Source organism: Sitophilus oryzae, unplaced genomic scaffold (assembly GCF_002938485.1).
Source record: "Sitophilus oryzae breed Bouriz unplaced genomic scaffold, Soryzae_2.0 scaffold_85_pilon_pilon, whole genome shotgun sequence".
Classification (NCBI taxonomy): Eukaryota; Metazoa; Arthropoda; class Insecta; order Coleoptera; family Curculionidae; genus Sitophilus; species Sitophilus oryzae.
Window position 1 is genome coordinate 2949735 of NW_022147483.1, and position 240318 is coordinate 3190052.

Below are 240318 nucleotides of genomic sequence, written 5' to 3' on the forward strand. Positions count from 1 at the left end.
GTCGTATGTTGCTCACAAAGTCTTTTAAAGAAACAATTAACTTGTGCCTTCACAAATGTCTAAACCAGGGCTCTGTATTTTTTTATTAACTAAATGAAATCTCTCCAAAACTTCTTCCCAAAAGATAATCAAAATTGCAGTCTCGAGTTTCGCCATTTTATTGAATAAATTTCGTGCCTCTTTCCGGAAATCAACTTTCTCAACCTCATTTTCGCTGAAACTTTTGAAAATTTTCATAATGTCATAATTATTTTTTAAGGCTTTGACAGCATCATAGTGGCAAGACCATCTTGTCTGGCTTAAACTTTTAACCTGAATTTTAATTTTATTTCACGATTCAACAGTTCCCACCTATGGGTCTATTGTTTTTCGCGGGGCCTGGGGGCCCCTTGTAACCTCGGAGCCCTGGGCTGCAGCCCAAACAGCCCGTAGGTAGATCCGGCCCTATGAACCAGATAGGTATAGGAAACCCTAATATATTTTGAAAGAGCATATAAATGTGCTTCGACTTATTTTAAAAAATACATAGTGTTGTATTTGAAATAACGAAGTTTTTATGTAAAATAAATATTTAAAATAGACCAGCAATTTTTGATACCTCTGTATACATTTAAGGGAGCAATAACTTTTTTTAGTAATGTTTATCTCTTTGACTTCAAAGTCAGCACAGGAATTAACTCTGAAAAGTAATGCACAGGGTATTGACAACGTTTTTTTATAGCATGCATATTTAAATATCTTTAAATATCTCAAAAACAAAAGCATTTAAACATATTAAACCCTTATAATAAATGACTTATTCTATGCCCAAGAATCCAAAAATTATATAAAATACCGGGTGTTCCATAAGAAAAAATATAACTTTGGTATGGATCTTAGTTCTGACACATCCTGTACATTTGAAAATAATTTTAAATTATGCACATTGCCTCTCTACATATACCCATAAAAAAATTTGTTTCTACATCTTTCCGTTTTCGTATAATTAACCGAGGCGAATGAGGTGCGCCACCCTGTATACATGTTTTTTTACGCATCTAGAACATTAGAAGTTTGAATGTTTGTTTGAAACACCCTGTATATCAAAATATATTGACCACACTGTACATATTTCCAATAAGCGTCTCTACAGCGACTCGACAAAAATATCAATCAATTCTAAATTGGATACAAACATTCATTTTATAAAAGTTCGACGAATAATTCAAAATGTTTACAAATGTTTTATAAAAACTTATCAGTCACCTAAACAGTTCTATTATTATCAAATTCTTAGTATAATAAAGATATAAACTCTATACAGGCTGAATCACATTTTTTAATAAGGGTTCTATAGATTTTTTTGTGTGTTTTCTTTTTCTAGATTATGTCAGATTCGCCAAGTAAGTGTTCAATGCATTGGGATGACATAAAATACATCTAATAATTTTGAAGAGGATAAAGAAAGTTTTTGTTAAGTATGTAGTACCGATGAAGTTTCTATCAGCACTCTATGGTAGTTTTTTTCTTTTTATATTGTTGACAATATACAGGGTGGCCCGAATTATAATCGTGAAACTTTGGCAACATATTCTTCAGATAAAAATAAGTAAAAAAGTTCCTAAAGGTATGTCCTAAAATTCTTCGTTTTGGAGATACAGGGTGTAGAAGTTTCATTTTTATTTAGGGCTTTTCCAAATATATATGAATGTTTTAGACATGAGAAATTCGATTTTGATGTTACTATGACTCCTATTTATAGGAGGCGCAACCTACATGTTTTTTAACGGTTTTGATGAGTACTAACCTTTGAATAAGAAGACTAAGGAAGGAGCATATCAAAAATCTTAGGTCCACCGCGATGGGCCTCAAATATGGGCGACTTAAATTCCGGTTTATCAGTGCCGTTCTAATTTTATATAAAAAATGTAAAACTATGATGTAGGGTAGACGTGGGGTAGACTCAATAATTTGTTAGTTTATTTTACGTTGTGAATAAATGTTGGTAGTTATTAAAATTGTTATAAAAATATAAAATTCTAATGAAAATAGATAGGTTACAATAATTATTTATAACCATAAACATCCGATACGCTACTGAAGCAGGTAAGTCAAATTGACGTATCTAAATTCTTTGACATCTAATCTTTGACAAGTAGTAAATAAAAGCAAAAATGCAAGAAAAAATATATAATTAGTTAATTTAAGTGAATTTCATAAATTATCGGTTTACTACACGTATGTATATTATATAGTCACTTACTAGCGAAAAGTTGTTCCATTATTTCACTCGATTTTTGCCGAGATCTACCGCACGCTACACAACCAACTATTTTAAAGTCTTTTTCGATAAATCGCGATACTGTCACTGTTAATTTAACTTCTGCCACAATTTCCATCTAGATTTACTACCTTTATACAACTATCAGTAGTAGAATAAATAATAAATAACATAAAATAGGCTCCGTAAAGACTGTCAAATCCACAAAATTTCAAATCAAATTCAAATGTGTCAAATGAATCGTCAAACAGAATTGTCAAGGATCCCCACCCTAGAGTCCTTTTTCCGCCCACCATGCATGAATACATGGATAGCATTATGCTCCTTCCTTAGTCTTATTCAAAGGTTAAAACACATGTAGGTGGCGCCGCCTATAAATAGGAGTCATATTGATATCAAAATCAAATTTCTCATATTAAAAAACTTCCAGCCACCAATTTTCATCCAAATATTGACGTTATTTCATAAATTATTTGGAAAAAATCGAAATAAAAACGAAACTTCTACACCCTGTATCTTTGAAACTAAGTGTTTTAGAACATACATTTAAACGAACTTTTTACTTATTTTTATCAGCAGAATACGCTGCCGAAGTTTCCGGAATACAGTTCGGACCACCCTGTATAAAATAAACTTTTTTCATAATTCTACATTATACGATACTCCGTTCTTCTTTCTACACCATTTTTAATGTTACAAAAGGTCGAACTAAACCATTTTTTTAGATAAAAAAAACTTTCTTTACTCTCTTCAAGTACAAAATATTGGACAATGGGTAATTTCTACCGGTTTCTATAATGTATCAACTAAAAAATCCGTCAAACACAGCAAGAAAAAAAATGACATCGTTCGCATCTGTTCCTTAAAAAGATATCGAATATCTCAGAGTTTGTTGAACACATGATTTGTGCGATTAGAACATTAACGTTAAGTAAGCCCGGTACTCTTTCACTCTGCCTACTCGGGGATGGGAGGATACACACAGCGCATATTTAAAAAAAAATCAAGCCTGTCGTCGTTTTCTGTCACGATTAAAACGCGTTAGGTATGTGCACATCTATCGACTAATTAAAATATCGATATCGATGTTTTCTTTCTCGAAAATATCGATACCGATATTTTAAGGTATCGATATTAGTTTTATTTAACGCTAGATCGTGAGATTACTATAAGGTACGTGAGAAGAACTGTAGTTGGGTTGTCGAGGAAAGTATATATTATTACCACCCATTAAATCGTGACAATAACGAACCAATAGGCAGTACGCAAAATATTCCGGTACGCTCCAAAAAAAAAGAAGGTTAATACCAACTATAAAGAACATAATATGAAAGCATTTTAGCCCAATTGTTACTTATAGTATACTTTTCAATAAAAAGATGATGGAATGAGCTTTCCCAAAAACTTAGGTAAGACTTTGGATATGCTCCTAAGTAGGATTTTTTCGGTACAGCGCCCCTTAGGAACCAGGATTTCCCGTTGTTTTCGGTACTTTCGGTACTAATTTTTGTTCAATGGTGGTTCAATTCAGTCAGAAAGCAAGGGATGGTTTTTCAAAGTAAAATGGATAAAAAATTGAGATTTTTAATAAAAATAATATCAAATTATTAAGCAATCAGTCATGAAAAAATTAACATGAACACAAGTAAAGAGAAAAGTATAGGTACTTAACTAAAATTTCACATCGAACAACATAAACCAACTTAACTGAATTTGAGACAAAAGCCCTAAAATATTGAATTAAAAATGCAAATATCTATTAAAACATAAGATAATAAATATTATAGTGTAACAATCAAATTTCCTCGCAACGACCTCTATGTGCTGACTCATAAATTATCGCAAATAACTATTATTTCTGCATCAGGTTTAGTATAATTTTATTGTTAAATATTATTTTATTTAAATTTTACAATTATGCAACCCGATATACACCGCGATATTATACAGCTACAGCTACACAATATTGTCACTGGATGCGGCCACCGCCAGCAGTAGGCTTTTTGTCGACCTCTCTTTATCTTTGATCATCACCTGTCCGTCACTGTCAGATCAAATCAGATGTTTTTGGATTTATTTATCCTTTGTTTTGGTTATTGAAATTTTATAATTACCAGATAAAATTTCGTAGTTAAATTGTTTATTTTTGGTGTGGATCGCAGTGTGCAATTCGTTCATTTAATTGTGGGAATTTCTGAGTACAGTTCGTTCATTGACCGGATACGGAATATGGCAGTGGAAAATATTCTAGATCATCGTTTTTTATTTATGTCTTTTTGTGAGTTGGACTAGAGTAGATATATAGTTCTCTATCCCCTGGACGGAGATTTTCGGTTGAAATCTGGTTTTGTGAAGGAAATCCCATCCTGGCGTGACTTCTTGTGTATCCACCGACTGGGATATCATCGTGAAGAACTGGCTGCCGTTTCGTGAAGCATTCCCTGTTGGTGATTAGCAAGTCTTCGTAATGAAGGATTAAATCTTCCGGAACATATTTGGTTAGAGACGTGGTTGAATGTTGTTGATTTGTATGGACCGCCGACCAATTTTCGAAATGGGATTAAAATAGCCAAAATTTTCCGACCGATATTCCGATTCCACGTGCCCAAGAAGTCCCCGAGAGTTCCAAGAGCAAGAAGACCGATCCAGACCGTAGAGCACAGAACAGTTCAGAATTCAGTGTAGAGGTACCCGTTGGACATCATAAACCCTCGTTGAGGTAAAGTTCAGATTTAATTAGTCCTTCTTTATTACCTTTATTAACTCCTACACGTTGTGCTAGTCCTTGTTCTATAATTGAGGCCCTTTTCTAAGACAACCAATATTATTTAGGGTTTTTTATGTCACCTTTTCAAAACCTACACTTGCCTGGCATCCGTACGTCTGCTGACATCCGTGGGCTCCAGTGACATTCATCGAGCTGCTGTACACCGTCGTAGCAACCCTGTAACTATATAGACACCGTAGCTCAGCCGGAGGAACTTTCGAGTGTTTCAAGATTATACATTGTATCGATTAGAGTACGACTGTTTAGATTTAGATTTGATTTATGTAAACCACCCTGATTGTATCTTTAGTATTAACTTAGATAAGGAGCTTTGACGTCATAAGTTTAGTTCTTATTGATTTAGATTCCGATTTGGTTTACATTTTCGGTCATTTTTCTATTCATTCCTATTTAACTTTTTGAAATTTTAATAAATTGCTTAAATATTTTTAGTAGTATTATTTACAGTCTAGTCTCATAGTTAAGTTCAAGTAATTATAGTAACATTTGAAGTTCATGGTAGTTGCACTCAACAGTTCGAGGTTAGTGTTGAAGTCTACTTAATAGTAACATCTTTTATGGCGAGTTCGTAGAGTATAATCTCGTGGCGCCCTTTTATTAAGATCTTTGAACCCCGACCACCCGGCTGTTAAAATTAAAAGCTATAGTCTATAAAATGAATAACTTTGAACTTTGACCGTTATTTTCACCAACATGGCAAATACAAAATCCATCTGTCTAAAAAGTTACTGATATTCTTTAAATTGAGTGCCTGAACGAATCAGATAGGTAACTCTTTTTACTTTCGTGAAATAGAAAAGGAAAATAATAAAACAAGTGACAATTCTTCCTCTTCTTGCCAAAATCAACACGAAATGTCATAATTGACAAAAGTAAAATGTCATCAGCTTTTGACATTTCTAAATATTAGACCAATGCCGTCTCTATTAGAACAGCCACGGAGCGAGATTTATGACGTCACGCTAGTTAGATAATACGGATTAATAAATATGTTGGAGAATACATGGAAACTAATAAATAATAAAATAATTATTCCTCGTATTTTTGGTTTGTATTTTAAAAATGATATAGTTTACATGAAATATACATAATATACAGTTAATAAATACAATATAATATATACCTATTTATTGTAATAAATACTTTGGCTAATAAACATGAACCATACAAATGCAGCAAATGTTTTACAATATACAAATAATGAATAGGTGGTACATAAGATAATGGGTAAAATGTAAAATATATTTTAAATTTTGGGGATCGAAAATCGATCTAATTTAACAAAAAACATTCAATATCTACTAATAGTGATGTATTATTATTTGCATTCACAAAATTTATTTATATATTATAATGTTTACTGCAATTAATAAACTAATCTAAACTTGTCAAAAGATGACCACATATTTTTTAAATTATTATTCTTAACACAAAAACTATCTACATTGACTATGGAGTACGATTTCAGTCATATTGTAAAACATTTGCTGCATTTGTATGGTTCATAGTTTATCTGCCAAAGTATTTATTAATATAAATAGGTATATATATATATATATATATATATATATATATATATATATATATATATATATATATATATATATATATATATATATATATATATATATATATTGTATTTATTAACTGTATATTATGTATATTTCATGTAAACTATATCATTTTTAAAATACAAACCAACAAATCGAGGAATAACTATGTTTTTCATGTATTCTACAACATAGTTATTAATCTGTAGTATCTAACTAGTGTGACGTCATAAATCTCGTTCCGAGACTGTTCTATTAGAGACGGCATTGCGTCAGCATGGCCGCAAGTTGCTAACCTAATAAAATTAACACTAGAAAAGCCCGCGGGAACTGTCAGATTCAAAGTTATTCGTTTTACAGACTATAGTGGCCTCTATGCAACTCATCCCGATTAAGTAAACTTGTGTTTTATTGAACTTCAAATTAGAAAAGGACGCGGCAATAGGAACTTCAAAAGAGAAAAGAAGCAAAACCAATAAGAAATAGCATCATTACTAATTTAGAAGAGTTTGATTTTGACCGCTAGAAAGTAACAAAGGACTTTCTCACATAACAAAAAAAGAATTTTTTAAGTATTGTTACCGAAGCCCAATAAATCAATAAATCCATAAATCGATAAACTGATAAACCGATCTTGTCTGGTCTTGCACAGGCTGCTCGAGCGTCTGTAGTAGCACAGAATATCTAGCTACGCAACAGAAAAATACTCGAAATGAAAGAGCTAAAATTGCACAAATAGAATACTAGATGGCGCGACAATATCATAATCAGAATATAATTAGAAATTTTGAACTTTCGGTTTTGGATCGACGGCTCGTCGACGGCCTTATAGCTCGGCTAAATATGCACAGTTGCCGGATTCAACAAGACTTGAATTGGCATCCCATTCTTTTTACTGTGTATAGTGCAGTATGTGTTTCTTTCTATTCTTTTTTTCTTGCCAGATACACTTATATTAATTATTCCTTTGGCTATTAAAATAGTTTTAAGTATAATATTACAAAACATATACATTTTTAATATACACTACCTTATAATGTTAACTAAGAAAATACCTTTAATTACCTTTAAAATTAATATTATTCAGGGCGATTGATAGTGATATTTATTAATGCTGGAACGTTAGTAATGAAATATAGGTTTAATAATAATGGAAATAATTTATTAAAATGCAGTACAAAAAATGTTAACTGACTAAAAAATACTATAATAACAAATTTCTTCCGTTTGCCACGTTATTTATATAGACCTAGGTAGATTTTAAAAAGTGACACAGGTACAATTAATAATATATTAGTTCGGCATAAAAGTTGCTGTCACGACATCGAACAATAAATTAAAATTCGTAAAATAAATTAAAATTATTAATTAAACAAATCTTTATAAAGAAACGCAAGTATACCAAATTTGGGCCTAATCGAACTCCAGGAAATGATATCATAATAGTGTACTATATTATGGTACCACTCGATATACTTTAAGGTACCATAATATTGCAATGTCACCGAAGATCCGTAGTATACAAAATTTAAGAACAATCGAACGCCATGAAATGGTATCGTAATATGGTACTATATTAAGGTACCACTTTATATACATCATAGTACCATCATATTACAATGTCACCGAAAATACGTAGTATCCCAAGTTTAAGCCCAATCGAACGCCATGTACGTAATATAGTACTATATTATGGTACCAGTTGATATGCTTCATGGTACCATAATAATGCAATGTCATCAAAATACGCAAGTATATATCAAATATGAGCTCAATCGAACGCCAGGAAATGGTATTGAAATATGGTACTATATTAAGGTACCATTTTATATGCATCATAGTACCATCATATTACAATGTAACCGAAGATACGTAGTATAACAAGTTTAAGCCTAATCGAACGCCAGGAAATGGTATCGTAATATGGTACTATATTATGGTACCTCTTATTATGCTCCATGGTACCATAATATTACAATATCACCGAAGATACGTAGTATCCCAAATTTAAGCCCAATCGAAGCCATGTACATAATATGGTACTATATTATAGTACCAGATTATATGCATCATAGTACCATATATTACAATGTCACCGAAAATACGTAGTATGCCAAGTTTAAGCCCTATTGCCGCCATGTACCTAATATTGCTATGTCATCAAATATGGTACTATAGAAGGTACCACTTTATATGCTTCATGGTACCATGATATTACAATGTCACTGAAGATATAGTATACCAAGTTTAAGCCCAATCGAACGCCATGTATCGTAATATAGTACTATATTATGGTATCACTTGATATGCTTCTGAAAAAAACGGCGTCCAGTTGGCTTGAGAAGGACGATCGATGACATTTCCCATATAAATTTACATATAAAATGACAGCGATATTCATTTCATAGCTATCACTAACGCCGTTTTTTCCCGATTATACGATATGAACTTGGTATGAACACAATCGAACGTCAGGAAGTGGTAGAACTATAATAATAGTTCTGTAGAACAATCCTTATTATATTGTCGCCGAATTACAATGAAAATCAGGATTCAATTATACAATCAAACGTCAGAAAGTGATTGTAATTTAGCTCATAAGATTTAATTCCAACTAACATGGCAAACTGAAAAAAACAGCTCTGATCTATTTTAATATGTTTAAATGATGTAGCAAATTTGAAGGTAGGCTTTATCAGGAAGTATTACGATATGAATTACACAATGGCAACACTGCACAAAATTCTTTTAAATTTTGTTTGTAGAAAACTGTTTTCTTTTAAATTTATTGCCCTCTATTATGTAGTAGCGAAACTACCACATCAAAATATCTGATTTGGAGACAGGCTTTTAAAGCCTGTCTCCTTTTGCTTCCTACAATTTTATACATGTAACGAGGCTTCTGTTGCGTAGCTAGATATTCTGTGGTAGTAGCCTTTACGGTTGAATTACACCTTCTTTATTTTTTGTCCCGAGCGTACCTACCCGTCGTATCAGCCTCAAAAATAAATCGCTACTCTCATCGTCACCTCGCGCTCATCCGAGACCACAGCTAGCGCCAGCGTTCGTCAAGAGTTCTTCGAGACGCACTCGTCCACCGCGCTCTTTGGCCCCAAGTCCTCGAACGGCGCGATCTCCGCTCTGCGCCACCGGTCGCGCACCTCCTCCACCCGCTCGAACACGCGCAGGAAGTTGAGGCCGGCGAGGGACATGAGGTCGCGCTCCGACCACGCGGGATCGCCCAGGAGTTCGGCCAGGAGATAGGGGTAGCGGGAGACGTCCTCCAGGCCGACGGGGGTCACGTTGATGCCGTCGTAGCCCGCTCCTATACCTGGAAAAATTATAATTAATTATGAATAAAAACTAGCCATCGGAACTATCGAATTGTTACTGAATGAATGATTCCAACTATATCGAATGGTTTTATTCGTATAAAATCATTCATTCATTGTATAGTCTATAAAATGAATAACTTTGAATTTTGACCGTTATTTTTTACCAACATGGCAAATATCAAATCACTCTATCCAAAAAGTTACTGATATTCTTTAAAATGAGTGCCTGAACGAATCAGATAGGTAACTCTTTTTACTTTCATGAAATAGAAAAGGAAAATAATAAAACAAGTGACAGTTCTTCCTCTTCTTGCAAAAATCGACGCGAAATGTCATAATTGACAAAAGTAAAATTTCATCAGCTTTTGACATTTCTAAATATCAGCTCAATGCCGTCTCTAATAGACAGCCTCGGAGCGAGATTTATGACGTCACGCTAGTTAGATACCACGGATTAATAAATATGTTGTAGAATCCATGGAAAACATAATTATTCCTCGTATTTTTGGTTTGTATTTTAAAAATGATATAGTTTACATGAAATATACATAATATACAGTTAATAAATACAATATATATATATACATATATATATATATATATATATATATATATATATATATATATATATATATATATATATATATATATATATATATATATTATATATGCTATATATATATATATATATATATATATATATATATATATATATATATATATATATATATATATATATATATATATATATATATTTTTTTTATTCTTTTCTTTGACCTCTCAATATATATTTTATTTAATTTTTTTCTTGGCTTTAGGTCAGGTAAAAATGCGAAAAACGGTTTTTTTTATATTAAATATTTCATGACGTTTCGACCTGGTAGGGTCTTTATCAAAATTTATTACTTGAACGTAGATTGTTTACTTATTACAACTTATCATTTTCTTTCTGAAATCTTAGCGAAGAACATATATCCAAATTGGTTTCCACAAACATAACACAAACATATCAATAAAGTCGTCACAATTTTTGCACAGAGACATACACATTTAATGGATTTTACAACACTGAATGAACAGTCAAATTCAGTGTTGTAAAATCCATTAAATGTGTATGTCTCTGTGCAAAAATTGTGACGACTTTATTGATATGTTTGTGTTATGTTTGTGGAAACCAATTTGGATATATGTTCTTCGCTAAGATTTCAGTAAGTTGTAATTCTAAACAATCTACGTTCAAGTAATAAATTTTGATAAAGACCCTACCAGGTCGAAACGTCATAAAATATTTAATATAAAAAACCGTTTTTCGCATTTTTACCTGACCTAAAGCCAAGAAAAAAAATTAAATATATATATATATATATATATATATATATATATATATATATATATATATATATATATATATATATATATATATATATATATATATATATATATACCTATTTATAGTAATAAATACTTTGGCAAATAAACTATGAACCATACAAATGCAGCAAATGTTTTACAATATACAAATAATGAATAGGTACATAAGATAATGGGTAAAATGTAAAATATATTTTAAATTTTGGGATTTGAAAATCGATCTAATTCAACAAAAAACATTCAATATCTACTAATAGTGATATATTATTATTTGCATTCACAAAATTTATATGTATATTTTGAAAGCATCAATGTTTGAAAAATTTATGTTTGAAAATAATACAATATCATAGAAAAAAAGGCGTCAGCGATGGCTATGAAATAAAGATCGCTGTCATTTTATATGTAAAATTATTCTAAAATTTTTGATTTTCTTGGGATTTAGGTTCGGGACAAACGCTGATTAAATTTTCATAATTTTTTTTGGTTTAAAAAAAACGTTATAGCTAACGTTTACAGCCTTCATCAGTGTTGTGTCATATGATTATTTATTTTATTAGTCATATAATCCATAAAATTACATATACGAGGAATAATTACGTTTTCCATGTATTCTACAACATATTTATTAATCCGTAGTATCCAACTAGAGTGACGTCATAAAATTCGTGGCTGTTCTATTAGAGACGGCATTGCATCAGCATGGTCGCAAGTTGCTAACTTAATAAAATTAGCACTAGGAAAGCCCGCGGGAACTGTCAAATTCAAAGTTAATCGTTTCACAGACTATATACTACAGCATATGTGACAACCTCTCCGTGCAACTAAATGGTTATCGTTGAGTCACGACTATCGAATGCTTTTGATAAATGAAATATTTAGTATTCGTTTGATTTTTGTGTGCGTCAGTGCATTATTAGTTCTCCCAAATTTTTATAACATCGCCTTGTAAATACTGTGCTATTTTTGCATTTATTTAAATATTTAAAATTCTAAAATAGTAGTTTTTTTTAAATCGACGATTGCGTGCGTGTGGTGAGGTGGTCAAAATTTTTCCGAAAATTTGTGTGATTTTCCTTAGCCCGATCTTTCAATTATTTACTTTTATATGGTATATGGTCTATTTTTTTAATGGGAAATTTTGAAAAGTAGCAATTTTTAAGAGAGATGAGATGAACTTACAATTAATTTAAAAATACATAATTTGTATTTTAGATGTTTTAATAATATGAATTAGTTGAACTTATTATCATATATTTAAGTAATGTGGTTATTGAACTCAAATTTTGGGGTGAGAAAATTAAATTGAAAGTTTTACACATGTCAATTTAAAAAAAAGTTAACGATATTTGTATTTTGTTTATGCTAATTCTCTTACATGTAGTTTTTTGCGAAGAAATATTTCATTTATTTTTTAAAGTAAATGCCAGTAAAAGTAAATATTATTTTTAAATAGTAATATAAAGTAATAAAATGTGATATAAATAATTTTGATTTCTAATTTTTTATTTATATTTTCCTTCCATTACACTGCATGCTCAGAAAATTAATAAATGTTTATATTTCATTATTTTAAAATTTGTTGTAAATATAACAAATTAGTTCTGTAATTATTATTATTTAATAAACCAACGTTGCCAAAAAATTTAGAGACTATATTATTTGTAAATAGGATCTAATATAAATAATTTTGACTTCTAAATTGTTGTTTATATTTTGCTACTACTTAAAAAATAAATAAATGTTTATATTTCATGATTTTAAATTTTGTTGTTAATTGGTATATCAAATTATTACTTGTATTATTATTTATTAAACCAGTCTTTGCTTAAAAACATTAAAAATCATTTTCCTACATCCAAAATAAAAAGTATTATTGCAAAACCAAATTCGTAAACTAAACTTTGCTACAGACTCCAGTATAAATGTTACTATACCATAACCAAAAATAATAAACAATTAGACGATTTTTTACATAATTTTGTGTATATTTTGTTCATGAGGCGCAATACCGTGGATTATAAGCCGATAAATGGTAGACTTCTAGCTAGTCACTGTTTTATATATTTTTTACTATATTATAATTAATTAATAATATTAGACAATGATTAAAACTAAATATTCTTGTGTAACCTAAAGAGGAATAGCCAATTTAATCTACCATCGGTAACTGTTTTCATGTCAGTTTTTCTATGTTTACTTATTTTTCTGAAGCCACCACAACGTTTGACCTTGATTGCTTCGTGCTATTTTACAAAATAGTACGATAAAAACGTGTAATAAAAATTTGTTCCCACGTTTCCTGAAATAGATCGAGACGCGCTGTGATTGGTTGTTTGTTTTTTTACCCAGATTAACAATAAAAAACAAATAAAAGTTGAGAGATGGCACATGTTTTTTGAAACACCCTCTATTTTTACACGTATCTGTATTAGTAGTGGGAACTATCGAATGAATACTATCGAAACATTCGATAGTTGCAATTCATTCGAATAATTCGATAGCTAGTAAAAAAACATTCGTTGAAAACTATTCGAATAAAAATTATCGAATAGATGCGTCATCTGCCTTGAAATATTGTATTCTAGTAATTCGGCAGCAAAAACCATTCATTTATAAAATTCAGTCATTTATGAAATTCATTTATTCGTCAGGATCGATTATAATAAAATATTAACTGGATTTTAGTTGTCGCCCGGCGACGTAGGTTTCTTTCCGAGAGACCCGACAGCGGTCGGTGGCAATGCTATGAAAGAAGCCGGCATCTTTGATTTTTTGCGGAGTCATATAAAGATAAGGACACATTATTTTTTTTATTGAGGTGCTAGTATTTACACAGAAAATACATTATGAAGGGCGCTGTTGCCATATATTGGTATTAGCTGATATTAGCAAAGAATATTATTGTTTGGCTTTAGTTAGTTAGGGACAGTATGTCTATATATTTTGCATTTTTTTATTAATATTCTGTTGTTACACTGCAATAATACTTGTTATGTTGGATGTAGAAAAATTATTTTTAATGTTTTTAAGCAAAGACTGGTTTAATAAAAATAATAATAACAGTAATAATTTTTTATACCTATTAACAACAAAAATTAAAATAATTTAATATAAACATTTTTTTTACGTAGTACCATAATATAAACAACAAATTAGATGTCAAAATTGTTTATATTAGATCCTATTTAAAAATAATATAGTCTTTAAATTTTTTGGCAACGTTGGTTTATTAAATAATAATAATTACAGAATTAATTTGTTATATTAACAACAACCTTTAAAATCATGAAATATAAACATTTATTAATTTTCTAAGCATGCAGTGTAATGAAAGGAAAATATAAATAAAAAATTAGAAATCAAAATTATTTATATTAGGTACTTTATATTACTATTTAAAAATAATATTTACTTTTACTGGCATTTACTTTAAAAAATAAATGAAATATTTCTTCGCGAAAAACTACATGTAAGAGAATTAGCATAAACAAAATACAAACATCGTTAACTTTTTTTTAAATTGGCACGTGTAAAACTTTCAATTTAATTTTCACACCCCATAGTTTGAGTTCGATAACCCCATTTACTTAACCACATTACTTAAATATGATTATTAAGTTCAACTAATTCATATTATTAAAACATCTAAAATACAAGTATGTATTTTTAAAATTAATTCTAAGTTCATCTCATCTCTCTTAAAAATTGCTACTTCTCAAAATTTCCCATTAAAAAATAGACCATATATACCATATAATGATACGGAAAATCACACAAATTTTCGGAAAAATTTTGACACCTGCACACGCACACAATCGTCAATTAAAAAAACTACTATTTTAGTATTTTAAATATTTTAATAAACGCAAAAATAGCACAGTATTTATAAGGTGAAGTTATAAAAATTTGGAAGAACTAATAATGCACTGACGTACACAAAACTCAAACGAATACTAAATTTCATTTATCAAAAGCATTCGATAGTCGTGGCTCAACGATAACCATTTAGTTGCACGGCGAGGTTGTCACATATGCTTTAGTATACAAATGAATGAATGATTTTATTCGAATAAAACCATTCGATAGTTGAAATCATTCATTCAGTAACCATTCAATAGTCTAATTCATTCGATAGTTCCCATCGCTAATCTGTATATTTATATGTTTATATTCTTTGTTGATATACTCCTTCCTTAATTTTTTTATTCAAAGGCTTCTGCTCATTCAATTTCAATACAAATATTAAATACGCCTTTTTAAAATGATTTTTGTTTATTTTAAATAAATAACAACGTTTTTTTTGCCAATTACGCCACAAAATAAGGTTATTCCCGAAACCACTTTGTATAATGAGCATTCTAACAACTGGAACTAAAAAAATGGATATTCTTTTCCGTGCTTTATACTTTCGTTCGCCCAGGCTTCAAGAAGCTCGTTAAACATACATATTCATAATGACGAAAGATCCTGACCAAGGAGGCGAACATATTTTTCGAAACTAGGTTGAAGTGAAGGTCTTTGGCCTGGCCAATTTACCTCTCTCCGCGTGTCTAATAATAAGTCTAATAAGTACTTAATATTTTTCTCCTTATAAATTCTTAAGAAAGTATACAGGGTTGTTCACCACATACGAAACGGAGTATTGGAGCTAAACGTATGGCATTTTACAAATTATAAGTTTTGGGTTCGTTGAAAGACTATTAGAGCTACAATTTAAAAATATTTTTACAAGATACAGAGTGTCCCAAATAAATAAAAAATCTCAAAGTTGTATTTTTTAAATGGAACACCCTGCATAATATTACTTTTTTAGTTTCTACGATTAAAATAAAGGTAAATTTGATTAAGGTATATTACACTTAAACCTTACCGTTTTTGAAATATTTTCAATTTTGTGAAATTGCAGTAAACATTTTAAGGCTTCATTTCTCCAATGGTATCAAAGTTTTTAATACTAAATATTTACTGAAGTCTATTTATTGATCAGTTATTATGTTGCAGTAATAAAAATAATACTACCTCATACAGAGTGTCTAAAAATTTATTTTAAATAATTTCTATTTTTAAACGGCAATAACTTGTTTAATTTAAATAGAACGCCCTGTATATTTTAGGAGAATCAGATGCACAATTTAACTGTCTAACAAATTGTATTATACCACTTTTTACCTATCCCTTCAAGTTTTCGTAAAAAATGCATTTTCTTATAATTTAGACCTTATTTATCAATATACCCATGGAATATTGACATTTTAGATTATTTTTAAAGCAACAAATGTACAGGCTAGTAATATTATCGTTTTTAGCAAAACGATAATATTACTAGCGCATTTGCATGCAAAAAGAAAACTATTTAAATCTTTATAAAAGAGTATAGCATTAAGTAAATATACCACCATTATTTCCGCCCAAATAATAATTAATTACATACTTAATTGTTTTCGTTAATAAGTTATTCTAAATAAATGTGGATTTGAATCAGAAATCAAATGAATAATAATTTATGAAAATGAACGTCTCTGTTGTCATAAATAAGCATTTGTCAAAAAATGAAATATCATTTATAAGGTGTTACTTTTTACTTTTTACCACACTGTCTAATACACATACAAAATTCAGTTTTTTAGTATTTGGAGCAATTATTATCAATCAACGCAAACAGTCAATTAATGTAGTTTGGATACTGAAATCATATTAATTGGTCCTTTTTAACAAATATTTAAACAGTTTTTATTTACTTTTTAATGAAATAAACGAACTATATCGACAATATTAGTATCAGTACTCTTTAAAATTTTGGTATATCTTTAAAAATAATCTAAAATGTCGGTATTCCATGGGTATATTAATAAATGAGTTCTAAATTACAAGAAAATGCATTTTCCACGGAAACTTGAAGAGATAGGTAAAAAATGGTATAATACAATTTGATAGACAATTAAATTGTGCATCTGGTTCTCATAAAATATACAGAGGGTTCTATTTAAATTAAACAAGTTATTACCGTTTAAAGCTAGTAATTATTTAAAATAAATTTTTAGACACTCTGTTTAAGGTAGTATAATTTTTATTATTGCAACACAATAACTGATCAATAAATAAACTTCAGTAAATATTTAGTATTAAAAAATTTGATACCCTTGGAGAAATAAAGCCTTAAAATTTTTACTGCAATTCCACAAAATTGACAATATTCTAAAAACGGTAAGGTTTAAGTGTAGTAAACCTTAATCGAATATACCTTTATTTTAATAGTAGAAACTAAAAATGTAATAATATACAGGGTGTTCCATTTAAACAAATACATCTTTGATATTTTTTACTTATTTGGTTAGGTTGGACACTCTCTATCTCGCAAAAATATTTTTGAATTGTAGCTCTAATAGTCCTTCAACGAACCCAAAACTTACAATTTCTAAACATCTTATCGTTTAGCTACAATACTCCGTGTCGTATGTGGTAAACAACCCTGTATAGGGCCGGTGGCGCCTCTCGTACGACGCAGAGGCTGCAAGGAGAACTACAGCTTGTATTGAAATGAAATTTTGTGAGCATATGTAGGTTGATTTAGAGCATTTTTTAAAATATAGAAAGTTCTACAGGGTGTCCCCCCCAAAAAATTACAGATCAAAGTTGTGTTTTTTGTAATGGAACACCCTATATATTAATTGATTTTCGGATTCTAGGAGAAAAATAAAGGTAAGTTTCATTATAGAAGTATATAACTAAAATGTAAGGTTTTTGGCATATTTAATCATTTCTAAAAATGAAGAAAACATTTAAAATTTCAATAAATCTCTACCTAAATGATAATTTATCCAGTTTAGCGTATTATGTAACTATTGTACTTTAAATCAAAATAAAATGTGACCCAAAAAGTTGTACAGCGTGAGACAAAATTAATATTGAACACTTATTGTCACATTTAAAAGCAAGTTCTCTTTTATTTTAAATAGAACATCCGGTAGAATATTTCCAATACTCAATGGAGAATTCATATATCTTCAAAATACTATTAAGGTTGCCTACCCTTTAAACAACGATTTTCCTAGATATTTTCATTATTATATTTTGCGTCTTCTTTTTTAATTAGTAATCAAGTTGCATACTGCATTCACCAACTAATGGAATCATATCAATTCTTTCTGATGTAGGATAAGTTTGCATTTTCAGCAAATTTCTAAGAATTTTTATCTGTTTTAACTGACTTTTTTTGGAGACTACATTAAGTCTAAGATTTTATTTAATTGCTAATTCATGTATTCGGCTCCGAGGACATTAACATATTGATTTTCATCATCTTCTTTCTGATAATTTTTCGGACGCGGTTTTTGAAAAGATCCAAAATTGATTAAACTATCTTCTAACCTTTTAAAAATGGCTGGGTTTGGTTTGGTTTGGATATTATATTTCTCAAAATTTTCAAATTTACTCATTTTTTATTATTTAAAATACACACACTTCAATCTGTTGAAATGAAATGTCACGCATCCATCAAAGGTATGTCCCGATCACCATGACAACCGTTTATTTTGTTACCCGACGCGGCCTTCTATCTAATTAATGGATATTTTAAGAAAAATTTGTAATGTTGAGGTTAATAGTGAAAATAAATATAGAGTGTGATATATTTTCGAGAAGCTTATGCCAATCTGAATAAGAAAATTTAAAAATATACAGGAGGTTCTATTTAAAAAAAACATAAATATAGTTAATATCTCAAAAAACAATTTTTTAGAAAAAAAGTCTGACTACGCCACTGCATTCTACTTCAAAAAGTACAAAATTTGAGAATCCCCCTGTAGCTTCGAAACCGATCAAGATAGCCACGATCCGTTTGCGCCATTGTAATTTTTTCAAAAAAAGAACCCGAGACTGCAGTATCAAAATTTCAGTATTTCTCACGGTTTCCTAGATACCCTATAGAAACAACCAAAATGGTCCACCCTCTACATATATAAATCTACTTACCGACATGGTCAACTCCTGCGATCTTCCGGATGTGATTGATGTGGCGTATGACGTCGGCCATGGTGGCGTTGACGCTGCAGGCCACGTGATACGAGTAGAAATCGACCATGACCAGGCCGCCATTTTGCGCGACCAGTTTGAGCAGGTCGTCGGGCACGTTCCTGGTACTGTTGCAGAGGGAGTACGCTGCGGAGTGGCTGTAGATGACGGGTGCTGATGAAACGTTGATGGCCGACCTCGCCGTGTACACCGATGAATGGGATAAGTCCACTGGAAAAAAAGATACAGGCTGGGAATGATTGAAGTGCATTATATTGGTAAACCCTGTATATTAATATCTCGTTTTGTATTCCAAGTGTATACCAACGTATTTCTTTGCAAAATAAAATAATCTACTTTGAAATTAAAATGGCAGGCACATCTATCACTGTCAGGGATTTTGTCGTTGGGCAGACTATAGCTATTTATGATATAAAATCTATTGAATAATTAAAATTAATATTAAAGATATTTTCAATAGAATTGTCTTGATTTATAACTCGTACCCACTTTTCTTGGTCTTCCGGACACTTTAGGCTGCCTAGTATAACTGTCCTTTCCACCAGGAACACAACAAAGATAAGGCATAGCACCAAAAACACACTCCACTTAAGCTTTATTGATGAATTGTTAGAGTCTTAAAAAACACACACAAAAATCATGATAAATAAAAAACTTATGGGCACTTTTAGGTTAAAGTACTTAACAAAACGTGTAATATTTCGTGTTTTTTATAAGAAACAGAGTGACCATATATCTGGTAGTAGTTTATATCACTTAAGCATCAAAATAATTAGTTTTTTGCACTACAATAACAATAATACCAAAAATCAACCGATAAAATATGGATACAGAAACAGAATCTAACCCAATATCTAAGTATGTACAGCTGATGAAGTAAACAAAAGTCCGCCCGTAGGCTGATCTTTTATAGAAGGCATTGACTCATGTCTTCAATTATGACGGACTGTCCTTTATTTAGACGCGATGTCCGTTGTGGAGATTTGACCGTCATTCAACAATGCCCGCCCAACAAGTCTGCCAATTGAATTTAATCAATTCAAAATTATGCTACCTAACGCCCTTCAGTACTTTGACTTCAAAGGGTTTATATTTTACAGCTGATTCGGCAGAAGTTATATTTTGCCTTTGTTAAAGAAAATCTAATTTTCTTTAGTACTCTAACTGATAATTGGTAAAGGCCCAGGATCCTAATTGATTTTGTCTAGAGATAATGAAATTAATATTTGATACCGAAACACTTATTCAGGATTGTTTTTAAAAAAAGAAACACGATTTGAAATCTAATACCACCATCTTGTAATACCAAAAAAAGTAGTAAGAAGAATGCGAAATATGTTTTATTATATCTTTTCAAAATAAGTTATAACAATTAAGACTCTTTGATATATCTTTTACTATGCTCTCTGGAATAGCATGCGGCCCGTCTGGCTGCCGATACCCGTTGCGTTTACTACTGCGCATCGGAAGAAGATCCTATATTTTTTTTTAATTTAGTCCTATAAATTCTAGTATTGAATATAAATCGAACATGTCTCCATAGCACAGTGCGTAGAGTTTCCGACCACGAACCGATGATTCAGAGTTCGAATCCGGGTCAGGTCAAAGACTTTTTTATTTTATTTTCGTTTATATTCTGATAGTAAAGTATTAAATAATTCTGGTAATTAAAAAAACAAATATTTAATACTTTACTATCAGAGTATAAACGAAAATAAAATAAAAAAGTCTTTGACCTGACCCGGATTCGAACTCTGAATCATCGGTTCGTGGTCGGAAACTCTACGCACTGCGCTATGGAGACATATTCGATTTATATTCAATACTAGAATTTAAGGGACTAATAAAAATAGAGGATCTTCTTTCAATGCGCAGTAGGAAACGCAACGTTTACCGGCAGCCAGACGGGCCGCATGCTGTACTAGAGAGTAGTGATGGGTTGTTATTTAACTATCTGTTATTTTATAACAATTATTTATAAATAACATAACGCAACCGTTACTACTTCTAAAACATAACAGATATAAAATAACGACAGGTAGAGATCGGCCGCTCGTAAAACGAAGTGGGAAAGGAACGAAGTGGGAAAGGAACGCTGCTGCATCGGTCGATTGTCGATGGAGGTTCGAAACAGTTTGGAGAATAACGCATCAGTTATTTTAGATAGTACATTGTTTTTCAACCTGTTACGAGCATAACGGGCGGAGGTCGAGATATTATGGCGCTGTATGTTTCAGTACTTACTTATTAAGTTTCAATATTTAGGTATTTATTTATTCTGAAAAAATTTCAGAATAATATTTTAAGATTTTTAAAAATGTATACAGGGTGTTTTGAAAAATCTGGTGATTGATTAATCACGATCCTGCTTAAAGCCCTTGACGTAAAAAGCTGATTTTTGGAAAACGGATTGACTTTAGGGTGTAGAGGTTCGATAAGAAGGGATTTTTCGAAACTCGAATTCTAAGGGGTGAAACTACCCTCATATATTAGAATATTTTTATTTAAAAACCGGTGAGTTTTTCGGAAAAACTCTTAAAACACGTATATTTTATTATGTTGTTTTACATATATTCAGATTTTTAAAAAATATATACAGGGTGTTTCATAAAATATGACCATTGAGTAATCACTATTCTGCTTAAACTGCTTGACGTTTAAAGCTGATTTTTGGCAAACGGATTGACTGTGGGGTTGAGGTTCGATAAGGAGGGCTTTCTCGAATCTCAAATTCCAACAGGGTGAAAACGCCCCTCAAATATTACAATATTTGTTATTTAAAAAACGGTTAGTCTTTCGGGAAAACGCCTGGACACGCATAATTTATTTTGTTTTTTACATATGTTGACATTTTTTCAAAAATCATACAGGGTGTTCCAAAAAGCTGAGTAATTGATTAACCACGATTCTGTTTAAACTGCTCGACGTTTAAAGCTTATTTTTGGCACATATGAGAAAATTTTATCCAGTCTGTATTTTAATGGAAATTCTTGTTTTGCTTTATCATCACCATTAGAAATTATTAATTCGACACGAACGAAGTCGCGGGTACACGCTAGTTTAAGTGTACTTCTAATTCGAACTCTAGTGTGTAGTTGGTTTACTTATGAAGAATATACTACACATTTTCTTATATTGCTATTTTTTGACCGCAAATGGTAAAATCATAACTAAGAGCTTCTCGCCCGTCGAGTAAGATGCACCCTGTACACTGCTACTCAATTCAGGATCTACGCGGATCGAGGGGCAGGGCGTAGGTAGATCGGAATGTATAGGTATAGACGAGTGGCGGAATTTTGGCTTTTTTTATATCGCAATTTGTAAACAGCGCTTATTTGTAAACAACCACCGTTTTTAGAGAGGTATTTTAGATAACAATCGATATTTAGAAATGTTTTGACACCCTGGAAATATTCCACCGAGCACGTCATTGTTGCAACTTGCAACTGCGTTAATACGCCTGGCGGTGACCGCCTCATACTTTCAGATATTTAGCAGTAAAATAAAGAAACCTGTTATTTTTAAGCTGTTATTTTAAGCTGTTTTTTATAAATAACTATAACAGTTTCAACTGTTATCTAAAAATAACAGTTTTGCCCATCACTACTAGAGAGCATAGTAAAAGATATATCAAAGAGCCAAACGTCTTAAAATACTTGTTTTTTCGACGTTGCTAGCTCTCGTACTAATAGGACAGTAGCGTGCTGTAGCGCTGGTATATTGCAAAAAAACAGTTTGTGTATGAAATGTATCTTACCTATCATTCCCAAGCGGTTCATTTCACGCACTACAACCTTTCCAAAATCGCTCAGTCCGTCACTGGTCACAGTGTCCTGTCCTGTAGCCCAGGAAGTGTCACAGGTGTGGGTTATGGTCAGGTACCTTGCTCCCAGGTTGTAGAACGATCTTAGTACCGCTAGGCTATTTCCTAGCGCATGCCCACCTAAAAGACATTACATTTTCGTCTGAGAATACAATATATTTCTATACTATAAATTTATAGTTTATAAATACAGGGTGGTCCGAACTGTATTCCGGAAACTTCGGCAGCATATTCTGCAGATAAAAACAAGTAAAAAAGTTCGTATAAATTTATGTCCTAAAATGCTTTCTTTCGGAGATACAGGGTGTAAAAGTTTCATTTTTATTTCGATTTTTTCTAAATAATTTATAAAGTAACGTCAATATTTGGATGAAAATTGGTGTCTGGGAGTTTTTTGACATGAGAAATTTGATTGTGATATCAATATGACTCCTACTTGTAGAGGGCGCCATCTACGTATTTTTTAACTGGTTTGAAGAGTAATAACTTTTCGTCCGTACCTGTATAAAACTACTGAGTAAAAAAATATACATTTACGATATTTATTACGTAAAAATGGTCTCTCGGTAAAAATCGCTACGAGTAATGGTTCTCGAGATATTTGAAATCGAAATTATCAATACCTATCATCATTGACATAAATTAAACATATACAGACCGGACCACCGTAGTAGTAACATAGGCAGAACCGGACGAATTAGCGTATACCCGTCCGACGGATAAAAAGCAGGCGAAAAAATGCGATAAAATAAAAATAGGTAGATATGTGATAAGAATGTTTCAGAATTTGTATTTATTTGTGTTTTAATAGCCAAAACGAATACATAGATTCTCGCGACAGTTCTCGTGTAAAATTTATTTTTTAAGTAAAATAATGGATGTTTACGAAGTTCGTGAGAAAATTCAAATTGTAAAATAGTATTTCCAAAATAGGTCTTATCGAGATATAAAACAATTTTTCCACAAACTTTTGTAAACAGGCCAATTCCATCATTACATACCTACTATATCAAGAGTTAATAATTTTGAAACACATGGGTGCGTGTCCCCAAAAAAAACACCAAAAGGCTAATGTGTTGATTTATGAAGAACAGGAGTTAAAGCAAGTGTTCATTTGTGCTACGGCGGATCAAAATCCCACGTTTTCAAGTAATCAAATTGCTGAGGTGGTTGCCCTGCCCACAATGCCCGTATTGTTCAAGAATATTTGAACAATACTTTTCCCAACCGTTTAATTAGTGGACATGGATCTATTTTCTGCCCCGCTAGATCACCAGATCTTTCTCCCAATGATTTCTTTTTGTGGGGTTATGTAAAATTCAAAGTGTATGGTCATAAAAGGGCTAATAATCTGGATGAGCTTCAAGTAAAAATACGAGAGGCTTTCCAAACTATTAGCCCTAATATGTAAGCCAATCAGACGGGGATTTTACGACCGCCTAGGCTTCTGTCTAGCACAAGAAGATGGTCTTTTTGAACACTTGTTATAACTTTTTTTTATTTAGAGTAATATTTTAGTTTTTTTTTGGGGGGTTTAGAGAATTTATTTATTTTTAGTTTTGGCTTGTGTGTTTACTCAAATAATAAATATTTAAGTATTTTTATTTTAAATGTTACCTTAAGTGTAGGGAAACACTTAAAATGAAAATAATAAATACTCGGCACTCCTCGCGTCGTATTCCTAGTCTGTCACGACCATAGACTTAAAATAAAATATAGACTACACTATTTACATCTCAACGCGGACAAACAACCTTTTTTGTACACATGTTTACTTCTGGGTACAGTCGACCGAGCCTTCCTCATCCAGCCTATGTTGTCACGTCTTTAATATTATCAATATTTTTTTTCTTGTTATACACATATATTGAGATATTAATACTACAGTTTAATAAAAGTAGGTTTAAATATTCCATAGATGTATTAAATAGTCCTTATACTACTAAATTATAAGTCGGATACTGTTTAATAAGGATAAGTTCTTTACAATATGACAACACCGATTAGAGGCGAGGGAGCCTATTCATTCATTTATTACCTTGTAGTACGTGTCGCACGTATTGCGGTAAAGCTTTGTTGCCGCTATCTCCCCGGCTGTATTAACGCATTTTCTTAGCTTGTAGTCCTTAAGTGTTTATTTTATTGACTTTTTTCTGTTCAAGAACTATCAAATATGGTTCGCCAGTGCCAAATTTACAAGAAATTTGACTTAAATAATGCATTTAAGTCTTGAAACGACTTTCGACCGGTAGGCAACTCTCAATTTACCCATTAGGAGTCAGTGGCGTTGTTGTAGAAAGGCGATTATTTAGATAATCTTTTAGTAAAATGTAAAATCTGAATTTTTTCTCTTACATTATTTACTTACTTACATTGTAACAAAATCATAATTATAACCCTGTTAATAATTAATAATGTTTTTATTAAAAATATATTCCGGTTTATTCTAAAATTATCTTCAGAATCTAAAATAACATACAAGAATTTTAAAATGATATTACATTATGAAACAATACTTTTTAATATACCGGGTCGTCTCAAAAGTGGCTCACCCCTATAACGCGTCAGGAATGGCTATGAAATGAAGAACGCTGTCATTTCATGTAAATTTATATGGGAAATGTCGTCGATCGTCATTTACTGTCCAAGTAGACGCGGTTTTTTTCGATCATACGGTATTTGTAGTCATTTTATTATTATAATAAATATAATAATATATTTTATGGTATTTTTCTAGAAATAATAATAAATATAATAACCGGGGGAGGGGGGGGGGCGTCTCAAAAGTGGCTCACCCCTATAACGCGTCAGGAATGGCTATGAAATGAAGAACGCTGTCATTTCATGTAAATTTATATGGGAAATGTCGTCGATCGTCATTTACTGTCCAAGTAGACGCGGTTTTTTTCGATCATACGGTATTTGTAGTCATTTTATTATTATAATAAATATAATAATATATTTTATGGTATTTTTCTAGAAATAATAATAAATATAATAACCGGGGGAGGGGGGGGGCGTCTCAAAAGTGGCTCACCCCTATAACTTTTTTATTTTTTCAGATAAAAAAAAACAGATTTGTATGTTAGTAGGTATATGGCATAAATTAGGATTTATTGACGTATTCAATTGTTTTTGGTCTCTTCCTGTTTCACCGAAATGATTATATCTTTTGATTTTTAAAGGCACCCTCCGTATATTGCTACTTTATTCGATAAAAAATGACACTCTGAATAGAATGACATATCATATGACAACTTTTGACATTGTCGCTTAAAAACAAATCGTATTTTAAATTTCAATCCAGGGTGCCACGGTGTTGTTAAAAACACTAAATTTTAATCAAGGGGCCTTGGAAAAATAGTTTTGATCGTCTAATAGGTTTCGTGTCTTGTCTAGGCCGGTTAAAAAGATGTACAAATCGTATTTTTAATCATACATATGTCAATTTTTCAAATGGAACAAGGGTGACTCATTAGCATATTTGGAAAAAGCATTTTTTTATGAATATATTGATACCACACACTTGGTATTTCGAGTCAAATTGTCGTTATGAACCGCGTGTTACAATTACAATTAAACCATATGCGAAAATGTCAAAAGTTGACATATGATATTTCATTCTATTCAGAGTGTCATTTTCTATCGAATAAAGTAGAAATATACCGAGGGTGCCGTTTAAAAATTAAAAGTTATAGTCATTTCCGGTGACACAGGAAGTGACCAAAAACAATTGAATGCGTCAATCAATCCTAATTTATTTCATATACTAACATACTAAATCTTGTTTTTTTATTTGAAAATATAAAAAAATTATGGGGATGAGCCACTTTTGAGCCGCACCCGGTATAATAAAGACAGTACCGAGTTAAATAAATGTAGTTTTTATTTTATCCACTTCCTATCACCTTCCTTGCTTTAATGGAACAGATTTATGTTTTCTCTAATTTACATAATAAGACATCACTTAACTAGAAAAAAAATTACAACAATCATTTTTTTTTCTCTCCCTGTCGCCGATTCTATTATATCTGTGGAATAGATCCGGTTTTGATTAATATTAGGGGTTGTAAATGTTTGACTAAAATTAATAATTTATTATTAATTTCAAAAATTACGTAATTTCGATTATAAAATTTCTTCTATAACGTGTATTTTATTATGTTTATCCTTTTCGGACTCTAAGACGTTTTTTCTAAACTTTTATGTAAAAAACCTGTCCTAAATCTTAATAAAATATAAAAACGTTTAAATACGATATATTTTTAATTTACTTATAGCTTCATTAAAATAAAAAAATTACCCGGCTATGATACGGAGAGTTCAGGTGTACTTGAGAAACGAAAGACAGTGTTTGTTTCTCGGCAGAGTCGTCAGGGAACGACCGTTACGACAGAGACAACCTATCTATCGCTCGTGTCGCACTCGTTATAACCTAAAACAATAACACAACAATAACAAGACAGTGTCTGACCGCATGTTCCAGCTATTTATGAATGAGATGCTCAGTCTATATTTTATTTTAAGTCTATGGTCACGACCGATCCATCCAAGCACAACTGCAACTGCGTACTGCCTGACCAGCCGACGAGCCGGCAGTGAATCTCGAGTACGAACGCAAATCGGGTAAACGTAAATTCGTCCGGCAACTTGCTATGTTACTAGTAGCCTGGTCTTCTCTGTATAGTTATTATATAGACTGAAATCATAAATTTGAATGTTTTTGTGTAAAAAGTTCAACAAAAATTGTGTTATCATCATATTTTCGCAGAATTGAAAATTTTCACTAATTTATTTATTTCAACCAAACAACTATCTACTTAACGTGTGTTAATTTTTTGTCAATAATGATATGTATTGACTAATTCCATTCTAAATATCTCGAGAACGGTTGCTCGTAGCGATTTGTACCAAGATGTTTTTTACATGAAAAGTCACGGAAATGTATCTTTTTTCACTCGGTTGTTTTATACAGGTACGGACGAAAAGTTATTACTCTTCAAAACAGTAAAAATACATGTAGGTGGCGCCCCCTACAAATGGGAGTTATATTGACATCAAAATCAAATTTATCATATCAAAAAACTCCCATTACTCCCATTACACCAATTTTGATCCAAATATTGGCGTTACTTCATAAATTATTTGGAAAAAATCGAAATAAAAAAGGAAACTTCCACACTCTGTATGTCCGAAACTAAGCATTTTAGGACATACATTTATACGAACTTTTTTACTTAATTTTAACTACGCGCCCTGTATAGAGTGTATCCGCGTAAAAAAATGCTGTTCGACACAAATCCGCTACCACTACTTATAATCACTATTACTTTCTAACCTCCCCATATAGATTAGAATTTTTTGTGCACGCTGTTTTACCCGTTCCTACCTTCTACGCCGATGAGCGAGGCTATCTTGCCGTCGCGATGCGCGCTCCTGATCTCCTCCGCGCTCCTGACCATGCGCATGTAGTCCTTCTCGCGCTCCACCAGCCGCTCCACCGCGTCGATCTGTTCCAGCGTGATCTGCACTGCGTCGCGGTGCTGCGCTTTGCAAGGCACGTAGGCGGACCAGAACTGGCCGCCCAATCCTCCCTCCACCAACCTGGAACAACAGTTATGAGAGGATTTTGTGGTGTTGGTATATCTACGTAAGTTTATTGTGTAATCTACGATTATATCCCTAGATTTTAAGTATGTGCTAGACCTAGATCATATACCGGGTGTTGCATCGTCGGACGGGACATAGGAAATCCCATGTAAATTTTAATGGGTCAATTATTGGCTTCCCTAATTATTTTAGAGAATAATTAGATTTAGGTTTATTGAAGAGCACTAAAGCTCACATTCAAAAGAATAACTTTAGATATTTTTGATTAGCTCGTTTACGAGTTGTCGCCGATTTCTTTCTAAATATTTCTCCTTTCTTATGGCACTGTATTTAGCAAAATAAAAACACTAAATCACCACAATACACCAAAACACTTTTACTTTTACACTGGACGCGCGTCCGATGATGCTAACCATGTTAGCATCATCAGCAGATGATGATAAACTCCTGTATTTGCTTATAAGCCCCAGTCAAGGTAAAAGATAACTGTCAAATGAAGTTGTCATTTCATAAATTTACCTATTTAGTGCATTATTATTATTGAAAACTCATTCCTACATCGGAAATCTTAAAGATGTATTTATAAATAAAAATTAATATGAGTTAAAGTAAAATAAAGTAATCAATTACAAGGTTAATTATAGTATTATTACAATATTCAATAACTTATTAATTTAGGTACTATTAAATTGTTAGAACTTTAGGATTTAAGAAGATGTTCAAATATTCCTCCATCGACTGCTAGACAATAACCCAGGCGATCATAAAATTCTCTTCTTACCATCGCTAGTTGGTAAACTGAAATTCTATTGCATTCGGCAGAAATATCATTTTTAACTCGTCTAGAGTTGGGTATTTTTTCTTGTATACCCTGTTTTTTAAATGGCCCCAGAGAAAGAAATCATTTGGCGAAATATCAGGAGACCTTGCTGGTCAATTTACTGTATGATTTAGGCCAATAACGTTTCCGTTAAAACTATTGTCTAAATATTCCCGAACAGCCAGGGTACTATGTGCCGGGCAGCCATCCATTTGGTACCAAACTTCCTGATTTTCCTTAGCGGCATCATGTAAAGCACAACCAAATAATATTCTGCATTTAAATTTCGCGTAAGAAATAATGGCCCGATAAAATTGTGTCCGAATATCCCTGCCCAAACATTTACTTTCTGTGGATATTGCGTCCTTGTTTCGACAAACCTGTGTTAATTTACTTTGTTTCAATATCGATAATTTTGAACATTGGGTTCATTACTTAAGGTAAACGTGCATTCTTCAGTGAAACATATGTTTTTTAAAAATTCCCTATCCGTGTTTGCTCTTTTCATCATATCAAAACAAAACGCCTGCCGCCGTATTTCGTCCCCATCTCGTAGCTCTTGGTGCTTTTCATATTTGAAGGAATAGTATTTATGTCGTTTCAAAATTCGAAACGCTGTAGTGTGATCTATTCCTATTTCATCCTCAAGTTTCCTTGTGCTGATCTTTCCATCGTTCTATTCCACGCTCAATAAAACTTCCAAGTCGGTATCATTTCTTGCATCTTCTCTTTGTTCCTGCCTTGCTTCACATCTGCAGTTATTTATTAGGGTACCTTTGGTCTCAAATCTCTGGATATTCCTTGCGATTGTAGATTTTCCAGGTATCGGTCTATTCGGATACAGAGCAGCAAACATGTCCAACACCTTTTGATAACTATTTCCTTGATAATATCATTTAATCATCAATACTTTTTCTTCGGTAGTGTAATTCATGGCTAATATTTTCGATGTAGGTATGAGTTTTTAATAATAATAAAAAAGCACTAAATAGATAAATTTCTGAAATGACAACTTCATTTGACAGTTATCTTTTACCTTGACTGGTGCTGATAAGTAAATACAGGGCCATAAGAAAGGAGAAATATTTAAAAAGAAATCGGCGATAACTCGTAAACGAGCTAATCAAAAATATATAAGGTTATTCTTTTGAATGTGGGTTTTAGTGCTCTCCAATAAATCTAAATAGAATTATTCTCTAAAATAATTAGGGAAGCCAATAATTGACCCCATTAAAATTTACATGGGATTTCCTATGTCCCGTCCGAAGATGCAACACCCGGTATATGATCTAGGGTGATAGAAGGAACATTTTCTTACTTTGGTAGGTCAGTATGCGACCATTTGCTGGTTGACCACGGGTCTTCATCACTGATTCTGCTCAGGTTGAGGTCGTTGAGCTTGTTGTGGAGGAATTTCCGCAAGTTCCAGGGGAGGTCGTTGTGACCGTCGATCAGGGGAGAATTTTTCAGTAATCTCCTTACCTGGAAAATATTTATTTACAGGGTATTGCTTGTTCTGGTCTGGTGGTTTTCTTTGTTAACAAGATATTTTTAACGCGTTCAACCCTGACTAATAAAATATCATCACAGAAGAACGATTTCTTCAAGCTTTCCCACGAAGAAAAAATTGATTATGTTACTACAAAGCGTGCTTACAGAGTGTACGTTAATATCAAAAGAATATTCCGGCTTTATAGAATTACATACATATGTATAGTTCATATCAAATCAACTTTTAGTCACGTGAATAAGCTTGACCTGTACAGCGTTGCCCACTTTTACATATTTTCTTTTAATCAAAATATTTTAGAAAACAAAAATAAATTAATTATAAATATACAAACAGTTATTATTTACATCAACAAAACTCACCTCCTGAACAGCACTTACGGGACATAAACTTTCCCGTTCAAAATCTATACTAATATATAAAATCCTTAAGTGACTGATTCACTGATTGAACCACTCAACGTACGAAGCTCAATTTTGCCATACAGGTTGATTCTAGGGTGTAGAGGTTCGATAAGAAGGGATTTTTCGAAATTTCAGTTCCAAGGGAGTGAAACCACCCCTCAAATATTACAATATTTTTTATTTCGATCATTACTGTCAAGTTTCCGAAAAAACGCTTAAACACGTATATTTTATTTTGTTGTTTTGAGTAATCAAAACAAGTTTGAGTAATCACGATTCTGCTTAAACTACTTGACGTTTAAAGCTGATTTTTGGCAAACTGATTGACTGTGAGGTGTAGAGGTTCGATAAGGAGGGGTTTCTCAAATCTCAAATTCCAAGAGGGTGATAAAGCCCCTCAAATATTACAATATTTGTTATTAAAAAAACGGTTAGTCTTTCGGGAAAACGCTTGGACACGCATAATTTATTGTTTTTTTCGCGTGCTCTAGAGTAAGTTCGCGTAATAACTTGGCTATTTTACAGCCAGAAAATGCAACAAAAAACGTGGTTTACAAAGAGGTACCGTGAAATGGGGTGACTTTGCCTCTTGGGGTGACTTTGCCAAATTCCGTCCGAAAATATGTGAGACGTAGCCGTAGCCACTACTTGAAAAGAACGCGTTATGTGTCATCGGTAAATTATAGGTGGAGGCGCCCCACGTCTCGGAACGTCGCTAAACGCTTGCCGTCAGTTGCGATGTAGCATTTACAGTGCTGTGAAGCCAAATCTGTTTTTAAAGCCTATTTTGTGCGTTTCAAACTTCTACGTGGCTGCAATAGTTAACCACGCTATATTGAGGTAGGTATTATGCAGAAGTTCGTTATAATATTGAGGGAAGCATATTTTACGTAATTATGCTTTTAAACGGGGTGGCTTTGGTCTATCAATAAGAATAAGGAAGAGGGCAAAGACACCCCATATAAGCAACTAACTTTGCTCATCCAGTTTTTTACTTTTTTTATATATATATTTGTTTAATAAACAAAAAAGCGTATTATTGTTGTGTTGTCCTTATTACCACTTATAGCATAGACCATGCGCATTTGAGAAAATACAACAATTTTTGAAATAAACACGATTTAAAATTCAGAATTGGGCAAAGTCACCCCACTTCACGGTACTTAAATAAGGCTCTCTATTTAAGTACCTTTTTATATCTCTTTAGTTATCGCAGTACTTTTTTTCAAATCTACCCCTAAGGAGGTGAAATGGGGTGAAAATGATTTTTATCTTTCATATTTAGTAACTACCAAAATATAATAATATCGCCATAATGTTTTTTCTCATGCTGACATAAATGTGAGAAAATGTTATCCAGTTTATATGTTAATGGAAATTCTTGCTTTGCTTTATCATCATCATTACAAATGAATTGTTTTAATTGTATGAAATATGTCTAAGCTATTTAATAATGCTCAATTCTGTTAGACAGTTGCTTGAAAACTTGGAATAAAATATCTGCAGTCACCCTTTACAAATACCATAGAAATAAATTTTATACAGCTGTCTATTTTGACTTTAGTTACTAAGCTGACATCTATAACTATTATTATTATTTTGTAGCTTTTCCCCAGCGATACAACGTATTTCTGATACCGCGACGTATTAAGAATCTATTACAGCTGTAGGAAAATGAGTAACTAATTGTGAAAATTAAAGATCCAACCCTAGATGCAACATTTGCTGTATAAGTCTACTTGGGCGGTTTAAAATTTTACTGCAAAATCTGGCAATATATCATAGAAAAAATGTATCAACCCAACTTTTTTTCTTTTAAATACATTTTATTTTTCATTAAGCTGACTCATCGCTGTCTTATACCTACGTTAAAATCCAGACCTCGCTTCTGCGGTGACCTATCTGTATATCCTAAAGATTTACCTGTTGAAGACGGTCTTCAGTAGAGGGGTTTTCACTTCGATGGGATCCTAAGGCTAAGGGCAGTCCTAAACCGGCAGTGAGGGTTGCTACCACTACGCAGACCACGAGACAGACGCACCAAGGGCCCCGTAGATTGGTTCTGCAAGAAAGAACACCTTATAGATAAAGTAAAAACTAATGAAGCATAGCATAATTGAATAAAGCAATTAATTCTGGAATTTTCTGCTATCTCACTTTCGAAAAATTTGAAGTCGTTCTTAAGAAAATAAATAAAACAAAAAATCCCGGAATAAAAATCCGCACTTGGCATGTAGAAAAGCGGCAACACGGCGGCGGCCGGGCAACCAGGCTGACCCACCACCACCTCCACACAAGGCTATTCAACCTTTTCCAATATGGCGGAGATAGAAGTGCTTTATTTAGCGCGTATTTTAAAACCTGTTTTATTTCCAAATAGCCATTTTTCACACAAATGTCGGGTTAGATTACGTAATATTTCACTAATTTTTTAATATACAGGGAGTCTAAAGTTCTCCACATAAGTATGGAATTTTGTATTATTACTTTTATGAAAACATCAGTTAGTTACTTTTTATAAAAAGGTCTGCTTTCTCAGAAAATAGGTAGTGATAAAATATTCAAACTTGAGGTAGCATATATAGGGTGTTCAAAATCATCGGAAAAAGAAATAACCAGAAATATATGACAGAAAATAGCAATATAAACTAAATATTCAATTGCAAACACTTACCTACCATAGTTTAGAATTTACTGAACGTTTGATAAATATATACTACTATGGACAGTATAGGAAGTTACTTGTCTTTGTAAAAGCCTTGGTAAATGCTCTTGGAATTATAAACTACACTGGCTTTGGTCAAAAAATATGGAATATTTTTTTCTATGTTTTGCAGCATTACACAAATGGGAATAAATTTAAACTATAATAGGTGAGGATAAATAAAAAATATATTATGTGTTTCAAGATTTTATATAGAAAAAAAAACTAAATACCTTTTTGGGGGTTCGTAAGTAAAACTTACGCTTAGCTTAGTTTTCTTTACTGTTTCTCTTTACATAGGGCATTGTCTTTGTGGTAAAGACGCCATTCCTTTTTTTGCATAGTTCTTCAATAAAATATTGGATATTCTGAACAAGATGCATTTAATAATAAATTCTGACGTATGTGAGGGGCAATTGTGACCTAAAAAAAGACTTACATCCAGGCCATTTATATTTTCAAATGTCAATGTCAATTTCTGTGATCTTTTTGATGTAAAAAGCTTGATTCTTCTTCCAATATTTTACTTATAGTGAGGTAAGTGTAAGCAGTAGCCATAACTACATCCTTACTAGGGTAACAGAGGCTTTAGCCTTTGGCCTTTTTGAGGCATATTTAATGCACTTCTTACCCGAGAACTACGAGTAGGAGTGAAATTATCTCTTTTAATAGCTGTCAACTATTTTTTACGAAGCTCGTCATTTTTGGGGAATATAAAAGCAGAAACATTGGGACCCCCTCTATTCCCGTGACAATTTGGAACAGAGCATGTAAAAGGCATGCTACAATAAAATGTTAATACCTACCCTTTAATACCTATCTTTTGATTATTGTAAGTAACCATTATAAAGTGCTATGCAGACTGGCGGCGAAGGCTTTTTACTCATTTAGGTGTAATATCTTGATAAATACTTCTAGTTCTTACCTTAAAATAATTAATAATAGAGGAGTACGACAAGCACAAAAGTTTGACGTTCCCTATGTGGAATGTCTTGTTTGGATTTTTATTACACTGTTATTTTATCACAATTTTCTGATCACACCATGCACTGAACACTAAGAACTAAACAAACGTGTTGCAGAAGCACAACAAACTAGAGATAATTAATTATTTCTGGTATGCAATCGAAACGAGAAACCACTACCGGCTTTTCAGGTTAAAAGTAAACAATTTAATAATGCGCTGCATTCGCCGCCATATTTGCCTTGCCCATATCATGTTGATTGGCCTTGAGTTGAGGTGGTGCTGGTCAAATCAAATCGCAATGTTGCCAGTTGTTGGCTGGCGCACGAGGACGGTTCTGCAATGTGATTGGGCGTATTTTTCATACGTCATCAATTGGCACTTTAAAATTATTTCAAATAAAAGCAATTTTGATGGCCTATAAAAAAATTATTCAATGTCATGGAACTATTTTTTTTTGGATAAATATACTGAAAATAGTCTTCTATTTCAGATTTTGTCCTTGAATTGGGTATTTTATTTTTTGTGAAAGAGCCTATTGTTACATTTATTATTCACATCTCCTTGAATAAGATGTTTCACTAGTCCGAAAAAGTAGCAAAATAAGCGTTCGCCATTTAACGTTTTATGTAAAACTGGCTAGGTATTTTTACACAAATGAAGAAGGAAATTAAAGATAAAGGATTATACTATATCCGTATTTTATCACAGTTTTATACAACTTCTTTATTTTTAAGATTTTGATAGTCAAACATCAACAAAATATTCCTAAAGTTTGGACTAAATTTTCTCGAAAATAAAGACATAATTTAAAATTTACCGTTACAATACGGAAACATATTTGCAAAAAAAATATTTTGACTACTACGCCTTAAAAATGCGAAAAATAATCTTCTAATACTGATTTAGTTCGAAGTTCCTATTCCAGCAAACGTTTATTAAAATTCATGTAAAACAGATTGAAATCGCAAAGCGTTCTTTTTTCACTTTGTGATCAAATGCCGCGAAAATCTGACAAGTACAAAGAAACATTTGATATATTCTCTCACTTTGAAGCGAACTGCGATATTTTCTCGGCCACCATGATAAAGCAGTCGATTAAAATGTCAGTCAAACGCTGCATAATGTGCCGCAGAAGCCGTATTTTTAATTCTCATACTTTTTTCTGATTTGAAATAAAAACTTTGAATTTAATGATTTTCTTTGTAATAAAAATGGTTATGGATGTTAGGTTAGGTTTAGCATTGTGTTGTTCTGTATTCATCACATACTAAACCAATGAATACAGAACAACAAACAAAAAATGTAATATAACAAATACCATGTGAATGCGATAAATTTTACATTGGTGAAACATCTAGACCCTTAAAGGTTCGAATTAAAGAACATAAAGATTATTTAAGAAAGGGAGATTTTCACAAATCTAAGATTTGTCAGCATTCATGGGACACAGGGTACAGAATAAATTTTAATAACGCCAAAATTATAATGAAAGAAGCGATAGCCTCAAAAAGAAAGATAGCCTTTTTTAATTCAATCTAATAAAAATAAATGTATTGCTCATGCATCTGGAGATATTAGTAATGTATGGCAATCGCTTCTTTGATTCTAAAGAACATAACATAAATAAACATACGTAAAATTTAAAAATAATCATACAGAAAGTTTGGGGCTTTTTGGTTTTACCTTATTAAGTAATTGTTATCAGGTAGTAATTGCTAATTTTGAAGTTTAACTTGACATAATGTCCTTTTAACCAGTGGCGGATACAGAGGGGGGGGCCATGGGGCCCGGGCCCCCCCTAAAATCTGTAAATTGGGTTAAATCTTAGGCTCTTGGGTTAAAAATGGCGCCCTAAAAAGCATATTCTACATTACTTTTTATTTTGGCCCCCCCCCTAAAATAAATTCCTGTATCCGCCCCTGCTTTTAACAGAACGTCAACGGTTTCTTGTAGACGTATCTGTTTTAAAAAAGTAAATGTTCTCGAATAGTTGAATTTAAATATTTTAAATAGTTTTTTTCTTTGTATTTTTTTTGCTTCGGACGACGGAAAGAGATAAACTTTCCGAAACGTTAAGCATTTTTTTCTTTGTTAGGCAAATTTGTATAACTGTAAACATAACTTCTGACAAGCAGTGTCCGTTTAGGTTTAACGCCAGAAGTGTTTACAAAAAATAACTATTTTATTTTGTAGATTTTCTTGCAGTGCAGTGGCGAAATACCCATAAAGGATTTTTTTGGAGAGATGAACATTTTACTTCTAACTTTTCCACCAATAAGGAATATACGTAGATATATTCATCTAACTAAATAATTTGATTGCTGCTTGGTTCGTACCTGACACTGTCGCTACCTGAGCTGCACGAGCACGTGTCGTAGTCGTAGGGGTAGTATAGGTCGGGTGGCACCGTCCTCCCGACCACCGCGCCCGCATGGTGCTGGGGGGACCTGGTGAACTGCGGCTGCGTCGTCGGGGGGGAGGGGCCGCCGAAGGTCGTTTCCCTGGTGAGGGGAGGCGCAGCGACGTTTCGAGGACATGGAGGGATCTGCAACCAAAAAGAAAATATACATTAATTCACTAATGTCAGGATCAAAATTTAGGCCGACTTGGGTTCATATCAGTTTAGGAAAAATCATATAAAATATAATTTCGGTCAGCCATTTTGGTATAAATCCAAGAAACAAGAGTTACTTGCGTGACAAATAACGAAAATCTTTGATTTTTCTCGGTTGTAAGTTCTGAGAAATTTCTTCGAGAGTTTTAAACCGTTAAAAGGTTACGAATGGCTCTTAACGCATGTTTCATCTTACCTTACACCCGAAACTGACAGGTAAAACGTTAAGAATCAAATAATTTATAGTTATTTTTTATATAAGACGATAATGCAATTTTATCGTCGTGTATAAAACAATATTTTTTTCTATAGCGAGTTACGTTTTAAAAAATATTCAGAAATTATTATTTCAAGGAATTTATTACGAGTAGAAAAAATATTGTGCTGGGTTGGCGTTGGTTTCTATGTAATTTGTGTATGATGTAATTTGTGTATGTAATATGTGTACAATGATTGCGTAGAGAATCTAAACAAACTAGGCAAAGAAAAAAGAATCCTCCAACTCTGTGTCTCACCAAGTGATAGTAGGTTACAGCCATAGATAAATGAAACAAGTTTAGATTGGAAAGTGCCCATAAGGACAATGTAAACACTATTTGGCGCTTATCTTGCAACGGTCGCGACCCAAAACTTTTAAAAATTTCGGAGCGGTTCGGCTTTTTCCGGAATTATATCGCCAAATATTCTTTATTCAAATTTATTATTATTTTCGTTTAATTTTATAAATAAAATACAATGTGTTGCATACAAGAAACTTTATTTTATATAAGGACGCATGTATGAAATACCTATGAAACATTGGAAACCGACGTTATGCCACGATCCACGATGGTTTTTGCAGTTCACAGTTCACAGCACAGCTTTTTAAGTCTTTAATGCCGCTTTTTCACAATTATCATCGGTTGGAGTAAATAAAACTTGAATTAAACTCACAAGATAGCAATATTACTTTGAAAATGGACGCTATAAACACTTTTCGGAATTTCTTTAATGAGAGCGGTTTAGGTTTTGAAAGATTATTATGATTTTTGAAGATTCTGACTTTGACAATAGAAAATTATTTCTGTTTTTGTTTGCCGTTGTTCTTAGCGACCGCTATAGCAGCGCCAGATCGCGTATAACGGTCGCGACCCAAAATAATTTCGCGACCTAAAATTTTTACGGACTTTCCAATCTAAACTTGTTGCATTTATCTATGGTTACAGCAATTACAAGAAATGTTTTTTTGACAAATAAATAAAGCGTCTCTTTAGTTGTCAGTTTTGCGTCAATATCAGGGGTGGGAAGGTGAAATAGCAAAAGCGGTTCCACCGTTTCCACGGAAATCTCAAATAAAATAGTTCCAGCCCTAGCCACTAGGTGGTAGTGCAATTAATTTTTAGGTTAAGAAGTTGCTACTAGTTATTGCCAGATGGCGTTAAATCAGAATTTTTTTGTAGTTTCCATAGTTTCCAACGGCCATTGTCATATTATTATCAAATTCTCAAAAAATATTGTCGTTGTCATAGCGCCAATCATAATATTATCAAATAAATGATTATCATGCTCTAGACACTCAATGGTAATTTTATAGAACTACAAATTTAGTTTCTTCCGCATCGCCAGACGGCGCAAAAGACATTAAAGTACAGGTTTCTAATTTATATTATGAAGATGACATGACAGTCTCTATGTTAACTACTGTCTATGGTCTAGTTTTTGTCTAGTTGACAAAATGTTGGTGATCCGTCAAGTTATTTTTAAATCATTATTTAAATAATTATTAATTCAGATATTCCTGATTTGTCGGAAAGTTCAGTGATTTGTGTTTATAGTTTGTGTTTTTATTAGTTTGTGCATTCTGATACTTACAGTCGATCATCATTTTCATGTTAGATACTAAACTTTTTTATTAAAGTCATTTTGACATTTTAGAAATAATAATTTATAAACCAAATAAAAAAAATAGTTTAATCATAAATAAGTAAGTATAGTATTTTTAATACCCATTTAGAATAACACCATCCTTATTTATTATTAATAAATCAGTTGAAACAAAAAATTACCAACAAAAATGAACGTCGATTACTAATAATTTGTTAGATGTCACGTTTTTGAAGTTACGTTTCATGTTAATGTCATAACGCAAAATAAGATATAAAAAATGCGATAAAATGATGAATCCAAAAAACTTATGCTTATATTGTAGTAAACTATTTTTGCGCTTGAATAACGTTACCGTTTTCAAAACGATTTAGGATCTCGATTTAAGGCAATTCAAAAAGCGTCCGAAGCACTAAAAGTCCCAGAATGCACATTATATAATCTAGAAAAACCAAACAGAGCTACAGATTTCGAATTTAGAAGAAATATGTCTGCAAGCGTTTCCCGGAGCAAAATCCGAATTACAAAGAAAACCCTACATTGTTTGAGGGAAGTAATTTACAAAATGTATGCGCGAAAGGATAAAATCACAGTAGAAACTCTAAGAGTCTCCAGAAACTAAGATTTCCAAAAGTTCGTTATATTTGGGAATTAAAAAAATGGGTTTTCATTTCAAAAAACGGGATGGAAGAAAACAGTTATTGGAAATGCCTGGAATCAGATTAAAAAGAATATTATTTTTGAACAAATACCATGCTGCTAAAAGTGAAAAGCTTTTTACACCTGTTTTTCTGGATGAGACATGGATTTTTAGTAAAAGCGGGGATAGAAGAATGTGGCAAGATGGTACTAAACACAGTGATTTAAAAAAAACTGGAAGTGGGACGCGATATGTAATTGTTCATGCCGGTAATAAAAATGGTTTTGTGGTAAATGCATCGCTAATTTTTAAATGCAATAAAAAAACAGGTAATTACCATGACAACATGAACACCGAAAATTTTGAAAACTGGTTTAAAAAGCAACTAATTGTAAACTTGGAAGAACCATCGTTAATTATAATGGATAACGCAACGTACCACAGTCGCCTGGATGAAGAAATCCCAAGAAAAAGTTAGAGCAAAACACGCATGTTAGAATGGCTCAAAAAGAAGAATATTCCTTTTCCAGATCACATTTTAAAGGATGCTGTTTGGAATATAATTGAAAAGCAAGTTTTTCCGGAAAAAAATTATCATTTAGATAAATACGCTGCCGAGCATGGTCATTGTGTTCTCAGGCTACCACCCTACCATTGCCATTTTAATGCAATCGAAATGGTATGGTCTAATAATGGTATGTTTTGAATATAGTTTACTACATTAAGCATAAGTATAAGCCTTAAATCGAGATCTTAAATAATATAGGTATTTTTTTAAGAAAACTCGGTATCTAGTTAATAAAACAATATTTTTAAAATTAGTGCGCTTCTTTTATATTTTTTTTATTACGTCAACATCTTTAGAATTTCATAAAATTAATTTTTATTATTATAAACCGCCACTGATAATATGAAATTTCAAGTCACTCCGCCAATGCAATAAGAAATATGTCAAGCATTTGACATGACAAAGGTCATAACCTAATTTTTTTCATGCGGGTTTAGATGGTGCAAGAAGCCGCATACGTTAAGTTACTAAAACGGCTGCTACCTCTAAATAGGTATTAAAAATACTATACATAGTTGGTAATATATAGTATTTTTAGTAACAGTTAATTAGTAGTCTATAATATTTTTACTATATTATAATTTAGTTGTTAAATCAAAAAAATAGGCGCTATGTGATCTATTGTTGGTGTTTAAAATGTATGTATTTATAATTTTAATTTTGTTTTAATTATGTTACACTTCTAGTGGTCTAATAAAATATAAAATGCGGTAAAAAAGTCTATATTTATTATTTTATATTTTACAAGGATTAATTTTGCGCTTGAATAACGTTACCGTTTTAATTAGCGTTAATAAGTAACGGAACGCTAAAATTATGTTATGCCAAAACTCTCCATTAGTTTCTTCCGGATCACCAGGTGGCTCTAAATGACGGACCCATTTGTTTTATATCAGTGTCCAATCTATCTCTAGTACGTGACATTAGTCTATGTCTACTATTTTTGATAGATATAAGGCAATCTTAACAGTTGCTATGGAGAAAAGAATCAAAGTCAAACTTTTTAATTGGCACTTAGATGTTAAACTACATCCAAGATACGGGCTAAACAATTTTTCCACGCGTATTTCCTGCACGAATCCGTGTTGATACGTTCCACTCGCCTTTTTTTTGTCGTCGCCGCGTTAGCTTGTCGAATGTCATCGAGTGAACAATAGTCGATGGTTTTTAAAGCCTTGTCAGTGTCCAAGTGCCTTTGTTTAGCGTCCTCGTGCATGCAACGTGACCTAAATATGTCGGAAAATGACGCGGCGTTAGGGATGAACCGATATAAAAACAACTACGGTTATTTACTCGATACTTAGATTACTTTCGATATCAAGCATGTAATAAAATAAGAAAAGAGCGAAATACTATTTTTACAAGCTCTTTTTAAAACACTATTTAACACAAGAAATACCATCATCAGGCAACATGATATTTTTATATCTGTAAATGCTGGACCAACTCAGTAACCATCAATTCGAAGTTGGTCAATGATTGCGTAGAGAATCTAAACAAACTAGGCAAAGAAGAAAGAATCCTCCAACTCTGTGTCTCACCAAGTGATAGTAGGTTACAGCAATTACAAGAAATGTTGAACACATATACCTGGGCATACGAGGCTTTAGGCCTTAAGCTGAACATCGCCAAAACTAAAATCATGTGTACTCCCCCCGAAGATCACAACAATACTATAAAAATCGGAGAAGAACTATTGGAATATGTAGCGGAATTCAATTACCTCGGCGGTTTGATTTCGGAAAAGGCCAATATCGACTCAAGAGCATTCTGCCATTAGCTGCTCCTCAAGAGCATTCTGGAAATTTATAGACAGGGTTTTCTACTATCATGACTTGAGCACAAAAACGAAACTTGCAGTGTACTGATCAATAATCCACCCACCATCTTATATGGAAACAAAACCTGGGTGCCGTACCGCCGACATATGAACGCGTTAAACAAGTTGCAACAGAGACACCTTAGCCCACGGCCACACAGAAAGCGTTTTTAGCGTTTTGCGTTTCTTGTGTCTCAAGCGCTTTTTGCGATTTTACCGTTTTAAGCGCTTTTTTCGATTTGTGTCCATTAAAAACACGCAAAAGACGCGGCAGGTCTGCAGTTTCTATTAATATGTCAATTAGTAACGTCGCAAGCTCGTGGATTCCCGGCCCGTCCAACAATCAATCCTGTGAGAAAGAGATAGGCGAGATCAGCACCGTTAGCGTTGAAAAGACGAACATAAAAGATGCTGGGATTGAATTGTGGACGGGCCGGGGCATATATTCGGAGACAAACCCAATCTACTGCTAGTGCCAGTGGTGTGTAAAAATAATAGTTATTATTTTATTTTTTGCCATCTATTTTGCGAATTTTAGTTTATATGTGTATAGCTTTTTTTTATGTTGTAGTGTTGTGGTTAGTACCTACTTGTTATAATTATAATATAATATAATAAATAATTATAATTATATAATAGAATAGTAAATATCTCTAGTTGCTAATGCAATTTTAGGACATGATTTATGAGACATTTTGTAGTGAAACTTCTTTACGCGCGCTGGGAGTAAAAATTCAAAGCCGGGACATACGAGCTAGTGAGACGGCCCTGACACACGAGTTCGTTGTAACGAAACGTGTTAACGGCTTTGAAATACGTAGTGACGCGACGTGAATTTGTGAGAAGTCCACGTGTTTATCAAAAATAAGTGAAACAAATTATTACGCGTAAAAAAACATTTGTTACACGTAAAAAACTATTTTTTACGCGCATAAAACTATTTGTTACTGGTAGAAAACTATTTTTTACGCGTATAAAACTATCTGTTACTGGTAGAAAACTATTTTTAGGCGTATACAACAATTTGTTACGTTTAAAAATATATTTGTTACACGTAAAAAACTCTTTTTTTACGCGTCAAAAACTTATTGTTTCTGGCAGAAAACCTTTCTTCGCAAAAAAAACATTTTTTACGTGTAAAAAACTATTTGTTACACGTAAAAAACTAATTTTTACGCGTCAAAAATTTATTGTTTCTTGTAAAAAAACTTTTTTACCCCAAAAAAAAATATTTTTTACGTGTAAAAAACTATTTGTTACACGTAAAAAATTAATTTTTTACGCGTCAAAAACTTATTATTTCTGGTAAAAAACCTTTTGTTGCGCAAAAAAAATAGTTTTTACGTGTAAAAAACAGTTTGTTACACGTAAAAACTATTTTTTACGCGTCAAAAACGTATTGTTTCTGTTAAAAAAAACCTTTTTTACGCAGAAAAAAAACACTTTACGAAAAAAAAAAACACGTTTAAAAAAACACTGTAAGAAAATATTCCTTTAACTTATTACTTTTTCAACATTTCAAACTACACTTTTTCGATCATTTCCTTCAAATTTTTGAATTTATTAGAATCTTCCTAAACAGTAGACGTTCTTTATAAAAATATTTTTAGATAATACCCTAAAATGAAAAAAAATGCATACTATTAATTTATTTTTAATGCATTATTAAATATAACGGTCGCCTATACACGCTTTTGGTGTGGCCACTCCTATATCCTGTTATATAATATATATAATCCTGTTATTTTGTTTTAGTCGCTAAAGACGCTTCACGCTTAAAACGCAAAAAACGCTTTCTGTGTGACCGTGGGCTTAGACATCTCTTCAAGAGTTAAATGGTTCCATCATGTCTCAAACGTATCGGTCCTTAAAAAAGCTAACTGCGGAAGCATTAAAGTCATGATCACAAAATCCCTGTTAAGATGGGGTGGTCACGTATGCAGAATCCAACAAAACCGCATACCAAAATCTCTGCTTTACAGTGAGCTTGTAGACGGTAAGAGGAGGCCGGGTGAACAACTCAAAAGGTACAAGGATATTTTCGACAACCAAAAAGTACAGAGGCAACAAAGCAATGAGATTTTTGAATGTCCGGAGTGCGGTAGAGAGATAACATCACGTATCGGGCTTTTCAGTCACAGAAAAGCTCATGAAAGAAAACGCCTTGTGTCACCATCTTCTGTTGCGTGTGAAATACTCGTCAGCGAGTAATGGCTGCATGTATATGTATGTAGTAGGTAATGAAAAAGCAAACGATCTAGCTAGAAAAGGAGCGAACACTTCACTAACTGAACCAGAACTACTGCAGCAGTTCAAAGACAGATCTACCACAGTCTTGAAAAACACACCACTATTTCCCAAGTTGAGCTATATGCTATTGAAAGCTATGTGCAACTGCTGGTAGGACAGCAATACACCGTGAAAACAATATGCATATTTTCGGATAGTCAAGCAGCGTTTAAAGCACTTAAGGCAACGAAAAGCACGTCTATGACGATTCTTCATTGTAGGAAACTACTCAATATATTAGGAGATAGGAACAAAATACCGACCCTGTACGGAAGATGACGAAACAATGTAGCACGTTATGTGTACGTTGTTATGTGGCCCAGGTTTGGCAAAACCACGCTAGACCTATCAGACCTAGGATATATATCTCCTAGACCCTCTAACAGCCTATGTTAAAAGGTTGGGTCTTAAGGCTGAACTTTAATGCAACTTTTTTCGTTTAAAGAGATGGCTGCAGTGTTTAAAACAGATACGTCTACAAAAACCGTTGACGTTCTGTTGAAACATCTAGATCCTTAAATGTTCGAATTAAAGAACATAAAGATTATTTAAGTAAAGGAGATTTTCACACAGGGCACAGAATAAATTTTAATAACGCCAAAATTATAATGAAAGAAGCTTAATCTAAGGAAAGAAGCGATAGCCTCTAAAAGAAAAATAAAAAGTTTTTTTTTACAATTTAATAAAAATAAATGTATTGCTCATGCATCTGTAGACGTTTTTGTACTTAAACAGAAAAGATACCAGCCTTCTTTTAACCAACCTTTCTATGATCTTAGATAGCGTTGGAAGGAGTGCAATTGGGCGATAGTTAGAAGCTTCATCTTTGTCTCCTCCTTTATACAGAGGAATGATTATTGCCGTCTTAAGACATTTTGGAAAAATACCATTTTGGAACGACATGTTTATTAAAGTTGTTAGGTGATTCAGAGTGCTTTCTGGCAGATTCGAAAACATTTTTAAAGTTAGCCCGTCGGTCCCAGAAGAGAATTTATTTTTGATGGTATTAATTGTACTGCGAAGCTCTTCTAAAACTACGGGCGAAAAAAAGAAATTGTGTAAGTTTACATTATCAATAGAGAGATAAGAAAGTGGATCATGAGAAGGACGTGTGGTATTAGTTAAGTTTTTCGCTACATTTACAAAGTAATCGTTAAGGTTCTCAGGAGAGGTAGAGATATTGCTAGACGAAGAAGCTTTGTTTCTCAATTCATTCACAATAGACCATGTTTCTTTAGCAACATTACCAGAATTGACTATTCTCCTATTATAATAAAGGTCCTTAGCGGCTCTTATAGTCTTATGATAAATTTTCCTGTATAGTTTTACGTAATTGTGGAAGAAGACACTGTCTGAGATTTTTTTTAAGTGAGATAATGAACGCATGTTTTTAGAAGATATGCGTAGACCTTTAGTGGTCCAAGGTTTATTATGCTTATTTTTGATAGACCTAAGAGGAAAGGATTTTAATGCTAGACTGGTTAATGTTTTTACGAAAATAGAAAATTCGGTGTCGACATCATAAGAGCTAGTATCCCAGTTGTTTTTTTACATAAGTGGCTGAACTTTTGAGCATTCTTTTCTGAAAAAATACTGCATAATTTACGAGGGGCATTTTTGATTTTGGGCTTTATCGAAAATTCAGTTAAAACTGCTTCATGATCAGAGAGACCCGAGCTAAAGACGTTGCAGGCGATGGAGTTAGGATCAAAAGATGATACAACATAGTCTATAGTACTAGAACTGGTATTGGATATTCTGGTAGGTGAGCCTACATGCATGGCAATTCCAAAAGAATCAAAAATGGACTGAAGAAACTCCTGAGCAGCACATGCACTAAGAAAGTCAATATTAAGATCACCACACAAAATTAATTTGCTTTTTAAGGGCAGGGACTCAAGCAAGCTTAGTAGATTATGACAGAATAATTGCACGTCAGAGTCAGGTGTTCTATAAATACAAATAATATAAAGGTCATAAGCATTATGGTGGACAATGGAAAATTCGAATACTTTTTCAGATAACAAATTTTTCTTGTGTAACATGTACCTAGTTACCTCGGAAAAGTCGTTGTTTAAAGACATTATCATAGTACCTCCATGAGAAAAATTTGTTCTATTAAATCTGGCCACTGTGGTATAATTTTTAACAAACACAGGCTCATCAAAATTTAACCAATGCTCATAGGTCTCCGTTGGATTAACGCAGCAGTTTTTACAAAAAATAATTATTTTAGTAGATTTCCTTGCAGTGGCAAAATACCCATATACAGTTGTACAAATATAGGAAGAGACTTGGGGATAGCACCGGTCGCGTGCTATTTTATATCTCTCACGTCTCTAGCTATACTTGTTAAGTATAGCTAGGATTTTTTTTGGAGAAATGAATAACATCTAAGTAGATTGATGCTAAGAAAGAACGGTGAATGCAGGTTCTAAGTTTTTTTTACGCAATGATTCTATGGGATATAGTGCAGGTATCGAAACTTTATTTCGATACAACTGTCTAATAAAAGTATCGATATTTAAACAGTATCTTATCATCCCTAGTCTGGGTTAGACTACTGGCAAATATCAGCGTATAAACCGAGAGAAATAAAACAGATAGGCTAGCCATAATTTCTATAGCGATCGATTTTCTTTTTTGTTTACTTTTCGCTTGTTTCGTGTCGTATTTGTGCTTCGCTTCGTTATAGCAAACACTTGTTACGCTATCAAAAAACATTTATAAGAGAAGAAAAATCAGGAAAGGCTGATAAAACAATGATAAAACAAAAAATTCACAGATTTTGCAACATACGCAACCATCATAGGCGTATTGAAAATACCAGACACAAAAGTCGGCGGTGGTCGGCAATCATCTGTTTTTTACATTTTATATTAACCTGTGACGTCATTTGGAAGAACTCAATAGAAATATGAAAGAACTAAACCTTGTTTGGAAAGCAATTTGACATTCGTGACGTCAGCATTCTGGCAGTCTAACGTATCGCTAATTGCCATTCGCAAATACTGGGGTCGGCATTACTGGTCTTGGGTGCCGATTTTCGTGTGTACGAAACGTAAAATAAGATGTACTGAATAAAGACAGAAGGCAAGTATTTTCCCAAGCGCATGGATCTAGCGTCAGATTAAAGTGATTATATTAAAATATTTCGTATTTTGGCTCTCTCCGACTTAGTAGATTAGCGATTCACTCCTATACATGTAAACGCCGACCTAAGGTTTTGTTTGCCAGTAGGGTATATTCGAGATACGTATAGTGAACAAGTGAACCGTTCACAACGTTAAATAATTTTGATATTTGATTTTTATCGTGATGGCTTTTTATAAAAGTGAACAATTTATTAAAAAAAAATATTAATGATGGAGATGGACGTGTGCGGATTCATGAATGGTCACGATCACGGTCACTACACTATAGAAATGTGAGGTATGTATATACATAGAATTAATGGCATTAATTTGCAATAGCACCTGGAACCCACAGTTTCATTATGGAGCCAGATTAAACCAATCAGAATGAGTATTATGTTACCGTAAAAGCCCGAATATTGGTTAAACGTAGGGTTACCCACGTAGGAGCCCGAAATATGCAAAAAATGTCAGTTTAGGTTAAGTATAGATTAGGCCTATATTTTTTTATTAATGCAAAACCAACTAAAACCTAATTCTAATCTAACCTAAACTCACTCCCCCTTTTGCATATTTTGGGCTATTACCTAGGTATTTCTAGGTTTAACCAATATTCGAACTTACGGTTAAATTCGCCGTACAAAAAATAAGTAATAGTTACTGTAGATAAAAATAAATTAAAATATAGTTCCACGATAATTTAGTTTGCAACTTCTTTTCATCATACCTAATAAAAAACCGTCACAACCACAAATATACATAGGTGCCCATAATATGAGTAGCGGTATTGACGGTTTTTTGTTATGATGAAAATGTTGTGTGATATGAAAAAGCAATAAAATATATTATCGATTGCAGGAACTATACCTAGTTTACCTTCAGTATGTCCAATTAATATAGAACATTATACCTATGCATGATATCTATGCATGAAAATTTGCTACCATTATATTTTGATAGTTGAGTTTTTGAAATTATTATTTTATAATTATTATTTCTTAAACAAAACAGACCCACAATAATTCAAATCTTTATGATCCAAGACTTCCAAGAATTATAAAGTAATCTCACGTCAATTTTTCACAGTTTTTTTTAATTATTGCATGCTTTAAATGTTTGCAAAGTTAACAAAAATATTTCTTTGAATACCTTGCAATTGATATATTTGCTATTTAATATTATCAGTTCCCCCATTAAGCCTATTTAATATTATCAGCTCTGCATCATATCCGAAATTCAGATTGTGTGTGACACAACGAAGAGTCAACGTGCAACGTGAACGACAAGAAAAATGGCAAGTAAAAAAACTTGTAAAGTCTTAATTACTAATTACACAGTCCTTCCCTTGAGTTCTCCTGCCTAAAATCTATATTGCCTTTCCTAAGATTTTAAATATAAATGATTGAAACTCAAGTTTACCACAATTTAAACTTAAGATAATTATTTAATTATTAAATCCATAATTATACTAAAATATAACACTTACGAAGTTTCTAAATATTAACTATTTCTACTTAATCCAGTAGCGTAGCGTAGGCCCCGCAGCACCCGCAATGGGGCCTCGTGATTTTGTTTACTAAATACATATATATGTGAACAGCGTCCCCTACAATTTCCAAAAATATTGTGTTGATTTATTTTTTAATGTTTTATTTTTTATGTTCTTTTATTATTATTTTTTCTAGTTCTAGTTATTATTTTTTCTAGTCTATAAGTTTTTTTTTGTTTTTATATTTTAAATGACTTGATATACGTACATAAAGCTATATTATGTTTTTAGTGTGTTTTTTTTATTTTAATATAAGGGCACCAAAAAAATTTTGCGGGGGGGCCTCACATTTGAAGTTACGCTACTGACTTAATCATTTAATAATTCTGATAAAAACACTCTTGATTATTTATTTTGAAAATCATACGGGCTATAATCATTAATATGACTATATTAACAATACTTAAATCAAAATTTATTTGAAGGAATGCCATAACCATCATTACAATAAATTGTAAAACAATAAGTATGTAATAATAACTCGGAATAATTATTAAAAACTGCTCATCGCGTTATAGATGTCGGCGTCTTGTCTCTATTATTGTATTACCCGTTTAGCTATAGTTTGATTTCAGATAATGCAGATTTTAATGTGCCATTTATGTTTTTTATTGGAATTATTATTTTTAGCATATTTTGTATACTCTATGAAGTGATTTTAAGAAGTGCTCCTGTTCATTTTTCATTTTTCAATTATTAAAGTGCCTATTTAGATACATTTAAAATTAATTAATTAATTGGTGTATAGTATTTGTATTATGGGTTTGTTTATTTTTTATGAAATGTATTTTTTTCCTATTAAAATAAACATAGCTTACTAAATCACTAGCCAGCCATTTTTAAATACAGGGTGTTAATTAAGTATCTGGCCAAACTTCAGGAGATGATTTTTTGAGTGTTTTTAAGGTAAAAAGTTCATATAAACATGTGTCCGGAAATGTATAATTTTAAAGATGTCAATGTGTTTTCTAATAGGCCTTTTTTATTAATATCTCAAAGATCCGTTGGCCGATTTTGTTGAAATTTCGCCGTGTTGTGAACTTTGATAAGTTAGCACTAATTAAATGATAATTATTTACAACAATATTCAAACGATAAAAACTTATCCCGATAAAAAATATTTGGCACCGCCTTGGATTCATTTGTTTTTACGCCTGTTGGCGGTGGAAACCATGCAAGCTTTTTCTTTGTCCTAAGTTGTTAATTAAAAAAATAATAATCATATAAAAAAAAATATAGGTCCTAATAGCCTAAATTTTATCCTTGTTTATAATAATATACAAGGATTTTATCAAAATGTATCAGCAGATCCGATGAGACCCGAGTTATTATATGTTTTGGAACTTAATGATTTAATTAATTATTCCCTTTAATGCATCGATTGTGCGCATTATCCTACGCGCCAAGAAAAAATATTGCATTAGTCTAAATTTATTATTTATGTTATTCCGCTCTTTCACGTATAATTTGCCTCTTGATTCTCTACGGAAAGAGTTAGATTAAAATAGCCCAACTGTACCTAACAACCCATGCCTTGACGCATATTCTTTTTTATAATATCGGCTTTCCCAGACTAAACATCCATATACATAAAATAGTTGGCCCACACACACTAATAAGACCTCATTTCGGCCCTCGAACGGCCTTGCGATCGACTTACGTGTTGACAAGTTGATTAGGCAGGTTATTGAACTCATGTTGCCTCTAGCATGTCGTTTTTTCAAAGATGGGTCCCATATAAACGCGGCCAGAAGTATTTTCAATACTAAAAAAATCTTTTTGAAAACAAGATTTGTTTTCTTCTTTTGGTTAAATCGTTCCTACTCTATCTAGACTTGTTTCTTATGGACTTCAATGTTAATAAATACGAGAAAAGATGCTCTTTCTGGTTCCGCTTGACACTACTGCCTCAAATAAGATATTATAGGGAATGGATTCTGTCAATGAAACAGCCTGCCATGTGAATTTATGCCTTCAATGTAGGTCATGGAATAGATAGATAGTGAAAAAGGGTAGCGAACTGCATTTTTTTCTGTTTTCCGTTGTATTTTCAATTTTTCCATTTTTTTTAGAGCGTTCCTCGCTTTCTTTGGTTATTTATTCTACAGCTGATTTTGTTTGGGGATACCTATTAAATTACTACTAGAACTTAAATTGCCAGTGACAATTATTGCGAACTTTAGAAAAAGAGTGTAAAATAGTTCGTTAGCAGCGTGTGGTAGATCTCGGTCAAAAATCGAGAGAAATACGGAAATAACTTTATTGACATATTGACATATTTGAAAAACAAATGAATATTTGTTCATTTTTAAGCGACTAGCAGCGCCTCTAGTAGTACGAGAGCTAGCAACGTCGGAAAAACAAGTATTTTAAGACCTCTGGCTCTTTGATATATCTTTTGCCACAACTTTTACTATGCTCTCTAGAACAGCATGCGGCCCGTCTGGCTGCCGGTAAACGTTGCGTTTCCTACTGCGCATTGAAAGAAGATCCTATATTTTTATTAGTCCTTTAAATTCTAGTATTGAATATAAATCGAACATATCTCCATAGCGCAGCGCGTAGAGTTTCCGACCACGAACCGATGATTCAGAGTTCGAACCCGGGTCGGGGCAAAGACTTGTTTATTTTATTTTCGGTTATATTCTGATAGTAAAGTATTAAATATTTGTTTTTATTTAATTACCAGAATTATTAACTATCAAAGATAAAAATACCTGTTTTAAATCTTTTTTGAAAGCCGACTTCAAGAGAATACTAGTATACAGGGTGGCCATGATTTAAACCAAATGATTTATATCATGATGTAAATCAAGTGATTTTTTTAATTTTAATCATGTGATTTAAATCAAAATTTTTTTTTATTGAAACTTTATTCTAAATCAAAAGATAACTGTAAAAGTTACAAAAATGTGTCCTAGACAACTATACAACATATTTCTATAACAGGTATAACAGATAATAAATCGAAAAATTGTAAATGTTACAAAACTATACAAAAATATTCGTCAATTTAATTCTTTGACCGATTTTTGAAGTAATTTCGTGTGAATCCATTAGACCGCTAAACGCAGGGATTTATTTTAAAATTTATGTATAAGTGACAAAAATTCGCTGTTCGAATACATATCATTCGCAAAGTCTAGTGCAGAACTAGGTTCTTCTAATATAGAGACTATATCTTCATTCCCGAAAATCTATAATCGTTGTCAGAAAATATGTTGTTTTATATTTTAGTAATAAAAAGTATTATATTAAGTATGTTTCCAAATTCAAGCCGACATTTTGATCTGCAGTAAGTACTTTACACTTTGACATTAGATATAATACATACTAATTTCATTCTCTGCTTAAGAATATTTCGGAACAATAGTGTATTAACCTAACCTTTGAAGGGCCATCGTAAAGCTATTCCGACGTTACAGGGAGGCACAAAAAGTAAATTTATTACTCCGAATAGAACATAATATTTTTTATAAACATTACAAATAATTTTTTAATCGATTTCAAACATTACAAATAATATAAATAGTAATCGAGCAACAACTTGTACACTCGTTGAATTTTACACTTAATAATATCAGTTTAATAATATATTTTTGTACTTTTATGCCTAGGCGTTAAAATGACAAAAATTAATACTTTTCAGACGTTTGAAAAAAAATCCTTTTGATCTGAAGCGAACGACTTTTTTTGCGGAATATCTTGGTTAGGTTAGGACCGATGTGGGAAAAATCACAACGCCCCGTAGAATTGTTAATGTTACCGGTATCGGGCAAGGGCGTAGATAAGGGGGGGGTACTGGGGGACAGTACCCCCCCCTGACGCTTGACGAGATACGAGAATTGAAATAGTCATCGACTATGAAAGGATTTTTTTAAATTAATATCCGACATATAAGAACACTTTGTATGCTTTTAATTATGTTGATTTATCGTTTATAATATGTTCGACCTAATTAAAAGCATACAAAGTGTTCTTATTGGCCAGGACAGATTAGTGGGGTTAACTCTAATCAATATCCATAAAGATATTGAAATAAATGTTGATGCTGTTATTGATAGGTTTTCCAAACAGCGTACTAGAAAACTTGATTTTGTTTTGTAGTTTTTATTTATAGTTTATAGTTTTTATAGTTTTTTTTGATAGTTTAGAGTTTTTATTTATAGTTTATAGAAAATTAACTAATAAACGTCGTTGTTTCATTTTTGTTTATGTTATTTACAAATCTATATTTTAATTTTTGTGTTATGTTTTTATATATTTTTGAAGACAAAAAAATCGCCGTCGTTTTAATTCGACAAAAAAATTCCGACGGTGATTTTTTTGCGACTTAATCATAGTACCACCTCCATAGCATACACCTATCTACGCCCCTAGTATCGGGGTATAGATTTAGCCATTTAGGATAGGACTTTAATTGGAAATAAGTCCTAGTCATTTGGAAATCCGATTTAAATATTGTTTTGAATTAAAATCAAAAAAACCTGATTTAAATAAAAAAAAATCTGATTTTTTTGATTTTTTTTAAGAAAAATCATGATTTTTTCCAACCCTGCTAGAATACCAGCCAGTTTTTTTATTATTATTTTAAAATTCATCTGCTGTAAGATTGGCAGTGGATTCATTGACCGACCTAAATGTTTAGGGGTGGAAAAATCTGATACGCCTGGAATCACGATTATCCCTGTACATTTTTCGGTCCTAATGGGGAAAAGTAAAACTTAGTAGAGCGACAACACAGTGTCCAGCTTTTTGTACGATGTGAACACAGACAAAGAATCCTGAAAGGGGAGGGACAGTCTGATTGAACATAAAATTATAATTTGATTAAACACTTTAATTTAGTAGGTATATTCATTTTGCGTAGTCAAGCATAAAATTCATGTTTAATAAAAAATTATATTTTTAATAAATATTTTGCTTTGAATGTCGTTTTTCTAGGGTTTTGTTGCAGTAGAATCCATATTGCGGGTTTTGATACAATATGATCAAGAAAAACGGCGTCAGGAATGGCTATGAAATGAAGAACGCTGTCATTTCATGTAAATTTATATGGGAAATGTCGTCGATCGTCATTTACTGTCTAAGTAGACGCGGTTTTTTTCGATCATACGGTATTTGTAGTCATTTTATTATTATAATAAATATAATAATATATTTTATGGTATTTTTCTAGAAATAATAATAAATATAATAACCGGGGGAAGGGGGGGCGTCTCAAAAGTGGCCCACCCCTGTACCTTTTTTTATTTTTGCAGCTATAAAAACGAGATTTCGTATGTTAGTATATGACATAAATTGGGATTGATTGACGCATTCAATTGTTTTTGGTCACTTCCTGTTTCACCAGAAATGACTACAACTTTTGATTTTTAAATGGCAACCCGGTATATTTTTACTTTATTCGATAGAAAATGATATTCTGAATAGAATGACGTATCATATGTCAATTTTTGACATTTTCGCTTAATAAAAAATTGTATTTTAAATTTCAATCTAGTGTGCCATGGCTATGTTAAAAACACTAATTCTTAATCAAGAAGTCTTGGAAAAATAGATTTGATCGTCTAATGTTTTTAGTCTCTTATCCTGGCCGGTTAAAAAATGCCCAAATCGTATTTTTAATCATATCTCAATTTTTTCAAATGGAACGAGGGTGGCTCATTAGCATATTTGCATTTTTTTACGAATAATTTGATACCACACACTTGGTATTTCGAGTCAAATTTTCGTCACGAACCGCAAGTTATAATTTCAAATAAACTATATGCGAAAATGTCAAAAGTTGACATATGACATGACATTCTATTCAGAGTGTTATTTCCTATCGACTAAAGTAAAAAAATATTGAGGGTGCCATTTAAAAATCAAAAGTTGTAGTCATTTCCGGTGAAACAGGAAGTGACCGAAAACAATTGAATACGTCAATCAATCCTAATTTATGTCATATTCCAACATACCAAATCGCGTTTTTTTGACTGAAAAAATAAAAAAGTTATATGGGTGAGCCACTTTTGAGACGCACCCGGTATATATTTTTTTCTAGAATGGCAATAATGTCACTGTTAATTTAAGTTCTGATATTGTAGAATAGATAATCAATAACATAAAATACATGCCCAAAAAAGCACAACAAATCCGCAAAATGTCAAATCAAAGTCAAATGTGTCAATTGAAACGTCAAACAGAACTGTCAAATATGGGGTTCATAATTGGCATTCATAAAGGCATTGGTTCGACATTATGAACCCCATTCATAATGTCGAACCAATGCCGTCTCTAATAGAACAGCCTTGGGGCGAGATTTATGACGTCACGCTAGTTAGATACTACGGATTAATAAATATGTTGTAGAATACATGGAAAACATAGTTATTCCTCAGATTTTTGGTTTGTATTTTAAAAATTATATAGTTCACATGAAATATACATAATATACAGTTAATAACTACAACATATATACCTATTTATAGTAATAAATACTTTGGCAAATAAACTGTAAACCATACAAATGCAGCAAATGTTTTACAATATACAAATAATGTATTACATAAGATATTGGGTGAAATGTAAATATATTTTAAATTTTGGGGTTTGAAAATCGATCTAATTTAACAAAAAACATTCAATATCTACTAATAGTGATGTATTATTATTTGCATTCACAAAATTTATATGTATATTTTGCAAGTATCAATGTTCGAAAAATTATATTAACAAATAATACAATATCATCTAAAAAAAGGCGTCAGCGATGGCTATGAAATGAAGATCGCTGGCATTTTATATGTAAAATTATTCTAAAATTTTTGATTTTCTTGGGATTTTTAGGTTCGGGAAAAACGCTGATTTAAGTTTTCATTTGGGTTTTCATTATTTTTATTTGGTTAAAAAAAAAACGTTTTGGCTATCTATAGCCTTCATCAGTGTTGTGTCATATGAAAAAAATAGTGTCGAATATAATCCAAAAAATTACATATGAAATATTCACACCACATAATGTTTACTGCAATTAATAAACTAATATAAACTTATCAAAAGATGACCACATATTTTTTAGAATGATTATTCTTAACGGTAAAACTATCTACATTGACTATGGAGACTATGGAGTACGCAGTAAACATTATGTGGTGCGTGGTGTGAATATTTTATATGTAATTTTTTGGATTATATTCGACACTATTTTTTTCATATGACACAACACTGATGAAGGCTATAATGTTAGCCGAAACGTTTTTTTTAAACCAAATAAAAATAATGAAAAACCAAATGAAAACTTAATCAGCGTTTTTCCCGAACCTAAATCCCAAGAAAATCAAAAAATTTAGAATTTTTAGAAACAAGGTTCAAGAATATCAAATTTTCCAAGATTGTAAATTTCTAGTTAATTTTTTTATGTGTACAATTATTTAGGGAATGTCATCGATGTTCATTTCCAAGCCAACTAGACGCCGGTTTTTTTTCGATGATACGGTATAATTCTTAAATAAAATGTAAATAACATTCGACCAATTAAAACAAAGAAATATGAATTTCTTAGTATTTTTAGTAACACCTTTATTCTTAAAACTTAATTTTGTATTGCAAATATACCAATTTTATTGTTATTTTATTCATATTGTATTCAGCCATCGCTTAAATATTTGATATTAATTTGGTATTATAAATAATCGACACTATTCAGTAAAAATTACTGAACAAATAGGTATATGTTATGCTTTACATACATTATATTATCAAACAAAAACACATTCTTCTTTTAAACTTTATCATTCTTGTCTTTACAAAAATCTTTTTTAATTTTGAACTCAAAATAATAATTTTGTTCATGATCTTTAATACATATATTCTTTATTTTTCCCTAGATCATAATACCTACTTACGTGTTTATCTTACGTGTTTGAATCTATCGAAGCTGAACCAACAACACTTGGAGTGGAGATTCCACAATATGAATAAAATAAACATAATTGTCCAGTTTTCTTTAATACCATCCTGGGAGAATATTATTTTTAAATTTATTAAAGATATTTTCAATAGAATTGTCTTGATTTATAACTCGTACCCACTTTTCTTGTTCTTCCGGATACTTTAAGCTGGCTAGTATAACTATCCTTTCCACCAGGAACACAACAAAGATAGGCATAGCACCAAAAACACACTCCACTTAAGCTTTATTGATGAATTGTTAGAGTCTTAAAAAACACACACAAAAATCACGATAAATAAAAAATTTATGGGCACTTTTAGGTTAAAGCACGTAACAAAACGTGTAATATTTCGTGTTTTTTTATGAGAAACAGAGTGACCCATCATAGTGACCATATATCTGGTAGTACTTTATGTCACTTAAACACCAAAATAATTAGTTTTTTGCACTACAATAACAAATAATACCAAAAATCAACCGACAAAATATGAATACAGAATCTAACCCAATATCTAAGTATGTACAGCTGATGAAGTAAACAAAAGTCCGCCCGTGGGCTGATCTTTTATAGAGGGCATTGGTCGAACCCATTTCTAATGCATAAATACATGGATAGCATTATACTCCTTCCTTAATCTCTTTATTCAAAGAATCTAATAATATAATTTGTAATAGTTTTCGCTGACTCTTCCAAAGTTTAAAAATTTGTTATGAAAAAAAGAACAAAAAAGGATATAGAAGAAATCTCAAACGGTAAAGTTTTGTGTTTTCCCTTTGGAGTAATAACAAACAAAAAAGTGCCATTCAAGTGCCAACATCTTTTCACTTTGTAGGTATAGTAAATATTTGCTTAACAGACATATATTATGTGGTATGGGTTACAAATATATACATCCAGGGGCACAAAAAGCTGTAAAAATGAAATTGAATGAAAGAAAGATAAAATTTTCATAACAAAATATGTGGAAGCTGTCACAATTGGTGTGTTTATGTTCAAATAAAAAATTCTTAGAAAAAATGATAGGAAAATATCAATTTTGACTTTTTTTTCATCAAAAAATCTTAGATATACAGGGTGGAATTAAATAAGGGCGAGAAAAAAATAGTACAAGTTATTGCTTGTTTAAAAATAAGATTTTTTAACAAACAACATACACAGAACATATTTAAGTCATTGACAAAAATTAACCTGTCTTCCTGACAAAATGTTACCGTCTTTTTAAGGCATTCTCGGTATTTTTACTTCAATACACTGAAAGACGAATAAATAACAACTAAATAAGATGTAATGATGTGCAAGAAATATCTGTTTGTTTAAAAACCAAAAAGTAGTTGTATTATGTATTTATTTTGTGTAAATAAAATGGTGCACCAGAAAGGTAATGTTGGTAAATTCGAATAATAGTATCTTATATACCGGGTAGGCAATAAGTGTCCTATTCTCAGACAATTAATACTTATAAGTAAATAAAGCTTACTGTACAAAACGAGGATATCCAAGATATACAAACGAGATGTAAACAAAGAAATGCTGGGTTGTGACTTATTTATTAATGAAGAGAGTATAGAAGTATTATATAGTATGATCGAAAAAAAAAACGGCGTCAAAGACAGCAGGGGAATGACAATCGATGATAATTTTGGCGAGGTCCATCTCTAAACGCCATTAAAAAATAAAAAAGAGTGCGGGATAAGTAAATGACGCCTAATTAATTAATCATAATTGACCTCGCTAAAGTTATCATCAATTTTCATTCCCAGCCCTCTTTGACGTCGTTTTTTTTTCGGTCTTTTTTTGTGTGTTTGGAAACAATGGTTGTATCGATATCTTTCTTAACCTTTCTATAATTTTAGTGTTAATTTTTGACAAATTTTATATCAATTTTTAGTAAATGAGGTCTAGAGATTCACCTCGCCAAAATTCCTCAGCCGTCTTTAACGCCGTTTTTTTTCGATCGTATGGTATTTTAATACTTTTTTTCTGTTTTAACGAAGACCCTAACACTACTTTAATGACGTCAAATCTTAAAAATAAACAAACGGTTTGTTTACGTGTTGCTTGTATATGTTGAATCAAAACAAACAATGTATATAGGGTGCTACAAATTCGAGGTACGTGCATTGGTATCTCGGAAATCGTAATAGATACGGAAATGGTTAAATTGGGGCAAAGTTGCCCGTTTTGGGATGTTCACCAAGATGCCATCAAAAAAGTTTTAAAAATTTCAAGGATTGTTGAGTTTTTTGGAATTTTTTTTTCTATCGTTACTTTTTACAAAAACAAAAATCTAATTACACATTCTCATAGCCACTTTATTAGGGCTATCTGGTAGTATTTTTAGATTTTCAAATTAGCTGATAATTTGTGAGATACAGAGGCCAACTTAATTTTTTTTAAATCCGGACCTGCATTTTTTATTCCAAATTTTGAAAGAACCCCGTCTCCTGAGTACATTGATATGCCACTCTTTATCCTTTTTTTTGTTTTGGGTTCCTTCACAACAACAAAACTATTTATTAAAATTAATCTGATTATATTCATCGCCAATATTGATCAACGCTTATTAACATTGAATAAGGAAAATCGAGACAATTAAAAGATTCAAATAAATAATATCCAGGTCAGTAATTTAAAGATATTATTTTTAACTTTTTTTACTGTGAATTTGAAATTTCAGTGTGCAAAAAAAAGTTTTAAAAAAAAAGTTTTCAAAAAAATCCGTTTTTTCTAAAAAACTCAGCAATCCTTGAAATTTTTAACTATATTCGTATCTATTACGGTTACCGAGATACCAATGCTCGTACCTCGAATTTGTAGCACCCTGTTTATATTATATGTGTAAGACTATATGTCTTCTTAATCTTTTATACATGCCTTTTTATTTGTCTACTATTTTTCGATTTTTATTAATTTCAGTGTACTTATTAGAAGCAAATAATCTTACCTGCTTGTCAGTGCTCATATTTTTCGGTTTTCTACGTCCTTTAGTACTAAAACTTTATTTTGGCGGCATCTGACGACGTAACATCTTGTCAGGAGCGCTAATGTCAAGCGAGAAACAGAGATATGTCTCTTTCCTTAGCCCTCTCATTCGTGAACCTATAAGAAATGGTCTCCTCAGCATCTGATTTCAGTAATAAGAGTTTCTGAATGCAAAGAAGAAATTTTTGAAATATACAGGGTTGTTCACCACATACGACACGGAGTATTGTAGCTAAACGATTAGATTTTTACAAATTGTAGGTTTTGGGTTCGTTTAAGGAATATTAGAGCTACTAAATATTTACTGAAGTTTATTTATTGATCAGTTATTGTGTTGCAATAATAAAAATAATACTACCTCATACATATGTCTAAAAAATGATTTTAAATAATTTCTAGCTTTAAACGCTAATAACTTCTTTAATTTAAATGAAACGCCCTGTATATTTTAGGAGAATCAGATGCACAATTTAATTGTCTATCAAATTGTATTATACCATTTTTTACCTATCCCTTCAAGTTTTTGTGGAAATTGCATTTTCTTATAATTTAGACCTCATTTATCAATATACCCATGGAATATTGACATTTGAGACCGTTTTTAAAGCAACAAATGTACAAAATGTACAGGCTAGTAATATTATCGTTTTTTTGCAAAACGATAATATTACTAGCCCATTTGTATGCAAAAAGAAAACTATTTAAATCTTTATAAAAGAGTATACCATTAATTAAGTGTAACGCCATTATTTCCGCCCAAATACTAATTAATTATATACTTAATTGTGTTCGTTAATAAATTATTCTAAATAAATGTGGATTTGAATCACAAATCAATATAATAAGTTATGAAAATGAACGTCTCTGTTGTTATAAATAAGCATTTATTAAAAAATGAAATATCATTTTTAAGGTGTTACTTTTTACCACACTGTCTAATACACATACAAAACTCAGTCTTTTAGTATTTGGGGCAATTATGATTAATTGACTCAAACAGTAAGATAATGTAGTTTGAATACTGGAATCATATTAATTGATCCTCTTTAACAAATATTTAACAGTTTTTTTTTATTTTTTAATGAAATAAACAAATTATATCAACAATATTAGTATCTGTACTCTTTAAAAATTTGGTACATCTTTAAAAATAATCGAAAATGTCAATATTCCATAGGTATATTGATAAATAAGTTCTAAATTATAAGAAAATGCATTTTTACGGAAACTTAAAGAGATAGGTAAAAAATGGTATAATACAATTTGATAGACAATTAAATTGTGCATCTGATTCTCATAAAATATACAGGGTGTTCCATTTAAATTAAATAAGTTATTGTCGTTTAAATCTAATAATTATTTAAAATAAATTTTTAGACACTCTGTATAAGGTAGTATTATTTTTATTATTGCAACACAATAACTGATCAATAAATAAACCTCTCAATAAAAACTCTGATACCCTTGGTGAAATAAACCATTAAAATTTTTACTGCAATTTTACAAAATTGAAAATATTTCAAAAACCGTAAGGTTTAAGTGTAATAAACCTTAATCAAATTTACCTATATTTTAATCGTAGAAATTAAAAATGTAATAATATACAGGGTGCTACATTTAAAAAAAATACAACTTTGATATTTTTTATTTATTTGAGACACTCTGTATCTTGTAAAAATATTTTTAAATTGTAGCTCTAACAGTCCTTCAATGAACTCAAAACTTACAATTTGTAAAAATCTCATCATTTAGCTACAATACTCCGTATCGTATGTGGTGAACAACCCTGTAATAAAGCATGCTCAATAAAAAGAATCATAGACCAAGCACTCACATAGTAGTTCAACGTTTTCTTTTAATTAAAATTTGTTAAAATCATGAAGATTACAACTACAGGGTTGTGCCTCTCATACGTCGCGGAAGATCCAAGGAGAACGGTAGTTTATATCGAAATGCCATTTCAAGCAGCATATGTAGGTTAACTAAAAGCATTTTATAAAAATATATAGAATTGTACAGGGTGTCCCCCAAAAAAGTTACACATCAAAGTTGTATTTTTTCTAACGGAACAACCTATATATTAATTGATTTTCGGATTCTAGGAAAAAAATAAAGGTGAGTTTTATTAAAGAAGCATATACCTAAAATCTAAGGATTTTGACATATTTCACATTTTGTGAAAATTAAGAGCAAATTTTAAATTTCGATAACAGCTACCTAAATTTTCGTCGACCTTGTATAGCCTGATATTTAATTACAGTAACCATTGTATGTTAAACCAAATTGAAATTTGACCCGAAAAGTTATACAGGGTAAGACAAAATTAATATAGAACATAAGTCGTTTTTAAAAGCAAGTTACTCCTTTATTTTAAATGGAACACCCAGTATATTATTCCGGTGTTCAATGGGGAATTTATATATCTTCAAAATATTATTAAGGTTGCCTACCCCTCAGACAAAGATTTTCCTACAATTTAGGTAGCTTTTATTGTAATTTAAAAATTGTTTTTTTATTTCTAGAAAATGTTAAATCATGTCAAAAATCTTACATTTTAGTCATTTTAGTTTAGTTCTACTTCTCTTATAAAACTCACCTTTATTTTTCTCTCAGAATCCGAAAATCCATTAATATATAGGGTGTTCCATTACAGAAAACATAACTTTGATATGTAACTTTTTTTGGGGACACTCTGTAGAACTCTCTATATTTTTAAAAAGTGCTCTGAATTAACCATTTCAATACAAACTGTCGTTCTCCCTAGAGCCTCCGCGGCGTATGAGAGACGCTACCCTGTATGATGTTTTCATTCACAGGTCAATAAGAATTAAAAATATACAGAGCTATAAAAAGCTCTATATAAGGTTTATTTAAATTTTTGACATACTTAATATGGGGGCAATATTAACGCAGATTTTGAAAATATTTTTGGGAACATATAGGATGATTCAAACATATTTTCAAACTAATGTTATAATATATTTTTAAATGATTGGTTTTAAATATTTAGAATTAGAGACTTTAATAAAAAAGTGATTTTTTTGGAGAATTTCAACAAAATTTGTATAAAATGAAACTCGATATCTTTAATGCTACCACCTAACTTTTAGTATCTACTAAAGGTTATATGGATATAATGCATATAATTATATTTTAAATAATTTTAGTATAAAATTATAATAATTTTAACGAACCTACTTGAAATATTAAGCTGCTATGTATTTTAATTGCAATGATTTTAATAATATTTTATCATTGTTTTATTTAATACTAATTATAATTATTATAATTTATCCAAATAATAATATTTTAATAAATCATAATTACTACCAAAAATAATTAATAAGTAGCTCAAAAATGTAATGGCAAAATCCGATGCCAAAAAGAATGTTCTATAAAACTTCTTAATTAAAGTTGACACCGTTTCTTATAAAAGCGTTCTATCATCCTCAGTAAGGGTTATTATTTCGTCCTGGTCTGCAACAAGTTGCTTTATTGTTATCGAACTTATGATCTGCTGTACTAGATTTAATTTTCTACTAAATAATTAACTGACTATTGAGCTAATGACTCTATGTCAAAAAGATGAGTGGAATAAGTTATTCATATTTTTGACACCAGTGATTTATTTAACGCGGTTCACTAGTACGCGGTTTTATTAATTTCATTCTGATAAATAACACAGCACTGGAAACAGTAGAAGAATATATATATATTTGGGACAACTAATATACCGGGTGTTGCATCGTCGAGCGGAACATAGGAAATCCCATGTAAATTTTAATGGGGTCAATTATTGACTTCCCTAATTATTTTAGAGAAAAATTCTATTTAGGTTTATTGAAGAGCACTAAAACCCACATTCAAAAGAATAATTTTAAATATTTTTGATTAGCCCGTTTACGAGTTATCGCCGATTTCTTTTTAAATATTTCTCCTTTCTTATGGCCCTGTATTTACTTATGAGCACCAGTCAAGGTAAAAGATAACTGTCAACTGAAGTTGTCATTAAACTTTACTGAAAAATGGTATTGGTTCCTTAAATTTATACAGGGTTATATCAAAAGTTGCTGATCTATTTTAAGGATATATTTTATATAAAAACATTGCTATTTCAAATGTAACACCCTGTATATTTTTAAATAAATCGAAGCAGATTCAAATGCTCTTTCAAACTATATTAGGGTTTCCTATACCTATCTAGCTCAGATTTTGAATAAAAAGCGATTTTTAAATAAAATTGTAATCAAGATGGCTGGTGTCGCCATGGCAATTTTCTAGTGACAGTTAGTAACTATTTTCAAAGTCGACATTAGTTTATGGACATTATTATTTATAATTTATAACAGTTTACTTAAATTTACCTACAATAGTTTAATAAGTAAATATTCATTATTTTATCAAAAAAAATAAAGCAGTATCTGCTGGCGGAACGAATATAGTCTGTCCAACGAGAAGATCCTTGACAGTGATAGATGTGTCTGTCATTTTAATTTCAAAGTAGTTTATTTTATTTTACAAAGAAATAAGTTGGTACAACTGGAACGCATAGCAGGAAATTAATATATGTATTTAAAATTTGACTGACAAGTAACTTCAAAATATTGTGAAAAAAACTGTAAAAAAATTGTAATCGAGTTATTTTATTTAATAAAAAACGGTATGTGTTAATACAAAACAAACAAAAACAAGACACCACATACCAAAAAATATAAAAAAGAACTATTTTTTACTTTCAAGCTTTGTGAAACTTCCCGCATTTATGATTATATTTATCAATATAATTTATGTACAAATACAAATTTGTAATATTCCGCAGGAATAAATAAAACAACATAAATAAAACAAACTATTTTATTAATAATAACACTTACCAACTTTTATACCTCACAGGTTGATTAATTAACTTTAATCTTAATTTTTTTAAACCAGTACCTTTTGACATTATTTTTCTGCAGTACTAAAATTCATTATTTACCTATCGTGTGATGTCGATATTTTACAGCTACTCCAGTTTTTAGTATGGGTTTAGTTTCTATTCCTTCTACCATATTCGAGATGCACTTATCTACGACGAGATGGTATACGAACTTTATTGATAGTAACTTTATTGGTGTATCTGTTTAAGACTTTCTGCCTGGGCAGCGAGTATTAACCATAAACTCAAATAAACTGTGCTCTGGGTTCTACAGTTAATTTTCACTCGATTTTTCCTCCACTTGACTTCAAAAGACACAAAACACACGTAATAACACGAATCAAAATACATCATCTTCCAAAACGCAGGGTATTTGACACAAGTTGTCAGTTGTCACAAAATTATAACCTATATTTGGCAAGACTTTGACAAACGTCAAAAATCTAAAGGCGAGTTCATACGCATCGGCGTCCGTTTGTTGTTCATCGTTCCGTCAAACCAATAAAATTGAAATATGATCTGTCATTTTAGAAATAAACCAATAAAACTGGTTAAAAACAACAAGTGACGACGGACGACGCATGACGAATTTATATTTAAACCCATCCATAGTTAACTTAAAAATTATTAGAAACTTTTTTTAGTAAAATAAATAGATTGGTATGGGACGTCATCTGCTTTTCTTCTGTCATCGTCTGTCGAAATCTTACCTGAGAAAAAAAAAGAGAGTTATAGATACGTTACATGGTACAAAGAAAACAAGGTATGATCGATAGCGGCTCCAATTTCGTTAAGTTCGCGCATACCACCTGTGACGTCATACGCCATACAAAAAATATCCATATTGTTCAATTGCCACTAATAAAAAAAAGACCTAAAATAGGGAAGAATTAGGACATAACCCCAAAAGGTATGTTTTGACATCGAGCCTGACATTTGAAAAATTATTTTCATATTTTGACACAATCAAATTTCACAGATGACACAATCTGTTTGACAATTTGAAATTGGCGCGCAGAGCTTGCCGACCAATAGTGCCGTTTATCACCTGTGACGTAGCGACCAACCTGCGCAATATCATACCTTGTATTCTTTGTATCATGGATACGTTACTAGTGATATTATTTTGTGAGGAAAATTGCTTCTTGGACTTCAAAGATATCCAAATTGGAATCTTCCTGATAAGAGTTTCTTTGAAAAACTTCTTGTCCTATTTCGCCTGGTAGTGTGGTTTATAAAAAACCTATTAGGCAGAAACCTGTCGTTGGAAGTGAAGAAAATGAATTTGCCGTAATTGGCTCTTTTATAGAAAATCCATATATCTACAAGTCATCGTAAAATAAATCAAAGACTACTTCTTCGTTTTTCTTGATAGAATAATAAACACATATTTAATAAATATTATTTATTAAACTATTGTAGGTAAATTAAATAAAAGTAAACTGGGATAAATTTAAATAAGTCCATAAACTAATTTCGATATTGAAAATAGCTACAAACTGTCACTAGAAAGTTCCCATTACAACACTAGCTATCTTGATTACAATTTTATTGAAAAATCGCTCTTTATTCAAAATCTGAGCCAGATAGGTATAGGAAAGCCTAATATAGTTTGAAAGAGCATTTAAATCTGCTTCGAGTTATTTAAAAAATACAGGGTGTTACATTTGGAATAACGAAGTTTTTATGTAAAATAAATATTTAAAATAGACCAGGAATTTTTGATACCCCTGTATACATTTAAGTAAGGAATAACATTTTTCTGTAAAGTTTACTTCTCTACGTTTAAACTCAGCACAAGAACTAATTCTGAAAAGTAATGTACAGGGTGTTAATAATCTAATTTTATTGTAGCATGCAAATTTAAACATCTTTCAATATCTCAAAAACCAAAGATTTTAAACTAATAATAAAATACCTTTTTTTGGGCCCAAGAATCCAAATATGAAATAAAATACAGGGTGTTCCATAAGAAAAAATATAACTTTGGTATGGATCTTAGTTCTGAAACTCCCTGTACATTTCAAAATAATTTTAAATTGTGCACATTTCCTCGCCACATATACTCATAAAATATTTTGTTTCTACATCTTTCCGTTTTCGTATAATCGACCGAGGCGAATGAGGTGCGCCACCCTGTATATCTACATTTTGTTAAACTCCGATATACTTCATTAACAAATAATTACTTTAATTCAACATTCGTCCCACGTACAAGCATAGCTAGACCCGGGCAACCTCGTGTACCTGTCCTACTAAAACCACCACTCACCTGGTAATCGAGGAAGTTGCCATATCCCATATGGTCACAGGGACAGGGACAGTGGCGTATGTGGCTGGCCAGGTCCGGGTCGAGGGGCGCCGCTAGGATTTCGTCGGCCGGTGCCGGTGTCGGGACCCGACGGTGGCCCTGCATGCGGGGGTCCCCGCTGCTGCATCGATCACGCCGCCACGAGCGCGCTGCCACCGACGCCGCCGCCGCCACTGCCTTCCGGGTGCCGCACGTCACCAAGGCTCGCGGCGCACTGGAAACTCCGGAGTTTCCCGGGATAGAAGGACCGAGAAAAGGAAATTGTACGGCGGAGGGTTTTGTACTTCTCCCAAAACAGGGAAAGAGTTTGTTTAAGGATCCTGCTAAGAAATTTTTGGTCAAATTTAAAGTGTTATATTTTGGTTATTTTTAGTCCTATTTTGATGATTTTTTTAGCAAGCTGTATACAGGGTGGCGCACAGTGGTTTCGGCAATGGAAAAAACCCTCCAAAAAAAGGGATGTTAAATCGGGTTTAAATTATCCTATCTTACATCGAGTTAGTTCAAACACAATATAATAATATTACTTTTTTAATTTAATTACTAGTTTTGAATTTACAACACCTCCTTTTTGACAATTTTCTTAATATACGAAACGCGCACACAAACCAAACCGAAAACAAGTAATATTTTACATCCAGGAACTGTTTCGTTTATCCATGGGCATTAAAAGTAAAAATCATTTTGCCAAAATATACCGTGCCTTTGGTGCAGTTTAGTTTGAATCTATTTCTAATAAAATTACTTTACTTCTTACTTTAATCAGACTAGAACAAAAAAGCTTTACCGAGCTTTGGTCTCGGATTAATTTGACTAAAAAAAGCAACTGTTAAAGTAGTGATTCTTTAAATTTTATCGCTACATTCGGCCACATTTGTTAAAAATTTAAAATAAAAGATAAACAGTGTGGAAAAAAATGAAAACCACATTCTTCATTTTTGCGGATGCCGATGAATTCATTTAATATAATTTACTTTTTTTGCCACTTAAAATTATATAAACATCATTATATTGTATTTATAAATTATAATAATTTGAACCACAGTGTGTAACTAAACTGAGCATCAATTGAAGCGTAAAGTGCAAATTTTTGCATTAAGTTTAACTTCTTGTATTTTTTAAACTTTTGAAAGAATTTTGAATTTGCCAGCCAGATTCTAAAACATTGTTTTATCGACTATCGAACAGTTCTTTGCAGTTTTTTTTCAATTATTGGTCAGGACCCATAACACAGGGTAAAACAAAAATGCGCGCATTTTTGACAAAATTTTAAGTAAGCCTCATTTTGTGGAGGGATGGAAGAGATCCATTTTTTGTGGGTAGTTTGAAGGGGATGAGTTTTTTTGGTTATCGCTCTCCATCATTGCGATGTTTTCGATATTCTTATGATTGTCGGTAGAGCTTTAATACTAATAATTTTATCTCATTGTGAAATGAAGATATCGTATTTTTAAGCATTATGCATTTTAATGTATAATTAAATAAAGCAAACAAATAATTTTATAAAACTAAAAAGTGTTACAGTTATACAGGGCGTTAAAAATTTATCTAGCTGGTATATTTAAATTATATGAACAGGTTTTATTATGTATCTTGGCATAACAAATGAAGCATTTAACACTTTTTCATTAACGATGCAGTATAATCACTTAGTATAATCATTAGTTAATACGCATAATACTCAAAAATACAATATATTAATTTCATAATGAGATAAATTTATTAGAATTAAAACCTTACTGAAAATCATAAAAAAAGGAAAACATTGCAATGGAGAGCGATACCCAAAAAAAACTCAAAAACGTCCCGAGGTATAAAACGGCTCTTTTAAAATACCCACAAATAATGGAAATCCTCCATACCCCACAAAATGGAGGTCACTTAAAATTTTGTAAAAAATGCTCGCATTTTTGTTATACCCTGTATTATGGGTATTGGCCAATAATTCGATAAAAAAGCGTTTCAGAATCTGGCTGGCAATTCAAAACGCCTTCAATAGTTCAGAAAATACAAGAAGTTCAACTTGATGCAAAAATTTTTACCTTACGTTTTAATTGGTGCTCAGTTTACGTTTAAATAAATTTATTAAACCATGTTATTTGATGTATTTTATTAAGCTGAATCGAGTAAAATCCGTCCCAATGCGATTGGATTAACGGTTTAGGAAATATAGGGTTTTTTCGTTATATTATTAGTTTCACACCACTGTGTGGCGCACCTCATTCGCCTCGGTTGATTATACCCTTGTATAAAACAAGGATTATACGAAAACGGAAAGATGTAGAAAAAAAAATTTTTATGGCTATATGTAGAGAGGCAATATGCATAATTTAAAATTATTTTCAAATGTACAGGATGAGTCAACGATAGAGTAAAGTCCATTATCTCGTTTGTTTCGAGGTTTACAAAAAATATTAAATATAAAACGGGGACGGTTAAAATAAACATTTTAAAATTATTATAGAGTATACAGGGTGCTTCAAAACAGTGTGGCGAATATAACATATGTTTTTTTAAAGGCAACACCCTATTTTTTATTTTATTTTTAAATTCTGCGTAAAATTCCATAACTTTTTTATATATAATGCTATATACCTATAATCAATAGTTTTTGTAATATTTCAATTTGTTTAAACAAATGTTAAATTGCAGTGTGGTAAAAAATTGTCAGTGATGCTATTGTTTCTGAAGTTGGACAACTAAAATTTGGTAGGAGAATTTTATAGACATATAGAAAAAGACCGATGTAAAGATATTTTAGTTAGATGCTGCAGGGTGTTCAAAATATATTTACGAATTTAAACTACTTAAAATTAAGAAATTTCAAATTTTTTAAATGGTACACCCTATATATTATCATTTTTTCTCATAGATTTTACAAAACTCTTCAACTTTTATTAAGTATGTCATATAGTTACCATGACAAAATGTAACAATTATCAAAATTTCATGTCTGTTAAGCGAGTTAAGAACAAAATTTGAATTTTAGTTTAGTTTGTTGTAATAAGTATAAATGGTACAGATAATAGTTACAGATTTTCCTGAAATGAATTAGTCAATGTGACTGATATACACGAACAATCCAAGAAAAACCATATTTTTTGGTTCATTACTATATATTATATAGTGCTTTGCTAAGTACTATAAGAGTAGATGTAGATTATCTAGAAAATATATTCAGTGTGTAATGGGACGGTTTCGTGGCAGTAGTAATATTGGCTTTACGCAATGAATTATAAACCAGAATTACTACGAGAAAAAAAACTTTACTGTATGTCGAAGAAAATTCCTATATCAGTAGTCTTCAACAATTAGGTAATCTAGTATTATTCCAATCTGTGGCTATTCGCCCCGACGGAAAATCCAAGTGTCATCTTTCATAATATAGAAATACCTACACCAAGAAATTCAGGACTGCGATTTTAGTTTATTTAATTTTAACTAAATAATTTTAACTAATTAATTTTAACTAAAACCAGCAATTGTAACTAACTATTAAGCTACTTGTTAAAGATAAGTAATAAATAGTTTTGTTTTGTCATGGCAACTATGATTTTATAGCGTAAATGTATTAAAAATATGGGTAAAAATAGAAAAAAATTGGAATAAATCGCAAACTATTAAAAATCGGTATATGACATACTTAATAAAAGTTGAAGAGTTTTGTAAAATCTATCAGAAAAAATGGTAATATATAGGGTGTACCATTTAAAAAATTTGAGATTTTTTAATTTTAAGTAGTTGAAATTCATAAATATATTTTGAACACCCCGTATCATTTAACTTAAATATCTTTAGATATATCTTTTTTTTCACCTCTATAAAGCTCTCCTACAAAATTTTGGTTTTCCAACTTCAGAAATCATGGCACCACTGACAATTTTTTACCACACTGCAATTTAACATTTGTTTAAACACATTGAAATATTACAAAAACTATTGATTTTAGGATACAACATTATATATAAAAAAGTTATGGAATTTTACGCAGAATCTAAAAATAAAAAAATAGGGTGTTGCCTTTAAAAAAACATATGTTATATCTGCCAGACTTTTTTGAAGCACCTTGTATACTCTAAACGATAGAGTAAAGTCCATTATCTCGTTTGTTTCGAGGTTTACAAAAAATATTAAATATAAAAGTTATAGGGACGGTTAAGATACACATTTTAAAATTATTATAGAGTATACAGGGTGCTTCAAAACAGTGTGGCGAATATAACATATGTTTTTTTAAAGGCAACACCCTATTTTTTATTTTATTTTTATATTCTGCGTAAAATTCCATAACTTTTTTATATATAATGCTATATACCTAAAATCAATAGTTTTTGTAATATTTCAATTTGTTTAAACAAATGTTAAATTGCAGTGTGGTAAAAAATTGTCAGTGATGCTATTGTTTCTGAAGTTGGACAACTAAAATTTGGTAGGAGAATTTTATAGACATATAGAAAAAGACCTATGTAAAGATATTTTAGTTAGATGCTGCAGGGTGTTCAAAATATATTTACGAATTTAAACTACTTAAAATTAAGAAATTTCAAATTTTTTAAATGGTACACCCTATATATTATCATTTTTTCTCATAGATTTTACAAAACTCTTCAACTTTTATTAAGTATGTCATATAGTTACCATGACAAAATGTAACAATTATCAAAATCTCATGTCTGTTAAGCGAGTTAAGAACAAAATTTGAATTTTAGTTTAGTTTGTTGTAATAAGTATAAATGGTACAGATAATAGTTACAGATTTTCCTGAAATGAATTAGTCAATGCGACTGATATACACGAACAATCCAAGAAAAACCATATTTTTTGGTTCATTACTATATATTATATAGTACTTTGCTAAGTACTATAAGAGTAGATGTAGATTATCTAGAAAACATATTCAGTGTGTAATGGGACGGTTTCGTGGCAGTAGTAATATTGGCTTTACGAAATGAATTATAAACCAGAATTACTACGAGAAAAAAAACTTTACTGTATGTCGAAGAAAATTCCTATATCAATAGTCTTCAACAATTAGGTAATCTAGTATTATTCCAATCTGTGGCTATTCGCCCCGACGGAAAATCCAAGTGTCATCTTTCATAATATAGAAATACCTACACCAAGAAATTCAGGACTGCGATTTTAGTTTATTTAATTTTAACTAAATAATTTTAACTAATTAATTTTAACTAAAACCAGCAATTGTAACTAACTATTAAGCTACTTGTTAAAGATAAGTAATAAATAGTTTTGTTTTGTCATGGCAACTATGATTTTATAGCGTAAATGTATTAAAAATATGGGTAAAAATAGAAAAAAATTGGAATAAATCGCAAACTATTAAAAATCGGTATATGACATACTTAATAAATTTGAAGAGTTTTGTAAAATCTATCAGAAAAAATGGTAATATATAGGGTGTACCATTTAAAAAATTTGAGATTTTTTAATTTTAAGTAGTTGAAATTCATAAATATATTTTGAACACCCCGTATCATTTAACTTAAATATCTTTAGATATATTTCTTTTTCACCTCTATAAAGCTCTCCTACAAAATTTTGGTTCTCCAACTTCAGAAATCATGGCACCACTGACACTTTTTTACCACACTGCAATTTAACATTTGTTTAAACAAATTGAAATATTACAAAAACTATTGATTTTAGGATACAACATTATATATAAAAAAGTTATGGAATTTTACGCAGAATCTAAAAATAAAATAAAAAATAGGGTGTTGCCTTTAAAAAAACATATGTTATATCTGCCAGACTTTTTTGAAGCACCTTGTATATTCTAAAATAATTTTAAAATGTGTATCTTAACTTTTCCTATAAATTTTATATTGAACATTTTTTTGTAAACCTCGAAACAAATGAGATAATGGACTTTACTCTATCGTTGACTCACCCTGTACAGGGTCTAGATATTTAAAAATATTTAAATATGCATGGCTATAATAAAAAAAAATTGTCAACACCGTTTACATTACTTTTCAGAACTAATTCTTGCGCTGATTTTTAAGCCAGAGGAATAAACTTTACTAAAAAATTTGATAGCTTTCTTCAATGTATACAGAGGTATCAAAAATTTCTGGTCTATTTTAAATATTTATTTTGAATAAAAACTTCGTTATTTCAAATGCAACACTATGTATTTTTTTCTTTGAATAAGAACACTAAGGAAGGAGCATAATGCTATCCATGTATTCATGCATGGTGGGCGGAAAAAGCACCATAAAAGCACTCTAGGGTGGGGATCCTTGACAGTTCTGTTTGACGATTCATTTAACACATTTGAATTAGATTTGAATTTTTGTGGATTTGTCAGTCTTTACGGAGCTTATTTTATGTTATTTATTATTTATTCTACTACTGATAGTTGTATAAATCTAGATGGAAATTGTGGCAGCACTTAAATTAACAGTGACACTATCGCGATTTATCGAAAAAGACTCTAAAATAGTTGGTTGTGTAGCGTGCGGTAGATCTCGGCAAAAATTGAGTGAAATAATGGAACAACTTTTCGCTAGTAAGTGACTATATAATATACATACGTGTAGTAAACCGATCATTTATGAAATTCACTTAAATTAACTAAATTATAATTTTCTTGCATTTTAGCTTTTATTTATTACTTGTCAAAGATTAGATGTCAAAGAATTTAGATACGTTAATTTGACTTACCTGCTTCTGTAGCATATCGGATGTTTGTGTTAATAAATACTTATTATAACTTATCTATTTTTATTCGATTATATATTTTATAACAATTTTAATAACTACCAACATTTATTCACAACGTAAAATAAAACAACAAATTATTAAGTCTACCCCACGTCTACCCTACATCATAGTTTTACATTTTTTAAATAAAATTAGAACGACACTGATAAACCGGAATTTAATTCGGCCATATTTGAGGCCCATCGCGGTGTACCTAAGATTTTTGATATGCTCCTTCCTTAGTCTTCTTATTCAAAGATTTTTTTAAATAAGTCGAAGCAGATTTAAATGCTCTTTCAAACTATATTAGGGTTTCCTATCTGGCTCAGATTTTGAATGAAAAGCGATTTTTCAATAAAATTGTAATCAAGATGACGGATGTCGCCATGGCAATTTTCTGGTGACACTCAGTAGCTATTTTCAAAATCGACATTAGTTTATGGACTTTATTTAAATTTATAACAGGTTATTTTTATTTAACTAATTTTTATTTAATTAATTTTTATAGCTACTGACTGTCACTAGCAAATTGCCATGGCTTGTAGTGATGTAAAAATTCTAAGTAATCGTTACAAAGTAACAGTTACTTTACGAGGACTCGAAGTAACGCTTACTATTTGAATTTAGGACTCGTGACTCGTTACTAAGCTAATTCGTTACTTTTGCGCCGGCAGTAATCGTAATCCCTGGAAATGCACGAAACGAGGACTCGAAACTCGATACTGAAATTGAAATATTCCTTACTTCGACGTAGGTCTAGTTTTTATCAATATGTTTATGTTTAAAGTTTTGACTTGACGCCGGCCGGTGTTTTGGATGGCAAATGTGTAATATTTTTATTACAATTATTATGGGGATTGGCTCATGCCGACCTGGAGGCGGTCTGTCCCTTTGCCGTTTGTTGTCGCTTTTTATTTATAGAATAGAATTGTTTATTTAGATTAACATGTCTTAGATATTAATTAAAAATGGATTAAAAAATGTTAACATCTGAAAAAGCAGAGCAAATATTTTTCTTCTTCAAAAGTGAATAGATATTTCGCTACTTACACTGTAAGAAAATCTACAAAATAAAAATAGTAGTTTTTAGTAAACACTGCTGGGCATTAATCCAAATGACTTTTTTGAAGAGACGAATCCGCCACAGAGGAATATAAATTTTTTTAATATTCTTACATTTTAACAAAAATACAGGGTTGTTCACCACATACGACACGGAGTATTGTAGCTAAACGATCAGATTTTTACAAATTATAAGTTTTGGGTTCGTTGAAAGACTATTGGAGCTACAATTTAAAAATAATTTTGCAAGATACAGAGTGTCCCAAATAAGTAAAAAATATTATAGTTGTATTTTTTCAAATAGAACACCCTGTATATTATTCTATTTTTAGATTCTACGACTAAAATAAAGGTAAATTTGATTAAGGTTTATTGCACTTAAACCTTACCGTTTTTGAAATATTTTCAATTTTGTGAAATTGCAGTCAAAAATTTAAAGCCTCATTTCTCCAAGGGTATTAAAAGTTTTAATACTAAATATTTACTGAAGATTATTTATTGATCAGATATTATATTGCAATAATAAAAATTACACAACCTTATACAGAGTGTTCAAAAAATTATATTAAATAATTACTAGCTTTAAACGGCAATAACTTGTTTAATTTAAATGGGACACCCTATATATTTTACTTGAATCAGATGCACAATTTAATTGTCTATCAAATTGTATTATACCATTCTTTGCCTATTTCTTCAAGTTTTCGTAGAAAATGCATTTTATATTATTTAGACCTCATTTATCACTATACCCATGGAATATTGACATTTTTACACAGCAACATGTGTACAAAATATACAGGTGGTAAAAATAATAATATTGTAAGCCCATTTGTTTACAAAAAGAAAACTATTTAAGTCTTTGTAAAAGAGTATACCAATTATTACTAATTATTAATATACTCCGCCTATTATTTCCGCCTAACAATTAGTTAATTACATACTTAATTGTTTTAATTAATAAATTATTCTAAATAAATGTGGATTTGACTCAGAAATCAATACAATAATAAGTTATATAAATGAACATCTCTGTTGTTATAAATAAGCATTCGTCAAAAAATGAAATATATTTATAAGGTGGTACATTTTACCACACTGTCTAATACACATACAAAATTCAGGTTTTTAGTATTTGGAAAAATTATTGTTAATCAACGTAAACAGTGAATTAATGTAGTTTAAATACTAGGATCATATTAATTGGTGCTATTTAACAAATATTTAAACAGTTTTTCTTATTTTTTTAATGAAATAAGCGAATTATATCGACCATATTAGTATCTCTTTGTACTTAGTACTCTTTGAAAATTTGTTACATTTTTAAAATAATCTAAAATGTCAATATTCCATGGGTATAGTGATAAATGAGGTCTAAATTATAAGAAAATGCTACTTCTACAAAAACTTGAAGGGATAGGTAAAAAATGGTATAATACAATTGGATAGACAATTAAATTGTGCATCTGATTCTCGTAAAATATACAGGGTGTTCCATTTAAATTAAACAAGTTATTGGCGTTTAAAGCTAGTAATTATTTGATAAAATTTTTTAGACACCCTCTATAAGGTAGTATTTCGTTTATTATTGCAACACAATATCTGATCAATAAATAAACTTCAGTAATTATTTAGTATTAAAAACTTAGATACCCATGGAGAAATGAAGCCTTAAAATTTTTACTGCAATTTCATAAAATTGAAAATATTTCAAAAACGGTAAGGTTTAAGTGTAATAAACCTTAATCAAATTTACCTTTTTTTAATCGTAGAATCTAAAATATAATAATATACAGGGTGTTCCATTTAAAAAAATACAACTATAATTGTTTTAACTTATTTGGGACACTCTGTATCTTGTAAAAATATTTTTAGATTGTAGCTCTAATAGTCCTTCAACGAACCCAAACCTTACAATTTGTAAAATTCTAATCGTTTAGCTACAATACTCCGTGTCGTATGTGGTGAACAACCCTGTATATACATTTTTTTTATTTTTACTCTTTAATGTTTGCCTATTTATTAATGTAATACAAAAAGAGAGAGAGAGAGAGAAAATATAAAAAAATAGTTTATATTTATTATACACATATTTTCTTTGTTTGATTTGTTTTCTTTTATTTTTAATTTTATTAATAGTACATAGTTTTATTTAACATTCATTATAAAAATATTATACATATTATTAAAAACATATTATTCAGTACTTGAATACCGAGTATTGAAATTATCCTATTAAGCCCTTACACTAGAAGAAAGTAGAAACCCCTTATAGGTTAAACCGAGCATGCAACGAAGATCGCCGGGCACAATAAGTAACGAAGTTCCACGTCAAGCCCAAGTCTTCCAACCTGTACACAAAACAACGATTATAAAGTCACGATACTAAGTACCAAAGTAACGAGTAACTAAAGTAACTAAAGTAACGAGTCCAAAGTAACGAGTCCTATTACCAAAAGTAACTAGTAGTTACGAGTCCATAAAAGTAACTAAATTTTACATCAACATCACTAATGGCTTGACACCAGCCATCTGATGGCCATTTTATTGAAGAATTGCTTTTCAATCAAAATCTGAGCCAGAAATAGTTTCTATTTTGTGTCAAAAAACAGACACAATTATTAGAAACATTATCTAATGTGTCCAAAAATGCTACTTGGGTTAGTCTTAGATGATATCACAGTGGTATTTTTTAACATTTTATGTTTTTGATATGATCTATGTTTTAGAAATGCCAGTGGAATAGCCTCTGCAAGCATAAAAACAACTGGTTCAAAAAATGTACTACGTTTAGTACCAAAAATCCAAAGGTGCCGTCTCGTCGGCTGCGCCTGGGCATTGAAGTGGCGTCTAAATTGTTGTAGTAACGCGCGTCCCGACGCCGATGCCCGGGTCCAGGGACGACGAACCGGTGTATGCATTTACCCTAATTAGGGGGAATCGGTAGGGGAAGCACTACGTCTCGCACCTGGAGACAAGGAGGAGAGTAGGGGAAGACAAGACGATATTGCTTTTGTGGTTTCGATAACACCCAAATATTCTTTTCGAAAATCTCTCTTATCATTTAGCTTTTTGTTTTAGTATAATACTGGAACAAGAATAATTGAAAAAAAAAATATATAAAATTGAAATATCATTGTTATAAAAAGAAAAGAAGAATAAGGATCTGTGTCTCGTGATTTCACAAATTGTGAAAATAGTAAGAATAGACTAAGCCCACGGCCACACAGAAAGCGATTTTTGCGTTTCTTGCGTGAAGCGCCTTTTGCGACTAAAACAAAATAACAGGATTATACAGGGTGAGTTGCCTACGATGTTCTTTATTTTTTTTTTATTTCCAAAATTGCAAATTCATATTTAGTAGTAGAAAAAATATTGTGCTGGGTTGGCGTTGGTTTCTATGTAATTTGACAAATAACATAGACAAACAAATAAAAAGAGACTGACAAATCCCATGGTAAAGAGTGGGACCGCGTTCCCGTAGCGCAACTCAGAATAACAATTTTGAAACCAATTAGCAGGACCATGGCAGGACGTACGTCTTTATTGCTATCTTTCTTTATTATGTGTGCTTTATATGAAAAAGAAAGAGATAGGTATAAAACGTATCGAAAGACATTATCGCACATTCTGGCTGGCGGAAAATTTAAATTAGCCATTATTAGTAGTATTTTGCATTCTGAAACTGAAAATTTTCACTTAAAGTGATTTATTCCCTATACCACGTAAAAAGAACAAAAATCATGGTGTAGGGAATAAATCAGTTTAAGTGAAAATTTGCAGTTTCTTTCAGAACGAAAGAATACTACTATTATAAGGGATATTATAAAAAAAGCAAAAATTGTACTGTTTTATAAACATATTTATTTATACATAAAAATAAATAAACTTTTTATAATATAATAACAAAAAATAACAGTGTTTATTCCACCCACCTACCACTTTTAAATGCAGAAGAACTGACTGTTGCAGGAAACGATCGGCCCATTTTTATAAAAGGACATTAAAAATCTCATTTTCGAAAAAACTGCCTAATTGCAATAACAAAGTGAATATCCAAGCAAAGAAGACTTTACGAGAATCATGATCCTGAACCATTTTCAAGTCCAGTTTTAATCCTAAAACAAAAGTAAAATAAGTATATTAATAAAGTTTCTGGTTACTATAAACCAGCTATAAATTACCTACCCAAAAAATGAAAAAAAATAATTGTATTAATTTGTTATGTTAAGAGAGGTTCGAAATATTTTTGACACTACTATATATATATAATAAGATGATAAATATAACTACTTACTTTTATTTTACCGGGTGTCTTTAACATATCTATCAAGGAAAGGGGGCACCAATACATATAGAAAATAGATGATACTGGCTCCTGCAGCAAATAAAATAACAAATAGTATAACCTAAAATTATAAGTAACATAATATAAATACCTATATGGAACAAAGGAATTTGTTCTGTATCCATATTCATAAGTCAATAAAATGGAGAGTTTAGAAAAAAAGGTAAATCACCAAAAGAAAAATTGACAAACATGACGAATTGTCATCTTGGTTGTCATGATGACGAAAACGAAAGGCGATTGTTCTAATTTCTATTTAGAAATTACGTTTTATATGGCTGCTTCTTTCTCTCTTGTTATATTAGAATGAGATAGTGGGCCCAATAGACGCAATGCGCAGATCAACATAAATAGAACGAAATTTTGCGTTCTGAGTTGCGCTACGGGAACGTTGTCCCTCTCTTTGCCATTTAAGTCTCTTTTTATTTGTTTGTCTATGAATTGGAGCCAGAAATGGCTCAAAACGAAATAAGTAAATTACCAACAGATATTCAGGCTGAGGCGACAAACGCCATATCCAAACTACTTCCATTTAAATCCCGAATAACTTATGAAAAGGAATAAAAAAATTTTCAAAAATGAAATCAATTAAAAAACGTGCGAGAAGAAATAAAGTTTTTAACCTATCCTCGCTGTTAAAGTATCATTTAATCTACCCTTGCGGTTGAAGTACTGCATATTTTATCTACTATTTTTGATAGATATAAGGCAATTTTAACAGTTGCTGTGGAAAAAAGGTAATTATATTTTCAGTCCTTTGTAGAATTCTATTTCAAATATCAGAAGTGAAAACTCTTCTCGAGCATCGAGAGAACCTGGTATAGCGACCCTAGCAAACAACCCCCAGCTAGGTCGCGACAATATGCACCTGTTAAATTTGACTTTCTGGAACCTCAAATATCCAGAGACAACTAGTTTTGACTTGATTAAACACGAACTGTTAAATTGGACATTTATAATTGATTGGTAATCGATCAGGATCCTTTATTATAGTGGAGGCCAAAAAATAATAAGTTATTTTCAATTAGCTACTACACTCAAAAATTCAAAATAGGCATAACTTTGGCATTGAAGGTTTTTTTAAGATATTAGCATATTTCATAAAAAATAGCATTTTTTTTAACAATATATTATAAGATTTAATCATTAAACAATCAATATAGTGTCCAACCTATTGTTCAGAAGAATACAGATACACAAACCAAAAACAAACAATAAAATTAAAAAAGTGTGAATCATGATTATATAAATTGTGAAAAGATCAAAAACTTCCTAAATACGATATCCCACCAAAATGTAATTTATAGTGAACGTATCAATATCAGACATTTTTTTTATAATAATTATAATGACTTGACAACGGCACATACATAGATACCATAGATAAAAGAAAATAATCTACTATTAAGATAGATATGAAACTTAATAGTAAAATTTTGGGTCAAAGCGCCCCTCCGTGTTTTTAGTGGAGACTACGTTTAACCCAGCGCCTTCGCCTTTTCTGCTGTAAATGTTTTTTATGTTTATATTTGAATTCAAAGGATTTATTTTTAAAGTTACACTGATATATTAGTACATCATGTTTTAATAAAACATAAGAATATATATATTTTACAATTTATTTTTTTATTTATTTTTCATGTAAATGATCGTAAGTCGACTGGCTGTCTAATGAATAGACCGAGATTTATAGATTTTAAGGCGAACGAAAAAAAAATCAAACAACGAATACATACCATATATTTTTCTTTTATCTAAGATACATACCTTATCGTCTTTTGGAAACACGTACATTTTTGCAGTTTTGTTAGTTTCTTTGCAAGATGCAACACAAGAAAACACCATTTTAACAGTTAATAAATAATAAAACTATTTCTGACTATGATATTTAAAATTTAGATAGATAGAAAATTAAAAAACAAACCAGTACTTGCAAACGCAGGCCCAAATTCAATAAAAATCAAAATTTTTCCAGCGAAAATCAGTTTTTTTTCACTAAAAAGGTATTTTTTGATTTATCAGCAGTCATTGTCAAGTTGACAATATACAGGGTGTTTTCGAATTAGTCTAAAAAATTATGGTGTGATTCCTCATGTGTTCTTAAAACAATTTTTATATAACCATTGGGTCAAAAGTACTTCCTTTCTAATCAACAGGGTGTTAAAATTAAAAAAAAATCGAATTTTTTGCTTGACATAAATGGTACACCACTGCTTTTTTAAAGAAAATATATTTTTTTCTTGACTGGCTATCCCTTTTCAACAAAATTGATCTTTTGAGTTTTTCTTGTTCATCAAACGGTTGTCGAGAAAAAAATAAATATACTTATTAAGAGCCCGCCTTTCGTTTTTCTAACGATTTTATATTTTTTAGATTAATTAGGAAACACCCTGTATATGCATATCACAGGCAACCAAATAAACTAGTAACCTCTAAAAATTATTTTTCCTACCACTAGCGACATACCGTGTTTTTAGTGTGTACTAAATTATTTTATCAAAATTTCAACATATAAGTTTCCAGGCAATGCATAGATACTAACTAAACTAAGGGTGCATTCCGTTGCTTACCTTGGTTATGGTTTTATGTTCTGTTTCTATCGGTTTCCTGAAAGTTTTCTTATTACGGAACACGGTTCCTGAAAAATTCGATTATAACTGTCACCAAACTAACCAGCGCGAGAAGGCTGGTTTTTCTGGTTTTGTTTGTCAATCATAAAATAATAAATACAAGAAGAAGTGTCAAGTCAATGTTAAATTATGGAAACAGCGTGGCTGCCTGGGTAACTAATTTTCAGATATGGCGGCTGGGACAATTGACATGACATAGACATGACAATTTCAATTTTATGAAATTTATTTCCGTTTCCGGTTTTTAATGGCGGGCTGTTCAGCAGGTTTAAATGAGGGTTAATATACTTTTTACTCTTTCTAGTAGTAAATAATACAACAAAAGTACTCAAAAATATTTATTTGGAATTTAGAACAATGTAAATATGCAAATCAACACAATTAAAGAGCTATAAACCAATAAACTATTGTATCAATATCAAATATTTAAATAATATCAGAGATGCTGTGTTAAAGTGAATTAGTAAAGTAACAGTGCATTGACTTACAGAAACTTGAAGATACATAAATGTTTTCACAGCTTCACGGGCATAAAACTAAATAACTGGAAGCAGGAAAAAGGCAACCGGAACCCACACAAAACCTGATATCAAAAAAAATATGTAAAAAACATAAATATAGGCACATAAGACTTTTGTGAATTAAATCAAACAGGACTTCAATTAAAATAAAATGAATAAAAAATATGATACATATACATCTAATACCTCATTTGTATTTTAAAAATAATCTACATACATAGATTTATAGCATTATTGCTATGAAAATACATAATAGGTACCTATGTGATATGTAATTACGCATTTCTGTTCATCTTGTAGAAAATTAATGTAGGCTAATAATAGTTCAATAATCATAATTTACCTTGTATAACTTGCTTTCAATAGCCCAAAATCACCGATCAGTCTTTAAAGTAGAGATACGGAAAAATCCTTGGCAAAGAATATCCCAAGATCCTTGGGTTTAAAGCTAAAAAAATATAAAAACAGTTAATATATTACCTATTTTTACATATAATATGGCCCATACCTACTACACGCAGAAACGTCGATTTCATAATTTTCTTCATGTAATTAATATCATATATACTTTATTAAAGTGTTAACAAGGAACTTTATATCAAAAAACATCTTTGTACTTATAAATTTCAGCCGAAATGTCAGAAACAAACTTCCAATCAAATCTAACCGGCAAAAATTAAAATGGCGCCCGACCTTGCCAGAGGCCTCGGGAGCTGACGCTGACACACAGACAAAAGAACAGGACGCCGACGTGCATAAAAATGTTCCGTAGCAGAAATTGACAGAAATCATATAGAAATATTCAGATTTTTGTCTAGGACAGTCTAGAAGGCCATGCTTTCTGCCTGGGTAGAACCACGCCACAACTGTTTCCAATTTTCCGGTTTACTGTCACCCCCCTGTTGTCAATCAATGTCATTTATGTGACAGAAATCAAGCAAAATATTGGAAGTTGGAGGGAAATTCTCATTTAATTTCTAAAATTTGTAATAATATTTAGTATTTACATCCAAAAGCAATGGAGGTAGGCAGTAAAGGTAAATAAATTTTATTAACCAAATAAAATTATTTTTTAGGACCATTTAAACTTATGATGCAGCCATTGTCTCTTAAAGTCAGGAACATTTAAAGAAAAAATGAAAAACAAGACAAGTCAAATCGTGACGACAAATCGTGAATATTTTGTAAGCTATAAAAATATATATTGATTAGATTTGTTTATTTATTATTGATCTGTTTTAATATTGGACCTGCAAATCTTCACTTGAGCTGTCTAACGAGTTTAATAGTTTATTTATAAAGTACTTTTCAATATGAAACTCCATTGAAAAGAAGAAGCAAACGTAAAAGCAGAGAATAGGTACATTAAAAATGCATAAAGGATAAATTTTATAATAGAGGTATTGAAATTTAGAAAACGTCAACATTTGAAGTTTACAATATTTTACCAAACCGTTCCCTATCAAACAGATGTTTTTTAGGAACCGCTCTTTACCGTAGTTTACCGGTCTGGTTCGCCTGGTTTTGCAACGGAATATAGCCTAACTGGACTTGGTTTTACATGAGATTAGTGATGTGTTGGTATTTAAGTAACGCGATTTTGGAGCGGTATTTTTTTGTAACGTCCTGTCGCACTCCACAACGAATCAGGAGCCTGTTATTGAAGAACGACGATCATAATGACGACAAAATTATAAATTATTTATAATTTACAAACAAATTATTTATAATCGCTCTTGAAGTTAGCTGGAATCGTAGTAACCGCATAGCGACATGTTTAGCTCCAGCCGTCGCAATTTCGTCGGTCGCCAACAGTAGTAACTGGCACTGGTACGTACATAGCGTCGCGCGTGTTCGCTCCAGCCGTCGAGCTTCTAGAGCCGTAGTTCCGCCTGTCGCGAACAGAAGTAACTGGTAACTGCTGTAATTGATTATCGACACTCGACCTCGGCGGCGACGTAACTTCGCTCCAGCCATGGCGCTCCTAGAGCCGTAGTTCCGTCTGTCGCGAACAGAAGTAACTGGTAACTGCTGTAATTGATTATCGACACTCGACCTCGGCGGCGACGTAACTTTGCTCCAGCCATCGCGCTCCTAGAGCCGTAGTTCCGTCTGTCGCGAACAGAAGTAACTGGTAACTGCTGTAATTGATTATCGACACTCGACCTCGGCGGCGACGTAACTTCGCTCCAGCCGTCGCGCTCCTAGAGCCGTAGTTCCGTCTGTCGCGAACAGAAGTAACTGGTAACTGCTGTAATTGATTATCGACACTCGAATTCGGCGGCGACGTAACTTCGCTCCAGCCATCGCGCTCCTAGAGCCGTAGTTCTGTCTGTCGCGAACAGAAGTAACTGGTAACTGCTGTAATTGATTATCGACACTCTACCTCGGCGGCGACGTAACTTCGCTCCAGCCGTCGCGCTCCTAGAGCCGTAGTTCGGTCTGTCGCGAACGGAAGTAACTGGTAACTGCTGTAATTGATTATCGACACTCGACCTCGGCGGCGACGTAACTTCGCTCCAGCCATCGCGCTCCTAGAGCCGTAGTTCCGTCTGTCGCGAACAGAAGTAACTGGTAACTGCTGTAATTGATTATCGACACTCGACCTCGGCGGCGACGTAACTTCGCTCCAGCCTTCGCGCTCCTAGAGCCGTAGTTCCGTCTGTCGCGAACAGAAGTAACTGGTAACTGCTGTAATTGATTATCGACACTCGACCTCGGCGGCGACGTAACTTCGCTCCAGCCATCGCGCTTCTAGAGCCGTAGTTCCGTCTGTCGCGAACAGAAGTAACTGGTCCCTGCTGAAACTGGCTATCCACGCTCGTCCTCGGCGGCGACGGGCTTCGTTCCAGCTGTCGCTGGAGCCAGGAGCGCTTCTAGGGTTCCGGTTTTGCCTGTCGCGATTTGATCGGTTACTACTGGCGTTGGTGCTCCCATCGCTATGTTACTTTCGAAATAGCGATTTTTGGTATGTACTAGGCATAGTATAAAATAGCGTTGTTTAAAAGATGAAACGCAAATAAAATAAAATAAAAATATTTTATTTGCTATTAGACATTTATATATGTTTTATTGCTTATATCTATTTTTAAGGTTAGGTTAGACCCAATAAACAATTTTTTTGACAGTGGTTTGAACTTTGTTCTTCATTTTAACATTAAATATATTATATTGCAATACACATAAATATGAGCCGTTGATTTTATTTAAACGAAGATTGATGGAAAATAACAAGGAATGTCATGGTTTTTCTATAAATGAGATATTTGGCTATACACAATTATAAACTCGATATTGGGAAAATGAGTGGCGGCTAAAAGTTACATTAATCTGCAAATATAGATAAGTTAGATATATTTTTAGTGAGGACCGCGGCACTTTGGAAGTAGGAACCTCGGTTACAAAATCGCGGTATTTTGTCGCGGTATTTTTCTGGAACGGTCGCTATTGTAACGCGACTAATGTGGAACCGGTATTCCCATCACTACATGAGATCTCACAATTTTCTGTAGTGGAACAACCGCGTTGCTAGACTTGGCATTTTTTACATTTCATGTTATTGATGGGATAATATAAATTGTTCGGAATTGTTCAGTTGAATACAGATACACGACCCAAATAAAAAAAAGAAACATTAATTCGACTCCGTGTCGGTTGGAAGGGGCGCAGAAAAATAAAATCGGGGCAACTAGGTCGCGTGGTGCTGCACACCGACCGACGCTCCTCAGCCATTGGCCCGTTCCGGAGCGACGCCGACGCCGCATGAGCGTCGCCATGGCGATCGCGGCGCTCGGCCGCAAGGCTAAGGTCATCCTCGGCCGAAAGACGGTCGCGGTGGGCCGTGATTGCCCTGTTTTTCCAGTTTTTGACACAGGTGCGCCAGAAAGAGTCGGATTTATGAAAAATTAAATAGAATTAAGCGAAAGAGGTCAGTGGTGCAAAGGTACCAATCTATAGGTCTTAGGTTCAAATCCTGTATTGGTTTCGATATTGCCATATTCTCGGGTGCCAAAGTATAGACATTTTTTACAACTTTTTTTTGCCCATTTTAATAGCCTACCATACCTGTTGGTATGGTCGGCTATAAATTCTTGGAAAAATAACTATGATGAATGGGCAACACATAGAATCAGTAGCCAGGAAAAAAATATGTTTTGACATTAAAAAATCAAAACATATTTTAATAAAAAAATTAATTAATGTCACTTTTTGTGCTTTTTGTGTAAACTGTTTTTCTATTGTGATAAAAGTTAGTGGATAATTATCTATACTAATATATAAAATCCTTAAGTGACTGACATGCTGATTAATCACGATCCTGCTCAAACCACTCAACGTAAGAAGCTCAATTTTGGCATACAGGTTGATACTAGGGTGTAGAGGTTCGATAAGAAGGGATTTTTCGAAATTCCAGTTCCAAGGGGGTGAAACCACCCCTCAAATATTACAATATTTTTTATTTAAAAAACGGTCAAGTTTCCGAAAAAACGCTTAAACAATATATTTTATTCTGTTTTATATATTTTTAAGATTTTTTAAAAATGTATACAGGGTGTTTCGAAAAATCTGGTCATTGATTAATCATGATCCTGCTTAAAGCGCTTGACGTAAAAAGCTGATTTTTGGAAAACAGATTGACTTTAGGGTGTAGATATTCCATAAGAAGGGATTTTTCGAATAGGATTTTTCGATTTAAGATTTTTTATAAATTTATACAGGGTGTTTCATAAAATATGACCAATGATAGTAATCACGATTCTGCTTAAACTGCTTGACGTTTAAAGCTGATTTTTGGCAAACGGATTGACTGTGGGGTGTAGAGGTTCGATAATAAGAGGGTAAAAACGCCCCTCAAATATTACATTATTTGTTATTTAAAAAACGGTTAGTCTTTCGGGAAAACTCTTGGACAAGCATAATTTATTTGTTTTAAAATAATGTTTACATGTTGTCTAAATACCGTATGATCGAATAAAAACGGCGTCAGAGATGGCTATGAAATGACAATCGGTGACATTTCCCATATAATTTTACATATAAAATGACAGCGATCTTATATAGATAGAGGGAAATCATAAATTTGAAATGTTTTTGTGCCAAACCATCATCAGTCATCATTTTTTCGAAGAAAATTTTATCATTAATTTAAAAAAATAAAAATTTTCCAAATTTATCTTTTTAGTCAAATAACTATCTACTCAACATGTTTATTGTTTGTCAATAATGACATGTATTGACTATTCCCATTCTAAATATCTCGAGAAGGGTTGCTTGTAACGATTTTTACCAAGAGACATTTTTTACGTAAAAAAATACGAAAATGAATATTTTTTCACTCAGCAGTTCTATACAGGTACGGACAAAAAGTTCTTACTCTTCAAAAACAGTTAAAACACATGTAGGTGGCGCCCTCTACAAATAGGAGTCATAATGACATCAAAATCAAATTTCTCATGTCAAAAAACTAACAGACACCAATTTTCATCCAAATATTGACGTTACTTCAGAAATTATTTGGAAAAAATCGAAATAAAAATGAAACTTCTACACCCTGTATCTCCGAAGCTAAGCATTTTAGGACATACATTTATAAGAAGTTTTTTATTTCTTTTTATCTGCAGAATATGCTCCCGAAGTTTCCGGAATACAATTCGGACCACCCTGTATATTATATTTCAGAAATCTGCCTAAAGCTTAGCCCTATCATGTCGTGTTAAGCCACCTAGGGAATGCAATCCCGCACCAAAATGTCAATCCCGCAACCCCGCGGGATTAAAGCAATCAATTCCGCGGATCCGCAAAATTTCGGGATTGTAAACAATAGTCATACATTGGGTCCTAAATGGTACAAAAGGCATTGTACATTTTGCATAGGCCCACAATATATTGATATAGCGTGTATCTTAAACAAGCTGTACAGAAATTTGGACACCGAGGTGTACAGGGTGTTCAAAAAATATATTTAATATTAAATAAACTTAAATTTTATTATAATTTATCTACTTATTTTATAAATAAAAATATTATTCTGATCGAAGTTTTTTTTTAACTTGTGTTAGTTATCTGCTTTTATATATTTTGAATTTTTTTAAAAAATCATATAGGGTGTTCCAAAAAGTTCCCCCAAAAAGGGTAATTTCTTAACCACGATTCTGCTTAAACTGCTTGACGTAAAAAGCTTATTTTTGGCAAACGGATTTTTCGAAAGTCAAATTCCAACGAGATGAAACTACCCCTCAAATATTACCAAGTTATATAATAATATCGCCATATTGTTTTTTCTCATGCTAACATAAATGTGAGAAAATTTTATCCAGTTTGTATGTTAATAGAAATTCTTGCTTTGCTTTATCATCACCATTACAAATGATTAATTCGACGCGAACGAAGTCGCTGGTACACGCTACTAATAAAATTGTTAATATGTAAAGCTGTCCGCAATAGAAAAAATATTATCCTTAAAAGAACCCAACAACACTGAATGCCTGAAAACCTCTGAAGTATGTTCCATATTTTCAAAAAACAAGATACCGTATGATCAAAAAAACAATGGCGTCCTGTTGGCTTGGAAATGAAACATCGATGACATTCCCCATATAATTTTACGTATAAAATGACAGCGATCTTCATTTCATAGCCATCGCTGACGCCATTTTTTTTTATTTGCCGTATATGTTATTAAAATCATTTTTTAAACCGACTTATGTTAAATAACTTAATAATCACTTTAAACATTATTAGGTAATTTACCTTGGATCTTTTTTTTTCTTTTGTTTCCTAAAATATTTCGATTAAAAGAAAATATATAAAAGTGGGCAACGCTGTGCCGGCCAAAGCTTAATCACGTGACTGAAAGTTTATTTGATATAAACTATACCACAGAATATCTAGCTACGCAACAGAAGCCTCGTTACATGTATAAAATTGTAGGTAGCAAAAGGAGACAGGCTTTTAAAGCCTGTCTCCAAATCAGATATTTTGATGCGGTAGTTTCGCTACTACATAATAGAGGGCAATAAATTTAAAAGAAAACAGTTTTCTACAAACAAAATTTAAAAGAATTTTGTGCAGTGTTGCCATTGTGTAATTCATATCGTAATACTTCCTGATAAAGCCTACATTCAAATTTGCTATATCATTTAAACATGTTAAAATAGAGCAGAGCTGTTTTTTTCAATTTACCATGTTAGTTGGAATTAAATCTTATGAGCTAAATTACAATCACTTCCTGACGTTTGATTGTATAATTGAATCCTGAATTTTCATTGTAATTCGGCGACAATATAATAAGTATTGTTCTACTATTATGATACCACTTCCTGACGTTCGATTGTGTTCATATCAAGTTCATATCGTATAATCGGGAAACAACAGCGTTAGCGATGTCTATGAAATGAATATAGCTGTCATTTTATATAAAAATTTATATGGGAAATGTCATCGATCGTCCTTTTGCAGCCAACTGGACGCCGTTTTTTTCGGTATCATACGGTATTTGATATATACTATTTTTCATGACATTACAATATTATGGTACCATGAAGCATATCAAGTGATACTATAATATAGTACCATATTACGATACATGGCGTTCGATTGGGCTTAAATTTGATATATTATATCTTCAGTGACATTGTAATATCATGGTACCAAGGAGCATATTAAGTGGTACTTTCTATAGTACCATATTTGATGACATAGCAATATTAGGTACATGGCGGCAATAGGGCTTAAACTTGGTATACTACGTATTTTCGGTGACATTGTAATATGATGGTACTATGATGCATATAAAGTGGTACCTTAAAATAGTACCATATTTCAATACCATTTCCTGACGTTCGATTGAGCTCATATTTGATATATACTTGCGTATTTTTGATGACATTGCATTATTATTGTACCATGAAGCATATCAACTGGTACCATAATATAGTACCATATTATAAACATGGCGTTCGATTGGGCTTAAATTTAAGATACTACGTATCTTCGGTGATGTTGTAATATTATGGTACCATGGAGCATAATAAGAGGTACCAGATTAAGATACCATTTCCTGGCGTTCGATTGGGCTTAAACTTGGTATACTACGTATCTTCGGTTACATTGTAACCGTATGTTCGGTTACATGATTGTACTATGATGTATATAAAGTGGTACCGTAATATAGTACCATATTACGATACCATTTCATGGCGTTCGATTGTTTTTAAATTTGATATACTACGGATCTTCGGTGACATTGCAATATTATGGTACCTTAAAGCATATCAAGTTGTACCATAATATAGTACACTATTATGATATCATTTCCTGGAGTTCGATTGGGCCCAAATTTGGTATAGTTGCGTTTCTTTATAAAGATTTGTTTAATTAATAATTTTAATTTATTTTACGAATTTTAATTTATTGTTCGATGTCGTGACAGCAACTTTTATGCCGAACTAATATATTATTAATTGTACCTGTGCCACTTTTTAAAATCTACCTAGGTCTATATAAATAACGTGGTAAACGGAAGAAATTTGTTATTGTAGTATTTTTTAGACGGTTAACATTTTTGTACTGCATTTTAATAAATTATTTCCATTATTATTAAACTTATATTTCATTACTAACGTTCCAGCATTAAAAAATATCACTATCAATCGCCCTGTATATTATTAATTTTAAAGGTAATTAAAGGTATTTTTTTAGTTAACATTATAAGGTAGTGTATATTAAAAATGTATATGTTTTGTAATAATATACTTAAAACTATTTTAATAGCCAAAGGAATAATTAATATAAGTGTATCTGACAAGAAAAGACGAATAGAAAGAAACACATACTGCATTATACACAGTAAAAAGAATGGGATGCCAATTCAAGTCTTTTTGAATCTAGCAACTGTGCATATTTAGCCGAGCTACAAGGCAGTCGACGAGCCGTCGATCCAAAACCGAAAGTTCAAAATTTCTAATTATATTCTGATTATGACATTGTCGCGCCATCTAGTATTCTATTTGTGCAATTTTAGCTCTTTCATTTCGAGTATTTTTCTGTTGCGTAGCTAGATATTCTGTGACTATACTAAGGGCTGGCAAAGGTTAGTCTTGGATCGAGATTTCCGTATGTAAGAAGAGTACAATGCGTTTATAATGTACTGAACAAAGAGAGGACAGTAAACACGTTGCCAAACGTATGAAATAAACCGAGAAACTGTGCACATCGCTAAGAGACGTGGAAGCACTTGGAAGGGGATATAGCAGATTTGTCGCAGTTGACCGGTCGACCCAATCAATACCTCTGTCAGTACTTAAAGTTCTAGGGAAAGCTGTACGTCATGCGTTCAGCTTCACGATTTAATTACGTCTCGTGATACTTAATTTGTTCATTTATTAACGAATCGTTGTAATTTTCCCTATAGCTTGAATTTTTTTAACTGCAAGCTAGAAACACTTGCATTTTTGGTAAAAATAAGTGGAATTGAGTGGGTGTTCGATAGTGGTCGCGCTATTAGAACTCTGAATTCAAAAATCGATACCTCGAAATCTATTAGAAATAATAGATTGTAGTTTTTTCAAGAACTTTGTTAATATTTCTGCTGTATTTTCTTTGTAGACTGTATGTGAAATTTTTTATCAATAAAAAAATTACACTATTGCTGAAAATTGCTATGCTTTAAAAGTAAATGGATGGGTTGTTTACAATTTTTGAATTGAAAAAACAACCTTATCGAATTTTTCTTATGTAAACATATTGTAAAATATCCCATCTTGAAAATAAAAAAAAGTTTCAATATCTAAAGTGGTTCTTGAGTTATGGCCTGTTATGCCACCCTAACGATATCCTTATAATTCCATTTCAGATGCTCAGAAACATGTCTAATGATTTTATCTAGTTATCTCTTGAAAACAAAGTCTTTTAAAAATAAACGGTTTGCGATCGTGATTTTACTTTACTTGATAGGGAAAGGCGTATCGGCAACGCCGCAACAGCACACCGTCGCGCGTCGCGTCGGTCGGTCGCATTTCTCTCACTCCGACTTAATAAGATCCCTATGCGATTTACTTCCACACATGTAAATGCCGACCCAAAAGTAACAGTTGCCAGCACGGTATATCTCCACATTCTGATAAACCCGATAGACCTCTTTAAAGAAAACCAATTTTGAATATTAAAATCTAACTCTCTCTCAACATTTAATAAAAATTTTCAATAACTAAATAAACTTAATATTTTTTCTTTTTTGCGTAATATTGCCATTTCGGATTTTTTTTGATAACCTTCAATAGCAGCAGATGCGAATGATAGCAGTCACTGCAGGATCATCGGCAGGTGTGTCGGAAATATTATAGAAACGGGACAACAGTGTTGTTTCTCTTTATTATGTCCCTTCATCGTCAGCTAGAAGCAGAAACTCAGAGTAAGAAAAAAATACATTTTTTTGAAACTTGTCAAACCCTTGTCAAATTAAAGGTTATTATTTGTGTCAAACTATAGTGTGGTCCCTTTGAATAAGAAGACTAAGGAAGGAGCATATCAAAAATCTTAGGTCCACCGCGATCGGCCTCAAATATGGCCGACTAAAATTCCAGTTTATCACGTCGGGTATACGTCGCGTTCAATAAACCCGACGTCGGGTACCAACGTCGGTTCGACCGCCTGACGACCCTTATTTGCACTTAAATGGGGAATACAGATTCTGGTCGCCTCGACGTCGGTACCTGACCTAATAGGGAATGTAATTCTACCAATTACCAACGTCATATTACGTTGGATTTTAGTTACTTAAAATTCGTCGCTAAGCACTTACATTACGTTTGGTTTCATATTCGCTACCAAGAATACATAAAAACCTAACCAAACTACCTAATTACAAATGGATTCATAATCACTCCTCGAATAGAACTATAAGTGCCTACCTAGTTTCATATTATAATAATTCTGAATCATTAATCCAGACATCAGTTTTGTCAACGGAAGTCACTTTTTTGATATATCTGATTAAAATACTCCGGAAAACAACGATAGTCTTCAAAAGTAGGTAGATTTATGAAATAAAAATATCTATAAAAAAGTAAATTGCAAAATATATTTTTTATTTTCTAGCTGGTTTAATCATAAAATTGTACTGTAGTTCCCCCCAAACTCAACCTTATCAATATTATTCTACTAGAAATCGGAATGTGAATATAAATGTTAAAAACAAAAAACGATTTTAAAATGGCTGACAATCGGATACCTGTTAAGAATGGCGGATTTTTGTGTCCGACTTAATATGAACTACCAATATACCAATTCCGACCGGGTCTCCAACATTAGTCGTGTCACACGACCGAAGTCATCAAACCGGACGACCGGCAATCGTATTATGACGTATATAATTCCAACGTACGCCACGTAACCTCACTTTGCGTATCAGTGATTTGTGGATTTGTGCAACTATATTTTAGTTTTTGTTTTCTCTTTGAAACAATGGGCAGCCACTTTTTTAAGATAGTATATACAAAATTTAAAAGAATTGGAACCAGTACCTCACATGTGGGAGGAGGATGGGGTCTGCTGGTTTCCTAAGCAAAAAAATGAAATTAGGATGCACCAGTGTAATGCAGCATCTCTTCCGGATAAAAAGCATTCGTGGGTGGAGGGAAGACATCACTACTACTATTATTATTTTGCAAAAGCCTCGACCTCTTTCTGTAAAATGTAGATGAATGTCTAAATGCCTTTTTAGTGTTTTTTTAGGCATAATAAAAAAAAATAAGTTTGTTTACAAAAACTTTTTATTAGGTTATGTTCATGATGTTTATTAGGCCGCAAATGCTACTTAATGGGTTGTATTTACGGACGTAAATAGAGATACGTAAATTAGGTTAAATATATGAACATAAAATACAATAAAATATAATTGGACGTTACTTTAGGGATTATCAGTGAGACGTATCCTATTCGGCCAACGGGTAGACGTCGGGCTAGTTCAAGTATAGGTACGTCGTGCAAGCCAACGTTGGAACGACGTTGGGAAATTAATAAAAATGGTACGTTGTTATTTTGTACGTCGACAGATCGTTGGATTTACCGACTCGGATCCAACGACGTCGCTTTTAATAGGAAAGCGACGTCACCAGTCGTATCACCAGCACCCGACCTAAATTTGCACAAAGTCTGACGTCGCTTCAGGTCAGATTTAGTTCGAAGTCAGATAGATGCTACTTGGGAGGTAGACTCAATATTTTTTTTTTATTTTACGTTGTGAATAAATGTTGGTAGTTATTAAAATTTTTATAAAAATATAAAATTCTAATAAAAATAGATAAGTTATAATAATTATTTATAACCATAAACATCCGATACGCTACTGAAGCAGGTAAGTCAAATTGACGTATCTAAATTCTTTGACATCTAATCTTTGACAAGTAGGAAATAAAAGCAAAAATGCAAGAAAAAATATATAATTAGTTAATTTAAGTGAATTTCATAAATGATCGGTTTATTACACGTACGTATATTATATAGTCACTTACTAGCGGAAAGTTGTTCCATTATTTCACTCGATTTTTGCCGAGGTCTACTGCACGCTACACAACCAACTATTTTAGAGTCTTTTTCGAAAAATCGCGATAGTGTCACTCTTATTTTAAGTTCTGCCACAATTTCCATCTAGATTTGCAACCTTTATACAACTATCAGTAGTAGAATAAATAATAAATAACATAAAATAAACTCCGTAAAGACTGACAAATCCACAAAATTTCAAATCAAATTCAAATGTGTCAAATGAATCGTCAAACAGAACTGTCAAGGATCCCCACCCTAGAGTCCTTTTTCCGCCCACCATGCGTGAATACATGGATATCATTATGCTCCTTTCTTAGTCTTCTTATTCAAAGATTTGGTATGATCTATACTTGGAAATTAAAATGACAGGCACATCAATCACTGTCAAGGATTTTATCGTTGGACAGACTATCTATATACTCAAGATAAACATTTAAAAAAAAATGTCGTTTTGGGCCATGCACTGAGACGAACTTGGGTATTTGTTAGTCTGAGGATAAAAATCACAGAAAAAAGGGATGTTGATAAAAAAGGGAAACGACACAACAAACAGGCCACGGCGAAGGGCCGTAGAGTCAATGGGATGTTTATTAAAAATTTCTTAGATCCTTTGCCGTGGAAAATTGCTTTTTTTAATGGCGCCTTTTAAACTTTAGAGTGGGGGGTTTCATCAGCACGAAAGTAGCGTCGTATTTTTACCTGTCCGTTAAGTTTGTCGTCATTAAAGCCCGCGCTTCCCCTATTTCACTCAAAATAATAGCAACGACCCATTGAATAATAAGACTGAAGGTGCCAGAGGCGTGCAATGAAATTTTATGTTAGGGAAACAAACTTTAGAAAGTTACCTATTTTTGCTTGGAATAAAAAAATTAAGGAAAGAGTATACCGGGTGCTGCATCGTCGAGTGGGACATAGGAAATCCCATGTTTAATGGGGTCAATTACTGACTTCCCTAATTATTTTAGAGAATAATTCTATTTAGGTTTATTGAAGAGCACTAAAACCCACATTCAAAAGAATAACTTTAGATATTTTTGATTAGCCCGTTTACGAGTTATCGCCGATTTCTTTTTAAATATTTCTCCTTTCTTATGGCCCTGTATTTACTTATGAGCACCAGTCAATGTAAAAGATAACTGTCAAATGAAGTTGTCATTTCAGAAATTTTTCTATTTAGTACTTTATTATTATTATTAAAAACTCATACCTACATCGAAAATATTAGCCATGAATTACACTACCGGAGAAAAAGTATTGATGATTAAATGGTATTATCAAGGAAATATTTATCAAAAGGTGTCGGACATGTTTGCAGCTCTGTATCCGAATAGACCGATACCTGGAAAATCTACAATCGCAAGGAATATCCAGAGATTTGAGACCAAAGGTACCCTAACAAATAACTGCAGATGTGAAGCAAGGCAGGAACAAAGAGAAGATGCAAGAAATGATACCGACTTGGAAGTTTTATTGTGCGTGGAAGAGAACGATGGAAAGATCAGCACAAGGAAACTTGAGGATGAAATAGGAATAGATCACACTACAGCGTTTCGAATTTTGAAACGACATAAATACTATTCCTTCAAATATGAAAAGCACCAAGAGCTACGAAATGGGGACGAAATACGGCGGCAGGCGTTTTGTTTTGATATGATGGAAAGAGCAAACACGGATAGGGAATTTTTAAAAAACATATGTTTTACTGACGAATGCACGTTTACCTTAAATAATGAACCCAATGTTCAAAATTATCGATATTGGAACAAAGAAACCTAACACAGGTTTGTCGAAACAAGGACGCAATATCCACAGAAAATAAATGTTTGGGCAGGGATATTCGGACACAATTTTATCGGACCATTATTTCTTACGCGAAATTTAAATGCAGAATATTATTTGGAACTACTCGAAAATCATATTTTACCTGTTTTACATGATTCCGCTAGGGAAAATCAGGAAGTTTGGTACCAAATGGATGGCTGCCCGGCACATACCCTGGCTGTTCGGGAATATTTAGACAATAGTTTTAACGTAAACGTTATTGGCCTAAATCATACAGTAAATTGGCCAGCAAGGTCTCCTGATATTTAGCGAAATGATTTCTTTCTCTGGGGCCATTTAAAAAACAGGATATACAAGGATAAAAAATACCCAAATCTAGACGAGTTAAAAAATGCTCTTTCTGACGAATGCAATAGAATTTCAGTTTACCAACTAGCAAATGTTAGAAGAGAATTTTATGATCGCCTGGGTTATTGTCTAGCAGTCGATGGAGGAATATTTGAACATCTTCTTAAATCCTAAAGTTCTAACAATTTAATAGTACCTAAATTAATAAGTTATTGAATATTGTAATAATACTATAATTAACCTTGTAATTAATTACTCTATTTTACTTTAATTCATATTAGGTAGGAATGAGTTTTCAATAATAATAAAGCACTAAATAGGTAAATTTCTGAAATGACAACTTCATTTGACAGTTATCTTTTACCTTGACTGGTGCTCATAAGTAAATACAGGGCCATAAGAAAGGAGAAATATTTAAAAAGAAATCGGCGATAACTCGTAAACGAGCTAATCAAAAATATCTAAGGTTATTCTTTTGAATGTGGGTTTTAGTGCTCTTCAATAAACCTAAATAGAATTATTCTCTAAAATAATTAGGGAAGCCGATAATTGACCCCATTAAAATTTACATGGGATTTCCTATGTCCCGTCCGACGATGCAACACCCGGTATGTAAGATAACACACTAGTACCATAAATAACTATTCATTTGATTTTCATACTTTTACACTTAGGCGTAAAAGTGCCAACTTTTATGCCTAGGCGTTAAAATGACTTTTTTTATAGTCAATCACCTCGCAAAAATTAATACTTTTGTGACGTTTGAAAAAAAATAATATCGTATCATTGTATGTATGATACACCTTTATATTGCAAAACTAAATCTACAATTATAAAATAGATCAATATTTCGATGTATCGATAACGTTGTACATCCCTACCTGCGACGCTCCTTCTTCTGTCAGTTTGACGTTGGAAAACAATCGACGCCGCGACGCTACTAAAACACGACGCGCGCCAATATTTAACCAGGAAAAGAACAGCAACAACGCCTTCAGTCACAATTAAGTATAAGACACTGCTAGATTCTTTAAGTAGATGATTAACTAGCTAGGTTTTGCCAGCATGTTCGACCTAGAGTATGATTACTTTTTAGAGGAAGACAAAATGTGAGTAGGGACTATACCGCTTGCCTGATTTTGCCGTCCCGGCCTCCGCTTATCTATCGATTTTTGTCTTGTATCCGCTTGTTAGCTTGTATTGCCTCTTAAGCCTTGCCTACACATTACGTTTTACCTGTTCAGTCAAAACGTATGAAGTAAAACCTTGTGTGTAGACGAAAAAAACGGTCCGTTTTAAGTTTGATTTTCGTATATCCGTTGTCCGAGGATACGATATTAATTTTATTGGTTGAATTTAATGACTTTGATTGGTCAGAAAATTATGTAATTTTTAAATTTATTGCATTTACATGCCTCCCTGATGCCTCCGTTCATCGGATATACGATTTGCTTGTTATTGGTGTCATTTTATATTTTCATTTCCATAACGATTACGCTGTTTTACTTATAGTCTAAGAGCTGGCAATGTTTTCGAGAGAAAATTTCACACCTCTACTTTTCAACCAATAACATGCTTTAATGTTGACTAGTTACCATGGCAACTGAAAAAATTTCCGGAAATTTTTTCGAGGCGCCACGAAACTTTAGTGGAAATTTTTTGACAGTTGAAAAGGTAAACATAAGATCTACAATCATAATGTGAATGAACTACAATGTCTATATATTGAAATATTACCCATTTGAGTTTTAGCATTTGATGTAACTAAGGTTGGTAATATTTTTTATTTAAGGAAATATGTTAGATATACCTACATATGAATTTCTTCGAAATTGCCATGTTCTAAAAAATATAATTCTGCCGCCTTTATTTAACTAAAGCTGGTATTTTTCTATTTAACGAAATATGATGGATATACACTTGATTTTGATTTTCGGGTGTTATCTGGTTTCATATTTTCAATTTCTTCTTTAATGACTTGTTGGTTTACTTTTCCAAATCGCGACATTTCGCTATACACTTCTTACTCTACGTACAAACGTTTTAAAACTAGTAATAGCTTAATGACAGAATCGCAAACAAAAATGACAAAACACATAATATGTCAAAAACATCAATACCTTGGCCAACTTAACAAATTGAAATTATTTTAAAATGTCATGTTGGATTAATATTTTTTTTTCAAATTTAGGTGTGAAATTTTCTTACCGAATACCACGCAAGCTTAAATTATTCCTGGAAATTTTCTTTCGGGCACGAATATTTTAGGAAAATTATCCCTCGTCTTCGACTCGGGATAATTTTCAAAATATTCGTGCCCTCAAAAAAATTTCCGAAAATAATTTAAGCTCTTGTGATATTATAAGTGAGAATTTTAAGAAAGCTGGTTCTTTAATATATCTTTTGCTATGCTCTCCTGAACAGAGTGCGGACCTAGATAATTGGCTGCCGGTAGATGTTGCGTTCACTACTGCGCATCATATTCTGTATTCAACATCTGTTCAGTGCTGCGCATCACAAATTCGCCCTGTATTTCAGGAACTAAGGAGGCTAGGACAAACCGATGTGTAGCATGTTTAGTTTCATAAAAAAGTAGCAAAGTAATATGAAAATCGCATCATTGTGCATCATCAGTGGCGCACATGCTTTTTCCCCTGGTGAATATATCGACACTCTTTTAGCTTTAAAATATGTGGCATTTATAGTAACTTTTACCATCAAAATTTCATTCGAAACGCTAAAAGTACTTGAAAGAAAATTATAATAAATCGAAAAAATAGTAAGACTTTAACACCCTGTAGCTACGAAATAAAGCAGAATCGGACCTATGTTGATATGAAAAATAAATTTCATTTTTACGTGAGGAATCTCCCCACGAGAGATGGCAGATGTTTTTTAAAACATCCTGTATGTAGACGGGATTTAAGATATACAGGGTGGTCCGAACTGTATTCCGGAAACTTCAGCAGCATATTCTACAGATAAAAATAAGTAAAAAAGTTCCTATAAATGTATGTCCTTAAATGCTTAGTTTCGGAGATACAGGGTGTAGAGGTTTCATTTTTACTTCGATTTTTTCTAAATAATTTCTGAAGTAAAGTCAATATTTGGATGAAAATTGGTGTATGGGAGCTTTTCGACATGAGAAATTTGATTTTGACATCAATGTGACACCTATTTGTAGGGGGCGCTACCTACTTGTATTTTAACTGTTTTGAAATATAATAACTTTTCGTCCGTACCTGTATAAAACTACTGAGTGAAAAAATTTACATTCCGGTAATTTTACATAAAAAATATTTCTTCGTAAAAATCGCTACGAGCTTAATACATGTCATTATTGACAAAAAATATATTAAGTAGATAGTTATTTGAATGAAATGATAAATTTGGGAACTTTTTTTTTTAAATTAATTATAAATTTTTCTTCGAAAAAATAATGATAAAACAGTTTCTGTTTCTGTTGAACTTTTGGTACAAAAACATTTCAAATTTATCTCATTTCAGTCTAATAACTATTTAGTGAACACGTTTAATTTATGTCAATGATGACAGGTATAGTCTATAAAATGAATAACTTTGAATTTTGACCGTTATTTTTTACCAACATTGGCAAATATAAAATCCCTCTGTCAAAAAAGTTACTGATATTCTTTAAATTGAGTGCCTGAACGAATCAGATAGGTAACTCTTTTTACTTTCGTGAAATAGAAAAGGAAAATAATAAAACAAGTGACAGTTCTTCCTCTTCTTGCAAAAATCAACACGAAATGTCATAATTGTCAAAAGTAAAATGTTATCAGCTTTTGACATTTCTAAATATCAGACCAATGCTGTCTCTAATAGAACAGCCTATGAGCGAGATTGATGACGTCACACTAGTTAGATACTACGGATTAACAAATATGTTGTAGAATACATAGAAAATATAATTATTCCTCTTATTTTTGGTTTGTATTTTAAAAATGATATAGTTTTACATGAAATATACGTAATATACAGTTAATAAATACAACATATATACCTAATTATAGTAATAAATACTTTGACAAATAAACTATGAACCATACAAATGCAGCAAATGTTTTACAAAATACAAATAATGAATAGGTACATAAGATAATGGGTAAAATGTAAAATATATTTTAAATTTTGGGGTTTGAAAATCGATCTAATTTAACAAAAAACATTCAATATCTACTAATAGTGATGTATTATTATTTGCATTCACAAAATTTATATGTATATTTTGCAAATATCAATGTTCGAAAAATTATATTTGCAAATAATACAATACCATAGAAAAAAAGGCGTCAGCGATGGCTATGAAATAAAGGTCGCTGTCATTTTATATGTAAAATTATTCTAAAATTTTCTGATTAAGTTTCATTATTTTTATTTGGTTTAAAAAAACGTTTCGGCTAACACATTATAGCCTTCTTCAGTGTTGTGTCATATGAATAAAATAGTGTCGAATATAATCTAAAAAATTACATACGTTTATACAATATATTATATTTATTAACTGTATATTACTTATGTACATTTCATGTAAACTATATCATTGTTAAAATACAAACCAAAAATACGTGGAATAATTATGTTTTCCATGTATTCTACAACAAATTTATTAATCCGTAGTATCTAACTAGCGTGACGGCATAAATATCGCTTCGAGGCTGTTCTATTAGAGACGGCATTGCGTTAGCATGGCCGCAAGTTGCTAACCTAATAAAATTAACACTAGAAAAGCCAGCGGGACATGTCAAATTCAAAGTTATTCGTTTCACAGACTATATTGATAATTTCGGTTCCAAATATCCCGAGAACCATTACTCGTAGCCATTTTTATCAAGAGACCTTTTTTACGTAAAAAACGTCGCAAATGTATACTTTTTTACTCAGTAGTTTTATACAGGTACGGACAAAAAGTAATTACTCTTCAAACCAGTTAAAAAATATATAGGTGGCGCCCTCTACAAGTAGGAGTCATATTGACATCAAAGTCAAATTTCTCATATCAAAAAACTCCCAGAAAACAAATTTTCAACCAAATATTGATCTTACTTCAGAAATTATTTGAAAAAAATCGAAATAAAAATGAGACTTCTACACCCTGTATCTCCGAAACTAAGCCCATTTTAGGACATACATTTATAGGAACTTTTTCTCTTATTTTTGTCTACAGAATATGCTGCCGAAGTTTCCGGAATACAGTTCGGACCACCCGCCTGTATTTCCCATATTGCTACTTTATTAAATATACCCTCTATATTTTATAAAATGTCGCTATATCTAGCACTGTTAGAAGTAAACTTTAAATAACACAAACATAAATCAAGATTAGACTGAAGAGACTTGTATAGAAAAGTAATATTTTCTGTACACAATCACTTTTTGTACTTAAGTTTGTCATTTCCGTCAAACCGTTTCTAGAAATAGGCAGATTTTTATTATAGATAAAGAATTTTCGTTTTACTTTGATTGCAATTTTTCACTATTGTGTTTAGTTTTCTCGTGGGTTTCTCTAATAGCATATTTCTTGCAAAAATCTATTCCGCTGAAACCTATAGCTGTTTCAAATAGTTTTTTTTTTCGCCAAAAACAATATTATAAAGAGAGAGAAAACTAAAAGAGGCCCTACACGTATCGATTTCTGAGAGATTTGAACGTCCGTCAAGTAAAACGTCCGTTTTTTGTCTACACACAAGCTTTTACTTGATACGTTTTGACTGAACAGGTAAAACTTTAAGTGTAGAGGGAGCTTTATAGCAAAGAATCGTACATTGTTTTGTTAGAAGTAAAAATGACACTTTTCGTAGCGAGTCTGTACGTTTGACATACAGCCGAGGCGCAAAAAGTCATTTTTACTCCGAATAGAACATGCTATTTTCAAAAAATGTTCCAAATGATATGAAAAGAATTAAAAACCATATCTTGTATGCCTAGCTTGTATGTTATACAGGGTTGTTTTCCACATACGACACGGAGTATTGTAGCTAAATGGTTAGATTTTTACAAATTGTAAGTTTTGGGTTCGTTGAAGGACTATTAGAGCTACAATTTAAAAATATTTTTACAAGATACAGACTGTCCCAAATAAATAAAAAATATCAAAGTTGAATTTTTTTAAATGGAACACGCTGTATATTATTACATTTTTAGTTTCTACGATTAAAATAAAGGTAAATCTGATTAAGGTTTATTACACTTAAACCTTACCGTTTTTGAAATATTTTCAATTTTGTGAAATTGCAGTCAAAATTTTAAGGCTTCATTTCTCCAAGGGTATCAAACTTTTTAATACTAAATATTTACTGAAGTCTATTTATTGATCAGTTATTGTGTTGCAATAATAAAAATAATACTACCTCATACAGAGTGTCTAAAAATTTATTTTAAATTATGTCTAGCTTTAGACGGCTATAATTTGTCTAATTTAAATGGAACGCCCTGTATATTTTGGGAGAATCAGATGCATAATTTAATTGTCTATCAAATTGTATTATACCACTTTTTACCTATCCCTTCAAGTTCTCGTAGAAAATGCATTTTCTTATAATTTAGACCTCATTTATCAATATACCCATAAAATATTGACATTTTAGATTGTTTTTAAAGCAACAAATATACAAAATGTACAGGCTAGTATTATTATCATTTTTACCAAAATGATAATATTACTAGCCCATTTGTATGCAAAAAGAAAACGATTTAAATCTTTATAAAAGAGTATACCATTAATTAAATATACCACCATCATTTCCGCCCAAATACTATTTAATTACATACTTAATTATGTTCGTTAATAAATTATTCTAAATAAATGTGGATTTGAATCAGAAATCAATATAATAATAACTTATGAAAATGAATGTATCTGTTGTTATAAATAAGCATTTGTCAATAAATGAAATATCATTTTTAAGGTGTTACTTTTTACCACACTGTCTAATACACATACAAAATTCAGTTTTTTAGTATTTGGAGCAATTATTATTAATCAAAGCAAACAGTCAATTAATGTAGTTTGTATACTAGAATCATAATAATTGGTCCTCTTTAACAAATATTTATTATTTTTTTATTTTTTAATGAGATAAACAAACTATATCGACAATATTATCGACAATAGTATCTGTACTCTTTAAAAATTTGGTACATTTTTAAAAATAACCTAAAATGTCAGTATTCCATGGGTATATTGATAAATGAATTTAAAATTACAAGAAAATGCATTTTCTACGGAAACTTGAAGAGATATGGAAAAAATGGTATAATACAATTTGATAGATAATTAAATTGTACATCTGATTCCCATAAAATATACAGGGTGTTCCGTTTAAGTTATCCGCTTTCACAAAAAATCTTGTATGAAATTCGTTGCGAAAAGAGTGTTTTAAGTAGTAGTGGGAACTATCGAATGAATTCTTTCCGAGAAACCCGACAGCGGTCGGTGGCAATGCTATGAAAGAAGCCGGCATCTTTGATTTTTTGCGGAGTCAGATATAGATAAGGACACATTATTTTTTCTATTGAGGTGCTAGTATTTACACAGAAAATACATTATGAAAGGCGCTGTTGCCATATTTTGGTATTAGTTGATATTAGCAAAGAATATTATTGTTTGGCTTTAGTTAATTAGGGATAGTATGTCTATATATTCTGCATTTTTTTTATTAATATTCTGTTGTTACACTGCAATAATACTTGTTATTTTAGATGTAGGAAAATTATTTTTAATGTTTTTAAGCAAAGACTGGTTTAATAAATAATAATAACAGTAATAATTTGTTATACCTATTAACAACAAAATTTAAAATCATTTAATATAAATATTTTTTTTAAGTAGTAGCAAAATATAAACAACAAGTTAGATGTCAAAGTTATTTATATTAGATCCTATTTAAAAATAATATAGTCTCTAAATTTTTTGGCAACGTTGGTTTATTAAATAATAATAATTACAGAACTAATTTGTTATATTAACAACAAATTTTAAAATCATGAAATATAAACATTTATTAATTTTCTAAGCATGCAGTGTAATGGAAGGAAAATATAAATAAAAAATTAGAAATCAAAATTATTTATATTAGGTGCTTTATATTACTATTTAAAAGTTATATTTACTTTTACTGGCATTTACTTTAAAAAATAAATGAAATATTTTTTCTTCGCAAAAAACTACATGTAAGAGAATTAGCATAAACAAAATACAAACATGGTTAACTTTTTTTTTTAAATTGGCACGTGTAAAACTTTCATTTTAATTTTCTCACCCCATAGTTTGAGTTCGATAACCATTTACTTAACCACATTACTTAAATATGATTATTAAGTTCAACTAATTCATATTATTAAAACATCTAAAATACAAATATGTATTTTTAAAATTAATTGTAAGTTCATCTCATCTCTCTTAAAAATTGCTACTTCTCAAAATTTCCCATTAAAAATAGACCATATACCATATAAAATTAAATAATTGAAAGATCGGACTACGGAAAACCACACAAATTTTCTGAAAAATTTTGACCACCTGCACATGCACACAATCGTCAATAAATAAAATTAAAAAATAACTACTATTTTAATAAACGCAAAATAGCACAGTATTTATACGGCGAAGTTATAAAAATTTGGAAGAACTAATAATGCACTGACGCATACAAAAATCAAACGAATACTAAATTTCATTTGTCAAAAGCATTCGATAGTCGTGGCTCAACGATAACCATTTAGTCGCACAGCGAGGTTGTCACATATGCTTTAGTATACAAATGAATGAATGATTTTATTCGAATAAAACCATTCGATAGTTGAAATCACTCATTCATTAACCATTCGATAGTCTAATTCATTCGATAGTTCCCATCGCTAGTTTTAAGCACTCGACGCATTGTCCAATTTTGCGTCCCGTGCTTAAAACACATTCATTTCGCAACTTGTTGCATAAAATAGCTATTGCTTAGAATAGCTATTGTCAATCATGTCGCAAAAATTAATACTTTTGTGACGTTTGAAAAAAAAAATAATTAGATACCATATTTTGCCATGCAAAATAAAGTATTTGATATTTTTGATCCGTACTATAAATAAATAAAATATTCATCAATTCGTAGCTTGCCCTGCTTTAGGTTTTAGTCTATATCACTTATCACCAGAATTAATGTATGCGACGCAAAGATAAAAAAGCTTGTATAAACCACCCACACACATAAAGCCGTCGTTTTATTTTTTATTCTTTCAGTTAGTGCGTGCTTGTGTTATTGCTCCCTGTCAGTAGTTTAGACGTAGCTGTCAAAAATATGGCCTACTATTCGCTTCACTATCAGAGATCTGTCGCAGGATACGGCTATCGCTACTATAGACCACACGAAGATAAGATGTAGTGATTTTTTTTGGTATACTATTCTAGAGAAATAAGTAAACGTAGAGCTAACAAAATACAGATTTACAAATTACGCATTTCTCAAAAGAGGCTTACCCCTTATTTTTTCAGATAAAAAAATGAGATTTGGTATGTTAGTATGTGACATAAATTAGGATTGATTGACGTATTCAATTGTTTTCGGTCACTTCCTGTTTGACCGGAAATGACTAGAACTTTTGATTTCTAAATGACACCCTCGGTATTTTTTTTACTTTATTTGATAGAAAATGACATTCTGAACAGAATGACATATCGTTTGTCAACTTTTGACATTTGCAATTAAAAAAATGCCATGGCCGTAAATGTAACGACAATTTGCCTCGAAATACCAAGTGTGTGGTACCAAATTATTCATAAAAAAATGTGTTACATACACGTAGAAAATTAATTTTCTACGCGTCGTTACCCAACCCTGCACCCGGTATTAAGATTTTATTACAAATATTTTTTAACAAATTTTATAACTCATTAACTTACGTGACTAAACGAAATTCAAATTATTGAGTCAACCCTACTCTACCGGGTGTTGCATCGTCGGACGGGACATAGGAAATCTCATGTAAATTTTAATGGGGTCAATTATTGGCTTCCCTAATTATTTTAGAGAATAATTCTATTTAGGTTTATTGAAGAGCACTAAAAGCCACATTCAAAAGAATAACTTTAGATATTTTTGATTAGCTCGTTTGCGAGTTATCGCCGATTTCTTTTTAAATATTTCTCCTTTCTTATGGCTCTGTATTTACTTATGAGCACCAGTCAAGGTAGAAGATAACTGTCAAATGAAGTTGTCATTTCAGAAATTTATCTATTTAGTGCTTTATTATTATTATTATTAAAAACTCATACCTACATCGAAAATATTAGCCATGAATTTAAGTCAACGAATTATTTTTTGTTTGTTGAGTACTACTATTATGGCACTTTAACTATCACCAGTATAAAAATAGTAGTATAATTTTTATCACTTTTAACAATATTAATTTTTTAAACAATTTAAAAATAATAGAGCAAAGTAAGAATAGGTAGTAACAATTATTATATCATGTATATTATATTATATCTGTATCATGTATCATCTCTTTATTTAATGCGATATAAGATATAACGATTTTATACTCTCATTAATGCTTATTGAAGTCGCGCCTGTCCAAGTTACTGCGGGCTTCCATTACCATGATAACTGAAGCATAGTGAAAATAATTTAATAGCATAAAATATTAATTCACAGTGGTCAAACCATCTTATTAATTATTTATTGTTTTATGTTTTGTTACATTGCATCATGATCAATGACCATACACACACAATAAATGCAACGCAATTTTTGTTTGCCGTGTGATTTGATTACAAAATAAAAATTTCAAATTATTGTGTAAGAGACAAGCGTTATAAAATAATTTATCCAAATAATTCGAATGCGTACCTGATTTCCTTTGCCCGCCTTCAAAAGCGTTAGCGACAACATTCACGTGGAGGCGCCACTTTACGGGCAACAAAAATGATCAAAATTGGGTTTGCAGAGGGCCGGGCGTCACAAAATTGCGACCATGTTTTTTAATATATTGAAATAATTTTTGTTTCACTTTATTAAGGAAGGTTCCCGACATGCTCGTAATTAGCGATGGGAACTATCGAATGAATTAGACTATCGAATGGTTAATGAATGAATGATTTCAACTATCGAATGGTTTTATTCGAATAAAATCATTCATTCATTTGTATACTAAAACATATGTGACAACCTCGCCGTGCGACTAAATGGTTATCGTTGAGTCACGACTATCGAATGCTTTTGATAAATGAAATTTAGTATTCTTTTGATTTTCGTATGCGTCAGTGGCATTATTAGTTCTTCCAAATTTTTATAACTTCGCCGTATAAATACTGTGCTATTTTTGCGTTTATTAAAATAGTTAAAATACTAAAATAGTAGTTATTTTTTAATTTTATTTATTGACGATTGTGTGCATGTGCAGGTGGTCAAAATTTTTCCGAAAATTTGTGTGGTTTTCCGTAGTCCGATCTTTCAATTATTTAATTTTATATGGTATATGGTCTATTTTTTAATAGGAAATTTTGAGAAGTAGCAATTTTTAAGAGAGATGAGATGAACTTACAATTAATTTTAAAAATACATATTTGTATTTTAGATGTTTTAATAATATGAATTAGTTGAACTATAATCATATTTAAGTAATGTGGTTAAGTAAATGGTTATCGAACTCAAACTATGGGGTGAGAAAATTAAAATGAAAGTTTTACACATGCCAATTTAAAAAAAAAGTTAACGATGTTTGTATTTTGTTTATGCTAATTCTCTTACATGTAGTTTTTTGCGAAGAAATATTTCATTTATTTTTTAAAGTAAATGCCAGTAAAAGTAAATATAATTTTTAAATAGTAATATAAAGCACCTAATATAAATAATTTTTATTTCTAACTTTTTATTTATATTTTCCTTCCATTACACTGCATGCTTAGAAAATTAATAAATGTTTATATTTCATGATTTTAAAATTTGTTGTTAATATAACAAATTAGTTCTGTAATCATTATTATTTAATAAACCAACGCTGCCAAAAAATTTAGTGACTATATTATTTTTAAATAGGATCTAATATAAATAATTTTGACATCTAATTTGTTGTTTATATTTTGCTACTACTTAAAAGAAAATATTTATATTAAATGATTTTAAATTTTGTTGTTAATAGGTATAACAAATTATTACTGTTATTATTATTTATTAAACCAGTCTTTGCTAAAAAACATTAAAAATAATTTTCCTACATCCAAAATAACAAGTATTATTGCAGTGTAACAACAGAATATTAATAAAAAAAAATGCAGGATATATAAACATACTATCCCTAATTAACTAAAGCCAAACAATAATATTCTTTGCTAATATCAACTAATACCAAAATATGGCAACAGCGCCTTTTATAATGTATTTTCTGTGTAAATACTAGCACCTCAATAATAAAAATAATGTGTCCTTATCTATATCTGACTCCGCAAAAAATCAAAGATGCCGGCTTCTTTCATAGCATTGCCACCGACCGCTGTCGGGTTTCTCGGAAAGAAACCTACGTCGCCGGGCTAAACTAAACACACAAACAAAAAAACTAAAATCCAGTTAATATTTTATTATAATCGATCCTGACGAATGAATGAATTTCATAAATGAATGAATTTTATAAATGAATGGTTTTTGCTGCCGAAGTACTAGAATACAATATTTCAAGGCAGATGACGGATCTATTCGATAATTTTTATTCGAATAGTTTTCAACGAATGTTTTCTTACTAGCTATCGAATTATTCGAATGAATTGCAACTATCGAATGTTTCGATAGTATTCATTCGATAGTTCCCACTACTACTCGTAATTAGTTTTGAAATCGATTTGAATACATTTAATGCTAAAAAAATTACTCATAAAATCATCTTTTTTTAAGGTGTTTTAGGGGTAAATTTGAAACAGTTTGAGTTGAGTTTGGGGAAGGAAATATAATTATAAGCACGTCTTAGATGTATACAAACAAATAAAAAAACCTCATATATTTTATCTAATAATCGACCGTTTCCATACATAAAAGCGACCCTGTATACTGTGGAACCTCTCTAAGTTTACTTATCTCTCTGACGTATAAAAAAACAAAGTATCTCTGTCGATTGCAGGGGCATGACAGTGACGTCAGGCAGCGTGACCATCAAAAAAGACGAAAACAACCTCATAGGGATAAGTATAGGTGGCGGAGCTCCTCATTGTCCCTGCCTGTACATAGTACAGATATTTGACAACACTGCTGCAAGCAGGGAGGGCACACTACAGTCAGGAGATGAACTAGTATCAATCAATGGTCAATCTGTCAAGGGCAAGACAAAAGTGGAGGTCGCAAAGATGATCCAGTCTGCCAAGGTGCGTATTACTGAAAAAAAACATCAAGAGGAAATGGTAATAGGGTGTAGCCTCCCTTATGGTGCGTTTAGACTTGAGCACGCACGAGCTGAGCGTGCAAAAGAAGAAAAATCGAAAACATCGTCGCTGGTAGCAAACCCAATTTTTTAGAAATCGATATAATTTACTGCAACAACTTAGTGTCTGAGGAGGGCTATGATCAGTTCAAAAACTTTACAAGAATGACCACACCCGACTTTGAATATTTACAAAATTTAATAACACCAAGAATTACGAACAAAAGATACAAATTTTAGAATAGCAATTTCATTAATATCGACATATTCAATATTAATTTTTTTTCAAGGTTTTGCCATGCGTTATATTTTTTTTTTGATTTTTTAATAATACCTTTACATCCCATAATATAGGCAACTTTTCATATTTTTCAATTAATAATAACGAAGATTCATTGATCCACTCCATAATTTTAATAAAGAAAACGAAAAAAAAAATACAGACGCACGCACGAACGCAGACAAAACAAATTGCCGGTCCAAATTGAGCGTTCGCGCACACATAAAATCCCTTTGAGCACGGATCAAAAACCGACAAGACGGCTCACGTTCGCGGCTGATCGCGCACAGACAGATTCAGAGTGAGCGTGCGCGCACAGCCGTTTACACTTGAACATTCGCGGAGGATCAGTGCGTGCGTGCTCAGGTCTAAACGCACCATTACATATTTAGTTCAGTCATTGGGGATCAAAAAAGGGGCCTGCTTGGAAAAAAGTCCGGAAGTTTTGAAACTTTGCAGGTTTATAGGTTTTGGGGTCCCTAACTAAAATCCATAAAATGCACATTTCCAGACTTGCCGCCGGCGCCGCCATCTTGCCAAGATGGCGCTCAAAATCGGTATTTTGTGAATATCTCGAAAACTATGCGTTTTTCGCGAAAATTTAAGGAGAGCAAAATTAGAGAGAATAAAATTTCCTATAAAAAATTTTAGGCACGAAATCTTTGGAAATTTTACAATTTTGCGTAAAATATGATATATTATGTATAGTCGATTATCCGAAATCAAATGTCGATTAGGGTTCACTAAAACTAATTTTAGTTTAGTTTCTTCAATTTTGTCATGAAACGGTGGCATATCATTAATTTGCTCATTAATTTATGAATAATTAATTGTCGTGCTGGTTCATTCATTGCTGATAGCATTCATTGCGAACGTACCAGCAGGTTCAGCATTGGTCTGGTTGTACCAAAGATGCCGAAGAATGGGGTTGGAAGAAAACAAAAACAGGGATTACTCCTGTCACAACGTTGAAAGATCCAGCTCCAAAATCCCTGATGGCATTTTTATCCTGTAAATGCAAAATCAACAACTATGGTAAAGCCTGCGGATGCAGAAAAGCAGGATTAAAATGTTCAATGATTTGGGAATGCTGGGAACTGCAAAGGGAAATCCTGTAACGTCACTGAAGTGTTACTCGACGAATCCGATGAAGAGGAGTTGGACTTGCCTGTAGATATCCCTCTGGCGACTGAAGATGAAGAGTTGGACGTATTGAGAGACCACCCTGATGAGCCCAGCACAGCAGACACGATCGACTTTGACATCAATGAGCCAGATCATTCAGCCGTCGGGCTTGTGCAGATAAGTTAAAGTTTTTAATTTTTCTAGTGGAGTAGGCCTCCGGGGAGACCACGTTAAAATAAACGCGCCATATACTTTACCTCTTGGGTGGTGTGGAAACAAGTACACATTTTCAATAATTAAAATTAATTATTCATAAATTAATGAGCGAATTAATGATACGTCACTGTTTTATGACAAAATTGAAGAAACTAAACTAAAACTAGTTTTAGTGAACCCTAATGGACATTTGATTTCGGAAAATCGACTATACATAATATATATCATATGTTACGCAAAATTGTAAAATTTCCAGGGATTTTCTGCCTAAACGGTTGACTTTAGCGAAAATTTTCATAAAACCTTTTTTATAGAAAATTTTATTCTCTTCAATTTTGCTCTTCTCAAGTTTTCGCAAAAAAACGTATAGTTTTCGAGATATTCATAAAATACCGATTTCGGGTGCCATCTTGGCAAGATGGCGGCGTCGGCGGCAAGTCTGGAAATGTGCATTTTATGGATTTTAAGTTATGGACCCCAAAACCTATAAACCTGCAAAGTTGCAAAACTTCCGGACTTTTTTCTGAGCAAAAATCCCCAATGACTGAACTAATTTAGCTACTCTCTTTGTAGTTGGGCCCATTATTATTGTGGGCTATGCGGGCCCAAGTTATCCCTGCCAATTTCCTAATATCATGGTCCCATTTCAGGTTTTTAGTCTTCTTCTAGGTCTCTTAATTCCTCGTGGGTACCATGCTGTAATTTTTGTAGGCCTTTACTGACGTAAAGGCCTACGTCTAAAGGGCTACGTCAGGGTTATTCCATCACCCCTACTCTCTTTAAAATATACGTTGCAGTCGCTTTAAAAAATTGGAAAAGAAAGATCCGTGGTATGGGCATAGAGATTGACAATGAATGTTTCAAATGTTGGTTCACACTTCAATTCGCAGACGATCAAATAATAGTTGCCAACGACAAAGATGACATGCAATATATGCTAAGAAAACTTATTGAAGAATATGGAGAATGGGTCTTGACAGTTAACATAGACAAAACAAAATATCTATGTACTAGCGTGTACCCTCGACTTCGTTCGCGTCGAATTAATCATTTGTAATGGTGATGATAAAGCAAAGCAAAAATTTCCATTATAGTTATTAACGTAATAAGGCCGATAAACAACAAATAACGGCCGGGCTGAAGTTTGTGATCCGAGGCGATAGCCGAGGATCATAAGCAGCCAAGGCCGTTATTTGTTATCGGCCGTGTTGCGTTCTAGATTTTTCGTCATACTGCAGATTTTTTAGAGCAATAAACACTACTATTTAATAACAAATTTTATTGAACAATAACACAAGTAAGGATAAAAAATACATAATGTCTTATACTAAAATTCATTTTTCATGATAATGAACATGGAAATTAAAAGTGCACTTGTTGTTCTTAGAAATCTGTAATCCTTCCCAGGGATTTACAGATTTTATAGAAGAAGATGATGCTACTGAAGAATGGCTAATATTTGTATCCACTAAAGACACATTATTTTTGGAGCTATCATGAAAAAGTTGATTTGTTATTTTCATTCTTTTGGAAACTGATTTTTCTATGTAAGTTTCTGCCACTGTTGAAGACTCCCATCCTCCTAGCTCCTTTAGCGATAGTAAATCACCACCATTTTCGGCGAGCATGGTTGCTGATGATCTACGAAATGAATGCCCTGTATAACGTTCTGGATTCTCCAAGTTCAAAAATTTTGCAATTTTCTGCGGTACGCTCCCGATGGTATGTATACCGACGATTTGCTTAACACACTTGCCTTTCTTGTAACCAATGAAAAATTTTGGATTGTCAAAGTTACGAGGACGCAGGTTGATGTATTTTTGTATAAACCATAGGCATCAAACGGAAGGCCCGTTTTTGGAATAAGAAATTTCCTATCTTTCTTATTTTTAGTATTTCTTAATGAGACAAGAATATTTTTCTCCGAATCTTCGAAATCATCAACTGTGAGTGACCAAAGCTCGCTGCGCCTACAAGCTCCAAGAATACCAAGCACCAATACAATTTTTCGAGTAACCAGGTGTAATCATCGGCATCCAGTAGAAAATTATTTATGTCATTCTCCGACAGAACTTTGGCTTTTTGGTGAATAACCTTCGTTTTGCGCCTCAGAAACATGAACAGTTTACCAAATCTATGAACAAATATAATTTAGATGAGTATGATTAAATATCGAAGAATATAATGGCTTTTACCTTGATATGTCGATGTTTTCATATACTCTCAACGCAAGCTTCAGCATGGATATCTTTGTCCACAGTGATGTAGGAGAATACATTTCAGACATTCTTTTAGCATAAGCCAGCAATACCGCTTCATTTACGCTGTTTATACTTCTATCCTGCCGCCACTTCAAAAAATTGTCATATTCCTGCTGATATCTCTCTCTGGTTATAGTCGGAAGTAAATTTTGAGTAGCCGCAGCCGCTTCCTCCTGTATTTCCAACGGAATTTCTCGCGACATCTCGCTATGGTCTATTTTCCCAATTTTTGAAAAGTCCAACTGACAATAAATAGTCATTGTTGCAGGTGACAGACGTTACGATTACCTTAGAAACTTAACGGCCGCCGGCCGTTATGATAACGTCCGGCGGACGTTATATGCATCTTTTCCATTCTGATTTTGCTTATGTTATAATAATATAACAATATAGTATGACGAAAACATACAAACTGGATAAGGATTGGATTCAGTATATATTAGTGGAAAACTGGATTCATTATATATTAGTATAGATTTGAGGGGCGTTTTCACCCTCTTGAAATTTGAGATTCGAGAAACCCCTCCTTATCGAACCTCTACACCCCACAGTCAATCCGTTTGCCAAAAATCAGCTTTAAACGTCAAGCAGTTTAAGCAGAATCGTGATTACTCAATGGTCATATTTTATGAAACACATTAAGTGTCCAGGTTTTGTGTATTACTCTATTATCTATTCTTCTACTATTTCCAGTGTTGTGTTATTTATTAGAATGTCTTTTCTGTCTACTAGATCGTTGTACATTACTTTAGTTTTTGCTAAATTCACTTTGAGACCTACTTTATTGCTGGCTGTATTTAGTTCGTTAATTTGTGCTTGTAGTTCTTCAAGACTATTGGCAATTAAGACTATGTCATCAGCGAATCTTAAATGGTTAAGATATTCTCCATCTTTTTTAAATTATGGCATAATTAGGGGGACGTCCTGTATAATAAATCCGTTTCCGTTTTGTTGAGTTTAAATTAAAATTCAATTTTCCCCTGTTTGTGATTAGGATGAAGTGGTAATCAATTATAACAAACTACACGCGGATCCCCAGCAAGGCAAAAGTTTAGACATTGTATTGAAAAAAATGAAGCATCGTCTAGTGGAGAACATGAGTTCGTCGACAGCAGACGCTTTAGGACTATCCAGGTATTTTCTGACGAAAAAACAACACTTTTTTAGACCCCTGTATTTACTATATTGTCTTTTTCCAGAGCTATCTTATGTAACGATACGCTGGTGAAGAAAATGCAAGAGCTACAAGATACGGAACTGATGTACAGAGGTCTCGTTGACCATTGCAAACGGGTCTTACATGTAAGAATTTCGTATGTAACATTTGAGCAACAAGAGTTGCTGAATTTGTTTGAAACAAGAGTTTAATTCATTCAGAACATCGAAATTAGTGGAATAAATTAGTGGTTTCAATTAGAGTAAAAGTTTGTTTCTCTAATTTCAATGTAAGTATTCAGAACGTCAAAATTAGTGGTATTAATTTTCAATTAGTAGCTACTACTCAAAAATTACTACCACTAATTTTGACGTTCTAAACTCTTACCTTGAAATTAGAGGAACTATCTTCTACACTAATTAAAATCACTAATTTATTCCACTGATTTTGAGGATCTGATTGAAGCTTTTTTGTGCCAATTAAAAATTACTACCACTAATTTTGACGTTCTGAACGCTTACCTTGAAATTAGAGGAACAATCTTCTACGCTAATTGAAACCACTAATTTACTCCACAAATTTTGAGGTTCTGGTTGAAGCTTTTTTCTACCAATTAAAAATCACTACCACTAATTTTGACGTTACATTGAAATTAAAGAAAACATCTTCTACGCTAATTGAAACTACTAATTTACTCCACAAATTTTGAGGATCTCATTGAAGCTTTTTTTCTACTAATTCAAAATTACTACCGCTAATTTTGACGTTCTAAACTCTTACATTGGAATTAGAGGAACAACCTTCTACGCTAATTAGAACCACTAATTTATTCCACTAATTTTGAGGTTCTGAATGAACCTTTTTTTCTTCTAATTAAAAATTACTACCACTAATTTTGACGTTCTAAACTCTTACCTTGAAATTAGAGGAACAATCTTCTAGGCTAATTGAAACCACTAATTTACTCCACTAATTTTGAGGATCTGATTGATATTTTTTTCTACCAATTAAAAATTACTACCACTAATTTTGACGTTACATTGAAATTGAAGAAAAAATCTTCTACGCTAATTGAAACTACTAATTTACTCCACAAATTTTGAGGATCTGATTGAAGCTTTTTCTACCAATTAAAAATTACTACCACTAATTTTGACGTTACATTGAAATTAAAGAAAAAATCTTCTACGCTAATTGAAACTACCAATTTACTCCACAAATTTTGAGGATCTGATTGAAGCTTTTTTCTACCAATTAAAAATTAGTACCACTAATTTTGATGTTCTGATCTCTTACCTTGAAATTAAAGGAACAATCTTCTAGGCTAATTGAAACCACTAATTTACTCCACTAATTTTGAGGATCTGATTGAAGCTTTTTTCTACCAATTAAATATTACCACCACTAATTTTGACGTTCTAAACTCTTATATTGAAATTAGAGGAACAATCCTCTACGCTAATTGACACCACTAATTTACTCCACAAATTTTGAGGATCTGATTGAAGCTTTTTTCTACCAATTAAAAATTACCACCACTATAATTTGGACGTTCTAAACTCTTACATTGGAATTAGAGGAACGATCTTCTACGTTAATTAAAACCACAAGTTTATTCCACTAATTTTGAAGTACTGAACCTACTAATTAAAAATTACTACCTCTAATTTTGGCTTCCTAATTTCTTACATTGAAATTAGAGGAACTATATCTTCTACACTAATTGAAACCACTAATTTATTCCACTAATTTTGAGGTTCTGAATGAAGCTTTTTTCTACTAATTAAAAATTAGTACCACTAATTTTGACATTCTAAGCTCTTACATTGAAATTAGAGGAACAATCCTCTACGCTAATTGAAACCACTAATTTACTCCACAAATTTTGAGGATCTGGTTGAAGCTTTTTTCTACCAATTAAAAATTACTACCACTAATTTTGACGTTCTAAACTCTTACATAGGAATTAGAGGAACAATCTTCTACGCTAATTGAAACCACTAATTTATTCCACTAATTTTGAAGTTCTGAATGGAGCTTCTTTTTACAAATTAAAAATTATTATCACTAATGTTGACGTTCTAAACTCTTACATCGTAATTAGAGGAACAAACTTCTACGCTAATTGAAACCACTAATTTATTCCTCTAATTTCGAGATTCTGGATGAAGCTTTAGTCTTTTTATTGAATGGTTTAACTTTGAACCAAATTCTACAGGCCCACCTGGAACTACTCCAAACCATGAAGGCTATGGGTGACATTTTCGCCTCTCTAGCGGTACGCGAACCCCAACCCAGAGCTAGCGAAGCCTTCAGGGTTTTCGGTGAGCGCCATAGGGCCATGGAAAGGTCAGGATTGGAGATGATCAGGCAGGTGAAGCCGGTCCTGTCCGATATGGGCACTTACCTACACAAGGCCATACCGGACACTAGGTTAGTCTCAGCTGTTCCTCTACCTAGCCTCACAAGGCTAAAGTTTTCAAAAGCAGCAGAGTTGTCTCTTTGTTAATAAGTCAAAAAAAATGACATTGAAATGAAGACCACTCTGTACAGATTAGTAAAACCAGACTGTGCTTCAGGTTGACGGTCAAGAAGTACGCTGATGCCAAGTTCGAGTACCTGGCCTACTGTTTGAAGGTGAAAGAAATGGACGATGAGGAGTGCAGTTACGCTGCCCTACAAGAGCCCAACTACAGGGTGGAAACAGGAAATTACGAATACAGGTTCGTACTAGTATCTATAGTTCATATCATTTAAACTTTTAGTCACGTGATTAAGCTTGACCGGTACACTGTTGCCCATTTTTACATATTTTCTTTTAATCAAAATATTTTAGGAAACAAAAATATATGAATTATAAATATACAGGGTGGTTCCGGAAACTTTGGCAACATATTCTGCAGGTAAAAATAAGTACCTAAAAAAAATCTTATAAAGGTATGTCCTAAAATGCTTAGTGTCGGAGATACAGGGTGTAGAAGTTTCATTTTTATTTCGATTTTTTCCAAATAATTTCGGCAATATCTAGATGAAAAGTTGGTGTCTGGAAGTTTTTTGATATGAGGAATTTGATTTTGATGTCAATATGACTCGTATTTGTAGGAGGCGCCACCTACATGTGATTTAACTGTTTTGATAAGTAATAACTTTGTGTCCGTACCTGTATAAAACTACTTAGTGACAAAAAAATATACATTTCCGTGATTTTCTACGTAAAAAATGTCTCTTGGTAAAAATTAGTAGTGGGAACTATCGAATGAATACTATCGAAACATTCGATAGTTGCAATTCATTCGAATAATTCGATAGCTAGTAAAAAAACATTCGTTGAAAACTATTCGAATAAAAATTATCGAATAGATGCGTCATCTGCCTTGAAATATTGTATTCTAGTAATTCGGCAGCAAAAACCATTCATTTATAAAATTCATCCATTTATTCGTCAGGATCGATTATAATAAAATATTAACTGAATTTTAGTTGTCGCCCGGCGACGTAGGTTTCTTTCCGAGAAACCCGACAGCGGTCGGTGGCAATGCTAGAAAGAAGCCGGCATCTTTGATTTTTTGCGGAGTCATATAAAGATAAGGACACATTATTTTTTTATTGAGGTGCTAGTATTTACACAGAAAATACATTATGAAGGGCGCTGTTGCCATATATTGGTATTAGTTGATATTAGCAAAGAATATTTTTGTTTGGCTTTAGTTAGTTAGGGTTAGTATGTCTATATATTTTGCATTTTTTTTATTAATATTCTGTTGTTAGGTTAGGTTAGATAATAAAATATTTTGGATGTAGGAAAATGCTTTTTAATGTTTTTAAACAAAGACTGGTTTAATAAAAATAATAATAACAGTAATAATTTGTTATACCTATTAACAACAAAATTTAAAATAATTTAATATAAACATTTTTTTTACATAGTAGCAAAATATAAACAACAAATTAGATGTCAAAATTATTTATATTAGATCCTATTTAAAAATAATATAGTCTTTAATTTTTTTGGCATCATTGGTTTATTAAATAATAATAATTACAGAGCTAATTTGTTATATTAACAACAAACTTTAAAATCATGAAATATAAACATTTATTAATTTTCTAAGCATGCAGTGTAATGGAAGGAAAATATAAATGAAAAATTAGAAATCAAAATTATTTATATTAGGTACTTTATATTATTATTTAAAAATAATATTTACTTTTACTGGCATTTACTTTAAAAAATAAATGAAATATTTCTTCGCAAAAAACTACATGTAAGAGAATTAGCATAACAAAATACAAACATCGTTAACTTTTTTTTTAAATTGGCACGTGTAAAACTTCAAGTTCATCTCATCTCTCTTAAAAATTGCTACTTCTCAAAATTTCCCATTAAAAAATAGACCATATATACCATATAAAATAAAATAATTGAAAGATGGGGCTACGAAAAATCACACAAATTTTCGGAAAATTTTGACACCTGCACACGCACACAATCGTCAATTAAAAAAAACTACTATTTTAGTATTTTAAATATTTTAATAAACGCAAAAATAGCACAGTATTTATAAGGTGAAGTTATAAAAATTTGGAAGAACTAATAATGCACTGACGCACACAAAAATCAAACGAATACTAAATTTCATTTTTCATTTATCAAAAGCATTCGATAGTCGTGGCTCAACGATAACCATTTAGTCGCACGGCGAGGTTGTCACATATGCTTTAGTATACAAATGAATGAATGATTTTATTCGAATAAAGCCATTCGATAGTTGAAATCATTCATTCAGTAACCATTCGATAGTCTAATTCATTCGATAGTTCCCATCGCTAGTAAAAATCGCTACGAGTAACCGTTCATTACTGACAAAAAGTGAACATGTTGAGTAGATAGTTATTTGACTAAAATGATAAATTTGTGAATTTTTAAATTAATCATAAATTTTTCTTCAAAAAAATGATAACCAACAGTTTTCAACGTTTCTGTTGAACTTTTGGCACAAAAACATTTCAAATTTATGATTTCAGTGTAATAACTATTTAGTCAACATTTATCTATGGTCAACATGTTTAATTTATGTCAATGATGACAGGTATTGATAATGTCGATTCCATATATCTCGAGAACCATTACTCGTAGTAAATATATAATTTTTTACTCAGTAGTTTTATACAGGTACGTACGAAAAGTTATTACTCTTCAAACTAGTTAAAAAATATGTAGGTGGTGCCCTCTACAAGTAGAAGTCATATTGACATCAAAATCAAAATTTTCATGTCAAAAATCTCCCAGACACCAATTTTCATCCAAATATTGACGTATTTTAGCACATACATTTATATGAACTTTTGTACGTATTTTTATCAGTAAAATATGCTGCCGAAGTTTCCGGAATACAGTTCGGACTACCCTGTATAGAGTGGTCCAGTGTTTTTTATAGCATTATTTTTATCCACAGATTGATTCTCCGGTGTCGGCAGCTGGCCAGAGCCCGGTTCGCCAAGCTGCGGTCCGACGTGCTGGTCAAGATGGAACTGCTGGACAGCAAACACGTGCAGCAACTGGGCGGTCAGCTGGTCCGCATCGTGCGCGGCTTGAGCGAGATGCACAACCAGCACCTGGAAGAGCTGTCCGGCGACGTGCTGTTCCCCGTCGAAGTGGACCTGTCCAACAGCGCCTTCCAGTATAAGAGTACCATGCCAGTGGTACCTGTAAGTAGACACATGGCCAAAATTATTGCATATAACGACATTTTTATTTTATTTTGAACCTAATATGATTCTTTTTATATTTTTGGACATATTGACTCACTACACGACTAACTAATATAAAATTAAAAATCTAAGTGCAAATAGGCTGTTATTATAAGGCTGTACTTAAACTGCCGTTAAACGGTAGCTTACTAAAATGCCGTTGATAGGTATGACGTCGTTGATGTGACGCACTTGACGGCTTTATGAAATATAGGAATTTTTTAAGGACTAACCAACGCTATCCACCCCACCAAATAACCAACTGAACCAACGCAACTAACCTCGACACTGATAAAAAAAATATAAAAAACAAATATAAATTAGTAAAAACCAACCAACCCCACTAAATAACCAACTAACCAATAAATTAACACCCTCCAAATAATCACGCTAACCAACCCGCCAAATAACTAAACCAATCCAACCAAAAAGAGTGAAACCAATGCAATAAGATCACACTATAAGCAAAAAAAATATAAAAAAGTTTTTTATTATTTATAGGAATTTTATAAGGACTAACCGACGCTATCCACCCCACCAAATAACCAACTGAACCAACCATAGATTTAGGAAGAACAGATATCACATTATGCATTTTAACCCGATCAAACATTCGGAGGTTGACTACGTACTGTAAAAACCAACTGAGATAGAGAAGGCGACATTGCCACATATCAAATTTGCGCCTATCTACTTAGTTTGATTTGCAGAAAAGGTTACTTTAAAACCTTCGCCGGATATCAATAAATCTCAAATTCTTAATTAAATTAATAGTTTATTTTTAAAGTAGCATGCGTAATAATATGTTATTAACCAGAGGATATATGCGTTACTATTAAAGGACATGTTTACTGTTTAATGTGCTGAAACGTCTAGAACTATTGGCAATGTCGCTGCTAGTCTTCCAGAATGAAATGAGCCGTCCGTCCCACCACCCCTCGCGACGGCCCATGGTCCGTTATAGCGTACTACGTTTAGCTTACGGTGTGTTTGAAGTCGGAATCAAGTCCAAAGTGAACTTTTCAGTGTTTTTCAGTAGTTTTTGTTTAATGTACTTTTGAATCTGCGAATTTTCAATCTGGTACGACAGTGTCAAATGTGTGGACGAATAAGCTCAAATTACCCGAATTTGGCTTTCCACAGGTAGGTATTGTTTCCGCCGCGCCGTAATCGTACATAGACGTCCCACAAGGGAGCCTCTCACAATTAGAATAATTTCTAATTATATTTGTTGAATTTTGATCTACTAAAACAAGAACGTAGTAGCCGGTAATTGAATTATAATTTGTCCCAATTACTACCTAACTGTTGTAGATCATAACAAATTTAAATATAAACGTTACATTTGAAACTTTATTATCAGCCAGAAAGTGACATTTTTTTCTTAAAATTGCGTCCTATTTTGGTCATTATATACGTTATTCTAAAGGAATTTTGCTCAATAAATAAACATAGGTGTTTACCCGTCCTTTTTTACATTTTATTGCTTTATTATATCTGCCCCTTCGGCCTTGTTTAGACAATTTTTTACCACCGTACAAATACATCTTCCTAGAGTTATTTGTACGGTGTGTTTTTTTAGAATGGGACGAACTGTAAATAATTCTTAGGCTACTAGTTTTATACATATCTATATAGAGAGTGACCCAGGCATCCAAAAAAGCTTTTTACCTATTACGTTTTTGGTTTGTGATTTTTATTTCAATTTTTTACATAAGATGGGGTCCATTGTAACGCACATTTTCAAAATATTTTTGTCAACATACAGGGTGATTCAAACCGCAATACATATGCTTAATACAGTTCATGAAGATTAGGACATTTAACTAAAATTTGATTATCTGATGAAGCTATCTTTAAAAGTAATGGATTTGTAAATAAACGTAATAGGTATTCATTATTATGCAGAAATCCCATACTGTAGCACACAGATTTTATACTTTTAATGATAAATGCCTTCTATTGCGAGACTAAAAGGCAATTGCCTCGTATCAGAGCCATCATAATACGAGAAGAAGACCGAAAGTCAAATCTTGTCTTATATTTTCAAAAAAAACACAATTTTCTCATTAAATATTGATTTTAGGTATAGGAAGTTTTTAATAATACAAGATTAAACAACTATTACACAGTACTTCACAGGAAGCTATCGATTGCGAACTAACTAAATCGTTACTAATTAGGTACTAATTTTGAAAAGTTCTTTTTAAGATAAAAAAAGGTAAAACTAAAACCTAAACTATCATTTGACATTAAACGGGAAGTTCTAATTAATGTTGCCTATTCTAAACAAGAAAAATTTATTTATAAGTTAAGTTTTATAACATTCCTAATTAAATTTGGGCGAAAAGAATATCTCTGTTTGCTGTAGGTAATTTTCTCAGGGAAAATACGTAAATAAAAATGACTTTTTAAGTCAAAAAAAGTCAAAAGGACAAGTTATTCCAAAAAAGGACTGTCCTTTGCAAAAAAGGACAAGTGGCAACCCTAGGTATTTCTGGAATGGAAATTTAATGGCAAATCTACAACTTTGGTTTGAAAATATGTTCCGGCCACCTATGTTTTCAAAAATGTCTAAAATGTGCCTAGATGCCTCCATATTCTGAAAAAAAATTGAAAGAAAAGTCTACAACTACCAACTACAAACCTAATATAGAACTGTTTCGGAAGCCTGAGTCACCCTGTAAATATTCAAAAGTAACTGAAAGTTTATATAGAAGTAACTGAAAGTTTATATAGAAGTAACTGAAAGTTTAAATTGAAAATCGACGTTGGAGTGATTTTCGAAAACTACTAACGTTTCAACATAAGTATATGTGGGATATTAATTGTATTATTATATTAGACCTTATAACAAAACTCATCTGACGAAAAAGTGTTAATGTAGTATATTAATATGGAGTAAAAATTTTACTAATTACTTTACTTTTACTTTACTAATTAAATTCGTTCCAAAAAACGATACGCCACTGGCCATTAGAACAATCCAAATGCGCCTAGTTGCCGGGGTCGGAAATTTTAGACTTCTCTGTCTCTTCTGTCCTTGTTTGACACATTGGAATGTTTGATACACTACCAACGAGTATTTATGAATGAGATGTTCCGTCTATCTTTATAATGTCTTTGGAACCAACGCAACTAACCTCGACACTGATAAAAAAATATAAAAAACAAATATAAATTAGTAAAAACCAACCAACCCCACTAAATAACCAACTAACCAATGAATTAACACCCTCCAAATAACCACGCTAACCAACCCGCCAAATAACTAAACCAATCCAACCAAAAAGAGTGATATAAGCAAAAAAAAATATAAAAAAGTTTTGGTCGGCGTGAGATTTAAACCACTGATCATTCGCTCACGAAGCGATAGCCTCAGCCAAGCAAATGCTTATAGACAGGCATTACTTTCCGCCGACATGAACGACGTCACAATCACAGTCACAATATCTATTAACGGCATTTTAGTAGGCTACCGTTTAACGGCTGTTTAAGTACATCGAAAATTTTATTTGATTTTGACTATTGACCCCACAAGAATGTATAATTTGGTTAATTTACTTTCATTTGTGCTTCTATAAATATAATTTGTGGTTTTTCAGTTTTTCCGTGCAATTGCTCGATTTTCAAAAAAAAATTGTACGTCACTGCGTTAGGATAATAAACTATTCTTTATTGATTCTGATAGAGTTTTTTATTCTCTTTAATTTTTACCTCTTGAAGTTTTCGCTATAACGCACCGTTTTCGAGTTATTTACATTTTTTCCCAAAAAGTACCAAAATTCAAGATGGCGGCCGATTTTTTTTGATAACGCACACATCGGACAAATGGGGACTTTTAGTATGTTAATAAGGGTTACTAAGGCTAACTATTTTCAATGGTCGCAGCTTTCTACAAATTTTTGCAATTTCAACATGGTGAATGTCATAACTGCACTGGGGTATCTGTCAAAATTGTATATTCTCTCGCTGGACCAACTATAGGTATAATTTTGTCTGCTTTGTAGGCGTTTGCTGAAGACGAAGATCCAGATATTGAAATAGGTGAAGAGCTAGGAGAAAATCTGCTGTCCGAAAATCTGATTGGCGCAAATAACCGACGCAGTTCGACGGAAAACGGCACCAACGAGGAGAACTCTGCCCCATTGTTGCCGGATTTACCTTCGAATGCCGTCAACCGGGAACCAAACTACGAGGATATGGACAACCTGACACTCCTGTCCAGTTTATGTCTGACAGATAGTCCCAACAGGGCACATTCCGCCGAAGAAGGAAGTCTAATCCCAAACTTAGAATAAATAAAAGTGTTATAATTTATTAATAACCAATTTTAACAAATATATTTAGTTTTAATGAAAATAGATTGTTTTGTCCATTGAATATAAGGGCTAACAAAGAAAAGAGACGTCCTGGTAGGTCAAGAGAATATTTAGGATATGGCTATTTTATAAGTTTTGCTCTTGTTTATATACGTTGTACAGGGTGTCCCATTTTTATGTGTTTTGTATGGTTTCTCGTTTATGAATAGAGCTACGATAAGATGTCCCCTCTGACACCTCTTATTTTATTTGCCTTATTATGAACTTATTTTCATAAATCTATACTAATATATAAAATCCTTAAGTGACTGACTCACTGATTAATCACAATCCTGCTCAAACCACTCAACGTAAGAAGCTCAATTTTGACATACAGGTTGATTCTAGGGTGTAGAGGTTCGATAAGAAGAGGGTGAAACCACCCCTCAAATATTACAATATTTTTTATTTAAAAAACGGTCAAGTTTCCGAAAAAACGCTTAAACAGCTATATTTTATTTAGTTTTTTTACATATTTTAAGATTTTTCTAAAAATGTATACAGGGTGTTTCGAATAATCTGGTCATTGATTAATCACGATCCTGCTTAAAGCGCTTGACGTAAAAAGCTGATTTTCGGAAAACGGATTGACTTTAGGGTGTACAGTTGTACAGGCTCGATAAGAAGAGATTTTTCGAAACTCAAATTCTAAGGGGGTGAAACCAACCCTCAAATATTAAAATATTTTTTATTTAAAAACCGGTGAGTTTTTCGGAAAAACACTTAAACACGTATATTTTATTTTGTTGTTTTACATATTTTAAGATTTTTTAAAAATGTATACAGGGTGTTTCATAAAATATGACCATTGAGTAATCACGATTCTGCTTAAAGTGCTTGACATTTAAAGATTTTTGGCAAACGGATTGACTGTGAGGTGTAGAGGTTCGATAAGGAGGGGTTTCTCGAATCTCAAATTCTAAGAGGGTGAAAACGCCCCTCAAATATTACAATATTTGTTATTTAAAAAACGGTTAGTCTTTCGGGAAAACGCTTGAACAAGCATAATTTATTTGGTTTTTTTACATATTTTGAAATTTTTTAAAAAATCATACGGGGTATTCCAAAAAGTTGGGTAATTTCTTAACCACGATTCTGCTTAAACTGCTTGACGTAAAAAGCTTATTTTTGACAAACGGATTTTTCGAAAGTCAAAATCCAACGAGATGAAACTACCCAATGACTAAAGAATATAAGGACATGTAACGCCCCTGTACGGGCTGTAGTAGAATTTGTGACGTTAGACGCCATTCGTTTGATGCCAAACAGTGAGTCATCATCCAGTCACCAGCGACAATTTTAGCGATTTTTAATAGTTTGTTGTGTGTAGTGAACTTTGTATAAACTTTGTTACAATGGTGAATTGTGTAGCTTTCAAGTGTAAAAGCCACAGCGACAAGAAAGAGCCAGGAGTTACGTTCATAGGTAAATAAACAGTCCACTCCAACTTTTTAGCGTTTTCTTATTGAATTCGATAATTATTCTTCAATTTCAATTAACATCTATATGTACTTGATATGTGCTATACGTCGATACTAGTTTTGTACCTTTTGTTAACATTTTAATACGTTTTTTTCGTAATTAATTAGGATGATACACCATAGGCGTAGTCAAAACAATTATCAAAAAATATAAATATTGCTTCAAACAGCTAGGTTAAGAAAAATATGTGCCACGGCACTGTTTGATGCCAGCGTCACAATTTGCTGTCGGGTGTTATTTGTCCTTGGATTCTTTAGTCATTGAAACTACCCCTCCAATATTACCAAGTTATATAATAATATCGCCATATTGTTTTTTCTCATGCTGATATAACATAAATGTGAGAAAATTTTATATGTTGTTGGTTTTTGTGGTTTATTTATTAAAGAAACAAATAACAATATGGTCAGCGTTGTTACAAGGGCAAAAAATTTTGTACTTTAAATGGTGTCGAAATTGTACTTTTTTAAGTGGGATTGTACATTTTTGGCGGAAAAATGTGGGGTCATAAAAACAAAGAACACCAACAAAGAAATAATAAACTCAAAAATATACTGGTATAATATAAAACATAAACAAAAAATAAAATGTAAAGTGTTGACTTTCAACTTAATTTACGTCATTGACGTCAGTTGTCAACCGAACCGTTCCACAGCGAATTCGAAAATGCCGCCGCGCCGGCACGTTGGCATTATTTGAAAGGCAGGTCGCTAGGAGTATGATCTGAATTAAACCCTCTGCTTCTAGCAACCTGCATTTCAAATCCACTCATCGCGTATCACCATTCGTCTAAAAAAATATGTACGTGGGTTTAAGTTTCGGTTAGTTTGGGTTTGAGAACTAAGAATTGTACATTTTTTCTTGCAATTGTACATATGTACTCCTTGACTATCAAATGTACCCAAAATAGTACAATTGTACCTATTGTAACAACACTGAATATGGTAAAGGTGTGGATCCGGTGGCTGACCTTGAAGCCCATATTTGCTGTATTTGATCATCGATACTACGCAAGCGCACATCGTCGATGTTGCCAAATTGCAGTTTATTTTCGAATTATTTGCAGTTGAAAATTTTTTTTGAGTGTTAATCTGGTGTTAATCAAAAATAATACAAATTCTATAATTAATTTTATAATTTCAGATTTATTTTGATATCCAAAATTAAGGTAAAAGGATAATGAAGATTGTGAAATGAAAGTATTATGAATATATAATTGTAATAATAAATAATAACATTTATTTATATATTTACATTAGAATTAAAAATTATCATGTACGGATTTTTTCTTATGGTTTTAAACTTATTAGAATTATTTTATTTCTTTCAAGTTATTTAATTTCTAGTTATTTACAGGCAACAATAGTTTAGTATTTCAAAACATCAGTACATATGTACTGCTGTATGAATGAAATACTGTTTTGAAATACTACCATGACGAGTCTTATGGAACAATACACGTCAATGGGAGATAGAGGTAACATCTTACCTATAATGTTACTAATATAATATACTTTGATTGTAATGTTTGTATCGTAATTTCTTAAAAATATCAAGTTAGTGGATTAATAGCAATTTTAGACATATATTTTATCGAAGAGTGTGTTGATAAGACTAAAATAAGCTTTATGTTTTATCTTTTTCTCTTTAGAAAGGAGATGGTTTGTGTCGTAGAATACATTACAGTATTTAATATCGTGTACTTTGATATTCTTTTCTTAATTTACCGTAATTTCTTGTTTCCTATAATGCCAAATCTTGACAATATGGTGAAGGTTGAGTTTTGATCTTATTAGTTTTATACCTGTGTTTATACAAGACCAAACTAAGACCTAGTTAGTTTGTGATTTATATTAAGATCTTTCTTATAATATTTGTTATGCCTTAATCTTAATACTATATTATGCTTTGTCTGGAAAATAAATGTTAAAATATTTTAATTTTGCATATCCTATTTCATCCTTCCATTAGGAAAAATATGGTTTATAAATCATATTATGCTAAGAAAATCACATAAATTAGGTGTAAGAATAGAGAAATCTTAAGGTAGCAGAAAAATTAATGCAATATATGTATAAGCAGAATTAAACAAGATAACTGTAAATGTTGCTGAAGCTGATTCAACAATTTTAATTACGGAGGCTATAAAAGGCCTTTTAAGGCCTCCGTAGTTTTGATGGAATGTTAAAAAAACCTATGAACATGACATGGAGCTACAGCATTTAAAAATTAAAAAAAAAAGAAAAAACTTGGACACATCCCTTTTAATTTCCCGATTTTTTAATAAAGCACTTTTTAAACGTAGCATAATAATCTAGAGCAATTAAATTAATTATAGGAATCTAGAATTTTATTTCTATTTAATTTTATTGACTATGAAAATACATAATAAGCCTTCACGTTTCACGTGTTGTGCGAAATATTAAAATAATAATATCGTTGATTGAAGGAAATAACATTCACAGTTCTTTCAATCAACGATAATATAAAAAATAATATACCGCGCGTATTATGATTGAAAAAAATAGCGTCAGCGATGGCTATGAAATGAAGATCGCTGTCATTTTATATGGGAGATGTCCTCAATCGTCATTTCCCAGCCAACTGGACGCCGTTTTTTCGATAATACTGATATTGACTAAAAAAAAACACTGAAAAGCACATATTTGTTTTCTACTGAAAATAATTCCAAAATAACTTGGAATCTGGCAACATCGAAGATGTGCGCATGCGTAGTGTATGTGACTATATGCAGTAAAAACTCGTTTCAAGGTCAGCCACCGGATCCACACCATTACCCTGTTAATTTAGATAGTCAAGCATTGAAGTTTGTAACATCAAAAATAAAATTATTAAGAATATAATAGGGTATTATCGGAATATTTTAATTTTAATCGATACTGTTGTACATTCCTAATCGCCGGGACAATAAATGTCATGCCCGAAGGTCATAGTCGTCAAATTCTCTAAGTAATTCTCAGTACCTCTATCTCTAGTATTTAATAAGCGTTTTGAAAACGTTTCTAAATTGACAGATGACAATTGACAGTTTAAATACGACAGTTTTCGAGGGAGAGAGAAGTTACGAGTGGGTATTTAAAAACCATTCAATTCTCAATAAACATCTTTAAAAGCGACAAATTATATTTTGATAAACGTTTCTTATAAGTGTATAATTGTGTTGTTACTACTTCTACCATGTGAATTATTGTACGTGTGCCAAACCGTCGTATTGATTTCTTGGAGTTCTATAATTTCTGGACGATCCGCCATGTTTGTTATTCTCCTTTACTATTTTTAGGCGTATGCATAAATGCATATGACATATGCCCCCTTTGTTACTGTTTTATTTGGACTTCTGATTTAGTAATAATTAGTTTAGTTCGGTGGTGAATTAAGTTAAATTCGGTAAGTCTAGATAACCATTTACCTAATTTGAAAGTCTGTTGATATTTCAACTTGAAACCGACAATGGCTTTTTTGATGTTATTCATGTGTTATTCCACTCGGTACACAAATAGATGTACTGATATGTTTTAAAGACTATAATTTACTTATTTTTAAACCCTTTAATATGTATGTGGTGTATACTGTGCAGTGCATCGGAACACGGGACAGAAATCCCCATGTAAATTTTGAAAAGGTCAGATATCTCCCTAAATGGTTTTATGCAAAAGCTGTATTAACTTTTTTGAAGAGACGTTAAAGTTGTACTTTCGCCTAGAATTTTGTTTTATTCGTAATCGGTATTAAAAAATTATTTGCAAAAATCTACCTTAATATTAGTAAAATTTATAATACGGCCCAGAAAAAGCTACAGTTAAAATACCAGCAAAAACGTGATTTTCTCTGATTTTAACTTATGAAAAATATATAAAAACAAGTTTTAAATTACGAAAAATGTATTTTGGGGACACTAACCATAGGTACTATAACATAGAAGTGTAGAGGGTACAAACCAAGCACAAACCAAACAAATTACATTTGACAATGATAAAATCATAGGTTGACTTAAGACTTACTTAAGGTATGTTGACATTTGCCTGGTTTTGCATTGTTACCCTGTTCAGTTTATTTAAAAATAGATGCAGTGTTTTTTGAATTATTTAAAATCGGCTTGTCCAAAATTGTTCAAATTTGGCATGTGTATTCAACCTTTAAAAAATCTATTTACAACTTTGCTGTAAAATCAACAGGAGAGCCAATATTTTCACAGTTCAAAATTTGCATGGGATTTCCTGTTTTCAATGACAATGCACCACCAAGTATATAAATTATTATGAAAATACCATAATAGTGGTAGAGCAAACTGGAAAGAACTACACGTATATTAGAAGATAGGTTAAAAGAGGAAATAAGTTTTTAATATTACAGTAAATAAGAAGATGGATTTAATAGTGAAATCGTATAGTAAGGATAACAGAGACATACCTGTATCATTACATGAAAAACATAGTCGACCACCTGAAGACACATCAGGACATTTAGGTAAATATGTATTAGAATCTGTTCAACCATGCTTCAGCGTTACTTTATGCATTGTCATCACAAAACATATGCATAACATCCCCCTTTAGAACTTTTTCTTTATGGCCATAAACGGGAATCATAGACAAACAAATAAAAAGAGACTGACAAATCCCATGGTAAAGAGTGGGACCGCGTTCCCGTAGCGCAACTCAGAATAACAATTTTGAAACCAATTAGCAGGACTATGGCAGGACGTACGTCTTTATTGCTATCTTTCTTTATTATGTGTTTTTTATATGAAAAAGAAAGAGATAGGTATAAAACGTATTGTAAGACATTATCGCACATTCTGGCTGGCGGAAAATTTAAACTAGCCATTATTAGTAGTATTCTTTCATTCTGAAACTGAAAGTTTTCACTTAAACTGATTTATTCCCTATACCACGTAAAGGGAACGTGGTGTAGGGAATAAATCAGTTTAAGTAAAAATTTGCAGTTTCTTTCAGAACGAAATAATACTACTATTATAAGGGAAATTATAAAAAAAAACTTGTACTGTTTTTATAAAATATATATTTAATTATACATAAAAAGAAATAAACTTTTTATAATATAATAACAAAAAAATAACACTGTTTATTCCACCCACCTACCAATTTTAAATGCAGAAGAACTGACTGTTGCAGGAAACAATTGGCCAATTTTTTTAAAGGGCATTAAAAATCTCATTATCGAAAAAACAGCCTAATTGCAATAACAAAGTGAATATCCAAGCAAAGAAGACTTTACGAGAATCATGATCCTGAACCATTTTCAAGTCCAGTTTTAATCCTAAAACAAAAGTAAAATAGGTAATACTATAAACCAGCTATAAACTACCTACCCAAAAAATGAAAAAAATTAATTGTATTAATTTGTTATGTTAAGAGAGGTTCGAAATATTTTTGACACTACTACTTCTACTTTTTTCTTAATAAGATGATAAATATAACTACTTACTTTTATTTTACCAGGTGTCTTTAACATATCTCTCAGAGAAAGGGGGCACCAATACATATAAAAAATAGATGATACTGGCTCCTGCAGCAAATAAAATATAAAATAGTATAACCTAAAATTATAAGTAACAAAATATAAATACCTATATGAAACAAAGGAATTTGTTCCCTATCCATATTCATAAGTCAATAAAATGGAGAGTTTAGAAAAAAAGGTAAATCACCAAAAGAAAAATTAACATTGTCATGATGACGAAAACGAAAGGCGATTGTTCTAATTTCTATTTAGAAATTACGTTTTATATGGCTGCTTCTTTCTCTCTTGTTATATTAGAATGAGATAGTGGGCCCAATAGACGCAATGCGCAGGTCAACATAAATAGAACGAAATTTTGCGTTCTGAGTTGCGCTACGGGAACGTTGTCCCTCTCTTCGCCATTTAATTTGCCAGTCTCTTTTTATTTGTTTGTCTATGACGGGAGTAAAAGACTCACCGCCCGAACAAACACTAGAGGCGCCACCGGTCATCAAATGGTGTAAAAATTGCGAAAATTTAATCATCTAATTTTGACACAAGGGGTCGCGCTTAACTTTTTCAATATTAATTCAATTTTCATTGTTTTCAAACTATATTATTAGACTTTGTTGTATTTTGTGAATTTATAAATGTTTTCTTAGTATAAAATTGCATTATATTAATTTAAATTATATTACATACATATTTAAAATTAAAATATTATGACATATATGTCAGTTGCCGTCTAAAATGTCATCTTGATAACAAAAAGTCAGTTACTGTCAGAAATAGTTAAAATCATGTTAAAACATTAAAATTCACAAGTTATAATTAGATATTTTATATTATTTCAAAAACAAAAACGTAATGGTACAGCGTAATGTTGAAATGCAGGTCCAAAACAAAAAGTGCTGTTATATTTTAGTGTTGTCGGATATTTTTATTTGTGAAATAAAAATACTACGTTTGGATTGCAAAACTAAAAGTGGAAGTTTTATTGAAATATAAGTAAACGTTTGTGCATTTTATATTTTCCTTTTTTCATAGCTACGACAAATATACATATAATATATTGAAATTTTAGAATTCGTTTTACTTAAAAAATGTTAGAAAACAAGCCTGTAATCCTGTAATTGACATAATTGTTATGTAATGTATTCCATTTAAATGTAATATATTACTTTACAATTTAAAAAATTTAAATTTAAAAAATATATTTAAAATATATACAGGCATTAATTGAAATTTTTAGTACGCGAACAAACACTAGAGGCGCTTTATTATTTACTTTCATTTCTTAACATGACAGATGAAGTTTTAAAGGGGTATGTTTTGTGATTGTCATACTCTTTCTTTCACATGTAACTGGGATAAATAACATTGTAAAAATGTCATTTAGGCATTTTGTAAAGGATATAAGAGGACCAATAACACCAGAGATCGACTTGTTACCAGTTTACACCACATCTTAGACAGAGGGCTAATACACAGATGCAGAATTAAATAAAAATTGCAGTTTAATTTTTATTTAATTTTGTATTTTTTATATTAACCCTCTGGCACGGCATTGGCCTAATAGCTTTGGTGTCGACTGGTAACAACTTGGTCTCGGATGCTATTGGTCCTTGTATTCTATAATCATTGAGAAAAATAATGATGACTTAACGTTGAACGCTTGTTGTACAGACTGTATCTATATTCTTGTAGGAGCATACATTATTTTAGATATTGTATTTGTGCCTTAGATCAAACAACTTCTAATTCGTGTCGATGTGAAGATATCAAAACAGAGGAAGATCCCGATGTTGTGATAATTGGTAAGTAAATATTTAATTAAACCTTCAATGTTATTGGCCAAAAAAAGATGGGGCTTTTGAGGGCCCGAGTTACAACGCTTCGTCGTAACCTCCGATCGTTACCACCTTACCTGACGCTAGTTCGTGTGTCACGGTTAGAGATTTAACGCTTCAGTAAAAAAAACGGGAAAAATTGGAAAAAAACACGGTGTTTTACTGTTTTTTCCACATACCTTGGAAAAATTGGAAAAAAACGGAAAAACTGAAAAACCACAAATTATATTTATAGAAGCACAAATGAAAGTAAATTAACCAAATTATACATTCTTGTGGGGTCAATAGTCAAAATCAAATAAAGTAGCCTACTAAAATGCCGTTAATAGATATTGTGACGTCGTTCATGTCGGCGGAAAGTAATGCCTGGCTATAAACATTTTGCAAGAGCACCTGTGGCTCCGTGGCTGAGGCTATCGCTTCGTGAGCGAATGGTCCGTGGTTCAAATCTCACGCCGACCAAGACTTTTTTATATTTTTTTTTTGCTTATAGCATGATCTTATTGCATTGGTTTCACTCTTTTTAATTGAATTTGTTTAGTTTTTTTGGCGGGTTGATTAGCTTGGTTATTTGGAAAGTGTTAATTCATTGGTTAGTTGGTTATTTGGTGGGGTTGGTTGGTTTTTACTAATTTATATTTGTTTTTTATATTTTTTTATCAGTGTCGAGGTTAGTTGCGTTGGTTATTTGGTGGGGTGGATAGCGTTGGTTAGTCCTTATAAAATTCCTATACTTCATAAAGCTGTCAAGTGCGTCACATCAAATACGTCATACCTATTAACGGCATTTTAGTAAGCTACCGTTTAACGGCAGTTTAAGTACAGCCTAAATTTTTTCTTATAATATAAAAATAATAGAGGTCTAAACATCGATGGGGTACACCTTAGCCATCTTAGGTACGCAGACGATATTGTCTTGCTGAGCATCGACATTCAAAAACTGAACACCATGCTAAAGGAGCTAAATGAGCAATCCCAGAAAATTGGCCTTAAAATGAACTTGAAGAAGACCAAGATAATGAGCAACAATATCCATAACATTACCGTTGAACGTTATTATTGAAAACGTAGACCATTATACAGTGCTTTTATTTTAACTGTGAACATAGGGCTTATAGCGCCATGCTATTCTACTATGTTCATTTTTAAAATAAAACAGTCAACGCATTGAATTTTGATAGTAGGTATGCAACCAACAATTCATAATTTTAAACCGCCATTTTAAAAAGCTTTTGTTTAAAAAATTTGTTTTAAAATACGCCATTTTTTATAATTTATTTTTAAATTTTCATTGTAAATTGATTGTAAAATTAATAATATAAAATAACATGTTTACAGAAAAGGAAAAAATTGAAATGGTGTCTTTATACCTAAGCGGTAACAGTATAAGATCAGTCCGCGATATATTTGCGGCTAAATATACTGACAAACAAATTCCGTCGATGGGACTAATTCAAAAGTTAGTACAAAAATTTAATCATGAAGGCTGTATTAATAATCTGCATAAAAAGAGGGTACGACAATGTCCGGTACTAACGGAAAATTTAAAATTAGAAATTTTTTGTTACGTTGAAGGAAATGAAAGGATAACGCTAAATACACTTTCACAGCGTTTTGGTGTTTTCAAGTCGTCAGTTCACAATTTATTGAAATAATTCAAATTTAAATCGTATAGATATGGAAATCACCAAGTTTTATTTGAAGAAGACAAAGAAAGACGCACTGTATTTTGTGAAAATTTATTTAATTTAATTAATAATAACAATGACCTCTTGCACAACATAATATTCACAGATGAGGCTACTTTTACATTACATAGATCAGTCAACTCCCAAAAGTTTCGGTTAGTATCATAAAATCAAGTTTATAAACATTCTTTGTTTCTAAAATAGGTATATCTACGTATATTTAAGATATTGGTCACGAACAAATAACCACCGAAAAAATTTAACATACAGTCAGTATAATAACAAAATTAACGTATGGATAGGGATAGTTGGACAATTCCTCATTGGTCCATATTTTATTGACGGCAATTTAACGTCTATAAAGTTTCTCGATATACTGAAAAATATTTTACCACAAATTCAAAATTTGAATTTAAATTCTCCTTGGTTTCAAATGGATGGAACACCAGCCCATTCTACCAATTTGATAAGGAATTTTCTGAATCCAAACTTTCCTGAACGATGGATTGGACGTAATGGCCATCTAGCATGGCCAGCACGATCACCAAATCTGTCACCAAATGACTTTTTTCTTTGGGGCTATCTAAAATCCAAAATAGAAATAGAAAACATAGAGGAATTAAAAACTAGGGTACTTACAGCATGTAATTCAATAAATCGTCAATTCCTCAGAAATGCTGTAGAGGAATTTAAAAACCGTCTTGGCATATTGCTTGGAATGTGGGGGAGGGCATTTTGAACATCTCTTGTAATTCTAATTTTAATATGTTAATAAATAAGTACACTATTTCAGTACATATTCATTATTTGCACCTAAAATCAAAGTTACTTTTAGTATTATATTACCATTATAACGAATTTGACTTTCAAGTGTGCTACAGTTTTGTGCTTTAAGTAAATAAAAATATGATGAATGAATAGTTAAAACTAAAAACAAAGTGATATTACCTTTCTTAGCGGATTCGCCCTTGAGGTTAGACGCCAATGAGACGCTTTGTATCTATTACAAAATGTTGAAACTAGCATATCTTCATAAGTGATCCTTATTACACTAAATCATGAATAATAGATATCAACATAAGCTTGTAAACATGGAGAATATTTTTTACGCTCCACGTTCACGTTGAATTCTCGTTCACGTTATGTTCACGTTTTCTATTCCATACATAACCAATAACCAACCTTGTTTCATCTTTTCATCCATTGATTAAATAAATATTGACTAGCGATTCGTTACCAAAAAATTAATAGTCATTAAATAAAATTCAAGATATTATTTGTCATCCAAAACAGATTATTCCAAAATTGTTTTTTTTTGAGAAAGAATACCCTAAAATTTTGGTTAAACAAAATAAATTATTTTAAAACAAATATTATTATTTTTGTACGGAGTATTGTTGGTTGCATACTGTTCAGTTCAAATCCAATGCATTGACTCTTCCACATTAAAAATGAACATAGCAGAATAGCATGCGGCTATAAGCCCTATGTTCACAGTTAAAATAAAAGCACTGTATATATTTAGGTCATAAAATCAAGCTGGTCAAGGAAAACCAAAATACGGAGATCAAACGCAGGATCCATTTGGCATGGGTAGCATTTGGAAATATGAGCGATATTTTCAAGGATAAAAAGGTGCCCATGAACCTAAAGAAAAAGGCTTACGACAGCTGCATTCTACCTGTGCTTACGTATGGCTTAGAGACTATGGCAATTACCCGAAAAACAGCAGAATAACTACGAGTAGCACAAAGAGCCATGGAAAGAATCATGTTGGGAGTCACCATTGGGGAAAGAATACGGAATACCCACATACGTCGAAAAATAAAATTAATAGATGTCGTTAAAAGAGTGGCAATGGATAGGACATGTCGCAAGACAGGATCCAGACCGATGGCCCCAAAAAGCAATCCTATGGAGACCTAGGGGAACAACAAGAAGTGTGGGCCGACCAAAAAAGAGATGGGTCGATGACGTCAGGGCAGTGGCGGGAAGACAATGGATAAGATTGGCTAGAGATCGCGAAGCATGGAAAATCCTAGAAGAGGCCTATATCCAACACTGGATGGAACCAGGCTGAGAAAGAAGAAGAAAGAATATAAAAATAACTTTGGTTTCAAGTTTTTAAACAAAATAAATGTAAAAAAAAATATTAAAAATCAAACTTAAATTATCATTTCTAAAAACAGAAACATTATTGAGAAAAATACCAAGAGGAAGATCTTCCTCCGAGTCCGAGATCCTGAGTCTTCGGCTTCTGAGTAAGCATCGGCATCTGATCTGCCTCCACATTACCCTCTTCTTCATCTTGAATTAAATCCACAACGTTTTCAGACTGTTCTAAAAGCGGAAATGGTCTGGGATTATATATATATTTTTGCCATTTTCATATAGATTTAAACACACTAAACGATTAAACTAGACTGAATAGCAACCAGCTTTTGAACTTTATCCTGTGCCAATCTATTTCTTTTGTTAGTATGTATAAACCCATGTGTAAGGACCAATTTCTTTCTGACGAGGCAGAGGATGGAGACATTGGTTCATTGGTTCATGGTCATTTTTTTACCACAGTAGTTTTTAATTAGTGTATTGGAAATACAACTCAGTAAAATATGAAGAATGGTTTTTACAGAGTGAGTATGGCAACCAAAGCAAGTAAAATTGAACAAAAAATCATAATGCTGGTAGAATATCTGTAGCGTTCTTTTGCTAATGTTCACAATTTTAGTTGATCAGAAATAAATTCAATTCCTTCTGACAAATTTTCATCCTCTATTTTTAGGTTTTTAAGTAAATTGGATATAAAGTCCAAAACCTGGTAAATCTGTTTTATTTTCTTGATACTTATTAAGATTGTCACAGTCGGTATTGGAATTGTCATGTTTAGTATCCTCGTTGGTGTCTAACGAAAAAGTCATCATCGAACTATCAATACAATATCAAGTAAATTTCCTATTTCGTCCAAATTACTGGTGAAAAAAGGAGTCTTTATATTATTTACTTCTGAAGTTATTAACTGACCATATAAATATGTATTTACTTTTAAGTTATCGGCAATTACAACAGCCCAAGTAATTGTAGGCTCCGGAGTGTATTCTAATTTGAATATGGATAAGCCATTCTCGTTAATAATGAAAAACCAACCAAGTTAAATTAAAAGACTGAAATAATTGTTTAAGTTCCTCAAAAGTTGTAAAACTCGTAAGTTTCTTATGTGCTAAATATTCTGGTTTGCTTTGTTCAATTGCTTGCTGAAAACGAATTTGATCTAATTCGTTAAGTTTTTCATCTTTGCTTTTCCGATATGATATCTTTTCTGATAAATATTTGGGACAATTCGGAAATTTACTTGGTACGCTAGTTTCTTTTAATCGGGGCAAAGTTAAATTAACTGAAACGATCTCACCGGTTTTTGTATCCTGTTGAGAAATTTCATAAATAAAATCCTGCTTTTCAAAATGGCACTCGCCATCTTACACACCCGATTGTTGTTATTTGGCACATTTTCGCGAGAAATTGCAGTTAACCATTTTTTGCGAAGTTTTTTGTCTCTGGGAAACCGAAACACCCGCGCTTTTGTACCGCTGGCATAAAATTACAACCTGGGACACAATTATGGAACAACATATAAAACACTACAAACACTACACTATCTAAATTTGTTAAAAGTACAAAAAACACATAAAATAGTCCGTTCAATAATACCTAATCGATAAAATCGAGCGAATTCATTGACCCAACAAAAACAAACGCGGTGTCTATCTAGACAAGGAAAGAGAGTCTCTCTTTCCTTCTTTAAGGACAAAATATTCGGAAGCTGAACCGCGCAACCGCGGTTTACGTCAAACTCAGCTGAACTTTACCACTGATGGACTTTTATAAATATCAGAGTAAATTATGGCCCTATTTAAAAACAAAGTTAAAAACTCATCAGCATTTCTGTATTTTTAAATCATACAAAAAATACTCATTAAGTTCAAAGAATTATTCATAATGTTCAAAATTCCCGCAAAGCGCTTCTCGCCGAACAAAACCGAACTCTCCGTGTAGGATCCGAATGTTTCCGAGGTTTTCGTGATTGCGGTTGCGCGTTTCAACTTTCGAGTATTTCGTACTTAGACAAGGACTTCTTTCTTTGTTTTGCCGAATTCGTGTTAGAATCGCTAGGCCCACAGACCGTGACGTCAGCATCATTTTTAATTTAAGCACTTTGTCTTTTTTGTAGGAGTTAATGATGGAGGCCCATTTAAAATCCGTGAGGCAATTTTCATAAGCGGCTGTGATGTACAGGATGGGTCAAATTCGACGCTTTTAAATGGAAACACCCTTTTCTATAGGAGATAGACGAAAACTAATATCGGTGTCTGGAGCTCAATTTTTGTCAAAAACATGATGGTGTAATATCTGTTACCGTTTTGGATTTACGGGGTGTTTTTCAAAAATATGCATTTTTAACAAATCGCTGTAACTTTTTTGCTATGGAAAATTTTGTATTTTTATAAAAACATTTCCAAAGCACCTTTTTACGTAGAATTTAATGATTTAAGTATAATTTTTTTAAAATTAATAATTTAAGAATTATCAACAGAAAATTTGATTTTTTATATAGGACACCCTGTATATTTTTAATCTATTGAAAAGAATTTAAAAATACCTTTCCAAAAATATAACACACTTGATATTTTGCTCGATTTCTCTTCGAGATATAGAGTATATAAAAATTCGCCCGCTTTAAATAAGTAGGCTTTGAACGGCACCGGCTGTAATGCAAAAAAATTCTAGCTGTGAGCATCAATTAAAACGAAAATAATATTTGCTATGAGAGATGCAGAATTTTATAACAATTTAAAATATATTTAACCAACATCAACACATTTAAACTATATCTAATAACAATAAAAATAAATAGAAAACTAAAACATGAGATTTTGCTACAGGTATCGACCGTATACTACATATCGACCGTCTTCTGTTATGGACATACAGGGCAGTTTTTGAACATTTCTTGCGGAATTCATTAACTCAGTGGGGGTGAAAGAATGAGTGAAGTGGGGGTGAATAACTGCTAAGTATTGCTAATTCTTGTCTAGATTATACGGAAGAATAAAGAACCTTTTTGCAAATATATATATATATATATATATATATATATATATATATATATATATATATATATATATATATATATATATAGGATTAGATCCATGGGCACTAAGTCAGGCGGCCTCGACGGCCAACGGCTGGGATCTTGGTTAGTTATTCAATTATTTTTGAAATTGGCTGCAAAAATTTGCTGATAACTTCAGCGTGCGTCATCTTGCTGGAAAAATATGTTTTCGAGTTCCATTAAGGGCATATCATCAATAAGGGGTCCAAGGCCTACTAGTTAAGTGGCGAACTTTTAAAAATTCTGTATTTCGAAGGGGATTATAACAAAATATCAAGTGTGCTATATTTTTGGAAAGGTAATTTTAAATTCTTTTCGGTTAATTACAAATATAGAGAGAGGGTGTCCCAAATAAGAAATCAAATTTTCTGTTAATAACTCTTAAATTATTAATTTTAAAAAAATTATACTTAAACCATTAAATTCTACGTAAAAAAGTTCTTTGGAAATGTTTTCATAGAAATACAAAATTTTCCATAGCAAAAAAGTTACAGCTATTTGTTAAAAATGTGCATTTTTGAAAAACACCCCGTAACTCCGAAACGGTAACAGATATCAATATGCGGTTTTCACCATCATGTTTTTGACAAAAATTGAGCTCCAGCCTCCGATATTAGTTTTCGTCTATCTCCTATAGAAAAGGGTGTTGCCCTTTAAAAGCGTCGAATTTGACCCACACTGTACACAAACCTTTCCACCATAAAAGCGTAAATGAAGTTTCACTTCAAAAAAACTAAAAACTTTAAAATGGCCACTACACTGTGCGTGAAATAGCTCGAAGTAGGTTATTCCGTGTTTCCTCGTCTAAATTTGTCTCATCTCAGCTTATTTTCATTTCTTAAAACGCCCCTAAACTACTCGTGAAATTGCTGTTTTTTGTGAACTTTCTGTTGTCTCGTTCAATTTTGTTTTGTTTCGAACTGCTTTCACGTCGCGCGTCTTGTCGGGACATTTTTATCATAAATCTCAGTGAAATAAGCAAACTTAAACGTTTCTTATTTTTTTCAAATTAGAGACTCGCGAAGGACCTTAATTTTTTTGTTTTAATTTTTTTAGAACAGACCCCCGAAGAAATTGCTGTAGAAAATTTTACAACAATGACCCGGCCCACTCTACAACAAATGCTGGGTATGGAATCGGAAAACGAGTTTGAATTTGTAGAGGCGTTAAAAAAATACAATGAGTAAGTACTGTTTTGTAAATTTACTTAAATATCGTGAATATCAAAATTTTTTTTAACAATACGGAGGTTAAAAATGTCTATACCTATGTGGCAGATTCATCCAACGAAATGTTAAGATATATGGAATGGGTCTGCCCCGTATCGATCGATGTTAGAATGAGACAGACAAGAAGGATAGCGATAGGCAGGGCAAAAAATGGCTTCTTGTCATTAAAACTGTGTGTTTTTGTCAGGTTTTGGTGCACGTTTTTAGTAGTAGTGGGAACTATCGAATGAATACTATCGAAACATTCGATAGTTGCAATTCATTCGAATAATTCGATAGTTAGTAAGAAAACATTCGTTGAAAACTATTCGAATAAAAATTATCGAATAGATCCGTCATCTGCCTTGAAATATTGTATTCTAGTAATTCGGCAGCAAAAACCATTCATTTATAAAATTCATTCATTTATGAAATTCATTTATTCGTCAGGATCGATTATAATAAAATATTAACTGAATTTTAGTTGTCGCCCGGCGACGTAGGTTTCTTTCCGAGGAACCCGACAGCGGTCGGTAGCAATGCTATGAAAGAAGCCGGCATCTTTGATTTTTTGCGGAGTCAGATATAGATAAGGACACATTATTTTTTTTATTGAGGTGCTAGTATTTACACAGAAAATACATTATGAAGGGCGCTGTTGCCATATTTTGGTATTAGTTGATATTAGCAAAGAATATTATTGTGTGGCTTTAGTTAGTTAGGGATAGTATGTCTATATATTCTGCATTTTTTTATTAATATTCTGTTGTTACACTGCAATAATACTTGTTATTTTGGATGTAGGAAAATTATTTTTAATGTTTTTAAGCAAAGACTGGTTTAATAAATAATAATAACAGTAATAATTTGTTATACCTATTAACAACAAAATTTAAAATCATTTAATATAAATATTTTTTTTAAGTAGTAGCAAAATATAAACAACAAATTAGATGTCAAAATTATTTATATTAGATCCTATTTAAAAATAATATAGTCTCTAAATTTTTTGTGTGTTGCAACGTTGGTTTATTAAATAATAATAATTACAGAACTAATTTGTTACCTATATTAACAACAAATTTTAAAATCATGAAACATAAACATTTATTAATTTTCTAAGCATGCAGTGTAATGGAAGGAAAATATAAATAAAAAATTAGAAATCAAAATTATTTATATTAGGTGCTTTATATTACTATTTAAAAATTATATTTACTTTTACTGGCATTTACTTTAAAAAACAAATGAAATATTTCTTCGCTAAAAACTACATGTAAGAGAATTAGCATAAACAAAATACAAACATCGTTAACTTTTTTTTTAAATTGGTACGTGTAAAACTTTCATTTTAATTTTCTCACCCCATAGTTTGAATTCGATAACCGCATTTACTTAACCACATTACTCAATATGATTATTAAGTTCAACTAATTCATATTATTAAAACATCTAAAATACAAATATGTATTTTTAAAATTAATTGTAAGTTCATCTCATCTCTCTTAAAAATTGCTACTTCTCAAAATTTCCCATTAAAAAATAGACCATATACCATATAAAATTAAATAATTGAAAGATCGGACTACGGAAAACCACACAAATTTTTTTCATTTATTTTAACTATTTTAATAAACGCAAAAAATAGCACAGTATTTATACGGCGAAGTTATAAAATTTGGAAGAACTAATAATGCACTGACGCATACAAAAAATCAAACGAATACTAAATTTCATTTATCAAAAGCATTCGATAGTCGTGGCTCAACGATAACCATTTAGTCGCACGGCGAGGTTGTCACATATGCTTTAGTATACAAATGAATGAATGATTTTATTCGAATAAAACCATTCGATAGTTGAAATCATTCATTCATTAACCATTCGATAGTCTAATTCATTCGATAGTTCCCATCGCTAGTTTTTAGAGATTTTTGAGTGTATTTTTGTTTCTGGTGGAGTTTTAAACTGTTATTTATACTTTTTGGTGATTATTACAAACATTTTTGGACCGCATAGACGATTTTTTAGTTGTATTTTTCTTGAAATGGTTGAATCTTCCAGTGCAGTGAATTGTAGCAATAGGCGAACAAAGTAGGTTAAAATGAAGTTTCACAGGTAAGTTTTTCCCTTTGATTAGTAATGGATTGCTAAAATATTATCTATTTTTAATAAATAATAGAATTCCCAAGGGCCCCAACTTAAGAAAGTTATGGTTACTGGTTATGGTTACTAATTCAAAACAATATTTAAATCGGATTTCCAAATGACTAGGACTTATTTCCAATTAAAGTCTATCCTAAATGGCTAAATCTTTATAACTCTGCCCGATATCGATAACATTAATAATTCTAGGGTGCGTTTATCATTTTTCCACATAGGTCACCAATATATTCGCAGAAAGTCGCTCGCTTCAGATCAAAAGGATTTTTTTTTCAAACGTCTCAAGAGTAATAACTTTTGTAATTTTAACGCCTATGCATAAAAGTAAAGCACTGTTACGCTTAAGCACAAAAGTACAAAAATATATTATTAAACAAAAAAAATTAAGTGTCAAATTCAACGAGTGTAAAAATTGTTGCTCGATTACTATTTATATTATTAGCAATGTTTCAAATTGATTAAAAAATTATTTGTAATGTTTTAAGAAAAGAATATGTCCTGTTCGGAGTAAAAATGTACTTTTTGTGCCTCCCTGTAACGTCGGAATAGCTTTACGATAGTCCCTTCAATTCGTCAAAAAAAGGATAATTTTTACTCCTAATAAAACAATACACTATTGTTCGGAAATAGTCTTAATTCTAGAATTAAATTAATATTATCTAATGTCAAAGTATAAGGAACTTACAGCTGATCAAAATGTCGGTAGGAATTTGGAAACATTTTCAAAAAAAATACACCGTTTGGAAAAAAAATATATAAAACAACATATTTTCTGACGATTATTTCGGGGCGAAAGACCGAAAACATCGAACAGCTTAGAAACCCTAACGAACTGCAGAAATTTAAGAACAAACTCAAACAACAAAGGGAGAATACTAACGTAGCTTCGTGGAACGAGGCAGCAGACTTGTTTGAAACCGTTGCTGAAGCGACATTAGGCACAAAACGCATAAAACGCAAAGAATGGCTTAGCGACGATACTTGGAACTTAATAGAACAAAGAGCTCAGATAAAACAAAGAATAAATGCAACTTCAACTCACGAGACCAAAACTACTTTACAACAACAATATCAAGTATCGAATAGAGCAGTTAAGAGATCAGCCAGAAAGGACAAACGAGCTTGGCATGAAAAACTAGCAAACGAGGCACAAAAAGCCGCAGAACAACGCAATATGAGGGAACTGTACAAAATAACAAAATACCTGAGTGGACAACGTAGTAACTTCAATACAGTTATTAAAAGCAAAGACGGCAGAGCACTAACATCCTCTGAAGAACAGCTTAACAGATGGAAAGAACGCTTCAGCAACCTGCTTGGACCAATAAGTGAACAAAATTTCGACAACGAGGAACCGGAGCCAACAATCGAAATGCCTATCAACTGCGACACGCCAACGAAAACAGAAATACAAAAGGCTATTAAAACACTTAAGAACAATAAAGCAGCCCGCACCGATAGCGTCCCTGCAGACCTCCTCAAAGCAGATCCTAGCACATCAGCAGATATACTGCATCCTCTAATTACAAGAGCTTGGGTATCTAACATCATCCCAGATGAATGGAAACAGGGTCTCATTATTAAACTCCCTAAAAAAGGAGATACCACTAACTGTGACAACTGGAGAGGTATTGTTTTGTTAAACACCATTCACAAGATAATATCCTCTATAGTTCATTTAAGGTTAAACTCCTATATAGAGCCTACTCTGAGAGAGAACCAAGCTGGTTTCCGACCGAATCACTCGTGCATTGGCCATATTAACACATTGCGCATTATCATAGAGCAGTCAATAGAATTTAGGTCACCTTTATTCTTATTATTCATAGATTTCGTCAAAGCTTTTGACAGTATCCCCCATGCGATGGTATGGAAAACTCTAAAAGAAAAAGGTGTTCCGGAAAAACTAATTAATATAATCAAGGAACTCTACAGAAACACAGAATGCAATGTGCTGCACAACGGTAGAACCAGCGACAGTTTAACTTAGGGACAGGAGTAAAGCCGGGTTGCACATTATCGCCGCTTCTATTTAATATCGTGCTCGACAGCGTTTTGACTAAAGCCACAGCAAATATTAGGGGAGTACAATGGACTCTGACATCGCATCTGACGGATCTTGATTATGCTGATGATATCTGTCTCACAACGCAATCCTCCAAAGACATGGAAGTGATGCTCAGACGTCTAAAAACAGAAGCAGACAAAGTAGGATTAAGCATGAACATCGACAAAACAAAGTCAATGCGCATTAACACAAACAACAACACTCCATTCAATGTAGGAATCAAACATGTCGAGAATGTAACAGAGTTTACTTACCTGGGAAGTATTGTAACAGTAAACGGTGGCGCAGACGCGGATATTGTCAGCAGGATCAGGAAGGCGCAGCGAGCCTTTGGCCAACTAAAATCAGTTTGGACCTCCCGTCAACTCTCCATACAAACAAAATTAAGAATGTTCAATTCCAACGTCATACCAGTTTTATTATATGGCTGCGAGACATGGAGAGTGACAAAAATATCCATCAACCGTCCACAGGTGTTTATCAATCGCTGCTTGCGGAAAATACTTAAAATCTTTTGGCTAGACACTATACGTAACACCGACCTGCTTCATCTTACAAACCAACAAGAAGTAGGCATTGAAATCCGCAAAAGAAAATGGGGTTGGATAGGTCACACTTTGCGGAAACCTGATAGTAATATAGCAACATCAGCAGTGGAATCCCCAAGGAAAAAGAAAGCAAGGACGACCTGCTCAAACATGGAGACGTTCCATACTGGATGAGCTTCAACAAGTAGGGTCAACATGGAAGGAAGCAAAAACAACTGCCAAAAACAGAACCCGATGGAGAGCTTTCACTGAAGCCCTTTGCTCCGCGTAGGAGATATAGGATCCTATATACTATTTATATATATAATTTCTCGGGAAAGAAGATATAGTCTCTATATCAGAAGAACCTAGTTCCTAGTTCTGCACTACACTGCGAATGTTTTCTTTTGTCACTTATACATAAATTTTAAAATTTTAGTTTAGCGGTCTAATGGATTCACACGAAATTACTTCAAAAATCGGTCCAACATTTAAATTGATGAACAGATATTTTTATATAGTTCTATAACATTTACAATTATTTTTCGATTTATTATCTGTTATATGTTATAGAAATATTTTTTTATAGTTTTCTAAGACACATTTTTATAACTTTTACAGTTATTTTTTTTATTTATTACGTATAAAGTTTCAATAAAATTATTTTTTTTGATTTAAATCACATGATTAAAATAAAAAAAATCACTTGATTTAAATCAAGCCAACCCTGGGTATAAGTATGTAGGTAAGAAGTTTGCTTAAATTATAGCCTTGGATTTTTTACTAACCTATATAAAAAATAAATTTATAGCTACTATTTAGTGTTTTTATTTGTGTTTAGTTGGGTTAATCTCGAGTAATATATTTCTATTTTTCAAAATCAGTACTTTTATTACCTTACAATTACCTCCAAATTACCTAAAATTAATTTAAAGTGGTTTTATTACTATAAATCTGAAAATATTCCTCATATTTCCTATACCGGCCATTTAAATCTGCGCGTCTTTTGCCCTGACTATCGCCGTCTCTCTCTCGGACCTCTCTTTCTTATGTTGGCTGCATATTCCGCTCATTGCTTAGATAGCCCGGGGCCATTCCATGTATCTTAACATTTCCTTATTTATCTCTCCAAAATCCTGGATTTATCTCTCCAAGAAAAACCTATATGGGTTTTTGGCCACTGCAAGAAAATCTACGAAATAAAATAGTTATTTTATGTAAACACTTCTGGGGCGTTAATCCCAAACGGAAACTACTTTTCAGAAGTTAGGTTTAAAGATATACAAATTTGCCTAACGAACAAAAAAATGCTTAACGTTTCGGAAAGTTTCTCTTTCCGTCGTCGGAAGCAAAAAAATACAAAGAATAAAGAAAAAAACTATATAAAATATTTAAATTCAACTATTCGAGAACACTAACTTGATATAATGTCATTTTAACAGAACGTCAACGGTTTCTTGTAGACGTTTTCAAAAAGTAAAGTGTTCTCGAATAGTTGAATTTAAATATTTTAAATAGTTTTTTCTTTGTATTTTTTTTTGCTTCCGACGACGGAAAGAGGTAAACTTTCCGAAACGTTAAGCATTTTTTTTCTTTGTTAGGCAAATTTGTATAATTGTAAACATAACTTGTGACAAGCAGTGTCCGTTTAGGTTTAACGCAGAAGTGTTTACATAAATTAACTATTTTATTTCGTAGATTTTCTTGCAGTGCAGTGGCGAAATACACATAAAGGATTTTTTTTGGAAAGATGAATCCGCCATATAGGTATAGACATTTTTTACAATTCCTGTATATATCTGATTAAAACTGAATGTTGCAGCGTTTTGTCCAGCCTTGCGGAAGGACTATCCGGCCAATTAATGGGGAGTGTTATTAGCAGAGACATTCTTTTTATCACGGCGAACTACAAGAGAATAGCTATCGGATATAAAGACAAATTCTTAGATATAATGGAGCAGATTCTCAATACTACCTGCGAATTGAATAGGAATTATTTTGAGACTGCTATACCGAGAACCATTATACCGGTAAGAACACTCTCCCGCCAATGATATACTGAGTAACAAAAAAGGAGAACACATTTTATACAGGCTGTCCCAGAAATAAATGCAAGTATTTTAAGGGGTGGTAGATCTGGTCAAAAGAAACATTTTCTCTTTGCAATTTTTAAAATAAATTGAAAATAACCGAGTTATTTAACTTTGAAAATTAAAAAAAATAGCAACATTTTGAGAACCGCCGCACAGTGCTTCGTCCCATGGACAAAAATCAAAAAATAAGTTAAAATTTACTAATATCTGAATATATAATTTTATACTTATAGCAATGTTCAACCATCCTGTATATTATTTTTCATAAACAGCGTTTTTGTTAGCAAATATTTTCACTAAAAATAAATTTTGCGATCATTATTTCATCAGTGAAAGGAATCACATTCATAGTAGTTCTGTATATTATGGAGTTAAACGGGTACGTACTTAATTGAAAGCCACTATGGATATTGTTAAACAAGGTATGTACTTTAAATTTATTTCTAAACAAGTTCGTGATTGTTTAGTTTTTATTTATTTTTTAAGATGATTCTTAAATGGGTATAAAAATTTTACGTTTTCAAACTTCAAAAAGGCATTTAAAAAAAACATATCAAAACATATCGTATTTATTGAATATTTTTGTTGCCATATTAATACACTTTTAATTTTTGTATAGTTCACCTGCGTCTGCTTGCGACGAACTTTATTTTATAATACTTTTCAGATGGAGTAAAATTGATAAGCAATGCCGATCTGGCTAATACTTGGCTTGATCATAAGGAAAAGAACTCAAAATTATTTGTATTTCAAAAAATATGTTCTTATTAGATATTGGTGAACCTTCCAGTCAAACGAGACACCACTTGTGCCTGAAAAAGTCCACTATGTTGGAGCGAAACGTCGCATAAAAAAAGTGTCCATCTTTCAATTTATTATAAAATCTCATACCCAAGAAAAGGAAAAAATAATATATGGATATGGTCTATTAAAGATGTAACTATTAACATCCGAACCCCTCATACCGACAAAATGAACAGTAACAGCGCGAAAAAGTAACATATTAGAAAATGAAGTACAGAAATATCTTATATGTGAGGATACTTCATCTACCTGTGATTTGGATACTATAAATTTGGAAGATTCTGTCAGCAGTTATTCTCCTGAATCAGAGTAGTTACGATCTATGCATTTTGTTGTCCTAAAGTAAATTTATAGTATCTTAAGTTTTTTTTTAATTAAATATAACATTAATGTTTCTTTTTCATTAAAGAAAAACATTTTTATCTTATATTAGGTTTATATTGTAGGAGTCATGTTCTAATGTTATTCCAATTCTTTTTTATCACAGGAATTTATTTAATACTTACACCGTTTTCATACTATAACTTATTATTTGCTTAGATGGAACACAGCTCCACCATTATTATTATTTATAAGCTTTTTTTTTCATAAACGTGGGACTAAGAACATCATCATTTAGTACAATGAGAGTACTCATCATTTGTGTCAAATAAACCTAGTTTGAATAAATTGCTTACAACAAAAGAGAAGTTTTGGATTTTTATCCTCTAGAGCCATATGTTCGAAGCACTGTGCGCCGGCAGATATCGCCAACTACATCCAATTACCCTGTGTTGCCATATGGACGAGAATAGTATATGCTTAAAAATAAGTCAGAAAATCACACCACCTGGGGAGTTTGGCAGAGATTGCAGCGATGCATTACATTTTTAAGATTATGATATTATTACACATAATAAGTTTCAAAAAAAACTTACCCAGCATTAAAAAAAGATACTTATGACAGATCGATGTAACTGTGATAGTTCTCTTTTTCGAGACACACTTAACTAAAATACACTTCACTGTGCTGCTTTACTTTTTTTTTACCCCCCACTTCACTTTGCTATTATAATAACTGCTAAAATAACAGTCATTTTATTTATAAAACACCTTGAAAAGCGCACATTGCTTTGAATACCTTTCTGAATGAATAAATGTTGAGAATTATTGTCTCTTATCGCCACTTTACGAACTACTTTTAATCTAAGGGAATACATGTTTCACTCGGCAATTTTAAATATGCATTTTTTTTGCTTCGATATTTCGACAATGCTACCGACAGCCCAACCGTCCGCCAAGAGTGCCGCGTGTCAATTGGTTGACTGGTTACTGCATAGAACGCGCTCGCCGAACTAAGAACGCGCTCGCAGAACTAAAGGTTCGCGCCATATTTTTAAACGGACCTTTACTGCCAGTTCATAAGTTTTTTACTTATATTTGGTAATTTCAATCTTGATTATTAATTTATTTGTAACAAAACATTTACAAAATAAAAATAATGTATTTTGATACGAATAAATTAATAATCCAGATTGAAATTATCCCTGAAATTAGAATAAAACACGAAAAATTTGTAACTTGATTGTTTTATTATAACATTTGTTAATAAAAATACATATAACACATTCAGTACTGTACAAGTATATATAAAAGTTATCAGAATTTATACGATCAGTTATAAATAATCATAAAAAAGGTTATAAATTATAAATAAATAAATCATTATATAAAAGGCATATTAGTTAACGTGTATCTGATTTGGTATAACTTTAATCTCAACTTTAATGACCTATTCAAATAGAAACATCTTACAACTCGCGTTGTATAATACAGAAAGTAAAGGGACAAATTTGTTAGTAAATCTATTCTCGATGACCCGAAACATTTTTTTACAAACAAAACAGGACATATAAAGCTTATCAATAATACAAGTGTATAGAAAATGTATAAATAAGTAAATAAAAATATATTTTCAAACTAAATGATTAATGATTATACTCGTTTAAATAAATAAATAATCTTTTAAAATTACTTGTTTGTCTTTGCAAATTTGTATATTTCATATTTATCTAAAACCGTACCCTTCCCTTAAAATTACTGCACAACCTTAAAAATTAAGCTTTTAATATGAAATGTTATACAAGTTCTTAATTCGATCCTCATTTAAATAAAACTTTAAATTGATATTCTAACTTTCTGAGACAGCCATTTTGTTGAAAGAATTTGTTTTGATTATGAGAAATTTCATAAAAATTATCACAGGGATTAATTAATCTTATATATTGAACTACTTGGCTTTTAAATTTCACAATCCTATCGTCCAAAATACTCTAAATTCGCGAAAATCCGTAAAATATTCCCATAAAAACAAATCACAATTCGCTTTCACTTTAGAAACCGACAGACTGGCCAAATATGGAATGACGTTTACTTTTCAATTTATTTTATTAATCTAACTGATCCGGGTCATTTAGAAATTAAATTTTTATTAAATTATTTAATTATAATTGTTTCTGGCGAAAGCAACTTCATACCAATATTTGTTGATAAGGTAACAAAGCACATCACTGTTAAATTATCAACATTTTATATAAATATTTCTATTTTTCAATTACTCCAACTACTCCAATTACTCCACAAAGAATCAAACGAATTCGTTAATTAAACTATACTCTGTGGATGACTTGATAAAATCGTGATGAAATTAAAGTCCCTAGATATATATCTAGGGACTTTAGATGAAATTTCTACGCAGCGCCATCTATCCCTCTACTGGCAGAAACTCCGCCGTGTTTTCAAAATTCAAATGCCAGTTTCATCTGCCTGGGTTACTGGTTCTTTGAGGCGCCGCGCCGCCGTGGCGAGCTTGCGTCATGCGACGATATTAAGCGACGCTGCCGTAGTTACAGCAATTTCAAATTCAAGACATTCGAAGCAATCAAATTCGTATTAAATTTTAAAAATAAAACAGAGAAACATGTAAACATATAGAACTATGTTGAATGTGGATAACATAGGAGGTTGCAACACTGCAAGGTTTAGAGACACCGTAGAGAAATCTCAGGTGAATAAACAAGTGGCACTAAAAAGTTTTTTAAAATTTCCCGGAAAATGTCAAGAAAAATTTTAAATTTTCAACAATTTTTTTTTTCGCGAAAAAACCTCGTAGATCTGTTTCTAGTGCCAAAATATACTACCAGTTAAAGTACTTGCACTTATTTCGGAGATAACCTGTATATGCAATTCCGGGGATATGACCGAAAAAAATTACTGCGAAAGTTCCAGCTCTTAATAAAATAGGATATTTTTTTTGTAGAGATATAGAGTTGAAAGTTGCATCAAAAAAATTGAAAAAAATTTAAAAATTATCATCATTGTGTTAATCAAATTGAAAATGGAAATTTTCAATGCAGCACCTCTTGATATTAAGAACTGAACTCTTTCAGAGTATTTTTTCCGTCATTTCCAACATTTTCGATATACACACACCCAAGCTTATATGGAATAACTCTTTATTTCTCACTAAACTTTTTGTATGGAAAAGAATTAGTATACAACTAAAAAGAACAAGGAATGTTCTAGAGACGTAGCAGAAATAGTAGGCGTTACCCAGGGTGTTGTATTGAAAACATATTATGCAAGGTGCTTGGAACGAGGGACTCTCCAGGACAGGCCCAGACAAAGTCGTCAAAGAGTCACAACTGAACAACAAGGCCGCTTTGTGTGCCAAATTGCTAGAAGAAACCCCAATGTTTCTCATCCAGAGCTACAAAGACAACTTCTGACAGCTACAGGTGTGAACGTTTCAGTTGAAACCATAAGAAATAGGCTTCATGCCCTAGTGTTGTACAGTAGGAGAGAGTTACGGGTACCACAATTTTCTCAGCAAAATAAAATTGCCTTCAACATCAAAACTGAATTTTTCGGATGAAACCAGAATTGGCCTGGGATCAGATGACCATCGATTCGGGTTCTCAGAGCTCCAGAGAGACGAGCGAGACTCCACGCTGCTGAATCTGTACCAAGATATAAAGGAGGAACTGTAATGTTCTGGGGAGGTAATAAGCTTTAACGGGTCGGAGGTATGTTGATTTAGTGGAGGCTTTGGAGAGCTGCATTTGGGGATAGTTAGCAAAGTGGCTAGAGAATGTCTTGAAACGGAAAGTGTCGTAGTTTTAGACTGGCCCGCATGTTCACCAGATCTAAACCCTATCGAACACTCGTAGGACCGGCTTAAAAGAAGGGTTAGAGCTCGTCGAAACAATCCAGGAAATCTCGTACAGCTTATTGATGCAGCATTGGCAGAATGGGAAAACATACCCCAAGACAACGTGGATAATTTAATAAGAAGCATGCCAGCGCGGATAGAAGCTTGCATAAAGGCTAGAGGTGGCAACACGGAAGCTACACGGAAGGAGATGAAGAGAGAGCTAACCTCCTACTTCATACACACTTTCCAGGTAGCATATCTATTGATACGCAAGTAGCTCCGACCGAACCCCACAATCCTCGCAGGGAAGACTGGGAGACGGCCAAGCTAGTAATAACAGAACAAAAACTGAAATGGGCTATTGACAACTTTCAGCCTTATAAAACAGCAGGAATAGATGGGATTTTTCCTGCCCTTCTAAAGAAGGGTCAGGAAATAGCTACACTCCATCTATTAAACATTACAAAAAGCAGCTTCGCGATGGGATATATACCAACCATCTGGAGAAGAGCTAAAGTCATCTTCATACCCAAAATAGGCAAAACTGACTGGGCTAACCCCAAATCATTTAGGCCTATTAGTCTCACGTTGTTCATATTAAAAACGATGGAGAAAGTAGTGGACAACCATATTAGAGTAAATCATCTACAGGTTAAACCACTGCACGATAGTCAGCATGCATATAGAGCGGGCAGATCCACAGAAACTACTCTGTACCAGTTAACTGAGCTAATACAGGCAAGCCTGGATAGCAAAGAAACAGCACTTTGTGCCTTCTTGGACATTGCAGGGGCGTTTGACAATATACCTCACAAGGTGGTCAAGCGATCTCTTGAAACAAGAGGGGTGAACAGTACTACAATATTCGCTGGTTTTGGGAAATGCTCTCAACACGAACAGCAGAGGCTGAGATAGGTACCAAAACTGTAGTTGTTAAAACAACGCAAGGAACTCCACAAGGTGGAGTGACCTCCCCCCTACTGTGGAGCTTGGTAGTGGATGAACTACTGGAAGAATTAACTCTAGCGGGAATACACTGCATAGGGTACGCAGATGACATAGTCATCATTGCACAGGGGAAACATGAAGGCACCCTGTGTGATATTATCCAAAGAGGATTCCGCATCGCTGAGAGATGGTGCAGGACTGTCGGGCTGAGTATTAACTCAGATAAAACCGCAGTAGTGCCATTCACCAGAAAGCGAAGTTTGAAAAACTTGAAAAGAATCCATCTAGATGGAAAGGAAATACTGCCATCACAGGAAGTGAAATATCTGGGAATAACCCTGGATAGTAAACTTCTCTGGAACAGGCATATTAAGAACATTACCAGCAAAGCCACAAAGGCTCTCATGATATGCAGAAGACTGGCGGGAAATAGGTGGGGCTGCGCCCCTAACATTTTGCGCTGGATGTATACCATGATAGTAAGACCCATGATTACTTATGGAGCAGTTGCTTGGTATACAAAACTAGAGCAACGTACAGCAAGGCAAACCCTGTGCAAAGTACAGAGACTGGCATGTATCTGCATCACAGGTGCCATGAGAACATGTCCAACAGCAGCAATGGAGGTCATTCTAGACCTAACACCACTGCATATTGTCGTCGGTAGTTATGCCAATGCGACAATGATTAGAATGGTCATTGACGGAAACAGTACTGGGAGAATTTTCAGGTCAGGGGCTTGGAACACCCTCAAAAAGAAAATTCCACTTCTCCAACTCCCAGTGGATGACATACCAAGAATTTACAACTTTGAGAAACACCTCACTGTAGTATTGAGTAATAAAAAGGATTGGAAGAAAGAAACGCTTACTCAGCATATAAAAGACCATACCATCACGTGGTATACTGATGCTTCCAAAACCAAAGCAGGGACAGGGATAGGAGTATTTGGGCCGAAAACTGAATACTCCGAACCAATGGGCACCTACCCCAGTATCCTTCAGGCAGAAATTTGCGCTATCGAAAGATGCGTACAATTTATCTTGGATAGGAACTATCGAAAACAGGAAATTGCCATCCTATCCGATAGTCAAGCAGCACTTAACGCGATCAACTCAGTAACCATCAATTCGAAGTTGGTCAAAGAATGCCTGGAGAAGCTCAACAAATTAGGCAAAGAAAATAAAGTCCTCCTACTCTGGGTACCTGCTCACCAAGGGACAGAAGGCAATGAATAAGCAAATGATCCAGAGAGGAAAGAAGCGAACACTCCACTAACTGGACCAGAACCGTTCTGTTTTCCAAACGGGAACCAACTGAAAGCGGAACTGAAGAATCTGGAAGACTCCATCCGTAACTTGGAATGGGTGTCCTCCAACGGTCTAAGACACTCGAAAAAGTTCCTTAGAACTTATGACCGAGAAAAATCAAAGGTTTTCCTTGATTTAAGTAAAAACAATCTTCGGATTGTCACGGGGTTTCTAACAGGACACTGTCTCCTCAACGAACACCTCAGTAGGCTGAAACTGAGAAACAACGGCGAATGCAGATTTTGTGGGGAAAATGGGGAAACACCAGAACACCTTATCACTGAGTGCGCCGAGACGACGACCATTCGTGCCATGAACCTTGGTACGTCTGATGTCGAGGATGGAGAGCTGGCCTCTGTGGAGCCGTCTCAGATACTGGCTTTTCTTAAAGCCCTGAGACTGTATGATGAGTTATAACTCGTTATAACTCAAGAAAGGGGAACACACAATAGGTCTATAAGGTCGCGGTGATTAACTGAGTCTAAACATTCTACATTCTAGAGGTGGCAACACGGATGCTTTTTGACCATTAAAAATTTAAATATCATTTCCTTTCAGAAACCAAAAAAATACCATTGTGTTTATTTTGGGAACTGATTAATCTTTTTATTGCCATACGGATTATTTTTCATTAGAAGTCTTTGGTAAGGACTGGTTCGGTTTTATTCATAAACACCAAATGTTCATACGTCTCAAAAATTATGAAAAATTAAAGGTGATTCCATATAAGTTTGGCTGTGTATAAGAAAAAAAAGGGGGGGGCGGGGGTTAAATAACCAATTTTTTGAATCTCTAATATTGCATTTTATTCTTTTTTTCGACAGAAAATAACAATAACGGAATCTAGAAGAATTAAACTGTTGTTGCAAGCTGGCCTGTTGAACAGGTGTGATAGGATAATGAATGTTCTGATTAATATACGAATATGTGTGGATAAAAGTGAACACAAAGTTCTGTGGGCTAATATTTTTATGTAAGTACAATATCGTCGAAAAGTTTTATGATCAAGCGTACTTTGTAAGATGATAGGTAAACAATAATCTTAGTGAAAATTATTTCGATTATTTTATCTGTCAAAACCCGGTCGATCATATCCCGGATTATCTTTACAAGAGAAAAAACATTTTTATTATTCACATTTTGAGAAAAATGCATTCTCCATAAAAAAAATTTGTTTGGTCTAAAATGGTTAATCCTGTTTATACTTTTTTGTGAAAGTGTGTCGAAATTGACAGTTTTTGATATTTATTTGAGATTCGAAATGACACTTGTTTAGGCACTAGTGCCTGAAAGTAAAAAATGAAACGTTAGAAAAAATTAAAATATTTAATTATAAATCTTAAAGGTACAATTATTTAAATTATTAAAGTGAATGCAAGAGGCATCCAACTTTTCTTCTCTAAGAGAAATGCAAGTTGTAGGAGTCGGAATAAGCAAATTTCTTGTACTGGCAACTGAACTGAACTGCTTTTAATTTCTTATTTTGCGTATTTTTCTGCCCCATGATTCTTTTTGCTATTTCGGTTTTCTGTTCAATTGAATTTTCAATGTAACCTTCAGCAAACGAGCTTGATCACCAACCTCCATGTCGCTTTAAAACTGTTATGTCCGCTCCTGAATCTGCCAGCATTGTTGCACAGCTGCACCGGAAACAATGACCAGTGTATTCAATGGCGTTGGAGAGTCCAAGAAATTCCGGTACCTTTTTTGGCATACCCCCAATTGTATTGATTCCAACTGGCAGGTTACAGCATTGATTTTTTCGATACGTCAAGAAAAATCGCTGATGTGTCACATTGAGTGGTCGAAGTTTTGCGTACTTACGAAATACATGTAAGAAATTGATACCATCTATTGGTCCCTCAGTAATCGTAAACACTCTTGGAAAATGAGTTTTTGTATTCGGAATCTTCACACTAATAAATGACTGACAACCTTTAATGGCATCTACGGTTAAAAACGCGTTTCTTCCCTCCTACATGCTCCAAATACTCCAACGTTTAAGACAGCTTTAGCTAACAGGAATTCTTTGTCATCGGTTTCTTTCATAAAGCATTCTATTTCCAGTTTTGTAAATACTTTTGATTTCTTTGCCTGATATCTGGAAGCTTTTCTTTTAAAAAATGCAGTAAGGTTTGTGAATTTGCTAATATCTACATTTCTGTTCTAAATCATGGTCATCGAATATTTACTCCACAGAGTTGACGGCTTTAAGGTAGTGGATAACTTCAGGAAATAGGCTAGCAATACCTGTTCTGTGAAATTCTCAACATGTTTTGACCCAGGTTTCAAAGTTGTTGTAGGTGATCTTGTATAAGTTTTTCAAGTTCTCGGGCACTAACGTGGATAGCGCAGTTTCAGCAGCGTTTTTGTTTATTTATATAAGCCCTACCAAGCCTCAGCTCCATCTGCGGTAACGCAGATGAAGTAATTTTATTTTAAAAAATGTTTAAAAATAAATAATAATAATAATAGCACGAAAATCTCAAATTATCAGCTTTCACAAAAAATCTTGTATGAAATTCGTTGCGAAAAGAGTGTTTTAAGCACTAGACGCATTGTCCAATTTTGCGTCCGGTGCTTAAAACACATTTATTTCGCAACTTGTTACATAAATAGCTATTTCAAATTTCTATACCGTTTTGGAGGAAATTAAAGTTTAGAGAAAACCAATTATGGCTGACGTCGCTAACCGTATAATAAATTTAATTTACAGATATTTCTTGGCTAGAGTTTTTTCTTATCGGAATTACGATGACATAGCTGCGGGGTTCATTATTTTCCAAAAATTAATGAAAATCAAGACGACGCAAGAAGAACGTAACATAATCGAAGGGGTATGTATGTTAAAAACTCGTTATTATTTGTCAACCCGGGTACCAACAAATTCTTACGGAAGCCCGGATATATTAGTCCGACTCGCACTTGTCCTTTTTTTAAATTAATATTTGATTTTTTTTTAGCACATGTACAGAATGCTTGGGAGAAACAACTTGTTAAAAATTCCAGTCGTAAAGGCTATGATGGAGAAAATGGAGAAGGACAGACTGTATTCTATCCGCGATTTGTGCCTCATTTATAACAAGTAAGTTTCTAATAAAGTACCTAAAACACATTATTTTTGCTGAAAAAATTTCTACACAAACTTCTACACCCTGTATCTCCGAAACGAAGCATTTTAGGACATACATTTATACAAACATTTTCACTTATGTTTCATCTGCAGAATATGGATCTCTATTTCGGACCACACTGTATTTTTATATCATTGCTATTACCACAGAATATCTAGCTACGCAACAGAAAAATACTCGAAATGAAAGAGCTAAAATTGCACAAATAAAATACTAGATGGCGCGACAATATCATAATCAGAATATAATTGGAAATTTTCAATTTTCGGTTTTAGATCGACGGCACGTCGACAGCCTTGAAGCTCGGCTAAAGATGAACAGTTGCCAGATTCAAAAAGACTTTAATTGGCATCCCATTCTTTTTCTGGTGGATAATAATTTCTTTCTATTCTTCGTTTCTTGTCAGATACCCTTACATTAATTATTCGTTTGGCTTTTAAAATAGTTTTAAGTTTAAATATATTATTAGAAAACATATGCTCACAAAATACATTTTTAATATATGTAATACACTACTTTATTATGTTAACTAAGAAAATAACTTTAATTACCTTTAAAATTAATAATATACAGGGCGATTGATAGTGATATTTATTAATGCTGAAACGTTAGTAATGAAATATACGTTTAATAATAATGGAAATAATTTATTAAAATGCAGTATAAAAAATGTTAATTGACTAAAAAAATACTATAAGAACAAATTTCTTCTGTTGCCACGTTATTTATATAGACCTAGGTAGATTTTAAAAAGTGACACAGGTACAATTAATAATATATTAGTTCGGCATAAAAGTTGCTGTCACGACATCGTACAATAAATTAAAATTCGTAAAATAAATTTAAATTATTAATTAAACAAATCTTTATAACGAAACGCAAGTTACCAAATTTTGGCCCAATCGAACTCCAGGGAATGATATCATAATATTGTACTATATTATGGTACCACTCGATATGCTTCATAATATTGCAATGTCACCGAAGATCCATAGTATACCAAATTTAGGCAAAATCGAACGCCAAGAAATTGTATCGTCATATGATACTATAGGTAGGTACCACTTTATATGCATCATAGTACCATCATATTACAATGTCATCGAAGATACGTAGTATATCAAGTTTAAGCCCAATCGAACCCCAGAAAATGGTATCGTAATATGGTACTACATTATGGTACCTCTTGATATGCTTCATGTACCATAATATTGCAATGTCATCAAAAATACGCAGGTATAATCAAATATGAGCCCAATCGAACGTCAGGAAGTGGTATCATAATATGGTACTATAGAAGGTACCACTTTGTATGCATCATAGTACCATCATATTACAATGTCACCGAAGATACTTACTATACCAAGTATAAAGCCCCGTTCTCAGAACTGCGACTGTCGCCAGCGACACGACAAAAGAACCAATCAGATTTGTACAAAATTCAAACAGCTGTCAATTTTAAATTTAGTACAGCTCCCATTGGTCGTTTGAAGTGTCAATCAGTGTCGCTGTCGACACGACGCAGTTCTGAGAACGGGGCTTAAGTCCAATCGAGGAAATTTAATTACAATCAAACGTCACAAAGTGATTATAATTCAGCTCTAAGATTTAACTCCTACTAACATGTCAATTTAAATACCTAAACGTATGAAAAAAGAGCTCTGATCTATTTTAATATGTTTAAATGGTGTAGCAAATTTGAAGGTAGGCTTTATAAGGAAGTATTACAATATGAATTGCACAATGGCAACACTGCATAAAATTCGTTTAAATTTCGTTTGTAGAAAACTGTTTTTCTGTAAATTTATCGCCCTCTATTATGTAGTAGCGAAACTATCGCATCAAAATATCTGATTGGGAGACAGGCTTTTAAAACCTGTCTCCTTTTGATACCTACGATTTTATACGTGTAACGAGGCTTCTGTTGCGTAGCTAGATATTCTGTGCTATTACCTACGGTAATCGTAAAACATTTTCCGATGCACGTCATCAATCATATCGAAATTGACAAAGCCTATTATAAATCTGACTAAATGAAATTTTGGCAAAGATGTTTAAATTTGTTGTTTAATTTAAGATACCGAGCAGCTCTTCATTTTATCTTCACAATGTCAGTCATTATTTTGTATAATATCGTGTTGTTTGGTTTCTTTGTAAGTAATTCTCGTTTTTTTTTTGCCTATTCTCATAGTTAAACCATAACTTACTTGTACTATAAAATCAGACTTTTTTCTGCGGTCTTCAGATTAAATAGAATAAAACAATCTAATAGTCTTCAGATCGATTATTGTCTCTTATCTTCAGTAGTTAGTACCACCCAACCCTGGTCACAGGTAGAGGTGGGCAAAGACTGAACGAGTATTAAAAATGAATCGTGAGATTCGATTCACTGCTTTGAATACGCTTCGTTCAATTGAATCGTGGCCAGCACGGATCCATAAAATTTGAACGAACGAGTTTTAAAAAAGGGTCATGAGAATTGAATCGGGTCATACAGCGATCGTTCGTTTCTACGACTCGTTCATTCGAAGAGTCGTGAGAATTGATTCATTGCTTACAATACGCTTCGTTCAATTGAATCGTGGCCAGCACGGATCCATAAAATTTGAACGAACGAGTTTTAAAAAAGAGTCATGAGAATTGAATCGGATCACAATGCGATCGTTCGTTTCTACGTCTCGTTCATCCAAAGAGTCATGAGAATTGATTCATTGCTTACAATACGCTTCGTTCAATTGAATCGTGGCCAGCACGGATCCATAAAATTTGAACGAACAAGTTTTAAAAAAGGGTCATGAGAATTGAATCGGATCACAATGCGATCGTTCGTTTCTACGTCTCGTTCATTCAAAGAGTCGTCAGAATTGATTCATTGCTTACAATACGCTTCGTTCAATTGAATCGTGGCCAGCACGGATCCATAAAATTTGAACGAACAAGTTTTAAAAAAGGGTCATGAGAATTGAATCGGATCACAATGCGATCGTTCGTTTCTACGACTCGTTCATTCAAAGAGTCGTGAGAATTGATTTATTGCTTACAATACGCTTCGTTCAGTTGAATCGTGGCCAGCACGGATCCATAAAATTTGAACGAACGAGTTTTAAAAATGAGTCGTGAGAATTGAATCGGGTCACACAGCAATCGTTCGTTTCTACGACCCGTTCATTCAAAGAGTCGTGAGAATTGATTCATTGCTTACAATACGCTTTGTTCAATTGAATCGTGGCCAGCACGGATCCATAAAATTTGAACGAACGAGTTTTAAAAAAGGGTCGTGAGAATTGAATCGGGTCACACAGCGATCGTTCGTTTCTACGACTCGTTCATTCGAAGAGTCGTGAGAATTGATTCATTGCTTACAATACGCTTCGTTCAATTAAATCGTGGCCAGCACGGATCCATAAAATTTGAACGAACGAATTTTAAAAATGAGTCGTGAGAATTGAATCGGGTCACACAGCGACCGTTCGTTTCTACGACTCGTTCATTCAAAGAGTCGTGAGAATTGATTCATTGCTTACAATACGCTTCGTTCAATTGAATCGTGGCCAGCACGGATCCATAAAATTTAAAGGATGTGCCGATTCATTAAAAAGAATCGGAATGCTGTTGACTAGTCACAGGCGTACCTGTGAATGTGAATTCTCAACAATTAAGGGTTGGACGTTTTTCAGTTACAAAAAGGAACAAAACCAAAGAAAAAGGGAGGACTATGGAGATATCTCTTCGTCGAGTCGAAGGAGTGTATTCAGGAAATTTAACATGTTCAGTAGCGACATTGATAACAGAGGGCGTCGGCGTTCGCTGTTCCAATCTCAGTTCTATTCTAGCTCGCCTTTGGCTCAAATTCTAGCAGACTGGAAGATGAGCGGCGTATCAAGTGAGCACAAACATGTAAGTCGTTTTTTATTGACCTAGATCATATTTACAGTTAATACTCAATAAACTTTTAGTCGCGTAATTAAGCTTGACCGGTACAGCGTTGCCCACTTTTATATATTTTCTTTTAATCAAAATATTTTAGGAAACATAAATTAATTATAAATATATAAACAGTTATTATTTACACCAACAAAACTCATCTTTTTTAAGGTAACTTGGGTATCTTTTTTAACAGTTTTTAAGGGACACAAAGAGCCATTACTACCGCTTCCCCGGTCAAAATATTCTAATAATGTTGCGATGATTTTTTTACGGCTATTAAGCTATCTTGTACACTTGGCACTAAAAGAGGTTCTAAAAAGAACAGTGTTCGACTGCAAGCTTTGCTAATAAGCTTAAAGTATCACAACACTATTTATTTAAACCAAAACTCGTAATACAGGATCATAGATAAATGAAACAAGTTTAGATTGGAAAGTGTCCATAATAGACTAGTAACAAAATTTAAAAAAGGTGTCTCTAAAACAGTTTGAGAAGCATTTCATATTACTTTTTGGAAACTACCCTTTTCCACCTAATTCGACCTTGCTGAATCCGAATCTGCCTGTTGCCAGAGCGAAATCTCAACCGGCAGTGAGATATTCAAGATGGCGGATTTTTTTGAAATTCGTTATTTTTAGAGTTCCCATTGACATAGAAAAGTGACTAAATAGCAGGGTTGGAAAAAATCATGATTTTCTTAAAAAATCAAAAAAATCAGATTTTTTTGATTTAAATCGGATTTTTTTGATTTACGTCAGATTTTTTTGATTTTAATTCAAAACAATATATAAATCGGATTTCCAAATGACTAGGACTTATTTCCAATTAAAGTCCTATCCTAAATGGCTAAATCTTAATAACTCTGAGCGATACCGATAACATTAGGCATGATGTATACTTCATAATAATGGGGGGGAGGAAATAATTTATAAAATATACCATAAAATAATATAAACTGAAATGCTTCTCTTATTGATGTATTACTTTAAACAGACAAGGCTAAGAATTAACCAATCGATCGACTGAAGGCATTTTAAAACGTACTGTTACTCAATTTAGGTGAAATATTTATTGGCTATAAAACACGTTTAAAGAATCACTAAAATTTTATTACTCATGTAGGATTTTATACAAACTCTACTTGAATATAAATTAAACGGGATATGAATAAAATTGTATTTTTTCCATGGCAACTGTTAAAACTGCTTTATATCTATCAAAAATAGTAGATAAAATAGTACTTTAACCGCCAAGCGTAGAATAAATGATACTTTAAGAGCGAGAACAGGTTAAAAACTTTATTTCTTCTCGCACGTTTTTTAATTGCTTCCATTTTTGAAAAATTTTGTATTCCTGTTCATAGTTATTCGGGATTTAAATGGAAGTAGTTTGGATATGGCGTTTGTCGCCTCAGCCTGAATATATGTTGGTAATTTACTTATTTCGTTTTGAGCCATTTCTGGCTCCAACTGAATCAGCAATCGACATGAAAGAGAATTAAAAAATATTGACTCAAAATTGACAACTAAAGAGACAGCTTCATTTGTCAAATTACATAGAAACCAACGCCAACCCAGCACAATATTTTTTCTACTCGTAATAAATTCCGTTTTATCGTCTTATACATTGAGAGAAAAAACGTTGTAAAATCAAAAATAATGCTAATGAATCAAATAAAATCAAACATGTTTTGGCCTCATTAATGGTCATAATTGAATTAATAAGATATCTATTGATTTTATGCATATACTCGTACATATAAAACATACATTGCCACAATGGCAATGATCATGCCTGATACCGATGACAAGACAATTCTGCGGGGCGTGTCATTTTTCCACATCGGTCACCAATATATTCCGCAAAAAAGTCGCTCGCTTCATATCAAAAGGATTTTTTTTCAAACGTCTCAAAAGTATTAATTTTTGTCATTTTGACGGCTATAGGCATAAAAGTAAAGCACTGTTACGCCTAAGCACAAAAGTACAAAAATATATTATTGAACTGATATTAGGTGTCAAATTCAACGAGTGTACAAATCGTTTCTCGATTACTGGTTCTATTATTTGCAATGTTTGAAATTGATTAAAAAAATATTTGTAATGTTTTAAAAAAATAGTGTTTTATTCAGAGTAAAAATGTACTTTTTGTGCCTCCTTCTAACGTCGGAACAGGTTTACGATGGTCATTCAAATGTTCAGCATCGTCAAAAAAAGTATAATTTCTACTCTTAATAAAACAATACACTATTGTTCGGAAATAGTCTTAAGTCGAGAACGAAATTAGTATTATCTAATGTTAAAGTGTAAAGTACTTACTGCAAATAAAAAGATCGGTAAGAATTTGGAAACATACCAATGTTTCGAAAAAAAATATATATAAAATAACATATTTTCTGACAACGATTATAGATTTTCGGGAATGAAGATATAGTCTCTATATCAGAGGAACCTAGTTCTGCACTATTCTGCAAATGATATGTATTCGAACAGCGAATTTTTGTCACTTATACATAAATTTTAAAATAAATCCCTGCGTTTAGTGGTCTTATGCATTCACACGAAATTACTTCAAAAATCAGTTCAACATTTAAATTGATGAGGAGATATTTTTATATAGTTTTATAAAATTTACAATTATTTTTCGATTTATTATCTGTTATAGAAATATTTTTTATAGTTTTCTAGGACAGATTTTTATAATTTTTACAGTTATTTTTTGATTTATTATAAAGTTTCGATAAAATTATTTTTTTGATTTAAAGCTCATGGTTAAAATTAAAAAAATCACTTGATTTAAATCATTTAATTTAAATCATGCCAACCCTGATTTAAAATGATGAATAGATATTTTTATATAGTTTTATAAAATTTACAATTATTTTTCGATTTATTATTGTTATAGAAATATTCTTTATAGTTTTCTAGGATAGATTTTTATAACTTTTACAGTTATTTTTTGATTTATTATAAAGTTTCAATAAAATTTTTTGGTTTAAATCACATGATTAAAATTTAAAAAATCACTTGATTTAAATCACGATTTAAATCATGATTTAAATCATGCCAACCCTGCTAAATAGATATTTTCAAACATGAATAATTCAAAAATTTACACTAAAATTTATTTAGAATACTTTTTATGTCGAAATTTAAAAAAAAACATGAATTTTATACAATGAGCTACTATTTTTAATACATTCATTGGTTATTATATTATTACTTATTGTATTTCGCCAGAAGCACACTGTAAATAAAGAAAAACAAATAGAAACTGACACTTGGCAGCAGCGCGCTCGTAGGGTTGCCACCTTTTTGACAAAAGAAAACCGGCCTTCCAAAAAAAAACTAAAAATTTCGGTCAACCATGTCAACCTTCTTAACCATGTCAACATAGCATTCATATCCGAAAAATTTTTGGGTGCCACGCCCCTTTTTTGGGTCTTTTTAGTCTTTTGTTTAACAGTATTCGATTTTTATTTTTCGTCTGGTTGTTGATATGAATGATATGCTAAGAAAACCGGCTTTTTTGGATGCTAACCGGCACCCGGCCTTGTTAATGGAAAACCGGCCAGGTGGCAACCCTACGCGCTCGTGTCATCCCGCGCTGTTTATTTTCCGGGTAGGTTTGTATATGGTATATATGGTTTGTATACCATATACAAACCTACCCGGAAAATAAAGGACTGCTTAAGACCAGCCAAAGACAAAAGGGAACCATTATCCTCTGCAGGGATCTACCGTATACCTTGTTCCTGCGGTAGCGTATATATTGGAACTACCAAACGCTCAGTAGGAACGAGACTTACATAACACAAGAGAAGCTGCAGGTTAGGGCAAACAGAGAAGTCGGCCGTAGCAGAACATGCTCGAAGAGATGGTGACCACAATATGCAATTCGAACCGACACCCAAGTCATTGCCACAACATCTGGATATCATCCTCGTCTTGTCAGGGAAGCAGTTGAAATTCACAAACATCCAAATAATTTCAACAGGAAGGAAGGAACTCGCTACCTTAACAGAATTTGGCATCCAGCTATATCTAGGACCAAAGTAGCAGCACAGAGAAGTAGACCAGTTCCGGAAGAACTACCACCGGAACAAGCCACGCCCCCTCCGCCGGCGAATAAATACGCGCTACGCCGACTCGGAGGCATCAGTCTAGTGTGAGCAGTCGGAGCAAACACACCTCTGAAGATGCTAGCCACTCGTTCTAGCGAAACGTCAGGAACCAGTTCCAAACGACGACGGCCTAATAACCCGAAAAACAACATTTCTTCAAACGATGGCCGCGAAAGCCTAAACAACTACCTAATATAATATATTGTAAATTGTGTTATTATTGAATTTAACTTTTATTCCATGCTGAAAACTCTAGAAGTAACCGTTCTAAACTAAATCTCAAATGAAAAAAACATGTTTTTCTTCCGTTCAGGTGGAATATTAAAATGGCGGACAACGGCTTTGACGTGAATTCAATTAAGTGCAGCTTATGCTTAATATGTCAAAAAAATATTCCCAAGCAGCGATTGTCAAAGATATGTGTAACAGGCCAAGCACAATTATTGGCATGTGCTCAACAACGCCTAGATGCATGTGACACTCAGTTTAGCGAGTCCATTCAGCGGATTCTAAATGTATTTAAACGAGATAATGATTTAACATGGGCCTACCACCGAACCTGCTATTCTACATTTACCTCTGCAGAAAAAATCAAGAGATTAGAAGATAGAAAAGATCAATGCAGCACTAATGCACCAGATAACATTTTTTTTAACACGATCGAAGGCAGGCAAAACGGATAGGGATAGATGTTTGTTTTGTCAGAAGGAAAAAGGAAAAGAAAAATTGAAGCTTATAATGTCAAAAAATATGAACGAAAAAATTCTAGAACTATCTAATTTTGACTATAAGCTACATATAAGAGTAAGTGCAGTAGGTGATTTGATAGCAGCAGAAGGAAAATACCACAGCTTTTGTTTGTTGAGCACACACTTCCTGCGATTGAAGATTGTGGCTGGATTATTGACCGGAATCACACAGCCCCACTTCTAATGACTCTTGACCCTATACCTACGATTTGACCGGAATTTGTAATTTGCCATTGCAAAACTTCTTGCAATACCAAGAACTGCAGTTGTAGGAAGGGAAATGTAAAATGCATAAAGCTGTGTACTCCATGTAAAAGTGTCTGCCTAAATTTGGCCTGAATATATTTTTTTTGTAATTAACAATAAAGATTAGCTCAAAAGTTTTTTTGTTAACATATATATTTTGATTTCCTCATGTTTAAAAACATATTTTTGTAGGCATGTCGGTTAAAATTCATGTTTTTTTTAATTTCGACACAAAATGTTTTCCAAATAAATTTTACTGTACATTTTTGAATTAGTCATGTTCGAAAATATGTATTTAGACACCTCAGTCACTTTTCTATGTCAATGGGAACTCTAAAAATATCGAATTTCAAAAAAAATCCGCCATCTTGAATATCTCACTTCTGGTTCAGATTTCGCTCTGGCAACAGGCAGAATCGGATTCAGCGGGGTCGAATTAGGGGAAAAGGGTAGTTTCCAAATATAAAATGCTTCTCAAACTTAAAATTTCCGAAAAAGGGACTGGACTATAAGGACAATGTAAATACTATTTGGCGCTATTCTTGCAACGGTCGCGACCCAAAGCTTTTGATAATTTCGGAGCGGTTCGGCTTTTCCGGAATTATGTCGCCAAATATTGTTTATTCAAATGTATTATTATTTTCTTTTAATTTTATAAATAAAATACAGTGTGTTGCATACAAGAAACTTGATTTCATATGAGGACATATATGAAATACCTATGAAACATTGGAAACCGACGTTATGCCACGGTCCACGATGGTTTTTGCACTTTCCAGTTCACAGCACAGCTTTTTAAGTTTTTAATGCCACTTTTTCACAATTATCACGGGTTTGAGTAAATAAAACTTAAACTCAAAAGATAGCAGTAATTACTTTGAAAATGGACGCTTTAAACACTTGTCGGTATTTTTTCAATGAGGGCGATTTAAATGTTGAAAGATTTTATAATTTTTCAAGATTCTGACTTTGGCAAGAGAACGTTATTTCTGTTATTGTTTGGCGGTTGTTCTTAGCAACCGCTATAGCAGCGCCAGATCGAGTACAACGGTCGCGTGTCGGGACCCAAAACAATTATATATTTTGACGGGCATTCCAATCCAAATTTATTTCCTTTATCTATGTACACTTTGAATAATTAATTAAGGAAGGGGCATATCAAAAATCTTAGGTCCACCGCGATGGGACTCAAATATGGCCGACTTAAATTCCGGTTTCTCAGTGCCGTTTTAATTTTATTTAAAAAGTGTAAAACTATGATGTAGGGTAGACGTGGGGTAGACTCAATAATTTGTTGTTTTATTTTACGTTGTGAATAAATGTTGGTAGTTATTAAAATTGTTATAAAAATATAAAATTCTAATAAAAATAGATAAGTCATAATAATTATTTATTAACACAAACATCCGATACGCTACTGAAGCAGGTAAGTCAAATTGACGTATCTAAATTCTTTGACATCTAATCTTTGACAAGTAGTAGATAAAAGCAAAAATGCAAGAAAAAATATATAATTAGCTAATTTAAGTGAATTTCATAAATTATCGGTTTACTACACGTATGTATATTATATAGTTACTTACTAGCGAAAAATTGTTCCATTATTTCACTCGATTTTTGACTGAGATCTACCGCACGCTACACAACCAACTATTTTAAAGTCTTTTTCGATAAATCGCAATAGTGTCACTGTTAATTTAAGTTCTGCCACAATTTCCATCTAGATTTACTACCTTTATACAACCATCAGTAGTAGAATAAATAATAAATAACATAAAATAAGCTCCGTAAAGACTGACAAATGCACAAAATTTCAAATCAAATTCAAATGTGTCAAATGAATCGTCAAACAGAACTGTCGAGGATTCCCACCCTAGAGTCCTTTTTCCGCTCACCATGCATGAATACATGGATAGCATTATGCTCCTTCCTTAGGCTGTATTCCGTTGCAAAACCAGGCGAACCAGACCGGTAAACTACGGTAAAGAGCGGTTCCTGAAAAACACCGGTTTGATACGGAACGGTTTGGTAAAATATTGGAAACGTCAAATGTTGACATTTTCTAAATTTCAATACCTCTATTATAAAATTTATCTTTTATGCATTTTTAATGTACCTATTCTCTGCTTTTACGTTTGCGTCTTCTTTTCAATGGAGTTTAATATTGAAAAGTACTTTATTAATAAACTGTTAAACTCGTTAGACAGCTCAAGTGAAGATTTCCAGGTTAGATATTAAAACAGATCAATAATAAATAAATCTAATCAATATTTATATTTTTATAGCTTACAAAACATTCACGATTACTTGTCTTGTTTTTCATGTTTTCTTTAAATGTTCCTGACTTTAAGAGACAATGGCTGCATGATAAGTTTAAATGGTCCTAAAAAGTAATTCTATTTAGTTAATGAAATTTATTTACCTTTACTGCCTACCTCTATTGCTTTTGGATGTAAATACGAAATATTATTACAAATTAAATTAGAATTTCACTTGAACTTCCAATATTTGCTTAATTTCTGTCACATAAATGACATTGATTGACAAACGAAACCAGAAAACCCAACCTTCTCGCACTGGTTAGTTTGATGACAGTTATAATCGAATTTTTCAGGAACCGCGTTCCGTAATAAGAAAACTTTCAGAAAACCGATAGAAACGGAACATAAAACCATAACCAAAGTAAACAACGGAATACTTAATCTTCTTATTCAAAGTATGTACAAAACTGAAGTGTCAAAACGAATGACAATGTCAGGAAATAAATAAATGCGGCAACTTGACGTTTTTTACAGCAGAGCTATTACCTGAATCCCCAGGCATAGGGTTATCAGTTAATAAAAAAAATTGACGTTTATTATCGTTAACCTAATTGAATTACAGAGTGATCGGTGGAGTAAAAGTTATATAGAGCAACGACAAGAGAGTAAGAGCAACAACAACGGCGGTACGGAACTGAAGTGGGGCCCTCTCGAAAATGAAACTGTGATAGAAAAATGTACCGAGACAGCACCAGTTATTAAAATAGACGACGACGACTCCGACGATGATGATGTACAGGTATAAAATTCTTAATTTTAGAGAATTTTTTTTAACTAGCAACTTCAGCAATACAAGGGTAGGGTGAAAAGATTCCGATCTAACACGATAGAAAATCTACACACTCTTAAACTATGATTTCGGTGCCCAAATTAGGATTTATTTGGACTACAATGATTAATCGGCGCTTCGTCTCAACTCACTCGAACTACTGCCAAATATCAACTAAGCATGAACAATTTCTGAAATTTTGGTGCGTATTTTTAAGAGATGCGCATATTTTTTACACGAATGTTGCTGTATACGTGATGAGGTTGGAAACTTTTCACTCTTCGCTCTCGCTTTTGCATGTTGAAACGAATTCGCTCTAACAACCTTTGTTGCAGTTTTGCACCGACCTAAATGAAGATTCCAAAGTAAAAACATCATCGGAACCAAATGAAGAAGCGGACACTAAATTTGTACCATACAAAACTGAACTCATTTTACATAGTTCTAAGTACACGTCCAATAACCAACGTATAGAGGAGGCTTTGCCAGTAAAAGCAACAAGGCTTAATGGAATTGGGAAAACTATTACAGAACTTAGCAAAAAGAACAATTTAAAAGAAAATGCCACAGATTATCCTGCAAGCAAAACGAAAACAGACTGCCCTTCAGCACCTGTTAAATCAGAAAATCAAGTACCGTCTATCGACAAAACAGGAGACACGGCCAAAAACAGTGAACAAAATTGGACGGAAAATATAGGTAAACCTCTTAGTAAAAAGGACAAATTAAAAGAGAATGCCACAGATAATCCTGGAAGCCAAACAAACACAGACTGTCCTTCAGCACCGGTCAATTCAGGAAATAAAACACCGTCTGTCAACAAAATAGGAGACACGGCCAATGACGTGGACATTGTATTTGTACCAGAAGAAAATGAACCCACTTTAAACGGTTCAAAGTGCGGTGAAACGTCTATGGAAATTGACGGAAATCTTTCGAACGTTGATGCAGTTCAAGAATCTCCTTTTACTGACGCATCCCATAACCAACGTATAGAAGAAACTTTGCCAGTAAAAGATAATGCTGGAACAATAACAAGGCCTAATGAAATTGTGAGACCTATTACAGAACCTCTTAGTAAAAAGGACAAATTAAAAGAGAATGGCACAGATAATCCTGGAAGCAAAACAAATACAGACTGTCCTTCAGCACCGGTTAATTCAGGAAATAAAACACCGTCTGTCAACAAAACAGGAGACACGGTCAATGACACGGACAGTATATTTGTACCAGACGAAATTGAACCCATTTTAAACGGTTCAAAGTGCGGTGAAACGTCTATGGAAATTGATGCAGTTCAAGAATCTCCTTTTACTGACACCACATCCAATAATCAACGTATAAAAAAGACTTTGCCAATAAAAGATAATGCTGGAACAACAACAAGGCTTAATGGAAATATGAAAACTATTACAGAACCAAATAAAGAGGTGGATATTATATTTGTATCAGACAAAAATAAACCCAATTTAAACGGTTCAAAGTATGGTGAAACGCCTATGGAAACTGACACATCTAATAACCAACGTATAGAAGAGTATTTGCCAGTAAAAGCAACAAGGCTTAATGGAATTATGAAAACTATTACAGAACCTCTTAGTGATGAGAACAAATTAAAAGAGAATGTCATAGATAATTCTGCAAGCAAAATAAATACACACCGCTCTTCAGTATCTGTTGAATCGAAAAATAAATCACCTTCTGTCAACAAAACAGGAGACATGGCCAATGAGACGGACAGTATATTTGTACCAGAAGAAAATGAACCCACTTTAAACGGTTCAAAGTGCGGTGAAACGTCTATGGAAATTGACGGAAATCTTTCGAACGTTGATGCAGTTCAAGAATCTCCTTTTACTGACGCATCCCATAACCAACGTATACAAGAAACTTTGCCAGTAAAAGATAATGCTGGAACAATAACAAGGCCTAATGAAATTGTGAGACCTATTACAGAACCTCTTAGTAAAAAGGACAAATTAAAAGAGAATGGCACAGATAATCCTGGAAGCAAGACAAATACAGACTGTCCTTCAGCATCGGTTAATTCAGGAAATAAAACACCGTCTGTCAACAAAACAGGAGACACGGCCAATGACACGGACAGTATATTTGTACCGGACGAAATTGAACCCATTTTAAACGGTTCAAAGTGCGGTGAAACGTCTATGGAAATTGACGGAAATCTTCTGACCGTCGATGCAGTTCAAGAATCTCCTTTTACTGACACCACATCCAATAATCAACGTATAAAAAAGACTTTGCCAGTAAAAGATAATGCTGGAACAACAACAAGGCTTAATGGAAATATGAAAACTATTACCAACCAACGATACCAGTGCGGTAAAACGTCTATGGAAATTGACGAAAATCTTCCGAATGTTGGTGCAGTTCAATCTCCTTTTACTGATGCATCCAATAACCAACGTATAGAAGAGACTTTGCCAGTAAAAGATAATGCTGAAACAATAAGGCCTAATGAAATTGTGAAAACTATTACAGAAACTCTTAGTAATACGAACATATTAAAAGAAAATGACACAGATAATCCTGCAAGCAAAACAAATACAGAACCTGTTAAATCAGAAAATCGATCACCGTTTATCGACAAAACAGGAGACACGGCCAAAAACAATGGACAGAATGGCAGGCGGAACGGCCAAAACCACTTAATTTTTATTGAAACTTGTATATTACCAGCGATGTTAAATCGGACGGAAAATATAGGTAAACAGGAGATTTCGAAAACTAGAGATAGTAATGAAGAAATCTTACCCTCGGTTTTGGACAAACGATCTAAACCTGCTGGTACAGACATGGAGGAACCATTTTCCGAAAAAGACCCTAAAACGTACATTAATGGAGAAATCAGTAATTCAGATAAGGTAGATATATGGTAGATAATAATGAGAATGGTATTAAATTAAATTTGTTTTATTTTAGGAAAATACAAGCGACGCTGGTTCAAAATTACTGGAAATGGAATCTTCGCAAGAAAAGGTAATGTTTCTAGATAGATTTAATTTTACAGGTTGTACCAAAACGTTCGTAACGGGATTTTTTTTTCATGTGAAGGGTAAGGGGGAAACATTTGATGTCACAAAATCGACTTACTTATTTATTAAAAATAAGCCTAAAGTGACCAGATTTTAAGTCAATCAACGGACGCAGACGAGGCGACAAAAAATACAGGGTGGTCCGAACTGTATTCCGGAAACTTCAGCAGCATATTTTGCAGATAAAAATAAGTAAAAAAGTCTGTATAAATGTATGTCTTAAAAATGCTTAGTTTCGGAGATACAGGGTGTAGAAGTTTCATTTTTATTTCCATTTTTTCTAAATAATTTCTGAAGTAACGTCAATATCTGGATGAAAATTGGTATCTGGGAGTTTTGTGATACGAGAAATTTGATTTTGATGTCAAAATGACTCCTATTTGTAGGGGGCGCCACCTACATGCGTTTTGACTATTTTGAAGAGTAATAACTTTTCGACGGTACCTGTACAAAACTACTGACTAAAAAAATATACATTTCCATGACTTTTTACGTAAAAAATGCTTCTTGGTAAAAATCGCTACGAGCAACCGTTCTCAAGATATTTAAAATGGAAATAGTCAATACATGTCATTATTGACAAAAAAATAAGCACACATTGAATAGGGTTATTTGACTGAAATAATAAATGTTTATTTTTTTAAATTAATCATAATTTTTTCTGCGGAAAAATGATGATTAAACAGTTTCTGTTGAACTTTTTGCACAAAAAGATTTCAGTCTAATAACTATTTGGTCAACATGTTTAATTTGTCAATGATGACAGGTATTGATAATTTCAATTTCAAATATCTCGAGAACCATTACTCGTAGCGATTTTTACCAAGAGACCTTCTTATGTAAAAAAAATTGTAAATATATATTTTTTTACTCAGTAGTTTTATACAGGTATGGATGAAAAGTTATTACTCTTCAAACCAGTTAAAGCACATGCACGTGGCGCCCTCTACAAGTAGGAGTCGTATTAATATGAAAATCAAATTTCTCATGTTCAAAAACTGCCAGACACCAATTTCCATCCAAATATTGACGTTGCTTCTTAAATTATTTGGAAAAAATCGAAATAAAAATAAAATTTCTACACCCTGTATCTCCGAACTAAGCATTTTAGGACATACATTTATACGAACTTTTTACTTATTTTAATCTGCAGAATATGCTGCCGAAGTTTCCGGAATACAATTCGGACCACCCTGTATATTGGCGTGAACATTATATTATTATAAGAATACATTTTAATTACTTACAGGGTACTATCCCACTTCTAATGGTAGAAATCAGATTACAATTTTAATAAACACTATTGTTTATACATTAGGGTGGGTCAAAAAAATCCTCTATTTTTTTGCACGTTATACTCTGAGAAAAAGGTTGTTAAACACCTTAAAAATTGTAGTGGTTTAGCCTTTCGCGGCCATCGTTTGAAGAAATTTGGTTTTTAGGCCGTCGTCGGTTAGAATTGCTTCCTAACGTTTCGCCAGCACGAGTGGCTAGCATCCTCAGAGGTGTGTTTGCTCCGATTGCTCACACTAGACTGATGCCTCCGCGTCGGCGTACCGCGTATTTATGCGTCGGCGGAAGGGGCGTGGCTTGTTCCGGTGGTGGTTCTTCCGGAACTGGTCTACTTCTCTGTACCGCTACCTTGGTCCTAGATATAGCTGGATGCCAAATTCTGTTTAGGTAGAGAGTTTCTTCCTTCCTGTTGAAATTATTTGGATGTTTGTGAATTTCAACAGCTTCCCTGACCAGACGAGGATGATATCCAGATGTTGTGGCAATGACTTGGGTGTCTTCGAACTGGATTTTGTGGTCACCATCTCTTAGAGCATGTTCTGCTACGGCCGACTTGTCTGTTTGCCCTAACCTGCAGCTTCTCTTGTGTTCCGTAAGTCTCGTTCCTACTGAGCGTTTGGTAGTTCCAATGTATACGCTACCGCAGGAACAAGGTATACGGTAGATCCCTACAGAGGATAATGGTACCCTTTTATCTTTGGCTGGTCTCAAGCAGCCCTTTATTTTCCAGGTAGGTTTGTATATTGTTTTGATGTTGTGTTTCCTGAGAACTTTTCCAATCCTATCGGTAACCTGGGAGACATATGGAAGGAAGGCCTTATTAACGGTGTTATTCTGTTCATTGACGTCAAGTCTCCTCTGCCTAGGTGCTAGCGCCGCCTTTATTTCTTTCTCATTATACCCATTAGCAAGAAAGGCTTTATTTAAGTGACTTAGTTCCTCTTGTATGTGATCCTTAGCACAAATGCGTTTGCTCTATTTGCTAGTGTTCCGATAATCCCGTGTTTTTGGCTTGGATGGTGATTTGACAGTTTGTGCAAGTACCGGTCTGTATGAGTGGGTTTTCGATACACCGTGTGATCCAAATGGTCTCCATTTCTCTTGACAAGCACATCGAGAAAGGCCAGTTGGTTGTTTTCTTCGGTTTCCATGGTAAATTTTATGCTCGGGCTCTGTGTATTAAGGTGATGAAGGAAGTCATCTAAGCTGTCTCGTCCATATTTCCAAACAACAAATGTATCGTCCACATAACGAAACCATACTGCGGGCTTCAGAACTGATGACTCTAGCGCTTTTTCTTCTAATCTTTCCATAAAGAAATTAGCAATTATTGGGCTGATTGGGCTGCCCATTGCGACACCCTCTGTTTGTTCGTAATAATTGCCGTTCCATAAGAAATAGCTACCAGTCAGGCACACTCGGAAAAGCTCTGCGATGTCAGGTGGAAATGATTCCTTAATTAGATCCGTTAACTCGCCTAGGGGTACTCTCGTGAATAGGGATACCACATCGAAGCTTACCATGATGTCAGATGGTTCCAGTTCTGGATCTTTTAACTTTTGAACGAAATGTGTTGACTCCTTCACATAAGAGTTTGTGTTGCCGACTTTTGGTTGTAGAATCGTAGTCAATCAATTTTCATTATTTGTCAATAACTCGATTTCTATCAACATTAGTGCAAAATATGTAGAGACAAAAATTAAAGAAGAGGAAAAACTCTATAAAAAACGTTATATGGGTTTTTTCGTGCGACTACCCAAAGTATCGATTTTTACGAAAACAATATTAAAGTTTTATATAATGTACGTGTTCAATATATCGGGGGTTAACTGTACTTGTTTCCACACCACCTTGAACGGCACCCCCGAGACATAAAGCCTAAAAACTTGTTTGCTACTGGTTGGTAGTAGCCTGCTGTCGCGGTCATAATGGAAGAACGCAATTTGCATTATGACCGCAATAACGGACTAAATTTTTATTGTTGCGCGACTGGTGGAAAATTAAGTTTAACTGCCTTATCTCTCAGGGAGGTAAAGGTTATCCTTGAGGTAAAGTACCCGGCGCGTTTTTTTTTGAGTGGTCTCCCCATTTCCAATAGGCCTAATCCACATGTCGTCAACTTAAATTTGTTTTGAGGTGGAAGGTTCATCAGAGTTCCTTCGTTTTTTTAATGTTACTGGCTGTTCAATATAATCTTCCTGAACGTCTTCCGCATCTGTGCCATATTCCGGATCTGGTTCATAAGGTGCAGAATATTCTTTTCGTTGATCTTTATCTATCTAGCTCTTATGATGTCGACACCGAATTTTCTATTTTCGTAAAAACATTAACCAGTCTAGCGTTCAAATACTTTCCTCTTAGGCCTATAAAAAATAAGCATAATAAACCTTGGACCACTAAAGGTCTACGCATATCTTCTAAAAACATGCGTTCATTATCTCACTTAAAAAAATTCTCAGACAGTCTCTTCTTCCACAATTACGTAAAACTATACAGAAAAATTTATCATAAGACTATAAGAGCCGCTAAGGACCTTTATTATAATAGGAGAATAGTCAATTCTGGTAATGTTGCTAAGGAAACATGGTCTATTGTGAATGAGTTAACAAACAAAGCTTCTTCGTCTAGCAATATCTCTACCTCGCCTGAGAACCTTAACGATTACTTTGTAAATGTAGCGAAAAACTTAACTAATACCATATGTCCTCCTCATGATCCACTTTCTTATCTCTCTAATGATAATGTAAACTTTTCTGGGACCGACGGGCTAACTTTAAAAATGTTTTCGATTCTGCCAGAAAGCACTCTGAATCACCTAACAACTTTAATAAACATGTCGTTCCAAAATGGTATTTTTCCAAAATGTCTTAAGACGGCAATAATCATTCCACTGCACAAAGGAGGAGACAAAGATGAAGCTTCTAACTATCGCCCAATTGCACTCCTTCCAACGCTATCTAAAATCATAGAAAGGTTGGTTAAAAGCAGGCTGGTATCTTTTCTGTTTAAGTACAAAATACTTACTGAATATCAATTTGGATTTCTAAGCAACAAGTCCACAAATGACGCTATGTTTTCCCTCCTTAATAAAGTTTACTCCAGCCTAAATAGCCATCATTCTACAGCAACAATTTTCTGTGATTTTTCTAAGGCGTTCAATTGTGTAAATCATAAATCTAATTAATAAACTGCAGCACTATGGGTTCAGGGAACATCTCTCGAATGGTTTAAGTCGTATCTGAGCAACAGAAGTCAGCTTGTGAGGGTGGATACCACGTTGTCTTCTAGCAAGCCAATAGAATGTGGAGTACCACAAGGCTCAGTACTAGGCCCTATTTTGTTTCTTCTTTTTATTAACGACATTGCTAACATAAACATCAGTGGCAAAATATGTCTTTTTGCGGACGACACTAGCTTCACTTGGAGCAACAAGGACATCGCGGCACTTCATAGGATTATATCAAATGACTTAATCACCATTAAATCTTGGTGCGATTCGAACCTCCTGAGTCTCAACATTTCTAAAACTAAGGCTTTGTCGTATAAAAACTCGTTGCAGCCTTTTGTACTTGACAACACCACCATTGACGTCGTAAAATCCGTAAAATTCTTAGGGCTTGTTGTGGACAATTCTCTGAAATGGGACATACATATCGAAGCTTTGTCGAAAAAATTGAGCTCTGCCTGTTTTGCATTAAGGTCTGTTTCTAAGGAGCTTAACTTGTCAGTGGCTAGAACTGTTTATTATGCACTTTTTGAGTCGCACCTCAGGTATGCCCTTCCATTCTGGGGTACGTGTTGTGCGGCTCAATTTGACCGCATTTTCAAGCTCCAGAAGAGAGCTGTTCGATATTCACTGGGACTAAACAGCAGAACTCATTGCCGGGGCTTTTTTAGAGAATTAAAAATATTGACTCTTCCTTCCTTATTTATATTTGAATCCGTTTGCCTAATACGTAAACATGTATCAGCTTCTCAAGAAAGGCCATCTCACACTTATCCACTCAGGAACGCGGAGCAAGATCTTTATCTACCTACCCCACGCTCAGAGTTAGTTAAAAGTTCAATATTATACAACTCGAAAAAAATGCACAATCACCTGCCATTTGAAATCAAATCCATAACATCATTTTTTTCATTTCGCAAAGCATTGAACTCTTATTTACTAGACAAGGCTTTCTACGCCGTAATGAATTATATTTGAATTGAAAATCGAATTTGATCTTGAAAACACTGGTCTAATGTTTGCTATTGCTATATTTACTAATGATATCGAAATTAATTTATTTAGAGGTCATTGATATTTTGCTATAAACTGGCTAAATATTTTTGAATATTATTTTAATTTTTTTTGTTCTTTGACATTGTAAACATTTATATATGTTTATTTTAACAATAAGACTGACAATATTATTTGTATAATGCTTTGTATTGTCTTTTGTTTGTCTGTTTGTGTACCTTGTTTTTTTTTCTACTTTGTTTGTTAGTTTACCTTTGTCCACAAATTGAGAAATTTTTTGACAATAAAGGCATTTATTTATTTATTTATTTATATTTATTATCGAAAGGAAAATTGTCCTCGTACTCATCTTCGTTTAAATTTGCCACCTCCAAACTATTCGAACATGATTTGCCCTGACAAAGTGCACACATTACCGAGCAACGCAAACCTGCTTTGCGGCAACTACAAGATGTATTACAACCTTTGGCACATTTACATGAAATCAAATTTAATAATTCTTGGGGAGCTGCATCTTGGGAAGTAACAATGGACATCAACCCATTTTTTTAATTTTTCCATCCCCAATCCAGATGTGATTTTTCATTCCCATACCATAGCTGTACCTGACTGTACGTACGGAAGGAGTGCAAACGAGCTGCGTCTTTGGTTGATGGTAATGATGCTAGGTTTGGTAAGCCTTTGGTAATAGATTTTACGAAACACTGGTATCTGTACATATATAATGAGTCGCATTTTTTGGATCCATATAGATGAAGAAGAAATCGTCCAGTTTTTTTTATATCTTCTGGGGATGCGTTCGCAACAAGTTCTTCACAGCAATGTTTTTGTCTTTTCATGCAACCAATCACAGACGACTACTATTTAATTGTGTCTCCTGCAGTCGAGCAGCGATCGTACATGACCTTGAGTTAAATATTCCGCTTAACAACAGGAGTAATAAGGTTCTCGGAAAGACAAAAACTGCCTAGAATAGAGGAAATAATAACTGCTTATTATATATTTAGCGTGTTTAAACCGAGATAACTTGGAAACGGGTCGTCGCACGGAAAAAGTACATAGAACGTTTTTTATAGAGTTTTTCCTCTTCTTTAATTTTGGTCTCTACATATTTTGCACTAAAGTTGATAGAAGTCGAGTTATTGACAAATAATGGGAAATAAACCGAATTTTAGCCACTTTTTCCAAGATGGCGGTCAAATCCGGGCTTTGGGGGTGGTGCAAATTTAACAGGCAGTTAAACTTAATTTTCCACCAGTCGCGCAACAATAAAAATTTAGTCCGTTATTGCGGTCATAATGCAAATTGCGTTCTTCCATTATGACCGCGACAGCAGGCTACTACCAACCAGTAGCAAACAAGTTTTTAGGCTTTATGTCTCGGGGGTGCCGTTCAAGGTGGTGTGGAAACAAGTACAGTTAACCCCCGATATATTGAACACGTACATTATATAAAACTTTAATATTGTTTTCGTAAAAATCGATACTTTGGGTAGTCGCACGAAAAAACCCATATAACGTTTTTTATAGAGTTTTTCCTCTTCTTTAATTTTGGTCTCTACATATTTTGCACTAAAGTTGATAGAAATCGAGTTATTGACAAATAATGGGAAATAAACCGAATTTTAGCCACTTTTTCCAAGATGGCGGTCAAACCCGGGCTTTGGGGGTGGTGCAAATTTAACACGTGGTTCCTTACACTAAACTAAACAAAATAAAATTTATTCTAACTTGTCCGGATTTGCTCCGGCCATAAGCTATTTTTTAATACTTGGCGACTGGCCTATGTTTGCTTTAGAAAATTTTTAGCTTAAACAATAAAAAATAGCATAATTTGAATCATTATTGAAGATACAATATTTTTCTACGTGTATGTTTCTATCTACGTCCTTTCCTTATTGGTGGAAAAGTTATAAGTAAAATGTTCATGTTTTTGCAGTATTCTACCACTGAACTAATCGAGAAAAACAATCCAGAAACGCATTCACAACTTTCGATACCTGTAGAATCAAATAGAGACGAAGAAGCTCTTAATGTGTCTGAAGTAAATGATAATATTACTAGCGGAAATTATGTGGAAAAGCCTATGGATACTGAAGATCACGAAGCAACAAGAGAATGTCATACAGACGTTGCAATATCACCGGAGGAATATTATGTAGTCATACAGCCTGATACAGGCCAAGAAATACTGGAAACCTGCTCAGTAAAAGAAGCCATTGAAGAAACGGGGACAACAGAAGCAACATGTAACGGGTTGATAGAAGTTAACAAAGAACACGCTAGGGATAATAATAATATAATAGATAGGAAACTTCATTCTGTTATCAACCCGAATTTGTTCAGTAATCACACTGAGCCAACAGATGATAATATAAAAGTAAGTAATATCGTGAATAGTAAAAAATTGGTAACTGCTGTTATGTTACGTATGGAAACAGTCGATTATTAGATAAAATATAGGAGGTACCGCAAAAAGTTAAACATAAAAGTTATAGGGTTTATAAATAACTATTAGCGGGTAATAAATTTAAGGGCTCTGGTGCACAATAGGTCCCCACGCATTTAACACTTTTTTGGGATTTTTTTGCAAGATTATCTTAAACTGAATATTTTTAAGCATAAAAATTGTTGGATGAATGTGTTTTATCTTTAAAAAGCGGCAAAAAAACGTATTTTAGGTACAGGCGACGGACAGTAAATATGTTAAATTTTCTACACGGATTCAGTAAAAACATCACATATTAGTACTTTATTACCTTATATAGACGTGGAATGATCTAATTTAAGCACAAAAAATGTAACGAATCTTCTTTGTAAGCATAAAAATTAAGAAAATATATTTATTTACATCAGCTCAAGCTAGCAATTTTATGACTTTCGATTGACAGTTAATCGATCATCGGTATGTCATCTATGGCCTTCGCATAGAATTTGCGACGTTGTCAATAAAATTACTTTATATGATTTTCTTCTGAAATAAAGTTGTTGTGGAGGGACTTAAAACGGTAAGTTATCACTTTAGTGCAACAAAAATTGAACTGTCTAGTAGCTTATTCGTTAGTGTGGATTATTTTAAAGCAATTTCTGAAATAAAATTTGCGGATTTTTCAGGTTCTACGAAAATATAAGTTTTTTTAATATATACTGTTTTTCGACGCGTAATCAATTAAATTTTTCTCATTAGGCTCAATTAGGTTAGCCTGGTTATTTGGAAGGTGGTAATGCATTGGTTAGCCTGGTTATTTGGAGGGTGGTAATGCATTGGTTAGCCTGGTTATTTGGAGGGTGTTAATGCATTGGTTAGCCTGGTTATTTGGGGGTGTTAATGCATTGGTTAGCCTGGTTATTTGGAGGGTGGTAATGCATTGGTTAGCATGGTTATTTGGAGGGTGTTAATGCATTGGTTAGCCTGGTTATTTGGGGGTGTTAATGCATTGGTTAGGTTAGGTTAGATAGGCTGGTTATTTGGAGGGTGGTAATGCATTGGTTAGCCTGATTATTTGGAGGGTGTTAATGCATTGGTTAGCCTGGTGATTTGGAGGGTGTTAATGCATTGGTTAGCCTGGTTATTTGGGGGTGTTAATGCATTGGTTAGGTTAGGTTAGGTTAGATATTCTGGTTATTTGGAGGGTGGTAATGCATTGGTTAGTCTGGTTATTTGGAGGGTGTTAATGCATTGGTTAGCCTGGTTATTTGGGGGTGTTAATGCATTGGTTAGGTTAGGTTGGTGGGGAGTGTTTGGAAGTACGCAGATCACATCCATTTCGGAATCTTACTGAACAAATCCGGGAAAAATATATTTTTAAACAATTGTGCTAAATACTGTGTAATGATTTTATTGTCAATTTATTTTTATAGTGTTTTTGTTTTGCCTCGTTTATTATATTTTTAATTTTTCGTGTTCTTAAAGTGCGTACTAAATGTAAAAAAAACGAATATAAAGTAGAACGTTTTCGTCGATTTTACACAGGGTGAGTATGGCAACACTGTGCATAACCTTGTATTTTACGTCTTTATGAAGGTTATAATAGGGAGTTTTCGCATTGAAATGTAGTGAAAATTTGGAATTTTCAATTATTTTTTTTCGTAGAAAAAGTGGTTCATCCAACAATTTTTTTCTTTTAAACCATTCCATTAACTATGGGATCCACATTAAAAATTAAAAAAACCACGATTTCGTGGGGACCTGTTCTGCACAAGACCCAAATTTAAGTATACAGGGTCGGTCATAAAGTCGTGGCACATCAAAGTTACATTTTTTTAAATGGAACCCCCTGTATATTATTTCGTTTCTTCCTTCAATTCTAAGGAATAATCGTAATAAACAATGAACATAAATTGAAGAATTGAAATGTAATGTCAATATTGTAACGATGAATAAATTAAATATTAAAAAAACAGAGTCGGACTTGAAATTAGTTTAAATAAATTGTGTTCAAACTTCCGAAACAAAAAAAAGTTAAGTGTGGCATATCATTGTACTCACGAGACCGAGTTCTTTCATAACCTGAAATAAAAAATGCAGGTCCGTATTTAAAAAAATTAAGTCGGCCTCTGTATCTCACAAGTTATCAGCTAATTTTAAAATCTAAAAATAGGTACTCTCAGATAGCCCTAACAAAGTTGCTATGATAATGTGCAATTAGTTTTTTGATTTTCTAAAAAGCAACGACAGGAAAAAATAAAATTGATTTTCAAAAAAATCCGTTTTTCCAAAAAACTCAGCAATCCTTGAAATTTTTAAAACTTTTTTGATGGTATCTTGGTGAACGCCACAAGGCGCAACTTTGTCCCAATTTAACCATCTTCGTATCTAGGTATTACGGTTTCCGAGATACCAATGCTCGTACCTCGAATTTGTAGCACCCTGTATAGCGAAAATGGGCACTCATCTAACTTCTCTAATAATTTATTTACATTTCATACCGTTTCTTGAAAATGTGTCAGAAGAACAGTTTCATCGGCCTCTCCTGCTACAATATTTGATTGGAAACCTCCTTTTTTTCAGTCTAGTTCAGTTTTTTGACAAAGAAACCGTCAATTATATTACAAATATATACAATTATAGGAGCCCTAACAACTAAATATTCGGACAGACAAAAATTTATTGAAAACTCTATACAAACCATATATTTATAAAGTAACCATATTGACTCCAAACTGCATTCTGTGAAGCTAAGCCGGTGAATGGGTATATAAATTAATGATGGGAAAACTCGAGCGAAAATTCGCTCGAGTACTCGATTATTGAAATAACCGACATCGCTCGATTATGAACGAGCGATGCAAGTGACGAGCAAGGATACTATAGAGATAAGGATAGTTCGATTCCTATCTTCCTGCACTGTCAGTTTTTTTTACGTCATCTACTGACCGAGTTGAAGTTGGCGCGTTAGAGTTATTTTTGCATTTGACGGACGAGCGCACAGTGCGTTGGAAGATATATTTAGCGGGACAAAAGCGTTTGGTTAGAAATAAGCCAAAAAATGTGTACTGATAAGAATAAATAGTAGACATTCCAATTGATACAAAAATGCATGAATATTCTTTGTATTTCGATACATTTTTATCAACCAAATTTGGTCGTTTTCTGTTCAGCAAGGCAGAGATCATACGAAAACAAAATATTTACAAGTGCTTATACATTTTATTAGAAAGCCAAATTATGTTGAAGATTGCCAAAGGTATGTACTTTTCTACTGTACGTATATTATTTGTTAAAATCCTTCGTGCCTTTGTTCTGCAGATATCAAACTTTCACTTTTTTTCAAATATCGATATGTTGAATGATGTTACCAACACAGGGAGTTCAAGCTTAATAGGTGAATGCCCAAAAAGATTCATTTCAATCGGATAGTATAAAAACAAAACAACTCCATCAAAAGGCACTGAGTTTAAAAAATTGTCTTAGATACTTTCTATATATGAATTTACAATTAGCGAGTGTTAAAATTAAAATTAAAATATCTATCTTATTTATTATTTTCAAAATAACATATATTTTTTTTAAATAAATTATAGAGGGTGTCACAAGATTGCAAATTAATTAAAAAAAACTGCTAAAGAGTTTTTTAATATCATAATTTTATGTATTTGGCAATAGTTTGCAATACGGTTTTTGTGTGTCATGTACGAATAATATCATAGTTTTATTATCTTGTATTTATTTATTAATAAATTAAGTTGTTAATAAATAAATAAATTTAACCATATAGTTGCTATATATCAGACCATTTGCTACGTTCTTAGATTTTAAGTCCCAAACATTGCTCTTAAGATTTTGTCCCGCTTGAATAACCATCCGCCGCACTGTGGAGCGCTGGTCAGCGCGTGACGTAGCATTCCACGGCGACTACGACAGCGGCGATTTGACGCGATCGAACAGTCCTTTAGAATATATAGTCCTTGAGTGGACGAGTACCATGCGACGAACGCAAGCGATACTAGAATGAAATAAATTGAAATCCGATTTTAATGTGACATACTCGATAAAAAGCCGAGCGAATTTTCTACATACATTGCAGCTAGCAAATTTATACGACGCCGCACAGTGGTGTGAAACTGATAATATAACGAAAAAACCCTATATTTTCTAAACCGTTAATCCAATCGCATTGGGACGGATTTTACTCGATTCAGCTTAATAAAATACATCAAATAACATGGTTTAATAAATTTATTTAAAAGTAAACTGAGCACCAATTCAAACGTAAAGTGAAAATTTTTGCATCAAGTTGAATTTCTTGTATTTTCTGAACTATTGAAGGCGTTTTGAATTGCTAGCCAGATTCTGAAACGCTTTTTATCGAATTATTGGCCAATACCCATAATACAGGGTATAACAAAAATGCGTGCATTTTTTACAAAATTTTAAGTGACCTGCCATTTGTGGGGGGATGGAGTATTTCCATTATTTGTGGGTATTTTAATAGAGCAGTTTTCTACCTCGGGACGTTTTTGAGTTTTTTTGGGGTATCGCTCTCCACTGCAATGTTTTTCTTTTTTTATGATTTTCGGTAAGGTTTTAATTCTAATAAATTTATCTCATTATGAAATTAATATATTGTATTTTTGAGTATTATGCGTATTAACTAATGATTATACTAAGTGATTATACTGTATCGTTAATGAAAAATTGTTAAATGCTTCTTTTGTTATACCAATTACATAATAAAACCTGTTCATATAATTTAAATATACCAGCTAGATCAATTTTTAACGCCCTGTATAACTGTAACACTTTTTAGTTTTATAAAATTATTTGTTTGCTTTATTTAATTATACATTAAAATGCATAATGCTTAAAAATACGATATCTTCATTTCACAATGAGATAAAATTATTTGTATTAAAACTCTACCGACAATCATAAGAATATCGAAAACATCGCAATGGAGAGCGATAGCCAAAAAAACTCATAAACGTCCCGAGGTATATAAAACACCTCCTTCAAACTACCCACAAAAAATGGATCTCCATCCCTCCACAAAATGAGGCTCACTTAAAATTTTGTTAAAAATGCGCGCATTTTTGTTTTACCCTGTATTATGGGTCCTGACCAAAAATTGAAAAAAACTACAAAGAACGGTTCGATAGTCGATAAAACAATGTTTTAGAATCTGGCTGGCAAATTCAAAATTCCTTCAAAAGTTTAAAAAATACAAGAAGTTAAACTTAATGCAAAAATTTGCACTTTACGCTTCAATTGATGCTCAGTTTAGTTACTGTGGTTCAAATTATTATAATTTAAATCTTATACAATATAATGATATTTATATAATTTTAAGTGGCAAAAAAAGTAAATTATATTAAAAAATGAGATTTGGTATGTGAGTATATGACATAAATTAGGATTGATTGACGTATTCAATTGTTTTCTGTCACTTCCTGTTTCACCGGAAATGACTACAATTTTTGATTTTTAAATGGCACCCTTGGTATTTTTTTACTTTATTCGATAGAAAATAACATTCTAAATAGAATGACGTATCATATGTCAAATTTTGACATATTCGCTCAAAAACAAATTGTATTTTAAATCTCAATCTAGAGTGCCATGTCTGTGTTAAAAACACTAATTTTTAATCAAGGAGCTTTGGAAAAATAGATTTGATCGTCTAATGTTTTTAGTGTCTTGTCCTGGGGCGCTATTCTGTACAATCGTCGGTATCGGTAAGTTACCGACAGATATCGGTACGTACGGCCAATGAGCGTCGTGTTGATTGTTGTTGTCATAGTTACCGATCGGCGGCCCTATGGCAGATATCGCAAATTTGTACCGACGACTCTCGGTATCTCTACCGTGAGGTTAACAAGGGCACGGTAGAGATACCGATTTTCGTCGGTACAAATTTGCGATATCTGCCATAGGACCGATCGGTAACTATGACAACAATTAACACATTTTTACTATATTCAAATACGTATCGAGAGCTGTCGTAACTTACCGATACCGACGATTTTACAGAATAGCGCTCCTGGCCGGTTAAAAGATGCCCAAATCGTATTTTTGATCATATCTCAATTTTTTTCAAATGGGACGAGGGTGGCTCATTAGCATATTTCGAAAAATATTTTTTTTACGAATAATTTGATACCACACACTTGGTACTACGAGTCAAATTGTCGTTATGAACTGCATGTTACAATTTCAAATAAACCATATGCGAAAATTTCAAAAGTTGACATGTGATATGTCATTCTATTCAGAGTGTCATTTTCTACCGAATAAAGTAAAAAAATACCGAGGGTGCTATTTAAAAATCATAAGTTGTAGTCATTTCCGGTGAAACCGGAAGTGACCGAAAACAATTGAATATGTCAATCAATCCTAATTTATGTCATATACTAACATACCAAATCTCGTTGTTTCATCTGAAAAAAATAAAAAAGTTATAGGGGTGAGCCACTTTTGAGACGCCCCCGGTATATTTATCCGTTGCGTATCTGAGGGACAAAATTTTACGACCTACATGGACAATGCTTCGAAATAAACTAAATCAAGCGATCAAACGAATCGCTCGTTGCTTTCTACTTGCCGTTCATTACCGAAGGAATATGTGCCCTGCGCACGCAACTTACTTCTTGGCGCTTGGCGTTAACAAGTACTTACAACGTGCGACGGGTGAAAACCGTATTTTTAAATACGAGTCATATATCGCTCGAGTGATCACTCGGTTATTGCAATCGCTTGATACTCGAGTACTCGATTATTGAAATTAATCGTTTTTTCCCATCACTAATATAAATCTTCTGAAGGAATTTGCATAAGTCGCTCAGTTAGCTCTGCTCAAGCGTAGTGCGCAAGCCTGGATTTTGAATTATCGATCGGATAACTAGACCAATAAGAAACTAGACGCTAGCACCAGCTGTTCATTCATACGGCTTATTGTATGAAGCACGGCGGAATAAGAAAGCGGAGTCGCTACTACACGTATTTCTGTAGGATAAAAACATTCTCATTTCGTTGTTTGGGCGGGGCCAAAAGTGTACCCTTTGGACAGGACCTGATTAAGTAAAACTTCTAATAATAAAAACAAACAATGATGAAAATTTGCCTTGAGCTAATGTAAAATCATTGTGTAATATTAATCGTGTGTATCGCAATGAACTAATTACTTGGCATTACTATACCAAACTTAAAATAGGCATAAAATACTAATTAATGTTCATTCGTTAATTCGGTCATTACGGAGCTGCACACTGTTTATCTAACCTGTGAAATGTTACGCGGGTGAGGTTCTTCGAGTCGATACCTTTCCTGCTCCTACAACTGCGTACAGCACACAACACCATGGTTTTAAATGTTTTTGTAATAGAAAACACTCAAATTATCGATGAAAAACATTAAATTTCGAGAAAAATGCACAAATTACAAAAAGTACCACAATCTAAGATGGCGGGCGGCTAGGTGAACCTCTTTTTGCAACAGCTGTAGCATCTCCCCCTCTTATTCCTCTGTGGTATGAACCTTTGAATAAGAAGACTAAGGAAGGAGCATATCAAAAATCTTAGGTCCACCGCGATGGGCTTCAAATATGGCCGACTTAAATTCCGGTTTATCAGTGCCGTTCTAATTTTATTTAAAAAATGTAAAACTATGATGTAGGGTAGGCGTGGGGTAGACTCAATTTTTTATTTATTTTACGTTGTGAATAAATGTTGGTGGTTATTAAAATTGTTATAAAAATATAAAATTCTAATAAAAATAGATAAGTTATATTAATTATTTATAACCATAAACATCCGATACGCTACTGAAACAGGTAAGTCAAATTGACGTATCTAAATTCTTTGACAAGTAGTAAATAAAAGCAAAAATGCAAGAAAAAATATATAATTAGTTAATTTAAGTGAATTTCATAAATGATCGGTTTACAACACGTATGTATATTATAATAGTCACTTACTAGCGAAAAGTTGTTCCATTATTTTACTCGATTTTTGCCGAGATCTACCGCACGCTACACAACCAACTATTTTAGAGTCTTTTTCGATAAATCCCGATAGTGTCACTGTTAATTCTAGTTCTGCCACAATTTCCATCTAGATTTACTACCTTTATACAACTATCAGTAGTAGAATAAATAATAAATAACATAAAATAAGCTCCGTAAAGACTGACAAATCCACAAAATTTCAAATCAAATTCAAATGTGTCAAATGAATCGTCAAACAGAACTGTCAAGGATCCCGACCCTAGAGTCCTTTTCCCGCCCACCATGCATGAATACATGGATAGTATTTTGCTCCTTCCTTAGTCTTCTTATTCAAAGGTATGAACGGAAGGGGTTGAAAGGTGAAATATACGACAATTCCTACTATACTTGTTAAGGAAATTTGAAGAAAAACTTAACGAAACTTAATAAAATTAATGTTTCAGACAGATGAGGACAATAATACAGACCAAGAAAGTGTGGATCAGGATCCAGCTTCTCCCGCCTTTGACGAACTTGACGTTCCTGATGTAAAAACTTATTTTGAGTCACAGGGAATCAGTAAGGGAGAGGGAATCAGTAGAGGGAATCACAGGGAATCAGTAGAGGAATCAGGTAATGTTAATATACAAATTTTTTATTTCTATTATAGTATCTCCAACGACAAGATCCTTGACAGTGATAGATATGTCTGTCATTTTAATTTCAAAGTAGTTTATTTTATTTTACAAGGAAATAAGTTGGTACAATTGGAACTCATAGCAGGAAATTAATATATCGTCAGTGAAACGTGATAACCTGCTAACTCCATTTTTTACGTTAATAAGTTTTTTTATACCATTAGAAAAAGAAAAAAATACTCTATAAATAGGGAAAGCAAAGATATTTTTTCCCATTAAAGAAAATTTTTTATTTTAACTCAATAATATCTGCTAACTCCTAGTGATCTGAAATAGCCACCGAAATGCTGCTATCTCCGTAATTTTCGTTACGATCACGCTAAAGCAAACACACAGATTCTTAGTCGTATGTTTTTTTAGTACAGTACGTCGATCCAGGGTTGCACTAGGCATAGGGGCCTGGGTGGCAATGTAAGGAGGGCAATGGTTTTTTTGGCGGATTTTTTCGCCTTACGTTTTGGTCAATTTTTCCCTATTATATACAGGATGAGTCTTAAATAAGTGCAAATATTTTTAGGGTAGTATATTTCGACCCAAGAAACACGATTATGAGGTTTTTTGCGCGAATTTTTTTTTTGAGAATTTGTAATTTAGAAAAAAAATGGTATTTTTTTTTAATTTTTATTTTAAAAACATACTTTGTTTGTAATATGGTAACAGGTAGTAGATTAAATTTACAAGAAAGAAAATCCAATGATTCTCAAAATTATAGCAAAACGGGGCAAAAAATTGGAAATTGGAAATTTTAAAAGTGAAATAACTCGGTTGTTGGATTTATTTGAAAAAAAAACGGTAAAGAGAAAATATGTTTCTTTTATCGAGATTTACCAGCCCTGCACATATTTGCACTTATTTAAGACTCGCCCTGTATAGAAATCAGGGAACTACCCTAATGCAAGGTAAACCAATGCAATGCAAATTCAATAATGCAATGCAAAAGCAAATTTTGTTAAGAATAATAATTATTATTAATTCTCATTAATTATTAATGAACTATAAAGGCCCCCCCCCCCCTAATAGTTATCTATATAATACGTCCAGTCCGACCCTGCGTCGATCCGTTCTGTAAATACGGGGTATCCGTAAAGGGTAAGGGGAAAAACGAAATTCTCTATATACGAGCAATTCATCGGCGTGCTATAAATAGTTTAAATAACATTACTTACTTGTACAAGAATTTCCATAATACCTAATCAGTTTTATTTTTTTCAACGTATTTTCACGTAAATGATACATAATTTTTATAAAAATTAATAAAATAAGGAGAAAAGTAATAAAAATTTAATAAAATCACGCACTGTTTTCCAAGCTCGGTCTACTCTACCGTTGTATAGAAATTAGGATAAGCATGGAAGGATTCTACCATATCTTCTAAGAATTATACGTTTAATTTTTAAATTATTTTCATATTCATTAAGTCCAAAATTCTGCTACTTCATTTCTTTAAAAATGCAAAAAAAAATTAAAATTTTTATTAAAAATTATTCGTTTTTGGACTTGTATGTTTTGCTTCTAGACCGACGATATTATAAATATATGGTTATGAATATCATATTTTTTAAATTTGATTATTTATAAATCTGTTTGGGTAATATTCATTTCCACTTTCAAAATTTCAAACAATAAAGGTTGCTATCTCTTGAAGTATATTTTTATTTCTTATTTCTGCAAGACAAATATCTGCTATCTCCCTATTGTGTCGGAAAAAATGAGGTAACACTAAATATTGAGTTTTATTGTTCCCCAGCAAAAATAAAATACTTATCTCTTTATCATATTAACGCATCAAAATACTTCCCACATGTGTACATATTTTTTTGTACCGTTTTTTTGCTCTCCTGTAAAATTAGGAATAATGGACTTAGCAGTTTATCACGTCTCACCGACGATATTTAAAATTTGAGTGACAAGTGATTACTTCAAAATATTGTGAAAAAAACTGTATAAAACTGAAAAAAAAATCGAGCTATTTTATTTAAAAAAAAACAGTATGTGTTTGGTTTGGTTTGGTTGTGATACGAAACAAACAAGTACAAAACTAATGTACGTAATAATAAACTAATGTACAAATACAAATTTGTAATATTCCACAGGAATAAATAAAACAAACTATTTTATTAATAATAACACTTATACTCGGTTTTTTTTTCTCAAGTAAGATTTCGACAGACGATGACAGAAGAAAAGCAGATGACGTCCCATACCAATCTATTTATTTTACTAAAAAAAGTTTCTAATTATTTTTAAGTTATCTATGGATGGGTTTAAATATAAATCCGTCATACGTCGTGTCTTGTTGTTTTTAACCAGTTTTATTGGTTTATTTAAAAATGACAGATCGTATTTCAATTTTATTGGTTTGACGGAACGATGAACGATAAACGGACGCCGATGCGTATGAACTCGCCTTTAGATTTTTGTCATTTTTGACGCTTGTCAAAGTCTTCCCAAATTATAGGTTATAATTTTGTGTCAACTTTTGTTAAATACCCTGCGTTTTGGAAGATGATGCATTTTGATTCGTATTATTACGTGTGTTTTGTGTCTTTTGAAGTCAAGTGGAGGAAAAATCGAGTGAAAATTAACTGTAGACCCAGAGCACAGTTTATGGTTAATACTCGCTGCCCAGGCAGAAAGTCTTATACACCAATGAAGTTGCCATCGATAAAGTTTGTATACAATTTCGTCGTAGATAAGTGCATCTCGTATAAGGTAGAAGGATCAAACTAAACACATACTAAAAACTGGAGTAGCTGTAAAATATCGACATCACACGATAGGCAAATAATGGATTTTAGTACTGCAGAAAAATAATGTCAAAAGGTACTGGTTTAAAAAAATTAAGATTAAAGTTAATTAATCAACCTTTAAGGTATAAAATTTGGTAGGAGTTATTATTAATAAAATAGTTTGTTTTATTTACCTATGTTGTTTTATTTATGCCGGTGGAATATTACAAATTTGTATTTGTACATAAGTTATATTGATAAATATAATCATAAATGCGGGTAGTTTCATAAAGCTTAAAAGTAAATAATAGTTCTTTTTTATATTTTTTTGTTATGTAGTGTCTTGTTCTTGTTTGTTTTGTATTAACACATACCGTTTTTATTAAATAAAATAACTCGATTACCTTTTTTCAGTTTTATACAGTTTTTTTCACAATATTTTGAAGTAATCACTTGTCATCTTGTCAATCAAATTTTAAATATTTCCTGCTATGCGTTCCAGTTGTACCAACTTATTTCTTTGTAAAATAAAATAAACTACTTTGAAATTAAAATGACAGACACATCTATCACTGTCAAGGATCTTCTCGTTGGACAGACTATACCAAATGTTATACCTTAAAGATTGATTAATTAACTTTATCTTTTTTCATTTTTTTAAGCCGGTACCTTTTGACATTATTTTTCTGCAGTACTAAAATCCATTATTTACCTATCGTGCATGTGATGTCGATATTTTACAGCTACTCCAGTTTTTAGTGTATATGTTTGTACCTTTGTACGATATACGAGATGCACTTATCTACGACGAGATGGTATACAAACTTTACTGATGGTAACTTTATTGGTGTTAAGACTTTCTGCCTGGGCACCGAATATTAACTATAAACTGTGCTCTGGATCTACAGTTAATTTTCCCTCGATTCAAAAGACACTAAACACACGTAATTGGCACGAATCAAAATGCATCATCTTCCAAAACGCAGGGTATTTGACATAAGTTGACACAAAATTATAACCTATAATTTGGCAAGACTTTGACAAGCCTCAAAAATCTAAAGGCGAGTTCATACGCATCGGCGTCTGTTTGTCGTTCATCGTTCCGTCAAACCAATAAAATTTAAATATGATCTGTCATTTTTGAAATATACCAATGAAACTGGTTAAAAACAAGAGACGACGTATGACGGATTTATATTTAAACCCATCATCCATAGTTAACTTAAAAAATATTAGAAATGTTTTTTAGTAAAATAAATAGATTGGTATGGGACATCATCTGCTTTTTTTCTGTCATCGTCTGTCAAAATCTTACCTGAGAAAAAAACAGTATAGTATGTTCTGTGATACTAGATCCTATTATACAAGATGTAAAGTGCGATAAAAATAATGCTTTGTTTTGTAGCCAGGGGTCTACGAGTCTTAAATTTTTTTCTATTTATTATAATATTTCTTTTCTAATACCGTCCGTCTTTTCTAGGTATACGACAAAGAATGTGAAACGTATAATAAACTGCAAAATGTCCGCGACTTCAACGTATATATTTCAGGTTTCTATGCTACCTTCATAATTGCAATCTTTAAGTAACCTAAAATTAAAAATTTTGTTTTTACTGCTTCAAAAATTCTTCCTATTAATAAAAACAATAATGCCTACGTGGTTAAATGACTAAATTTTGATTACCTAATACATTTTTAATGGTTAATGGTAGGATTTTTCAATAATAAGTATAAAAAACTTAATTGGAAATCTTCTTTAATAACATCTTAAAAATTGGAGACATACCGTACATTACTGAAATAAAAATAAACAAAACATATCATAATACTTAAAATAAGAAAACTGACAATGCATAAATATAACTAAACATAAAATATAAAGAATAATATATGTATACATACGTTCACATTTTTTCTCTGTTATACGAGTACTATATTATTTTACAAATTCGTTTAAATTAATCCAGTTGTCTATCAGAATAAGAAAGTTTGACAGCTTCTAAAAAATGGAGAAAGGACAAACGATATATTATACAATTACTGATAGGGTGTAATAAATAACTTTCTAACAAGTTTTTATTTAATCCATGTACTAAAAGTAATAAAAAAGGTTTAGGTGTAAGAAAGGTCTGTTTTTTTGAAAAAGTGTTTGCGCGAATTGTTTTTTTAATTTGCAACAGCGGTATGTAAACGGTATACAGTATACGTCTACAAAACCTATGCTCAGTACTGCAATAACTTGTCATTGAACATGAACATATTCATGTACATAAAAATATACATAAATACATACATGTGAAGTTTTGAATAAGAAGACTAAGGAAGGAGCATAATGCTATCCATATATTCATGCATGGTGGGCGGAAAAAGCGCCATAAAAGCACTCTAGGGTGGGGATCCTTGACAGTTCTGTTTGACGATTCATTTGACACATTTGAATTTGATTTGAAATTTTGTGGATTTGTCAGTCTTTGGGGAGCTTATTTTATGTTATTTATTATTTATTCTACTATTGATAGTTGTATAAAGGTAGTAAATCTAGATGGAAATTGTGGCAGAACTTAAATTAACAGTGACACTATCGCGATTTATCGAAAAAGATTCTAAAATAGTTGGTTGTGTAGCGTGCGGTAGATCTCGGCAAAAATTGACTGAAATAATGGAACAACTTTTCGCTAGTAAGTGACTATATAATATACATACGTGTAGTAAACCGATCATTTATGAAATTCACTTAAATTAACTAAATTATATATTTTTTCTTGCATTTTTGCTTTTATTTACTACTTGTCAAAGAATTTAGATACGTCAATTTGACTTACCTGTTTCAGTAGCGTATCGGATGTTTATGGTTATAAATACTTATATAACTTATCTATTTTTATTAGAATTATATAATTTTATAACAATTTTAATAACTACCGACATTTATTCACAACGTAAAATAAAACAACAAATTATTGAGTCTACCCCACGTCTACCCTACATCATAGTTTTACATTTTTTAAATAAAATTAGAACGACACTGATAAACCGGAATTTAAGTCGGCCATATTTGAGGCCCATCGCGGTGTACCTAAGATTGTTGATATGCTCCTTCCTTAGTCTTCTTATTCAAAGATGTGAAGTTAAATAAAAGCTTATAATTGATAAATTTAAAACTTACCCTCAATTCCGTTTCCAAAAAAAAATTACGAAAAAAAAATCCTCAAAACGCTACAACGCGTAATACTTAAGTAACAGAGCCTAAGTGTACTTTCTCTTTCTTCTGCAATTGAACTATAAATTGTGTAAAAGGAGTAGCTGGATATACCATATTTATGTCTTTAGGAAAAGTATTATATTAAATAACGCACCTTATATTGATATCAAACAAACAATGTGTGGACACAATGGCGTCTGTACCCTTGATCACGCTTATAAATACCCTGAGCCTATAGATGTTTCATAGAAGACGCAACGTGATTGGGTAGATTTGATCATGTGGCAAGATTTTGTAGTGTCGAGTATAGGTTTCATATACGTATACCATATTCCATTTAGATTCCATCTGCTGTAAAAAGTCTAACGATATGATTGGTAGATCTAATCACGTGACTAGATTTTATAGTGTCGAATAAACGTTTCGTATATGTAGTCTATATACCATTTCTATACAATTTATTGATACTGGTTATATACGTTTTTGAAATTCAGTTCTTTTCAATATTTTTATATTGGAGTTCAAATTTCTCAAAAAATCACAAAAGACAGTTTGATGACTTACTATGCCCTTTGTGTCTGAACTTTTCAAAAATTACGATAACTGACTTGGTGCCAAAATCGAAATATTATATACTTAAAATATATGTTTCGAATATACGTTAAAAAGCAGTATAGTAACGTTCAGTATAATAAACGTATATACTAAGATTAACGGAAAATAAAGCCCTTTAATATGCGTATATTATACGTTGCATATAAAAAAGTAATATGAAATACGTATATTATTTATACCTTTAAAAAAATATACGATATTTATACGGAGAGTACGTTTATTAAACGTATATACTCTTGAACGGTGTTGCTTGGGTATTTTAATGGCAAAAAAGTATCGATATATTCACCAGGGACGCGCATATAGCTTATCATTGGAATATTTTTCTAAAAAAAAATGTGCACCACTGACTTTCTTTTCTCTTGTTAGCAAAATTGTGTAGGCCGTTTAATGTCGATTAAAAGTTGTATCTTGATATTTTGTCGATTTCGTAGACCAAACCAAGTCTAATAGCAACCTTCAACATTTTTTAATGTCATTGCTTGACCAAAGTGTTAAATAAGTACTAAGTGATCTTCATAAAAAAATATGAAAAAAAGTTCATATAAACAAGGGTGCGAAATTCTCTGGTTATACGTTGATTTTTTTTTTCAGGCACGTTTCTATGTCCAAATGAGGAAACTTCTTCGATCACCGGAACTTCACAAGTAAAACCGACAGCTGAAACTAGGACACCTTCAGACGATCCGTTACAACGTCCGTATAAAAATGCTAAAGAGTATGTTGCAGTCTTTTGTGCCTCAATAAAGGAGAATTGTGACACGGACAAAGGAAAAACCAGCAGCGAAAGTAGCGAAGAAAACATCTACGGTTTTGTCGAGCTTCCAAAAGATGTTTTACCCAGTACAGATTCGGCAAAACCTGAAAGCATCGAGGATATTAAGAAGGAAATACTAAAAACGGAACCTAGCGGTGCTCCACAAGTGCTTCCGTCGCCTACGCCTCAAAGATGCGCGGTGACGAGAGCAAGTACGAAAAACGCGAACTCTGGATCGAATGTGAGAAAGCGTTCTGATCCCTATTCTGACGAACTGTATCAGTACAACATGGAGGGCGCTGTAGGAAAACCGCGTCGCGTTGGCAACGACGAATACAGTCCGTTCGACAACTGGAGCGACGAAAGCGGAGACGTTGTCAGGTGAGACGTGTAGTACAGGTATTGAATTAAGATATTAAGGAAGGATTCTGTTTGACATTTCAATTGACACATTTAGATTTGATTCCTAAACTACGGTAAAGAGCGGTTCCTGAAAAACATCGGTTTGATACGGATCGGTTTGGGAAAATACTGGAAACGTCAAATGTTGACGTTTTCTAAATTTCAATATCTCTATTATAAAATGTATCTTTTATGCATTTTTAATGTACCTATTCTCTGCTTTTACGTTTGCTTCTTTTCAATGGAGTTTAATAGTGAAAAGTACTTTATTAATAAACTGTTAAACTCGTTAGACAGCTCAAGCGAAGATTTGCAGGTTCAATATTAAAACAGATCAATAATAAATAAACAAATCTAATCAATATTTATATTTTTATACCTTACAAAACATTCACGATTACTTGTCTTGTTTTTCATGTTTTCTTTAAATATTCCTGACTTTAAGAAACAATGGCTGCATAGCAAGTTTAAATGGTCCTAAAAAGTCATTCTATTTAGTTAATGAAATTTATTTACCTTTACTGCCTACCTCCATTGCTTTTGGATGTAAATACAAAAAAAATATTACAAATTTTAGAAATTAAATGAGAATTTCACTGGAACTTCCAATATTTGCTTGATTTCTGTCACATAAATGACATTGATTGACAAACAAAACCAGAAAAACCAGCCTCCTCGCGCTGGTTAGTTTGATGACAGTTATAATCGAATTTTTCAGGAACCGTGTTCCGTAATAAGAAAACTTTCAGGAAACCGATAGAAACGGAACATAAAACCATAACCAAGGTAAGCAACGGAGTACACCCTAAAATTTTGCGGATTTGTTGTGATTTTCTAACTTATTTTATGTTATTTATTATTTATTCTACAATTAATTGGTTCAGTTAGGTAGGAGGTAGCTGATCTAGAAGGATATTATATCAGAACCTAAATTTAACGTGGACATTGCGAATTCCAGAAAAAGACTGGATCCTGAAATTCCGAGATCCCGGTGTATGAAAATTGTATTGTAAGATTGGAAACGCCATTACCAATTATAGAATAAATAGTAAATAACCTGAATACATAGATATCGGTATTATATACATAACACACAGCGCTCGGTACGGCAGAAATTAGAACTAGAAACCATATGTATCGATATTTTTACTTACAGTATACATTCCTAATATAGGTTAGGCAAAGAACCAACTCCTGCTCTTCCCAATGGCGGTCGTATTTCCGTGGTTTCGGCAAATCAAGCGCCGCCACCTAGTATCCTCAAGGTTAAAGCGGAACCGGACGGCAGAGCATCGAAATCGAAACGGAAAGCGCCCAGCTCTAATAACTCTAACTCTCCCAGCTCTAATAACAGGAGACGCACTATCCATGTGCCGGTAAGCGCGGTAAGTATCGATTTTTTTGCTTTTATACACTTCAGAGCATAATTTTACCTAGAGTGATCCTCAATTATTTGTCGATAAACGCGTCACGTTTTTTATAGGGTGTTGCTGCGCATGGCCAAATTAATCTTAAGTCGAGTTCATACGCATCTGCGTCTGTGCGTCGTTGATCGTTCCGTCATTCCAGTCATATTGAAATTTGATCTGTGTTTTTTGAATAAACCTATAAAATAGACTAAAAACAGCGACAGACGACGCATGACGTGATTTGTATACAGGGTTGTTCACCACATACGACACGGAGTATTGTAGCTAAACGATTAGATTTTTACAAATTGTAAGTTTTGGGTTCATTGAAGGACTACTAGAGATACGATTTAAAAATATTTTTACAAAATACAGAGTGTCCCAAATAAGTAAAAAAATATTATAGTTGTATTTTTTTAAATGGAACACCCCGTATATTATTCTATTTTAGGATTCTACGATCGAAATAAAGGTAAATTTGATTAAGGTTTATCACACTTAAACCTTACCGTTTTTGAAATATTTTCAATTTTATGAAATTGCACTAAAAATTTTAAGGCTTCATTTCTCCAAGGGTATCAAAGTTTTTAATGCTAAGATTAGATATTGTGTTGCAATAATAAAAATTTTACTGCTTTATACAGAGTGTCCAAAAATTTATATTAAATAATTACTAGCTTTAAACGGCAATAACTTGGTTAATTTAAATAGAACACCCTATATATTTTACCTGAATCAGATGCACAATTTAATTGTCTATCAAATTGTATTATACCATTTTTTACCTATCTCTTCAAGTTTTCGTAGAAAATGCATTTTCTTAAAATTTAGACCTCATTTATCACTATACCCATGGAATATTGACATTTCAGATTTTTTTATAGCACCATATATGTACAAAATGTACAGGTGGTAAATATTGCAAGCTCATTGGCATACAAAAAAAACTATTTAAATCTTTGTAAAAGTGTATACCAATTAATTATACCACCAATATTTCCGACCAAAAACATCAAAAATTAGTTAATTACATACTTTTAAATTGTTTTAATTAATAAAGTATTCTAAATAAATGTGGATTTGGCCCAGAAATCAATATAAAAATAAGTTATGAAAATGAACGTCTCTGTTTTTATAAATAAGCATTCGTCAAAAAATGTAATAAAATTTATAAGGTGTTACTTTTTACCACACTATCTAATACACACACAAAATTCAGTTTTTTAGTATTTGGAGCAATTATTATTAATCAACGTAAACAGTCAATTAATGTAGTTTGAATACTGCGATCATATTAATTGGTCCTCTTTAACAAAAAAATATTTAAACAGTTTTTTTATTTTTTTAATTAAATAAGCCACTATATCGACAATTTTAGTATCTGTACCCTTTGAAAATTTGTTACATCTTTAAAAATAAGCTAAAATGTCAATATTCCATGGGTATAGTGATAAATGAGGTCTAAATTATAAGAAAATGCATTTTCTATGAAAACTTGAAGAGATGGGTAAAAAATGGTATAATACAATTTGATAGACAATTTCATTGTTCATCTGATTCACTTAAAATATATAGGGTGTTCCATTTAAATTAAACAAGTTATTGCCGTTTAAAGCTAGTAATTATTTAATATGAATTTTTGGACACTCTGTATAAGGTAGTAAAAGTTTTATTATTGCAACACAATATCTGATCAATAAATAATCTTCAGTAAATATTTAGTATTAAAAACTTTGATACCCTTGGAGAAATGAAGCCTTAAAAATTTTACTGCAACTTCATAAAATTGAAAATATTTCATAAACGGTAAGGTTTAAGTGTGATAAACCTTAATCAAATATACCTTTATTTCAATCATAGAATCCAAAAATAGAATAATATGCAGTGTGTTCCATTTAAAAAATACAACTGTAATATTTTTTACTTATTTGGGACACTCTGTATCTTTTTATCTATTTGGGACACTCTGTAATATTTTTAAATTGTAGCTCTAATAGTCGTTCAATGAACCCAAAACTTACAATTTGTAAAAATCTAATCGTTTAGTTACAATACTCCGTGTCGTATGTAGTGAACAACCCTGTATAAACCCATCCGTAATTAACTTATAAAAATTAGATTTTTTTTAGTGAAAAAGGTGGATTGGTATCATTTGCCATGGTTTGCCTTTTTTCTGTCACCGTCTGTCGAAATCTTCTCTGAGCCGCTGTACAGACTATAAGTTGAAGGCTTTCACGGCCATGCACGACGGATTTTTTTATGTGTTTGTTAACTTGCTTTTTACTGTAGGTAGCTAAGACATCTTTAGCCATTCAGATGGAAGAAAAAATTCGAAATTCAAGTCGATCAATCGAAATACTGTCGTTCATGTTCAAGAATTCACCATCCGATAACGATAAAAGCAAATCTAATAAAGGTACGTCATTTCACTTCACATCACTAAGGTCGTTCCTTTCTAATTTTTCAGGGCGAAATTATTAACGAACCGACGACCCTTCAAGAAAAAAAACCGACTAACTTAAATAATTATTTTAGTAATTTGTATTTGCCTAATAGTAGTAGTAGTAGTAGTAGTAGTAGTTCAAATGTACGGTTACAAAACTTAAACTTGCCAGTTTACAATCACTTACCGTATCCTAATCCATCTAACTTGTATTGCGACAATTTACAAAGTTCAAGCAATCTATTTTCTTCTCACATAAAATCAGAAATCGAACAGTCGAATAGTCAGGAGAAAATCATAAAAAGTGAAGAGTTTGGCGCAATCACGAAGACAATAAGCGACTCGAACGCCGTTCTATACCCAGACAGCGTGTTTTGTACGGACACGGAAAATCTGAACTACCTCAATGCAGTGTTGCCGGCGCCAGTTCCCCAACTCGCGACGGACAGTCTGTTCCAAGACCACCTGATGCCAAGTATCGGGAATTTTGTTAGTTCAGAAGAACCCGCTTATCTCGGCCAGAACCTCGATAACAATCCAGTTTATCCACACGGAATGGGCCAGTTGCACGGAGATTCTAAGGTAGCTTATCATCCTCAAACGACGATGTACTCTTACCATCCGACTCCCGTGCCGGAAGTCACTCAAAATGTTATGTCACAGAATCCCCAACCTGTAAACGAATGTACGAAAAAGATGCCCTTTAAGAAACGCAAACCGTACGAAGAACACAAGATGAACGAAGTCGTCAAACCCGAATCATATCGCGTTTATGAAGATATATCGTACCCGGCCAAACGCCAGATGTCTATCGCCGATCTACAGCGATCCATATCGTCGGATTTTCACCGGGTCGATCGGTTTCCTACTCAGATCAAAACGCCCGCGGCCAGAAAACTGTATCCCGAAGGCACTTGTCATTGTACGAACGATCGCCACCGCGAAGGGTACCAGCAACACGACTGCAACAAATCGTCGAATTTTTTCGCGCGTATTTTCATCGACAGGCCTAGAGAGCGCTCGCCGAACTGTGCTTGTAACAAGATGAGCTTGACGATCGAAACGGGGCACAGGTGCAGCCATACGCCCGAGAACGATGGACAATCGCCTCAGAATTACAAGCGACACGCGCCCGTGTTGCAGTCGGTCCCCAACAACGTTCAGAGACCCCCAGATAGGAGGGAGGAACCGGTGTACGAGCCTAAACCTAAACGTAGCAGGAAAGCGCCCGAGGTTTCTGAACCCAAAAGGAAGAGGGGTAGGCCTAGGAAGAATCCCAATTAGAAGATCGTAAAAACGAAGAATATCGAAGAAATCATCGGAAGACGATTGAATATTTTGAATTATTTTGTTTTTAAAATATACAATTCCTTCCTTTAAAAAAAACTTTTAAGAGATATTCGTGCATCAGTATTAATAATATTAATCTTATTTCAGTATTTTTATTCGTTCTAAATAATAATACCGATAACTATATGGCTGTGCATTTAGTCTTTTTTTTTTGAAAACCTCACAGAAGATTGCTATTACTCGAAGATGGTTATTGCTGCGAAGATACTGAAGATCTGCGTTTATTTTTGGTCTACTTGAACGATTGAAAACTATAAATGCTAATTAAAGAAGAAGAAAATCGTTACAAAGAATATTTTAACTAGTTAAAAATGGCTACTATATATGAAGTGATCGTATTTTCGATATATGTTTGACTTATATTTTTCACACTGTCTTTTAAATTATGTGTTATATTATTGAAAAAAGAACGATTAACGAAGAGATCGAAGCTTCTTCATACCGAATAGAAATTAAAATGTAATAGCTGTTTAAATGTAAAAGGGAATAACCGAATTTTCTTTTTTAAGGCGCAAAAGTTATTGAAGTTAGCAAAGGTGTGAATCACAGCATTCAACAGGCGAATCAGAGGAAACGGCAACGAAGTAAGTTTATTTATTTTACTATTTTTTTGCAGCTTCATTTAACAAAAAGATTAAGAGGAAAAAGTATGCCTTCCTGTCGTATACAGGGTGGTCCGAATTGTATTCCGGAAACTTCGGCAGCATATTCTGCGGATAAAAATAAGTAAAAAAGTTCGTATAAATGTATGTATGAACTTTTTATTTTTTTAAATTAATCATAAATTTTTCTTCGAAAAAATGGGGATAAAACAGTGTAGCGTTTTTTAAACAACTACCACTGCGAACGGCAGCTTTTCATCGGAGAGCAGTCGTGGATAAGGTATTTCACTGGAAAGAAAATTAATCAGTAATAATTAACAAAAGATATATAGATATTGGGCGCCAGGCATGTACAGAGAAAGAAAACACAGTTGTATAATACTTAAAACTAATGACTATATTTATTCATGACGTTCTTTGCTGATACATGACATTGTAGAGTTCTAGTAAATATACAGTGGTTATATGTCAAAGAAAGTGGTGGTAAGAGTCGTACTAAATATCAATGAAAACAACTACGATAAAATACAGGACATGTAAAGTTTAAGAGAAAATATGAAATGTAGCATTACTTTAATTAATTTGATATATTCCATATGATGCTAAATCGAAGATGTTACACCTGTAGATTCTAGAATCTATGTTTGATTATCCATCTATTAAAATAGTGCAATAATATCTATAAAAGTAATACCATTACAAGATGTAATGCAATGAAACCTAAGATCTAAATTATATTTTAAAGATTATATCGACATGAATGTTCTTAACAATCTAACCACTGAACATAGTCTGTACGATATTACTTAAGATGTACGTTATTGTTTAAGACTGAAAATGTTTTAGATGTTAAATGTAAAACTAGAACTTAAATATACACGTAGCTGTTTTTTTTATTTAACCTTGCTTCAAACAGTAGCAGCGTGAGGTGGTCTAGCATCTCTGTACTGTCTGTCGGCGATCCTGTTGGCCAAAACAACAAAAGGGGCCAGATTGAGGACACCATAAATCACTACAGCCGTAGCTACTGACTAGGCTTAGAAATGGGAGTGAAGCAGCATGGGACTCAAGCTACATCCACGCTGTGGCACTTAGATGTAAGAAAAAATCGTTCTTACTGGGGACACTCGTCCACAGGACATCTGTACATAAGATAATGTCTGTACACAAGGCACTACCCGTACCTTGGAAATAGTCCGTACCTTGGACCCTAAAAATATGAAACTCTTGTTTAAAACCAAACAAGATCTTATAAACAAAATGAACCTACCTCGAATTACTTCCGAGGGCTCACTAAATAATAAAGAACCTGTCCTTCCTTCCATGTGACATTCTGGAGGACAAAAGAAAAGGGACGCCAACGTGCCAGCAAAATACAATTACAAGTTAGGTTGGGGCATCCGCAACTCTACCCTAAAAATACGCAGTAATAGTAACGAATCTAAAAGGATAATATCTCATCTTTACCTGTAGCTTCGAAATAGCAGCTGATTCAGATTATACAGCAAGATTTAAATAATCACCATTTCTCAAAAACTGGGACTAATGGCGTCTGACAGGCCAAACGTTCAAACCAAAAGTGAAGTAAATCACAGAGAGTTGACAGAAGCGACGTTGACAGCGCGCGCCTCCACAGAGCGATAACAGGGTTGTGTCAAACGAAAACAGGGTTGTGGACTAGAGAACGTAAAAATTCGTCAAATAAATCATCAGGCCCGAACGATACGGAACCGGGTGACGATATGCCAGACATCATATATTATATATAAAAAAGACATGTAACGAACTAAAAACGTTACAACAGTTTCTGTTGAACTTTTGACACAAAAAAATTTCAAATTTATGATTTCAGACTAATAACTATTTAGTCAACATGTTTAATTTATGTCAATTACGACCGGTATTGATAATTTCGATTCCAAATATCTTGAGACCCATTACTCGTAGCGATTTTTACCAAGAGACCTTTTCTATGTAAAAAAAGTCGTAAATGTATATTTTTTTACTCGGTCGTTTTATACAGGTACGGACGCATAAGCATTTTAGGACATACATTTATACGATTTTTTTTACTGACTTATCTACAGAATATGCTGTCGAAGTTTCCTGAATACAGTTCGGACCACCCTGTATACGTAGTTGTACCGGGTGAGTCAACGATAAAGTCCATTATCTCATTTGCTTCGAGATTTACAAGAAAATATTAAATATAAAAGTTATAGGGACAGTTAAGATACACATTGTAAAATTATTATAGAGTATACAGGGCGCTTCAAAAAAGTGTGGCGAATATAACATATGTTTTTTAAATGCAACACCCTGTTTTTATTTTATTTTATTTTTAGATTTTGCGTAAAATTCCATAATTCTTTTATATATAATGTTATACAGGGTGTCTCAGAAATAAGTGCAAGTATTTTAACTGGTAGTATATTTCGATCCTAGAAACACGCCTACGAGTTTTTTTTGCGAAAAAAAAATTGTTGGAAATTTAAACTTTCTTGACATTTTCCGGGAAATTTTAAAAAACTTTTTAGTGCCACTTGTTTATTCATCTGATATTTCTCTACAGTGTATCTAAACGTTGCAATGTTTAATCACGATCCTGCACAAACCACTCAACGTAAGAAGCTCAGTTTTGGCATACAAGTTGATTCTAGGGTGTAGAGGTTTGATAAGAAGGGATTTTTCGAAATTCCAAGAGGGTGAAACCACCACTCAAATATTACAATATTTTTTATTTAAAAAACGGTCAAGTTTCCGAAAAAACGCTTAAACACGTATATTTTATTTTGTTTTTTTACATATTTTAAGATTTTTTAAAAATGTATACAGGGTGTTTCGAAAAATCTGGTCATTGATTAATCACAATAAAAACGCTGGTTTTTGGAAAACAGATTGACTTTAGGGTGTAGAGGTTCGATAAGAAGGGATTTTTCGAAACTCGAATTCTATGGGGTGAAACCGCCCCTCAAATATTAGAATATTTTTTATTTAAAAACCGGTGAGTTTTTCGCAAAAACTATTAAACACGTATATTTTATTTTGTTGTTTTACATATTTTAAGATTTTTTTAAAATTTATACAGGATGTTTCATAAAATATGACCATTGAGTAATCACGATTCTGCTTAAACTGCTTGACATTTAAAGCTGGTTTTTGGCAAACGGAGTAACTGTGGGGTGTAGAAGTTCGATAAGAAGGGGTTTCTCGAATCTCAAATTCCAAGAGGATGAAAACGCCCCTCAAATATTACAATATTTGTTATTTAAAAAACGGTTAGTCTTTCGGGAAAACGCTTGGACACGCATAATTTATTTTGTTTTTTTACATATTTTGAAATTTTTTAAAAAATCATACAGGGTGTTTCAAAATGTTGGGTAATTTCTTAACCACGATTCTGCTTAAACTGCTTGACGTAAAAAGCTTATTTTTGGCAAACGGATTTTTCGAAAGTCAAATTCCAACGAGATGAAACTACCTCTCAAATATTACCAAGTTATATAATAATATCGCCATATTGTTTTTTCTCATGCTGACATAAATGTGAGAAAATTTTATCCAGTTTGTATGTTAATGGAAATTCTTGCTTTGCTTTATCATCACCATTACAAATGATTAATTCGACGCGAACGAAGTCGCGGGTACACGCTAGTTAGTTACTAATAATTCTAGAAAAAAAACACATTAATTATTTTTAGTACTTGCCCTTTCAATGAAAACTTATCAAAACCACCGAATATTAACTTAAACATTATCTTTATGACATTTACGAAAATCTTTGTTATGCTGCAAAATAACTTTATTTTGGAATAAATTTAATAAAATGATTCATCATAATACATGTTTCACTCAACAATTTTAAATACGTATTTTGTTTTTTCGGTATTTTTTCGATGTATTTCGACAATGCCATGGACAGCCCAACCGTCGGTCAAGAGTTCACGAGTGCCGCTTGTCAACTGGTTCTTTGAACCGCCGCGCCACCGGCGCCGTGGCGAGCTTGCGTCATGCGACGATATTAAACGACGTTGCCGTACTTACAACAATTTCAAATTCAAGACATTCAAAGCCACCAAATTCGTATTAAATTTTAAAAATAAAACAGAGAAACATGAAAGGAAACAAACAAAACACAAATGGACTGATTATTGATAAGGTCACAAAAAAGAAATTTCTAAAATGTTTATCGTAATTCAGAATTCAATATATCGAAAACAGCCCGACGAATAAGTAGTTGAAATTCATAAATATATTTTGAACACCCTGTAGCATATAACTAAAATATTTTTACATATATCTTTTTCTTCATCTTTATAAATTTCTCCTACCAAATTTTAGTTGTCCAACTTTGGAAACAATGGCATCACTGACAATTTTTTACCACACTGCAATCTAACGTTTGTTTAAACAAAATGTGTATCTTGACCTTCCCTATAACTTTTATATTTATTTTTTTTTGTAAACCTCGAAACAAATGAGATAATGGACTTTACTCTATCGTTGACTCACCCTGTACATACACTATAGGCCAGTAAGCGAGAATAAAAATAGGGTATTACCTCCGAATTCTGGACACCCGCACTGATTGACGTGCAATTTTAACAGTGAATAGAGATATATGTAAGAAACAAAAGTTACATAGTAGCGATGTGTGCTTTCACCCTGGGGGGTAAGTGCCACCCCTTCTCGGGGGTGAAAAATAAATCACCCATTTTAATTGCAGAAATCAATAAAGGGATGAATTCTAAGCAAAAAATGTTAGATCTTTTTAGAAAATTAAAAAAAGACCTAAGTTTTCTGTAAGTCAAAAAAAGACCTAAGTTTTCTGTGAGCTTACAACTCTGACTGTATATTAATTGCATTTATTGTAAGTGTTTGCATGGATTAACTATACATCTGCATCTAGAGTAATCGCAAAACAAGTTCCGATGCACGTGATCAACTTTGAGTGACAAGCGATGGCGACAGCGCTGCCAGATTGTGATGGATTTATGAGATGAATCTTAATTTAAAATTGACAAACAATATATTTATTATATCATTTTTAAAGAGTTTTACATTTTATTTTTAATTCAATAACTAATATTTTAGTAATTAATTGATTTATTTGTTTTATAGCTTGTTTTACTTATTACATATTGGCAAAAACTAGTTCATTATGAAGATTATTCTAAGCGTTATTATGGGTTATTTATTTATTTATTGATGTACATCTTACAACACCATAAGTGGTAATAAGTAAGAGGGTGTTATTAATGCACAAACTAACAATCACAGAATTTAATAAAAACAAACGTAGAAATAACTTTGAAAGTGGTGTAATGTGCTTATCAATCAAACTTACTTCTCTGACTGCAGTCAAGGGTAATAAAGGACGTTTATCGTCACGTTTTCGTTCAAAATAGTTTATCAGGAAAGCTACCAGCTTTTTGCTTCGACAGTTTAAATGCTCAGGCAAATTTTCAACAAACAATTTCAAGAAATGCAATACAAAAACTCGAAAATTTAGTTCTTAAATGAACGGTTTGTGCTTAAAAGTACAATTTTTAAAAAAATACTATGAAAATAGGCAAAAAAAACGAGAATTACTCCCAAAGATTCAACAACACGACATTATACAAAATAATGACTGACATTAGGATAATTGTCAAATAATAAACGAAAACCTTGCTGAAAACGGCGCAATGTGACCAACATAGCGATAATAAAATTCGGTTCAAACTAATTTTTGCAGCTTAAATCTAAATAAAATATCTGTTACAATCATTTGCTCTATAAAGTAAAATGAAGAGCTGCTCGGTATCTTAATTTAAACATTTTTGCCAAAATTTCATTTAGTAAGATTTATAGACTTTAATGTCAATGTCAATATGATTGATGACATGCCTGGGAAAATGTTTTGCGATTGAACAACATTTTGAACAGCTTAGATGATGGTGTGAGGTGTCTTTAGCCTCGGTTTCCTACAAAGCGGCCCTTTTCACCAACGAGTACCACGGCCGGGCTTTACAAGTAACATTAAATACGGTGCGTTAAGATACTGCGGCCAAAAAACGCGCTTAAAAACGCATTTTAGCGGCGTAGCTCGCTTTGTAGGAAACAGAGGCTTTTACCATTTTTACGGTAGTAGCAGTCCTCATAGCTTTATTTTTTATTTAATTTTTGTTTATTTTTAAGCAGAGTCTGATAAGAAGTCGCCCACAAAAAGAACACATGGTACGTAGAAGTTATTAAGAAATTTCATTTATGGTAGGTTTGTTCCAACACAGATATTTGGTCCGTTCTAGAACGGCAATTGGGATTGCCTACTTCGTACGCACCGAATTTGTACGCATGTGTCGACTAGGACAGTTCTCTTACTATACCAAAGTTAAATGCCGGTTGGAACGGTGTTTGAACTGATTTTAGAATCAAATTCGTAACCTAATTTTTAATTATTAATATATAGAATGTTCAGCCATCGTTCAGCGTCACATCTGTCGAACTCTCTCAATCGCTTGCCAACCAGATGAAAAAGATTGGTGACGTCATTACGGCATGTCGTAAATTACTTCGGTGTATTCCGTTGTTTACCTTGGTTATGGTTTTATGTTCCGTTTCTATCGGTTTCCTGAAAGTTTTCTTATTACGGAACACGGTTCCTGAAAATTTCGGTTATAACTGTCACCAAACTAACCAGCGCAAGAAGGCTGGTTTTTCTGGTTTCAATCAAGCAAATATTGGTTCAAGCCTTTGAATAAGAAGACTAAGGAAGGAGCATAATGCTATCCATGTATACATGCATGGTGGGCGGAAAAAGGACTCTAGGGTGGGGATCTTTGACAGTTCTGTTTGACGATTCATTTGACACATTTGAATATGATTTGAATTTGATTTGAAATTTTGTGGATTTGTTAGTCTTTGCGGAGCTTATTTTATGTTATTTATTATTTATTCTACTACTGATAGTTGTATAAAGGTAGTAAATCTAGATGGAAATTGTGGCAGAAGTTATAGTTCAGTCATTGGGGATCAAAAAAAGAGCCTGCTTGGAAAAAAGTCCGGAAGTTTTGAAACTTTGCAGGTTTGTAGGTTTTGGGGTCCCTAACTAAAATCCATAAAATGGACATTTCCAGACTTGCCGCCGGCGCCGCCATCTTGCCAAGATGGCGCCCAAAATCGGTATTTTGTAAATATCTCGAAAACTATGCGTTTTTTGCAAAAATTTGAAGAGAGCAAAATTAAAGAGAATAAAATTTCCATTAAAAATTCATATGAAAAAATCATCATTAAAGTCAACCGTTCAGGCACAAAATCCCTGGAAATTTTACAATTTTGCGTAAAGTACGATATACATACTATAGTTGATTTTCCGAAATCAAATATCGATTAGTGTTCACTAAAACTAGTTTTAGTTTAATTTCTTCAATTTTGTCATGAAACAGTGGCGTATCATTAATTCGCTCATTAATTTATGAATAATTAATTGTCGTGCTGGACAGCATTCATTGCGAACTTACCACCAGGTTCAGCATTGGTCTGGTTGTACCAAACTGTGTCGAAAAAAATGCCGAAGAATCGGGTTGGAAGAAAACAAAAACAGGCATTACTACAGTCACAACGTTGAGAGATCCAGCTCCAAAATCCCTAGTGGCATTTTTATCCTGTAAATACAAAACCAACAACCAGTGGCGGATACTAAAATCCATAAATTGAGTTAAATATTATGCTTTTGGGTTAAAAATGGCGACCTAAAAAGCATATTCTACATTATTTTTTGTTTGGGCCCCCCCCTAAAATAAATTCCTGTATCCGCCCCTGCCAACAACTGTGGTAAAGCCACAAATGCCTGCGGATGCAGAAAAGCAGGATTAAAATGTTCAATGATTTGTACATACTGCAATGGGAAATCCTGTGACAACGTCACTGAAGTGTCACTCGACGAATCGGATGAAGAAGGGTTGGACTTGCCTATAGATATCCCTCTGGCGGCTGAAGATGAAGAGTTGGACGTATTGAGAGACCACCCTGATGAGCCCAGCACAGCAGACACGATCGACTTTGACATCAATGAGCCAGATCCGTCGGGCTTGTGCAGATAAGTTAAGGTTTTTAATTTACCTAGGGGAGTAGGCCTCCGAGGAGACCACGTTAAAATAAACGCGCCATATACTTCACCTCTTGGGTTGTGTGGAAACAAGTACACATTTTTAATTATTAAGTTAATTATTCATAAATTAATGAGCTAATTAATGATACGCCACTGTTTCATGACAAAATTGAAAAAGAAACTAAACTAAAACTAGTTTTAGTGAACCCTAATCGACATTAGATTTCGGAAAATCGACTATACATAATATATCAGATTTTACGCAAAATTGTAAAATTTCCAGCGATTATGTGCCTAAACGGTTGACTTTAGCGAAAATTTTCATAAAAAAATTTTCATTTTTTATAGGAAATTTTATTCTCTTTAATTTTGCTTCAAGTTTTCGCGAAAAACACATAGTTTTCGATATATTCACAAAATACCGATTTTGGGCGCCATCTTGGCAAGATGGCGGCGCCGGCGGCAAGTCTGGAAATGTGCATTTTATGGATTTTAGTTAGGGACCCCAAAACCTATAAACCTGCAAAGTTGCAAAACTTCCGGACTCTTTTCCAAGCAAAAATCCCCAATGACTGAACTATTAAATTAACAGTGACATTATCGCGATTTATCGAAAAAGACTCTAAAATAGTTGGTTGTGTAGCGTGCGGTAGATCTCGGCAAAAATCGAGTGAAATAATGGAACAACTTTTCGCTAGTAAGCGACTATACAGGGTGTCCCAGAAATAAGTGCAGATATTTTAACTGGTAGTATAGTTCAACCCCAGAAACACGCCTATGAGGTTTTTTTTGCGAAAAAAAAATGTTGAAAATTTAAAATTTTTCTTGACATTTTCCGGGAAATTTGAAAAAACTTTTTAGTGCCTCAATTTGACTTACCTGCTTCAGTAGCGTATCGGATGTGTATGGTTATAAATAATTATTATAACTTATCTATTTTTATTAGAATTTTATATTTTTATAACAATTTTAATAACTACCAACATTTATTCACAACGTATATATATATAAACGGGATTTGGTTTAAGTATTTAATACTCATTTCCAACTACAGCCTATTGCTGCCTTCCCGTTACCCTACGCCACACATCTCGATTTAGAGCGTCATCAGCTTCTAGGTTACGAGCTTCCATTGCTTCCGTAACCGTTCCGTTCCAGGATTTTCTAGGTCTACCTCTCTTTCTTCTGCCCTGGGGAGTCCATTGAAAAACTCTTTTTGGCCACCTGTTCTCCGGCATACGCAGAACATGTCCAAACCATTTTAAGCTGGATTTTTTCGATTCGATCCAGTACTGTCTCCTCCGATGCATTCATGATACGCCTGACCTCGATGTTTGTCTTTTTTTCCATCCTAGATATACCTGCACTTCTTCTAAGATAGTCCATTTCAACAACTTGGATTTTGCGCTTCGCGTCACTCAGAGTCCATAGCTCTGAACCATAGCAAAGAACTGACTCCGCCAATGTTCGTCCAAGTCTCTTTTTAGTTGTTGCAGATAAGTTTCGGTCCCACCAGAGGCTGTTAAGACATCCAATAACTTGTTTGCTCTTCTGAATTCGGGTTTGTATTTCTTCTTTGCCCAAACCCTCGTTGTTGATAGTAGCACCCAGGTATTTAAATTTGTCTACTTGTTGAATCTGGACGTTATCATTAATGAAGACTTCAAAACAAGTGTTGGAATTGACAGCTAAGTATTCGGTCTTCTTTAGACTAACCTGAAGTCCCCATTTGTTGTATACTTGATAAAGCCTCTTAGTCATGAACTCTAGATCGTATGAGTCCTGCGCAATCACGACCTGATCGTCTGCAAAGCTCAGGGTAAATAGTGTGTTGTCCCCAATGGGTATTCCCATACCTTGATATTTCGTCTTCCATTCCCTAAGGGCTAATTCGACGTAAGCGTTGAAGATCAGAGGAGATAAGCTGCATCCTTGTCGCAACCCTTTTGTGGTGTTAATTGGATTAGATAGCCTGTGTCCTATCTTAACGTACGATTCATTTTCTTTATATAGCTATTTTATTATCTTAAGCAAAGGTCTATCTACTTCTAAGATATTCAATACTTCCCATATCTTGCTGCGGGGAATAGAGTCGTACGCTTTCTCCAAATCAATAAATGCTAGATGGACTTCTTGATCTACTGCTATCTTTTTTTCCATCACCTGCTGCAGGACAAAAAGGTTATCTGTGAAAGATTTCCCCGGTGTGAATCCGCTTTGGTCTTCCGAGATTTGTCACCAATACTGTCCCTGAGCCTACCCTGTAGCACCTTTCCAAAAAGTCTGCTGACCGAACTGTTAATGCTCTATAACAAGTGGGGTCGTTACGATTTCCCTTTTTAAAGATGGACACTATGTGAGCCACTCGCCATTCTCGGGGTAGTTTACTTTGCAGGCAGCACTGGTTAAATAGCTCTGCCAGACGCCAGCGCAGTCTTTGGGTTCCACACTTTAACAATTCGGCTACAATATTACCAGGACCTGGTGACCGTCCATTTTTCATTCTTTTGAGACTTTGATGTACTTCTCTTTCGCTTATCATTAAAGTGCCTGCAAGGTTGTTCTCATCTTCTACTGCTTGGAATTCTGGTCGGTTTTCTGTCAGTAATTTTGCATAGTAGTTGCGCCATTTTTCTATATCCATTCTATTCAGTTATTCACAACGTAAAATAAAAAAAGAATTGTTGAGTCTACCCCACGTCTACCCTACATCATAGTTTTACATTTTTTAAATAAAATTAGAACGGCACTGATAAACCGGAATTTAAGTCGGCCATATTTGAGGCCTATCGCGGTGGACCTAAGATTTTTGATATGCTCCTTCCTTAGTCTTCTTATTCAAAGGTTCAAGCAAAAATAAGTTCGAGTGAAATTCTCATTTAATTTCTAAAATTTGTAATAATATTTTGTATTTCTATCCAAAAGCAATGGAGGTAGGCAGTAAAGGTAAATAAATTTCATTAACTAAATAGAATTACTTTTTAGGACCATTTAAACTTATCATGCAGCCATTGTCTCTTAAAGTCAGGAACATTTAAAGAAAACATGAAAAACAAGACAACAAGTAATCGTAAATGTTTTCTAAGCTATAAAAATCTAAATATTGAATAGATTTGTTTATTTATTATTGATCTGTTTTTATATTGGACCTGCAAATCTTCACTTGAGTTGTCTAACGAGTTTAACAGTTTATTAATAAAGTACTTTTCAATATTAAACTCCATTGAAAAGAAGAAGCAAACGTAAAAGCAGAGAATAGGTACATTAAAAATGCATAAAAGATAAATGTTATAATAGAGGTATTGAAATTTAGAAAACGTCAACATTTGACGTTTCCAGTATTTTACCAAACCGTTCCGTATCAAACCGATGTTTTTCAGGAACCACACTTTACCGTAGTTTACCGGTTTGGTTCGCCTGGTTTTGCAACGGAATACCGCCCTAGTAATTGACATTGTCATTTGGTTTGGGGTTATAATTATATTGACGGACATCATGATACAAAGAAAACAAGGTATGATATTACGCAGGTTGGTCATCCTAACCTAACCTAACCTAACCGTGCCAAGAACGGTTCTCTACTATGTTGGAACAAACCTTATATCTCAGCGTTCTATGTATCTATAGTTGACACCTTTTAAGATTTCCCACTGTGACCAAAATTATTGTAACATTTGACACTTGACGCGATGTTCCATGCATGTGGAGTTTTTACCGTACGATCGGATAAAAACTGGCGTCGAAGACGGCTGGATAATGACAATCGATGTTAATTTGGACGAGGCCATGGATTCGGCAACCAACTCGCAATACGCGTCATTAAATAAAGAGTACGGGCCAAGTAATAGCATCTAGGGCTTGACCTCGCCAAAATTTTCATCGATTGTGATTCCCCAGCCGTCTTTGACGCCGTTTTTTTTCGATCATATTTTATTACTTTGTTTTTTGCGTTTTATTTGCAGAATTATTTTTATTGTAATTAAAATGGGCAAATCTAAAAAAGATGGTAGCTATATTTTTTGTTTCAAAATAAATTCGAAAATTCTGAAGTGGGTGATTCATTGTTCAAAACAAAAGACAGATTGTTATACCGGGTGCGTCTCAAAAGTGGCTCACTTTTATAACTTTTTTTATTTTTTTCAGATAAATGAAACGGGATTTAAATGTTAGTATATGACATAAATTAGGATTGATTGACGTATTCAATTATTTTCGGTCACTTCCGGTTTCACCGGAAATGACTACAACTTTTGATTTTTAAATTGCACCCTCGGTATTTTTTTACTTTATTTGATAGAAAATGACGCTCTGAATAGAATGACATATCACATATCAACTTTTGACATTCTGGCTAAAACAATTGTATTTTAAATTTCAATCTAGAATGCCATGGCTGTGTTAAAAACACTAACTTTTAATCAAGGAGCCTTGGAAAAATAGATTTGATCGTCTAATGTCTTGTCCTGGCCGGTGAAAAGATGTCCAAATCGTATTTTTAATCATATCTCGATATTTTCAAATGGAACGGGGGTAGTTCATTTCCACATTTGGAAAAAGCATTTTTTTACGAATAATTTGGTAGCACACACTTGGTATTTCGTGTCAAATTGTCATTACATTTATGGCCTCTCTATGAACGCTAAATTAAAATTTAAAATGTTATTTTTTAATTGAAAATGTCAAAAGTCTGATCAAAAGCTAACCGTTAAGAAGATATTGCGGTACAAAGATGACGTAAAAATATGATTTTTCTTTTTTTTTATCTTAGAATAATTAAATTTTACAGAAGTATAAGTGTTATAATAACACTCCATAAGTTTTTTTTCGCATTTGTTTTGAAACTCTGTGTATTTTTTACCTCTGTATCTAGAAATTTATTTTTATTTTATTTTTGATTTTTCTAGTTCGATTTGACGTCAAAGACAGGGCGGAAGATTTTGGTACACCGCACGAAAAAGTATCTGGTACGTGTTATTTATTATACAGGATGGTCCGAACTGTATTTCGGAAACTTCGGCAGCATATTCTGCAGATAAAAATAAGTAAACAAGTTCGTATAAATATGTCTTAAAATGCTTAGTTTCGGAGATAAGAATGTAGAAGTTTCATTTTTATTTCGATTTTTTCCAAATAATTTCCGAAGTAACGTCAATATTTAGATGGAAATTGGTGTCTGGGAGTTTTTTGACATGATAAATTTGATTTTGATGTCAATATGACTCCTATTTGTAGGGGGCACCACCTACATGTTTTAACTATTTTTAAGAGTTAAGAATAACTTTTCGTCCGCACCTGTATAAAACTACAGGGTGCAAAAATATGCATTTCCGTGATTTTTTACGTAAAAAATATCTCTTCGTAAAAATGGCTACGGGCAACCGTTTTCGAGATATTTCGAATGGGAATAGTCAATACATGTCATTATTGACAAAAAACATGTTGAGTAGATAGTTATTTGACTGAAATTGTAAATTTGGGAACTTTTTAAAAACGATGATAAAAAGTTTCTGTTGAACTTTTTTCACAAAAACATTTCAAATTTATGATTTTAGTTTAATAACTATTTAGTCGGCATGTTTAATTTATGTCAATAACGACAGATACAAATATCTCGTGAACCATTACTTGTAGCGATTTTTACCAAGAGATCTTTTTTACGAGACGACACTAAAACTCACGAAAACCTCGGAAGCATTCGGATCCTACACGGAAAGTTCGGTTTTGTTCGGCGAGAAGCGCTTTGCTGGAATTTTGAACATTATCGAGAATTGAACAATAATTTTATTATGCGAAATTGCTAACAGTAGTTGACTGTTTTGGTTGTTTATTTTGTTTTTTGTAGTTTTTAGACTATTTTTAGAAATATGGCTATATTTAAAAACTGATCTGCATTCATATAATAGTAAGGGAGATTATGGGAGCAGAACACACAATTGTGGACGACATAAGAACAAAACAACTCATATGGTTTGGTCATGTGCAACGAATGCCCGATCACAGAATACCAAAACAAATTTTACTGTGGACACCTCGAGGCAGAAATAAAAGAGGAAGGTTGCGACGAAGCTGGAGGGAGGGTGTGGATAAAGAACTGGAAAATAGAGAAATACCTGATGATCTCTGGCTAAATAGACAAGAGTGGAGGTTATGTGTCGGAAAACGTCGTAGAACGTTCTGAACCGACTTGGAAGGAAGGTGGTTAATGTATTTGGCTGATATTTGGTAATATCAGAGGTAATATACCTATATTGGCCTACATTAAGTGATTTTAGTCAAAGTTGCATTTATTATTGGTGTAAATTAAAAATTGTTTCATTTGCAGATTGCATGATCACTATCTAATTTGATGCATAAGCGAGAACCATAGCTTTACTTGGAGGGAGCTCATTATTCTCGAATTCTACTCTAGTTATTATCATTATGTCCTACATATGAATGAAGATTGGTTAGAAAAATTTGTAATACAGTACAGGGCAGAGAAATATGTTCCGAATCAAGTTGAAATCTTTTATTAAAGTATCAGTTCTTAAATAATTGAATCACATTTTCATGGGGAAATAAACGTTTTGGGAAAATTTGTTAGCTTAATTACTGTAACATATTAGAAATAAAAAAACAAATTTATAGTTCTAATTTTATTAGAATGTTACAGTTTCGATTACGGCCTATAAGTAAGCCTTGCAAGAAGCTTATGGGTGTTCTGTGTCAAGAAAATACAATAATTACAATACAATACAATAAACAATACCACATTGTACAGATAGTAAGTAGTACAATATAAATATAAAACTCTTAACCAATAGTCAATACATATTTACTTAAATAAGACCAAAAACAAAATAAATAAAGCCTTAAACCAATAATCTCTTTCACTTTGTTGGGAATAATTCTTGCTTATCCATTTTCCTTTTATTAAAATATGGTTTTTTTATTATATGGTATATTTATTATGATTTCTCTGTTTATTTAGAACAATTGCTGATGTGTCCTAAAAATAAAAAGAGACTATTTGGCATAGTGTTTTTTTTTTCATTTCTATTTTACATACCTGGCTGATTTACTATGATTACAATAATAATTGTAAGTTTTTTCCACATAGTCATTATATTTTCTTGACCTGGCGAATGCATAATTTATGTTGATCTTCTGTTTTTCGTACCACAGTTTATAACTTTCCTTTGTAGCAAAGTCATAGGCAAAGTTATGCGTTTCCATTTCCAATTTTACTTCATGGTGTTTATCTTCAAATAATGTTGTTGCAATATACTGCAAACAAATTATACAGAGTACCATATTTAGAGTACACAGTGGGCAAATAATACGTTTCTTCTTATTATAGCGTTTTTCATAAAATTAAGTGAAACAACACAAATTAAAAATAATCCAGTCTGTAATATTAATTATTATCAAAGTCCTATGAATCGCTGGATCCCCAAAACTCATACACAAATTGTAAATCTTCTTTAAAGTGCTTTTAAAAATATTTACTCTGATATTTATAAAAGTGCCGTTGTTTACAAAGTCCATCAGCGGTAAATTTCAGCTGAGTTTGACGTAGACCGCGGTTGCGCAGTTCAGCTTCCGTGTATTTTGTCCTTAGAGAAGGAAAGAGACTCTCTTTCCTTGTCTAGGGTATCGTGAGTTTTAGTGTCGTCTTTTTTTACGTAAAAAACGTCGTAAATGTATATTTTTTCACCCAGTAATTTTATACAGGTAGGGACGGAAAGTTATTAGTCTTTAAACCAGTAAAAAATATGTAGGTGGCGCCCTCTACAAGTAGGAGTCATATTGACGTCAAAATCAAATTTATCATGTCAAAAAACTCCCAGACACCATTTTTCATCCAAATATTGACGTTACTTTAGAAATTATTTGGAAAAAATGAAAATAAAAATGAAACTTCTACATTCTGCACCCTGTATCTCCGAAACGCATTTTAGTACATACATTTATACGAACTTCTCTACTTATTTTTCCTAGATCATATATACTTACGTGGATAAGTAAATCACTATGGAAGTATTTACCCAAAATTTACTTAAAATTAACTTTCCATTGAACACACTTGCATCATTGGCTATATAAAAGCGGTCGATAAAAGAGTAATTAATACAATGTTTAAAATAAAAAACGCAAAAAACAAGCGTCGTTACATAATGGAAATAACATTATGACATATGATTATGACAATATGATGACAATGAAAAGTTGGTTTCCATAACAATGTATAATTTATACTTTCTAAACCGGATAAAATTGTAATTATTTTGGAAATGTGGCACGTGCCACTTTTAATGCGCATGCGTAAAGTCAGGTCAACGAGACAGACAAACCTATTGAACGTTTCATATGTGCAATAAAGAAGGTTTGAAAATGGCATGACGTGATGTTGGAGACATATTTTTTAATGCTAAACTTATGGGGTTGATTTATCCACGTAAGTATATATGATCTAGGTTATTTTTATGTGCAGAATATGCTGCCGAAGTTTCCGAAATACAGTTCGGACCACCCTGTATAATGTAACATAGCACTGTCTTTAAGGTAATAATCGTTGTTTTTCTTTCTTTTTAAGCTGTCGTTAAGCATGCCGAAACCCGCACGACCAACCGCAAAAAAGAGAGTAAGTATTCTACTCATCTGTGCCAATCATACGACCTGCAACAAAATGCTTTCATTGAAAATATTAGGAAAGTAGTCTAAAGCGGCGTCCACATTGCTCGCGAGCAGGCCGAACGAACACGTGAAACACGAAAAACATGGTAAACAGTCGGAGCGAGATGTTCGAGGCGTTCGCGGTGCTCCACGTGCTTGCGATCTCATAAAATGACTGTTTCGACTGTTCGTTGGCTCTGGCGCGGTACATCAAAGAGGCGTTACGGAGCCATGCGAGCATACTTTACGGCCTGCGGTTCGAAGCGCTCGAGCTATTTGCGTTGTTTGTTTGGTTTCATTCATAAGATTTAGTATTTATTGCAGTCTGATGATGCTATAGTCTGTGAAACGAATAACTTTGAATTTGGCAGGTCCCGCGGGCTTTTCTAGTGTTAATTTTATTAGGTTTTAGCGACTTACGGCCATGCCTGTGAATAAGAAGACTAAGGAAGGAGCATAATGCTATCCATGTATTCATGCATGGTGGGCGGAAAAAGCACCATACATTTGAATTTGATTTGAATTTGATTCAAACATTCATTTGACACATTTGAATTTGATTTGAAATTTTGTGGATTTGTCAGTCTTTACGGAGCTTATTTTATGTTATTTATTATTTATTCTACTACTGGTAGTTGTATAAAGGTAGTAAATCTAGATGGAAATTGTGGCAGCACTTAAATTAACAGTGACACTATCGCGATTTATCGAAAAAGACTCTAAAATAATTGGTTGTGTAGCGTGCGGTAGATCTCGGCAAAAATTGAGTGAAATAATGGAACAACTTTTCGCTAGTAAGTGACTATATAATATACATACTTGTAGTAAACCGATCATTTATGAAATTCACTTAAATTAACTAAATTATATATTTTTCTTGCATTTTAGCTTTTATTTATTACTTGTCAAAGATTAGATGTCAAAGAATTTAGATACGTTAATTTGACTTACCTGCTTCAGTAGCGTATCGGATGTTTGTGGTAATAAATACTTATTATAACTTATCTATTTTTATTAGAATTATATATTTTTATAACAATTTTAATAACTACCAACATTTATTCACAACGTAAAATAAAACAACAAATTATTGAGTCTACCCCACGTCTACCCTACATCATAGTTTTACATTTTTTAAATAAAATTAGAACGACACTGATAAACCGGAATTTAAGTCGGCCATATTTGAGGCCCATCGCGGTGTACCTAAGATTTTTGATATGCTCCTTCCTTAGTCTTCTTATTCAAAGGGCCATGCTAACGCAATGCCGTCTCCAATAGAACAGCCTCGGAGCGAGATTTATGACGTCACGGTAGTTAGATACTACGGATTAATAAATATGTTGTAGAATACATGGGTTGTATTTTAACAATGATATAGTTTACATGAAATGTACATACGTAATATACAGTTAATAAATACAATATATATTGTATAAACGTATGTAATTTTTTGAATTATATTCGACACTATTTTTTTCATATGACAACACTGAAGAAGGCTATAATGTTAGCCCGAAACGTTTTTTTTTTAAACCAAATAAAAATAATGAAAAACCAAATGAAAACTTAATCAGAAAATTTTAGAATAATTTTACATATAAAATGACAGCGATCTTTATTTCATAGCCATCGCTGACGCCTTTCTTTCTATGGTATTGTATTATTTGCAAATATAAAAAACCAAACCAAACCAAACATTGATATTTGCAAAATATACATATAAATTTTGTGAATGCAAATAATAATACATCACTATTAGTAGATATTGAATGTTTTTTGTTAAATTAGATCGATTTTCAAACCCCAAAATTTAAAATATTGTTAAGGTCAAGGTGTATTACTGGTTGCATAACCGCAACGTGCCTTGAGGAACCTGGCGCATTCGCCAGAAAGTAAAGAAAATTATAGAATTCTTTAGAAAAATCTAGAAACAACCGCCAGGGGGTATATAAGGCCCGCGCTTTGACAGTTGGACAAGTTTGAAGTTTGAAGTCTAAAGTTTGAAAATACCGCGAAATACCGTTAGAGTAATAGTAGTTGCATAAGTTGTGTTGTAAACGGTTGTAAATAGTATAAGTTGTGTGTACAGAGTGAAACAAATAAATTCGTTAAGTATTTTATCGTGAGTTTAAATAGTGGACCCACGGAATCCGTAACAATTGGTGTCGGAAGTGCGATTCAAGAGGATTTTAAGCAGAAATTAAGTGGATTGGAAGATTTTTAGACCGAATTAGAGTATTTTTATGGTTGGTAAAGGGAACAAGCGAAGAAAATGGAGGAAGTAAGCAAATTATTGGGCGATTTTATGGAGAATATGAGAAGAGAGAAGGCAGAAGAACAAGAAAGACTCCGTAAAGAACGAGAAGAAGAGCGAGCCCGACTAGAAAAAGAGAAAGCAGAAGAACAAGAAAGACTCCGTAAAGAACGAGAAGAAGAGCGAGCCCGATTAGAAAGAGAAAAGGAAGAGGAAAAACTACGACGTCAACAAGAACAGGACCGGCTTGAGAACATTTTCGAAGATTTAAAATTCAACGACAACAAGACAAACAAGAAGAACAGGACCGGCTTGAGAAAATTTTCGAAGATTTAAAAATACAACGACAACAAGACAAACAAGAAGAACAGGACCGGCTTGAGAAAATATTAGGAAATTTGGAAATTCGTGTGGAGGAGCGACGTCACAGGGAAAGACAAGAAGATCAGGACCGTCTTAAGAGAACTTTGGAAAATCAGGAATTTCGACTACAGAAGAATTTTGAAGACCTGGAAAAACGGCAGGAAAATCACCTTCAAGAAGCCGTAGAAGATCTTGAGGAACGCCTTCAGCAGAAAATGGAAAAATTAGAGATGGACCTACAGAAGACCAAGGCACAAGTAAGAACACCTGGCGTTCATGGAACTGCGAACCTCAAGGCCCCGACCTACGATGGACAAACCACCTGGACGATGTACCACCGCCAGTTTGAAGCAGCGGCTGCTGCCAATGGATGGACTGACCAGGAGAAAGCAGCGGCACTTGTCATCGCGCTGCGTGGCCCTGCCCTGGAACTCCTGCAAACTATTCCTGCGGCCCAACAGCAGGAATACCAAACTTTGGTCGCTGCACTGGACAGAAGATATGGCAACCAACATCGACGCCAACTTTACCAGGCACAGATCAAGACACGCCTGCAGAGGTCCGGAGAGAGTCTGCAGGAATTTGAAGCAGACTTACGTCGGCTGGTACACCTAGCGTATCCTGAAGCACCGGAAGGATTTAGGGAGGAACTCGCTGCTCAGTGCTTTATCAGCGGACTGAGGGACAACGAATTACAGAGGGCGCTGCAAATATCCCGATTTTCTACCAGCAGCGAAGCACTGGTCAGGGCGCTGGAAATCGAAGCTGCTTTTAGCGCCATCCCTAGACCGAAGATAAGATCGGTAACGGTCGAGGAACAGCCCGAAAGTTCTCACATACATTTGGAGGAGATGTTTAGTAAACTATGTGAGTTACTAGTGAACAAGGGTAGCAACAACACCCAGACAGAGAACCAAAGAAGATTTCAGGATATGAGGTGCTATGGATGCGGCAGGAATGGCCACATCAAACGAGATTATCGCATCCAAATGCGATTCCATTCACCATCCAGAGAACATCGGCACATCGGAAGATCCCAGGACATAAGTTGCTATAGATGTGGCAGGAATGGCCACATCAAACGGGATTGTCGCATCCAAATGCGATTCCATTCACCATCCAGAGAACATCGGCACATCGGAAGATCCCAGGACATAAGTTGCTATAGATGTGGCAGGAATGGCCACATCAAACGGGATTGCCGCGTCCAAATGCGATTCCGTTTACCATCGAGAGAACATAGGCACCAGGAAATCAACACTAATGAGCGAGTATTGGCTGAAGAAAACAGAGCCCCTAGGATGTTTTCCTTAGGAGTTTAGGAAAAACCGCTGACAGTTTGGTGATCAACGGAAGGTCAATGGTAGAAGAATTCGAATGACTGTGGACACAGGCGCTATGGTATCGTTGGTGCGGACTAACTCGGTGCAAGGATTGAAGATGATGCCTCTTAGAAGAAGAATGTATTTACGTACAGTTACGGGGGAAATGGCCGTTGTACGGGGAGAGGCTTTCATGGAATTGGAGTTAGGGAATTTGAAGTTTCGGCAGAGCGTTTTAGTGGCAGACATTGAAGATGATTTTATCATGGGTATGGATGTGATCAGTCAACATGGTTTTTCGTTTGATCATGATAGAAACATCCTGAAAATCGGAAATGAGGAATTTTCTGTATCTAAAGAGAAGAGACCAGGAAATATGGAAGAAAGATCATCGAAAATTGTGATGATACCTGGTGATACCAAGAAGACTGTGTTCGGGAAATTAGAGAAAACCGCTGGGTGCCGTGTAGGACGGGTACAAATTATCGACAACGAACCGGATCGACGACGAGCTACCTTGGGCAAGAAAATGCAACATCGCGAAAGCACTATCAGAGTAAAGAATTTTAAACTGAGAACTGACGAACAATGGACGACGATACAATTGAGGAAAGATCAAATGGAAGATCCAGACATCGGAGCAATATACGGCTCAAGGAAGGTAACGGCGAGAGACCACCGTGGCAGGATATTGCGGACAGAGGGCTCGTTTTCAAAGCTCTCTGGGCTCAGTGGAATTCACTGGTTATTGAGAATGGATTGTTAAAGCGCACATGGGAAAGTGCGGATGGCAGGACAGTAACAACTCAGTTACTGGTACCAAGAAAGAAAGTTACCCAGGTATTGGAAGAAATTCATGGTGGTAAAACTGGAGCCCATCTTGGGGTAAACTAGACCCTGAGCAAGCTGAGAGACCGTTTTTACTGTGTGGATTATTGTGAAGATGTTAAGAAATGGTGTCAACGTTGTAAGATTTGCGCAGCTAGACAAGGACCAAGTACTCGATCTGGAGGAAAAATGGAACAAGATAACGTTGGACTGTCGTTCGAAAGAATCGTTAGGAAGGAAAGATTACTGGACGTTCATAAGCACGTTAGAAGTAAGATTGCGCTAGCCAGTGACCGGATGAAAGCTCGTTACGACCTCAGAGCTAATTCTACGGGATTTCAACAGGACGATAGGGTATGGTTGTATAACCCACAGCGCAAGAAAGGAAGGTCCCCAAAGTTAACTCCAGCATGGGAAGGTCCTTATACAGTCATCAAGAGGATAAATGATGTTGTGTACCGGATTGAACCTAGAAGTAAGATGAAAGTAGTTCATCTGGATCGATTGAAGAGATACCAGACAGGAAACCTTGATCGGGACGATCAAATTTGAGAAGGGGGCAATGTTAAGGTCAAGGTGTATTACTGGTTGCATAACCGCAACGTGCCTTGAGGAACCTGGCGCATTCGCCAGAAAGTAAAGAAAATTATAGAATTCTTTAGAAAAATCTAGAAACAACCGCCAGGAGGTATATAAGGCCCGCGCTTTGACAGTTGGACAAGTTTGAAGTTTGAAGTCTAAAGTTTGAAAATACCGCGAAATACCGTTAGAGTAATAGTAGTTGCATAAGTTGTGTTGTAAACGGTTGTAAATAGTATAAGTTGTGTGTACAGAGTGAAACAAATAAATTCGTTAAGTATTTTTTTTAAACAACGCAAGGAACTCCACAAGGTGGAGTGACCTCCCCCCTACTGTGGAGCTTGGTAGTGGATGAACTACTGGAAGAATTAACTCTAGCGGGAATACACTGCATAGGGTACGCAGATGACATAGTCATCATTGCACAGGGGAAACATGAAGGCACCCTGTGTGATATTATCCAAAGAGGATTCCGCATCGCTGAGAGATGGTGCAGGACTGTCGGGCTGAGTATTAACTCAGATAAAACCGCAGTAGTGCCATTCACCAGAAAGCGAAGTTTGAAAAACTTGAAAAGAATCCATCTAGATGGAAAGGAAATACTGCCATCACAGGAAGTGAAATATCTGGGAATAACCCTGGATAGTAAACTTCTCTGGAACAGGCATATTAAGAACATTACCAGCAAAGCCACAAAGGCTCTCATGATATGCAGAAGACTGGCGGGAAATAGGTGGGGCTGCGCCCCTAACATTTTGCGCTGGATGTATACCATGATAGTAAGACCCATGATTACTTATGGAGCAGTTGCTTGGTATACAAAACTAGAGCAACGTACAGCAAGGCAAACCCTGTGCAAAGTACAGAGACTGGCATGTATCTGCATCACAGGTGCCATGAGAACATGTCCAACAGCAGCAATGGAGGTCATTCTAGACCTAACACCACTGCATATTGTCGTCGGTAGTTATGCCAATGCGACAATGATTAGAATGGTCATTGACGGAAACAGTACTGGGAGAATTTTCAGGTCAGGGGCTTGGAACACCCTCAAAAAGAAAATTCCACTTCTCCAACTCCCAGTGGATGACATACCAAGAATTTACAACTTTGAGAAACACCTCACTGTAGTATTGAGTAATAAAAAGGATTGGAAGAAAGAAACGCTTACTCAGCATATAAAAGACCATACCATCACGTGGTATACTGATGCTTCCAAAACCAAAGCAGGGACAGGGATAGGAGTATTTGGGCCGAAAACTGAATACTCCGAACCAATGGGCACCTACCCCAGTATCCTTCAGGCAGAAATTTGCGCTATCGAAAGATGCGTACAATTTATCTTGGATAGGAACTATCGAAAACAGGAAATTGCCATCCTATCCGATAGTCAAGCAGCACTTAACGCGATCAACTCAGTAACCATCAATTCGAAGTTGGTCAAAGAATGCCTAGAGAAGCTCAACAAATTAGGCAAAGAAAATAAAGTCCTCCTACTCTGGGTGCCTGCTCACCAAGGGATAGAAGGCAATGAAAAAGCAAATGATCTAGCTAGGAAAGGAGCGAACACTCCACTAACTGGACCAGAACCGTTCTGTTTTCCAAACGGGAACCAACTGAAAGCGGAACTGAAGAATCTGGAAGACTCCATCCGTAACTTGGAATGGGTGTCCTCCAACGGTCTAAGACACTCGAAAAAGTTCCTTAGAACTTATGACCGAGAAAAATCAAAGGTTTTCCTTGATTTAAGTAAAACAATCTTCGGATTGTCACGGGGTTTCTAACAGGACACTGTCTCCTCAACGAACACCTCAGTAGGCTGAAACTGAGAAACAACGGCGAATGCAGATTTTGTGGGGAAAATGGGGAAACACCAGAACACCTTATCACTGAGTGCGCCGAGACGACGACCATTCGTGCCATGAACCTTGGCACGTCTGATGTCGAGGATGGAGAGCTGGCCTCTGTGGAGCCGTCTCAGATACTGGCTTTTCTTAAAGCCCTGAGACTGTATGATGAGTTATAACTCGTTATAACTCAAGAAAGGGGAACACACAATAGATCTATAAGGTCGCGGTGATTAACTCCCCTTCTAAACATTCTACATTCTACATTCTAAGTATTTTATCGTGAGTTTAAATAGTGGACCCACGGAATCCGTAACAATATATTTTACATTTTACCCATTTTCTTATGTACCTATTCATTATTTGTATTTTGTAAAACATTTGCTGCATTTTTATGGTTCATAGTTTATTTGTCAAATACTGTATATTATGTATATTTCATGTAAAACTATATCATTGTTAAAATACAAACCAAAAATAGGAGGAATAATTATGTTTTCCATGTATTCTACAACATATTTAATAATCCGTAGTATCTAACTAGTGTGACGTCATCAATTTCGCTCGTAGGCTGTTCTATTAGAGACGGTATTGGTCTGATATTTAGAAATGTCAAAAGCTGATATAACAATTTACTTTTGACAATTGACATTTCGTGTTGATTTTTGCAAGAAGAGGAAGAACTGTCACTTGTTTTATTAATTTTTTCACGAAAGTAAAAAGAGTTACCTATCTGATTCGTTCAGGCACTCAATTTAAAGAATATCAGTAACTTTTTTGATAGAGGGATTTTATATTTGCCATGTTGGTAAAAAATAACGGTCAAAATTCAAAGTTAGTCATTTTATAGACTATACCATGATTTTTCTTATTTTTTATTCAGAATTAAAAATAGTTGTCTTCTGTTCTTGGATTAATAATATTAAATATAACTTTATATTTCTATTGCCCACTTATCTTAATCTGATCTTTGAGAACTTTATTTATATTTTGGCATACGCCTGGTACTATTTTTGAAACGCTTTGCTTGGAAACTTTGAATAAATAACCCAAGCTGGTATGTGAATCTCCAGTTGCAAGGAATCTTAATGTTATGGCCAATCTTTCTTTAACTCTTTCTTTACCCGGAATACACTTCCTAAAAGTTGTATTTTTTCTTTCTATACGGGGGCCAACTAAGTTAATAAATCTTTCAAAATCGGTAGCGGGCATGCGATCCAAATTATTAAAAAACATTCTGTCTGTTTGTAAATCGTGTAGAAGTTTACTTTCACTGTGCTGGGATCTACTTTTGAAATTATTAGACATCCAACACCGCCTATCTCCTTCGTTTTGCAATAATGATCGCACCAGCAGCCGCTATTAAAAATACTTCGGTATCATCCATTTCCGAACAGCACGAACGCAATCACTATAGTCCAACGACAAGATCCTTGACAGTGATAGATGTGTCTGTCATTTTAATTTCAAAGTAGTTTATTTTATTTACCAAGAAATAAGTTGGTAGAACTGAAACGCATAGCAGAAAATAAATATATTTAAAATTTGACTGACAAGTGATTACTTCAAAATATTGTGAAAAAACTGTATAAAACTGAAAAAATGTAATCGAGTTATTTTATTTACCAAAAAACGGTATGTGATAATACAAAACAAACAAGAACAAGACACCACATACCAAAAAAATATAAAAAGAACTATTTCTTACTTTCAAGCTTCATGAAACTTCCCGCATTTATGATTATATTTATCAATATAACTTATGTACATATACAAATTTGTAATATTCGACAGGAATAAATAAAACAAACTATTTTATTAATAATAACACTTACCAAATTTTATACCTTAAATGTTGATTAATTAACTTTAATCTTAATTTTTAAACCAGTACCTTTTGACATTATTTTTCTACAGTACTAAAATCCATTATTTACCTATCGTGTGATGTCGATATTTTACAGCTACTCCAGTTTTTAGTATGATCCTTCTACCATATACGAGATGCACTTATCTACGACGAGATGGTATACAAACTTTATCGATGGTAACTTCATTGGTGTATAAGACTTTCTGCCTGGGCAGCGAGTATTAACCATAAACTATGCTCTGGGTTTACAGTTAATTTTCACTCGATTTTTCCTCCACTTGACTTCAAAAGACACAATACACACGTAATAATACGAATCAAAATGCATCATCTTCCAAAACGCAGGGCATTTGACAAAAGTTGACACAAAATTATAACCTATAATTTGGCAAGACTTTGACAAGCGTCAAAAATGACAAAAATCTAAAGGCGAGTTCATACGCATCGGTGTCCGTTTGTCGTTCATCGTTCCGTGAAAGGTGAAACCAATAAAATTGAAATACGATCTGTCATTTTTTTAACAAACCAATAAAACTGGTTAAAAACAACAAGACACGACGCATGACGGATTTATATTTAAACCCCATCCATAGTTAAGTTAAAAATTATTAGAAACTTTTTTTAGTAAAATAAATAGATTGGTATGGGACGTCATCTGCTTTTTTTCTGTCATCGTCTGTCGAAATCTTACCTGAGAAAAAAAAACAGAGTATACATTACAATGTGGACGCCGTTGCTTGCCAGCCGAACGCACCTTAATACGAGCGTTGTCTTTTATATTTTATATACCGGGTGTTTCTCAAAAGTGGCTCGCCCCTATAGCTTTTTAATTTTTTCTACTAAACTAATTTATTCCACTAATTTCAAGGGTCTGAATGAAACTTTATTCAATACAGGATGCCCCAGAAATAAGTGCAAATATTTTAAGCTGGTAGATCTAGCCAAAAGAAACATATTTTCTCTTTACCATTTTTAAAATAAATTGATAATAACCGAGTTATTTAACTTTGAAAGTTTAAAAAAATATAATATCAGTAGCAAATTACTTCGCAATTACCTGGATTTCCACATACTACCAGTTAAAACATTTGCAATTATTTCTGGGACACCCTGTATGTCGCCAACTATCGATGTATCGTAAAAACACGGCATATAAAACAACCGGCAGGCCCACTCGCTTTGGCGGGAACGCTACGCGCATGTCCTTGCGCACGCCGCCATTTGGGGTTCCAACAACAGAAATTAACCAGTGTCGTAGTCAGTCGTAGTTTTTATCGTCGGCAACAAACAGTTAAGGCAGCTTTGAGTATTTTGTGCCATATTTGGTTTTTGTAGTTTTATTAATCTACTTACATATTACTTTTAACGGTTCTTTTTAGAGTCTCAAATACATTAGGATTTTCTAAGCCAGGTTTGATATCGATGCTATATACAGGGTGGCGCACCTCATTCGCTTCGGTTGATTATACGAAAACGGAAAGATGTAGAAACAAAATAGTTTATGAGTATATGTGGGAAGGCAATGTGCACAATTTAAAATTATTTTGAAATATACAGGGTGTTTCAGAACTAAGATCCATACCAAAGTTATATTTTTTCTTATGGAACACCCTGTATTTTATTTCATTTTTGGATTCTTGGGCTCAAAAAAAGGTATTTATTATAAGGGTTAAATATGTTTAAAATCTTTGGTTTTTGAGATATTTAAAGATATTTAAAAATGCATGCTATAATAGACTAGATTATTAACACCCTGTACATTGCTTTTCAGAATTAATTCTTGTGCTGACTTTCAAGCCAGAGAAATAAACTTTACTGAAAAATTTAATTGCTTTGTTTAATGTATACAGGGGTATCAAAAATTGCTGGTCTATTTTAAATATTTATTTTACATAAAAACTTCGTTATTTCAAATACAACACCCTGTATTTTTTAAATAAATCGAAGAAAATTTGAATGCTCTTTCAAACTATATTAGGGTTTCCTATACCTATCTAGCTCAGATTTTGAATAGAGCCATTTTTCAATAAAATGGTAACCAAGATGGCTGATGTCAAGTGTCTAGTGACAGTTAGTAGCTATTTTTAAAATCGAAATTAGTTTCTGGACTTTATTTAAATGTATAGCAGTTTACTTTTATTTAATTTGCCTACAGTAGTTTAATAAATAATATTTATTAAATATGTATTTATTATTCTTTAAGGAAAAACGAAGAAGTAGTTCTCTCATTTATTTTCCGATCACTTATACCCACTTGCACCGTTTGTATAAACTTTGTTTAAAGGTTAAACAGTGATTAACTATAATAAAATATGTATAGTTAATCACTGTTTAGCGTTTAAACAAAGTTTATACAAACGGTGCAAGTGGGCATTATAGTCTTAGATATATGGTTATAGTGTAGCCTTATAGTGTAGATATATGGATTTTCTATAAAAGAGCCAATTACTTAGTTTCTGCCTAATAGGTTTTTTATAAACCACACTACCATAGCTCTGCGAAATAAAAAAGTATTTTTTCAAGGAACGCTTATTAGGAAGATTCCTATTTGGATATCTTTGAGCATAGGCTCTTAAGACCAAGAAGCAATTTTCCTCACAAAATAAAATCACTAGTAACATTTCCATTCGTTCCACCAGCAGATACTGCTTTATTTTTCTTGATAAAATAATGAATAATGAAGTTTAATAAGTAGTAAACTAATTGTAGCTAAATTTAAGTAAACTGTGAGAAATCTAAATTCTCTTCTTCCTTTAGCTGATTATTTTTTAATTTGTGAAATTTAAATATTAATAAAATTTGCTACGTCCATTGATGGGTCTAATTCGTACGTAGTATTTTAAACAGTGGGAACTAGGTAGACTTAGCCTGCCGGTTGTTTTATATGCTGTGGTAAAAATCCCTTCCCTAGTAGAGACGTTAACAAATATCGATATTTTTTGAAAACTATATCGATTTTTCTACTCCTTTATCCTAGTTCTGTAATAGTCTATATCGATTCTTTCTCTTTGTTTGCAGGTGTAAGAAACGACATAGGTAACTCACGCCCAGGTAGAGCTACAAAGAAACGTCGTCTCGATTACGATGGCGTAATAGACACTGACCGATAGCGTTTTTCAGTTGCGCACGCGTTTTGCACGTACTCTCGACACGGTGCGTAGTTCCTAGCCGTATGTCGTTTCTTAAAATGCGAGTGCAATAAGTGCCTGGGGCATTTCCGTTCTCCGAAAGCTGTGATTCACGGGAGTAGTCAAACTACCGCCGCATGTTAGTTTTTAGGTTATTCGTCGGGTAAAATGTGTTTTCTCTAGTGTTCTCGTTTCGACAGCTAAATCGTTCATACTTGAGTGGATATATGCGACGTAATTTAAAATAAGGTAATTATTGGGAAAACTGGAAATGGTCCGATTTTCACCAAAATTGGTATACACCCTATTTTGAGGTCGTAGATTACGAATCTGAACTTTTTTCCTGGCGGTCTCCTACCGTTTTTCAGAAAAACGGGAATAATTTCAACATTGAATTTTTCTAATAAAAAAAGGTTATTATCTTTGGTTAATTTAACCCACTAAAAATATCCAGCCAAACATATTGTTTAGGTTAGATTTAGGTTTATATTATTTATACTTTTTTGTAACAGCGTAAACAAGCTTTAAAACTCAAACTAATTTGTTAAGAAAAATTATAGGAAATAAGTTTAAAGAATGTCTTCTTTTAAGTTTAATATTTTAATGCGCATGATCTCTCCGAGAAAAGAATAATGATATAAGTATACAGGGTGGTCCGAATTGTGTTCGGGGAACTTCGTCAGCATATCCCAAGAACGGTAAACTAATAGGATTGCTCATCCTCATAAGACGTACGTTCGCTTCTTCCCGCGCTTGAGCTGACAGTTGTGACGTCATTGTAGTCCTTGTCATGATAGTGTGTATTATTAGTTGCCTATGGTAAACTTATAAAAATAACAGCTGAGAAATTTTGAGTTAATTATTTTGTCAATTTTAAATGCGAAAAAGGTGATTTTAAAGTTTTTAGAGGTATAAATACGTTCATTTTGTGTTGTGGATTGTGACAAAGTGCTTAATAAGTGCCTACGATATTGTTTATTAATTATTTTAAAGCAAAATATGGAAGTACTCTAAAAAGAATGCCTGCAAAAGGTGATGCTGGGAACTGCTGTTCTTAAAAATGCATTATCCGAGTATTTAATACGATTTATACCGTTAATTTTCTATACTGCATACATATAAGGTGTTCAAATAAATAAACTAAATAATGAACGTTTTGCATCCGGCAACCAATAATGCACGTTTGAGTATTATTGGTTGCCGGATAAGGACTAATAACCATGACAAGGACTACAATGACGTCACAAAGCGAGGAGTTTTAGGAGCATATACTGCAGATAAAAATAAGTAAAAAAGTTCGTATAAACGTATGTCCTAAATTACTTCGTTTCGGATACACAGGGTGTAGAATTTTCATTTTTATTTCGATTTTTTTCCAAATAAACAATAAAAAAAGAGAAATTTGATTTCGATGTCAGTATGAAGGGGAAAAACTTGAAGGGAATACAATTCGGACCACCCTGTACATAATCCGTATTAACCCTAAAGTGAAAAAGGCTAGTAAGTCACGTTGGGTAGGCAACACCTCTTATTACGCAAATTTTACGGCGTTGCGGTATCCACAAAGTATGTATGATCTAGATGATTCGAATAACAAAATCGTAAAGCGTGGCACACATCTGAACATGAACGTAATTCAGATAGAGATGTTATTAATGTGATACCGTATTGAATATCGATATGTCGTTGCTAAAATATCGATACTTACGTACATTCCTATCGTGTATATACGTTTGTTGTTAGATACGTACCACTTTGCTATTTTCGAAGACCGTCTCGTGCGATATACAGGGTGTCTCAGGCTGAGCGTGCATTAGAAGTTTCTAGAGAACTACAATGTCTAGATCGGAGATTTTTCGCACATCGCTGTTTCACAACGAGATCTATCGATTAAAAATACTTTCAATATGGCGGCACTTCCGGAAATACCGGAAGTTGACAACAACTTTCTTATTTTAAATGGGTACCCCCATTTTTTATTAAATGCTTAAATTCTCCGCAAAATTTTATGAATTTTGATATCAAACGGTCTATACCTAACATTAACGGTTTCTCAGAAAAAAAAATATTTAAAATTGTTGGAGGAAAAAAACTGCCTGTCAAAAAAATCGGTATAGCCTAATATAGACACATTTAATGATTACCACAGTCCCTGTGACATGAAGGGAAGACATGTGGCTATCTATTTCAATGATTAAATTGTTCTAATGTCATATAATATTAGCCGTAGCTGTCATGGAATTGAGCGATTAAAAAATTATCATAAACCATTTTTTTCAAATTGTAACCCACTTTTTTTATTTCACTAGTGAATAGGTTTTTCAATTAATTAGTTTTTGATTATACATGTTCCTATACCTAAAATAAATCTTTTTTAAGTTATTTAAGATTTAGTTTTAAAGCGAATTTTTTTCTTGATTTTATCTAGCTTCCATTGACATTAAGTGTCAAACCGTCAGACAATTTATTTCCTTCTACCAAAAAACTAATTATTTGAATTTCGTATATTATAAATACTGCCGGTAAAACTTTATAAAGTGTATTTATAAAAATATATCTCGAATTTTAGTGATAGCTAATGGCAATATGACATGGCCATATATAGTTTTTACATGGCGATGGCGCGACGTTTAGAGTCATAAGCTACTGGTTAAAGAACAAAAAAATATACCCTTTAAAACTAAATCTTAAATAACTTAAAAACTATTTATTTTAGGTATAGGAACATGTATAATCAAAAAGTAACGAATTAAAAAACCTTTTCACTGCTGAAATAAAAAAAAGTGGGTTTCCATTTGAAAAAAATTATTTATGATAATTTTTTAATCGCTCAATTCCATGACAGCTATGGCCAATATTGTATGGCATTGGAACAATTTAAATTTTCAAATAGATAGCCACATTGTCTTCACTTTATGTCACAGTGGCTGTGGCAATCACTAAATTTGTCGTTTAGGCTATACCGACTTTTTTGACAGGCAGTTTTTTTCCGCCAACAATTTTAAATATTTTTTTTTCTCAGAAACGGTTAATGTTAGGTATAGAGTGTTAGATATCAAAATTCATAAAATTTTGCAGAGAATTTAAGTATGTAATGAAAAATGGGGGTACCCATTTAAAATAAGAAAGTTACTGTCAACTTCCGGTATTTCCGAAAGTGCCGCCATATTGAAAATATTTTTAATCGATAGATCTCGTAGTGAAACAGTGATGAACTTCTAATGCACGCTCAGCCTGTGACGCCCTGTATATATGTGTCTGTTCTATGTTTAATGTACCAGCACCATATCCAACTGAGTTAAGTCGATCGCATTTTGTTATTTAGTTATATTTTTCAATTTAATTCTAATGTACATTGACCTAGATTCGTATAAGTTAATTCGATTAGTACAAATCAGATTGTATATACCTTATTATGTAAGTAAAACTGTACATTAAAAACTATTGAGTTGTACATTCGATTAAAATAAGTTATTTTTTTATTTATTGTAATATAAATATATAATGAAATTTTTCGTATCTCGTTTGATTTGTTGATAATATTGTTATAATTGTGTGGACGTTTAAAAATAAAGTTTAAATCGAACAAACTTGTATTTTATTCTTAGATAAAGAATAAATAGGGAAATGTCATATTTTTCACGGTTGGTTTTGTAAAGGCCTGGTGCATTTCAGTTGATTTTAAAAAATTCCGACCGCGGCGCTGTATACGGTAGAAATCAGAAATTTTCGCTATGGATTTTTTGTCATAATATTTAAGTATTTTAGTTTTTTGCTATGGCGCAACTACAATGCAGAATTACTGACAGAAAACCGACCAGAATTACAGTACGTCTGCTGGATCTGTGTCTATGAAAGGAATGCGGACAAAAAACATTTAAATAAACAGCAATATATTTTATACGTCGACTTGACGAGTACGTCGCCGCAAATCGCTCCGCCCACTCATTTTATTGGCTACTTGCAAATTTGTCGAATTTTTATTGATGGGACGCGTCATCTAATTTTTTACGAAAAACATCGAGAGAATATCGTTTCCCCTCTCACGGATACCCCGTAGCTACAGAACGGACAGACGTACTGTACAAGCAGTAGAAGATGAGAACAACCTTGCAGGCACTTTAATGATAAGCGAAAGAGAAGTATATCAAAGTCTCAAAAGAATGAAAAATGGACGGTCACCAGGTCCTGGTAATATTGTAGCGGAATTGTTAAAGTGTGGAACCCAAAGACTGCGCTGGCGTCTGGCAGAGCTATTTAACCAGTGCTGCCTGCAAAGTAAACTACCCCGAGAATGGCGAGTGGCTCACATAGTGTCTATCTTTAAAAAGGGAAATCGTAACGACCCCGCTTGTTATAGAGGCCTAAGCATTAACAGTTCGGTCAGCAGACTTTTTGGGAAGGTGCTACAGGGTAGGCTCAGGGACAGTACTAGTGACAAAATCTCGGAAGACCAAAGCGAATTCACACCGGGGAAATCTTGCACAGATAACCTTTTTGTCCTGCAGCAGGTGATGGAAAAAAAGATAGCAGTAGATCAAGAAGTCCATCTAGCGTTTATTGATTTGGAGAAAGCGTACGACTCTATTCCCCGCAGCAAGATATGGGAGGTCTTGAATATCTTAGAAGTAGATAGACCCTTGCTTAAGATAATAAAAGAGCTATATAAAAAATGAATCGTACGTTAAGATAGGACACAGGCTATCTAATCCAATTAACACCACAAAAGGGTTGCGACAAGGATGCAGCTTATCTCCTCTGATCTTCAACGCTTACGTCGAAGTAGCCCTTAGGGAACGGAAGACGAAATGTCAAGGTATGGGAATACCCATTGGGGACAACACACTATTTACCCTGAGCTTTGCAGACGATCAGGTCGTGATTGCGCAGGACTCATACGATCTAGAGTTCATGACTAAGAGGCTTTATCAAGAATACAACAAATGGGGACTTCAGGTTAGTCTAAAGAAGACGGAATACTTAGCTGTCAATTCCAACGCTTGTTTTGAAGTCTTCGTTAATGATAACGTCCAGATTCAACAAGTAGACAAATTTAAATACCTGGGTGCTACTATCAACAACGAGGGTTTGGGCAAAGAAGAAATACAAACCCGAATTCAGATCACACAAGTTATTGGATGTCTTAATAGCCTCTGGTGAGACCGAAACTTGACTGCAACAACTAAAAAGAGACTTGGAAGAACATTGGTGGAGTCAGTTCTTTGCTATAGTTCAGAGCTATGGACTCTGAGTGCAGACGCGAAGCGCAAAATCCAAGTTGTTGAAATGGACTACCTTAGAAGAAGTGCAGGTATATCTAGGATGGAAAAAAAGACAAACATCGAGGTCAGGCGTATCATGAATGCATCGGAGGAAACAGTACTAGATCGAATCGAAAAATCCAGCTTAAAATGGTTTGGACATGTTCTGCGTATGCCGGAGAACAGGTGGCCAAAAAGAGTTTTTCAATGGGCTCCCCAGGGCAGAAGAAAGAGAGGTAGACCTAGAAAAACCTGGAACGGAACGGTTACGGAAGCAACGGAAGCTCGTAACCTAGAAGCAGATGACGCTCT

The 240318-nt window shown here is 32.9% G+C and overlaps 3 protein-coding genes and 1 long non-coding RNA gene across 17 annotated transcripts; 2 read left to right on the top strand and 2 right to left on the bottom strand.

Moving 5' to 3' along the window:
• Positions 1-4484: 4484 nt before the first annotated feature.
• Positions 4485-67904, bottom strand: LOC115890161 (dipeptidase 1-like). 3 transcript variants are annotated; one of them, XR_004051582.1, is made up of 9 exons: positions 67762-67904; positions 37513-37721; positions 33429-33567; positions 30910-31073; positions 28551-28765; positions 23096-23281; positions 19279-19548; positions 9584-9929; positions 4485-5210 (listed from the first exon to the last, which is right to left on the bottom strand). XR_004051582.1 is itself a non-coding variant. In XM_030910323.1 (9 exons), the coding sequence occupies exons 2-9, from the start codon at positions 60549-60551 to the stop codon at positions 9667-9669; spliced, it is 1464 nt and encodes a 487-aa protein (XP_030766183.1). In that variant the 5' UTR covers positions 60552-60688; positions 67762-67845; the 3' UTR covers positions 9530-9666. The 3 variants fall into 3 exon arrangements, 2 of the variants coding, with proteins under 2 accessions (XP_030766183.1, XP_030766182.1); XM_030910323.1 differs by lacking the exon at positions 4485-5210 and adding an exon at positions 60534-60688 and having other exon boundaries at positions 9530-9929; positions 67762-67845; XM_030910322.1 differs by lacking the exon at positions 4485-5210 and having other exon boundaries at positions 9530-9929.
• A 30779-nt stretch (positions 67905-98683) lies between these two features.
• Positions 98684-126465, top strand: LOC115890174 (PRKCA-binding protein). 4 transcript variants are annotated; one of them, XM_030910334.1, is made up of 9 exons: positions 98698-98872; positions 107017-107154; positions 110886-111126; positions 116059-116198; positions 116264-116366; positions 118439-118653; positions 118800-118943; positions 121677-121929; positions 125982-126465. In XM_030910334.1, exons 2-9 carry the CDS (start codon positions 107075-107077, stop codon positions 126270-126272), a joined length of 1467 nt encoding a protein of 488 aa, XP_030766194.1. In that variant the 5' UTR covers positions 98698-98872; positions 107017-107074; the 3' UTR covers positions 126273-126465. The 4 variants fall into 4 exon arrangements, with proteins under 4 accessions (XP_030766195.1, XP_030766196.1, XP_030766194.1 ...); XM_030910335.1 differs by lacking the exon at positions 107017-107154 and having other exon boundaries at positions 98684-98872; positions 125982-126460; XM_030910336.1 differs by lacking the exon at positions 107017-107154 and having other exon boundaries at positions 98689-98771; positions 125982-126461.
• Positions 126466-130858: 4393 nt separating this feature from the next.
• Positions 130859-235556, top strand: LOC115890194. 9 transcript variants are annotated; one of them, XM_030910354.1, is made up of 22 exons: positions 130859-131222; positions 132189-132302; positions 135044-135115; positions 143063-143189; positions 149795-150002; positions 158144-158292; positions 160036-160156; positions 160283-160404; positions 164131-164350; positions 172382-172558; positions 172924-175473; positions 175532-175588; positions 183116-183556; positions 192062-192230; positions 199436-199979; positions 201175-201385; positions 203699-203825; positions 205712-205786; positions 211985-212023; positions 218801-218860; positions 222472-222519; positions 234636-235556. In XM_030910354.1, the coding sequence occupies exons 2-22, from the start codon at positions 132200-132202 to the stop codon at positions 234725-234727; spliced, it is 5712 nt and encodes a 1903-aa protein (XP_030766214.1). In that variant the 5' UTR covers positions 130859-131222; positions 132189-132199; the 3' UTR covers positions 234728-235556. The 9 variants fall into 9 exon arrangements, 3 of the variants coding, with proteins under 3 accessions (XP_030766214.1, XP_030766215.1, XP_030766216.1); XM_030910355.1 differs by having other exon boundaries at positions 211988-212023; XR_004051591.1 differs by lacking the exons at positions 203699-203825; positions 222472-222519; positions 234636-235556 and having other exon boundaries at positions 183116-183472; positions 183542-183556; positions 203877-205786; positions 218801-218817.
• Positions 136814-137978, bottom strand: LOC115890196. Its single transcript, XR_004051595.1, has 3 exons — positions 137785-137978; positions 137476-137649; positions 136814-137419 (listed from the first exon to the last, which is right to left on the bottom strand). It is a non-coding gene; the product is annotated as an uncharacterized LOC115890196 (long non-coding RNA).
• Positions 235557-240318: the final 4762 nt, after the last annotated feature.

Bases quoted from the DNA above. Each gene is read 5' to 3' on its own strand.
- LOC115890161 (XM_030910322.1), bottom strand. From the start codon at position 67,791: ATGGGATATGGCAACTTCCTCGATTACCAG. The intron at 28,766-30,909 runs GTAAGAAAATGT...CTGTTGTTCCAG, and splicing joins TCGCATACTGACCTACCAAA to GTTGGTGGAGGGAGGATTGG. The intron at 23,282-28,550 runs GTAGGAACGGGT...AATGTCTTTTAG, and splicing joins CTCGCTCATCGGCGTAGAAG to GTGGGCATGCGCTAGGAAAT.
- LOC115890174 (XM_030910334.1), top strand. From the start codon at position 107,075: ATGGCCTACTATTCGCTTCACTATCAGAGATCTGTCGCAGGATACGGC. The intron at 116,367-118,438 runs GTAAGAATTTCG...CAAATTCTACAG, and splicing joins ATTGCAAACGGGTCTTACAT to GCCCACCTGGAACTACTCCA. The intron at 121,930-125,981 runs GTAAGTAGACAC...TCTGCTTTGTAG, and splicing joins GTACCATGCCAGTGGTACCT to GCGTTTGCTGAAGACGAAGA.
- LOC115890194 (XM_030910354.1), top strand. From the start codon at position 132,200: ATGGATTTAATAGTGAAATCGTATAGTAAGGATAACAGAGACATACCT. The intron at 132,303-135,043 runs GTAAATATGTAT...TTTGTGCCTTAG, and splicing joins AGACACATCAGGACATTTAG to ATCAAACAACTTCTAATTCG. The intron at 183,557-192,061 runs GTAAGTAATATC...TTAATGTTTCAG, and splicing joins CAACAGATGATAATATAAAA to ACAGATGAGGACAATAATAC.